The sequence below is a fragment of the Lissotriton vulgaris genome, unplaced genomic scaffold (genome assembly GCF_964263255.1).
Source record: "Lissotriton vulgaris unplaced genomic scaffold, aLisVul1.2 SCAFFOLD_814, whole genome shotgun sequence".
In the NCBI taxonomy this organism is placed as follows: Eukaryota; Metazoa; Chordata; class Amphibia; order Caudata; family Salamandridae; genus Lissotriton; species Lissotriton vulgaris.
In genome coordinates this window covers 617,458-905,656 of record NW_028244460.1, presented here as the reverse complement: position 1 = coordinate 905,656, position 288,199 = coordinate 617,458, and the positions used below count along the sequence as shown (strand labels likewise).

General features: G+C 47.6%; 1 pseudogene; it reads left to right on the top strand.

Moving 5' to 3' along the window:
- The first annotated feature begins 44,673 nt into the window (after positions 1-44,673).
- LOC147667240 (uncharacterized) lies at positions 44,674-165,893 on the top strand (annotated as a pseudogene).
- Positions 165,894-288,199: the final 122,306 nt, after the last annotated feature.

Below are 288,199 nucleotides of genomic sequence, written 5' to 3'. Positions count from 1 at the left end.
GGAACCCTTCGGTTGCGTGTATCAATCCATAACATTGGTTTGGACATGTCCCCCACGGGTCGGCGTCTTCCTCTTGCGCTTCTCGACCTCAGGTTTGGACGCCATATTGGAAGCCGCGCCCCGAAGGGGCCCTCTGGACCTGGTGTAAATGGCAAATATAGTTGAGTTGCCAAAGCGGAATTTCAGTCCAAAATCGTAGAATGCGAGTCGAGGGATATGGCAAGAAAGCACAGCGGGCCAAGGCCACCTCAGCCCGAGAGCCGGATCACTCTCAGAACAGTCAATTGGGAGGTCGAGGAGAAATCAAAACTGAAAGCAACAATGCCACCGGCGGGGAGGATGTCCCTTAGCCCCTGTTGTTGACTTACTCCTCGGCCAGCCAGAGCAGCAGAGACCCCGGTCCCGGTTGGGGGCAGGCAAGAAAGTTGAAGTCGATGCAAAGACGGTTCCCGAAGTCCGATTTCAATTCTTGAAAGAATATTAGGATCAGCAAGAGTGGATCTTCAAAAGCCCATATTAAAAACCAGGATATTTCAAGGATATTTGCGAAAGGGCGGCGCGTGGCCCGGGAGCTCTCTGCTTACGCGACCATCTTGGATGCCCGCGTAGCTCTTCCCGCTGCATAATGTTGACATGTAGTTTACACAAAGACCGCTGCAGCAGGCGCTCTCCCGACTGAGGGACCCTGCAGACTCTCGTGCGTTCGAAGCGCTTTAGTAGCATAGCCCCTACACAAATGCTTGTTTCAAGAGCATGCAGGAATAGTTCCACTTCATGAAATTGACTAATTTCCCATGTCTTTTCTTGTCTAATGCCCGTTTTATTCAGAACTAAGTTTGACGATAACACGAACAGCGATGGATGCAGTTCAGATGCAGAATATTCCTATGTTTGGGCCTAATCAATTGGTCACTATTCGGGCACGTAAATTACGTATTCATGTGCCTTTGAGAACTGGGCCCCAAATATTGGTGTAAAATGGGAGCATTAAGGGAGTATTCATATAAAGCTAGTGCAAACTGTAAGGAGTGTGTCTCTTTGCTATTGTACTAATAGGACATTGGGTGTTTAGGCCCATTCACAAAGACATGCAAGAGTACATAAAAGACTACCCCTGGGCAACTACTTCAAGTACTGAAATGCGTTTGTGACTCAGCACCACTGTCTTTTGTTAAACTCAGTCCCTAGAAAGAGGAATGGATTGGCACAAAAACTGAAAAATGCAGTTGGTGATCAAATTAAATGGCTAATACAGGAAGGCAGTGGTCACTGAATCATGCCACCAGCACATCACCTTTCCAGCATTCTCTAGGAGTTCGTTTTTTTCAAATGAACAGTCGCATAGCAACGAAAGAGAAGCCTACGACTGGAAAACAGTAGTGTCTGTGGTACCTGAAACCATCTCACACAAGCTACTCGAACTGGGTCAGAAGGGCCGAACGAAGGCCGAGGAAGCAGCATTCACCAGCCTCCGATAGTTCCAATGGTAACACCAGAAGTGAATACGAGTCAGGGAAGGTGCTGTCACTGCTGCGGTACGGTTTTATCGGGCAGTATCAAAACGTGTTCATCTCACACACCATGCTGAAACTTCGGTTTTAAAACACCGGGAGCGGCATTGCAGCAATTATGAAGCACAAGAGAGTCGCGTGCTATTGCAAACGCGGTGTAAAACAGAGAAACTACACACACTGAGAAGACTTGTTATACCGTAGGTCCTTTGAAAATACACCGCACAGAAACAGCATGAATTGCACAGCATGCCAGCCACTGGGAGATTTTTTTTAAAAAGTCCTCACGGTGGGAGAAATGTAATGCATGGAAACATACATTTAGCCACCTTTGGCGTGGCACATTACATATTTACAAATGTCTCTCAAGTCACACTGGTAGGAGCTTCTCGAGCGCCTGTCCACCAGCAGCCTGAAAGTTGCCTGGCCATGTTTACAACCAAGGCTCGTGCTTCCTGCTGCCACAGCTGTGCAACTCTCATCCAAAGCAACAGAAAAAGAAGGGAAGTTCAGCGGATCAGAGTATATTACTTCACTTCTGCTCCCATTTCCGGGCTTTTAAAGCTTGGAGACGACAGCAGTGTCCCGTCATACACAAACCTCTTCTTCCCCTTATCAGGAGCTGCCAACCCGGCGCTCCAGTGCTATCAGGAACGCGCACTCACCCAACAAAAATACCACTAGCATCTGAACCAAGGAAGAGCGAACTCCTGTCTTGTTTAACGTGGACTCTGGTCTCCCTGCACACAAAAAGCACATGCAATGTCACAGCATCCCTACAAAACCCAGCCTCACTCTCCTTCCAGTTGCAAAGGGGAAAATGTTAACAGCAGAAATACAGGGTCGGTTTTATGGATAAAATAGATATATAAACACAAAGGCACTCACCTGAGGAAAAAAAAGTATCTAGATCTTGAATCTGTAGGAGCGCTCAGAAAATAAAAATTAAAACATGTCTCGCTTTCTCATTCCGACGCACAAAAAAAGAAGTACATACAATCCCAAAGTAAATTGAGAGATATACTGCCACTTTTAGACTACAAAGGCAGAAGCAGTGGTCTACTGGACTATCAGAGAAGCAGAGGCTGCGAGGAGGCTTCAGCCGAGGCCTAGCTTGGCTCAGCCGCCCGAGGAGAGGGCCGGGGGGCAGTGCACGGTGCGGGGAGCCCTCCCTCGGCTCTGAACAATGGCTGCTCACAGCTCTCTTTCTGTGGCTGCCTCACCTGTTCGGGCGTGCGGGCGGCTGCTACTGTTCTGTGCAGGCCCTCTGTGAGGGCACGGAGGCCTCGCATACACACACACTGTCTCAGGAAAGGGGGAGAAAAAAAAGAAGCCGCCTTCCCGAGCAAACCCGTCCCCTTCCCCCACCCCCTCCCCCTCCTCCACGAGCCAACAGAAGGAGGAGGAGGGGAGAGAGCAAAGAGAAGAAGGGAGGGGACTGAAGCCACATAGGGCCACGGGGAAGACACAAAAGGCAGAGGGAGGGACTCCCTCGCCTCTCTTCAGTTATTGGGCTTTACAAACAAGCTGCCTGCCACCGCATCCTAGATGAAGAATGGCGAGGTGGTGCAGACAGCGGTGACGCCAGCCCTCCCACCCCCCGAAAATTACAGGTATTTCTTCGGGCCATTTGTGAATGACCTCGGAGAAACATGGTGGTGTGGAGCGCTCCTCTCTTGCCTTACGATCTCGGAAGGCAAGAGAGGATCGCTCCACACCACCATGTCTCTCGGAGGTCATTCACAAATGGCTTGGAGAAACGCCCATAATTTTTTGGATTGAGGGGCGTGTTTAGGTCAGACTGGGACCTCGGCGAGAGGGAGGGTGTAACGCCCACCACTAGAAAAGGGGCGGGCTTAAAAAAATAGAAAAACGCCCCTGAATCTGCTCAAGCCGGAGCTAGAACCGAGTGACGCCCCTCTTCTCCAATGGCTGGCCAGCATTTACGAGGCCAGCCAATGGAGAAGAGGGGCGGGTTCAAGCCCCCATACTACACAACATTAAATCTTCGGCTCCGCCCACTGCTTCGGAGTGCAACGGTAGCCTCGACCTAAAAATGGGCACAAATTCGAGGGAAAAACAAGTGACATAGAAGGCAAAAGGGCACAAAAACGAGTGGAACAGAAGGCAAAAGGGGCACAGAAACGAGGGAAAACGAGTGGCACAGAGGGCAGAAGACTAAACAACATCAAAAATGGGGAGTGAAGAGGTGGTGCTCATGGGCACCAAGGTGGGCGCATCCTCTTCTACTGCAAGTACAAATTATCAAAAAGGTCCACCTGAGACTGAATTCCTGTGTGTCCAAATGTTCCAGGCATACACAGTATTTGTTAAAATACCCCTCACACACCAAAAGGGCCCTTGGTGTCATGCTTCATCATCGGGGTCTTCCCGCCCCGCTGCGGGACGGGGCGTGCTGCGACAAGCGACTACGCTGGAGCACCTTATTTTGTGGGCGCTATGTGAGTGTATTGGAGTGAGTGTCAGTAGGGTCAGGGGTGATAGAAAAAGTGAAGTTAAAATAATACCTGGCCTGGTGATAGAAAAAATTACTTAATAGTCACTGGCTGGTATTGTTAAAAGGGGTGATGCGGAGAGGTAAAGCTAGTTAATGGGCTTGCTCTCCTGTTCCGTGATATGGGAAGCCACGGACGAGGGAGGATGCGAAGGCTGCATGGGGTTGAGTGGACCCTTTAATTACCCTTTGTCCAGTTTGGCTCATGGGCATTGACTCCATTACTTCTGAGCTTACTACATCAGAAATTCTGAGAGAGCTGGTTGAGTGGAGTGATGAAGCATGACACCAAGGGCCCTTTTGGTGTGTGAAGGGTATTTTAACAAATACTGTGTATGCTGGAACATCTGGACACACAGGAATTCAGTCCCAGGTGGACCTTTTTGATAATTTGTACAGAGGGCAAGAGGGCACTAAAAACGAGTGGAACAGAGGGCAGAACGGCACAAACCCGGGGGCCCTGCTGGAGGCCGAGAATTGCAGCCGGAGGAAAGGGGGGAGGTTCAGAGTTTAGCGGAGAAGCTTGAGGCGGCGAAGCCCTGGCACCCGGCACTAGTACATGAACCTTAACATTAAACTTAAAATAAAACATAGGCCCTAAGAAGTGCTGTAGGCACCAGCTGAGTTAGAGTTGGTGACAGCACATGGGCTGACAATTAGCCGATGGTAGCAGGGGGTTGGAAGAGTGGAGTGCGCAGCGGCAAACCGTGAAACAGAGGTAAGTGAGGAGCAGTTGCCCTACATAAGTTTAACCCGTTAGCTGCTGCTGTCGGCCAACAGTCGTCACAAGCACTACCGAGGTAGTGCTGCGCACGTCTGTTGGCTGACGTGGCCCCGCCTGTTTCTTAGAACGTTCCGCACTGGCGCGGAATGTTCAGAGCAGCCAAAGGGTTAAAATATGGAAGGGCTGTGATTGTTTTTCTTAATAATCAAGGACATTAAAACTAACCCAAAAACGACTGAGCTAGTCACATGGGTACAGGTTATTGAATTGGTATTGGCAAAAGGGGACTTGTGATCTAATCCCAGCGGAGGATTGGAATAGGGAAGTAGCATTTAAAACAGGCTATAGTATTGGTGACCTGAGACCAGAGTGCAAGTAACTAAGAAGGAAATCTAAAAGATGGCACCGGCCAAAGCAAGAACCCGTAAGACTATAAAAACCGGGAAAAAGAATGGGATGAACATTCCAGTGGCAGGTGAAGGGAGCGGAGTAGGTAAATCAAAAGGGGTGCTTAGTGAGCCAACTGGAAGGAAAAAACAAGTAGCAAGGAATGTACAATCCTTGACGCTAACACCGCAATCAGCAAAACCAAAAATTGCAAAAGGTGGTTCATCAGTGTCTAACTCAAAGTCTTTTTGGGAAGACCTTTCAAGGGGAAGGATGTGACGGACAAGGAGTCAATTGCCGTGGCCTACCCAACCTCTGAGTCCATGGGCGAGGTTGGTCTAGCCTCTCCAAACCAGACCATATGTGGAGAAGTGTGGCTCAATGGTTAGAGCGGCAGTCCCTGGTGCAGAGGCCTGGCCCGGGACCTGGGTTCGATTCCCGCCTCGGCTGACCTCGGCTGATCTCGGCGGATCTTGGGCTCATAATTCCTCGGACCTGATTTCTCACCTCGGTGCCTACTCTGAGCATGAGTCCCACGCTGCAACTCTAGGCAATAGCTTGCTTAGTCTCCACAACGGCCCCCTACAGCGCTAGGGATGCCTGGCTGCACCCCGGGGATGCCCAGGAGTGGACATTTCACGGGGAAAAGCCAGGATGGGTTCCCTGGCGGTATGAGTACAGCGCCAGGACACACTGGTTTCCGGGGTAACAGTGCGCTTTACAAATACATCTACATTTACATTTACATATTTAATATCTCTGGGGTTTCTTTGAATCCAGGGCTGTGTTCTTCGCCAAGAATGTTCCAGGGGGAGCAGTCGAAAGCCAAGGCACAGATCAGGCAGAAGACGAAAAGATTAAGGTTCAGGTTTAATGTGGAATTATCTCTGCCCCTCCAGTTACTAAGGTTAAAATACAAAACACTCATTCAGAACAAACAAAACAACTATAAAGATAAGTGCTGGGCAAATATGTTGGAGGTCATTGAAACTAGAGATGTCAAATGATTTTGGAAATTAGTTCAAGAAAGTGTGGGTAGAAAAGCAGGTTCTCTAGACTGTATGGTCCCTGAAGATGAATGGGTGGGCTCCCTGGGAGAAATATATGGGAAATGGCCTATACAAGAAGAGTCAAGGATGCCAGTTTGGCCACAGCTGAGGGTTGACATCAAAGAAGACTTTACCTCAAGCTGTATAAAGACAATTATAGCAAGTTTGGAGCTTTCCCGCGCTGCAGGCCCAGATAATCTTCCGGCAGTGATAATAAAGATTAGACCAGATTGGTGGGCTGAGTGTTTTGCAAAGATGTTCCAAGGAATCTTGGAAACAGTAATTGTACCAGAAAGCTGAAGGGTGCAATTATAAGACCAATACTACCTAAAACTACCGAAGGACTATAGGTTAATAAATCTCCTAGACATATGGGAAAAAGTCTTTGCAAAAGCCATATTGGGTTTACTTAAAGATTGGGCAGAGGAAAACAGAACAGGGGGAGTTTAAAGCAGGCCACTCCACAATTGACCATTGCTTTGCTTTCTGGGCCATAGCGCGGAAGTCGATTGAAAAGCAGAGAGGTTTATTCTGCTGTTTTGTAGACTTCTGCGCAGCTTTCAATCTGGTGGACCGGGAGCTGTTGTGGGAGGCCTTAACTAGCTACTGTATCCCAAAAGATTTGTTAAGTCTGATTCAAATACTCCATACTAAGAACTGGGCCCAGATAATTTTAGATATAGATGGAAGTTTATCTGGGAGGATTGAGATTGGAAATGGGTTGCGGCAGGCATGTGTATTGGCCCCCTGCTGTTTTCCTTGTTCTTAGCAGATTTGCCGTTGACCCTGGAGAATGTCAATGGGGCAAGCCCGAAACAAGATGGTAAGCATATTGCATGTTTGCTCTATGCCGACGATCTGGTGATTATGGATTAGACTGAAGTTGGCTTGCAAAGGAAACTAAATATATTTAAGGATTACTGCACCAAGAAAAAACTTGTGATTAATATGGACAAGACTAAAGCCTTGAGCTTTGGTCGGAGGAAAGCTGGGTTCACATGGTGGATGGGGTCAGAGAAAGTAGAAACGGTCACTGTATATATATATTTGGGATTATGGCTTGAAAAAAGTATGAAATGGTATACTCACCTAGAGGCGTCAGCATCGATTAGCGGCCTGAAACTGTTTAATAAAGCCTATGGGGGAATGTCAGATAGACTAGTGCTAAAAGCTTACTCGGCCATGGTACCCCAGCAATTTCTGTATAACGCAGAACTGTTATATTTGAGCGGCAAAGAGTGCTGGGATGTAGAGGAAGGCAAAAAGTTAAAAAACCTATTCACGCTCCCTTTGTCAACAATGGTCTAGGCCATAAGACTTGAATTAGGTCTGACTTCTTAGGGCATTCTAGCCAGTATAGCCCTACTCCGCTTCTGGCAACACCTAGGAGTAGGCGAGAACACCAAAATATCACAGTGGTGTAAAAAAAAATACAGAATAGCGAATTAAAAGGGGCAAGAGAGACTAAGGCGATCATGAAGAAGCTATGTGGTATGATGAAGGTTAAACTGTGCCCCATCACCTATACGATTAGTATTGATAAGAAAGTACTTAGAACGTTGGGGAAGGAAAGATCTAAGGCACATGACCCAAATCACCTCGCTAATAAGATCTCAGTGCGCTTTATGATTGACACATGGAAAAATGAACAATGTTCTCCCTACATTGATAGGTTACCTGATTGTCAATTACGAAGAGAGGTTTTCAGGGTTAGAATCAGGGTGGACCCGTGCTATGGAAATAATGTGGTAAAAAGCTCAATGATTGACAAGACGGAAACATGCATTTGCACTGTGGGTAAATCATGTGACTTGTTACATATTTTATTAGATTGCCTGAAGTTTCTAGATGTACAAATTATGTTTTTAAAACCGATATTTAAGGAATATGATATTAAATCTAGGACCCAGGCTATAACTTTGGTGACTGAAATGATCCATTTAGATATTGCCATTGCTATTGGGGAATTTATGCAAAGAGTGAAGGTCCTTATCTATGTCCTTTTCAATGAGTTCTAGTAAAATAATGTTACCTTAATTGGGGCAACGGAGGCTTTTATAAGTGCATGCGTTTTATGATGGATTTTAGCGTATTTAATGATGTGTAATTTGTATGTGTGGTTGTGTGTGTGTGTGGTTGTATGTGTGCGGTTGTGTGTGCGGTTGTGTGTGTGGTTGTCTGTGTGGCTGTCTGTGTGGTTGTATGTGTGGTTGTGTGTATGTGTGTGTGTGGTTGTATGTGTTTTTGTGGTTTGTGTGTGGTTGTGTGTGTGGTTGTGTGTGTTGTGTTTGTGGTTGTGTATGTGTGGCTGTGTGTGTTGTGTTTGTGGTTGTGTGTGTGGTTGTGTGTGTGTGTGTGTGGTTGTATGTGTGCGGTTGTGTGTGTGGTTGTCTGTGTGGCTGTCTGTGTGGTTGTATGTGTGGTTGTGTGTATGTGGTTGTGTGTGTGTGGTTGTATGTGTTTTTGTGGTTTGTGTGTGGTTGTGTGTGTGGTTGTGTGTGTTGTGTTTGTGGTTGTGTATGTGTGGCTGTGTGTGTTGTGTTTGTGGTTGTGTGTGTGTGTGGTTGTGTGTGTGCTTGTGGTTGTTTGGGTGTGGTTGTGTGTGTGGTTGTGTGTTTGTGTGTGGTTGTGGGTGTGGTTGGGTGTGGTGTGTGTGTGGTTGTGTGTATGTGTGTGTGTGTGTGTGGTTTATTTATCTACTTTATTTATGTACTTAATCAACTTATAAAGCGCACTGTCACCTTACAGGCATCCTGGCGCTGGTGGCAACATGAGAGGCGAAAATATGAGTCGGGCGAGCACAAGAGACTATGGCTTAGGAAACAACCAGGTCTTCACACATTTCCTGAAAAGGAGAAGTTCCCTAATTTGCCTAATCTCCCAAGGGAGGCTGTTCCACAGTTTGGCCGCTGCCACTCCAAAAGATCTACCCGCTGACCTGACTTTTCTAAATCTAGGTACTCTCACTAGTACGTCTAGCCGATGAAGAACGAAGCAGTCTAGTGGGAGAGTACCAAGCAAATTTTGTTTGCATTGCTGGGGGTCCTAGCCCGTGAAGGGCTTTAAAGACAAGGCAGAGGTTCTTGAATTGTACTCTCTGCCTAAGAGGGAGCCAGTGGAGTTCAGCCAGTGCTGCTTACACGGACGATCTTCTAGGCAGCCCTAAAACTAATCTAGCTGCAGCTGATTGAATTCTTTGAAGCCTGTCCAACAGGAAGCTAGGGGAATCAAGTAAGAGGGCATTACAGCAATCAAGCCTGCTCAGGATTGTACATCTAGCCACAAGAGCACGCGCATGAGAAGGTAATAGAGGCAGGATCTTCCGAAGGGACCTAATGATTGCAAAACAGCAAGTTGTTGTTTTTGCGACCTGACCTTCCATTGTAAGTCTACTGTCCAGCATAATGCCCAAGTTGCGGACAGTTTCAACTGGTCGAACTTTTACCGATGTTTCAGGGGACCAAAAATCATCAGGGAAATGTCGAGGAATCCTACTCCCTGCACAGAAGAGCACCTCGGTCTTCGCCACGTTAAATTGAAGGGAGTTGTTCTGTAGCCAGCCGGCCGTATCCCGCAAACACTCATGAAACACCTCCAAAGGTGTCTAATCCTCGCCCTCAAAGGAGAGGATCAACTGAGTGTCGTCCGCATAGTTTATGGTATTAATCCCATAGGATTTGATGGCCGTAATCAAGGGTTTTAAGTAAATATAAAACAAAATAGGGCTAATTGCCGAACCCTGAGGGATCCCATGCGGCACAGGAGAGAAAGCAGACTGAAAAGGCGGGAGGGACACCGCCTGCTGTCTATCCTTCAAAAATTATCAAAAACAACGCAGGGCAAAGCCTCTCACTCCAGCCTCAATCAATCTGCTCAGTAGAATCTCGTGGTAACTGTGTCAAAAGCAGCAGGCAGGTCAAGCAGGATCAGTGCAACTGCCTGTCCCCTGTCTGCACACCTTTGAAGCTCATCCATAACGGTCACCAAGGCTGTCCCGGTCCCGTGGGCAGGCCAAAAGCCAAATTGCAACTGATGCTGCTCCAGATGTTAAGAGAGAGATATGCTAACCAAGCATTCAACAATTTTTTCAGGAAAATGTAGTAAGGAGATCGGTCTGCAGTTTTTTGAACACTCGGGATCCAGGGATGTTTTTTTCAGCGGTGGGGATACCAGGGCCTGCTTCCAGTAAGAGGGGACTATACCACTGGCCAGTAACTGGTTACAGATCAGGCGAAGAGTAGGGAAAAGTTCCTTCTCATACTCTTTCCAGATCTTGTGTGGGACCCAGTCCATGGGCGAGCCGGAGGAAATACCCCATGCCAGCGAGCTGAAATCCTCCATTAGAGATGGAAACTCTGATAGTTGATCAGCAAGCTGCCAGATGGGGCCATTGTCTACACCCTCCGAGGCCCGATCCCCCAGGGCCAGGGAGCTGCTGGACTTAGAGGAACCCTCAAGATCCTTGATGATCAATTAAATTTTTTCTCTGAAGAACTTAGCCAAGTTCTCACAGAGTTCCTGCGAGGGGGGTATCGAGTTCTTAGAACAGTCAGGACTGGGGGGACTATTCAGTATGTTAAAGATGCTCCTAGAGCTACTCGCAGCGTTGCAGATCGCGGAGCAGAAATAGTCAGCTTTGGATTTCCCATTCAAGGTCTTATACTTCAGGATTTTGCGCTTCCAAAGCACCCTGTCTGAATCATTATATCCCCGCCTCCATCTTCTCTCAGCGTGTTTACAAGCTAATTTCAGATTTTTCAAGGAGTCGTTAAACCAATGGGCAGAAACTCTACCCTTGCAGCTGTGTTTTTTAGGGGGGCGTAAGAGTCCACAGCCGAGGTAATCTTAAGGCACAGCGAGGCATATTTCTCATTGACTCACTTGTCCAAGGAGAAGTATTCTCCAACCTTGAACACCAAGTTAGAAGTCCTCTGCCGAGCAAGAGCCTTCCAATCTCTACATAGAAATTCCATGGTAGCATGCGGCGCCCGAGACTGGGCCACATTAGTGTAAATGTAAAATTTAAATAAGCAGTGGTCTGTCCAATCCATAGGCAGAATTTCCCCCATATGAAGCAGATGGGGGACGGAAAAAATTAAATCAAGGCGATGGCCTTCCTTGTGAGTGGCTTCCGCGACTTGCTGGAAGAGGCCAATGTCTTCACATGAGTGAAGTAAGTTAAAAAACCTAGAGTCGAGGGAGCCATTTGGCCACAAATTAAAATCACCCAGAATTATCAGTGTATTGTGAGTGGCTGCCATGTTAGTAAGGGTGGATAAGAAGAATTGTTGCTGCTGAACGCTGAAAGCTCCAGGGGGTCTATAACAGATAATCCCAGTTAAAATGAGCCCAGAGTCATTTTTTATGGACAGGCCGAGTAGCTCCAACCCATTAACTAAATCCATATCCAAGGTCCCAATATGCCAGGAGGTCCTATATAAGACCCCCACCTCTTCCATTCAGCCTCGGAAGGTGGAGAATTTTAAAACCAGGCGGGCACGCACAACCAGGATCAACCTGACAATCAGGGCGAGTCCAAGCCTCCGTCACGAACAGAGCATCAAGCTTGTGTGATTCCACCAGCAGTTGAATTTCGACGCTGTGTGTGGTTGTATGTGTGTTTGTGGTTATGTGTGTGATTGTGTGTGTGTGGCTGTGTGCGTGTGGTTGTGGTTGTGTGTGTTGTGTTTGTGTGTGGCTGTGTGTGTGTGGTTGTGTGTGCTTGTGGTGATTGCATTATTGTTCATTTTAGGGACAAGACCCTGGTATATTGGCTCTTGGATAGGATGCTTAGGAGCAATAAGGAAAGAGGCACTATTGAGGTTGTACCATCAGACATATGATATTGGTTCCGTCTATCAAAGGTATTGAAAGCAGTCTGATTATGCGCAACAGTGTCAAACCTAGCGCGGTCATCCATGCCTCCTCCATACCCTGAATACCCCAGATGACTTCTCGCTTGCCCCCGTCCAAGCGGATACTGCTGAGCATGCAATGCTTGACAATCAACAGGCCAATGTCCAATCTTCCTACAATATGCACACTCATCAGAAGACAGAGTTGGTCTAGCATAAGTGGGCAAGCTCTGACAATAAGACGCACGTCGGCCTCTGCCTCCGCCGCTATAGCACGGGCCATAAGCCTGAGCTAGCATAACCTTTGTTTTGAACTGCTTAGTCTTCTTATCCTCATGGCCTTAGCTTCCAATTCCTGTGGTTCATAATACTGAGCCATAGTCAAAAGAGAGACTGGGGAAGACGTAGTCCATGAACTTTTGCTGGCCTTCAGGCGACTAGGTATTCCTGGCAACATGTTTGCGACAAATTTATCAACAAACAGATGCCTGCCCGTGTCATCTGTCAATGACTGGCCACTAAAGTTGTGGAATGCCTCCTCAAAACATGTAAAGAAGTCAGAGACCGATTCATCTGCTTTTTGCTTACAGGATGCTAAGATAGTCCAATCTATCTTTTTGGCTGGAATAAGAGTTTTCAATTTAACTACTATAGCCTTTGGAAGATCTAAAATCACTTGTTGCGGATTCTGTGCGGGTTCCCTTTCGGAATCGATCCTCTCTAATTTGAATTGAATTTGAAGGGATTTGTATAGCGCTCATACACCTGGCGGTTTCTTGGCACTACCTAGCAACTGCTACTCGGCGGGTCGGAAAAGAGGGAAAATAAACATTCAGGATGGGAAAGCTTGGGTGAAAAGGAAAGTCTTAAGGTCTCTGCGGAAGAGGGGGTACTGAGTGCAGTTTCTGAGGGACAAAGGGAGAGAGTTCCAAAAAACTGGACCCGCAGTTGCAAACTTGGAACCACCCCACTTCTTCCGTTTGAAGTGCGGAACCATGAGAAGGTGGTGAGAAGAGGATCGGAGATCTCGTGAGGGAGTGTAGATTTGAATTGCAGAGTTGATGAAAGAAGGGGCAGAGCCCGTCCGGGCTTTAAAAATGGTGCAGCCGAGTTTAAATAAGACGCGCTGTCGGACAGGGAGCCAGTGCAGAGAAAAAAGGAGAGGAGTTACATGATGTGATTTAGAAAGGTTAAAAATCAGCCGAGCGGCCTGGTTTTGAACCAGCTGGAGACGCCTCATGAGGTAGCCAGGCATGCCATGGTAAAGGATATTGCCATAGTCTAGGCGGGATGTTACCATGGCCAGAAGAATTAGTTGGAGCGCGTCTGGGGTGAAAAATCGTGAGACTCTGCGGATAGTCCTGAGTGAGAGAAAGGCTGAGGAAACCACAGCAGAAACTTGAGAATGTAGGGAGAGTTGGTTATTGATTTTGAATCCAAGGGTTTTGACGGAGGGTACAGGGATGGGTGGGGGACCTAGTGAGGGGGGCCAGAAAGAGGAGGACCAGGGACTGGAGCAACCACCTGTCAACACCAACTCCGTTTTATCGGGGTTGAGTTTCAGGTGGTTGAAATTCATCCAGTCCTGGATGAAGGTCATGATAGATTGAACTTTTAACATAGACTCAGGGGAAGAGGAAAGGGAAAAAATGAGCTGGAGATCGTCTGCGTAATTGTACACAGAGACCTCCAGTTGCTGTAAAGCAAAAATAAGGGGGGCGATGTAGAGATTAAATAAAAGGGGGGATAAGGAAGAACCCTGGGGGACACCACACTGAATGGGTTGAAATTCCGCAGAGAACTCTCCCAGACGGACCGCCTGAGTCCGGCCGCTCAAAAAGGAGGATAACCATAGTAGGGCAGATCCTCTGATTCCCGCCGCCTCGACACGTGAAAGTAAGATGGTATGATCCACCGTGTCGAATGCGGCGGAAAGATCTAAGAGGATCAGGGCCTGATGTTGATTGGTATCCATTCCTTGTCGAAGGTTGTCCAGAACCGATGTTATAACGGACTCAGTTGAGTGGGCCGGGCGAAAGCCAGCTTGTCTTGAGGCCAAAACACCATGACTTTCCACGAACTCACTCAGGGTTTTTACCACGTGTCGTTCCAATACCTTTGCCAGAAATGGCAAAAGAGAGATTGGACGATAGTTGACTGGGTCGGAAGAATCCGCTCCAGGTTTTTTTAGGATCGGAACGATCACTGCTGATTTCAGTGCAGGGGTAACAATGCCCTGAGCCAGCGAGCTGTTGAGGAGCATTAAAGGTGATGAGGGGCAGTAGGTGTAAATCTGCTTTAAGATATAGGCAGGACAGGGGTCCAGTGGGGAGCCGGACTTGACCAACGGGAGTATGGAAAGAAATGAATCGGTTGCGAGGGGGGGGATTGAGTCCAGATGTGCCCTGACTGGAGGACGGCAGGGGTCAATGAAGGTCGGGGATGGGGGGGGAATTTTACTTTTAATTTTGCTGATTTTGTCTAAAAAAAAGTGATTGAGGGAGTCGCATAGTATTTGAGAGGGTGCTGGTTTAAGTGAAACTCTATCGGAAAAGGCAAGGTCTTGGATGATAGAGAAAATTTCTCTTGGCCGGTTCTCCGCAAGTTGGATTTTAGAGGAAAAATAGTTTTTCTTTGTATCTAGTATAGCTTTCTTATACTGAGTGAGGAGTTTGGTATACCGAATTTTGGCAATAGGGCAGTAGTTCCGTCTCCATTGACGTTCCGCTTGGCGAAGAGTGAGTTTTTGGATCTTTAGATCGTCTGAGAACCAACGGTTTGCATCTTTAAGGCGTTTGGTTGCGATGCGTTTTAAAGGGGCGACGGTATCGCACCCGGCCCGCAGCCAGTTGGTAATAGCTTCTACCTGACTGGAGGAAGGCAGTGCGGTCAGATCGGGGCAGGAAGAAGAGAGGAGGGTCGAGAGGGCTTCAATATCAACGCGGTTCCATGAGCGCGCCCAGACATTTCTCACAGGAGCGGGCTTAGGTGGTGGAGCAGGGGATAGGGAAAAAGTAATCAGAGAATGATCTGACCATAGACATGGAATAACAGAGAGAGAGTTGACCGGGCAATCACGCTGCCAAATTTGGTCCAGGATATGACCTAGCCTGTGTGTGGGAACATTTACAACTGATGTAAAGTTGAGCGACTGAAGGGAGTCTGAGAACTCCTTAGACGTAGCGCATTCCGCGGGGTCAGAGGGCCAGAAGTTAAAATCTCCCAGGACTATGATGGAGGAGTGGTTAACAACCAGAGTCGCCATTAGGTCCTGAAAGCAGGGGAGGAACGTTTGGGGGGAAGACGGGGGTCGATACACCAGGACACAAGTGAGAGGAGGAGTAAAGGAAAGAGAGCGAACCACTAAACAATCTGAGATTCCCATAGAGGGGGGGGCTAGAGGGTGGAAAATGAATTCATTGCGGGCGATCAGAGCGACCCCTCCACCAGGCCTGCCAGAGGAGCGGTCAGCTCGAATGGCATAATAGGTCGGGGGGAGTATCGCTAGCAGTGAGGGAAGAGAACTATCCGAGAACCAGGTCTCGGTAAGAAATAATAAGTCGGGTTTATGGGATTCAAGTAGATTGAAAAGATCGAGTTGATGTTTTACTGCTGATCTTGTGTTTAGGTACATAGTAGTTATTGCTGTGGGGAGAAGGGCATCTGCAGGCAGATTAGAGGAGCTGGAATTTAGGGATGTGGACAAGGTGTTGGTATGGGCTAGATTGTAAGAGGTTAGTAGTCCGAGATTAGAGATGCGAGCCAAAACTGCAGCAGATAGAGTCCACTTGCCTTGATACGCAGTGAGTTGCAAGTGGGAGTATTGAATGGGGGAAACAGGGTATATGGCCTCTGGTCTCGGTCGGGCGCGGACGGGCGCAGACGGGCTTTCCTTAGGCGCGCCTTCGGCGCGCAATCGGCGTGCCCGCTGCGCTCGTCCGCTGCGCTTCCTGGGGAGACACATACTTATGGACAAGTGAGTAGATGGGCGGTGGGCGTGGCCTCCGAAGGGGGCGTGGCCTATCGCTCGGTCGAGGCGCTGGCAGGCGTTTAACACGCCGGTTTCAGCTGAGCGGAGGGTCCGCTTGTCAATTACAGGCTTGGGGTGAGTGAGGTTCAATTAAAAGCACAACAGAAAACAGAAGAACAATTTTAAAAAGGTGATGCACTCTCCCAGCTTTTCGCCTCAGGAGCAGCGAGTTGGTAGGTGGAGACGCTCGTAGTCAGCGACCCTTTTCTACTGTAGGCGGTGGGCGTGGCCTCCGAAGGGGGCGTGGCCTATCGCTCGGTCGAGGCGCTGGCAGGCGTTTAACACGCCGGTTTCAGCTGAGCGGAGGGTCCGCTTGTCAATTACAGGCTTGGGGTGAGTGAGGTTCAATTAAAAGCACAACAGAAAACAGAATAACAATTTTAAAAAGGTGATGCACTCTCCCGGCTTTTCGCCTCAGGAGCAGCGAGTTGGTAGGTGGAGACGCTCGTAGTCAGCGACCCTTTTCTACTGTAGGCGGTGGGCGTGGCCTCCGAAGGGGGCGTGGCCTATCGCTCGGTCGAGGCGCTGGCAGGCGTTTAACACGCCGGTTTCAGCTGAGCGGAGGGTCCGCTTGTCAATTACACGCTTGGGGTGAGTGAGGTTCAATTAAAAGCACAACAGAAAACAGAAGAACAATTTTAAAAAGGTGATGCACTCTCCCGGCTTTTCGCCTCAGGAGCAGCGAGTTGGTAGGTAGAGACGCTCGTAGTCAGCGACCCTTTTCTACTGTAGGCGGTGGGCGTGGCCTCCGAAGGGGGCGTGGCCTATCGCTCGGTCGAGGCGCTGGCAGGCGTTTAACACGCCGGTTTCAGCTGAGCGGAGGGTCCGCTTGTCAATTACAGGCTTGGGGTGAGTGAGGTTCAATTAAAAGCACAACAGAAAACAGAAGAACAATTTTAAAAAGGTGATGCACTCTCCCGGCTTTTCGCCTCAGGAGCAGCGAGTTGGTAGGTAGAGACGCTCGTAGTCAGCGACCCTTTTCTACTGTAGGCGGTGGGCGTGGCCTCCGAAGGGGGCGTGGCCTATCGCTCGGTCGAGGCGCTGGCAGGCGTTTAACACGCCGGTTTCAGCTGAGCGGAGGGTCCGCTTGTCAATTACAGGCTTGGGGTGAGTGAGGTTCAATTAAAAGCACAACAGAAAACAGAAGAACAATTTTAAAAAGGTGATGCACTCTCCCGGCTTTTCGCCTCAGGAGCAGCGAGTTGGTAGGTGGAGACGCTCGTAGTCAGCGACCCTTTTCTACTGTAGGCGGTGGGCGTGGCCTCCGAAGGGGGCGTGGCCTATCGCTCGGTCGAGGCGCTGGCAGGCGTTTAACACGCCGGTTTCAGCTGAGCGGAGGGTCCGCTTGTCAATTACAGGCTTGGGGTGAGTGAGGTTCAATTAAAAGCACAACAGAAAACAGAAGAACAATTTTAAAAAGGTGATGCACTCTCCCGGCTTTTCGCCTCAGGAGCAGCGAGTTGGTAGGTAGAGACGCTCGTAGTCAGCGACCCTTTTCTACTGTAGGCGGTGGGCGTGGCCTCCGAAGGGGGCGTGGCCTATCGCTCGGTCGAGGCGCTGGCAGGCGTTTAACACGCCGGTTTCAGCTGAGCGGAGGGTCCGCTTGTCAATTACAGGCTTGGGGTGAGTGAGGTTCAATTAAAAGCACAACAGAAAACAGAAGAACAATTTTAAAAAGGTGATGCACTCTCCCGGCTTTTCGCCTCAGGAGCAGCGAGTTGGTATTGAATTGAATTGAATTCCTTCCTAACATACCCAAAAGTTACATGATCATCGATTTTACGAATAGATCTCCACATATCAGGGGGTAGAATAAGCCCAAAAAACATATCAATATCAGAGAAAGTCATTGTACAAGAACTAATAGCTCCCTCAACTTCTTCATAAAAGACGGACGGATTTTTCCGTGGGTCAGGCAAAGCAGCTTTAAGAGCCATGACATCTGCTCTACTCCAGGGAGCATAAACCCAATTATAAATAAAATAACCCTTCGCATCAGTGGAATCCTTATTATCATCTGATCCCGTACTCTTAGGCAGGACATACAAGGGTGTGGCTTACCGCATAGGTTTCCCATGAACCACAATATTCTTATCTGTCCCTGAAGCATCATCCTGCTGCACGGAGCTCTGAATTGTTTGCTCAGCTGCAGCAGCTGCCTTTTTCTCCTCTCGCAAACGGAGTGCATCAGCTCGTAGTTTAACCAGGCGTCTAAACAGGTCAGCCACCTGGAAAGGGAGAAAAAGACCGTCACGCAATTATTTACAATCCTTTGCTATATCAAGAGGCTCTAACTCTGTCTAATTATTTCTAAACTGTGCAATTACTTCTGTGGTAAACGTTTCAACAAAATGTAACCGTACCCTATCCTGCCATTGTTGTACATCGGCTAAAAGATCTGTAGCAGAAATGTTATCACAAGCTGCTTTGCGAGCAGCTGATCTAAGAGCGGCTGCACGATCAGCCGGTAGAATTGAGCGAGTCTGACGCTGAGCATCGGTTCCTAACTGATCCTGTTCTATAGGACAAATATCATCATCAGAATCAATAGTAGTAGCAGAGGGAAAAGTGTATGGAGGCGGGGAGCGATCTAACAAAATGGAATCGTCCTGTGGTTTATTGAGTAGATGGGGAAGGGGGAGGCTGACAGGGTTTTGGCCATTTACCTGTAAACTGCGCTCCCTATCCTCTCTCTCTTTTATTTCCTTCATTTCTTTATTCTTTAGTTCCAACGCTTTTGCGTGGATATTTTTGCGTTGCTCTTTTTCTAATAAAGCTTGCTCTTTTCTCACTTGTTCACGTGCTTCTTAATCTCACATTCGTACACAATCAAATATATCCTGTCTACTTTTACGTTTAAACATCCATTGCTCCACATACTGAATCTTTTTAAGATCAAATGACCCATTTATAGGCCACCCTTACTAGTATATTTATTCCATAACGTGCTGTACATTTTAGAAGAAATACCATTTTAATATACATGTCTCTATTTGGTGTCCCCTCCAGGGGAACCGGCTGATTCCGTTCAAGTTCCATACTGGTACCTCCAAGAAAGCAACACATTCCACGAAGTGTGCTAAGAAAAGGCATGCCAAAAATATTGCAGCATATGCAATATTATATGCAAAGTAGCACTTAAGTTACGATGTGCAGTTCAAATTTTATAAAAAAAGTAGAGAAAAATCTCCTCATTACCTGTCTATATAAATTGCAATTCATATATATCCAAATTCCAAATATTGGCCAATTTCCATACAATTCCAAAACCAAAAAGCATCGCAACAAACAACCTTATCAAGCAAAAGTCTCCAGATTCGAAGTGCCAAGTTCTGAATCGACAAAATGGTCTCTGCAAGGCGAACACCAGAAGGAATCTCAGTCGAGGACCAGTACCGCCTGGAGGGTCAGATAAGGAAGGGAGGAAAAACGCTGTGGGTGCCAAGTGACTGGGCAGTGATCGTCTGTAGCGAGATTCCAGTCCTCCGTTCCGACCACTCCTTTGGGCATCCGAGTCACCGATGAGCCCCACTTGGTTGGACACCAATTCATAGAAGTAGACCTCAGCAAGGCCTAAGGATTCGCCCTACTCTGAAAACAAGTCCTCAGATCAATAAATAGAAGTTGGAACAGAAGCTGAAATATCAAGAAAACTATTTATTAAACCTCATGAGGTGGAACTACATTCACACAACACCCTTCGGCAGTGTATGAAGTAGCACAAGGAGTAGAAGGACCATGGGCCTTTTATACCCACACAAGGGCTCAAAAGAAGGCGGTACAAGCACACATAGGAAGTTATATACATAGATGGTCATACAGAGAATGCACAGTCAACAAAGAAGGAGGAGCCAACAGTTGCTGACTTTAGCAAAGACATCCTGACAGTAACAAACCTAAACAGGTGCGTGGGCAGCTACAGACTCTTCTGAGCATGTGCAAAGTAACAGAGGGTAAATATAGTCAGTTCTTGATCACAGCACAAGGGCAAACAACAGTGAAGAAGGAAAGAGCCATGGGGAGCACATGGTCAACAAGATGGCTGCTGGAAACAAGATGGCTTCATCTAAATGCTAACAGTGATCTCTGAAAAATTTCCAGACAGCACCGTGTCCACGTCAGGGTGAGGCTGGGATCGACACCGGTTGGGGGCACAACCGGTGTCAGGGGTGTCACCACTAGAAAAGGTGCCGGGGAAGGTACTGTGAGGTGACCGGCACGATCCAGAACCAGGCCTGGATTCTTGGGAACCCTTTGGAGCTGGTGCCGGAGCAGCTGATATCGAAGGCCTATGACCCCCAGCCGAGTCTGTGGGGCCCGAAGGCACGCCTGTGGAGGCTGGCTGCCCAAAGATGCTGTGCAGTGCTTCATTAAATTGACGAAGCTGGGCAGGGAGTGCGGAGCTGTTCAAGCGGGCTCTGAGGAAGGAGCCAGAGAGCGGGGATGCTCTGGGTCCCGCATCGCGTTAGCCGACGGACGGGGAGAAGGCAAAGAGCAACAATGCTTCTTTGACTTCTTTTTGTGCTTCGACTTACCGGAGGAGTGCGAAGACTTCGAAGAGGAATGATGATGCATCTGTGACTGGTCCCACGACCTTCCTCTCGAAGGGGCCCTCGAGTGGCGCAGAGCGGACTGCCGGGCATCCACAAGCTTTCGGGACCGCTGCCACAAAGACTTCAGGTTTATGCCCAGGCAGTCATAGCACGACTTCGGATCGTGGTCGCGCTCCAGGCACCAAAGGCACACAAGGTGCGGATCGGTGACTAACATCAACTTGTGACAGGAGTCACAGGACTTGAAGCTAGTCCGACAATGGGACAGCCCTCTTGCTATCAGAAGTCGAATACTAAAAAAAGAGGTTGTCAAAAGTCGAAAAAGGGTTTAGTCAAAAACTGAGTATGGGGCACGCTCTTTTTGATCTAGACACCGCGACGTCATCATGGCGACCACGACGACGGACATGGAGTCGACCAACGCCACCTACCGACGTGCAAGGGTACTGCTAAGAAAACATTTCTCCACATCCAGTCTGAAGCCTGGAGGTTATTCTAAGGTAAGGAATCTATAAATAATAGTCTCTTTCAGATACAAGCATCCTGGGACCGGTTTTGGGGTAATACGACTCTTCAGCCAGGCTAACTTGAATCCCAGGATGCTTGTTTCTGGTCCAGTTGAGACCTGGCTTGGCAGTTCGGTCTCGGATCTGCCAATCTCCAGACTCTGCACAAGCGAAGGTTTTTATTCTCTGTCTGAATGGGTTCTTGTAGGTCTTGTGACTCTGTGCACAACTACACATAGGTTGAGGTAGCATGCGTGGAATGTCTGTGCAAGTACTGAAGTTGCATGCACTTTGAAAAATCCAAACCTGCTGGGTTGGTCAACACCTCTTTCCATGGGTTCTCTTCCCAGTTATGCAGACCTCACACCGTGTTTTAGTAAGAACCTCCACGGCTGGAAACAGGGGTGGAATTGTGTGGTATGCGGTGGATTTGTGTTTTGGAATTATGTGGCATAGTGTGCCTGTGGAATTATGTGAACAGTAATTATGTTTTATTGAGTGTGCTAGAATTATGTGGAGTGGGATTTGGGTTATGGAGTGTAATAATGTGGAATGGTATTTGGTGTTGTGGAGTGGCATGTAGTGGAGTTTAATCAGGTGGTGTGCTGTGAAGTTTGTGATATGATGTGGAAATCTGTGGTGTGGTTTGGATGTATGTGGTGTGTTGTGTAATTGTGTTGAGTAGAATTATGTAGTCTGATGTTGAATTATGTGGTGGGGCTTGGAAATGTGTGAAACTAACAAAAGCGCTGTTTTAGGCGAGACTTAACAACGTAGATCAATTAAATGGACAAGAACGTGCTGAACAGCACAAAACAACATGCAGTACAGTAGTTTACTACACTGACCAAATACTTAATGCTTAAACTGCAAACAAATGAAGAGATAAACGCATTCACGCAACTCATGAGGAGCGAACCATGGCTTAAAGATTGACAATGAACTTTCACTGGAGTTTTAACATTTCTTTTACAAACACGTAACTGGGAGTAACCTACATGTAGTTTGACATACAATAACGTGATCAATATTCAACCAAGATGTATATGCTCCAGGTACATCACAAGTACATGTAGTGGGCGAAGTTGCAGCGCACTGCAGAGGGAAGGTAAAGTGGAGCATCTTATACTGCATTCTCTCAAACACAAGGCATTGCATCATCACTTCATTACTTTAGAATCAAACGCGAGGCATTGCATCATCACTTCATTACTTTAGAATCAAACGCGAGGCATTGCATCATCACTTCATTCCTTTAGAATCAAACGTGAGGCATTGCATCACCACTTCATTCCTTTATAATCAAACACAAGGCATTGCATCATCACTTCGAATCAAACACAAGGCATTGCATCACCACTTCATTCCTTTATAATCAAACGCGAGGCATTGCATCATCACTTCATTACTTTAGAATCAAACGCGAGGCATTGCATCATCACTTCATTCCTTTAGAATCAAACGTGAGGCATTGCATCATCACTTCATTCCTTTAGAATCAAACACAGGCATTGCATCATCACTTCATTCCTTTAGAATCAAACGCGAGGCATTGCATCATCACTTCATTCCTTTAGAATCAAACGCGAGGCATTGCATCATCGCTTCATTCCTTTTGAGTCAAACACTTCATTCCACTACAAACACCAGGGCACGAGTCGGGGTACCACGCGGGTGGACGGCATCCCCCCACTTATTTCTGAGGGTTTTTCAGGGTGGACGCCGTCCACCCTGCTAAATCAAAACCGCGTCCATCATACCATTACAAAATGGGAGCGCTGCGCGCACAAATTAAACAAAGCATTTTCGTGCTTTCCTGCAATTAGCTCCTTTGCTTTTTCGGAGCGAGTGACCCCCTTGACTCTGCTGCGATTGTCCTCACACGGCCATCACGCCACGGTGACCCCCATCACCCACACTGAATCCGCACTGCTCTGAAGGGCCGAGGCTCCCTTCTGTTTATTTACTGCTGTGGGAAGCAACTTCCGAGCTAGTGCACTGAAATTTGAAAAACGGCGCTTTTTCGGAAACTTCTCTTTCGATATCCTATCCTGGGCCAGTGCAGCAGCCTGCTGAGTTAATTTTAGCTTAATGATATGGCTTTCCTTGCTATCATGCGCTCTAATCTGTACTGCACATCAATTATTTATTTACTTAGTTTTGTGTGTATTTATCGTGGTGTACGTGCAGTTTAAGTCTTTTATGGAGTGTATACCAACTGAGCAATATTTAGCGACAAAAACCAATGCAGTAAAAAACGCTGGTGTCTTTTTTAGTAGTATTCTATTCGGCAAGATATAACCTACGCAGAATTATATCTCTAACATTTTAGAAATTCTGCACATTATGTGGTCCAAAACAAGGACTTTGCGTACGACTTATTTTCTTTTCTTTTTACATTTAATTTATTGTTCTAAGATGGAAGACGCCAATCTTGGAAGTCCAGGAGAAAGCATTCTAAAGAAACAAGCATTTGCAATGCAATAGGGCACGCATTCACGCAAGTTTGAGCTTTTGGAATTATAAATGACAATGCCTTTTATTTATGTTTTGGGTTTTAAAACAAATAAAAGGCATTGTTATTTACAATACTAATAGCTTAAACTCTCGCAAATGCAAGACCTATTGCATTGCAAATGCTTGTTTCTTTAGAATGCTGATGTCACTTCCTGTTGTGATGTCACTTCCTGTTGTGATGTCACTTCCTGTGACCACGCCTACTTTGGAGAGTCCCCCCACTTCTTTTTTTAGGACTTGTGCCCTGACAAACACAATCTCTGGCAATGAAAGACTGTGCCGCTTAGCCAAGAATAACAGTCTTAAAAAAACCCTGTAAGCAGGTACAAGTTATAAGCAGATTCCAACCCCTGCAAGAGAGAATCATAAGCCTGAAACCACCAGTAAAAAACAGTCTCATGAGTCTTGTATGAGGCTGCATTCTAGTATTTGTGCTCATTGAAAAACGCCCACAGACGACATGTGTCGAGCCGCAGAGTTCATGACATCATTTGTGTTCAAAACAAGCAGCAAACTGAAAGTGCCGTCATTCCAAGATACAAACTCAAGAAGAAACCAAGGTGATTCTTACCCAAGTCAAGATGGCGACCAGGACTGCATGGAGGATGGGGGGCACTCGAGGCAGCCCCTGCTGGTGCCCGGAGGGACCAAGGCCCCGGAGTGTGGGTTGAAGAGAGGTTGCTGGGTCAACAGCTGCGCATGCGCAGAGTACAGACACTGCCTTCTGCCCCGGAGTGTGGGCTGGAGAGAGCCTGCTGGATCAACAGCTGCGCATGCGCAGAGTACAGACACTGCCTCCTGCCCCGGAGTGTGGACTGGAGAGCCTGCTGTGTCAACAGCTGCGCATGCGCAGAGTACAGACACTGCCTCTTGCCCCGGAGTGTGGGCTGCAGAGAGCCTGCTCAACCGCTGCGCATGCGCAGAGTACAGACACTACCTTCTGCCCCGGAGTGTGGGCTGAAGAGAGCCTGCTGGGTGAAAAGCTGCGCATGCGCAGAGTACAGACACTGCCTTCTGCCCCGGAGTGTGAGCGGGAAAGCCTGCTGGGTTACCACCTGCGCATGCGCAGAGTACAGACACTGCCTTCTGCCCCGGAGTGTGGGCTGGAGAGCCTAAAGCGCCACCAATGACGGCCCTGGGTATCTGTTTGGCCGGCCCCCGCCCGCCCGCGCTGTAGCAGTGGCGCAGATTAGCGCGTGCGCAGTGCGCTCTCTTGAGTTGATTTATTTATTTTATTTATTTATTTATGCAATTTTATATAGCGCGGACTTTACCCGAAGGTGTCAGAGCGCTTCACAATAGGAACAGAAAAGATACAAACTGAGAACATTACACGAGCAACAGATTGCAGAGGCATACGTTACGTTACATACGGTAAAGTGATAATTGTGAGCAACCAAGAATACATGAGGTAGTAAAAATTGTGAGAAACCAAAAATACATGAGGTAGACAAGGTAATTGTGACACTTGTGAGCAAACAAAATACATGAGGTAGATAGACAAGGTAATTGTGACACTTGTGAGCAAACAAAATACATGAGGTAGTAAAAATGTGGGCTACCAAAAATACATGAGGTAGTAAAAAGTGCACAGGAGGAAAAAGTGACAAGTGTGCAGGCTACAAGAGAAAATAGAGTATAATTTGCGGTATAATACTGCAATATATGTTACACACTCAAGCACAAGAACAAACGATTACGTAGGCAAAAGTGGCACTTGTGCAAGTATCAAAGGTAAAAAACATGTGAGAGGAAGCAAACCGTGTGTTACAGGGGCAAAGTGGTGAGTGCAAGTTGCAAGAGGGTACCAAACACAAGTACATGGATAATACTGCAATAAAAGGCAAACACTCTAACCGCAAGAACACACTGGGAAGGCACTTCCATGGACATGGGAAGTAGAAATTATCAGTAGTGGGAGATCTTCCTTCAGATAAAAGAGAGTTACTTTTGGAGGTGTCTCTGGAGGAGGAGAGCTTTGAGGTCCCTTTTAAAGGCCTGGGAGGAGGCGGTGGTCCGGAGCTGAGGCGGGAATGAGTTCCAGATTCTCACTGCGTTGCCTGAAAAGGATTGGGCCATCGTTCTTTCCTTCTTGAAAGTGGGAGGTTCAAGCAGTAGATTCTCCGCATTGCGTGAAGGTCTAGAACCTCCAGAGAGTTTCAGTTTATTCGCCAGGTAGAGAGGAGAAGAGGAGTGCAGGGCTTTGTGGGTGATACAAGCGGTCTTGTAGATAGCTCTAGCCTCAAAGGGAAGCCAGCGGAGGGTAGATAACATCGTTGGTGCTTGCATGCACTCGGCCTGGCCTGCCATCTGTGCCGCCTCGAGAGTCGAGAGAGACACCGACACCGACGGCCACATTAAGGTAAAGCCAAAATTAATTCCATTTGAATTTTTATCCAGCAACCCACTTGCCGAATTGACGTAACGTTTGTTCTTATACCTGCGTGTCTAGCATATCAGGGTCGTAACACAGGCCCACGCAGCCCCCGCGTTGCGGAGGGGGGGGGGGCCCGGCCATGCAGCCAGTAAGCACTTCACATCCCTCTAGTGCTTACATACCTTGTGTTAGGTTCCCCATCATTACACCTCGCTGTGGCCTCTTTTACAAATTAAATAGTGCTCCGTGGGTCTTCGCTCTTTTAGGGTGGGGGCATGGGGCTGGAAACCATTGTGAAGCGCATTTCAGCAGAATTAAAAGTGCGCGGGGGAGGCATCCCGGAAATGACTTGAGAGATTGCGTGGCCACCGGCAATCATTTAATTTCCTGCCGCCCATTCGCGCCTACCACTGGAGCTGCAGGGCAGGCGAGCCTCAGAGGGTGGGTGGGATGCATCCTGGGGTCATTAAAACGTCATTTTTAGGCCCCGCAGCAGCGCTCGTGTTCCAGGGCCCCATCGGCTCTGTAGCACACACACAGAGAGGAGACACTGTTGTCTGCGTGTACTTTGAGGTTTCCTTGGGGAACGAACGGACGCTCACTTTTGAAGTAATTGAGGCACGTTTTGCTTTATTAATGTCGGTGGTTGCAGCTGCAGGCGGTGGGCATTTAGACTCAGTTTAAGGGACTGGCATTTCCTCACGTAACAGAGGGAGTGAGGCCCGAGTCGTCCTGAGGTTATTATCCAGATTGATTTTGCCGTCAGGCAGGCCACACTTTGCCTGGCAATATGTGTTTTGATTTTCGGTCAGCCATTTGTTTGTAGTTGCAGTTGGGGCCTCACATATGCATATCCTGTTGGGGCCCTCCATGTGCGTTGCACATGGAGCGTTGCACTTGGGGCCCCCTCAAGTTTCGTTACGCCACTGTAGCATATATTGCAGTATTATACCTCAAATTGTACTTTGTTTTCTCTTGTAACCTGCACACTTGTCACTTTTTTCTCCTGTAATGCACTGTTTGCTACCTAATGTATTTTGTTTGCTCACGCCCAGCTCTGTGGTCCACATAGGCTCCTGCTGGGTGGTGAAGAGGTACCATTTGCACTCAACTGGAGCCTTATTGAGTTAGGCAGCAAATTATACACTTACTGTACAGTCGATGCCCCTAGTAGTGCAATGAAAACCACTGCAATGTTGTAAAACGGTAATTGCCGAGGCTTATCTTGTAACCGGCGCATTAGGGCTGAAGGTTGTAATATTGGCACTTACTAAATGCATTATATTCACCTTGTCTGAACTAAAACTCATCTAGGTGATGTAAAGTGCTTGGCATACCACTGGAATGCAATTACATATGTAGATGCTAAATGTGCAGGAGGCCACGCCACGGGCTACTAGTATGGAAACGTTAAAATAACTTAGAAGGCAGAGCAGGAAGTCAGTGCGTTACTTAAAAGAGCGCCGAAATAAGGCGCGAATGAAGCAAAGGGTAGCGAGGAGCTGGAGAGGGCTGCGCGCGGGCGGGATGTTGCTGGAGGGGCTACGGATGCATATGCGGCTTGAAATGACACGCTGCAGGCTGACAGGAAACTAGGCTTGTGGCCTCCGCTTATAGCGATATATTTTGGTAGCTAATGTATGGAATTATCCCTGACAATCCATCAGTCACAGGGCTGTTTATAACCATGCCGCCACTAGCTGAAGACACAGAAAGTAAATCTTTATATGTCTTTCTTGTGGCTGAATGGCGAGGAGTAAAAATAGTCCCCTGTGACTGATATTTTGTCATCAGAAACTGAATCTTTCACGCATGCTCCATCACTAACTCACACCCCCTACTCCTTTATTGCAAAGGTTTTAAAGAAACATGACCTAGGTCTCGATGTACTAACGCGTTTTGCACTCACAGGGCTTTGGTGAACAAAACTGGAGCCAATCCAAGTGCATAACCCACCCAGTGTCATTATGTACTGAAAACAGGAGTCACAAATGGATTTGCACTTCGCAATGCCCGTTTTGCAACCGCTTGCGGTTTGCAAGAAACAACGGTGTATAAACATGGCGCCCCACTTCCCTGTGACTCAGAAGGTTATATAGCAATGGTTGCTGCCCCCATTTGCAGTCACAAAGCATTGAAAGAATACCACCCAGCATAATTGGTGGTATACATTTGCAAAGCGGAAGCTGTCCTTGAGAGACAGTTTCCACTTTGGGAAAGTGGCCTGAGGGCATTGAGGGAAGCATACATCAGTGCAGCCTGCTGCACGCTCCCCTAAAGTTCATTGACCTCCTATATAATACTTTTGAGCCAGAGGCTTTCACTTAGCTCTCTCCATCCTTTGGTCTGCTGTAGTGTCATTCAAATTTTGCTTCTGCCAACAGCCAATGCGTCCTTCTAGTTTAATGTTTTTTTTTCCTTTTACTATTGTTTCCCTTTGTGAGGTGGGTAGATCCCCCTATTCAATCAATCAATCAGTGACACTTATATAGCGCGCTACATACCCGTAGGGTCTCAAGGCGCTGGGGGGGGGGGGGGCGCTACTGCTCGAACAGCCAGGTTTTCAGCTTCTTCCTGAAGGAGAGGTGGTCTTGGGTCAGGCGCAGGTCGGTCGGGAGGGAGTTCCAGGTCTTGGCGGCCAGGTAGGAGAAGGACCTTCCTCCTGTAGTCGCTCTTCGGATGCGGGGGACGGCGGCGAGGGCGTGGTTGGCTGATCGGAGGTGGCGTTTGGGAGCGTAGAAGTTGATCCGGCTGTTGAGGTAGCTCGGGCCTTGGTCGTGTAGGGCTTTGTGTGCGTGGGTGAGGAGGCGGAAGGTGATTCTTTTGTTGACGGGGAGCCAGTGAAGGTCTCTCAGATGTCCGGTGATGTGGCTGGTTCGTGGGATGTCGAGGATGAGTCTGGCTGAGGCGTTCTGGATCCGCTGGAGTCTCTTCTGGAGCTTGGCGGTGGTACCGGCGTAGAGGGCGTTGCCGTAGTCCAGTCGGCTGGTGACGAGGGCCTGGGTGACGGTCTTCCTGGTCTCGGTGGGGATCTACCAGAAGATCTTCCGTAGCATGCGTAGGATGTTGAAGCACGCCGAGGAGACGTTGTTGACTTGCCTGGTCATGGAGAGGGAGGAGTCCAGGATGAAGCCCAGGTTGCGTGCGTGGTCTGTCGGTTTGGGTGCGGTGCCCAGGGCGGGAGGCCACCAGGAGTCGTCCCAGGCGGAGGGTGAAGAGCCCAGGATGAGGACCTCCGTCTTGTCAGAGTTCAGTTTCAGGCGGCTGGTCGTCATCCACTCGGCTACCTCTTTCATCCCTTCGTGCAGGTTGGCTCTGGCGGAGGCGGGGTCGTTGGTCAGGGAGAGGATCAGCTGGGTGTCGTCGGCGTAGGAGATTATGCTGAGGTTGTGTTTGCGTACGATGGCCGCGAGGGGGCTCATGTAGACGTTGAAGAGGGTGGGGCTCAGAGATGAACCTTGAGGGACGCCGCAGATGACTTCGGAGGCCTCTGACTTGTACGGTGGTAGGCGGACTCTCTGTGTTCTTCCGTCGAGGAAGGAGATGATCCATTCCAGCGCCTTGTCCTGGATTCCGATGTTGCTGAGGTGCTGTACTAGGGTGCGGTGGCAGACCGTGTCGAATGCCGCGGAGAGGTTTAGGAGGATGAGGGCCGCTGTTTCTCCATTGTCCATCAGGGCTCGGATGTCATCGGTGGCGGCGATGAGGGCGGTCTCGGTGCTGTGATTGGCTCGGAAGCCGGACTGTGAGGGGTCGAGGGATCCGTTCGTCTCGAGGAAGGCGGCCATCTGCTTGTTGACGGTCTTCTCGATGACTTTGGCTGGAAACGGGAGGAGCGAGATGGGGCGGTAGTTCTTGAGTTCGGTGGGGTCCGCTGTTGGTTTCTTGAGTAGAGCGCTGAGTTCGGCGTGTTTCCAGCTCTCAGGGAAGGTGGTGGTGTCGAAGGATGTGTTGATGATGTTTCGCAGGTGGGGTGCGATGACAGCGTCGGCCTTGTTGAAGACGTGGTGCGGGCAGGGGTCGGTCGGTGATCCGGAGTGGATGGAGTTCATCGTGCGGATGGTGTCTTCGGTGCTGATCGGGGTCCAGGCGTGGAGGGTGGTGGTGGGGGGTGGTTGTTCGGTCATGGTGTGCGTTGGTTGGTTGTTGAAGCTGTGGTGTATGTCCGCGATCTTGTTGTGAAAGTATGAAGTGAGGGAGTTGCAGAGGTCTTGCGATGGGGTGATGTCGTTGTTTCCTGCGCTGGGGTTGGAAAGCTCTTTCACGATGTTGAAGAGTTCCTTGCAGTTGTGTGCGTTGTTGTCCAACCGGTCCTTGAATGCTGTTTTCTTGGCGGCGCGGATCAGCTGGTGGTGCTTCCGGGTGGCAAGCTTGAAGGAGGTCCTGTTGTCCGGTGTAGGTTCCCTTCTTCAGACTTTCTCGAGGGCTCGGCAGTTCTTCTTGGAGCTCTTGAGTTCGTCGGTGAACCACGGGGCTTTCTTGCTGCCGGGTCTGCTGGGCGGGGTCCTCAGCGGGGCGAGCTCGTCCGCGCAGATGCTGATCCACTTTGTGAGGTTGTCGGCGGCCTGGCTGGGGTTCGCTGAGCTGGCAGGAGGGTGCTGGCTCAGGGAGGTGGCGAGCTGGTCTGCTGTGATCTTGTTCCAGCTTCTGCGGGCGGCCTGTTGCTGGTGGTGGTGGGTCGTCGTTCTCTTGAAGGTGAAGTGGACGCAGCTGTGGTCCGTCCATTGAAGCTCTGTGGCGTGGCTGAAGTCGATGTCTGGGCTGGAAGAGAAGACTGCGTCGAGTGTGTGTCCGGCGAGGTGGGTGGGGGTGGACACCAGCTGCTTGAGTCCAAGATTGGCGAGGTTGTCGAGCAGGGTGCTGGTGTTGCGGTCGTTGTTGTTCTCCAGATGGAAGTTGAGGTCCCCCAGGAGGATGTAGTCAGCGGAGGGGAGGGCATGCGGGCTGACGAAGTCGGCGATGTCCTCGCTGAATTGTGTGCGTGGTCCAGGGGGTTGGAAGATCAGGGTGCCTCTGAGGGTGGTGTTCGGGTTGGTGTGGATCTGGAAATGCAGGTGTTCGGCGGTGGTCAGGGTGTTGTCGGTGCTGGTCGTGAGACGGATGGTGTTCCTGTGGATGATGGCGATGCCTCCTCCCATCTGGTTGGCGTTGCGGTCCCTCCGGACGATCTTGTAGCCCTCTGGGATAGCGATGGCGATGTCGGGAGCTGAAGAGGCGTTCATCCAGGTCTCCGTGAGGAAGGCAACGCCAGGGGCTGTGGCGTCTAGAAGGTTCCAGAGTTCGATGGCGTGTCTGTGGACGGAGCGGGTGTTGAGCAGGATGCACTTGAGGTGGGTGCTGCTGGTGTTCGACTTGGCGGGTGCTGGTGCGAGGCAGGTCCGGATGCAGGTGAATTTGCAGGCGTGGCAGCTGAAAGGTCCGTGGGTACGTCGTGGAGTGGCTTGATGGCATTCTGGGAGTCGGCCGGTGTTGAGTGCGATGAGGGTGGCGGCGGAGTACGTCAGGCGGGTCGGTCGGGGTCTTCGGGGGCCAGGGGTCCTGGGGCTGGACGCGATCCGGTCGCGGACGGGCGCAGACGGGCTTACCTTTGGCGCGCCTTCGGCGCACAATCGGCCTATTGCTGCACGGCTGCTCATGTGTATATTTGTATTTACATCTGCACATTACCCTCTTGCCTCATTATTTTTTCTGTGGTTTTTGGAACATTTTATTACAAAAGTATACACAAGCAGCTAAATTAAAATGAATTTTGGAAATAAGTAAGTAAGCAGCATACTTTGCAACCGGTAATGATATAGGGGTTCTACAGGAGCATAATATAAGCAAAAGCACGAGCTCAGCCTCATAAGACAATATAGGAAAGAAATTAAAGATAGCAAAATAAGTAAAAGAAGATAGATGGATATGGTGATTTGTTGGACTTTAATATATGATGCATAGGGGTAGTAGGTGATTGTAGGCTCGTTGATGGAATCTAAAGTCCCTAGGTGGACAGGAGTGGGAACTTAGTAAGCAGCCATAAAGGGTGAGATGGCATTTCACTAGTATTTGCGTATTGTTTAGTAGATGTGGGAAAGTGCCTTATTTTAGATCGTTCCTAAATCTTAGGTATTCTAAAAAGTTGTAAATTAATCTAGGAAACATGTCTCATGGTATATTAGCTGCTTGGAGTGAGAAGGGTGTCATTTCCCCTCTTGTGGAAAGGGGAGGTGTCTAGATACTGACTCTAGGTTTTGGTCAGGGACATTCAGGTCTCATGTAAGCTCAGTAGGTGATTTTGTGGACTATGCCAAGCCCTTCGAAGAAAATCCTCTGAGAAACTTGGGGCTATTGGAGGTGTGACATACGTTACTAAGCTCTGTGGCTGTAAGATGTAGAAGAAGCCTTACTGCTGCCTTTTGTACACGCTGGGTTTTGCACTTGAGTAACAGAGCAAGGCCTACATACAGTCCACTGGATTCTTCTATTTCTGTCACTATGCTGGGTAATATGTGGAGATCTTAATCCTGGAAATTTATGTAAGGTTTTTATTCAGTAGGGTCTTGAGGAAGAAAAAGGATTCTTTCCATATTGTTTTGACGTGTTAACATGTGAGATGAATAGCTGGATGGAGATAAGGATGGATGGAGAGAAGAGTGAGTGTGAGCGTAGCTAGGTTGGGTTGGTCCGCCCCAGGCGGCACTATTTTGGGGACGGGGCTGTCTAGACCTGGACCGTGTCATGTATGTGCATGTAACTTGCATGATCGAGGTAACTATTAGCGGCGATACTACGTGTCTCTCGGACCTCTTTCAGGTGCTCGCTGTCCTTTTTCCCGAGCACCCTCCCAGGGGGGCGGCAATCTGAAGGATAGCCCCGGGCGCCACAAGCTCTATCTACGCCCCTGCTCCTTCTATTACCGAGGGTTTTTTCAATTAAGAGGGATGTCTTTTAATGGCAGCAGTCTACGAAGGGGCAATATTTCTTTCAGTAAACAGGGGTCTGGGGTTCCGAATCCACCAGCGTCCTCCGTCCAAGCAGAGCAGGTAATGGCTGCTTGCCCTCTTGGGCCTAATATGATGAGGGTCTTCGAGCGGAGGATGCACCACTGTGGGACCACCTGACACCAGACGCTGCTGCCGGACCTTCTGTGTGCTTCTGTTCTCTTCGGGGGCGCAGTCTGACCCCACCTTCATGAGTTCACAACTCTCGCCCCTTCCGTGATTGTGAGTGGTAAGTGCACCTGCTCAGGTGGGGGCAGCTTCAGTGGGACGGAGACCCCGCTGTGGTTCTTGAAGGGAGCTATTCATAGGGGCAGGATCGTGGCCACTGAGGTCTAACAAAGGGGTGAATTTTCTTTTTTTTTTTAATTTCTGTAATTTTTTATTGAAAGAAGAGTATATATATACAAGGTACGGTATGTATACAGGGGTACAAAGGGATGTACAAGAAGAAACGCCCAAGGGGGGGGGGGGGAGACATAGCAAGTGTAGTACTGGCATTCCGGGCCGGTTACATAGTTATATAAAGATCGCATGATCTCGATTGTTCTCGATTGTTCATGTCTCAGCTTCCCGCTCATTCCCCCCACCCTGTCCCACCCTGTTGGTTCGGTTGGGCTGCGTATTAGATCGTGTGGCCGGTGGTTAGTCGTTCATGCGGCCCCTGATTGTCTGTCCCCCCGGTGGCGGGAAAGGAAAAAGAGAAAGTGAGAGGTAGAGGAGGATTGAAGTATGGTTGTAGTATTGATGGAGCACAGTGCTTGTCCTGGTCAGGGTCTCTTTCTCTCCTCATTTCTCTCTCTCCCTCCCTCCCACTTTCTCACCTCTCTCTCTGTCTCTCCCTCTCTCTTTCTTCTATCTATCTCTCTGGGTTTCTGTCTCAACACCGCCGAACACCTGCACTTCCGGATCCACACCGACCCCAACACCACCCTCAGAGGAACACTCATCTACAGACCCCCCGGACCCAAGGCTCAGTTCAGCGACTCCATCGCCGACCTCGCCAGCACCCACGCACTCGCCTCCACGGACTACATCCTCCTCGGGGACCTGAACTTCCACCTTGAGAACAACAACGACGCCAACTCCGCCACCCTGATCGCCAACCTCGGCCTCAGACAACTCGTCACCGCACCCACCCACGCCGCCGGGCACACGCTGGACCCCGTCTTCTCCACAAGCTCCCATGTTACCTTCCACCACACAACCGAACTCCACTGGACCGGCCACCGCTGCATCCATTTCACCTTCAAGAAACCAACCACACACCACCGCACCCAACAACTACCTCGCCGCTGCTGGAGCAAAGCCACCGACGACCAGCTGTTCACCCTCACCCAGAAACCCACCCAGCAACCCCACCAACCCAGACGCCGCAGCCCGCAACCTCAGACAGTGGATCGACGACTGCGCCAACACCCTCACCCCGCTCAAGAAACCCTCCAACAGCCATGCCAGCAATAGAGCCATCTGATTCACAGACTAGCTCCAGACCTCCAAACGCGCATGCCGGAAACTGGAGAAGACATGGCTCCACGAATGCACACCGGACAACCACGCAGCCCACAAGGACGCCACCGTGAAGACATCACCACCTCATCAGACTAGCCAAGAGATTCTCCTTTAAAAACCGGCTGGACAACAACGCACACGACCGCAAAGAGCTCTTCAGCATCGTAAAGGAACTCTGCAACACCAGCGCCACCACCAACGACAACCCGCCCTCACAAGAACTGTGCGACTCAGTAGCCATCTTCTTCCACTGCAAGATCGCTGACATCCACGACAGCTTCAACACCATGACCGCTTGACTACGCCAGACACCACCTCCCCTGCGAACACCACCAGCACCAACTGCCTGACCTCCTGGTCCATCATCAATGACAACGAGACACGCAAGATCATGAACTCCATCCACTCAGGATCTCCGTCAGACCCGTGCCCACACCACGTATTCAACAAAGCAGACGCAGCCATCGCACCACAACTACGGAAGGTCATCAATATCTCCTTCGAAACAGCGACATTCCCGGAAAGCTAGAAGCACGCCAAAATCAATGCCCTCCTTAAGACCCCAAAGCGGACCCCAAGGACCTCAAGAACTTCCGGCCCATCTCCCTGCTCCCGTTCCCGGCAAAGGTCATTGAGAAAATCGCCAACATTCAATTGGCCCGTCACCTGGAAGACAACATCTTGGACCCGTCCCAGTTTGGTTTCAGACGCAACCACAGCACTGAGACAGCCCTCATCGCCGCCACAGATGACATCAGGCACCAACTAGACAACGGTGAAACATCAGCCCTCATCCTCCTGGACCTGTCGGCCTCCTTCGACACGGTATGCCACTGCACACTCAAGACACCCCTCCTAGAAGCCGTAATCCAAGAGAAGGCCCTGGACTGGACCACGTCCTTCCTCTTAGGCAGAACCCAGAGAGTCCACCTCCCACCCTTCCAATCCGAAGCCACCAACATCATCTGCGACATCCCCCAGGGCGCATATCTCAGCCCGACACTGTTCAACATCTACATGGACCCCTCGCACAAGTAGCCCGCCATCACGACCTCAACATCTCCTACGGCAACGACACCCAGCTCATCCTCTCCCTCACCAAGGACCCACACACCGCCAAAACCAACCTCCACAAGGGAATGAAGGCCGTCGCAGACTGGATAAGGAGCAGCCGTCTGAAACTGAACTTTGTCAAGACGGAGGTCCTCATCCTCGGACCCACCCCCTCAGCCTGGGATGACTCCTGGTGACCGACCACGATGGGAACAGCACCAACACCCACCGACCATGCACGCAACCTAGGATTCATCCTCGACTCCTCCCTCTCCATGTCCAGGAAGGTCAAAGCCAAATCCTCCTCCTGCTACAACACCCTCCTCATGCTCTGCAGGATCTTCAAGTGGATCCCGACCGAAACAAGAAGAACGGTAACACAGGCCCTCATTAGCAGCAGATTGGTCTACGGCAACGCACTCTACGCAGGAATCCCAGCCAAACACCTACGACGACTACGCATCCAAAACGCTTCCACCCGACTGATCGTCAACGCCCCCCGACGCAGCCACATCACCCCCCACCTGAGAAACCTATACTGGCTCCCCGTCGACAAGAGGATCACCTTCAAGCTCCTCATCCAAGCACATAAAGCACTCCACAACGCCGGACCAGCCTACCCGAACAGCAGACTCAGCTTTCACACTCCCACCCGCCAGCTCCGCTCTGCCAGCCTCGCCCCCGCATCCAACGTACGACATCCAGCGGCAGATCTTTCTCCTACCTCGCCGCCAAGACCTGGAACACCCTCCCGACCCACATATGGCATACCCAAGACCTACTCTCCTTTAGAAGACTCCTCAAAACCTGGCTCTTCGAACAGTAACCGCATTCCCTCTCCCCTCAGCGCCTTGAGACCCTCACGGGGAAGTAGCGCTCTTACAAGTACTCTGATTGGTTGATTGATAAAATGTGGTCCCTAAGTCCACACATAGTCTAATACTCTGACCACTATCCTTGGTTGTGATTTGTGTGCCAACCAAGCAGAGCTCTCTATTTCTTGAATTACACCTTGGTTGACCAATTTTTCAATTTCCAATCTTAAAGGTTCTCTCATAAGTAAAGAAATAGAACATGTTTTTTGAACTACTGGGACAGCACCTTCTTTTAGAACAATTTTATGCATGTAAGTTTTTAACAATGCCAAATTTTCATTACATCTGGAAATTCTATAGTGAGATTGGTTCCGACTTCTGGGGGATCAATAAGTAAAACTTGGTCATGATTATTGGGGTCCAGGGTAATTCCTAATTCTTTCTGATGTTTCCACACCAGAAGACTTGATCCCTGCTTGGTTATATAAATCTTTCCCACTGTGTGTCTATTTTTAAATGAAATTCTCATTTTCACCATCTTTTCTAAGGGTATAGGTTCTCTATTGTACCCAGATGGACTTATATCAGCATTTTCCAACTTGATGTTATGCTTAGTAAACTTCTTGGTAAAATATTTACTTTTCCACTAGAGTAAAAGGGAACATGAGTCTGCATATACCTTGAATTTTTCCTCATCAAGACTAATCTCACATGTGGGATACTGTGTTTTTTCCTCCAAGTTTCCTTCCTCAATCTGAAAAATAAAATTATTTTCCTCTTCCTTCTATATAACAGCTTGTCACGGAAGGGGGGCTGCAGGCGATGCCTGTCCAATGCAGCGCAGAGGAGGTGAGGCCTGTCCAGAGCTGGGGGGTGCAGAATAGGTGAGGCCTGTCTAGTGGGGTGCAGAGGAGGTTAGGAATGTCCAAGGGGTGCAGAGGAGGTGAGACCTGTCCAGGGAGGTATAGAGAAGGGGAGGCCTGTCCAGCATGGTACAGAGGAAGTGCTGCCAGTGCAGTGGGTGCAGAGGAGGTGAGGACTGTCCAGGGACCTGCATTCTAGGTGAGGCCTGTGCAGGGGGTGCAGTAGAGGTGAGGCCTGTCCATTGGGTGCAGAGGAGGTGAGACTTTTTCTTTACTGAGTGGTGCAGACGATGTGGGGCCTGTCCAGAGGGGGTGCAGAGGATGTGAGGACTGTCCAGGGAGCTGCATTATAGGTGAGGCCTGTCCATTGGGTGCAGAGGAGGTGAGACTTTTCCTTTACTGGGTGGTGCAAACGATGTGGGGCCTGTCCAGAGGGGGTGCAGAGGATGTGAGGCCTGTATGAAGGGGGCGGGGTGTGCTAAAGAGGTGAGGCCTGGCCAGTGGGATGCAGAGACGAGGAGGCAATTTCCAGAGGGGGGGGGGGGGCAGAGTAGGTGAGATGTATCCACATGGGTGCAAAGGAGATGAGGCATGTCGGGCAAGGGGTTGGGAGGTGCAGCAGAGGTGATGCCTGTCCAGGGTGCAGATGAGGTGAGGCCTGTCCAGGGGTGCAGAGCAGGGAAGACCTGTCCAGGGGGTGCAGAGAAGGTGAGGCCTGTCCAGGGGTGCAGAGGAGGAGCAAGGCCTGTCCAGGGTGCAGAGGAGGAGAGGCCTGTCCAGGGGTGCAGAGGAGGTGAGGCCTGTCCAGGGGTGCAGAGGAGGTGAGCCCTGTCCAGGGGTGCAGAGGAGGTGAGGCCTGTCCAGGAGTACAGAGGAGGTGAGGCCTGTCCAGGGGTGCAGAGGAGGTGAGGCCTGTCTAGGGGTGCAGAGGAGGCAAGGCTTGTCCAAGGGTGCAGAGGAGGTAACGCTTGTCCAAGGGTGCAGAGGAGGTGAGGCCTGTCCAGGGGTGCAGAGGAGGTGAGGCCTGTCTAGGGGTGCAGAGGAGGCAAGGCTTGTCCAAGGGTGCAGAGGAGGTAACGCTTGTCCAAGGGTGCAGAGGAGGAGAGGCCTGTCCAGGGGTGCAGAGGAGGTGAGGCCTGTCCAGGGGTGCAGAGGAGGTGGGGCCTGTCCAGGGGTGCAGAGGAGGAGAGGCCTGTCCTGGGGTGCAGAGGAGGAGAGACCTGTCCAGGGGTCTCAGAGGAGGTGAGTGAGGGCTGTCCAGGGGTGTAGAGGAGGAGAGGCCTGTCCAGGGGTGCAGAGGAGGAGAGGACTGTTCATGTGATGTAGAAGGGGTGAGGCCTGTTTGGAGGGCGGTACAGAGGAGGCGAGATCTGTCGGGGGGGGGGTGCAGAGGAAGCGAGGCCTTTCCAGGGGGCTCAGAGGAGGTGAGTGAGGCCTGTCCTGTTCTTGGGTGGTTCAAAGAAGGTGGCGCCTCTCCCGGAGGGATGCAGTGGAGATGAGGCCTGTTCGTCCAGGCGGGGTTGTCGAGAGCTGAGTTTAAGTTTGTTTATTGTTGCTCCAAGAGGTTTGTGTAATGAGTGTAAGTTGCTTGTAAACTGGCCAATTGAAGAGCCACGGAGTGAAGCGCCTCAAAATATTTTATTATATATACAAGAGATTAATGCAGATTTACAGACAATATTGCAAAGGCAAAGACCGGGTAAAAGAGGGTGCATCTTTTAGTGTTGCATCCAGAGGTTAGTTCACATATCCAGCAAAATGTGAGGGGCTGCAGAATAACATTCTGCATGAGATTTTGTTTTACGCAAAGAACTGTAGTGACAATTTTGTTACTAAGTAGAAAAATATATCAAAGAAAAAATGAGCGCTCAGACAAAAATGTTCCAGAAGGGTGACAATATTGCAAAAGCAAAGACCGGGTAAAAGAGGGTGCATCTTTTAGCGTTGCATTCCGAGGTAGTGCATCTATCCAGCAAAATGTGAGAGCTGCAGACTAACATTCTGGATGAGATTTTGTTGTAACTGTAGTGTAGTTCTGTAGTGACAATTTTATTACTAAGCAGAAGAAGATCAAAATAAAAATAATGATGGCTCAGACAATATTTTTCCAAACGGGTGACGAAATTGGTTCTCACGGATTGCATTCTCGTTTTGATTCTGGGTTTGTTTGAGGTGTGAATTTGGATATGCACGGTGTTGGTGTGCAGAGTAATGATGTTCAGTATGTGCAAGGAGGAAATGTTGTTCCTCTGGGTCAGGGGCGGACCGGGAACCCAAACCAGGCCTGACAATTTTGGCGGCCCAGATCCCTACCTCTTTTGTTGCAGGGGGTGATATAGCAGCACCACAGCAAAACCAGCCCCCAGTAACAAATACGTTTCCCAGCACTGAAGAATCAGCCCCCACTCTTCCAGCCCCCCGGGGAAACGCCCGAAGCCCGTTACGGCCAGTCCAGCCCCCACTCTTCCAGCCCCCCGGGGAAACATCCGAAGCCCGTTACGGCCAGTCCGGCCCTGCTCGGGGTGTAGGTTTTACTGACAGTGGCAATTAAAATACCTCAAACACTAATGTGCAGAATATGAGATGCTCCTTGCGATGTTTGCAGGAACCTGGGAAACTGGAACATGAATCAGATGGCACAGAATGGGATGTCACAGTGGCAAACATCCTTTACAACGCAACTTTTACCACGCAGTGCCTTTACATCGCAACTATTACAATGCATGTCATTACAATGCATTGCGCTGGGGGGCGCTCTAGGATAGGGATTCGATTTAATTTACTATCCAACACCTTCCCTACTATCCACGGGGACTGGAGTTGGAATAGTAAATTAAACTATTCACTATCCAGCACCCCTCAACGCTATGCGTTGTAACAGCATGCGTTGTAAAACCTGCGATATAAAGGCATGCGTGGTGAAAGCATGCGTTGTAATGTCATACATCCGTCACAGTCAATGGTTCCAGCCCAACTGGCCTCTGTGCCGAGCATGCAGAATCAAAGGCAGATATATTGGAACATGCCTTCAGTCCAGATAGTCCCACAGCCCAATGCAGAATAGAACGCCAAGTTCTCAACAAATTTAAGACTTCAATAAAATTCTTTTTTGATTAATAATGATTTTCCACAACTTTCATATACACTAGGAGTTTCTACTGGAGAGAATCAGACACAATGACGGTGTCTGAGATGGGAGAAGGATTGCATGCTTGGGGCAGTCCTAGAGGTCACCCAGAGTGGCCCTTTTGTAGAAGAAGTAAATGGGAATCCGGCATCACTTTTAATCAATAAATGTGCCTCCCGTTCCACAGTCAGACTGACGGGAGCGCCCAACCCACCCCTCTTGGGAAAGGAGTCCAAGTTGTAGGCATTTCTAATAAATAACTAATAGGCTGTCAGAAAATGTTCCCGTACAAATTGGGTCAATGATGAATGGCACAAACATAAACTGTGATTAAGAGCCAGTTATTATGTTAGGGAATAACCTTGTAAAATAACTTGTGGCTTTTAGGGGAAGAGTCACAATTCATTATTCATTTTGTAGGTGTGGTTTATTAAATTACATTTTGTTGTGCCATGTTTTCATGAATATTCATTGGTTGCTGTCATTTTTACCTCATCATGAACCATGTCAATAATGTGTTCTCTCTGTCTAAAAACTTATAAACTGTACTGTTTTGGGATATTTGCTGGAATTGTTTTATTTTACACTTTTCCTAAATTCAGACTACATGTCAATCCTCTTACTGATTTTGTACTTAAGAACGTTTCCTTGATTTTTAACTAGGCCGTTTCTATGTCTTTTGCTATTTGATATTATAGAAAAACGTTTTCTTATTTCTTAGCACACATTTGTTGTGGTGGTCTGTCAATTGACTTTACAGATAGTTATTTCTGATTCTGGCCCCTCCTTCTGAGACGCCAGTGACACTGCGAGCTACGGGAGGAGGAAGGGGGGAGGCTCTTGTGTGCCCTGCAGGTTCTATCTTCTGCCTTCTCCTGCCCAATCCATATATTTCGGAGAGGCAGAGGTCTAGTTCTTGGGTTGCCGTCCTATAGGGCTCACAAGACACTGACCCTCCGTATCACACCTTTAAATAATTTATAAATTGAAAGCGCCAACACATTGATGCCTTGTTGCTTCCAATGCTCAGCATTTGAACTCTGCATCAGCTTGAGCTTGAATTGTAGTTGCTCAGAGAACATGGTTTGGAACAATCTAAGAGTCTCGTTGAATTATCTATGAACGGTGGGCAGAATTTAACATGCCTTTTGTGAACCAGATTGTTTTGATTTGCAAGTTTCATGGGATCTAAATGGAAAGATGGGGGTTATGAAGACGTGGACTGGGTTGTTAGGGTTTGTTCTCTGAGACTGTGGGTGTACTCTATATTCACAGAGACCTTTTCCAGCAGAGTATCGTGGTTGTTGAACCAAAAAAAGTATTTATTCATAACCAGAGTTGCTTGACAATGGCCTCCAGAGAACAAGAGATTCTTTTGTTTTGGAAGTTCAGGACGGTTATTTGGAAGACGGGATGAAGTATGATCGTCTGAAGCAAAACTATTTCTTTACTTCCTTTCAAGGTATTCTGGGATCACCAACTAGTGCAGCGTGGCTGCCACCCTTGGAGGAACAACATATAATATAACTTTCAGGTAAGGATTCCTATAACTGTAAGTTTCTTTTTCCCCTGTTTCTTCTTTCTCTATTCCCTTTGTTGAACTGTGTTTAAAAATGACCATCAAGACTCCATTCTGTGTTGCCATGCTCTCGGCAAACCTGATAAGGAATTGCTTTCTGTGACTCTGTTGAACCTAGCTTAACCCCCTGCTCCTCGTGGTTGAGCCTCCTGAAAAGCTGCTCGTGCACCTTGTCCTCCGGTTGCATCAGAGGTTCAGCCACTTCCTGTCAGCTGTTGGTAATTCAGCCTCTCATGACCAGCGACTGTGACTTGTGACCACCATCTGTGTCCTGAAAACAAAGGCTGTGTGTATTGCGCCAGCAGCAGGCGCTCTGTGACTGCACCTTGTGACGGAAGACAGAGGCTGTGTGTGTTGTGTAAACAGAAACAGATGCTCTGTGACTACGCCATGTGAGCACGGAAGTCAGACCAACGCCACCTGAGGGACATGCTCCTTTACCACGAGTGCGCCACCCGAGGCTGATGAAGCACGAGGCCTAACTAGAACTGGACAGATGAGAAACTTGCATTGTGTAAGGGGGGTTGCCAGTACTATAAATATGTGTAAGCTGTGAAGGAAAACTGCAGTCTCCGTAGAATTGTCTTTGTACCATTCTGGGACCTCTGTCCTTAGCTCGAGCTAATAAATGACTTGCTTCCCTCCACGGCTGGTTGTCCTGGTCTCTTTTGGTAATGTATGATTGATGCAAGAAGGACCCGTAGATTCAAAGCGTTTCCCTGCGCCACTGGCTTTGACTTCCCTAGTGGGGGGGGGTCTCCAAAAGCCAGTTCTACACCTTTCTTGATCTCTTTTTTGTTTTTGTCTCTTCAGCTTCAACATTTTACTCCCTCTGTACACTATTCTTGTTGTTATCAAACTTCTGATAATCACCTGATGGAGCCACATTCCTCCTGGAACGTGTTGGGAGTGTAGTGCAGGTCCAGTTCCTTTTTAGGTCAGTTTTGCCCCCCAGTTCCTTAACTATTGGCACATTTGTCTCCTCCTCTACAGCACATGATACTATAATCCCTCTGTTTGTCTTTCAGCGTTGTTTCTCTTTGGATCTGACTTCCATCTCTTTACATCCTACCATCCTACCCTTTTCTGTCTTATCTACTACAAGCAAAAGACACAGTACATGTGTGTGGACACACATGCACACAGGGCTTGCTTTAGGGTGGTGTGGCCGGTGGAGCTGCACCTGGTGCTGACCTTGGGGGCACTGTGTTTAGATGTAACTTATGGTTTCCTGTGCTGGAACATGTGGTGAGAGTGGAAGATAGCCTTTTTCTCTTTCTTCTGTTTTGTGTTTTCCTTATCTAGACCCTTTTTTGTTTCCTTTACTGTTGTGCTGTTTTTTTCTCTTTTTCAGGTGTTGCAGTGGCCTGGTCCTGTCGAAGGAGCATGAGTTCTGGGCCACAAAGTAAGTCCTTATCATCCGCACAATTTGAAATGGTGAATTCCACTGAGCTAACTGGACACAGCATCTGTCTATGGTGGCATTTAAAGCACTGAGTGCAATAAGGCCAATTCCTTTGTTCCTAGATCACTGGAAAAAGGAATAGATGAAGAGTCTAGGTGGGCAGGGTTAGTAAATAACATCTGATAATTCATTAAAAGTATTACAAATATCTCATTTGATGCCAGCCTTTGCCACAGAAATTGTAAATTGATAGTGTTGGTTGCTTCTGAGAATCGGTGTCACAATATATGTGCAACTTGAGTTTCTTTCTTAAATATTAATACGTTTGCTCTCACATCCTTGAGTTCCATTGATCCAAAGCTCCCGATCTACAGTGTTCCGAGCTGTTTCACCACTATCAGAAATGATACTCAACTGATTTCCTAGCTTGTTTTTGTCAATACATTCTTTGTGCAAAGTATAAGGTCACAAATATTTTTTCTTTGTGTTCATTTACAATCTCGGACTCCGTTTCTACAGGTGACTGAAGCACGAACAGAAAAAAGAAGGTTTAAATTTAGTGAAACATAACGAAAAGGATTATTTCAAGGAAAGTTAAAACATTCTCGCGCTCTAGAGAAGAAACACATTCTATGTGCCAGGAATGGTGAGACTGTTGGAGCGGAAGAAACTGGTGAATGTGAAAGTTGTCAAATCCCTAAAGGAAAATTACCATACATGTTTACCAAGTGCCAGTAACTGAGATTGAGGAGAACATTGGCCACAACTGATCCCCACACAGTGCACTTGAGAAAACTCAGTGATGTAAATTCTGTTTGATGGTTTATGAGAAATGCTTTGGAGACGCAAACCCTCCCCAACAGATCAGTATCCGTAGACGTGATGTGAAAGAACGGTCAAGAAGACTAATATCCTCGGTTTACAAGCGCAAGCTTTTGTCTCCATCTCCTATGATTCAGAGGAAAGAAAAGATTGTTTAAAAGAAAGTCATTGTAAATGCTCTTTCTCAGATGTTGATTCACCAAAGATGCTGGATTATCATTTCCAATATAGGAAGATTTTCCCCCACCAACTCTGTCTCTTGAGTTTGATCCGAGTGGTTTCAAAGGATCCTGTAACTCCAAAGTGGATCATGTACCTGTCTTAGCCACTGAGCAAAAAAGCATATACTGGCACTGAAAGTATAAAAGGGGCCAGTGTTACGCTACTGATAATTCTTAAACCACCCTGGCATGCCCTAATCATCTGTCCTTACTTGTATGAACAATCATAGCTACCAGGCAAACACTAAAGCCTAAAGACCTTATCAGTGCTTTTAAAACTCCTAAATCAAATGTGATAAAACAGAATCACTAAATGAGACTAATTAAACAAGAGAAATTTCACCCGGGCATAACTTGGAGAAAATGAATCCATGAGAGGCCTCTTAATCAATTCAAGGGGCTCCTCAGTGAAAGTTAATAGAACAAGTTAGATCAGTGCCTTTAAAGGTAGGAAAATGATCTCCAGGTAAAAACTATCATTAGTTAAATACATATGTTAAGAAGAGCATCTGAAATGTATTTTAGAAGTTAATGCTGAGTTGTAACTTAAACATGTACACAATCAGAAATCAGATTCAGTCTTAAAATGACGTGTATTCAGGAACAAACCCAACTTGGAGAAACAAACAACTCGAATAAGAGCAATAACTGTGAGAACAGCTTTAGTTATCAATCCCACCTCACTAAACATGAGAAAACTAGCTCTGGACGAAAACCCTATCAGTGTCCTGAATGCCAGAAAGGCTTCAGTCTCAAATCCAACCTTACTGTACATGAAAGAACTCACACTGGACAAAAACCTTATCAGTGCTCTGAATGCTCGAAAAGCTTCAGTCAGAAATCCAGACTTACGGTACATGAAAGAACCCACACTGGACACAAACCATATCAGTGCCCTGAATGCTGTAAAAGCTTCTGTAGCAAATTCAATTTCACTATACATGAAAGAACTCACACTGGACAAAAACCTTATCAGTGCTCTGAATGCTCGAAAAGCTTCAGTCAGAAATCCAGCCTTACTATACATGAAAGAACCCACACTGGACAAAAACCATATCAGTGCTCCACGTGCCAAAAAAGCTTCCGTTTTCGTGGCAGTCTGATTCAACATCAGGTAACTCACACTGGACAAAAACCTTACCAGTGCTCTGAATGCTTGAAACGCTTCAGTCAGAAATACAACCTTACTGTACATGAAAAGACCCACACTGGGTATAAACCGTATCAGTGCTCTGAATGCTGTAAAAGCTTCAGTCAGAAATCCAGCCTTACGGTACATGAAAGAACCCACACTGGACACAAACCATATCAGTGCTCTGAATGCTGTAAAAGCTTCAGTCAGAAATCCAGCCTTACTGCACATGAAAGAACCCACACTGGACAAAAACCATATCAGTGCTCCACGTTCCAAAAAAGCTTCAGTTTTATTGGCAGTCTGATTCAACATCAGGTAACTCACACTGGACAAAAACCTTACCAGTGCTCTGAATACTGGAAAAGCTTCAGTCAGAAATCCAGCCTTACTGTACATGAAAGGACCCACACTGGGCATAAACTGTTATACTGCTCTGAATGCCAGAAAAGCTTCAGTAGTAAATCAGCTCTCTCTCACCACGAGAGAGCTCATACTGGACAAAAACCTTATCAGTGCTCTGAAAGCTGGAAAAGCTTCAGTCAGAAAGGCAACCTTACTAAACATGAAAGGACAAACACTGGGTATAAACTGTATCAGTGTTCTGAATGCCAAAAAGGTTTCTATCAGAAATCCGGTTTAACTCTACATCAGAGAATACATACTGGGCAGAAACCGTATCAGTGCTCTGAACGCTGGAAAAGCTTCAGTCAGAAATTCAGCCTTACTTGACATGAAAGAACCCACACTGGGTATAAACCGTATCAGTGCTCTGAATGCCAGAAAAGCTTCCAACTGAAAATGACTCTCACTAGACATGAAATAACTCACACTGAACAGAAACCTTATCAGTGCTCTGAATGCCAGAAAAGTTTCAGTCAGAAATCCAGTTTAACTCAACATGAGAGAATCCACACTGGGCTCAAACCGTATCAGTGCTCTGAATGCTGGAAAAGCTTCACTCGGAAATCCGACCTTACTGTACATGAAAGGACCCACACTGGGCTCAAACCGTATCAGTGCTCTGAGTGCCAAAACAACTTCAGGGATAGATCCGGTTTAATTGTTCATGAAAGAACCCACACTGGACATAAAACTTATCAGTGCCCTGAATGCCAGAAAAGTTTCAGTCAGAAATCCAGTTTAACTCATCATGAGAGAATCCACACTGGGCTCAAACCGTATCAGTGCTCTGAATGCTGGAAAAGCTTCAGTAAGAAAATAAATCTCTCTACACATGAGAGAACTCACACTGGACAAAAACCTTATCAGTGCTCTGAATGCCGGAAAAGCTTCAATCAGAAATCCAACCTTACTGTACATGAAAGGACCCACACTGGGCTCAAACCGTATCAGTGCTCTGAGTGCCAAAACAACTTCAAGTATAGATCCAGTTTAATTGCTCATGAAAGAACCCACACTGGACAAAAACTTATCAGTGCCCTGAATGCCAGAAAAGTGTCTGTGACAAATCCAGTTTAACTCAACATGAGAGAATCCATACTGGGCTCAAACCGTATCAGTGCTCTGAATGCTGGAAAAGCTTCCAACTGAAAAAGACTCTCACTAGACATGAAAGAACTCACACTGGGGAAAGACCTTATTAGCTCTCTGAATGCTGGAAAAGTTTCAGTCGGAAATCTGGTCTCACTCAATTTGGGAGAACTTACCTGTAAAAAACCTTGTCATTGTTCTAAATGCCTGGGAAGCGTCTGCTGGAGATTCAATTTCAGTCCACAAGAGAGAAAGCACAACGAGAAAGGAAATTACCCGTGCTCTCAATGTGACAAAAACTTCAGTTGTAAATGTAACCTTTCTACATAGGAGAGACAATGTGGGAGAATAAAAGGTGCTCACTATCAACCCTGAGGAGGAGCTTTCAGCATCTCAAAACATTTACATGAAGCAGCCACAAAGACTCCACTCCATTGATTGTCCAACAAACCGTCTACTGAGAAAAGCACACAGCGAGGGATGGAAATGCTTGAATTAACCTCATCCTTTTGTAACTATTCGTGGCCTCATTCCATTCAGCGTGTTTTGCTCCCTGAGTGTTTATAAGCCATGGCTCTGACCCACAAAGGCCATTGTGCCTGAACTTTGAGGCCACGCTGCTAGATTCAGGAATGTTTGTAACCTCAAACAGTTTCCAGCCTTAATAAGCCTCACCAGGGGGCTGCAGCAGGAGTCCCTTTGTCGTAGGTCTATATGGGACCAACATCTGTTCTGTGCCACGTAGGGCTGATCATTGAGAAAAACTAAAGGTGATAGATGAACTGGTAGTTCATCTCGGCAACATCCCGCCACATCATTCTCTAGTCTTTGTGTAACTACAGACAAGGCCAGCCATATGCAAACCATTCTTGGCTCCACCCTAAATAATCCTAATGACTTCTGTTCCAATGGGACATGGCCTCGTATTACAAAGATATGCGAGACAGCAAGGACCCCCTGATACAGTTCAACTTCCTGGGTCAGGGCACTTGAAGAAAATGTGTTCCAATTTGGAGAACATATGTACCAACAAACAAAAGGCGTAAGCATGGGGGCAGCAATGGCCCCATTGATAACCAATATTTATATGGCTAGGTTTGAATTTCATCACATACACAACGAGATGGCACCATTCTATGAGTCTGTTTCCCATTGGTACCGGTTTATTGGCGATATATTTTTTATATGGACCAATGGGGAACAGACTCTACAAGAATTTCTAGAATGGATTAATTTAGCAGATAGTAATCTCCGTTTCACTGCACAAGTTGGTGCTACAAAAGTGGAATTCCTTGACATATGTATCAAAAATGAATCCAAGAATCTGACGGTTGACTTGTATACTAAGTCAACAGCAAGGAACACGCTACTCCATTTTGGTCGCTACCATCCGAGAAATCAGAAGGATGGGATACCATTTTCGCAGTTTTTGAGAGTGCGGCGAAACTGCACAAACATTAAAGATTATGATATTCAGGCTGTAAAAATGAAAGAAATTTCTTGCTCGCGGATATCCGAATCGTTTAATACGTGAGGCATATAAGCGAGCAAGATACTTTGATCGTGATGCTCTTCTGAATTCAAATAAACAACAGAAAGAACAAAAGTTGGTCTGCATAACAAAGCACTCTCCTCTAAATGCCACAGTCAGACAGATCATCAACTCAAACTGGCATCTATTAAATATAGAACCGACACAACCAAAACTACCAAAACCCATGTTTGCGCATCGACGCAACAAAAATCTGAAAGATCTAGTGGTTAGATCACGTTTCAGTGGAACTACCAATATTGTCCCCTTTGTACAGAAATCACTAAATGGAGAAAATGCCATTAAGGGCACCTCCAGATGTGGCACATGCCAATCTTGCGATGGCATAATATCAGGTGAGACATTCACATTCAACAAAGTACAAATACAGGCTAAGGAACTATGGACATGCAATACAACCAATATTGTTTATTTGATATTGTGTCCATGTAACTTAGGTTACGTTGGAGAAACCGCAAGAACTATGAAACTCCGCCTAACGGAGCATAGATCTGCGATTAAAACAAAACAATTGACAGCACCACTGGCATCCCATTTTTCTGAGTTCCATCATTCTCCGTCTCAGATCCGTTGGCGCATCCTAGAAAAGATTCATATAGCCAACAACAACGGCGGAGATAAAATTAGGAAAAAAAGGGAGCTTTATTGGATCTTTACTCTTAATACATTTACCCATAGCTTAAATAATGACCTACCGTGGATAAATGCTATCTTATAACAAGAAAGATTGACGCCTCTGTCTTTATATCTCTTTAATTTGGGCATATGATAGGATTAGTCAAATAATATATAGTTCCCCGTATAATAAGACCTTTCCATATATGACACCAGTAGTAGGCATACCCATCTTATTTACGGTAGTCACTTATTCATTTTTCATTTTTTCTTTGATAAATAAACAGTAAACAAATCAAAAATAAACCTAAAATAAACATTAGAAAAGCTAAATACTCATGACTGGTCAATACCGGGCATCTAGCGATATGAAGTCTTGTCGCTTTAAGATGCACGAGAAAACCAGGTGAACCAATTAGCTGCCTTGATAAATAGACCAATAAGAAAGCGCCAAACAAATCCTTTGCCCGAATATCGGAACCGCCGGGACGCCGCTTAAGCCGGTCCGTCTCATATAACAGGAACACAGGTAAAACTTTTGCAGCCTTGCACCAAACGCGTAAAGCTTTCCTTAGTTTAAACAGGCTGGCCACGATATAACGTTAGCTACGTTCGTTTTTATCGTTTCAGCTGCCTTGATATTAGACCAATAAGAAAGCGCTAAACAAACTCTTTGCCCGAACATCAGATACCACCAGGACGCCGCCTTAGCCGGTCTGTTTCAGATAATACAAACACGGGTAAAACTTCTGCAGCTCTGCACCAAACGCGTAAAGCTTTTCTTAGTTGTAAATATGCTGGCCATGATATAACGTTTGCTGCATTCGCTTTGCCGTTTCAGACCACATATGCCGTATAAATGCTGGGATTAACCATTGGCATTTATCGCAGCAGGTCGTCCACCCCGAGAGACGATTTAGGTAAACAATAGAGTCACCTTTGAATAGTAAAACCGTAACATACCTCGAAGATTTAATATGACCGGTGAACAAAATCTTTTTTCTTTATAGATGTATGACCACATGTATTTTTAATTCGTATCGGATACATACCGAGTATGGCACCTAAAAACAGCGAAAACTAAGGATTTTCTGGTAAACGCGGTAAGGAAAGGATGTGGTTTGATTAAGGACATGTATATGCAAACAGTCAACAAGTAATCAATGTGCTTTATTACAACTTATGCTTCAGATAAATAAAACGCATGCAGTATAAAACCAAACTTTACCTACTGCAATACTACCAGCGGCTCTATAGACTAAAACTGTAATATAAAAGCTAAAACAGTGGTATTTTTACAGAACACGTACTGTATTAAATAGAGTTTTCAGATGATCAGTTACTTTTGTAGTGGCAGGTATTCGTTTCTGTGCCTTTAGTAATGAAAGGAAATGTAAAACCAACCATATATGAGTGGAGAAATATGAATAGGGTAATCAAATGTAGTAAGTCAAAGTTTATGTTAGAAATTATAAATAAGTAATACCTGCCTTAATAAAATAAACTTATAACAATACTGCCTGTTGAATAATGAGGTTCACCTGATTCACTTACAGTGATCTAAATATTTTGGCCTGACTATAACAATCCCGTGCCGCTAATGAAGTAGCCTACTGGATGTTTAGCGAGTCTAGGTGACCACTATATCTACACACAGAGTTTGAAATCCAAGTCAATCTGAGCTTCCTTAAAAGTCGGGTAAGCATATTCAATTAATTTGACAAATGATTACAACTATTTAGTCTCAGCATATAATCAGTGAATAATGTTCTCACATTGCAGATTTGGCCTTCATCGATACTCATATTAATCTCCACGGTATCTTGGCATTTATTCTGTCCTGACCCTTGATATCTATCCTGTTCTGTCCTTAAAATAGGTAAGCTTATCTGATGCCTTTAGACATGAATGATTAGTATAAAAGGTCCATACTAGAATCTTAATTAATGTGAAAGAGACTCTTTACACCCTGACAGTATGCTAAAAATGAACTTAGGTACAACAATTTATATTGCATGTAGTGCAACTGATATTAGGCTAATATCATAACATAGTAATCGAGGAAAGCAATAATAGCTAATGATTTCTAGTGAACAGCCATTTTGCGAGCCAAATACCCAACCTTACTACACTTATATCTTTTTCTGTTGTCTTTCTTATTAACCTGGCTGTTTACCCTGGTTATGTAATTCTTTTTTCCCCTTTATCCTCTGTTTTATTCTGTCAGAGTTAGGTTGTCTATATATATATCACAACCAGTAAATGAGATGAACAGTATGCTATTATCCAAATGAAATAAGTTGCAACTGAAGAACTGTTGTCTATGTGCAAAAGAAAGATATGGTTACATTTTGTGAATTGTGTAGTCCATGGCAACTATGTATAGGATAGACACTATTATGTTTGGAAGCGGTATTATCAAATCGTGTTGATAACCAGTATCTAGCACATGTTATAAAAGCCAGAACACTATCTGTTTTGTACACAGAAATATAATATTGTAAAAATATCTTTTTTATAAATATCTTTTACAGCACGATGGTACAGTCCTGAGGAAGGCACTTAAATAGTGTCGAAACGCGTAGACAGGAGACAGGAAACCATCCAACAGTTTTTATATTTATGAATTATTTGAATGATTGAAGTTATGCATATGATGTAATGCTACAAAAAACTTTTTTATCTTTTGTGTATAATTATGTATCAATTTTATCTAATATCATGTTAGTGTAATAAGTATTAAATTTGTATCCTAATGTGTACAAACAGTAGTGGAATATCATTTCTCTACGTGGTCTAAGCCACCTTTTATGTGTTATCTGATTCCAAACATTTGCCTGGGTATTTTACTCACACATACTCGTATTACAAAAATCCACACGAGTGGCCTCTTTCCATCTTCTTTTTGTTTCAAATAGAACCTGCTATCCCTTTAACCATGCCTCAGGCCTGCCAGGTCCCATGCTTTGGCTCTTATCATCAAACTTGAACCATCTCCATAACTTGGAAGCTCCGAAGACTTCACAGCTTGAAGTTTCCCACATTTTGATGGCCGTGGATTCAGGTTCAACTTGATAACCCAACTCTACTCTGTGGGAATTTTGCACTTCAAGCCACTTCTGTGCAGCTCGTCACCTTCTGATACTGATTCAGCCAAAAACCTTGCATCAAATTCCACTGTTAATCATCACCAGAGACTAAACTTACCTTTGTCCCCTCGAGCATAGCTACCGAAGTCAGCTACAATTTTGTAGGTGACTTCCTGATTGATTCTGTGGGTCTGCTCTTTTTTTAAAATTCATTTTCCTTTTTGTTTGGTTTTGACTTCCACTGTTTTGCTTTACCTTCGAGCGTGCCTTAGGCCATACTGCTCAAGCCACAGTACCAAAAGTGCGCTAAGAACACTTAAGTAGAAGAGACATTTACCTTTGCTGACCAAAGTTTGGGAAAAGCAAAGCAGGCTGACTCCAGAAAGCACACTAAGGTTACTTTTTTTTTTTTTAATTTTTATTTGGAAAACCTCAAACATTACAGCATGTGCAAAGCAAGTATAGGCCAGGGGGCCACCAAACAATATAATTCCAGATGTCGAAATGTCGTGCAACAAAGGGAAACAATACGGTGTACCCCGGCTCAACCAGCCACATTAAATCAGGATCGACGTGCAAAATTGTTCACATTATTACAGGATATGGGAGGATTCCAATTTATAATAGAGTTGAAGGATTAAACAGCAAGCATTAGTACAACGTCGCATATCAATCAAAGCAAAGGACAGGATAGTAGCCGTTAGTCGACCACAGCATTGGGAGAACAATGGGAAGATATTAAGCCAAATACGATCGAACTGAACCACAGTGCCCCACTCACGAAAGCGAGCAATGACAGCCAAAATCCGTAGCTTAAAGGGACACAAGCGATGATCCTCCCAAGGAACCCGAACCCCCGCCTCCAACTATAAGGAAATATATAAGAAAGGAAGATACACCAAGAAAGAACGAGAAAAGAAGAAATAAAGTAGGGCCATAGAGACAAAGAAAAAATAGAAATACGTCCCGCCCCCACCCCCCACCCTGCATGCAGCGGAAGGCCACGGCCCACCCCCCCCCATAGGCATGCCTGTCGCCCCAGAAAACCCACAAGAGGGAAATTAGGAGGAGGGCCCTAGCTCCGGCCCCAGATACGCCCCCCCCCACCCTTCCCGAAAGACATGGAAGCCCGCCATGATGGAGGGCAAACAACAGCATATAGTCATCCCGATCACCCTAAATCACCGTCACAAGCCATGGTACAGTCCGGCACCAAGAACATCCAACAAGTACATAAACAGCCCAGGTTTTGCCCTGGCCGGTCCGAACTGAAATAGTAAAGCACCGCATATCATAGAGAGGCAAGTACAATGAGTCCACAATCCCTGTTGGAGCCGATCCGACTACGAGTAAGAACAAAAGCGTCGATACGATGATGCATCTCCATGTCACACTAGCCATCGGGAGAACTGGGCGCTGCAGAGCAGGATAGGAAATAATGAGCTGGAGGGTAGGAAAGTCAGCAAACACAGAAGCTCGGCCACATGATCCGCCAACTCCAGTTTCCAGTGTTACGCACTCCAGGGAATCCTCAGCATCGGCAAACTGGGACAGATCGTGCTCTCGATCGACAGTTTGTCCTCCCATCATTGTATAACTTGCCGCCGCCTGCAGGTCGTCCATGACCGTCCATCGACGTCTCAAAGCTGAGTGCAGATCTGTGAGGGCCAGCAGGATGTCCTGCATTGTGGGTTCCATCACCTTTCAACGATTTACGTAGTGCACCCCTCTTCCAGGGAACCTCAGAGCAGGAGAGGAAGCAAGCCCCACAGGCAGCCGAGAAATCAAGCGTTGCCCGTAACACACGCACGGGTCTTATCAGGCACACTCGAGTCCACGAACACCCACCGCACTGCCAATCGCTTACCAGCCGTAGCCGGAGACTCCCATAAAAAACAGCATTGCAGGGAGATTGTTCGGCCGCCAGCAGTCCCCGAGGTAGGGCAAGTCCAGGCCGTGTGTCGATAGGTGTAGCTGAGGTTGCATGCAATTACAAGCACCAACGTAAAACCTTAGGTGGGCTGCTCGGGGGCTCCAGCGCCAAGCTCCGATCGACCGTCTATGGCCACGTACAGTCACAAGTCCCGGTCTGGGTCACCGGACAAACATGGCCGACCGGAGCCGATGTTGATCAATCCTGTGCCGGCCGCTGCGTCACTCAAGGTCCCGGTTCGCTCACTCCAAGGGCCAGAAAGTTTAGATCGACGGATCACTGCCACCAGGGGTGGGTTTCACGCCAGAGTCATGCAGCCGGGCTCCACATGTCTTCACCAATACGGGGCCACGATCGGGATACAGGATATACGCCAGGATGGTGCGGGAGGCGAGGGCGAGTGGCGGAGCCGGGCGTCTATGCGGCCATTTTGGCCGCCGTCTTGGCTCCTCCCCAAGGTTACTTTGTTAGGTGGCATCTGCACCACCTGTAGATGCAAAAAGCAAAGATTATGAGGGAAGCTGTTGGTATCTGTGCCCCCAGAATTTGAGACTGCCGCCCTCTCTCAAACAGTTGAAAGAGCTAATAATGCACCCGCCAGAGATTCATGTCTCAGCAACTAAGACTGCTTGCTCCTGCCATACAACACACACACTGTTACCTGAATCCCTTTACCTGCTACATAAACAAGTTGTGCTGTGCGTTGTGAACAGGCTTTCACCCCCCTTTGTATGTAAATGAGTTTCTGTGATCAGACACCCCAGGCTCCCATTTTTTCTAGTGCTGTGATAATGTGAGAACGGTAACGAGATCACAAACAAGGGCTGTATTGTGAAATAATCATCTTCCAAGTCACACAGTAGTTTGTAGTTCTTTACTAGTCTTTTAAATGTACATCCCCCTATCCCGTTCCAAGGTAGAGTATAGTTTGCGAAGTGCGACTCTCTTGTGGCCCGCTCCCCAGATTAAGTCCATAAGAACAGAAACTGAGTCCAATTTCCTGAAGAAGTGCCGAGGCAGGTAAACTAGAGGGGTCGAGAAGCAGTATAAATGTATTAACAGCATTTTTGCAACTGCCACTCTACCCATGGGTTGATAGTGGCAGGGAGCCCCAAAACTACAGGGATCTGCTAACATTGGACATCACCTAAGTTGCCCTGTATAAGTTGTTGTTCGGTGTAGTAAATTCACCCCTAAATACCTCAAAATGTCAGGGTGCCACCCCAGTGCTAATTGGGGCAGCACTTCCTGTTCTAAGTTGTGAGTTGGCGCATGGGATATAAGCTGGATTTGGTCCAATTTAGCCTTAGTCTAGGAGCCCTACCAAAATCGTCTAGAACCTCCATCACCTGCGGTAGATGCGAATGCACGTTCCTGAGGCACACAAATGCATCATCAGCATACAGTGAAATGACCTCCCAATTTGGCCCACTCTGTATACAGATTGCTGAGTCCTGCGAACGAAACAGGCCAGTGAACAGGTCCATGACTAGGGCGAAAGTAATTGGCAGCGGGCATCTTTGCCACATCCTTCAAAAGAAACTGAGATCTCTGCCTGTCCGGAAGTGGGCCAGTGGGTTGGTGTAGAGGAGATTTATTCAGTGCAGTATTTCTGCACCTAGTATCATGCACATCAGCACTTTCGTTAAGTAAAACTACCTCAGGGTGTTGAAGGCCTTCTTTATATCTAGTGCGAGTGCTGTTTATGGAGACAAATTCATGAAGATTCTTTCCCATCATCCGGAGAGGCGCCATAGGTTAAGACACCTTTTTCTCCCAGGTACGAAACCATTCTGGTCTTGGTGCCAATGTAGAGAGGCAGGGGAGCAACCTGTTTGCAAGGACCTTCCTGCGAATCTTGTGGTCGGTGTACAGTGGCCAGTAGGAGCGTAGCTCCAGGGGGTCCCTGTTGGGCTTAGGCAGGACCAATATCATAGCCTCCCATAGGGATCCCAGCAATGTGCCCTCCTGCTGGGCTGGTTGGTACATTTGAAGTAGTTTTAGAGCGAGAGTTGCTCTGTAGGTGAAGTAAAAGTCCAACTGGAACCTGTCCATCCCAGGAGTTTTGTTGCTCGTGATCTAGTCAATAATGAAGCCAATTTCCTCAGTGGTCAGAGTTTCATCTGGTGTATGTCCCTGAAGGGGGTTAAGTCTGGGGATCGTCAGTCTATTCAAATACTCATCTAATTGAGATTGCACTCCCAACACAGCATGGTATACAGACGTCTGGTACTACAGGAAAGCCTGGTTTATATCTGCTTGTACATTCAATATCTCTCCCACCGGGGATCTACTGGCTATTCTGGAGGTCGTTGGGGTCAACAAGCTTAGAAGCCATGCTAGTGCTTGATAGTGTAGTGTTCCTAGTCTGACCACCGCCTCACTTTACTCCTTTTGGAGAGGGTTGATTCTGGTCTAGTTTCATGCAGCTACCCCAGATATATTTCCGTTGTTCATATTGTTTGTTCAAAGAAGAGGTTCTGTCTCGCAAGGTATGTTTTACACCGTGCTACATCTTGATGCACAGGCCTTATGTGAGACCCTTAAAGGTATTCCACTCTATCACTGTCATTGAGGCAGTCCCTTCATTCTCCTCAAAGATGGCGATATGTGTACCTTCAGTATCACAGAAGACTCTGTCCTGTAGGGCAGGGGCATACAGCCTCCTAGTAGGTACTGGTGCATGTCATCTGCCCCACTGAATCATCATTTTGAGGTGGTTGTGGTCCGACAATGTGTGGCCTAGACATTCAGGTCACAAGACCAAGGAAGCCACAGAGGGATTACATAGGAGCAAGCCGATTCTGGTGTGCAGTTAGTGTACTGATGAGAACAATTAGTATTCTTGTGTACAAGGATTCATCTGTCACCAGATGTTGCACATCTGGGTAAGCATAAGCCAGTCCACAATACATGGGTCATTCTGATTGCATTCCCGGTTTGTGGTGGGTGGAAGGATCTCTCTAGGGAGGTGTCATGGGCAGAATTAAAGTTCCCACCCCATATACTCAGCGTTGCCAGGGCTTGTATCAAGGGCTTGGATGAAGTACACCGGTCTCAAACTCAACACAGACAAGATGGAAGTCCTCATTTTTGGGAACAACATCTCACCATGGAATGACCCATGGTGCTCACGGATCTCGGCACCCCTCCCCCGTATCAACATACCATGCCCACAACCTCTGCATTATTCTGGATCGCAAGCTATCCATGAAGAAACAAGTCCATGCAGTCTCATCCACCTGCTGCCACACCCTTCGCATGCTCCACAAGAGCTTCAGGTGGCTCCCGGCAAATACCAGAAGGTCCATCATGCAAGCCCTCATCACTAGCAGACTGAACACTGGAAACCCATTCTGCGTAAGAATCACTGCATGCCTCCAGATGATTCTCCAGACAATACAGAACTCAGTGGTAAGACTCGTACTCAACCTCCCAGAATGACACACGTCACATCTCAGGAAACTACACTGGCTCCCAATTCAGAAGAGATGCCAGTGGAAGATGCTGACTCATGCCTCAAGACCTTGCGCAACAAAGGACCAGCATACCTCAACAAACGCCTGACCTTCCACCAACCGACCAGACAGCTTTGATCAGCTTCCCTCTCCCTCGCAGACACCCCACAGATCTGCTGAGCCAACAGCAGAGGACGCCATTGGAATCGCTGCAGCTCAACAGTTTCCCAACACAAGCTCCTCTCATCTCCTGTGGACGGCAGCCTTGACACCAACACCGACACTGGCAGTGTAGGGCGTTAGTTCTATTGAAGTTCAAGCCAACTCTGGGTCCTAGTGGTGTTTCTGGGGTCAGATCACCATGTCCTCTGTCATCAGGGCAAGAGCAGGGTCCAATCACAGTTCTACTGGAATTTTCTTCAAGGCGAGGGCCAACTCTCCGTGCACCAAGGCTCCCCCCGAAGGGTGGGTGATGGGGTGGGGCTGCTGCAAGATTCCAGTGCCACTATGACCCTGGCTTGTTTTGCGTGCTGCTTGCCCATTTGTAGGCTTGCAGTAGGAAGACCTACGCAGCCCTCTCTTCTAACAGGGATTTTGCCACTCCTGTCATGGGAGGGTACAGCTTGGGTCCTGGGATAGGGTCATCACTCAGCTGGTGATGACCCTATCCAACTCCCGGAAGAGGCGGCGCCTGTCTAGGGGAATTAGCAGGCTGGATGAATAACAACTACCTCCGCCTCAATGGGAGCAAAACCGAGCTTCTAGTGATGGGGAAACACCGTGAATCTGGTCTTCAGCATGGTGGCCACCCGAATTAGGGCCCACTCGCAACCCCTCTGAGCAGGTGAAAAACCTGGGTGTACGACTGGACGCCAATCTTTCCTTTGAACATCATAGCAGAGGGGTTGCAGGCAAGTGCTATAGCATTCTAAAAAGACTTCGTAAAACCTTGGACCTACTCCCCGTCACTGGTAGGAACACGCTAATACATACCCTTGTCACCTCCCATCTGGACTATGGGAACTCACTGTATATCGGTCTGAGTAAGAAAGGACTGCACCAACTTCAGTGCGTTCAGAATGCGGCTGCTAGGTTGGCATTGAATCTCCCCCGGAAGTCATCCGGGAGCCGTGCCTTAGCCACCTTGCATTGGCTTCCCATCCGGGAACGTATTGTGTTCAAAACTATGTGTATGGCACAAGGAATTGCACAGGGAAAGGGACCTATATACCTACAAAATATGCTGACCATGTATCGTCCTAAGCGGCTACTGAGATCCCTAGGTAGTATTCTTTTCCAGGTCCCGCGTATTTACAGAGCACGGATGGGCGGTCGCTCTTTTAGATACCTTGCCAGTAATCAGTGGAACACACTTTCGATTGAGCTCCGTAAGGAACCATCTGAGGTGAGGTTTCGTCAAGAATTGAAGACTCACCTATTTCCCAAGTAGTTGGGTCCGATTTCCGGTAGGCCCATTCTTGTGCTTCCAGCCGGACAGTTGTTGAAGCTCTTTTATGGTCTGTATCAATAGTGCGGGGACACACTGATTTATGTGTAACCAGGCGCTTTATAAACTTTATTATTATTATTGTTATAAGGTCGATCTCTTACTGCCAAGTAGTGTGTCAAGGAGCCATTGTTCTAAGAAGAGCTCCATGTTAGGGCGCTCGGCCCCCTCTGGGAGTCCCACCAATCTTATGTTGTTTCTCCGTGACTCTCTGCATCTTCCACCCTGTCTCACAGCTTTGCAACCTTCACAAGCAGGGCCTTGAAGTGTGACTGCATCTCCGTCAGTGTGGGGTGCATTCCCACCAAGGCACACTCGTACTTCTCCAGCCTGAATCTAAGGTTGATCTGGTCAGCCCGAGGCAGCCCCACCTCCATTGCCAGAGCGTCCAGTTTAGGTCTGAGTGTGGCCTTCACATCTTTGATTGCTCGCAAATGTTTGTCAAAGTGCTCTCCCTGGGCATGTGAACTCTGTGGGGCAGTGGTCTGTAGTGCCTCTTGATGGATGAGAGGATGGCGAGGTTCCTTCCCCCCACTGTCCCTGTCCCCCTTGTGCTGCAGTTTCTTGACCATCTTTGTGCCGGAGTGAGTCGAGAGTGGTCGGCATCTGAAGTGATGCGAGGGCTTAGTGCGCAATCCTCTAATCAATAGGACGTGTCCGCCCCAGCAATCACTGCTGCCAGGTAGGTGTAAGGAATCTCCCCTCTGGTACCCCACTCTTCACCCCTCTCATCAATGGGACACAGCCGCCCCAGCAATCACTGCTCCAAGGTAGGTGTAAGGAATCTCCCCTCTCGCACCCCGCTCTTCTGCCCTCTAATCAATAGGACGTGTCCGCCCCAGCAATCACTGCTGCCAGGTAGGTGTAAGGATTCTCCCCTCTCGCACCCCGCTCATCTCCCCTCTAATTAATAGGACACAGCTGCCCCAGCAGTCACTACTTCCAGGTAGGTGTAAGGTATCTCCCCTCTGGTGCCCGCTCTTCACCCTTTGTTCCTCACCAGTGCGATGAAGTAGTCCAATGTTGATGTGCCCAGCTAGGGCACTGTCTACGTGCTGGGGTGGTGATTGTTTCCCTACATTCTAGTAAGGGGGAAGGTCAGCACATGTTTGACCCTTCACGTCACTCTGAATGCTCCATATCCTCCTCGGTCCCACCGGCTCAGGGTATCAGGCTTGCTTAAGTGGTTCTAAGCACATCCCCAGGTGCTAATATGCACTGAGAAAGGGAGCCACAATTTGAGTTCACCAGCTATGCTATGGGGGAGCATCATGCCCAGCCTTCTGTGCCTGTTCCAATGATCAGAGTCCTCTGTTTTGCGTAGTAGGGCCAGTGGTCCAAGGGAGGGTGGTGCACCCTGTTGTGGTGTATGGGGACGACCTGCTCGGCATGTATCCCAGGCCTGGATCCTGAGATCAAGCAGAGTGCCTCTTGCCCATGCCCGTCTCTTAGTGGGCATGATGTAAGCAAGCCTCAGCAAGGCCCGCTAGTGCAAGGGGTTCGCCCTTCTCTGCACAGAATCTTCAACCCAGGAAGAAATTGGCACGGAAACTGGAAATACAAAAGATCAAGTTTATTAACCTTTAAAGGTGGTACTACAACTCACACAACAATCTTCAGTATTGTATCGTAGCACACCGAACCAAAGCACATGGCCCCTTTTATACAGAATAGAGGGGCTCAAAAGAAGGCGGCACAAGCACGAAGCACAGTTTTATGACCATATATAGGCATATTCGGAGCACAATCAATACATGGGTGGAGTTAACGGTTCCTGAGACCCCCAAAGCATATTCCTTCGGACATTAATCATAAACAGATGTGGACTCTACTGGGCATGTCCGAACACGTACACAGAGGGCAGATGCTATAAATAGCCTGTTGCTGGGCAGATGCCAAGAGCAGTTGAAACAAGGGTAGGACTGAACCTCGTGGTGAGCACATGGCCAATATGGCCGATTTACAGAACAAAGATGGAGTCAGTTCGGTTGATTCGAATATAGCTAATATGGCATATGTCTTCAGCTAATGCTCAACCCGATTGTCATTAATTTACGACAGGCATCTCCTGCTGGGGGTGCCCCACCGGGGTTATCTAGACCAGCAGCCCTCCAGGCGTGTCTGTAATATCTCCCCCTCTACCACTGCCGACCGGCCCTGGCCTCAGGTGGCCAGAGCCATCCATGGGAGGCCACGGCTCCAGATGCACAAGATAGGGGTTACCCAACATCAACCTTAAACAAGGGTTTCAAGAGAGCACGAAACCAGCCGAGAGAGGCCTTGTTGGAAGAGAAAACCAGTAACCAAGAAACAATACCACTCACTTGTGTAACTACCTTCAATAGCCTGTCTAACCTCATGAAAAAGACAATAAACAAGCATTGGAGTATCATAAAATCCTCAAAAGAGGATTGGGAAAAGCCTCTCTTTTCTTTCAAGAAGGGTCGAAGTCTGAAGGATGCCTTAGTTCACACCCGCCCAAAAGAAAAGACACCCCCTAAAATCCCTACAGTCACGGCGGCATGGGGTTTACCTCAAATCACAGGGCACTACCCCTGCTCGGATTGCAGCGTGTGCCACCTAACGGAGGCATCAAAAACACTCTCGTTGGAGCAAGGAAAAATCTGGACCCAGGTAGCACATACGAACTGCAACTCAACCAATGTGGTGTATCTAATCATGTGTCCCTGTGCCTTACGCTATGATGGCATGACCACACGCAAAGTGAAACAGCATATCTGTGAGCACCGAAGTAATATCAGGTGCAAAAACGCAACAACGAAGCTGAGTCGTTACTTTCTGGATTGCAATCACACCACCAATGACATGAAATGGACAATTTTAGAAGCAATCACTGGTACCACTAACATCACGAGCAGGCTGTTTGAAAAAGAACAGCGCTGGGTTTATCGTTTGCGTACCAATACTGTTGGGTTGAACAATGACATCCCGTGGAATACAGTCCTGGGGTAACAAGGTGGTCCATGACACATGTTACAGCAGCTGTCACCATTATTTACCCTGTAGTCTTTGTTGGGCTCGTGTACAACTGTTTTTGCATACCAAATGCAGTGGTTTTCTCCACCACCGTTTTTTCACTTAAGAGGTTTCTCCTCCCTTGATACTACCTATCTAATACTCTCAATTCAGTGACACCCCCACCCCTGTGTAGCTTTGATGTCACACTGATTGCATACTTATGCCCCGCGCCTTAGCTTATGTACTTGGATGACTTGGCAACTCTTACTATCCTTTTACACTCTGGGCAGTCTGCCCCGCAATTGACTTATGGCTTATTTCATCATTGCATCGCTGCTTGCGGTGTAAGTTGGGCGGCTTATGGATAGCTTAAAGTTTTCATTCCGAACATTGAAACCGCCGGGCTGCCATGGAAACATGCCCGCTCCCATTGGCCACTGAATCCAATCCTCCCTTTGAGACGTGGCACGCCCACCTAACCCGGGCCGGCGCGTTGCAAGCCTCGCTCTGATGCGGGACACGCCCACCCGGAAGAGCGAGAAACAACGAGGAAACGCTTTTAAACTCAGAAACCGGCCCGCTCCCCATCGCCGGGGTCCGGTCCTGAGGTTATGCTAGGTGCAAAAACGGGTTGCGAGCGTTGAGGGCGTGAGTTGCTGAACCACCACGATTTGACTTCATCGACGCGATCGAGCTAAGTAAAACCCAATCCAATGTATTTCAAGCCTTTGCTTTCTACTTTCAGGATGTGCCAGGTACGCTCTTACCCCCCTCCCGAGACCCATGGTGCAGTTAGCGCTATAATCTAAAGTGAGATATTTATTTGAATTTATGAACTATTCGGTGGGGTCACAGACCTTTGGTCCATTGATCCCTCCTATGGAGTGCTTTTTATCGTGTTTTTAACCCCTTCTAGCGACTTTGCGTGTTTTAAGCACTTATTTCCACTTCACTTCCTAGAGTTAGTGGTATCATCCCTATAGGGCTATTTGGATGGTGTTAACTTTAGTGTTTATTTGGGAACACTACCTTTGCCACAATTATGGAGCACCCTGGACAAACGCAATGACCTATACCTACAACTAATTGTGTGTATGTCTTCTTTGTTTGTCTGTGTTATTTGTTTTACAGGTGCAGAAACATTCCTAAATGAGGAGTATTTTTGGAATGAGCGACCTGCTCTTCCCCCCTTTTTTATGCACTTTATCACATTTTTGATTTTTTCACTTTCACGCCCCCAGGTCAGGGTGGACGATTAGAGAGTCCATACCGCCGGGGTATAAACTAGTCCTGATGAATGCCTAGGTAAATTTAAACCACTGTAAAGGCTGAAACATGTTGACTGACTAACTAAAATTCTGAATTAACCAATCCATTACCTTTGGCAGCAAATTCAGACACATAACCCTTTTAATCGTGTCACAGGGATCAACCATTAAAATATTATTTGCAGATACCCTTTAGGCACTTTTACTTTTATACCTCACTGCACGCCCTTTTCACACAACCAGCTCCGCAGTCTTCTGGCGTCGTAGCACACCAAAGAGGCATTCGGCCTCTTTGGTGGGGCCCTATGATGAAGCATGACACTGACTAGGTCGGTGTGTGAGGGCTTTCTTATCCACCCAAAGTGGGTGTGTGATTCCCCTGTTGCATCGCTCCGTCTCTGTGGCTTTTTGAGACCTATTTAACCTCTCTTCTTTTGTTTACACGTCTTTCCTGAATTACCCCTCAAGTGACCTGCTGAAGATTTGCAGCACTGCTGGACTCCTCAGCCCCCCCCACTACTAATCACCTTAGGCGACTTGGCATTTACCAACCATCTCTCTATTACGTCTCATAGACCTCCCTCACCTAGCCAAATCACTATGGACACTCAACAATTACAAATCCTCTATCTCAATACGAGATCGTTAATAAAACACCAATTGGATATCTTCCTTCTATTAACGGATCATAAGCCTGATATCCTTCTGCTCACAGAAACATGGCTCAATGCAGACTCTTCACCAGATGTCCTCGGCGCGCTCCCTGAGAACTACTATATTTTACAGGTAGACCGTGCCCCAGGCAAAATAGGTAGTGGGGTTGCTGCCATTATTAACAAACAATTAGCATTCACTAAACTGACGTCACTCGACCTCTCAGCAGCCGAAAACATGGTAATTAGGTCTGACTCCGGTCCAGGTACATTTATTTGTGTTCTGATGTACAGACCCCCCCAGACCATGACTTCTTTCCCATTCTCCTTATGCGACCAGTTAGCCACGCTGGTCACCGATTAAACTAGGATCTTGCTGATCGGTGACTTCAACTACTGGCTGGACAACAGGACCACAGACCCGTCAGCAAGCAAACTTGGGGACCTTCTCACAGGGCTTAACTTTAATCACCATATTGACTCAGCCACCCATATTAAAGGGCACACGTTGGACCAGACTTGGAGCTCCAACCTTAGCGTCTCCGTGCCCATGATCTCGCTGTGCATATGGTCCGATCATTTTCTGGTTCAATTGTATATTTCCATCTCCAAGCCTATCAGGACTACTGATACTAGGAAAGGCATGATTAGGAAGTGGGGATCCCTGGACACCCCAGCCTTCCTTTACAGCTTGCCGAATTCTATCCCCGTCTTTAATGACGATCTTGATCAATCTGCAGCGGATATTTCCGAATGGCTTGTAAAAGCTAGCAATATACATGCCCCTTTGAAAACATCAAAAACACTGCGCCAATCTGACGCTCATAAATGGGTTTCTTCGGACCTCCGGGCCAAGAAACTTGCAGTTCGCCAGAAGGAACGCGAGTGGAGAAGGAACTACGATCCCATCGGAAAGACCCAATATCGGACTGCTCGTTCTGCCTACATGAAGGCTATTCTTTTGGCCAAAGCAGTTTTTCTCCAACACCATTGAAAACTCTGTTAATAAGTCAAAGGATATATTTTCCACTGTGGATAGGCTTACTAATCCTGCAAGAACTCAGCCCAGACCCAAAGCTACTCAAGATTTCTGCAATACCCTTAATAATTATTTTCAAGACAAGATTAGGCTCATCAAGACTAGTATCCCTGTTACCTCTCCCATTCCTCTTGATAGCACCCTTTCCCTTAAGTCCTCCCTTGACCTCTTCCCCCCCCCTGGATGCCTCAGACTTGCTTGCTCTCATGGTTAGGGCTAAGTCAGGTTCCCCTCGTGACTGCTGCCCTCCTCATATCTTTAACCCCTTCCATGCTCATGACGAGCATGGAAGGGGTTAAAGATGATGGATAACCTGTAAGTGATCACTGGTATCCAACAATTCGCCTTTTTGGTTTTGGTTAGATGATCTGACACGGTTCTATTACTTTAATGACCCACACATAAGATTAACTAGACCCTCTGACACTTTTGTTTTTTCCCAGGTTGTAATGGCCCTGGTGCTGTAGCATTTAGACTATGCCAACGCCATCTACCTGGGCCTACCGGCTGTTCTGAGCAAATGTCTGCAGCTGGCACAAAACCAAGCAGCTAGACTTATCTACCGTCTTCCTCGCTGGCAATCTGCCAGACCATTGCTCAGGCAACTTCATTGGCTTCCTGTTGCACAACGTACCCTTTTCAAGGTCGCTTGCATGACGTTTAAAGCCCTTTTTGCACGTAGCCCCAGGTTCATTCAGGAACTTTTGCCCAAATACATACCCTCACGCAATCTTCGGTCTGCTTCCCAAGTTCTCTTGACCGTTCCTCGCTTTAGGCTCCAACGTATGGGAGGACGCAGGTTTGCCACAATTGCCACCAAGTTGTGGAATACCCTTACCTTGGATATTCGTTTTTCCGCATCCCTTCTCCAGTTCAGGCAACTACTTAAAACGTGGCTGTTTGCACAGACACTGGCGTAGTCTTCCTGCTCCCCCTGAGCTAGTGTCTATTGTCGATTTGATTCAAAAGTGCTTTATTCAGTATATATAAATATAACCATATAGCAACAAAGAAAATTACATGTACATCGTTAATTTACATCACATCCTAATTTGACAAGTAACAGGTACGAGCAGGGATTAACTCCATCTTAGTTCTAAATTACACATTATACAAACTTAATTCTTAAAAGTAACATATGATAACGATTCAATATAGGGCAACAATAATCCTTATTAAAATACATGGTAACGGTAACTAATAAACAATGTGCAAAATTGGCAATCGCAAAGTGCAATCTTATTCTTCCTGTGCATGTGCAAATTTGGCAGTAACAAAGTGCATTTGAGTAAAAATTCAATGTACACTTTCCTCTTTTGATACATGTGCAATTGGCAATAATAATAAAGTGCATTTATGTTAAACCATACGATAAGTTCATATAATTATCGATTTCCGTGCAAAAATGCATTTTAAAATATATGTAGCTACATAAAAACATATATCTGGGCTCCCTAGGTTAAACATCAGCTGCATCGCTATCTTAGTGCTACGAGTATCACATTTGAAAAAGATGGGCTTTAAATAAAATTTCCTAAAAGGGATATAAAATTTACAAAACAGCATAAAATGGGAGCTACTCTGCTTAGAAATACCATCACAGGGACATAAACATGTACCATGCTGCTTAGTCAATGGGAATGCAACAAAATGATGTGCAATTCCTAGACGTAAACGAGTTAAAACAAAGCGATGAGAGCTTCTGCTAACAACAGTAAGGTACATTTGGAAGCCTTCACTAACATTATGCTCCTGATAAAAGTTAAACATACTTTGTTTTGCACAGTCAATCAGTCTAGTACTTCTTTTATGTTTCAGGAATGAAACTTTAAGCTCTTTTTTTGATATTCCCGCCCCCATTTCAGGTTCCATGAAGATGTCAATTTCATAAAGTGTTTTATACCACGATTGAATATGGCAGAGCCACGGTATACTGGAGCGATGATCAAGTCTTAAACAGTCATTAATCACGTTCTGTGTAAATTTTGTTTCCTCTTTTGACCAGATCGATCGCCACAGGGCAAGCGGGTGCAAGGCAATTAGATCCTTGACGTAGTTTAAGCCCACTTCCCTATGGACTAATTCATTTGAGAATAAACAAGAAAAGAGAGGTCAAATCAGTCTCAAAAAGCCACAGAGACGGAGCGAAACAACTGGGAATTACACACCCACTTTGGGTGGATAAGAAAGCCCTCACACACCGACCTAGTCAGTGTAATGCTTCATCATAGGGCCCCACCAAAGAGGCCGAGTGCCTCTTTGGTGTGCTACGACGCCAGAAAGACTGCGGAGCTGGTTGTGTGAGAAGGGCGTGCTGTGAGGTTTAAAATTAAAAGTGCCTGAAGGGTATCTAAAAAATGTTTAATGATTGATCCCTAGGACATGGATAAAAGAGTTATGTGTCTGAATTTTACTGCCAAGGTTATGAATTGGTTTAACAGTTTGGTAAAGGTCTATAGTCAAGTGACAACATAAATGTAATAAACCACAAATAATATGATTATCAACATACACTAACAGATAAACTCACCACTCACCAAGTAATAAACATTTTTTTGTATATGTTTATTTTATCCTCATTTTCTGTTTTCATTTTTTTGAAAAAATTCATTGTATACAAATTTGTTTTTTACGTTAAATTACTAATAGTGCATAAACATTAAAAACATTTAGAAGACAGACATAACACGAGAAAGGTAATGTATGCAATATGGCAAGGTAGGTCACAACACGCGTTTCGGTTGGCTAGCCTTCTTCAGGTGGCCATTTAATGCACTAATTTCGGTTGTAGAGAAAAACTACACGTCCTCTTTGGGCTTGAGTATAAGATAAATGTCTTATGGAGATATTGGTCCGTCCACACGGAATAACATGATTAGTTGAGTTGTAAAGTATCCTTGGAGATTGTTCTTCTTTTAAAAAAATTTCAAGCTCATTGGCAGATGTTGTGATAGTCCTGTTTTATGGCGTATTCATTAGGTTAGATATTGAAAAAAGGTTATCACAAAGGGCGGGGTCGTCTGTGCAGCTAGGATGCAGGGGCACCTAAATGCATGTATAGATGGTTTTCTAGAGGGCTCATGGGTCGTACTTCCGAGAGTCAGGGATCTTAAGCGATGAATGGATCTTGTGATCATTGCTTTGAATATGTACGGCCGGCTATGACTCTCGTAGACGTTGTGGATTGGTTTAATTCAGAAAATAATTAAGTCAGTCAACATGTTTCAGCCTTAGAGGTGGTTTAAATTTACCTAGGCATTCATCAGGACAGAATTATACCCCGGCGGTATGGACTCTCTAATCGTCCACCCTAACCTGGGGACGTGAAAGTGAAAAGTCAAAAAAGGTGATAAAGTGCATACAAAAAGGGGAAGAGCAAATTGCTCATTCCAAAAATACTCCACCTGCACCTGTAAAGTAAATAACACAGACAAACACAGAAGACATACACACAATTCATTGTAAATATAGGTCATTGCGTTTGTTCAGGGTGCTCCATAGTTGTGGCATAGATAGTGTTCCCATATAAACACTAAATTTAACACCATCCATATAGCCCTATAGGGATGATACCACTAACTCTGGAGAGTGAAGTGGAAAAGGTGTTCTAAAATGTACATAGTAGCTAGAAAGGGTTAAAACACGACACATGTACTCCTTTTGAAGGGATCAATGGACCAAAGGTCTGTGACCCCCTTGAATGGTTAATTACAAATCATATCTCACTTTACAATGTGGCGCTACTGGCACCAGGGGTCTCGGGAGGGGGGTTGGAGCGTACCTGGCACATCCTGAAATTAGAAAGAAGAGGCTTAAAATACCCAGGATCGGGTTTTCACTTAGCTCGATTTTGTAGATGCTTGCCGATTGTGATGGTGGTGTCACTTACGCCCTCAACGCTCTCAGCCCACTTTTGCACCTGTGCATAACCTCAAAACCGGACCCCGACGATGGCGAGCGGGGCTGGTAAATGAGTTTAAAAGCGTTTGTTCGTTCTGCCGCGCTCTTCCGGGTGGGGGTGTCCATAGCCAAGGCGAGGCTTGGAATGCGCCGGCCCTGGAAGGAGGGGCGCGGCTGTTGTTCACAAAGAGGCTTGAATTTAATGGCCAATTGGGAGCCTAAGCGGCTTCAATGATGATCGGAAGCTTTATGTAAACTAACATTCTCCGATCACAAAGTGAACAAGCACTAATCCACTTATCGTCAGCCAGGTGGGTGAGGCTGCGAGGTATGAATTGTTTAGAAAATGCAATAAGCATAGTTATAAAGCCTTCGAGGTATAGAGGCTAATAATAGGGGTTCCCATGAGTATCACAATTGCCCAGAGCATGAGTAATGACATGGATTACATCCAAAGTTACAGTCTTGTGCCACTGAAGCTGTTTTTCAGTGAGAGCTTTTTATAAAAAGGAAAACTTTAGTTGTCAATGGACATTCAGACAAAAGTCACTTAGGGTGAAGTACTGTGCCAGGCTGGTGTAGATTACCATGAACATGGCCATAGTTGCCCACACACAATAACAGAGTGCATAATCACACAGACAGTGTAACAGTACAGTGGTGGGGTAGTCACACATGAATGTTGAAAGAGGTACTGAGTCTGGTTTGCAGATGTAGTTTGTACATGAACATAATAGAGACTATCGGGTATTGTGACCACGTTGTTAAGCCAGGACCGTATTCCACGGGATGTCATCATTCAGCCCAACGGTGTTGGTACCTAAACGGTACACCCAGCGCTGCTCCTTTTCGAAGAGCCTGCTAGTTACGTTAGTTGTGCCAGTGATTGCCTCAATAATTGTCCATCTCATATCATTGGTTGTATGATTGCAATCCAGAAAGTGACGACTCAACTTTGTTGTTACTTTTTTGCACCTGATATTACTCCGGTGTTCCCAGATACGTTGTTTCACTTTGCGTGTAGTCATGCCAACATAACGTAAAGAACAAGGACATGTGATTAAATAAACCACATTCGTTGAATTGCAGTTAGTGTGTGCATTCTGTGTCCAGGTTTTACCTTGTTCCAACGAAAGTGTTTTTGAAGCCTCCGTTAGGTGGCAGACGCTACAATCAGAGCAGGGGTAGTGCCCGGTGATTTGAGGCAAACCCCATGCCGCAGTGACTGTAGGGACTTTGGGGGGTGGCTTTTCTTTTGGACGGGTGTGAACTAAGGCATCCTTCAGACTCCGACCCTTTTTGAAGGAGAAGAGAGGTTTTTCCCAATCCTCTTTAGAAGATGTTATGATCTTCCAATGTTTATTTATTGTTTTCTTCATGAGGTTGGAAAGGCTGTTATATGTGGTTACACACGTGAGTGGTGTTGCTTCTCGGTTATTGTTTTTTTCTTCCAGTAGCGCCTCTCTTGGCTGGTTTCTTGCTCTCTTGAAGCCATTGCTAAGGGTAGACGCTGGGTACCCCCTATCTCTCAGTTTTTCAGTTCTTTGAAGGCTGTTAGTTTACTGCAATTTCTTCTCAGCCTAGGATATTGCCCATAGGGAAGATTCTCCTTCAGAGGCCGGGGATGGAAGCTGCTGAACTCAAGTAGATTATTTTTAGCTGTCGGCTTATGATGAGTTTTTGTTGTTAGACCAGTTCCGGAAACAGAAATTACTACATCGAGAAAGACGATGTCCGTTTTGCTAGTGGTGTTGGTGAACCTCAGGTTATGGTCAAGGGTGTTGATCCATACCAGAAATGACTCAAGGTCACTATCACTGCCTGTCCATAAGAGCAAAATATCGTCAATGTAGCGCTTCCATAAAAGCATGTACTGCGAGAATTCTGCAGTTGGCGGCAAGATGTATTTGGCTTCAAAATCAGCCACATAGAGTCCGGCCACACTCGAGGCAAAGGTGCTGCCCATAGATGTACCTGAGCATTGAAGGAACAGCTTGTTCTTGAAGGAGAAAAAATTCTCTTTGAGGGCTATGGTAGCACACTCGATGATAAATGCCTTAGGTGTCTGGTATCTCCACTCAATTGAGTTGAGTGACTTGCCCAGGACTTTGATAGTGTCGTCCTGTGGGATGCTAGTATAAAGACTTTCCACATCCAGTGTCACCAGAGTAACTGAGTTTTCTGCGAAGGTGATGTCTGAGAGGAGCCGTAATAGGCTCTTTATTTATTTATTTTATTTATTTATTTATTTTAATTTCTTTTATAGCGCTGGAATCAATCCCGTAAGGGTATCTCCGCGCTGAGCCAGCTATAGAGTTCTCAGTCAGTGCATCTAGGGGAATTAAGTGGACAGGAATGCTTCTTGATAAAGAAGGGTTTTCAGTGTTTTCCTGAAAGATAGGTAGTTAGTAGTTGATCTAACATCAGGTGGCAGATTGTTCCATAAGGCAGGTCCAACCGATGAAAAGGCACGGTCTCCTTGTCTGGATTTCTTTGTGACCGGAGGTTTTAAAAGCGTTTGGTTGCTTGAGCGAAGAGACCTGCTCGGCTGATATAACACCAGAGATTGAGACAGGTATTTAGGACCTACACCATAAATGCACCTATGGACCGTGCAGCAGATCTTAAAATCAATGCGCTGTCGTATGGGAAGCCAATGTAATTCCTTCAGCAGGGGTTTGGAGGGGGTTCTAGCTGGTGCGCCCATGACCAGTCTTGCTGCCGTGTTCTGGACCACCTGCAAGCGACCTATTGCATCAGCATTTGCTAGTGTCAGCAGGCCGTTGCAGTAGTCCAGACGACTGGTCACTAGAGCCTGCACAAGTGTCTTTCTGTAGGTGGCAGGGAGATACGGGAAGAGTGTCGGGTGTCTTTGAGATAGGTGGGGGTTGACTGTACCAGTGGTTTCAAGAATTGGTCGCAAAATCGCGACAAAGGCTCCAAGAGGGAGCCTATCCCTGACACTATGGGACGTCCAGGAGGTGGCAACCGGTTTTTATGCATCTTTGGCAGTGTATAGAAAGATGGTATGACATTACTGTTGCTATTCAGAAAATCTGCTTCATTTTTGGACAGGTGTCCTCCTTCTTTCGCCTGTCTAACTAAGGTAGAGATCTTCTTGGTGAGATCAGCAGTTGGATCTGTTGTCAGTGAAGTATAGTTCCTGTTGTCCCCTAACAGGTCCTCACAGGTTTTCTCATAGTCTATGGTATTCTGTATGACAATCCCTCCACCTTTATCTGCCGGCTTGATGGTTATTGTGGTGTCGTTCTGCAATTGTTGTAGTGCTTGGTATTCAGCAGTGGTGAAATTACCAAACGTTTTCGGGTTCTGGCAAGATTCTAGGTCTTTAACCCCTTCCATGCTCATGACGAGCTCAGCTCGTCATGAGGCACAGTTGAGCTGTGCTGATGACGAGCTGAGCTCGTCATGAATAGTGCCTAATAGTAATTTCCAGCACAGGGGAAAAGTAACACAGCAGCGATGTGGTTAAATACTGCCTGCTCAAAGGCGGTAATAGCCGCTGGTACAGAATGTGGAGGAGGAGTGAAAGTGGAGTTGGGTCTTAACCCCGTATCACCTTTCCGAATGGATTCATTGGGGTCTGTTTTCCCTTCCAAGAAAGCTTTCAGCTGTAGTTTGCGGAAGAATCCAGCAAGTTCACAGTGCAGTTTGAATTTGTCAGGTCTTGCTGTTGGAACAAACCCTAGGCCTTTCTCTAAGACCTGGACTTCAATTGGTGTTTGCAACCTTTCAGACAGATTAGTCACTAGACTCACACTCCGCTCGTTCCTGGTTGTTGATTGTTGCTGCGAGTGTGGTTCGCTACAGAGTTGTTCTCTTCCCATGATACCCTGTTGCTGCCTCTCCTTTTGCCTCGTCCCCTCCGGCCGCTCTCTAAAAAAGGCGGTCTGTACTGGTTGTGGAAATTGACAGGGGGCATAAAGCCTGGGTTCCAACCCATGAAGGGATATTGAGGTTGTTGGTATGGGTAGCAGTGGGGGCCCATTCCCATTTGCGGTGGATGCCATTGCTGATGGTGACCCTGGTTGCCCGGTCTACCTCTGTTGTTCCTGTTGCCACGATTCTGAAGAGCCAAAACAATACATCTGGTGTTCTTTTTGATTATATGACATAAATGTTAATGCTCTTTATAAATGATACTTTGGTGTTCTAAAGACTGTGATTCTAAAAAATAATCCACTGTATCTCAAATTTGTCACATTATTTTTTGTAAATGTTCGTTGGTTGTTGCTTTTGAGAATTTGTTGCTTTATAATTGTTTGTGATATTGTATGCTAGTCTAAATGTATTGTAATGCACTGTGTTTAAGTAATAGAACTATAAGTGCTTTGTGATTGTTGTGTGTTTTCTCTCTCTGTCCATGAAATTCGGTTTCAGAGGAGATCTTTTTACATAAATAACATGTGAAAGGTAAAAATAAATATACCTGACCAGATTTAATTCAAGTGTTTATTTGGTCGTTACTAATGAAAAGTTGAAATAGTCTATGAAGGGTAGCATTTTCGTGTGTGTTTGAATTCATAAACGGTCCAGCTTTCCCTTCTGTCCCGACAAGGACCTAACTCCTTTTGCTTTGTTTGAACTGTGACAAACAGCAGTTATCAGGGTTCAGTGGGCCTTTAAGGCGTCTGGGACCTGGTGCCACAGCACCTGCTGCACCAATAGGAAGCTAAGCCCCTGCCCTTAACTGCTTCTATTCTAGCCCCACTCGTGAACTGAACCAGTCTATAAGTGCTGATCTGTCCATATCTGCAGGCATTCAGCCGCCTCTTCGACTGAAGGGATTTAACCCCTTCTGTGCTCATGACGAGCTCAGCTCGTCATGACCACACCCATTTACATTATGGCCCAGCACAGCAGGGAAGACTGATAGCAACGATGTGGTTAAGTCGCATGAAAGAAGCATGCGGGAAACAACTATTTTCTGAGGCAGTCAACCAACACCTTGTCTGTACCAACCTGAATCCATTTAAAATCGGGGACGAAAAAACGGTTCATCATCATCTCTTGCTTATCAAAAGGGTAAAACAGATTCATCTAACATTCCTGTGTACCACATAAAAAAATTGTGATTCTGTGTACAAATTAAAACTAGCATGCATAAAGAAAGGGGAGCCTTTGGCCAAAATATCCATTTTCCCTACCCATACTTCTAACGCATCTTTTACAAAAAAAATGCTAACTACATTGTCATCCGGAAATAGTCATATGGCCGGGATGCCCGCCACCCCCTCTCAACACAATCCCCAAGGATGGGAGAAGTCGAACACAGGTTTGAACTTTTGGAAGGCGGGAGGGAGTCACCCTCCCGGCCGTATTTATTAAAATATGAAACAAAATTTAAAACATTAAATAAAAGTTTCATAATTATGTACAATTTTACATTTATTACATTTCGATGAAGACATATTCTTTGGCTAACCTTAACAGATCTCTAACACAAAGGTTTCCTAGCCGAGTCTAACATCCCGCAAATGCATACATTCTAAATTAAAATTGTACATCCTAGCATTAAGGGCCAACGGCAAGGTCTTAACCGGTGTCAGATCCCTACTACCAAAACTCTCACCCTCACGGTGTGAGTGGCGCATGCGCAGAGGACTCTACCCTCATTGCCAACTGTAACTTACCTTGTCGTGGTGGGGGCCCCCTTTCCACTCGACGCCATCTTAAAGGTCGTCCGAGTTCCCGTGTGAGGTATCTGTAGGAAGGACAGCGTGGACTCCCCCCCATCCCCACACTCTCTATCCGCCGTTGCGGATATCCGGCCCCCGGGAAATTAGTAGGAGGGGCATCTAGCCGCCTCCCCCCCTGGGAGGGGCCTATGGCCGTCTCCCCCTAGGCGACCCATCCTTAGTGGGTGCCGCCTCCCCGTGGGAGGGGCCAATGGCAGCCTCCCCCCGGGCGCTCCCATCCAGTCTGGGTGGCGCCCCCCTCTAGGGACCTTGAAATTACTGCTCACCGATCATGACCTTACCGCCACAGGCCGGATAGTTGACCGACTATCCGGCACCCCCAACTCCTCCTAAAGGTCATGCTTCCTCAAACCCCTTAGCCAAGCTATGAAGTCTCCTATGAGTAAACCATTCCCCTCCCTGGACAAGTGTACCCCATCGTTCAGATACATGAGATCAGCCCGAATACACCTGTGAGGAATGCTATGCTACTGCGAAGAGCGAAACAATTTACCAATTTTATTATTAACCCTTTTCACCGAATGGTTCAGTGCTGACACCGATAGGCCCCCCCGCCATACCTTCCTGGGAATTATGTGGGACCAGGCAATCGTGACCCCGGGACTCTTTTAGCCAACCAGCTAACAGCAGACAAAATCTGTTCAAACAACACTCGTCTACCCAGTGTCACCAAGTCATTGCCCCCCAGGTGTACTATGACTACAGATGGCGGTGACCTTTGCCGCCCTAAGAGACTCTCAAAAAATGATTCGAATTGGTCAAAACAGAGCCCGCCCTTCCCATGGAAGGCCACTCTGTACCCGTATTCCCCAGCTGCGTGAGTCGCGTCACCTGCTTTGAATACGTCCCCGGCGCGCCTCACATATGAGTGGCCCATGACCCATACCACTCTCTCTCCAGACGGTGGTCCTTGACCTGTAGTGTAGTTCCTAGTTTCCCACTAGGCCCTAGTTACTAAATCAGACATCATGTCATTAATACTGTTAAAGTCCCAATCATCAGAGAATGTACTAGGTGTAACAAAGTCACTTAAGGAAACCTTTAGTTGATGAGGATACTTCAGGATTTCGACCGGACCATAGATCTCATAGTCTGTTTTCTCCCATACTACCCCACCAGGTATTGGAATTGCTGTGACATTTACTGTTGACAGTTCTCTTTTCTTCACGTGGGATGATCTATGTGGTTTCAGGACTAGGTTGATGTTCTGACTTGCTGTGTCCATTCAATTGTAATGAACTTTCCTAAAATTAAAACTAAAATTAGGCATAGTAGTAGTAATAATCCAATGCTCAATCAACGGTGAATCCAGATATAGTTCTTTGATTTGTTGAAGGAGTCCTGTTGTATTTTCTTTAGAATACTTTTTTGTTTCTGGCATCACTTCGGGCTCATTTAAATCTTCAGAGAAGTTGTCGAAGTTGATGAAATAACCAGAGGCAGTTCTGTCAATTGATGGGATTGTTCTTTCAATCTGTCTCTCGGTAGCATTTTCTGATGCCACATCATTGTAGACTGGTGTTGTATCTTGACGAACTGTTTCAATCTGTGTTTCAAGAGGCACGAGTTCCATGGCTGTATTGCATAGTCCTTCATTGTGCACTGCAGGCTGATCGAATGTGATGAGTCTTTCAGTTTGAACCTCTTGGATTGTTGCAAGTTTGGGTATTCTGTTGTTTCTTGGGAGTCCACTGGGCCTACTGTTGATTATAGGCCACATGCTTGTGGTTTTACCAGATCGATGGACACGACTCTGTTCTCCTTTTTACCAGCAAGGGGCGGTAGCACAACTGATCTTGTTCCGGTGACTGCCAAGACAGGTACTGCTTTTCTGTAAGAAGGCCCAAATTCCTTCTTCACCGCGATCTTTTCTCTGACTAGATCCCCAATCTTTGGAATCCAGACAGGCCTTGCTGGGGCTGTTGCGGGTGGTGCCTCGTCAGTGGTACTTGGCTGTTGCTTTAATTTTATGTTGCTTAATGATTTTCTTGTTTCATTCAGTTCCTGTAAAACAGCCAAACGATCCTTTACATCAAACTGCTTTGTTTCTTCTTGTACCACTGACATCTGACTATCGAGGTCCTGAACGTTCATTCTAATTCCGAACAATAGTTCGTATGGGCTGAAACCTTTTAGGGAATTTCTTGGCATGTTGTTAAGACTAGTCTGGACACTTATTAAATGTTTGACCCACCCAGCGCCTGAACCTAATACCTTCGCTGTTATAGATTGCTTTATGCCCCGGTTTTTTCTTTCTATCACACTATTGTATGATTGACAAGAATACCACAACCCAATTCCCATGCTGGCCATGGCCTCCTTATAAGCTCGAGAGCTGAAAGCAGGACCCTGGTCAGAATGGAACGTGGTAATTGCGTATATGCCGATATGGACTCGCGAATCTTTTATAACCGTTCTAGCGTCAGCCGAGCGCTGGAGACCTCATTTTTTAAGTGTATTTCGTCTCAACTATTAATAGGACGCAGGATGGGGTGTAGGCAGCGTTACGCTCTTTCTGATTGGTAGCCGGTAGCAAGGTTCGCTACTGCGATCCCTATTACAGTTATCACAGTTGTTTGCATATATTTGGTGTTCTACACTCATTCCCGGCCACCAGAATACTGATTGTAATTCAGTCAGTGATTCCTTGATCTTTCTGTGCCTAAGACCCAAACCCATATGTGCGTCTGCTATTAAAAATATTCTCCTGTTCGTGTTTGGAATTACTCTATCCCCCACTCCAGGGATTCGAGCAAAAGGAACGGAGTTTGCATCGATTATGTATGCATAATTGAGTGGATAGTTTACGGGTAGTGCTGCACAGTCGCCTTTTACGGTCGTTTTTACTGCCAGCATGGTTTCCCCGTCTATATACTTATCTGTACGCTTTTTTGTGGCTACGGAAGCCGGTTTAGTTGCTTCCGCGGTGGCTGTATTAGCCAATGAATTCCCTGCAACGTGAACGCCATCATGTCGAAGACTCTGTGCGTGAATCACGTGAGTCTTTTGTAGTTCTTTGTGTAAAAGAGCTACCTCGTTCCAGAGCTTTTTATGCTTTATTGTGGCACCTGTGTCATCTTTGTAGTCGTTTTCGATCCAACTCTGCAGTTTATTGTTGTAAGAATCGACGCAAAAATGAGAATCGCACACTATAAGTGTGGGGAATTCGCGTTCTGCATTTTCGAGCGCCATCTTTAAAGATCTGATCTCAGTTCTTTGAACGGAACAGTACTTTACTGATTCAGTTTTTGTTACTTTCGGTCTGAATTTACCGCACAGCCAACGACCTTTAATAATCGCACATGCTGCATTGTAGGATTTACTCTCTACATTAAAATGCTGTACAAAGCTATCTGTATAGATTATACATGCGTATTGTGGGAGAGGCAGGATTTCGATTGGCAGAGGATATTCTTCTTCATATTCTAAATCATTCAGTTCTTCGTATTGCGGGGCGAAATAGTATTTCACGTCTTCCGCTCCTAGAGAATCTATACACTGTATCCATTTCGGATCCAGTGACACTGTAGGCAGGTTTACTGGGCTGAATAGCGCCTCGAAGGCGGATTCCTCTGTAAGGATATTAATCCGTTTGCCGTGTGCTAGTTCTCTTTCATTTGCTAATGCGATTTGCACTGCGTTCACAGTTCTCTCTGTGCGACTGAATGTTCTTTCTGCTTGTGTGTACAAGTGAGATTTAATTGAAATAGGTACCTTTTCTCCCTCATTAGAGGTTAGGTATGTGAATCCGCATCTTCCTGGGATGACTCGGATTACTAGATTGATCGTGTTGTCACGTGTATCTAATTTTGTTTTTGCTAACATGTCTGTTTGCAGAGAACTCAAAATTTCTGTGTGTTTTTGAGTCCAATTGATTTGTTTTAAATCAGGTTTAATTAGTTCGTAGAGAGGTTTAACCCTCTCTGCGTAATTTAGAATGTAAGTTCTTCCGAAATTCAGAAAACCTAGTATTGATTGTAAATTCTTCAGCGTTTTTGGAGCTTGGAGTACAGCGCACTTCTCTAAGAAGTTGTCCGCTAGGCTTTTCCCTTCACTTGATAAATCGTACCCTAAAAACAGTACTGTCAGATGGGCAATTCGGGACTTTTTAAAGTTGAATTTGTAACCCTCTGCTGCGAACCCAAGTATAATGGTGTTCACTCTTTTCAAATGAGTATCCAAGTCGTCGTCTGTGAGATAAATATCATCTACGTAAGATAATGCTTCATCATCATAGATTTGTAGTAACTCTGTTACCCTAGCTGAGAATAGTCCTGGGCTGTTCTTGAACCCCTGTGGGAGTCGACAGAATTTTTTCTGCGACCCAAATGCGGAGAAAGCGGTCAAGTATCTGCTTTCCGGTGCAATGTTTTGACAAAAGAAGCCATTAGAAATGTCTAATGTCGTTTTATATTTTTTCCTAACTATATTATTCATTAGGGCTGCACTATGCGAGTTTTGTACTGCAAAAGTTTTGCAACATGTATTAAGGTGTCTGTAGTCCAAAACTAGACGATATGAATTGTCTGGCTTGGAGACAGGAAACAAAGGATTGTTCATTTGGGAGGTGCATGTTTCAATCACCCCCTGGTACTCAAGTTGATCTAAGATCTCCCTGACTTGTTTTTTAGCTTCTTGCTTTATGGGATACTGCCGTTGGGCAGTTGGTTCACTTTTTAATTGGATTTTGTGAGGCGGTGAATCCTCATCCCATCCTACATGATTTTTATATAATGCAGGTGCCTGGGCTACTGCCCATTTCCTTGCATATGTATATTTTTTGTGAATCGGAATGTGATTCGAGAAGGCAGGCATAATCACTTCTTTGCCGCGAGGGCACTCCCTGACAAACTCCGGGGGCCAATCTTTTTCAGCTAACAGAATATCATAGCCTTTTGAGAGCTTATCCCAAAATAGACCCTTAATTTTCCTAGTCTTATCACCCTCCATACGCAATGTTATTTCGTATATTTTATGGGGCTCGCTAAGTCTGGCGTCGGCAGTTTCAACCTGAATGTATTCATTCGTGTCCACTGTCTCCAGATGACTCATCAAGTTCTTGCGCGCTATACTGATCTCTGCTGCACTGTCCAACATTGTCAATGCCCACTCCCCGTTTTTCAACTGTGTCCTCAGTATTCTCGGCATGGTTGATTACTCTAATACTGGCTACCTTCTTTTTCTGAAAATGAGATTTCTTATTTTGAGCCGATTCCTTGTCTTTGGACTTGGAGCGCTCTCCTGGGTCTGACCGTCCTCTTCTTTCCGAATTCTGTGGAAGAGATCGAGAGGGACGTGTATCAGTACTTTGATATCTATCAGGTTTTTTTAGATTATCCCTATTTCTAAGGTTATATCTTTTCTCAGAGGGCTCCCTCTGGGGAGACTGGCGTTCTCGAGTCGGAGTTCTTTCCCTCCGTCGAGGAGACCTTCCTCTGGACTGGAAAACTTTTTCCTTGGGAGTGGATTGTTTATTTCCATCCCAGCTCTTTTTAGGAGTGTTTAAATTATTTTTAATAAATAATTTTTCAGGATTTTCGAGCAGTTGGGGCTTAACTGGTTTTCCACCCAAGCTGTCTCTACCTAATTCTTCATAGCATTTTTCTATGATTTTTGCAAGCTCAACAGGATCTTTTATATCTGTTTCCCTCAACTTCTGTTGAGGGAAACAGATATACAGATGCTGCTTCTCCCTTTACGTTGGCTAATAATATAGCCGTGACCTGCTTGAAGTCTTTCAGTAATTTCATACCTAGATTTAAAGCGGGTTCTGGACCGAATTCATTTCTGTTTTAGCACGTCTGGTATTACCGCCATAGACGGAACACCGTGTGTTTTTGTGTAAATGGAAGCAAAGACTGTACCCCAAGTGTCGCAGTCCTCCACGTGTGGTGCGATTCCCATAGGAAGGCAGATGGTCAAGATTCTGTGTTTCTCAATAGGGGTAGTATCAGGAAATACTGCCTCTATTTGAGTGATTTTCTGGGCTAACCAGAAAGGAATTTGTTCCCGTTTTACGGGTGTTTTACCAAGACATGACTGTATGTTCTGTGGGGTAATTTTATTTGTGTTCCCCTGATGAGGGGTCAGCTGTTGAGTATTAACAGCTGGCTGGACTGTTGCAGTCCGTATTACATATTGGACTAATTGCCTATGTATTTTTATTAATGTGTTTAGTTGTGCTAACAGCTCTTCTCTAGACATTCTTGAAATGTCAGGATGTGGTGTGTAGCTGGCTAGAACCGGCCACGTGGCTCCTGGTCTACCTAGTGGACCGAGCCTAGTTATGTGATCATTGTGTTTTAGGGCGCCATTAAACCAGAGCAGGTGCTCTTGAAATTTAAGTGGAATTTCAACCTCCTCGAAAGGGGCGTACTCATCCGGAGGTTCCTCTATTTTGTAATAGTGAAACTCTTGTGTTATAGCGTTTACCGCTGGAAAGTTTATCCATGAATAGAATACCTCTGTCTGCAGATACTCGTGAGCCTCTATCACGAAAATTACTGTACCACCTTGAGGTGTCAGTCCGTGTTCTATAAGTTTTAAAGTTATAGATCTTCTTAAGTGTGCCGGGATGATAATAGCATCCGGGTCTGTGTATTCGGGACCTTGCTGAGTCGCATCTACTGCTTCCCCAGAGGTGCCGTTGTTTTGTACTGACATTCTTTAAAAATGCAGTTTTTGCAGAGTAGGTCTCCAAGGAGACAAAGATTAGATGCACAATGTTTTGGAACACTGTATCCTTCAACGTTGAATAAACCAGAGCTTTACATAGGAATCTCTTCCTACTAAGGTCGGGCGGATTTTAACCTTTCACCCACTCCAGACGTCTATTGGAGTATTTACGGGAGAAAGGGGTGTGAAATATGCACGACTGAGTTACTCTACAAGTCTTGCGTTAGTTTATCGCCTTACCAAACGTTGGGCGCCATGTAGTGTAGTTCCTAGTTTCCCACTAGGCCCTGCGCATTGGAATAACATAAACAGTAGTATCGACGTGGAACTGGCTATATTCCAGGCCTCCACTGACTATGCTAAACTTAATTAGGTTGTGTTACCAACTAGCTCAGAGGTCACTGGAAACTTTCTTCTCTGCATAGGAAGTGATCAGCTTCCCTGGCACAGACAAGAAGGGATTCAGTTTTCCAACAACCGTGCAACATGACAACTTTGCTCCTCAGATCAAGAGTCGATCTCTAGGGTCGTGTGAAACAATAGACATAGATTTCACTCAGTCAGTCTAGTGCAGTTTACTTTCACGGTATGTAGAGAATAGAGAGACGGGCGTGTATCAATAAAGGTTAACATTTATTGAACAGTCTTTCTTCTCATACAAGAGAAATGTATTGCCACAATTGCAATAACTGTTATTATAAAAAGTACGTACAGTAAGATAAGAATAGCGAAATAGAACTGTAAAAGCATTGATATGGTTTCTTAGCCATACAATGGTTTAAAAGTAATAAAACATTTATACAGTCATATATACATTAGGCTAACATACTCAACTGGTGCTTCTAACTAAGCCTACCCCAGTGTGCCTGACCTAGGCCTAACACGTGAAAAGGGGAGTAAGTAAGTAGCTTAAGTTAAGTTGGTTTTGCCAAGGTTTGTTTCAAGAATTCTCGTCTAAGGGTTTAGTCAACACCATACCTCTGAATAGAATGATGGAGGATTGGTATCTCCTTCAGGGGTCTCTCTCGATATCCCAGTCACCTGCGAGGGTAAACTGGAAGCGCCGGGACTGGATTTCTCTGCACGAGAAATGCAGCGGCTTCTCTCAGCGCGTCGGGAGGAAGCAGGGGTGACAGCGTCCGCGGGCAGCTGGAATCTGCTGGATGTCTTCGCAGAGGACGGCTGCACGGCTCCTCAAGCGTACTGAACCACAGTTCGCGCTGTAGCGGCGATAATGGTAATCAGTAGCTTCACCACCACAGGATAGCAGGCTGCAGCGACAGAGTGCTAGTTTTTACCAACACGGGGTCATGCAGGCAGCTGGCATCAGCAACAGGCAACGCACATTGCTTAAGGCAACGTTGGTAATATTTATACCTGACAGGTGCCGGGTTTGACGCAAGTTTGCTGGACATAAGACGTCAATTAAAGATGTCACTAGGAAGTGACAGTTATCAGTTGCTCATTAGAGTTCCATTACTAATCAAAACATAGCAAGCGGGGATTTCCAGGTTTGCTAAGTTTTTATCTTGTTGAAGAACTCGGAGTGTTATCTAGGAATATCAGATAGTGACTGCTGCTCTGTCATTGCACTAATTGGTCGCAAAGGAAGTAGCAGAGAGTCATGCTGGAATGTGGCTCTGTTCGTGTGAGGCCAGAGATGACTTTACAGAAAATCGCACTTGAACGGTTATGCCAATATAGGGAATAAATGGATTTATAGCCGAATAGGGGCATAAGGTCACAGTATCGATCAGGAACCTAGATAAGCACGCAACAGACCGCTGGTCTCCTGGTGCTGGGTCGACTGCAAATTCCGTCCCTCGTGACAGGCTCGCGAAACTGTAATTCAAACAAAAGACAAGAAGCGTGAGTGCATGTCAATTGATCTTTACAACATGTGCAAACGCACATACCTTTTGAAGCAATTCGAGGACCATCGTCCCAACTGTTTCACTTCCTCCGCACTCTGACCCCTGGCTGTAGCTTCAGTAGCAGCCCCTATCCTAAAGGAGTGGGTCCCAAAATCGCATGGGTCCATGCCCGCAGCAGCGATTGTCAGTGCTAGCACCCTCTGGAACTGAAACCTCGTCAGTGGGTTACCATCCTTGTGTCTCAGCAAACTCCCCCCCCATGTAGTCGCCCTCAGTGCCAAGTATTCCTCTATACACTTTATCGGGCACGTGGGGGACCCTCGCGCGCGCTGCACGACAACACTATTTCCCATAGCCCCCTGGTCGGTCTTGGACCTGGCTATCGAGACCACCATCGAATCACCCCTAATTTGGACGTGATCCCTGCGCAAGCCTCCCTCAACGTCTTTCTTATTCCTTGCGACCAGTTCGCTCACCCACATAGCCCCATGGAATGCTAATGCGAAAGCTGCCCTGAACAGAACTGCTTCGAAATGGGAGGAGCACGTCTCGTCTAGTTTCACTACAAGTAGAGACAATCTGTCTAAGCCAATCGGGTGCCTCGCATCTTGATTGCGACCCTCGAGGCGCTGCCAGCCGCGAAGGGCCTTCTTAACCAAAAAGGAACCCGTCGGGTCTTTTATGCCGTGCACCTGCGCCATGAATGAAATGGCCGCCCTATGCCTATTGGCCGTTGCCGCTGATCGGCCTTCTCTGTGCAGCGCTACCAGGAACCCCAGGAAGGATTCCTCCTGACCCCAGCTCTGACTCCCTGTCGGACCCAAAAATGTGCAATAGGAACGAAACGCTCCTTCGTATGCCTTCCTTGTCCTGGGGGCTAAGCTTGCTGCCACGAGGTCTTGTAATCCGGGGCACCGATTAGCCACAGTGCTTCGGGGAATGGTGCTGCCACTAGGTCCGCTGTAGGTAGATAACCCCTGAACGCCTGCATATGTGAACGAGAGAGTGCATCAGCTGCATGATTCAGTACGCCTGGCACATGTTTCGCCCTGAACTGTACATTCAGTCTCATGCAAAGCAGCACAACTTCTTTCAACAATCTCAAGATCCATTTGCAGCGTGCTGCCTGTTGGTTAATGCATTCGACAACAGTCATATTATCAGACCAAAACACCACTGAGCGGTCCCTGAAGTCGTCAGGCCATGCCATCAGAGCAACCCAAATGGGGAATAACTCCAAGAACCCAATGTTACCTGTGAGACCGCTGGAGTGCCACCACGTCGGCCATGTTTGCGCCGACCATCGATTACCTAAGATGGCGCCAAATCCCACGCTCCCCGCTGAGTCTGTCCACAGACCTAGCTCATCTGAAGACGCTGGCGGCTTGTTCCACATGACTCGACTGTTGAAGTCCGCCAGAAATGCCAACCAAATGCGCATATCCTGGCGAACCTCTGCCGACAGTCTCGTACGGTGGTGCCCCTCTCTGAGACCAACCATAGCTTGTGCAATAGAGTGTGAGAAGGGGCGGGCCATTGGTATCACCCTCAAAGCAAAGTTAAGCTGACCCACTGTTTGTTGTAACTGGTGCAGGGTCACTTTCTCCTTGCCCAGGCATTGCGTCAAGGTAGCCCTAAACTTGGCCACCCTTTCCATTGGTAAACGGAAACATCCCTCCACAGAATCGAGCTCAATTCCCAGAAACTCCAGTGAAGTAGATGGTCCGACCGTCTTACCTGGTGCCAATGGGACTCCAAACTCCCTCATGAGGATGCAGAAGTCGTGCAGCGCCTGCGCACATTTCGTATCGCCGGCTGCTCCCAAGAACAGGAAGTCATCAAGATAGTGCATAACATGCCTATGCCCTGTGGCCTCTGTGAATGCCCACTCTAAAAAACAACTGAACATTTCAAAATAGTCACAAGAAATGGAGCAACCCATAGGCATGCATTTATCCATGTAATAACTTCCTTGAAATGCAAAACCTAGCAGGCGCTGATCCTGTGGATGTACCGGGAGCAACCGGAACGCCGACTCGATATCTGATTTCGCCATCAGCGCCCCGGGGCCCAGGCGAGTTAACATGACCACGGCATCATCGAACGATGCGTACCGCACTGAACAGACTTCCGGGTCAATAGCATCGTTTACTGAGAAACCCCTTGGAGCAGACAGATTATGGATAAGTCTAAACTCCCCTGGGTCCTTCTTCGGGACAACCCCTAAAGGGGAACAGATGAACTCCGCCACCGGTGGGCGATGAAAAGGCCCTGCCACTCGCCCTAAGCTGACTTCTTTTGCAATTTTCCTCTGTGCCACGCTTGGGTTGTGCTGTACCGATAACTGGTTTTTACAAAAGGAGTCCCCCCGAAAATCCCCCGCCGGGATGCGGAAGCCGTGTAAGAATCCCTTCCTCAACACCCCAGCGGATACATGATCAGGGTATTTGTTCAACCAAGGAGTCCTAGCCATGAGATCAACGGGTGTAGGCAATCGGTCACAACGTTCTACTTCACTCCTGCTTGGACCCTCCTTTTCCTCCCATCCCGCTATTCTTAGATCTACATGAACTCTCCGGGTGTGAGGAATTCCCACAGCCCGCACACACATGCTTGAACCTACATGTTCCCTGCGGTCTGTTACAGTTGCCTCGATTGAAGCCCCAACAGACCCCACGCTTGCCGCCATTCCCGCCGGTCTTAGGCTGGTAATCCCCTCCGGCGCCCGCTCGAAAGGGCACCGCGGGCTTTTGGCGGACGACCCCTGACCCACTCCCGCCTGGCGAGGATGTACCTGCCTCCCCTGGCAGGAGCTGCTTGTGCCATGACACCGAGTCCAGGCAATCCCACGTCAGAGTAGCATCATATTCTTTCGCTTTCCGGAATTTCATGTCATAACCTTTCCATTCCTCCCCCTCATACATTGCATAAAAATCCATAATACGATTTTGATAGCAAGACAATTCAGTCAACACCTCGGGTTTACGTTCCCCCATAACTGCAGTAAATATAGAAAAGGCCTTAACCCAGTTCGTTACTGTCTCATCCACCCTGAAGTCCGCCATCTTGGCACGCCAGACGCTCGGGTGCCACAAATCCTTCTGGGTTTTAGCATATTCCATCTCGCGATGGTCAGTTAATAATGAAAACATGTTAACGTATCTGTCTCCCCATATTAAGTCTTTCGTGGCCATAGGGATGTGCTGTGCCACCTTCTCCCGCCTCGAGGGTAATGAACCCTCCCCCGCCATTGGCAAAGCGAGCTTACCCGGTTCGGCCGTTGTTCCCGCCGTCTTCTCGTGACCAACTGCAGGTCCTACCGGTGCCACCTGTGGGGAAACAAGAGGGACATTCGCCTTTGCAGCATCTCTCGACTGCCGCAATTGCTCGATTAGTAGTCTGGCCTCTTCGGCCGGGTCCCCAGGGGCCACTGCGTCCCCTGCCTTCTTCTTGAGCCATGCTGCCAACTGGATGGCCAATTCGGGAGGCATTTCCTCATCATTAGCGGGAGTAATCACAACCGGTATCGGCTGACCCGCATCTGGGTTTGGTACCGGGTTGTCTGCCGGCGTGACGGGGGTGACTGGGGGCACCTCAGGAACCGGGACCTCCCCAGAAACCGCCCTCCTCTTGACCCGCTTCCCCCTACACTCGGGAACAATTCCCGGCAAGGCCGGGCCTATTACCTTCTTGGGGCGACCTGAAATGCTCAGGGCCGCCAACTGTTTCTTAACCTCCGACAAACCTCGACCAATAGAATTAACTTTTCCGAGCTTTCGGTCCATGCCAGCCATTCGGTTCGACAACAGGCGTAATACCTTCTCCATCTCGGAGCCCTTTCCTGCTTTCTTGCCAGCCATGGTTTCGAGTATTCTGCTCTTGGTCGATCACGAGGTCCTGGATCCTTCGTACTCCAAATAACTGAAAGAGAACCAACAAGATTACAAGTTCTCAAAATTGCTGCTTGTTCCGTCGAGGGCTCACGAGCAACGAGTGGGTGCAGCCTTCAGAGCACAGGAACAAGAGGACACTTCTTTGGATTCCCGCTCTATTTATTCTTCTACGGGAGGGCGTGTACCCTCCTCCGGTATGCCTACTGGGCGTGGTCTTCGGTGTAGGTGTCTAGGACAACCCCTCTTGGGCGGGAAAAGGCGCGCCCCGGCTGCGCCGCTTCGGGCATACCAGCCGAGCCACGCCCCCGCCCAAAATGGCTTCCCGGGGGGATCGGGGCACCCAACCATACGTTCGGGGGGACCGAGTGGTCGCCCCTTTCCATTAGCGCCTACTCATAAGCAAATGACATTTAGAATTCTTTTTCACTTCAAGCTTTCAAAAGTAAATTGATATAAAAGCAGTATTGAATTTTTTGACATTGTGTACTCTTACCAAAATTTAGAGCTTCAATTTTATATGATACGCCATAGAAAAAGGAGTTCTTTATATATACTAAACATCCAGAAACATCTGATAAACCAGTAATAAAGTCACTTCTAGCTTAGTTAGTTTATAGTCTTCTTTTTTAAGAGAAATTATTTCACATTTCACAGTGAAGTAGTGTGGCTCACTGGTTAGAGGCGGCAGACCCGAGAGCAGAGGACGGCCCGGGACCAGGGTTCGATTCCCGGCGCGGCAGGTTTCTGGACCAGGGTCAGCGGACTCGATAATTCTCTCGCCTCGGTGCCCACTCTGATCAGCGATCACACTCGGCAACTCTGGGCATTAGCTTGCCTCATCTTCACTAACGGCCCCACCAGACCGCCGGGGATGCCTGGTCTCACCCTGGAGATACCCATTAAGGGACCATCTCTCAGGGAAGCCAGGAAGGGTTTCGCAGCGGTCAAAGCGCCTTGGGACCCTACGGGTAAGTAGTGCGCTATATAAATGCCAATACATTTACAATACATTTACATTTACATTGTTACTGGATCTGCATGGCTAAATGCTAGGTCCCAAAGGCGAGACCTATTGGCTATGCCAATGCTTGTTATTGATTGAGTACAATGAGCAGCAGCACTTTTGATTAGGTCCTGAAGAAAGCCGCAAACACCTCTTTTGGAGGGTTAATAGGCTGAAACATGTTGATCTCTTATTAACTTTCACTCTGCTGCCCCAACTACCCTGAGCTAATTTTTGTGGTATTTCGTATACCATTCTCTATAAAAAAAACATGCCTGAACTCCTCCCTCTCAGTGAGGGGGCTGTACCCTGTACTGTAACTAAGTATAACGGTGGGAGGAGATTCCAAATGAGGAAGCATGCCAACTATGGTGGGTGAGAGAAATCTTCCCTTTAAGGGGATATTTCATCTTAGCTAGGTCTTCATTTGCAACAGTAATCCTCATAGACCCAAGGATTTCTTGATTGTGGTAGAAATACATTTTTACCCCTTCATTGTACGTTTAAGCACAGACCATTGCTTGAAATGTTGTGACGGAAAGTTGATAATTGCATTTAATACCTTCTCATACCTGGATTTATCTAGAAGAGAAGTCTGTTAATTCTAGCAGATTTTTGATACCACAAGGTATAAGAAATTAGGGGATCTTTATGTGATATCTTTATCAGTAAATGAACAGAAATTATTGGACATAAACTTTTGCAAGTATTATTTCTAAAGATAAAGGAAGTTCTATATTTGTCTTTTCTAAACTAACCCCAGTGCGTATGACTACAATAACCACCTCTCTCAAATCAATATTGTGCTCGGTTTAGTTAGAAAGCTAAATGACCTAGAAGAAACCAGGTCTGCACATCAGTATTTTTCTTAGGAAGCTTTAAGTTAGAGGGTGAAAACACATTTTAGAATGCCCCAAAAATTGTGACAAAGATATTTCAATATGTTTGACAAAAAGAATAGGTACATTTCATGACCATATTGAAATGGGAAATAAAATAATAGAAACAAATATTTACACCACATGACAAAAATATTAGAGACTACATTTCAGCAATATAGGAAATACTGAGGTTCATGTATTAATAATCCATTTGGTAAAAGTGGTTGCTTGTGGAGTCAGCACACTACTGTGTCTGTGATTGCTTTTAAATAAAGGCATTTTTAATGCACCCCATTTTACTTTCAGATTCACGAATGTCCCCTTTGGTTACTACCTCCTGTTACTGTTTTTCAGCCCACGTATGGTTTCAAAGCTTAATACATACCTTAAGGAGGTATAACGTATTTAGAAGGTACACTATTAACATTCCCCTTCCAAATTCTTAATTGTTAAATGGGCCTAGTACATTTCGAAAAGATATTTGCAAACTCTGTGAATTACCGAACCAGTGGATTTTTTAACAATAAAACCCTTGGTACATGAGTCAATATTTCTCAATTCCCTCCAAATTAAGTTTGCTTTTATAATGTAAGTTAAATGATAACCGGTGCATGAACCTATTTAGTGTTGCTTCAGATCAAATAAAAACCATCACACATAACTTACACAATGCTTAAAGACAGAATTTCTGACATCCATCTTTAATGTTTTGTTAAATATATTTGCAAATGTTGTCACTTAAACAGGAAAGCATCTAAACCGGTCTCTGGACATAAAATAGGATGTAATCATAATCTTTCGATACATTTTCTGAGTTTCAGGAACAATGTGCGTCATCTGTGTTTACTCTAAACCACTATAATAAACATATTCAATGCTTTTAATTTTGATCTGTTTGTACTGGTTTCTATTGCAGACAATAATCTAGATTTAGACCAAGGATCAATTCCACCCATGGCTTTTAAAACCTATTTATCATTGATCTCTTTTATTGTTATCGCAAATGAAACTGTAATAGAACTGATCTGAGAGATGGACTTCAAGTATTATGCTCAGTCAATTTATTGAACAAACTATGGAGTTAAAATCTGAATAGATTAAATCCACAAGCATTGCCTGACCACTGTATTTTACATCAATAGATTACTAATCCGCACATGTTGTCTAAGTACAATTCAATTATCTTCAATTTTTCACGGAGCTCATGCTGGGTCTGTGTGAATTCTTTTAAAATGACATTTAAATGTCCAAAAGTTCAGGAATCCTAGTTTCAAGCCTGGTCAAACCTTAATGAATGCTATACCTAAAGATGCCCTTCTGTTCCTACATTTTATTGTGCACCATATTCAGAAATGGCATGGTTTTGCTTTCGAAGGTAAAATTCTAAACATATTTATTGTTGTTGCCATCTGACCCATTATCACTAATTGGGAAGATAATAACAAGTGGTCCTGTGATGCTTGCTGGAATGGGAAGTGTTTAATCAAAAGGTGGATTGAATTCAAGTTTAGGTGACAATTTTACAAAAGTGTATGGATTTTGTATATATTTAAAATTGTTGATCTCCAAGAAGGCCTAAATCAATAAATCAAATTGAAATTCAAGTTTATCATTTTAATCCTGTTGTTGGAAAAGATGTGATTTTGAACCCCATGAGGCGGTTCCTTTCCAGAAAGCATTCAGGTTGTAATCATGAGTCAAATAATGCGGTGGAGGTTAAAATATTCAAATTGAATTCTAATTACACATGAAATGTTCATTGTTCAATATATTTCTCTAGGTATTTTAATGTGAGGACTTTATTGCTTAAGGAAAATAATTAGTATTTGTTTTTTATATGTAGGAAACATTACATTAATGAAACCACTGTATCCCACCTTCTTTCTTTCCTGAACCTGTTCTGTATGAATGTTTCTATTGTTGAACTTTAAAGACTGCCCGAAATTAAGAATTGTGCTCTACATAACTTTGCTGTGTTACAGTTTGTTGATTTTTATGTACAACTTTCGTCTCTTATGTGTATGGCAACTGATGTTCTGTTTTGCTTTAATAATCAGCTTATGTGTATTAGGTTTTATTATTCAATAAAATGTTTCAAACACAACAAATGGTAGTTGATATGTCTTTACAACTGCAGCATTTTTATTGTATGAGCACTTTCAAAGAGGCCAAAAATAGGGTCTGCGGGTTGACGGAGTACCACATTGGTATCACGAGGGAGAGGTTTGGGCAGGTGATTGGGGATACATGTAAAGTTGGAAGTAGGGGGAATAACGCATGTACATTGTACACTCCGCCGAGATCCCTTCGCTCGGCTTCCGCTCATCTTGCTGTGGTGCCTAAAGTCTTGAGAGCTCGGTTGGGCGGACGATCTTTCAGCTTTACGGCAGCCAGATTATGGAATACTCTTCCGTTAGGATTGAGAAGTACGCAAGACTTTTTCTCTTTCAAGAAACTCCTAAAAACACATCTTTTTCCTAGGACTGCATCTTCTTAATCCCAAATTCCAGTAGGATGTATGGCAGGATTTTCATCAGTCAAAGCGCCAGGATACCCGTGGGGTGACAGATACGCGCTATAAAAGATTATAAATACATACATACATTGTGTGGACTGTGACTCCTGGAGTTATTGTGAGGGATACCATGCTACCCTGTAAATGAATCCCCTAGTGATTATTATCAACAAACTTTATTCGGTTTTATAAAAGAAAACCATAAAAGTCATACATAAAATGATACAACATTTTCAAGTGAAAGGCATTCCCGTAGGATGTCTTTGCTAAATGTATTTTCTTGCTTAGCCCAAATATTAAGCTACAAAGCCAGGGGACGGAAAGCCAGTACATTTGAGAGGAAAGGCATTCCCAACTCTTTGTGCACGACATAAAACAAAGTGCTTTGTGGGACAGAAAGGGCCCTTTGCCGCAAAGAGTTTTCAGTACTTTGCACTGCTCCTACCTCAATGTGGCCCAAAGTCTCACTCCCATAACTAACCTTTGAGATATATTTGTCTTCATATGTCTTCAAAAGAGCCCCTATTGGCTTCCCTCCCCCTCTGCTGGCAAAGTTAAAAACAGCTGCAAAAGCTTTCAATAGATCCCCTTTCTTCCAAGTAAGCAAAGGGCACCAACTCAAGGAATCGTCGAACACAACTCCCAAATAGGAGAAAACATTGGTCTTCGGTATTGATGAAAGTCCGAGTTTAAAAGTGAACTGCTTAGCTTTACGAGGTCCCACCTGCATAATGAACGACTTGGCATGATGAAACAACAGGTCAGAGTCCTCCATTAAAAGGGCAAAAGAATTCAGAAGAAGTTGCAGGCCCCTAGCTGTCCTCGCCAAGAGGACTGCGTCGTCCGCATATAGGAGGACTGGCAGGCTATGCTTGCCTACCTGGGGACAATTCGCATTTGTGGCCAAAAGGGCCTTCTCTAAGGAATTAATATATAGGTTAAAAAGAAAGGGTGCTAAAATGCACCCCTGATGCACCCCTCTCTTGATGTCAAGCTGACAGGACACGTTCAGGTCCTTTGAATAGCGGACAACCACAGTTTAATCACGGTGAATAAAATGATCTTACTGTCAATACCAATGGAGGACATCAACCGCCACAGCTTGGACCTATTAACACAGTTGAATGCTGAGGACAGGTCCATGAAGGCTAGGTATATGGGGCTGGAACGAGCCACAGTGTATTTGTTCAGAACCATGTACAGGTTTAAACACTTCCACAATGGAACAACCTGGGTGAATGCCGTTTTGGATATCGGATAAAAAGTTGTTTTCCTCAAACCATGATACAAGTGTGTCAAGTACCATGCGGCCCACCACCTTCACCACAGATCCAGCAGGGAAATGGGCCTATAACAATAGGTACTGTCCCGTTATCCCTTTTCAAATGCCGGTACTACAAACGCCGGGACGCTCCTTCGCTGGAGTCGCTGTGCGCATAATAAATTGTTATAACATAACATAACATAAAGCCCAAGAACTTGTGCGGCCAATCTGGACTGCAGTATTGATGACAGCTGTGAGGACAGGCACCCAGGTTTTTAAGTGGGCGATGTAGAGATCTGTTGGGATCCCATCTGGCTCGGGGGCCTTGTTTTTAGATAGACCCAGAATACCGGCACTCACCTCTTGCGTGGTGAAAATACGTTCTGACTTTCCTTCTACCCTTTCCTGCCCCTCAATTGGAGGAGTATCCGACTGGAAGATACCCTCGAAATTATGTACCCAATCATCCTCTGTGACATGGGCATCTAGTAATTCTAGTAATTAGCATTATTTCCAGATAGAAATGGGCTGTTAATAATGCCCCAGAACTTTGAGCTATTACGCAGTGTACTAGCCTCCACTAAATCAATCCAGGCCTCCTCCTTCAGCGCAGGCTTGCGAGTTGCTAGAGCTGCCTTATATGCTCTTCGTAGTCCTTTGACCGCCACCCAGTCTCGGGGCTTAACACCCAAGGCCTTTCTCAGGTTCTCAAAGCCTGGGAGCACGCCAAGTCAAACCATCGTGGACCTGGTTTCTAACAGGCCCCGTAAAAAGTTCCTTATGACAGTAGACCTGGATCCAAATGCACCCATGATGTCTGGAGCACTTGCCTCATCGTCGAGGCAGGTGGCAAACTCGCTGCAACACCGAGTTAAAAGGGACTCATTGAGTAGGCCTGGGACAATACACCCCCACTTTACGCTCCTTCCCGCTTCCTCCTCTTTAATGGGGACACCAGCCCCGCGCCCATCTTGGTTTGTCCTAGTGTTAGGGTCCAGCAAGTTGAGACACAAATGGGGTTGTGGTCACTGCATTCACTCGCCTGCACTGGAAAATCGGTAACCAGAGAGTAAAAGGGGGTATACACAAAGGTGAAATCAATAACGGTCTCACACCCTCTCTCAATAAAGGTGGGAGTAATGTCTGTTTTCCCCAGAGGCAGCTTATTCATTACAGATGTTAGATCAAATTCAAGCAAGATGAAGTTAAGCTCAACGCCCTTGAGAGTATGTTCCATGTGCAAGCCTGCTTGTCGTGCACAGCCCATAGCTTCCACTCGTCCTTGCCTGATGTCCCCACACATGAGTGTTAAAATCCCCTGTAAAAAAATGTAGTGATAACTCTGACCTTTCAAGATGCTATCCTGAAGTACAGACCCCAGCAGTTATATTTCCCTCATCCGGGTGTGTAACTCCAGCGTTGAAGAAGTTACCAGAGCAGCTTGCTACTTCCACTGGGCAACATCGCATGTAAATTGAGAGAGACATACAGTGAGGTATTGTAAGAACTGGCTCTGTATACTGCACCAACGTGAGGTACAGTGTGTATAGAGTCCAGGGGTCTCCAGAGGTAGGCAGAGGTTAAAGTTAGATAGAACCTTACTCTCTAAAGTGGTAGCTTGGTTGAGCAGTAAGGCAGTATAAGAGGACAGTGTTAAGCATTTTTGAATTACACACTCAGTCAGCAAATGAATTCACACACTCAAGAACTGAACTCTAGGCCAATTGTTTTTGTATAAAAAAATATACTGTTGTTTTATTTCTAGAACCAAGCAAGCCTGGCACAGGTAAGCATAAAAATACTGTGCGGTAATCATTTACTTGTATCAACACAGTTCAATTATGCAGTAGAAATTGTACTTTGTTTGATTTACAGGGGAGAAGTAGTATGCAACACTTAGCAAATACAGTACATTGATATGAATAGGCTTTTTCACTAAATTGCAGGTAAGTTACTTTTTGCTTTACTTTTCTAACTCAGTGCTGGATACCTAGACTCAGCACTGGTACATTTCCTAGAAACAGCTAAGTAAATACGTTTTGGTTATTCGCATGATTTTTAAAGAATATTTTCAGTTTTCAAAACTCCACACTTGTAAACTTTTTGGAACAGTACATTGAAATGAATGGGCTTCTACAATAAATTGCAGGTAAGTTACTTTTCGTGTTACTTTTCTAACTCAGTGCTGGATACCTAGATTCCGTCCATCATCCCCTTTTGTATCGCTTTGTTCGCCCTAAGTTGACAGGGTATGCTCAGACGTGAGTCCCTTGCTCACTTTGCCACTGGATTCAAGATAGCCTTGCTGATGAGGGTTATGAACCCAAAACCGGTCCAAGGATATTTGTTTCCAGTCCAGGGAAGACATGGCTTGGCAGTTCGGGCTGGACTGTTCCCATGAGGCACACTGATTTGCATATGGCCATGTCTGAACTGGGGTAGCGGAGCGAGCTAAAGAATGGTGATGGATTAAACCCAGATCAGTTGACTGGGGGTGAGGGTTTGATTCGCTCAAACGCTCCGTCCATCATCCCCTTTTGTATCGATTTGGATACCTAGATTCAGCACTGGGACATTCCCTTGAAACAAGTAAGTAAACACGTTTTAGTTATTTGTGCAATTTAAAAAAATATTTTTAGATTTCAAAACTCCACACTTCGAAACATTTTGGAGAAAAAGTGTCCATGTTATCCTATGAAGGGAAAACAGGTTAACGGTTCTCTGGTAAGTAATTGACTGGGAGTTAAGGTTCTGGGGTTAGACTCAGGGGGTCTCCTAGGGTCAGTGATGCACTGTTGTTGCACCCTCAGCGGCACTAGGACGGCCGGGTGCAGAGTGTTGAGGCCCAATGTTATTCTATGGAAGATAGGGGAGCTTCGTTTGGTGGCGGCTGGCAAGCAGGCCACAGGATTGTGGGAGCAAAGCTCCTAGGGTTTAGCTCTGGGCAAGTTGGGAATCAAAGGTGCACCCTCAGCGGCACTAGGGCGACCGGGCGCAGGGGCTGTTTTGAGGTCGGGTGCCCTGTTGATTTCAATGGAGACTCTCCGGGACAAAGAAACACTGCAGGCTTGTGGACGAGGATCTTCCAGGAGCGACCACCACTTCGAGTGGTAAGTTGGGATCTTGTAGGTTGGTTAGGCACAGCTGGGTTGGGCACACAAGGCCGTGGGGCGTCGGATGTAGGGGTGCCTTTGGACGTCAGATTTTCTTACCCGCTCCGGTCACGGTAGGGGGGGTCCTCTGGATTGAGGATACAGACGTCTTCTGGAGGCTTGAGGAAAGTCGTGGGTCACCGTATCTCGGGTCAGGATCGCCGGGGGGACCTCCTTGGGGTGTTTTTCCACTCTAGTTCGGGTCGGGTTCGGCGGGTGTGGATTGGGCTGGATTGTCGGTTTCTGGCTGGCACCAGAAGCTGCAGTTTAAACACGTCCGTTGTTCACAGGAGAAACAGTCAGGACATACCACTTTATTTTACACTCACCACTTGTTTGTTTGCACTGCGTATTCACTTATTCAATAACCATCAATGATCAGCCACAGAATGACCGTCCATAAGTGCCTATGAACTCATCTTTGCTCGATGCACAACTCCGTGGGCTTTTGGTCTCGATGATCAAGGGACTATCCACGTGTGATTGGAGAGCCAGATGATAGGACTGATTAGGAAGTTCATTTTGATGGTGATCCACTTATGAGCCTCCGGGATCGAGTTAATCGGCACTGTATGTACGGTAGTTCATGCACTCAGACCCACGGTCATTTTGTTCTTCACGTTTCAGGTTATCCTGGTTGACTAGGGCACCGACTCTTTCGTGGCTACATGTTTTTGGAGTCCAGGATACTGCCACCCAGTGTGTTGCATTAGACCCCCTGTGTTCTGCTGTTGTATTATGTATTCATTTGGGGACTCGAACCAGGAGTGGTCTTTAAATATTTGTATGTCCCATTGACCCTCTCCCCTCCCTTGTTTGATATCAAGGGGAGACAGGCCTGTAGGGCTGGGGCCAAGTCAGTGGGCGTCGTCCTCTTGTTAGCTCTGCACAGCTTCTCATCCTTCTTTTCTTGTTGTTGCTGGTTCTGAGGAAGGAAGGTTCAGGATGCCACTAAATACTAAATTTAGGGGCGTTACAGGTAGGTAAAGGGCAGGGTACACCCCCTATTATGTCACTCTCCAGTGGGAGGGGGCAGGAGCCTGTCCCGAGTTGACTGGATCCCCCCATTCTCAAGATGGTGGGGACTCGAGGTTGTGCTTCCTCGCCTCCCCCACCTTAGGGGTGGAGTTGGCAGAGGTAGGCACACCTCTCTTCCGCACTTGTTTTCCCTGCCGGTTCTCCCACCCAAAGTGGGGGGTAGAACCAGTGGGAACCCATTGCTGAAAGCGACAAATGGTCTGGAGAGTCTCACAAAGGTGGCATGCCTTTGAAGCTTCCCCTTTGTGAACCCTGGGGGAGGAGGCTTGGCACCTCTTCCCAGGATGTGCATTGTTTCCGGCCCCCGAGAGCAGTAAGCTCTCGACCCAGGCGTCCAGAAACATGTCTGGTGGTGGCAGCCTAAGCAGCCACTCAGGTCACTAGGAGTTGGTCGAATTTCAGGGGGCATCTCTAAGATGCCCTCTGTTGTGCATTTTACATTAAATACCACACTGGCATCAGTGTGGGTTTAATGTGCTGAGAACTTTGATACCAAACTTCCCAGTCTTCAGTGTAGCCATTATGGTGCTGTGGAGTTCGTAATGACAAACTCACAACACCATCTACTCTTAATGGCAGCACTGCACTTACAGTGCCCAGGAATAGACTTGGGCACGGTAGGGATACAGGGCTCATGCACCTGTACACTCACCACTGGCATAGGGCACCCAGCAAGAGGGGTGACTGATGTATGCCAGGGCAGTGGTTTGTGGGCATGGCACACAATAATGTAGCAAAACCTTTCCAAAGGACGGCCGTTCCTAGAGCCAGTTTCACAAATAGTGCTAACAACAGACGCATCACTCACCAGCTGGGGAGCCCATCTCCTAAATCACACAATTCAGGGCAAGTGGACCACTCAACAAAAAGCGCTCCACATCAATCACCTAGAACCACTGGCAATATTTCTAGTTCCAAGTTCATCTTCTCAACCTTAGTCCGGATGGACAATATGACAGCAACGTGCTACATACAAAAGCAAGCAGGAACACATTATTTGCAGCTGTCTCACCTAGCGCAAAGTATATGAAGGTGGGCCATTACACAAAACATATCTCCTAGCAGAACATCTTCCAGGAGTAAACAATCAGATAGTGGATCTGTTAAGTCATCAGACTTAACAAAAACACGAATGGGAACTTCATCCACAAGTCCTTCAACCTTTCTTCCAAATGTGGGGCCAACCAGACATAGATCTGTTCGCCACACACTCAAACGCAAAATGCCACACCTTCGCTGCCAGGTTCCCAAAACCATTGTCCAAGGGCAATGCAATATGGATGAACTGGTCAGGGAGATTTGCGTATGCTTTTCCGCCACTCCCACTTATCCCACTAGTAGTACGCAAGCTCAAACAGACTCTCAAGATGATCCTGGTTGCTCCCACATAGGCACGGCAACCATGGTTCACAACACTCCTTGAACTCTCAATAGTTCCACACCAAAAACTACATCTGTCCCCAAAACTGCTGACGTAGAACCATGGAGAGATAAGGCACCCAGATCCAGCACAACTGAATCTAGCAATCTGGCTCCTGAAATCTTGGAGTTCGGTTACCTGAACCTCCCACGGCCTGTATGAATATTATTAAAGAAGCCAAACGCCCCACAACTAGAGCTTGTAATGCAGCTAAATGGAAAAGATTTGTCATTTACTACAATAACAACAAAATTGACCCATTAGATGCTTCAATTCAGAACTTTATTTGCTATTTACTACATCTACAAAGATGAAATCTTTCATACTCATCAATCAGATTACATCTAGCTGTTCTTGCAGCCTACTTACAAAACAGGCAACATTTGTCATTGTTTAGGGTACCTGCTATCAAAGCCTTCATGGAAGGCCTTAAAAGAATAATTCCAACCAGACTGCCACCATCTCCAGTGTGGAACCTAAAAAATGTTCTTACTAGGCTCATGGGTCCCCCGTTTGAGCCTTTACACAAATGCAAATTACAATTCCTTACATGGAAAGTAGCTTTCCTTGTCGCAATCACCTCTCTCAGGAGAGTAAGTGATATTCCGGCTTTAACCGTACAAGAACCATTTTTACAAATACATCGCAACAAAGTGGTTCTTAGAACAAACCCAACAGTTCTTCCAAAGGTGATTTCTCCATTCCATCTTAATCAATCAGTAGAGTTACCAGTATTTTTCCAAAACCCTGATTCTGTAGCAGAAAGAGGTCTTCACACGCTTGATGTCAAAAGAGCTTTACTTTATTACATAGACAGGACTAAAGCCTTTAGGAAAACAAAACAACTGTTTGTGGCCTTCTCACCACCTCATAAAGGCAACCCAATTTTCAATGCTGGAATTGCCAGGTGGATAGTAAAATGCATTCAAATATGCTATCAGAAAGCAAAATGCATGTTAACAATTCCCCCTAGAGCGCACTCAACACGCCATCTAGGGGCTTCCATGGCATTCTTAGGGAACATGTTCTACTACATACACCTTCACCAAACACTATTGTGTAGATGTGCAGGCAAACACTTTTTCAAACCACTGCAACAGATACAGGCAACCACCGCTAGGGGAGACACGGCTGTACAGTCTATGCACAGAGTGTGAATTCTGCAACTCATATGCCTCGAACGGAAAATGCTACTTACCAGTATGCATCTGTTCTTGGCATGTATAGCTGCAGAGATTCACACGCTCCCCCACCTCCACGGAACCTGTATCTGTTCCAGTGTTATCTTAGATACATTCTCATGGACATCTCTGTTTCTTACAAACTCCATCATTTCCCTTCATGGCGAAAAACAATCTGAGGATGGAGTTGATGCCCATGCGCACTATCGTCCAAAGGAGAAGTCACCTATCTTGTGACTAAAAAGACTTCTTCCAAGACAACAACAAGGTGCAAGCATCCGAGCCCCACACCAGATGGCGATCTATGCACAGAGTGTGAATCTGCAGCTCTACATGCCACGAACAGATGCACACTGGTAAGTAGCATTTTCCTTCCTACAGGGAGCAGAGAAGCCAAGGACAGCTAGAAAAACAAATGTGATAAGCCCCCTCTTGGCTCTCCCTGACCTGGATGGGGTAGCTGGAACAAAGAGTGTTTTATAGCCATCCAGGTGCTAATTATTGTCTTCAGCCCACGTTTCCTGGAGGCATATCACATCAAAACTCTTAACAAGGGCCAATCATTCGGTGTTCTCAATCTTACTCTCTAGCCCTGCGATATTCCAAGAAATTTACACCCTCCATTCACACTCGATACCTGTTCCGGGGTGATACATTTCCCTGGGATACGGGTGCCCCAGGGTCCGAGGAACACACACATCATCAATCACAATCTTCCTATGAGCTCAGAGGAGTAAACCTATTTGCTGTGCTTACCACTATAATCCTCTCTGCACGACCCCTGTGACTCACCTCTTGGAGCCGCTTGTTCTGGGACCGTAGTTGGTAATAATTGGGTCTGTAGAAGTATCCCAGCGGGAGTGTCAAGATTGTTGAGTTCCGACACCTGTAGTTAGACTGGGCAACATGCTTAAGATTCGGTTTACCATGACTGGATTGTTAAAATTGATGATAATGCAGTCCCCCAGCCAGGATTTCTTGGCGCTACCAACCCACTGTGTCTGGCGCATCATGAGAATTTGGTTTTCCACCCTAAGCCCAGGGGCAATGTTTTAATTGAGCCAGTGCACCACCTTATTGTTCAGCTGGTAAAAGTCTTCCTTGGTTGAGGCATGGTACTCTAGCTAACACCACAACAAGCGTTGTGGACTCTGGTAGGAGATGAATAGAGCCCAAACTAGGATAATAGTTATTCTAGTCCCGGGGGCATGGCTTCCAGCCCTTCCCACCTATCATCGGAACTGTATAATTCCCCACTTTGAAACCATGAGATTGCAGAGACCTGCGCCCCCCTCCGGTTGGCTGGACGGTGCTGAGGGTCAGTCCTGGGCAATAGGTGCCGTTGTATCTCCTACCATGTGACTAGGCTGCTTCAACGATAGACACTGCTCTGTCTCCTGCTTCTGTGCCACTACTACTGGGACTGGAAATGGTGGTCGAGATCGTAGGCCTTGTAAGAGGGATACTTGTGGAGAGAAGGACACGGTCCCTTTGCAAGTAGCTATCAGTGCAGACAGGTTGCTTTCCAGTGCAGAAAGTCGGAGTAGGATGGAGTCCAATTTAGTTCCAAATGCTGACAGCAAGGCTGCTTTGAGCATGTCTAATGAAATAGCATCCAGGTTAGGCACTTCTGGGTGGACTGCTGAAGATGACTGTGATCCAATGTTCTTTTTCGTTTGCAAGGGCCCCCAACTGAGGGGTGCTTCCTCTTAGCGCCTCCTGGGCCCTACCCATTGCCAGGGGTCATGTCAGGGGCTGATCTAAAAATTGGAGACTGGGCACCGACCCATGTGACAACAACTGGTGTAAGGGGGACGATACCCCCAGCCTGGTCTTGAGGCATATCTTGAGGAATGTCCACCAAGCCTACTTGAGGGGACTGAGTATGGGAACCAGCATATGGAGCAACAGAAGAAACCCCTAGGAAAGGGTGGAAAGGTGAGCAAGATAATTGTCTAATAGCCAGTTCAATCTCCTTGTCCAGAACCCCAGCAGCATGCTGCAAAAAAGCATCCTATCTATGACTTTTATGGTTTTTTCCATTTATAAAACCGAATAAAGTTTGTTGAATCCCTTAGTGTTTAGAAGAAACATAGATTAGACGGTACTGGACCTTAAAGTAAGCCTTTTCTGCCTGCTATTGCTGCATTTGGTGAGCCAAGTCTACACAGGAAGTAACTTGATTGGTATGAAATAAGATCTTAGGCATCGCTATCACCTTATTATACCTTTAGGGCCTGATGTAGGTAATCTCATTTTACTGATTCTTAAATACCCAAATTTAACCGATTCGGTATTTAAGAATCGGTAAATATGATGTAGGTAAAAAATAGGTAAAATGTATTGATTCGGTAATATTCCTTATTACCGAATCAGTAATACCGATTTGGTAATGAGGAATACCTTCCCATTTATTCCTATGGCCCTGGAATGAATAGGAAGCCATTCACTATTACCGATTCTGTAAAAACCGAATTAGTAATAGTAGGAGTATATTCAAGGGTGGCAGGGTGTCACATTGACACCCTGTTACACCCCTGAATCGTGCATGTGTGCACATGTGGTTAGTGTAGATGTCTAAAAGGGATTTGTTTTATACGCAATTTCTTAAATCAATATCTGTTATTAACAAGTTCATTCACAAAATTGAACTCAATGTATCCTTAGGATTACTTGAAGCATTAGTCAGCAGTTATATCAGAACAATGATAACAATCAATGTAAAAGAGAATAGACACACAGCAGGAAAGGTTATGTTTGAAGATAAATTGTATTGACACAAACCAGAATAAAATTACATGGGGATGGCAAATGAAACAAATCAATAAATAAAAAGTCATGAAAAGTGATACATATAATTTCAATCGTCATTTCATCACATTACATCAGCTCCATAACTTCATGAGGGGACCCAAACAAATAAATGAAGTGTGGTATCCTTTTGATGTAACAAAAACTAGGCTGAGGAGTTGATGTTTTATGTCGACGTTTCGGGTCTTGTGGGTATTCATCCCTAAGACCATCATCAGGACTAATTATCATCAAATAAAAACCCCCTATACAAAGACAATTAGATGCAATTAGTTGATGTATCAATCAAAACAAAATAAAAGCATCAACTAGTTCTCTACAAGTAAACCTACAAATCTAACCTAAAAATGCTGCTGTGTGTGTCGCATCCTATTGATGAGACGCTAATTAGATCTTGAATGTATCAAAATTACAAAAAGTTGATCAAGACCTCTATGCTGAAGGCATAGAGGTCGTGATCAACTTTTTGTGTGTCTATTCTCTTTTACATTGATTGTTATCATTGTTCTGATATAACTGCTGACTAATGCTTCAAGTAATCCTAAGGATACATTGAGTTCAATTTTGTGAATGAACTTGTTAATAACAGATATGGATTTAAGAAATTGCGTATAAAACAAATCCCTTGTAGACATCTACACTAACCACTCATTGCCCAAGCCTACAAGGGTCTATTGGGTTCTCCCACGTTTTTTGATACTGTGTGCACATGTGGCGCACATACATGCCTAAGGGCATGTATGTCTGCCACATGGCACTTTGAAAAAAGCAAATAATTGCTTTTTAAAGGTATTCAGTATTTACCACCAACTTGTAGTTGGTGGTAATTAGAGAATCCTTAAAGCAAAAATGCACTCACTTAAGTGCTACCTACATAGGTTTTAAGGATTCGGTAATTTACTGATTCCTTAAAATAAGGAATCAGTATTTTACTGATTCCTTAAAATAACGAATCGGTAAATTACTGAATCCTTATTTACAGCCTCCTACATTGGAAAGGGCTAAATACCGGTCTGTAACGGAAAATTCACCAATTTTTGGTCATTACCGACCAGTATTTAGCTTCCTACATCTGGCCCGTAGTCTCTTATCGGTAAACACTTTGAGTGCTTTGAAACTGGCTCTGTTAAAGTAGCGAGTGCTTTAAAAAAATCCTTGTGAATCTCCCCCCCCCAACAAGGTGTTCACTGATTTGGGCACCCACAAACCTCACTCATTTATTTGTGGCTTCACCTCTTTGCCAAAATATTGTGATTGAGAACTCTCTATTCAAGGTCTGGGCAGCTTGAACTCAGTGGCATTTCCATTATAAGAACAGTCCCGGTCTCCCCATCACAGACAGTGACATCCACTAAAAAACAAGATGGCATCTATAAAACCAGGAGATTTGTTGTTTTTCCTAATTCTCAGCCTACCCTTGTGACAAATTGTGTTCTCAAGATCAATCTCTTCGTTTTGAACAGTTACAAGAATAACTTAAATCAAACAAAACATTTGAAGTAAGTTTGTAATAGAAAAACAGGACTGTAACCTTGGGTAGTCTTAGATGCACACTTCGTATCATCCCACTTGTACCACACAGCAAGCGGCAGCTAAACCGCCACTCAACTGATCGGCCATCTTACATGAGGCCTTTGAACCCTGCATGTACATGCTGCGGCTGCCAGCTGCATCCCGTTTATGTTGTAGGTCTTCTCTGCCGTGTTTCGTTAACCAGAAGGGCGGAGAGAAGCCACAATAATGTATTCTTTCTTCAGAAACCGAACGTGGAGCATTGAAATTTCAAATGAAAATAGGAATCTTTTACTTATACTTTAAGTTCTTTGACTCTAAGTTCCCTGACTGATTATAACAAAATATAAATTTGAGCTAGGACAAGTGGATACTGTCCTTATAGAATCCCTATGGGATCGTAAAGAAGTGCCAACCTCAGCGCGACTTCCTGCAAATTCGTTTTTCTACTGCCCTGCACTGAAAAACTAGGAAAGATTACATCAAAGATGGCATTATGAACTTTGGCACTGTATCTTATATAGCAATCCTAATTTAACTAATTTTCCTAATTATGTTACTTTGCTCCGTGGACAAAACATTGATCCACAGTTTTAATCTCATCCCGGCTGGTAAGTGAGTCTTAACATGCTTTCTAGTGTTGCGAGTGTTGAGATGAATTCATCTAAGGTAGTCGGGTTCTTTCCTGGTAGGAGGATTGGCGGGCCGGATGCTGATGAAGCTGCAGTTCCGGCAGGAGTAGGGTCCTTGGGTGCGTTTCGGGGCAGCCAGGCTGCAGGTGCATGATCGTCCGGGGTTGAGTGCGTGGAGGGAGCTGAAGTAGTAGCGGAGACGGGCGTTGTGGCGTTCGCGGGGGCCAGGTGTTCTGGCTCTGGGCGCGGTCCAGGCGCGGACGCCATAAGAAGGGGAGGTAGAAGGGAGGAGCAGCTGGGTGGTGGGGGCAGACAAATGGGCGAGCGGGGGCGCAGCTGCGGGAATGGCGATGGTACAGAAGGCAAAAAGGGCACAGAAATGGTACAAGAGGAAAAGGAGGAACGGGAAGGAAAACAACTAACAATCCAACAAAATACATTAAGGTGAAGTGTAGCGGGCGGGGGGCAGGGCCGCAGGGGACGCAGCGGCGGGGAAACCACAGGAGGAACGGCGAGAAGGCAGAAGGGCACTGGACACAGAAGTAGCGCAAGAGGCAACAGGGGGAATGAAGCAAACAAAATAAACAATACAACAAGCAATACAATTACAGAAAGCAACCTACCACTGGCCACCAGGGATGGGGCGCGGGTGGTAGCCTGCGGGTGGAGGAGGGCCTTGAACTCGTGTCCGAGGCAACAGCAGCGAGCTGGGAGACACGGGCGGACAGGTGGTGCTGTTGCAGTGTGGGGAGCGACCTCCCTGTGACAGGAAACCTATTGTACTAGCTTCCCCTGCTCAGCCATGGCCCAGCAGCAGGAGGGCAGAATTGTGTCTGGCATCGGCAGCAGACCTAGGTTGCTGTTAGGCTCTGTAACGTCGGTCCCGGGAGCAGGGAGGGTTCCCCAGAAGAGCTCTCCTAAGACCAATTTCACGGACCAACTGATAGATCTAATTGCTATACATGTGCTCTCCTCAAATACATTTCTTTTGTTGGGGGATTTTAATTTTCATGGTGAAAATCATAAGAACCCTGAGGTTAATAAACTCCTTTCTACTCTTGACATGATTGGACTCATCCAAAGAGTTACAGGCGCAACTCATCCAGCTGGCCACTCGCTAGACCTAATCTTTTCTAATATTGATCATCTTACCTGTAACCTCCCAGACTCTCTCACTTGGACCGATCATTCAATGATTAAGTTCTCTATACAACTGCCATGCCCTAAGAGCTCAGACTTAAGTGCAGGGAAAAAACAAGTGGCGCAAGTCCTTGGCAAAATCTTTCTGTAGAAGCCTTTAATGAGGATGTTCACCTGGAATCACCAAAGAAGGATAAGTAGGCTCCTACGACGTTGGAAGAATTTAATACCGCCTTTGTGACAGTTTTTCATTCTCCCTATTGTCCACTATCAGACCCCTAGTGCACTTCGGAGCTAAAGATTGAAAAATACAAATGCAAGAGATTGGAGAGACTTTGGCGAGTTAGTAAAGACCCACAAAACAAACTACGGTTTAAACAATTCTTGTCTAGCTGTAATCTGAATTTAAAATCAGCCAGACGTCTATTTATTATTAACCAAATTGAACGTGCCAGTAATGTCCCAAAGGCCCTTTTCAATATAGTAAAATACTTTGTATCTCTTCATGTCTGTAGACAATTGCCTATGGAAACACAAGATTTTTGTAATTCGTTAGCAATCTATTTTCAAGAAATGATAATTGATATTTATGCTAACTTTTCATCGATCACCTCTCAAGACCTTGAAGCCTCTACTAGAACAGAGGGCTTAGAAAAAATGGCAGCTAGCACCTTAGATTGTTTCGAGTTAACCACGCTTGAGGAAGTTTCCAATGCTCTCTCCTTCTCAAAATCTGTCTCACCCCAAGATCTTTGTCCTCCGAAGACAATGGCCCTATTAGCCACTCGTTGCGTGCCAGCAATTCTAAATATCAATATTTATTCAATACAATCAGGTACCATTCCAATAACATTGAGGTAATAGAAATTTTCAGGTAGCTCAAGTGTCCCCCACTCGCACCCCATTCAAACACACGTGTTCCATGTATGTCATGTAATTCCTTTTCCGTGCATGCTAGAAAGTCGCATATGCATTTGCGTCCAACGTTAACATGTCAGTTATACAGTTCCCCAAGGAAATCACGTTAATTAGGCTTCTAGGCCTATGGTGCCAACGTCTTTACATGGTACACTTTTGAATAAAGCACACGTTTTCTCCATGTTTCTTGGCCCAGTCGAGCCAAGCCCTTAAACGAGGCTCCGAGTTATTTTCTGCCTCTGAAGCTGCAGTTTAGGTATGCATCCCTGACCTCCACCTTACATCCTGCACAGACGAGCGGTGCCCGGCTCGGCCTGCTTGCCTGCCAAAACGTTATTTTGCCTACAGTTATCTGCTCAGCCTCCGCGAAAACACATTCCAGTCTAGTGAAATAGGTAAACATATTCCCGGCTGCAGAGCAAAGGGCCCTGCCTTCCTGTCTCCATGCAAGTAATTTACTGCTCCCGTTACCATGGTAGGCCCATGGCCCCCGCACTCTACATGAAGATTCATATGCACGCACTAGCACTCAGTGATGAACGGCCTCTGCCCGAGAGACCTTTTACTTCAGACACTACATCCTCCAAACATGAGATACCAGATATGCTATAGGTGCAGGTCGTTCTGACACCCCAGACATTAGTCTCCTCTACTCGTGCAAAAGTCAAAGCCCCCAGCTCTCCCCAGTTACACGTCATGCTCAGTTGCGCGCGCATCCAGGTCAAGAGTTTCTGCTGATTCTGCAAACATTCTCTAAGCATCCACCCACTTGTGACGTTTCATGTGACGTTTCTCTGACATGTCAAGTGCACGCCCATGCGTACGCCTTCTTACACGCCTCCTGTTACACACATGTGTTCTTATCTCTCTCTTTTCACCTGTTACGCCTACTGTATTCGATTCAATTATACTGTTTTACTATATATAATGTGTGATGTTAATAAAATGTTGAATGTCCCTTCCTGAACCTTAGTGGTGATGGAACTCGATGTCCCATACCTCGAGGTATTTCATTAAAGCCCGTATGACTCAGATTCCATGGACTCTGCCTCTCATTTAATTGAGCTATCCTTTTGACTTTTAATTGTATGGAAAAATGATACGGTAATTTTATTTACCACATAATTTGGCGCTCGAATAGGGACCCCGCGCCCCCTTCCCCACTCGCCGGCGATGTACCGCAGGCATTGACCCCTTCTACAGCTGTGACGGAACCAGTGCACTTCTGCGGGTTTTCCTGCTAATCTCCCTCAGGCCTACGGAGGAGACGGTGACTGCGACCCGGCATCCAGACGAGACGGTGAGGAATGCGGAGGATCCCGACCAGAGCCCCGAGTCGAGTGAGCAAGGTCCGAGGTATCCAGAGGCCCACCTGTTCCGAAGGGCATGCGTAGGAGAATCGGTAGGCCTTCAGTTTCTGCTTCCCGGTGAGTACCGTTATTGGGAACGCATCTAGAAGGGTTCATTACTTTGTGCCCGGTCAAGACAGGTCTGGGTACACAGACCTGGTCCAGACGTGTTCACTTAGGTAAATACGGTATGACGTGTCTCTTTATGGGACCGGTATGTCTGTACTGTTCTAGCAGTACATCTAGTAATTCAGTATTCTAGTTTCTCGAGAATTTTCCAGTATTGTGTTTTTCATGTACCAGGTGGTAACTGTTCGAAAATGTTTTAATGTGGTTCATGTCGTGGTATGAATGATTGTTTGCAATTCATTACTGTGTTTATTGTGTTCACGTTCAAATCAGTCTCAATATGCCACTGATCTCGAAATTACGTCAGATAGGAACTAGGAAAGGGATACTCGAAGAAGCAGTTCCCATCCCGCCTAGGGACACTCCTGGACATTTTATGTACAATAAGCATGGCTTAGATGCCATACTGTACCTAGATTTGTGGATGGACTACACCAAGGGTCTGGAAGAGAAGTATAGATGGCCTGTCTCAGGGCCATGGGATGCTGATTGCATCATGAGAGTAGAATAAGCATTATGGAAAAAGAAAGCCAGACAATCCCAGAAAGATGCCATAGAATTATGGCATAAAGAAGCCCATAGAAGAACAGAGAAAGAAATCAGGAAAGCAGAGAGAAGTAGAGAAGAATCCGAAAAAGCTAGAGAAAAAGAGTTACTAGAAGAAGGAGAACGAGTCAGAATAGAACAACAAGACAGACAAAGAAATGCCCTTATTACAGGACTGTATCCAGTTCTTGCCGAGGGCCTGCCCAAGGCGACCCCGGAAGTATCACGTAACTTGCCACCACCATTGGTCCCGACTAAACTCCGTCATAAACAAACTGCAGCAGACATTTTCCTTTCCTCCTATTTAGATGATGTTGCTCCAGCATATACTAATGTACCCGTACCACCCGTTAACAATGTACAGCAGCCTGCTCAGTCTGTTCAAGCCACGACCCCTCCACGTCTCCAAGACGCGCTTCCCGCGCCTGTTGTCACTTCCCCTACTGCTGCCGCTACTGTTACTGTTCCCCCTACTATTGGTCCTTACAATCCTTTTGCGGCAGCAGCAATCCAGAGTCCTCCTCCATTACATATGCCTCCTATACCCGCTATGACACCAGCAGCTGCAACCCAGCCAGTTCATGCCCTCGCTTCCGCTTCAGGAGGCGCAACAGGAGGTCTCCCTCTCACCCCGCCTCAAGTAAAACGAACGGCGCTTAGAGAGTTAGCATTACAACGTACACCCAGAGCAGCGACGTTTGAAACCCTTAGACAGTACATTACAGATTGCAGATATGATCCAGTACCAGGCGAAGACGACATGATGCTATTCTCACTACGTTTACGACGAGTCACAAATTATCTGGTTCTTCTACCACATATGGAAGAACATCTAGATAACATATTCCATTTCATTAGGACAGGGGAGAGACCAGAATGCATTCACGAGGCCATGGCACATAATAAGGTTGAGACACAGAAAATGATCTTACAGTTTTTTATAAATTGTTTGATAAGGGAGCGAGATCGGCCAGGTACAAGCAAAGAAGAAATGGATGTTTTGATTAATTGGAGTAACAACATAGCAGATGGTAAACATAATACACAAGGTAGTATAGATGCCATGTACAGAAAAATCCGTAAAGAAATAGTATTACTACACGAAAGAGAGGTCGAGAAAGAGAATGAAACCGAGGAAGAGGACGAGTTAGAAGAGACAGAAGAACGCCGAGAGATGATAGCGTACGTAGGTAGAGCAAGACCTTTTGACAGACCCATACGCCTAGAAAGCAAGAAACGTTTTCTTTCTCCCATACCAGAACAATGTTCTCTTGAGCATTTATTCCAAGCCACTGATAAAGCACTGAAACAACGAATAGGTTACAGTGAACTTAGTACCATGAATGAACAAGAACTAGCACGATCAGCAGTACATTGGGCTGATAATAACAGCGTATATAAAGATGATTCAGTAGCGCAAACATTTTTTAATCTTTCTCCAACTGAACAGCGTTTAGCTGGTATGTACATGATCCAGCATCTCATTATACTATATGAGAGTCAGCATTCTGATCCAGGTCCCCTATACAATATATTGGACGAGTTACTCCTAGGCAGGTGGAGAGGCCTAGGTACCGATTTAATTAATGTGATTCTTGAACACCGTCATAAATACAGAACTTTTCTGACTCCACATTTTGTTCCTGTTCCACCCCCAGTAAGGAAAACATTTTACATAGACAGAGAGAATCCCTTACGAGAAGTTCATCCCGTCCAGGCTCCAGGGGGTGCGCTTCAACGCGTATTCGTATACACACCTTTAAGCAAAATGGAACTATTGGAAATGAAGAAAATAGTGCCTTGTCATGATAAAGATCCAGCAGGGTTTCACCGTGAATTAAAAGACATGTTACTCATGGGAGATTACACATATCCCGATATTCTTAAAATGTTAAAAGTACTGTTGCCAGCCGGTATTTACGAAAAACTTAAAGAAAAAGAATGGGAGGTGGGAGATAAAAAGATTATCTGGACTGAATTAGAAGACGAAGAAAATACACGAATTCCAGGTACTGGTCTCGGGGCCAAAACTAAAGCATTACCAGGATTGTTAGTACAGGTTTTGCCGAGGTTATTGGCGGTTAAAAAGGAAGACTGGGATGCAATCTCAGCCTGCAAACAGAAACAAGACGAGGATACTAGTGATTTTTATTCCAGATTTGAGAAATGTTTTATTATAAATAGCGGCCTGAAAACAAGTAGTGAATCATATCCACATCTTTTTGTGACCAAATTAGTCGAGAATTCCTTACCCCAAGTTAAGAATAGAGTCCTGAAAGTCGAGAGCACATGGCAAGCTAATACCCCTTCTCAAATGTTACAAATGTTACAGTACCACCAGAACCGAATTAGAGAGGAACATGATCATGAACAGAGACGTATGAAAGATACGAAAATGAAAGTACTAGTAGCTCAGTCTGTTCCAGCAGACGGTCAGAAAAAGGGTACAGCACCGCCAGGTCATTCTGCAGCTCCCGTTAAAGGGAATTGCAACTACTGTAAACAGCCAGGTCATTATATAAACGACTGTACCGTTCTGAAATACAATATTGCTACCGGCAGGACGAAAGAAAGACCGCGTCCTCCTAGACAAGAACATGTTCCACAGCATATTCCACAGAATACGCAACCACCACAGCAAGCACAACAGACAGTAACTGTACCCCAACCACAGCCTATTGCTGCCACGCAACATGTCACGCAACAAATGTACCAGTATGCACAGTTAGATTACCCCGATTACCAACAGTACTCATGAAACAGCCTAGAGAGGGAGGTTAGCTTGCCTCTTATTGAGGTTCCTGTAGATCAAGAGGGTCCCTATGTACATAGTCAGGTATTAGGGAAAGACAGAAAAATTTTGATTGACACAGGGGCGAGCAGAACTACCATCAGTCATGACGAGGTTTCAGGGGCACCCCTCTCAGGCTCACAGAATGTTTCCCTGGGTTTTTCAGGAAAGCCTATTGTTAACGAAGTGTCAAAGCCAGTTTCCCTTGAAGTTGGTCCATTGTCCCGTACTACAGACCTGTTACTTACGAAAGCATGTCCTGAGAATCTGCTTGGTATTAAAACGTTGAAAGCATTAGGAGCTGTAATATGTTGTTCTCCGGAAGGAGTGAGATTATTTTTATGTGACTTCAAAGGTCATTATGTGTTACGAGATTTTGATCCAAGATTGCAAAATGTACCAGCGCATTTATGGGCTCAAGGTCCAACTGATGTAGGTTGTATGCACATTACACCTTATCGTGTCACTCTCAAGCAAGGAGTTGTACTACCCCGAATCCGACAATACAAATTGCCCCCTGAGGCTGTAGCAGCCTTACTGAAAATTATTAACGAACTGATTGCCCAAGGAGTAGTTATAGAAACTGACTCCAATGTATGTAATTCTCCAATCATTCCTATTCTTAAACGAACTGACCCAAATGCACCACCAGTCTACAGATTGGTGATTGATCTTCGCGAACTAAATAAATGCATCATTCCTCAGTACCCAGTAGTGCCAGACATATCTTCCTTATTGACGGCTATTGATTCCGAAGCTGCGTTCTTTACTGTAATTGACCTCAAGAACGCTTTCTTTAGTGTTCCCATTCATCCGGAAAGCCAGTATCTTTTCGGATTCTCTTTAAATGGCCGAAGCTTCAAATTTGCACGTGCACCTCAAGGGTTCACGGAAAGTCCCAGTATTTACAGTCAAGCCCTGAAAAGACAACTAGACAGTATTCACATGCCTGCTGACACTGCTCTGCTCCAATATGTTGATGACCTGTTAATTACAGCACGGACCGAACGTGACTGCGAGCGCGCGTCACTGACTGTCTTGTATTTCTTGGCCGAAAAGGGGCATTAAGTGTCCCCTTCGAAGCTACAGTTCTGTGCCCAGCAAGTGGTATACCTTGGGTACTTGCTGTCCAAATGGGGGAGACAACTGACACCAGACCACATCCAGTTAATTGCACAACTGCCACAACCCAAGACACAAAAGGAGGTACGGGCCTTTATTGGCCTCACCTCGTACTGCAGACAATGGATCCCTCAGTATGCATATCTAGCCAAACCACTCATACAGTTGACAACACAGGAGGCAGCGACTTCGACTGTCCTCCCTTGGACTCAGGAACACACACAAGCTTTTGACGAGTTAAAGAAAGCCTTATGTCAAGCACCTGTTTTAGCAACACCATGTTATAGCAAACCTTTTACACTTTTTGTTACAGAACGCGATGGCACAGCATTATCTGTGCTCACACAAGATCAAGCAGGAAAACACAAGCCTTGTGCTTATTTTTCTAGTACATTGGATCCAGTGGCCCAGGCTCTGCCTGCGTGCCTGAAATCAGTTGCAGCAACAGCTCTAGCAAACAGACAAAGCGACTCAATTGTGTTAGGACATCCCCTGACAGTACAAGTTCCACACTCTGTGGAAGTTCTTCTGAACCGAACCCAGACTCAACACTTGACCATAGCAAGACTGACAGGATACGAATTGACATTGTTTCAGCCACACATAGAGATCAGACGTTGCAATACATTAAACCCTGCCACATTGTTACCTTCAAGTACAATTGACCCGAACCGCATGACTGCGTAGAGGTCATCAATACTGTAACGAAGCCCAGACAAGACTTGACAGACATTGCATTGCCCGATCCAGACCTGACACTTTACGTGGATGGTTCATGTATGAGAACAAGCACAGGAGAGTTAGTGGCCACCTATGCAGTGACCACTGAAACTGAAGTCATAGAAACACATCGTATTGACACGTTGTCTGCCCAAGCAGCAGAGCTCATCGCTCTGACCCAAGCCTGCATCCGAGCCAAGAACCTGAAAGTAAACATATATACAGATTCCCAGTATGCATTCGGAGTTGTTCACGACTTCGCTATCCTCTGGCAAGAAAGAGGTTTTTTAACTTCTCATGGCGCCAAGATACAGCATGGTCCCCTTATTCAAGCTCTGTTAGAAGCAATACACTTACCTGCATCCATTGCTATCATGAAGTGCAAGGCACATACGAAAGTCACTGATACTATTTCCCAGGGTAACGACCTGTCAGATCGAACAGCCAAACTCACAGCTCAGACTCAGACAGACATACCAACAGATCCGACAAAGACTGAAGTACCGACACAGACACATTGTATGACAGTGAAGGATCCCACACTAGATGTACTCGACATACAGACACATGCCACACCAGACGAAATCAAGAAATGGACTGAACAATGAGGGATCCAAACAGATCAGGGATGGATGACGAAGGGAAAAGCCACATGGTTCCTCCCCGACTCTATGGATCAAGTAATCGTTAACACAACACATAGTCCAGCACACTTAGGAGAAAAAGCCATGTTAGACAGCATTCGGAATTTATGGTTCAACAAGCATTTACGAGCAGCAGTAAAACAGAAAGTGCGTACCTGCATGATCTGTTGTCAGTTCAATCCAGGCAAAGGTGTTCCCGTGGAACAAGGTGGATTCCATCCTCCTGACCATCCTTTTGAAGTCCTTCAGATGGATTATATCCAGATGGACCGATGTAGAGGATTCAAATATGTCCTCGTAGTTGTATGTGCCCTTTCCAGATGGACAGAAGCATATCCAGTCCCAGATTACACTGCCGCGACCACTGCCAAGCAGCTGGTTCGTGAATTTTTCCCACGATACGGCTTGCCCCGTGTCGTGTACTCAGATAATGGACAGCCATTCTCGTCTGAACTTATGAAACAGGTATCGCTCCTGTTAGGTTACCAGTGGAAATTTCACTGTGTACGACACCCCGAAGCAGCTGGTTTGGTCAAACGACACAACCAGACTCTGAAAACACGATAAGCTAAAGTATGTGCAGAAAAAGGTGTAGATTGGATCGTAGCACTGCCAGTTGCCCTCTTCTATATGCGCATGGTAGCTCATTCCAGAACCGGACTATCTCCCTATGAGGTAGTTTTCGGGCGGCCTCCCAATATGTGGGGTACGCCTATGCCTAGAAAGATCACTGATGTTGATAGTAATATTTTGACAGATTACCTAGCTTCCTTGATGTCTGCACTACAATCTTGTTGTTCACAGGTTGCGGCTGCCTTCCCGGACAACACCCAAGTAAAACCGCATGAAGTCGTTCCTGGAGAATTTGTCTACGTTAGAAATTTCGACAGATCAAGTCCGCTGGAACCCAGATGGAAGCAGCCAAAGCTGGTGTTGATGACAACGAGGACCGCTGTAAAGCTAGAAGGTCGCAAGGGATGGCTACTGTTAGACGGACCGGGAGGGTCGGCCGAGGATAAGGGGAGAGGTCTCCGGGGAGAGCCGTCTCCAGCGATCGTACAGACAAGTAACTTCCCCCCCACAGACGGACACCACACCAGGATAAGGTTCAACGATACTTTATAAGCAATTCTTTGAGTACGGTAAAATGATACAAGGAGGTCTGGACTCAGGGGTCCCCTCGATTCTGGTCTCTGGATTGGGAAAAGGGTAGCGGGACAGTCTTGTTACCAATAGATGAAAATAGCTCTCAATCCTCGAGCTCGGCGTTCTAGATGATCGGGCCGCGGCGGAGCCAGCAGGTCCCGAGATGGATGAAGGAAGCGACGGTCCGCGGCGGAGCCAGCAGGTCCCGATGAAGATGGTAGTTACAAACGGTCCGCGGCCACGCCAGCAGGTCCCGACGACGATGAAGGTTTACGAAGGTTGCGGCAGCGCCAGCAGGCAGGACGATAGTTCGCAAGGCAGAGCTACGGCAGCGCCAGTAGTCCGTCAAGGATGAGTTCTTCTCTGCGTCTCTCGACTCCAGGATACAACTGCCTTCCTGCTCTGGAGCTGCCCCAGTTATAGGGCTGGTGCCCTTTGATGTCCGGACCCTCGCACTTGGAGGTCGGGGGGTCCGGGATGAAGGAGTCCAGACACCCAGCAGGGGGGTGGAGCCAGCGCCCGGGGAGGTTGTGGGCGAGCGGCACCTGGCGGGGGAGAGCCATCGACACCTCTTTCTCCCATTGACCTGCCAAGTAGTCCGCTCACCTCCTGGGTGGATGGTGGTGCCGGGATGTCTGAGGCCTGGCCAGGCCCAGGGTTGGGGTCGATCGGGGGCCACGCGGCCTCGTGGCGGAGTGTCCAAGATGGCGCCCAGGCTGGGCGCGCAGGCCAGTAGTGGATCGGGCCCACGAGGTCGATATGTTCAGAGGCAAGGGTCCCAGAGGGGACGGAAAACGTGAAGTGGTGGTGTGTGACACTTGAGGGACCGGGCTCGGGCCTGGTCGGACAGAGGGGGAGCGGCCCTTCACGTGGCCTGTCCAACATGCGTCCCCCCCAGCTGAAGGCGGGGAGAGTCACCCATCCTCTTGGGGACTCTCCTCGTCGAGGCGGAAAAAGCGGGACAGGCCATCCGCGTTGGCGTGATCTGGCCCAGGCCGGTGTTCAACAGTGAAGTCCATCCCTTGTAGGGAGATGGACCAACGTAGTAGTTTTGGGTTCTCCCCCTGCATCTGCATCAGCCACTGCAGGGGTCGATGGTCAGTCTGCACCCGGAAGTGTGTGCCAAAGAGGTAGGGCCGGAGCTTTTTGAGGGCCCATACCACGGCGAAGGCCTCCCTCTCGATGGTGCTCCAGCGTTGTTCTCGAGGTAGGAGTCGCCTGCTGATGAAGGCCACTGGCTGATCAAGGCCTTCGGTGTTCAATTGAGACAGGACCGCCCCAATGCCGTGGTCGGAGGCATCCGTCTGGACGACGAATTCCCGGCTGTAGTCGGGGGCCTGGAGCACAGGGGCGGAGCACATGGCGGCCTTCAGTTGTTCGAAGGCTGTTTGACAATCTGGGGTCCAGTTGACCTTCTTGGGTTGATTTTTGGACGTGAGTTCTGTGAGGGGCCCCACTATGGTACCATAGTCTTTCACGAACCGTCTGTAATAGCCCGTGAGTCCCAGAAAGGCGCGTACCTCGGTCTGGGTGATGGGGGGCTGCCAGGACTGGATGGCGGCAATCTTGAGCTGCAGAGGGGCCACCAGGCCGCTTCCCACCTGGTGTCCGAGGTAGGTTACGGACCCCTGACCAATTTGGCATTTGCTGGCCTTGATCGTGAGGCCAGCTCGCTGAAGGGCCTGTAGCACCGCTCGGAGGTGGTGGAAGTGTTCGGACCAATGGTGGCTGTACACAGCGATGTCGTCTAGGTAGGCGGCGCTGAATCCTTCGAGCCCGGCCAAGACCTGATTGACGAGCCGCTGAAATGTTGCTGGAGCATTCTTCATGCCGAAGGGCATGACCTTGAAATGATAATGGCCATCAGGAGTGGAAAATGCAGATCGTTCTTGGGCCCAGGGTGTGAGGCCGATCTGCCAGTAGCCCGCCGTCAGGTCGAAAATACTGAGGTAGCGGGCGCTCCCATGCGGTCGATTAGCTCGTCTGCCCGGGGGATGGGGTGTGCGTCCGTTCTGGTGACCGCATTCAAGCCCCGGTAGCCGACGCAGAACCGGAGTTCCGGTGTGGTGCCGGGAGTGGCTGCTTTGGGGACCAGTACTACTGGGCTGGCCCAGGGGCTGTCTGAGGGCTCAATGACCCCGAGCGTGAGCATTTTGGTTACTTCTTCCTGGATGCAGGCCCGTACCCGATCTGGTACGCGGTAGGCCCGGTGGCGGATAGGGGGGCTGTCCCCCGTGTCCACGTCGTGCACACACCAGGAAGTGACACCTGGGGTGAGGGAAAACAGGCCGGCGAACTGCAACAGAAGGTCTCGACATTCTTGGCGTTGTTCCAGGGTGAGGGCCTTCGAGAGTCGGACCCCATCCACGGAGCCATCTTTCTCCCGAGTCCGTAGGAGGTCAGGGAGGGGTTCGGAGTCTTCTTCGGCTCCATTGTCTGTGGCCATCAGGAGGCTGAGTTCTGAACGCACCAAGTGGGGTTTCAGTCTATTAGCGTGGAGGACTCGGAGGGGGTTCCGTGAAGATTCCATGTCGATGAGATAGGTGACAGGACCCTTGCGCTCGACTACTTTGAAGGGCCCCGTCCACTTGTCTTGCAGGGCGCAGGGTTCGGTGGGGGACATCACCCATACCTGTTGTCCAGGTTCAAATTCGATGGAGGAGGCATTTTGGTCATACCACTTTTTCATGTCCTCTTGACTGGCCTCCAAGTTTGCTTTTGCCAGCTCTCTGAACCGTCGGGTCTGGTTGCAGAGGGTTAGGAGGTATTTGAAGACATCTGGAGGGTTCTTTAGAGGGGGCATTTCCCAGCCTTCCTTGACTAGACTGAGAGGCCCCCGTACGGGATGTCCATACAATAATTCAAACGGGCTGAAGCCGAGGGACTTCTGGGGGACCTCTCGATATGCGAAGAGGAGGCACGGCAGCAGCACATCCCACTGGCGACGGAGGGGCTCTTCCAACCCCCCAATCATCCCTTTGAGCGTGCGGTTGAACCGCTCAACGAGTCCGTTTCCTTGAGGGTGATAGGGGGTCGTGAATCGGTAGGTGACCCCACACTGTTGCCAGAGGGACTTCATATATTTGGAAATAAAGTTCGTGCCTCTGTCGCTGACGACTTCTCGGGGGAAGCCCACACGGGAGAAGATCCCCATCAGGGCCCGGCCGACTACCGGGGCTGTCACAGTTCGCAGGGGAACAGCCTCGGGGTAGCGGGTGGCGTGGTCCACCAGTACCAGGATGAACCGATGTCCTTGTTTTGTACGGGGGTCCAGGGGCCCCACAATGTCTATCCCGACCCTCTCGAACGGGGTGGTGACCACGGGAAATGGTTGCAGAGGGGCTTTTAGTTTGCGGCCGCTCTTTCCACTGGCTTGGCACGTGGGGCAAGATCGGCAATGCTGGAGTACATCATTCCTCATTTTGGGCCAGAAGAAGTGGGTCACTAGGCGGCTGTAGGTTTTATCCTGACCCAGGTGTCCAGCCAGGGGGACATCGTGGGCCAGGTTTAGCAAGAAGTCTCTAAAACGGAGGGGCACCACTAGCACTCGGCTGGCCCCCAACTCCGCGATCCTTTGTTCACTGTATAGCAGATCATTGTCCCAGTAGATCCAATGTGTTCCGGAGGTATCCCCTGCGCTCTGGGCGAGGGCTTGTTGGCGGAGTCCCTCGAGGGAGGGACAGGTCTTCTGCTCTTGGCGAAACTGCTCCTGTGTGGGCCCCCCCTCTTGAGGCCACTGGTCGAGGCCAGCGAGGTCCGGAGGTTGAGCTGGTTCTGGGGGGACGGCACGGTCGGTGTCTTTGACTGGGGCGACCGGGGGAGGAGGCGCCGGCCATTCGGGTTCCTCTGGTCAGGGATTGGCACGGGCGGCCATGGACCGGGTGGTGACGCACGCCCAGTCCGGGATGCCTAACATCCCCAGGTGTTCTCTTCGTTCTACGGCTGCCCACGGAGAGCTTTCAAGGTCATTTCCCAGGAGGCAGTCTACGGGGGCATCATCTCGGACCGTCACTTTCAACATGCCGGAGACCCCTCCCCATTCGAAAGGGACGCAGGCCATCCGACACAGACTTTCCGAGTTATCGGCTGAACGGACAGGGCAGAGAATGTTTGGTAGGAACTGTTCTGGGGTCACCAGGTGACAGCGGACGGCTGTTACACTGGCCCCGGTGTCACGGAGGGCTTCGGCCTGGCGTCCATTGATGCTCACCCATTGGCTGTACTTCCGGGTGTTAGCGGGTAGGGGGACCTGCGGGACCATGTCTTTCCCCCCTAAGCATGCTAGAGCCATGGCGGCTGGCTCCCATTCTTGATGCTCTTGCTCATATTCTTCCTGCTCCTCGGAGATCTGTTCTTCCCCCAGGGCAGCAGCGGCCACTTGGCGGGGTCTTGGCCTCGGGTACTGTGGGCAATTTCGGTCGTTTGCATAGTGGCCGACTCGTTGGCATCGGTGACACGTGACATTGGCTCTGTATCCCGGTCGCGCCGGGGTGCTGCCCCGGTTGGCCGGGGGGGTGGTGCTGGTAGCGGGGGCGACCGGAGCGTTGTCTCTTCCTCGTCCTTGGCCCCCTCCTCCTCCTCGGGGACGGTGCTGACCGTTGTTGTTCCGGTTCTGTTCATAGGATCCATTTCGGCCCACTCTGGTGATTTCCCACCGGTCAGCCTCGGCTGCGAGCTGCCGTGGATCAGTCAATTTGCTGTCGAGGAGGTGCTGCCGGAGCTCAATGAAGCAATTGTTTGATAGATGCTCCCACACCATGAGATTGAAGAGTTGTTCGTAAGTTGTGACATTGCTTCCTTTGATCCAGCCCTCGAAGGCTCGGCTAAAATAGTTCACGTAGTCCACCCAAGTTGTACCCAGGATGCGGGTGCAGTCTCGGAACCTCTGACGGTACATCTCCGGTGTGAGCCCATAGCGGGTGAGGAGGGCAGCTTTCATGTGGTCATAGGAGGTCATCTGATGGTCCGGGAGCTGTAGCAGGGCATCGCGGCCCTCATTGAGGAATCTCCCCCATAGACCGGCTCCCCAGTCGCTTCGATCGATCCGGTGGGCGGTCATAGCGATTTCGTAGGCCTTGAACCATTGCTGGATGTCGTCCTCTCGGAAGTATTCTCGAACGACATCCTTGGGGATGTGTACCTTCTTATCTGTTGTCCCTGGGGTGTGGGGTTGCTCGGGCACCCCTAATTCTTTGTTCTGCTTGCGTAAGTCTATCTCAGCTAATTTGCGCTCGTGTTCATATGCCAGTCTCTTTTCCTCGAGCTCCCTTTGTCTCTGTTTTTCCTCTCTTTCTTCTCGGAGACGCAGGTGCTCTAAGCTCAGTTTTTGTTCGGCCAACTTAAGTTCAACATCCATTTTGAGCCGGGCCATTTCTAGTTCATGTAGTCGTGTTCTTTCTCGTTCCTGGATCTCGTCTTGCGAGAGACCCGTTCTTCGCTCCTCGGGGGCCGTGGTGTTTTTTTCTACTGCTGCGATGTTTTGGTCGGTGGTTCCGACGGCCCCGGTTTCTGCCCAGGACTCTAGGGCATGCTTGAAATCGTCTTTGGTACTTAGACCGGTGGTAGCGATACCTAGTTCGATGCAGAATTGTTTTAATTCACGATGGCTGTACTCGTCCAATTTCTCCATCTGAAATTTCTCGGTGGATCCGCTTTCTTTGGTTGTCATCGTGATTTCGTCGTGGGGTGAGCTACTTTCTGTACGATTATGCGGTGATTCGGATCGCGCCGCTGGCCACCAATGTTAGACGGACCGGGAGGGTCAGCCGAGGATAAGGGGAGAGGTCTCCGGGGAGAGCCGTCTCCAGCGATCGTACAGACAAGTAACTTCCCCCCCACAGACGGACACCACACCAGGATAAGGTTCAACGATACTTTATAAGCAATTCTTTGAGTACGGTAAAATGATACAAGGAGGTCTGGACTCAGGGGTCCCCTCGATTCTGGTCTCTGGATTGGGAAAAGGGTAGCGGGACAGTCTTGTTACCAATAGATGAAAATAGCTCTCAATCCTCGAGCTCGGCGTTCTAGATGATCGGGCCGCGGCGGAGCCAGCAGGTCCCGAGATGGATGAAGGAAGCGACGGTCCGCGGCGGAGCCAGCAGGTCCCGATGAAGATGGTAGTTACAAACGGTCCGCGGCCACGCCAGCAGGTCCCGACGACGATGAAGGTTTACGAAGGTTGCGGCAGCGCCAGCAGGCAGGACGATAGTTCGCAAGGCAGAGCTACGGCAGCGCCAGTAGTCCGTCAAGGATGAGTTCTTCTCTGCGTCTCTCGACTCCAGGATACAACTGCCTTCCTGCTCTGGAGCTGCCCCAGTTATAGGGCTGGTGCCCTTTGATGTCCGGACCCTCGCACTTGGAGGTCGGGGGGTCCGGGATGAAGGAGTCCAGACACCCAGCAGGGGGGTGGAGCCAGCGCCCGGGGAGGTTGTGGGCGAGCGGCACCTGGCGGGGGAGAGCCAACGACACCTCTTTCTCCCATTGACCTGCCAAGTAGTCCGCTCACCTCCTGGGTGGAGGGTGGTGCCGGGATGTCTGAGGCCTGGCCAGGCCCAGGGTTGGGGTCGATCGGGGGCCACGCGGCCTCGTGGCGGAGTGTCCAAGATGGCGCCCAGGCTGGGCGCGCGGGCCAGTAGTGGATCGGGCCCACGAGGTCGATATGTTCAGAGGCAAGGGTCCCGGAGGGGACGGAAAACGTGAAGTGGTGGTGTGTGACACTTGAGGGACCGGGCTCGGGCCTGGTCGGGCAGAGGGGGAGCGGCCCTTCACGTGGCCTGTCCAACAGCTACACTCCAGTCATGTTAAAAAAGTTCACGGACTGTGTCCAGAGACTTCGATTAAGGACTGCCCCCTTTCGGACACTGACTCTAAACTTCCCCTGTTAGAAAAAACTCCCCAACAGGAGTATCGAGCAAAGTTGAGGTCTAGTAAGTCAGACAGCGTTTAATTGTTTAAGTCCCCCTCGGGTGAAGCGGTTAGACAGGTTTCTGACATGAATAAGATAGACCCAAGGAGTCAGAGAGATAGGCGAATCAAAAAGAGAGAACAATATTGTAAGAACTTGCATAGTCGATGCATTATAACGTTAATTTTCATGTTTATTCTGAGCATTTCGATCATATGTATAAGCTTCTTGTTACATGATTTCTTTCCTCCTCTCAATTCACATGTACATACTTTCTCTAATGACCCCGTAGAGCACACTTTCAGCGACCTGCCCCCTCATGAACTGTCCTATCGATTAGCAATGCGCAACAATACATTCATTCGTATGTTACACCATACTCACCAGACCAGCAATACCACGAATTGCTGGGTATGTGGCCGACTCCCACCTTATCAGAAATGCAAGGGAGCTCTGCCCCTCTTTCCCTACCCGTTTACACATAATGGTTCATGTGGAGCATGGTTTGCTTTAATGTCTTCCTTAGACAGTAAGTCCCAAGTTTCCCAAGGCAATTGGATATGGGGGAACCTGAATACAGTCATGAATAAAGCATGTTTCCCAGACGCAGACGGTCTCCCTCAAAGGAGAGGGACTGATCTAGAAAATGAAGTGTATGAATTAGGTAACTTTTCCCTCAATCTCATGATCTTGAACGTCCAGTCCGAGACTAATTCGAACTTGCCGTTTATAACAGTTTTACCAGTGAAAGGTGAATTATGCGTTAGGAAGAATGGTTCAGTACATCTAGGACACAGTGATTGTAATACTGTGGTCGAATTCAGCGATAAAGGAAAGTCTACTTTCAAAGCCTCACGCCATTCTTATTTTATTTGTGGTCAGACAGCTTATGTGCATCTGCCCCCTGATTGGGTTGGGACGTGTTATATTGCGTTCCTATTACCACCTGTTTTTCTAGCCCCGCCTGATTATCATCGAAATTCACGCCTTGTGAATGTAAGACATAGAAGGGAGATCAAGACCCCAATTGTCGATCAGACTGAGACAACGTGGGAACAATATACAGATTTCAATAAAGGATTCTTTTTCTTTGTAGGTCCTGTTCAAAACAGTAAATTGATACGCAAATAACTAGAACCCTGGAAGCGGTAGTGAACTAAACTACCTCTGCTTTAGGTAACCTGACCGAAGAACAATCTGCTATGAGACTTGTAGTTCTTCAAAATCGCCTTGTCCTTGACGTCATCCTGGCCGATAGGGGCGGGGCTTGTAGAGTGATCGGATCCAGTTGTTGTGTTTTCATTCCTAATAACGCGCCATCCGTGATAAGGCCATAACAAGGCTTCACGAAATTGCTCACCTGATTCACCAGAATCCAGGCACCTGGACTTGGTCCGGTTGGCTCTGGAGTGTGATGTCCGCCTGGGGATGGAAATTGCTATCATTCCTAGGAACCATACTGCTTATTCTATTCAGTTGTTGTCTCTGTCTGCAATGTGGGCCAGCGATTTGCGGCTTGTGCCCCACAGCTTGTATTCCCCGTCCAAGTTCACGTTCCCGTTCACGAATGAAGAAAGAAGAGCAAATGATGTTATATGAACAGATAGATGGTCTCATGAATATAGACATATCCTAAAGGGTGAAGTAGGGGCCAAGGAGGGAATGAGGTAATAGAAATGTTCAGGTAGCTCAAGTGTCCCCCACTCGCACCCCATTCAAACACACGTGTTCCATGTATGTCATGTAATTCCTTTTCCGTGCATGCTAGAAAGTTGCATATGCATTTGCGTCCAACGTTAACATGTCAGTTATACAGTTCCCCAAGGAAATCACGTTAATTAGGCTTCTAGGCCTATGGTGCCAACGTCTTTACATGGTACACTTTTGAATAAAGCACACGTTTTCTCCATGTTTCTTGGCCCAGTCGAGCCAAGCCCTTAAACGAGGCTCCGAGTTATTTTCTGCCTCTGAAGCTGCAGTTTAGGTATGCATCCCTGACCTCCACCTTACATCCTGCACAGACGAGCGGTGCCCGGCTCGGCCTGCTTGCCTGCCAAAACGTTATTTTGCCTACAGTTATCTGCTCAGCCTCCGCGAAAACACATTCCAGTCTAGTGAAATAGGTAAACATATTCCCGGCTGCAGAGCAAAGGGCCCTGCCTTCCTGTCTCCATGCAAGTAATTTACTGCTCCCGTTACCATGGTAGGCCTATGGCCCCCGCACTCTACATGAAGATTCATATGCACGCACTAGCACTCAGTGATGAACGGCCTCTGCCCGAGAGACCTTTTACTTCAGACACTACATCCTCCAAACATGAGATACCAGATATGCTATAGGTGCACCCCAGACATTAGTCTCCTCTACTCGTGCAAAAGTCAAAGCCCCCAGCTCTCCCCAGTTACACGTCATGCTCAGTTGCGCGCTCATCCAGGTCAAGAGTTTCTGATGATTCTGCAAACATTCTCTAAGCATCCACCCACTTGTGACGTTTCATGTGATGTTTCTCTGACATGTCAAGTGCACGCCCATGCGTACGCCTTCTTACACGCCTCCTGTTGCGCACATGTGTTCTTATCTCTCTCTTTTCACCTGTTACGCCTACTGTATTCGATTCAATTATACTGTTTTACTATATATAATGTGTGATGTTAATAAAATGTTGAATGTCCCTTCCTGAACCTTAGTGGTGATGGAACTCGATGTCCCATACCTCGAGGTATTTCATTAAAGCCCGTATGACTCAGATTCCACGGACTCTGCCTCTCATTTAATTGAGCTATCCTTTTGACTTTTAATTGTATGGAAAAATGATACGGTAATTTTATCTACCACAACATGGAAGGAAGCGTTCGTACGTCCAATATTGAAGAAACCGACTGCGGATCCCAGAGAACTCAGAAACTACCACCCTATTTCTTTAATTAACAAACAACTAAGTCTATACCTGGAGTCCAACAAAATTCTGGATCCATCACAATCCGGGTTTCAACCGGGCTTCAGTACCGAGACTGCCACGCTAACTGTAACTGACTTACTCAGACAGAAAATAGACATTGGAGGATCTGATCCTTCTAGATCACTCTGCGGCTTTTGATACCATCTCACATTTAGTGCTCGCGGAAAGACTAGCTTCCTGTGGCATTCAAGGGACAGTCTTGAAGTGGTTGCAGAACTTTGTGTCAGACAGAATGCAAACTATCATGCTAGGGCCATATCTGTCAGAAAAAAATCATCTAGGCAGGGGCATAACCCAGGGCTCCTGCCTAAGCCCAACATTATTTAACATATATATGGCATCTTTGGCAAAAATTGTAGAACAGCTAGGTTTTGAGATAATTTCATATGCGGATGATACTCAGCTTATATTTACTATTGGCCCAAAGATAGAAGCAGAGAAATTGCGGTTCTCCAGAGGAATGCTTGTAATCTCTGGCTGTATGACACAGAACTGCCTCCATATGAATCCTGGAAAAACCAAGGTCATGCTAACGGGGAAAGCCTCAGCTCGCTGGTCTGATGAATGGTGGCCCTCACAATTGGGACCAGCTCCTGTTCCTAAAAAATGTGTTAAAAATCTAGGCCTAAAATTAGATCAGTCATTAGCCATGAAAGACCACATTGCTGCCTCTACTAGCTCCTGCTACTATAGAATGCGTTTACTCTGCAAAATTCTTCCCTACTTGCCCACTAATCACCGCAGAACCTCAGTTCAAGCCATGGTCATCAGCCGATTAGACTATGGTAATGCTCTGTTGGCAGAAGTGGGAGAGACCCTGCTTACTAAATTACAAGTGATTCAGAGCACGGCGGCCAGAATGTTACTGAACCGCCCTGCTGGCTCCCCTTCTGCTCCCTTGCTGAGAGAGCTGCATTGGTTACTGAGCCGCCCTGCTGGCTCCCCTTCTGCTCCCTTGCTGAGAGAGCTGCATTGGTTACTGAGCTGCCCTGCTGGCTCCCCTTCTGCTACCTTGCTGAGAGAGCTGCATTGGTTACTGAGACGCCCTGCTGGCTCCCCTTCTGCTCCCTTGCTGAGAGAGCTGCATTGGTTACTGAGCCGCCCTGCTGGCTCCCCTTCTGCTCCCTTGCTGAGAGAGCTGCATTGGTTACTGACCCGCCCTGCTGGCTCCCCTTCTGCTCCCTTGCTGATAGAGATGCATTGGTTACTGAACCGCCCTGCTGACTCCCCTTCTGCTCCCTTGCTGAGAGCGCTGCATTGGTTACTGAGCCGCCCTGCTGGCGCCCCTTCTGCTCCCTTGCTGAGAGCGCTGCATTGGTTACTGAGCCGCCCTGCTGGCTCCCGTTCTGCTCCCTTGCTGAGAGAGCTGCATTGGTTACTGAGCCGCCCTGCTGGCGCCCCTTCTGCTCCCTTGCTGAGAGAGCTGCATTGGTTACTGACCCGCCCTGCTGGCTCCCCTTCTGCTCCCTTGCTGAGAGAGCTGCATTGGTTACTGAATCGCCCTGCTGGCTCCCCTTCTGCTCCCTTGCTGAGAGAGCTGCATTGGTTACTGAGCCGCCCTGCTGGCTCCCCTTCTGCTCCCTTGCTGAGAGAGCTGCATTGGTTACTGAGCCGCCCTGCTGGCTCCCCTTCTGCTCCCTTGCGGAGAGAGCTGCATTGGTTACTGAGCTGCCCTGCTGGCTCCCCTTCTGCTACCTTGCTGAGAGCGCTGCATTGGTTACTGAGCCGCCCTGCTGGCTCCCCTTCTGCTCCCTTGCTGAGAGAGCTGCATTGGTTACTGAGCCGCCCTGCTGGCTCCCCTTCTGCTCCCTTGCTGAGAGAGCTGCATTGGTTACTGAACCGCCCTGCTGGCTCCCCTTCTGCTCCCTTGCTGAGAGAGCTGCAATGTTACTGAGCCACCCTGCTGGCGCCCCTTCTGCTCCCTTGCTGAGAGAGCTGCATTGGTTGCCTGTAAGGAAGAGATCCTTTTTCAAAATCTGTTGTCTCACTTACAAGGCGCTGAATGGCAGAGGCCCTTACTATCTACAGAAGAAACGCACCTTTCATACACCGAACAGAAATCTCAGATCCAGTACTCTAGGCCTTCTACAGGTTCCTCGTATACGTTTCAATCAGATTGGTGGAAAAGCTTTTTCGTACCTGGCCCCAAGATACTGGAATAAACTACTGCTGTCCCTGAACAAAATTTCCATTTACAGCACCTTTAGGAAACAACTAAAAGCATTCCTGTTCTAACTCTGTTCTGACTTTCAGTCCTCGGGCCAAATTTCTAGGCGTGCGCTGAGATGTAAATGTAATGTGTAAATGTAAATGTAAATGTATAGGCATTTATATAGCGCACTACTTACCCGGAGGGTCCCAAGGCGCTTCGACCGCTGCGAAACCCTTCCTGGCTTCCCTGAGAGATGGTCCCTTAATGGGTATCTCCAGGGTGAGACCAGGCATCCCCGGCGGTCTGGTGGGGCCGTTAGTGAAGATGAGGCAAGCTAGTGCCCAGAGTTGCCGAGTGTGATCGCTGATCAGAGTGGGCACCGAGGCGAGAGAATTATCGAGTCCGCTGACCCTGGTCCAGAAACCTGCCGCGCCGGGAATCGAACCCTGGTCCCGGGCCGTCCTCTGCTCTCGGGTCTGCCGCCTCTAACCAGTGAGCCACACTACTTCACTGCCCTCGGATGAGTCATGCGCTACAGAAATTAACTTAACATAACAACATAAATAACATGCCTGAATGTAGCTAAACCAGAACCCCTAAATGTGCGCTGCCAGCTTTGCTCAGTTTGACTTCTAATTATTATAGCAGCGCTCCAGCACTTGACAGCTCAGGAAGCCATAAAAATGTGTGACTTTGCATTTCAGTACGGTGATGCTGCATTGGCGCTAGGCAGCTAAATTCAGCACCAGCACAGGGAGAAATGCAGGGCTGCACCGTATTCTTGTAAATATGGTGTAGTCCTGCATTTCAGAAGTGGAGAGCGTGGCGTTAAACCAAGGAGGCCAACGCCGTGCTCCACCACTTCCTTGTAAATATGCTCCTTAATGTCAACATCCTGACCTATTTAATCAAGAGACAGAAAATCCTCTTATATCAGAGGATGCACCACCTTGATGTAGCATTGCTCCAGGATACACACCTGTCACCTAGTGAACATGATACATTCAGAAGGGATTAGATGAGTACGGTACTACGTGCCAGCGGGATCCAGACTACCCTTACACACCCTTCTACTCCTTTGGAACATGGGGAGAGTGGGTTGGAGATCTTATTTCACAAATCCCTGGGGGTTTCCACACTGCAGGCATGGCGGGACCCCCGTGGGCAAATATATTTTTGCCAAGGTTCAGATTCTCAATGAGTCTTTGTGTGTGGGCTCTATCTATGCCCCAGCGGCTGACCAAACTCCTGCTCTCCTTTGGACAGCTGGGGTATTCATGAGGGGGGTGCTGGAATATGGAACCTTGACAAGTCCAGAAACCAAACGGCCAGGCAGCCCCGAGACCGGTTCATCCTCTCTGACATTATTGATGATCATGCCTTGATGGTTCCATGGTGATTGGCGCATCTGAGGGACGCGGACTATACTTTCACCTCCTGCGTCCATTGTAAATGTTTACGTCTTTATCCTCACAAACAGTACCTCTGATCATGATCTTCGGCAACTCAACCATAATCTTCGACTGTTGCAAACCCTTCAGGCCCATTGGCGTATGTATACAGCATGGTGCAAAGCTCCTGAAGACAAGCACAGACGGTGCCAATATCTGAGCCAGTACTTGGAGGAGAACGCTGGGTCCATCTCCTCTGCACAGGTGCTGTGGGACGACAGGAAGGCCTCTGATGATTTGGCTGCCTATAAGTGCCACTGTGAGACATAACAGCGTTGGTTGACTGACTTCACGTTTCTAAGGAAATCAAAAGGGGGAGTGGCTCAGATGTATAACGCATTGCTGACACCTGCTCTTCTCAAGGAGCTGCTTGGGGCCAAGTATGATCTGAACTCTCCTTACACAGAGGAGGACCAGATGGATATGCTCTGTGGACGATATAGTAGGGGACGGTGAGTTGGCTCCCTTTGCTACTCTCATGTGTGATTATGGGCTGCCACAGTGGCATCACTGACAGTACCGACAGCTCATGCAGAGCCTGCCAAACATGCTGGGGGCTCTCCCTTACGATCTAGAGACTGACCCAATGTTACATTATATCCTGATGTGGAAAGGATTCAAGGACACTATGGTGGGATTGTATGTTACTGCTGTGGACAGCCTTTTTTCGAGCACCACTGCCCACACTTTATGCTGTTTGTGGGAGCAGAGGCTGTGCCTCTTACTGTCTGAGCAGGACGGGCATGACCTTTGGAAAGACCACAGCAGTCTCCTCCAGGAGGTCAGGTTGAAATTCAGTTATTTCAAGTCCCTACACCACTGGCACTGGAAGTTGGAGTGTGTCTATAAAGCACATACGACAGACTATTCCACATGCTGGAGGTGCAGACGGTGTGGCGCAGTTGCCTGTGACATTTTGCATTTACTGCGGACTGTGTAACAGTTTGTGCTGCTACGGCTCCATTTGGGATACCTTGATGACCAACCTAGGGCTGGCACCGCAATTAATGGCCCGTCTGACCTTGCTTCACAAAATGTCAATATTTCAGGATTTAAAACACCATGGTAAGAGTTTTCTGGCTACGGCCTTCGTAGTGGGAGTAGGCTTTTTGGGGGGTGACCATGGTGCCTGGCACCCTGACTTTTCTCTCCAGTTCCCACGTCCCTTACTCTCTAGTTCCCCTTTGTCCTCCTTCCCTGATAATCTGCAGGATCTTCTGGGCTACATCACCTCTATCTGGACGGGTTATGTTATTTATTGTTTTTTCTGGTTATCAATGTCTTCTCACAAGTTCTAGTTTACACAGTATCTTGGACTCTGCTGAATCGATAAACTTCCATCCCTGTTATATGCTCATTGTATATGAAAAATCAATAGAGAAATGAGGTATTAAACAAAGACACAGGGAGTGTTGTCTCTTAACATTTGACTTTGACAATACCAAAGGAAGAAACATTACTGAATTTATAGACATGATGAGAACAAATGGAAAGTGATACGATTGACAACCAAGTCTCACTAAAATAGACATTCAATTTAACATTCTACTGAACTGTGTGCAGTACTCATGGTGAAATATGAAGAAGGTTTTGCCAACAAAATGTGGGACAGATGGTCTGCTCTGTGCTGTATAGTCATGTGTGAAGTTCTAGTTAATCCCCATAGTTTGGAAGAATGGGCTAGGTTTGAGTGAGACTTCAGACTGACTTCCAAATGTGTTAGTGTCACTCGTGATGAGTGAGGCTTGAGGGCTCTGATGTATGCACGTCTAAATTAATGTTGCTGTCGAGGCATTCAAGGCTGCTTGCATGACAATGCCACAAAGAGTTGATGCACTCACTAATCAATGGTGTACTGATGACGAGTGTACTGTGATATAGGGGCCTATGTGAAGGAGTAGAATATTTTCGAGTAATGAAATGCCCCTCCCCTATTCTTCAGACCAGTAACACCCACTTATTTTTATGATACAATGCAAACTGTGTGAGAAATTTCTGGTTCATACTTGGTTGCCCTATCTTAGGAATTAATTGTTTCAAAGATATATTGCTTTATTTTTGTCAGTGAATCTTTGTTGAGAGAGGATGGTGGTTACTGTAAACATAAAACCAAAGCCTGGAAGAGACCGCTATCTTAATATTTTAGGAGACAGTTGTGCTCTTAAAACAGAAACTCAAAACCTAATTAGAACCTACAATTCAGTCTTGTTCGAGGATATAAAACCGTATTAAATATAAGAAATAAGCCACAGACACAGGAACATTATAAATAAGCTGTTCCTTCAATTGTCGCTTTGGCACATGACCTATGCCTCATTGTCACAGATCTGGTGTATCAAACTCCATGGGATTTACCTCTATTTACTTTGCTATCTAGCACGTTGTGGATTTGAAAAACTGCAAATAAAATATTTAAAAGAATAAATAAGCTGCCCAGTTTAATTGCAAAACTGACCGAAATACTCATATATTCATTAAAATACCGATATATTCATTGAAATGCAGATATATTCTTTAAAATGCAGATATATTCATTGAAATACAGATATGTTCTTTGAAATACAGATATATTCATTGAAATACAGATATGTTCTTTGAAATACAGATATATTCATTGAAATACAGATATATTCATTGAAATGCAGATATATTCATTGAAATACAGACTGCCACTTCCAGTTGTCACCTTTCTGTAAATACTCTTTAGTCCTCTATATCAGTATTTGGGAGATGCTCATCTGAAGTGAAGCTATAAATACTTTTCCACAGCAGCAACCAAGTGAGGCCCTGTACTAGAACTTTCTGACCCTTTAAAACATTCCCGTCTGTGACATCTGAAATCCCAGGTCTTTACAGGTATAAGTGCTTGTTTGCGTGAAATGTATTCACCCCTGGAGCCTGGAGGTGTCGGTTCCGTCAGCGGCCACCAGAGGGCGCTCCTTGCATATTGATGAAAAACCACTGAGCTGCACATTAGATGGAAGGGAGAAGGGTTTCCTCTTCCGGGTCAGCAACAGCAGAGACAGCACTAGCAGTGTGTGCAGCCTGCTGTAGAGGAGGAAGGAGCCCTGTCTGGTGGGCAGACACCACCATCTACAGACCCCCCTAAGACCCCAGATCTGCCCCCCTCAGACTCCCAGGAGGAGGAGAGAGCCTGGACAGGTTTCTTCTCAGGTAGGAGAGCTGCTAACTCACTTGCCTGAAATTTCTAATCCATGGATCAGATTCCCCCCTCCCTGGCATTCATGGTGATGTCAGGAGAGCTGCTGAGGCTGAGTGGGGAGCAGAGGAGGTGAGGCCTGTCCAGGGGTGCAGAGGAGGTGAGGCCTGTCCAGGGGGTGCAGAGGAGTTGAGGCCTGTCCAGGGGAGCAACGTCTCTCTTTGCAACCCATACATAGCACCCCGAGGCTCAGGGCAGAGTCAGAGGCGCCATATGGGGTGGAAACAACTCTGGGCTCCTCTGTCCTTAATGAGAATCCTTCACCGAGAGGCCTGTCCTGAGGGGTGCAGAGGAGGAGGGGCCTGTCCAGGGGTGCAGAGGAGGTGAGACCTGTCCAGGGGTGCAGAGGCAGTGAGGCCTGTCCAATGGTGCAGAGGAGGAGAGGCCTGTCCAGGGGTGAGGAGGAGGTGAGGCCTGTTCAGGGGTGCAGAGGAGGAGAGGCCTGTCCAGGGGTGAGGAGGAGGTGAGGCCTGTTCAGGGGTGCAGAGGAGGAGAGACCTCTCCAGGGGGCACAGATAGGTGAGGCCTGTCCAGGGGTGCAGTGGAGGTGAGGCCTGTCCAGGGCTGCAGAGGAGGTGAGGCCTGTCCAGGGTGGCAGAGTAGGAAAGGCCTGTTCAGGGGGGTGGCGGAGGTGAGGACTGTCCAGGGGGTGCAGAGGAGGTGAGGCCTGTCCAGGGGTGCAGAGGAGCTAAGGCCTGTCCAGAAGTGCAGAGGAGGTGAGACCTGTCCTGTCAGAGCGAGGTTAGAAGATGTGAAGCCTGTCCAGGGGGAGGCACAAAGAAGGTGAGGCCTGTCCAGCAGGTGCAGAGGAGGGGAGGACTGTCCATGGGATGTATAGGGGGTAAGGTCTGTTTGGAGGTAGGTGCAGAGGAGGCGAGACCTGTCGGGGGGATGCAGAGGAAGCAAGGCCTGTCCAGGGGGCTCAGAGGAGGTGAGTAAGGCCTGTCCAGGGGGGTGTAGAGTAGGAGAGGCCTGTTCAGGGGGGTGGCGGAGGTGAGGACTGTCCAGGGGGTGCAGAGGAGGTGAGGCCTGTCCAGGGGTGCAGAGGAGGTGAGGCCTGTCCAGGGATGCAGAGGGGGAGAGGCCTGTCCAGGAAGGTGTAGAGTAGGTGAGGCCTGTCCTGTGTTTGGGTGGTTCAAAGGAGGTGGGGCCTCTCCATGAGAGATGCAGTGGAGATGAGGCCTGTTCGTCCAGTCGAGGTGGTCGAGAGCTGAATTTAAGCTTGTTAATTGTTGTCCCAAGAGATTTGTTGAATGAGTCGAAGTTGCTTGTAAACTGGCCAATTGAAGAACCACAGAGTAAAGTGCCTCAAAATATTTTATTATATTACAAGTGATTAATGCAGAGTTACAGACAATATTGCAAAGGCAAAGACCGGTTAAAAGAGGATGCATCTTTTAGCGTTGCATCCAGAGGTTAGTGCACATATCCAGAAAAATGTGAGGGGCTGCAGACTAACATTCCGGATGAGATTTTGTTTTATGCAAAGTTCTGTAGTGAGAATTTTGTTACTAAGCTGAAAAATATCAAAGAAAAAATAATGATGGCTCAGACAAAAAAGTTCCAAACGGGTGACGAAAGTGATTCTCACGGATTGTATTCTCGTTTTGATTCTGGGTTTGTTGCTGGTGTGAATTTGGATATGCACGGCGTTGGTGTGCAGAGTAATGATGTTCAGTATGTGCAGGGAGGAATTGTTGTTCCTCTGGGTCAGGGCCGGACTGGGAACCCAAACCAGGCCTGACAATTTTGACGGACCAGCTCCCTGCCTCTTTTGTTGATGGGGGGCGATATAGCAGCCCCACAGCAAAACCAGCCCCCAGTAACAAATACGTTTCCCAGCACTGAAGAATCGGCCCCACTCTTCCAGCCTCCTGGGGAAACACCCGAAGCCCTGCTCAGGGTGTTGGTTTTACTGACAGTGGCAATTTAAATACCTCAAACACTAGAAAGGTACGTGGTTTATGGCCATGAAACAGCTCAAAGGGAGAGTACCCTGCACTTTTTTGTTCTTTGCACCTAATGGCGAATAATAACAGGAGCAACATGTCCTCGCATTTCCTGGACTCCAAAGCTAGGAGTTTCTTGAGGGTGGTTTTAATAGTGGCATTGTATCTTTCAACTAACACATCTGTCTGGGGATGATAGGCAGCTGTCCTGATTTGTTTGACCCCTAACTGCACACAGACTTGCTTCATCAATCGGGACACAAAGGGAGTCCCTTGATCGGTCAAGATCTCTTTTGTGAATCCCACCCTTGAAAGAAACGTTATCATGGCCTTGGCTATGTTAGAGGCATCCGGTCTGCGTAAGAGTATGGCTTCTGGAAAACGCGTGGTGTAGTCTACCATAACAAGAACATAACAACATCCACTGCGGAAAGGTAAAAAAGGACCTATTATGTCCATACCTATTCGACTGAAGGGTTATATTTATTTATTTAAGCAATTTGTAGAGCGTGCAAATACCTGTGGGTGTCTCGGTGCTATGGACGGAAGAAGCAGTAGTCAAATGGTGTGCTGCTCATTGGTTGAAAAGCCAGGTTTTTATAAGCTTCCTGAAGGCCGGTTGCGTTGGGCAAGATTTCATTTGCTGAGGTAGGGTGTTCCACAGTCTGGCCGTAGCAACAGTGAATCTTTTGTCGCCCAGGAGACCTTATTTGTGCGGGAAATCATGAGGAGGTTGGCAGTTGAGGATCGTAAGGTTTCTTGTGGGTGGTTTTATTATGGGAAGTGGTTGAAGGGGTGCTGTGGGAGGATGGTATCTGTTCTTTTTTTGGCGTACCAGGCATTCTCTGCAGTATATTTTTACATGCTGGTATAAGCCGGGCCAATAAAACCATTCCATGATCTGTTTTTCAGTTTTTTCTGCCCAACAATGTCCCCCAATAAGTGGTGTGGGCTAGATACATCATTTCTTCCCTGAATGGACGAGGGATCAATAGCTGGGGGTTCTGAGTGGGGCTCCCTTTTCTGTACAACAACCGCTTTTTCTTAAAGAAATATGGACCTAGGTGGTGTGGGTCTTTGTCCTCTAGGGCCTTGTTCCAACACCGGATCTTCCCTTTGTGCCGCAAGGAAATGTCTATCGGTTTCCCAGGGGTTCTCATCTTGTGGAATGGGCAAAACCAATGGATTCCTGCCTTTTTCTGCCTTCCTTTGTTTTCTACTCTTACTAGTTTTTGATGGTGGCCACTCCTTGTCTGTATTCCTGTGAAAAAGGTGCTGTGGCCCACCATTCTTCATCTTTGAGTTTAGTGCCGTGCAACAACTGAGATAACTTTGGGAAATCATTTCCGAGTGTAGCTGGTTCTGGTAACCGGGGTATACGTCCAACAGTTAAAGTGGTTCCTGGGTCATGGGGGTGTTGTATTTGTACTTGTGCCGTGGGGTACGGTTTAGTGTCACCATGAACACAACGTATAGCTACAGTTCCATCAATCAGGCCAAGGCGGGATCCCAGGTCTTGAGGTCGGACTATGCTGTGTAGGCATCCCATATCAGCCAGAGCTGTCACGGGGTGTCCATTCACTGATACTGTACAGCGATAGGGAGGTGATTTTTTTCTGAAGGGGGTCAATAGTAGTTGCGGGACATATCTATTTCCATGGGGTCTTCCTTTTGGGGACAAAACCGGGCAATATGTCTCATCCCTCCACACTGGAAATATTGAGGATCCATAGTAGGAGGTCTGATAATAGGGGTTCCAGGAATTATGGTTACAGGTTTGGACTTCTTTGCTAGGGTTGGACGGGGATGACGATGTACTCCTGGGCCACCTGTTTTCCCTGTTGACTCCTCTCACCCTTTTTAATTCTCTTGAGCTCTGTTGTAGGCACTAGCAATCTCTAATGCAGTTTCAAGGGTCAAATTAGCCTGTTGACGCACCCACCGCTGAATGGGCGGATGAAGTGAGGACAAATATTGCTCCAAATATATTTTGGCCATGATGCCATCCTTATCTGTAGTGACTGGTTTTAACCAGCGATCCGCCATATCTTTTACCGTACAAGGCTTGAGGAGTCCTTCCTTCATTTGTCGTAGTTTTACCCGGTAGGTCTCGTCATCTACACCCAACCTCTCCATTATGCACCTCTTTATATCAGCATAAGGAGCTATCCTGGTAGGCTGCTTGCAAGTCACCAGACAGGAGAGGTCCCAAGTACTGGACCCATTCATCAAGTGGCCAAGATGCTGCCATGGCCATCCTTTCGAAAATATTGAAAAAATAGTCAGGGTCTTCCCCACTCATGTACCGTTGTACCGCGGGGCCTCTCACTCTCTGAGCAGGACAGGCACGACCTTTGGAAAGACTATGGCAGTTTCCTCCAGGCGGTCAGGTTGAAATTCAGTTATTTCAAGTCCCTACACCACTGGCACTGGACTTTGGAGTGTGTCTATAAAGCACATACGGCAGAGGATTCCACGTGCTGGAGGTGTAGAAGGTGTGGCGCAGTTGCCTGTGACATTTTGCATTTCCTGCGGACTGTACAGCACTTTGTGCTGCTACGGCTCCATTTGGGATACCTTGATGACCAACCTAGGGCTGGCACCGCAATTAATGGCCCGTCTGACCTTGCTTCACAAAATGTCAATATTCCAGGATTTAACACATCATGGTAAGAGTTTTCTGGCTACGGCCTTCGTAGTGGGAGTTGGCTTTTTGGGGGTTGACCATGGTGCCTGGCACCCTGACTTTTCTCTCCTGTTCCCACGTCCCTTCCCCTCATGTTTCCCCTCGTCCTCCTTCCCTGATAATCTGCAGGATCTTCTGGGCTACATCACCTCTATCTGGACGGGTTATTTTATTTATTGTTTTTCCGGTTATCAATGTCTTCTCACAAGTTCTAGTTTACAGAGTATCTTGGACTCTGCTGATTTGATAATCTTCCATCCCTGTAATAAGCTCATTGTATATGAAAAATCAATAGATAAATGAGGTATTAAACAAAGACACAGGGAGTGGAGTCACTTAACATTTGAATTTGACAGTACCAAAGGAAGAAACATTACTGAATTTATAGACATGATGAGAACACATGTAAAGTGATATGATTGACAACCAAGTCTCACTAAAATAGACATTCAATTTAACATTCTTGCAGTACTCATGGTGAAATATGAGAAACGTTTGCCAACAAAATGTGGGACAGAGGGTCTGCTCTGTGCCGAATAGTCATGTGTGAAGTTCTAGTTCATCCCATAGTTTGGAAGAAAGGGCCAGGTTTGAGTGAGACTTCAGCACGACCTCCAAATGTGTTAGTGTCACTCGTGATGAGTGAGGCTTGAGGGCTCTGATGTATGCACGTCCAAACTAATGTTGCTGTCGAGGCATTCAAGGCTTCTTGCATGACAATGCTACAAGAGTTGACGCACTCTCTAATCAGAGGTGTATTGACGACGAGCGTCCTATGATAAAGGGGCCTATGTGAAGGAGTAGAATATTTTCGAGTAGTGAAATGCCCCTCCCCTGTTCTTCAGGCCAGTGACACCCACTCATTTTTATGATACAATGCAAACTGTGTGAGAAATTTCTGGTTCATACTCGGTTGCCCTATCTTAGGAATTAATTGTTTCAAAGATATATTGCTTTATTTTTTGTCAGTGAATCTTTGTTGAAAGAGGATGGTGGTTACTGTAAACAAAACACCAAAGCCTGGAAGAGACCGCTATCTTAATATTTTAGGAGACAGTTGTGCTCTCAAACCAGAAACTCAAAACCTAATTAGGGCCTACATTTCAGTCTTGTTTGAGGACATAAAACCGAATTAAATATAAGGAATAAGCCACAGACACAGGAAAATTAGAAATAAGCTCTTCCTTAAATTGTCGCTTTGACACATGATCTATGCCTCATTGTCACTGATCTCGTGTATGAAACTCCATGGTATTTACCTCTATTTACTTTGCTAGCACGTTGTGGATTTGAAAAACTGAAAATAAATTATTTAAAAGAATAAATAAGCTGCCCAGTTTAATTGCAAAACTGACCGAAATACTTATATATTCTTTGAAATACAGATATATTCATTAAAATACAGACTGTCACTTCCAGTTGTCACCTTTCTGTAAATACTCTTTAGTCCTCTACATCAGTGTTTGGAAGATGCTCATCTGAAGTGCAGCTATAAATACTTTTTTACAGCAGCAGCAAAGTGTGAGGCCCTGTACTTGAACTGTCTGACCCTTAAAAACATTCCCGTCTGTGACATGTGAAATCCCAGGTCTTTACAGGTATAAGTGCTTGTTTGCGTGAAATGTATTCACTCCTGGAGCCTGGAGGTGGCGGTTCAGTAAGCGTCCATCAGAGGGCGCTCCTCCCCTGCAGATGAAACTACTCAGCTGCACATTAGGTGGAAGGGAGAAGGGTTTCCTCTTCGGTGTTAGCGGTGGCAGAGACAGCACCAGCAGCAGATGCTGACATCACTTCCGGCCTCTCCTGGTGTGTCCAGCCTGCTGCAGAGGAGGAAGGAGCCCTGTCTGGTGGGCATTTACCCCATCTACAGACCCCCCTCAGACCTCAAATCTGCACCTGCTCCCCCCCCCCACAGCTCCAGGAGGAGGAGAGAGCCTGGACAGGTTTCTGCTCAGGTAGGAGAGCTCCCAACTCACTAGGCTGCAAATTTTAATCCATGGATCAGATTCCCCCCTTCCTGGCATTCATAGTGACGTGAGGAGAGCTGCTGAGGCTGAGTGGGGAGCGGAGGAGGTGAGGCCTGTCCAGGGGTCGGGAGGAGATGAGGCCTGTCCAGGGGTGTAGACCAGGTGAGGCCTGTCCAGAGGAGGTGAGGCCTGTCCAGGGGGGCAGAGGAGCAGAGGCCTGTCCAAGGGGTGCAGAGGAGGCGAGGCCAGTCCAGGGGTGCAGAGGAGGAGAGGCCTGTCCAAGGGGTGCAGAGGAGGCGAGGCCTGTCCAGGGTTGCAGAGGAGGAGAGGGGTGCAGAGTAGGAGAGACCTGTCCAGGAGTGCAGAGGAGGTGAGGCCTCTCCAGGGGTGCAGAGGAGGTGAGGCCTGTCCAGGGGAGCAGAGGAGGAGAGGCCTGTCCAAGGGTGCAGAGGAGGTGAGGCCTGTCGAAGGGTGCAGAGGAGGTGAGGCCTGTCCAGGGGTGCAGAGGAGGTGAGGCCTGTCGAAGGGTGCAGAGGGGGAGAGTCCTGTCCAGGGGGTGCAGAGGAGGAGAGGCCTGTCCAGGGGCGCAGAGGAGGAGAGTTCTGTCCAGGGGGTGCAGAGGAGGAGAGGCATGTCCAGGGGCAAAGAGGAGGTGAGGCCTGTCCAGGGGTGCAGAGGAGGCGAGGCCTGTCCAGGGGCTGCAGAGGAGGAGAGGCCTGTCCAGGGAAGCAGAGGAGGTGAGGCCTGTCCAGGGGTGCAGAGGAGGTGAGGCCTGTCCAGGGGAACAGAGGAGGTGAGGCCTGTCCAGGGGTGCAGTGGAGATGAGGCCTGGCCAGTGCTGCAGAGGAGGTAAGGCCTGTCCAGGAGTGCAGAGTAGGAGAGGCCTGTTCAGGGGGGAGGCGGAGGCGAGGACTGTCCAGGGGGTGCAGAGGAGGTGAGGCCTGTCCAGGGGTGCAGAGGAGATGAGGCCTGTCCGGGGGTGCAGAGGAGGTGAGACCTGTCCTGTCGGAGGGAGTTTAGAAGAGGTGAAGCCTGTCAGGGGGAGGCACAAAGAAGGGGAGCCCTGTCCAGCAGATGCAGAGGAGGGGAGGACTGCCCATGGGATGTAGAGGGGGTAAGGCCTGTTTGGAGGTAGGTGCAAAAGGAGGCGAGACCTGTCAGGGGAATGCAGAGGAAGCAAGGCCTGTCCAGGGTGTGCAGAGGAGGTGAGTGAGGCCTGTCCAGGGCGGTGTAGAGGAGGTGAGGCCTGTCCAGGGATGCAGAGGGGGAGAGGCCTGTCCAGGAAGGTGAAGAGGAGGTGAGGCCTGTCCTGTGTTTGGGTGGTTCAAAGGAGGTGGGGCCTCTCCAGGAGGGATGCAGTGGAGATGAGGCCTGTTCGTCCAGGCGGGGTGGTCGAGAGCTGAGTTTAAGTTTGTTAATATTTGTCCCAAGAGATTTGTGTAATGAGTGTAAGTTGCTTGTAAACTGGCCAATTGAAGAACCACAGAGTGAAGTGCCTCAACATATTTTATTATATTACAAGTGATTAATGCAGAGTTACAGACAATATTGCAAAGGCAAAGACCGGGTAAAAGAGGGCGCATCTTTTAGCGTTGCATCCAGAGGTTAGTTCACATATCCAGCAAAATGTGAAGGGCTGCAGAATAACATTCCGGATGAGTTTTTGTTTTAGGCAAAGTTCTGTAGTGAGAATTTTGTTACTAAGCAGAAAAATATCAAAGAAAAAATAATGATGGCTCAGACAAAAATGTTCCAAAAGGGTGATGAAAGTGGTTCTCATGGATTGTATTCTTGTTTTGATTCTGGGTTTGTTGCTGGTGTGAATTTGGATATGCACGGCATTGGTGTGCAGAGTAATGATGTTCAGTATGTGCATGGAGGAGAAGTAGTTCCTCTGGGTCATGGCCGGACTGGGAACCCAAACCAGGCCTGACAATTTTGCCAGACCAGCCCCCTGCCTCTTTTGTTGCTGGGGGTGATATAGCAGCACCACAGCAAAACCAGCCCCCAGTAAGAAATACGTTTCCCAGCACTGAAGAATCAGCCCCCACTCTTCCAGCCCCCCGGGGAAATACCCGAAGCCCGTTACGGCCAGTCCGGCCCCGCTCAGGGTGTAGGTTTTACTGACAGTGGCAATTAAAATACCTCAAACACTAATAATGTGCAGAATAAGAGATGATCCTTGCGATGTTTGCAGGAACCTGGGAAACTGGAACATGAATCAGATGGGATGTCACAGTCAATGGTTCCAGCCCAACTGGCCTCTGTGCTGAGCATGCAGAATCAAAGGCAGATATATTGGAGCATGCCTTCAGTCCCGATGGTCCCAGCCCAACTGGCCTCTGTGCCGAGCATGCAGAATCAAAGGCAGATATATTGGAGCATGTCTTCAGCCCCAATGGTCCCAGCCCAACTGGCCTCTATGCCGAGCATGCAGAATCAAAGGCAGATATATTGGAACATGCCTTCAGTCCCGATGGTCCCTCAGCCCAGTGCAGAATAGAACGCCAACATTCTTAACAAATTTAAGATTTCAACAAAATTCTTTTTTAATTAATAAGGATTTTTCACAACTTGCATCTACACTAGGAGTTTCTACGGGACTGAATCAGACACAATGACGGGTCCTGGGACGGGAGAAGGATTGCATGCTTGGTGCAGTCCTGGAGGTGACCCAGAGTGGCCCTTTTGTAGAAGAAGTAAATGGGAATCCAGCATCACTTGTAATCAATAAATGTGCCTCCCGTTCCACAGTCAGATTAACGGGAGCTCACAACCCACCCCTATTGGGAAAGGAGTCCAAGTTGTAGGCATTACTAATAAACACCTAATAAGCTGTCAGCAAATGTTCCCGTACAAATTGGGTCATACATGAATGGCCACAAACTTAAATTGTGATTAAGATCCAGTTATTATTTTAGGGAATAACCTTGTAAAATGACTTGTGGCTTTTAGGTGAAGAGTCACAATTCATTATTCATTTGAAGGTGTGGTTTATTAAATTTCATTTTGTTGTGCCATATTTTCATGAACATTCATTGATTGCTGTCATTTTTACCTCATCATGAACCATGTCAAAAATGTGTTCTCTCTGTCTAAAAACGTATAAAATGACTGTTTTGGGATATTTGCTGGATTTGTTTTATTTTACACTTTTCCTAAAGGCAGACTACATGTCCGTCCTCTTACTGATATTGGACTTAAGAACTTTTTCTTGATAGTTTGCTATTTGATATTATAGAAAGAGGTTTTCTTATATCTTAGCACACATTTGTTGTGTGTGGTCTGCCTGTTGACTTTACATCAAGAGTTATTTCTGATTCTGGCTTTTGATATACTTTAGAGGCTCCCTTTATGTGATTCTCCTGCAAATATTATGATAATTATTTCTCTGACTGAGTACCCATGTTTATGCCTTCAGTAATTATTTGAAACCTTTAATATAGCTTTGAAGCTTGTTGTAGCTCCAAAGGCAAGGGCCTTTACCAAGGGAGCGGTCCTTTAATGGGCAGTATTGCCAGCGACGGCTGACTATAAGGTCATTACACTGTTTGCCCTATGAGGGCAGAATTTGTTAATTAATAAAACAACGGTGTACCATAGACCGAGGGGCTTGAAACACCTCCGGTACTCCGAACTGCTGTAAGTGTGAATGTTGAACAGTTAACAGCCGCAAGCAGGACCACAGTGGTTAATTGCTGAACATTCACAGCAATAGCTGGTAAAGGAGGCTGAAGTCAGCCCCTGGCTCTCCCTGGGTGCGGCTAAACTGCTTTTCATCATGCAGGTGAATCGGGAGATGCAGGAGATGAGCAGAACCCCCTCTTCCCCCTGAGACTCCAGTGACACTGCAAGCTGCGGGAGGAGGAAGGTGTGTTCCCTGCTGCAGGCTCTATCTATTTCTATTTCTATTTAGGGGGTTTTATAAAGCGCTTGGTGACGCACAACGGCGTGTCCCCGCGCTGAGGAGCAACTCTTACTGGAACCTATAGAAGCGGCATACCCTACTGAGCGAATAGTGCAGTTTTAAGTTTGGCTCTAAAAATTGATTCTGATGGCTCTAATCTCAATGCCATGGGTAGTTTGTTCCATCTTGAGGCTGCAAGGTACCTGAAAGATCTTCCGCCCATTCGAGCTCTAGACACCTTGGGAACGACCAGGAGTCCAGAGCCAGAGGATCTCAACGAGCGGGACGGCTCGTAAGTAGTCAGAAGTCCCTGCAGAGGAAGAGGAGATCTCCCATTGATGATCCGATGGCACGTGCATAGGGCTTTAAATTCTACCCTGCTTCTGACCGGGAGCCAATGCAGAGATCGGAGGGCCGCGGCAGATGCGGCTCTTCTGGGTAGTTTAAGCACTAAGCGGGCAGCGGCATTCTGTAGGACCTGTAGGCGGTTGAGGTTCTTCTCCAAGGTCCCTAAATAGAGAAGATTGCCATAGTCCATCTTTGATGTAACTAGTGCATGCACCAAGGTTTGTCGGGCTCTCACAGGTAAAAACTTCAAAGTCTTCCTGAGACTTTTAAGGGTCCCAAAACATGATCCGACCACCTGATTGATCTGGGGGCCGAAGGTTCGGTCAGTGTCAAACCAGATGCCCAGATTCTTTGCTTTCTGGCACGGAGAGGGTGTTGGGCCTAGGCAGGATGGCCACCATGCTGACGTCCACGCTGATTGGCAGCCCCCCACGACCAGCACCTCAGTCTTGCCTCCGTTGAGCTTGAGGCAATTGGCGGACATCCAGGCAGCTAGATCTTGCATGCAAGCTCTGAAGATGTCCGCCAAGAGACTGGGTGCACGCGACAGGGAGATCACCAACTGCGTGTCGTCGGCATAAGACACCAAACGGAGGCCGTGACTCTCTACTAAGGTGGCAATAGGAGCGACATAAAGGTTGAAAAGTGTTGGACTCAGGGACGAGCCTTGCGGCACCCCCTGGTCCAAAGAAATTCGCTCAGAGTAGTGGTCACCCTGCCTCACTTGGAAGCCTCGGCCAGTGAGAAATGAATAGATCCATTTCAACGCTGCCCCTCTCACCCCTCCTTTGTTCAGACACTGTAGCAGGATGGAATGTGCTACAGTGTCGAATGCAGCGCTGAGATCTAATAGGATTAGAGCCTGGTTTGTCCATCGTCTGCACCCTGTCTGAGGGATTCGGTGGCCCTAAGAAGGGCAGATTCCGTAGAATGACAGGGCGAAACCCAAATTGGGTAGGGTGAAGAATGTTGCCTTCCTCCACATACTTCATAAGCTGTTTATTTACCACCTTCTCCGCTACCTTAGAAAAATAAGGCAGCAGAGAGATGGGGCATAGGTTATCCAACTTCTCAAAGCTAATGTTAGGCTTCTTGCGGAGGGGAAGCACCACAGCCTGTTTCCAGTCCTCAGGTATGGAGCTGGATCTTCTGCCTACTCTTGCCCAATCCATATATTTTGGAGAGGCAGAGACTGTGTATTAGGACATTGTAATGTTGAGAGCAGCGGGCCTATATCAGGTTTTAGACGCTGCTGCTGTTCTGTTGTTTTCAATAGATCTCAACATTCCGATGTTCTAAGCTTTGTCTTGTAAAGGATTTATTTCAAATTCTATTCCTTGGGTCACCATCCTATATGGCTCATAAGACACTGACCCTCCACATCATCCCTTTAGATAATTTATTGATAAAAAGCGGCAACACATTGATGCCTTGTTGCTTCCATTACTCAGCATTCAAACTCTGCATCAGCTTGAACTTGAATTGCAGTTTCTCCGAGAGCATTGGTTCTAATAATCTTAGAGTGTGGTTGACTGATTTATGAAGTGTGGGCAGAATTATGTAAAAGGACATTAACATACCTTTGCAAACCAGATTGTTTTGATTTGCAAGTTTCATGAGCTGTAAATGGAAAGATGGGGGTTATGAAGACGTGGACTGGGTTGTTAGGGTTTGTTCTCTGAGACTGTGGGTGCACTTTATATTCACAGAGACCTTTTCCAGAACGGGATCGTGGTTCTTGGTGAACCAAAAAACTATTTATTCATTAACCATAGTTGCTTCACAATGGCCTCCAGAGAACAAGAGATTCTTTTGTTTTGGAAGTTCAGGACGGTTATTTGTAAAATGTGATGAAGTGTGATTGTCGTGTGATGCAAAACTATTTCTTTACTTCCTTTCAAGGTATTCTGGGATGACCAGGCTGTGCAGCGTGGCTGCCACCCTTGGAGGAACAAAAAATAAAATAATTGTCAGGTAAGAATTCCTATAACTCTACGTTTCCTTTTCCCCTGTTTCTTCTTTCTCTATTCCCTTTCTTGATCTCTGTTTTTTTGTCTCTTCACTTCAACATTTGGCTCCCTCTGTGCACTATTCTTGTTGTTATCAAACTTCTGATAATCACCTGATGGAGCCACATTCCTCCTGGAAATGTTGGGGGGTGTAGTGCAGGTCCGGTCCTTCTTAGGTCAGTTTTTCCCAGCAGCTCCTTAACTATTATCACACTTGTCTCCTCCTCTACACCACGTGATGGTGGTTCACCCTGATTAGAGGTGCCATGCTGTTGCGCTGCTACTGCGTTTAGATAGTGACTGAACGCCAGATCTAAGATTACATTTACGGCAGAATTTAATGATTTTGTCTCCCTTTGTAGGCCTGATTGGGTATTTATTACTGAAACCTGTGCGAGAGTGTGTTCAGGACCTGACCTGGTGGAGGCCATCCCCTCAGGGTATGCTCTGTCAAGACTTGATAGGGAAGGAAGGATAGGGGGATTGGGACTACTTTATAAAGACACCTTCTCGTGCTTCACTGAGGCCCTCACCACTCCCTCAGATCCCTATCAGGCCCTATTTTTCTCCTTGAAGATCCTACTCATTGATAGTTTTGTTCCCGGACCCAGAGGAATGTTTATTCAGGACTTCAGAAATCGGATTGAGCCTTATTTGGCTAGATCCAATGTCACTCTTTTGGGTGATTTTAACTTCCATTTGGAAAAAACACTGTGCTCTGGAAACTATGGACTCCTGTGGCCTTCCTCAGCTGGTGAGGAGCCCCTCTCATACGGCAGGACACATTCTGGACGGGATCTTTTCTAATGATCCTAGGATAGAGGTGAATAATCCCATTCCATTTTTTCTGCGAATTGCAGAATCCCACCCAGATCCTAATTTTAAGAACATGGCGGAGATGAAGAGAAACCGTAGCCACATAAATAAGGAGGGTCTTCTTATTAAGCGTAGCAATTATTGCTGTCTCCCCCACCTGGATGTTAACTCAATCTATGATGATTTTTCCAACTGGCTCTTGGCGGCCCTGGACTCTCTTGCCCCTCTTAAGGAGCATTATGTGGCCAGAAAATGCCCTTCGTGCCCTGGTTCGCCGAAAGGTTGAGAAACCTTAGGCAGGTATGCCGACAGCAGGAAAAAATATGGCGCCGTGAGCTTATCCCAGCCAAAAGGGACCTGCATAAACTCAGATTGAAGGAATACAGGCTAGCTATTAATGAGGAAAAGATTATCTACTATTCCAAGATGACAGAATCCATCAAATCCCAGAGGGAACTCTTCACTGTGATTAATTCCCTCCTAGCCCCCTCGGCCTCTGCCAACACCGAGGTCTCCCAGGAGCTACGTGATAAAAGGGCATGCTTTTTTACTGACAAAATCAAGGACATATATTCCTCCCTGGAGATATCCAATGTTGTGGGGTCAAAGGCCGATCGTCCTTTGGATTCTCTGGTAGCCCCTCCAAAGGATTGCCGCTTGAGCGCCTTTCCCCCTATACTTCAAGAAGAGCCCTCTCCGCTGAAGATCCTGAAACTAGGAAAGGAGGCTATTGTTCCTACTTTGACCGTAGTTCTTAATGCCATTATTAATTCTGGCCAGTATCCCACTGCCTGGAAAATGGCCGTGGTTAAACCTCTCTTAAAGAAGCTCTCTCTGGATCTGGCAGAACTAAAGAACTACAGCTCAATTTCCTGTTGCCCGTCCCAGCTAAAATCTTGGAGAAACACCTGAACCTCCATCTTAGCACCTATCTGGAGGATCATCAGTTGCTTGATGGCTCGCAACATGGGTTCAGAAGTGAGCACAGTACCGAGACGGCGTTAACCGTTGTTTTTAACAACATTCGACAACAGGTCGACGCAGGTCACACCACCTTACTGACCCTTCTGGACCTAACGACAGCCTTCTATACCATCTCTCCCCTTAGATTGGCTGGGAGGCTCCGGGAAATAGGGATTGAGTGCTCCGCCCTTAATTTGCTTACATCTTTCCTTACGGAACAGGCTCAAAGAGTTACGATGGGTCAATTCCTTTCTGCTCCTAAACGGCTGTTCTGCAGAGTTCCCCAGGGATCCTCATTGAGTCCCACCCTTTTAACCTTTATGTAGCCCCGCTTGCCAGGGTTGTAAGATCTTTTGGCCTAGAAGTGTTATCCTATGCTGATGACACTCACATCATGATTAGCATCACTGAGAGTGTTGAAGCTTCAGCAGCAAATTTTAAAAGCTGCATGCAGGCGGTAGCTGCATGGATGGTAGAGAACTATCTAAGACTCAATGGGGACAAAACTGAGATTTTAATTTTCAGAGACAATCAGGAGATTTGGTCCAGGGCTTGGAGGCCAGATACGCTTGGATCTTGCCATCGCCCTGGCTTCAGTGCCAAAAATCAAGGCATCATAGTTGATACTTCCCTCTCCCTGGGCCCCCAAATAAATAGAAGACTCCACCTGCTTCGGAATGACAAGAACTCTCAGAAAGATATGTCAATTTCTCTCCCCCTCAGCGCGGAAACAGGCAGTGGTGGCCCTTGTGTTCTCCAGATTGGATTACTGCAATGTCCTTTATGTAGGGATCAATAAGGGTCTCCTATACCGACTCTAACTTGTGCAGAATGCTGCTGCCAGGCTGGTGATGGGCCCTCCTAAATTCCACTCTGTTGCGGCTACCTTCAAGAGCCTTTCTTGGCTTCCTTTGGGTCGGAGAATTGAGTTGAAAGCCCTGTGTTTGGTGCACAAGGCCTTTTATAATATGGGGTCAGAAGGCATTAAAAACTGTTTCCGAGACATGTCCCTGGTAAGCAGTTAAGATCTTCCAGCAAGAATTCGGTGACTGTGCCTAGATTCAGGAAATCTAGATGGGGGAGAGGTCCTTTTCGCTGGCTGTGGCCAATTTGTTGAACTCCCTTCCTCTTTCAATCTCAATTCTGGAAACTCATTCCTCATTCCGTAAGGCCTTGAAGACCTGGCTCTTTACCAATACGAATCTGTGAGCCCTTTATCTATGGACACCCCTGATCATGATCCCGATCTGCTGCGCCTTGATGCCCCTGGGCTAAGTTGACAGAATTTGTAGTATTGTCATTTCATCAAAGGATTTGAATGAACACCACGTGGCAATATTTTTGGGGGTTGTGCAGGATGCTCAGGCCACATGGGTGGGTGGGGGCTGACGTGTGAAGGCGTCGGGAGGAGATCCGAAGAAGTCTTTAAGTCACTTTCAATTTTTTTCGTCTTTCCCAGGAAGAAAGCGGCAAGTTCTTCGCAGTTAGGCTGCAGATTAAACCCAGAAAGCAGGTTGGGGCTGCCTCTTAGATTGCAATTTAACGAGTTCAAACAGTTTTTTAGGTCTGTTCCTGGCATTGTTTAGCTGTTTCCTAAGGACGTTTGCTTTTGAGCTATGTGTGCGTTTGTTGTAAATGATTCTTAGAGATCTCAGGTGCTGGAGGTGTTCAAGCGAGGAGTAGAATCTTAGATTGCATCTTTCAGTGTTTAGACTACCATTGTACCAAGGCTCGGAGTCTTTGGTGGGTACTCTTTTTCGTTGGAGGGGTGCCATAGAGTCTAGAATGTTTGTCATTGAATTAGTGTAATGATCAGTAAGGTCCTGGACATCTGACATGTCCTCGGGAGGGGGAAGGATATAATTGCTGATAGATATTTCGAGAGTTCCTTTTCCAGTGTCTATTTTTTTATGTGAAGGACAGTGATTCAGTGATGAGCAAAGTGATACAGCGGAGGTCTGTCCAATCACATGGAATGATAGATTCAAGTTGAGTGGAATTAGCTTTAGCGATAATTAGATCCAATGTCACTGCCAGGTTCTGGGTAGGACTTTCGCATATTTGGATCAAGTTTAGATCAGCTAGGAAAGTTTTTAGGCTAATCACTGATTGGTCATCGGGTCAATCCAGTAGAGGTTGAAGTCACCAAGGAAGATTTGGACGCAGTATACACCGTAGTTGGTTGTGATGATTTCCATAATTTGTTCAATGGATGGGAGGTTATCTCCTGGAGGGTGGTAAAACGCATGCAGTTTGTATCGAGGCCTATCTGTACTCAGGATATCGATGCCTAGATATTCACACGAGATGAGAGTAACGTTTTGTGCTTGCTTCAGAGAGATTATTGCCGTGAGTACAGGGGTTACCTCCGCCAGGTCTGTTTGGTGAATCTAATCTGATGATGTCATAGCTGGGCGGTACTAGAATGTCAAGTGTTGGTATGAAGGAGTAATTTAGGCAAGTTTCAGTCAGGTCTAGAAGGTCAAGATCATAAGTAATGATAAGGTCAGCAATATCCACTGCATGTTTAGATGCCGATCTGCAATTGAGTAGCGTACATTTCAGGTGGGGTAGGGCGACAGCGGAGGCATCCTGAGTGATAGGAAATTGCTTGAAGTTGGAATTGTTACCTGCTCTGGGATTGAGCCTAGCATCTCTGTATGGATTTGACTGAAGGAGGATGGAGTAAATATTGTTGTCCGATTGAGTATCTTTCATCCTCATTGGTCGGGTGGGGGTAGGGAATTGTCTTCCAGGTCAAATGAGGAGAAGTTGTGATTGCTGAGATCCCATTGGATGTGCGGGGTGACATCCGTCTACCGTGATTGTTATTGGATCCCCCCTGTGGTGGGATTACAAACACATTAACTCTGGTAAGAAACACTTTGCATAGATTCTACTTAACAAGGCTAAGATTTGGCACACTACATTATATACCAGCATTCTGAAGTAAGGAAAAATGGTCCTATATTTCACCAAACTGCCCGTCTGATGGAAAGACCCCCCAGTCCACTATGCACTTCTTACTGTTTTGTACCTTTTATAAAGATATCCAGAGAATTGTTATAAAACCACTTTTTTAACCAATAGGCGTTTCCATTATAAACATGCTTTTAACTTTTTATGTACTATGGATAATGTCAAAACTGTTTATTGTGTTATTAATTTTATACAAAGGGCGATTAGGAAAAGAAAGGATTTGTCACATCTGGATGCATTAATATCTGAAAAAACTGATGACTGCCTTTAGTTGTGTCATTATTCCATAATGTTGATATAATCTATTATCCTAATCTCAAGTATGTTTATGAATCATTTTTTTTCTTCCCCTTTTGTTATATGTTAGGATTTTGCTCAAAAATGCTTGTTTTGTACATGTGCGATTTTTGCACTGATAATTATCAGAGTACTATATATTGAATAAAGATGTAATGCCTGTTATGAAATACTGTTTTTTTAAAGATGTAAATATTTGAAAACTGTTTTTATTTATGTGTATATAGTACCTTCTGTCTAGTATGCTTTATGGTTGTATATTTTACACCAAATATAGCTGGTTTGACTTGACTTGACTATTGGATTACTAAAGAGAGGGTCTATTCTTACCCATCGGCCTGGTGGCACACCAACAATTAGTGAGCTCAGAGGTGAGGGATATTAGGCTTTAAACCTCAGCCTTAAGTTGCTGAAGCTCTTGAGAGATCTCAGTGAGTTTGGCGTCATTAGTAATGTGGGAACAAGAGGTCGTGATGTTGGCCAGGAGGCCAGGTGAGACTGCTCCGGTTTATGGTGTTAGGGAGAAGCTGCGTTGGGAGAACCAGGGGAGGGGGGAATAGAGATTGAGTTATGATTGAGGAGTGGGGGTGTGGGACTCATAAACTGATTGATGAGTCGATAGGCGCCATGTTATTGGTCATGTTAGGGGGTTCCGAGATAGCAAGTGTCAGTGTTTGGTCCAGAAAGGGTGTCACAGATGCATCCGTGCTGACAGCAGGGGCTCAGCACTTTCACCCATTCTTTTTAATCTACTCATGGAGCCCCTGGCAAACGCATTGAACTCGGCGAACATTCTATATCACCTATATGCGGACGACGCCCAACTGTATATGAAAATCTCCTCACCAGAAGACTTCCTCTCCCTCAACGCTATTCCACAGAATACTCAAGTTGGCTCACTGGCAACCACCTCTTGCTTAACACCAAAAAAACGGAATTCCTCCTCATCTCCCCACCCAATCACACACCCAAGATAGACTTATGGTTAAAACATCTAACTTCCTTTGATTGTGCTCCGCACATCATTGACTCCGCAAAGTCCCTGGGAGTTACCATGGACAAACACCTGAACATGCAGGCACAAATCACTAATGCCACCAAGGGAGCTAATCACCAGATGAGTATACTAAGGAAACTTTAACCCTTCCTCCCACAGACCGACTTAAAAATGGCAATACAAACCCTAGTGCTACCAAGATTAGACTATGGAAGCACCACTCTATGCGTTCTCCCCAAATACTGGCCGACCCGCTGAGGGCATCGCTTAACGCTGCGGCCAAACTGGTATCAGGAACTAAAAGAAATAACTACATCTCTCTGACCTTGAAAGTTCTGAACTGGCTGCCCTACGAGGCAAGAATACACCTAAAGATAGCTTGCATGACCCATAAAGCCCTGCATAGCAATACCCCCAGTTACGTAGCTCTAAAGCTAGTGCGATCGGGAGGATGCAGACAACTGCGAAGTGTGAGCTCACTACTACTTAAACCACAATTCTACCATAAAAAGAGAACAGGCTGCAGAGCATTCCCAGGGATTGCACTGAAGATTTGGAACTCCCTACCTCCAGTGGTACATGGAATCTCTTCCTTTACCTCCTTCAAAAAAGAAGTAAAAATGCTTCTAATAAACAATTTCACATCCTAAGACTTTAATTCTATCTTGACCTCTAGTCACCTGTGCGATCCATATATTATTGCCTACATCTTTTGAATTGAAGGCGAATACCGAATGTATGTTTACTACTTCAACCACCTAATGGTAAATAACTGTGTATTGTGAAGCGTTCTGATTAAGCATGGGCTGAAAATTCGTTCCGCTCGCAAAATTTGCGGATTTTCAGCAATTTCTCAATCCGCAAATCTCGCAAAATCGCTGTAAAATCCGCGAATCCACGAATTTTCAGCCAAGCACTTACAGGGTTACAGCAGCAGGTGCAAAAGTTGAAGCTAATTTTTTGTAATCTTTTACAAAAGGGTTACAAAGAAATTAACTTCAACTTGGGCACCTGTTGCTGTAAGCCTGTAAGTGCTTCCTGGCGCCTCGTTGCCTACTTGCAACTATTCTCTGACCCTGCTCTTACCTTTGAAGCAGGGTCAGAGAATAGTTACAAGTAGGCAATGAGGCGCCTGTCATGAAAATTAAACCTCAACAGGAAGCACTGACAGATATAAAAACAAGCATTTGCAATGCAATAGGTCTCGCATTAGGAACGTTTGAGCTATTGGTCTTGTAAATGACAATTTTTTTTTATTTATGTGTTGGTTTTGAAAATTGCTAAATTAATAGCTTTGTCATTTACAATGCCAATAGTTATAACTTTCGCAAATGTGACACCTATAGCATTTGTAATGCAACATGTTTTGTATTTACGTGACTTAGATGTATTGATATTACAAATTACAATGGCTTTTAATTCGTTTAAATAATTAATACTTAAATAAAAGTGATTTTAATTTATAATGGCAATAGGTTAAACTTTTGTAAATAACTTTTGTGAAGATTATGTTCAGTGTATTTTATTGTGACGAAAATCCAAGAACAGAAGTGAAATATTAACATCTTTTGTGACATTTGTAATAAAGCTTGAAACATTGAGAGAACATATTTGAACCAGTTGTTGTTGAATGGTTGCGCAGATTGATGCTGGGGTGGTGCTGAGTGGTGCTGTGGTGGTGCTGAGTGGTGCTGTGCTGATGCTGAGTGGTGGTGTGGTGGTGCTGAATAATACTGGGAATGTGCTGAGTGATGCTGGGGTGGTGCTGAGTGTTGCTGTGGTGGTGCTAAGTGATGCTGTAGTGGTGCTGAGTGATGCTTTTATGGTGCTGAGTGGTGCTGTGGTGGTGCTGAGTGATAATGTGGTGGTGCTGAGTGATGCTGTGGTGATGCTGAGTGATGCTGTGGTGGCGCTGAGTGGTGCTGTGGTGGTGCTGATTGGTGCTGTGGTGGTGCTGAGGGATGCTGTGGTGGTGCTGAGTGATGCTGTCGTAGTGCTGAGTGGTGCTGTGGTGGTGCTGAGTGATAATGTGGTGGTGCTGAGTGATGCTGTGGTGACGCTGAGTGATGCTGTGGTGGCGCTGAGTGGTGCTGTGGTGGTGCTGAGTGGTGCTGTGGTGGTGCAGAGTGGTGCTGTGGTGGTGCTGAGTGATAATGTGGCGGTGCTGAGTGATGCTTTGGTGGCACTGAGTGGTGCTGTGGTGGTGCTGAGTGATGCTGTGGTGGTGCTGTGGTGGTGCTGAGTGATAATGTGGTGGTGCTGAGTAATAATGTGGTGGTGATGAGTGATGCTGGGGTAGCGCTGAGTGATGCTGTGATGATGCAGAGGGCAGAAAGGCACAAAAAACAGTCTAACCAAGAGCAGAAGGGCAGAAAAACAAGGGAAAAACGAGTCTAACAGAGGGCAGAAGGGCAGAAAAAAACAGTCTACCAGAGGACAGAAGGGCAGAAAAACAAGGGAAAAACGAGTCTAACAGAGGGCAGAAGGGCACAAAAAACGAGTCTAACAGGGGGCAGAAAGGCACAAAAACGAGTCTAATAGAGGGCAGAAGGGCACAAAAAACGAGTCTAACAGAGGGCAGAAGGGCACAAAAACAAGGGAATAACAGTGGGCAGAAGGGCACAAAAAACGAGTCTAACAGAGGGCAGAAGGGCAGAAAAACAAGGGAAAAATGAGTCTAATAGAGGGCAGAAGGGCAAAAAAAACGAGTCTAACAGGGGGCAGAAGGGCAGAAAAACAAGGGAAAAACGAGTCTAACAGAGGGCAGAAGGGCAAAAAAACAAGTGAAAAACAAGTCTAACAGAGGGCAGAAGGGCACAAAAAACGAGTCTAACAGGGGGCAGAAGGGCAGAAAAACAAGGAAAAAACGAGTCTAACAGAGGGCAGAAGGGCACAAAAAACGAGTCTAACAGGGGGCAGAATGAATCCCGCCCTGGGTGTTTGTCCACGAAGAAGCCACCTTTTTCTGCAATACCTTTACGCAACTGGAGTACTTTCTACTGTCTAATCAGTAAGTGCTCCCTCGTTGGCTAAATGTATATGGACAGATTTACAATAACTGGCGCATCCCCAGGGATGCGCCAGTTATTGTGCGCCGCAGCTCCGCCACCCATGGTGCGCCGCATTTACAATGCGGCGCACCATGTTGGAAAAACGGCACAGATGAGTCGCGCATCTGTGCCGTAAAAGCAGAGCATTGCTGGAGTTGCGACGCAGCTCCAGCAATACTCTGGGGGGCCCTATTTCCCCAATGCTGCGTCAAGACTTGTGCCTGCTTTAAGCAGACGCAAGGTTTTGACGCAGCATTGGCCTAAAAGTGACTGAGTGAAATCTTGTAGATTTCACTCAGCCACTTTTAGGAGGCGTTCCTGCGCAGAAACGCCCTCCCCTGCGCCGGAATGCCTCCTGATGGCGCAGGGCTTTACAACGTGACGCATCTCTCAGATGCGTCACGTTGTTAATACCCAGCACCATGGCGCATCTTTTGTGCTGCCGCTGCGTCACAAAAGTGATGCAACTGTGGCACAAAAGAGGCGCAAGCGGCTTGTAAATCTGCCCCATAGTGCTTTTACTACACTGTAGCTAAGTAAAGGGCCAGAAGATGTGTCTCCAGTGACCATGTGTGCCTGTGCCTGTGTTACAGGCTCACATGGTCACTGGAGACACATCTTCTGGCCCTTTACGCAGCTGCAGTTTAGTAAAAGCACTATACATTTACCCAATGAGGGAGCACTTACTGGATTAGCCAGTAGAAAGTACTCCAGGGCAAATCACAAAAAAATCCGTTATTTCATGGGAACATTCACTTATTCGCAGATTTTTTTTGTGATTTCTCAGGGAAATCCGCGAATTTGCAGATTTCGGCCATGCTTAGTTCTGATTCCCTCGCGGATCATTCTTTTTTGACTACTAGTCACCTATGCTATCCATACACTACTATCAACCTCTTTTGTACTGATTGGCGAATACCGAATGTATGTTTACTACCTCAACCATCTAATATTTAATAACTGTATATTGTAAAGCGCTCTGATACCCTCATGGGTCTTATTTGCGCTTTATAAAACTAAATAAAATAAATGTTCAGAGGTAAGGGCCAGAGATGAGGTGAAGGTGTTAGTATCGAGTCAGGGTATTTCAGTGGTCGCTGCTCTAGGGCTGTGATGCGGGGTTACGTTATTATTATGAAAAATGTTGGTTGAAACAAGCTGCAAGGGTAATGGTAAATGAATGCTGTTGGGTAATCTGACGAAGATGGATAGGGAGGAGGGGAAAGGGGTGAAACAATACAAGTAGTGGGGAGAGGGGAGGATACAGAACGAGGTACCCGTGGGATGACTAAAGGGCTAGGATGAGCTTGGGTCAGGGAGGAAACGTATTCATCACAGAGAGTTTGATGAGAGGAAAATTGAATCAAGTAATTCTAGGCTGCGTTCAGATGCTTGGATGAGGATAATCCCATTATTATAAAGGGAGATGGTTGCCTCTGCTCGGCCAACAATAGAGGAAGTTGCAGAGAGTCTGAGACTGTGTGGGGCTTTAGTGGATGCAGTGATCCAGAGCAGAGAGCAAAGGGCTTTCCTTCATTGTGCTGGTCTTTTAATGCAAAAGATAAGGGGCCTTATGTAGGTAATCTCTATTTACGGATTCTTAAATACCGAATTTTACCGATTCTGTATTTAAGAATCAATAAATAGTATGTAGTTAAAAATTAGGTAAATTTTACAGAATCGGTAATATTCGGTATTACCGATTTGTTATTTACAGATTCGGTAATTGCCATTCATTCCTATCGGCCTGGAGGTCCATAGGAATGAATGGGAAGCCATTCACTATTTCCGATTCGGTAAATACTGAATCGGTAATAGGGGGAGCATATTCAAGGGTGGCAGGGTGTCACATTGACACCCTGTTGCACCCCTGAATCGTGCATTTGTGCACATGTGGCGCACATACATGCCCTAAGGACTTTTAAAAAGCACAAAATTGCTTTCTTAAAGGTATTCAATATTTACCACCAACTTGTAGTTGGTGGTAAATAGCGTATCCTTAAATCAAAAATGCACTCACTTGAGTGGTCCCTACATAGGATTTAAGGATTCGGTAATTTACCGATTCTGTATTTTAAGAATTCGGTAATTTACCGGTAATTTACTGATTCCTTAAATTACCGATTCGGTAAATTACCCTATCCTTAAGACCAGCTACCTACATTAGAAAAAGCTAAATACCGGTCGGTAACAGGAAATTTACCGATTTTCGGCCGTTGCCGACCGGTATTAAGCTACCTACACATGGCCCAAGGTCACTTATGGTATCGTCTTCATTCGTGAAGACATAGGGGGTGGAAATAAGGGTTCATGGGAGAAATCTGAGAAGACTGTTTGAAGTTTTTGAACACGCTATTAAGCTACCTACATATGGCCCAAAGTCACTTATGATAGCGCCTTTATTCGTGAAGACATAGGGGGTGGAAATAAGAGTTCATGGGAGAAATTTGAGAAGCCTGTGTTTGAAGTTCTTGAACACGCTTTTAGTTTATGGGGTATATGATAGTGTAGGAATTTCAGGCGTCTGGAACAAGTTTGGAGTCCAGTGATCTTCGAGAAAGGGAATCCATGGCTAAAGGCACCAAATTTCCATAGTGGAAAGAGGGGAGGGACCGGAGTACTGCATGCTCACGTGGGGGGAAGCTTAGGGGAGTTGAGGAGAAGGGGGTATGGTCAGATGAAGGAAGGAAGGAAGGGATGGAGCAAATCATGGGGTGGCTGGAGGAAAGTTCCATGACTCCGTTCTACAAAGACAGCCCATTAAACAACAGCATAATGACAGAAGATCAAGAGAGAAGAAGGTACTCTTTCTTTTGTGGGCTTCCCAGCGTTATATGCATGCAATTACTAGGTGGAAAACAGCAAATCCTGAAGAGAGGGCCCAGCTGCAAATATAAAAAAGGGAAGTTGAAATACATCAGGTCAAACTAGATTATGCAATTAGGAAGATAGGGAAGGGACACTTTGCATCTGAGTTAGTTACCTGTTCGAGGAGCGCGGCGGACCTGCTGCCCAGCGGACCCTTCTTGGTAATTGGAGCCACGACTCGCCGGACCCGCTTCGCGGGTCCCGCAGCGCGTCATCTGCCTGGGGGCTTGACCGAGGAGTTGAGGAGGAGCGCGGGGTCAGGCAAGTGAGCTAGCGGGGCTGCGAGCAAGGCAGGGGACTCCAGCGACCAGGAGCCCCTGCGCGCCCAACCAGCAACACCTGGGCTGCTCTCCCCGCTGGCCACGCCCCCCGCCAACGGAGCCAAAAGCTGCCCCAACCCCAGCGCCTGTGGGACACTTTGCATCTGAGTTAGTTACCTGTTCGAGGAGCGCGGCGGACCTGCTGCCCAGCGGACCCTTCTTGGTAATTGGAGCCACGACTCGCCGGACCCGCTTCGCGGGTCCCGCAGCGCGTCATCTGCCTGGGGGCTAGACCGAGGAGTTGAGGAGGAGCGCGGGGTCAGGCAAGTGAGCTAGCGGGGCTGCGAGCAAGGCAGGGGACTCCAGCGACCAGGAGCCCCTGCGCGCCCAACCAGCAACACCTGGGCTGCTCTCCCCGCTGGCCACGCCCCCCCGCCTATCACCAAATCAACACATAGCAGCAGCATCTTAAGGAGTGCAGGACCTCCGCTTCGCGGGAGCGAGCGGGAGCGACCGGGAGAAGCCCGGGACAAGGGCGGGACCGTTTTAGGCCTGAGAGGCCTGAGAGGCCTGGGCTGGGCCACGTTATTTGGCCCTACAAACAGTCATTGCACGTGAGTCTGTTACCTTTATCTTACGACAAGCCACCCACTGACCATCATGTGCACACGAACCACACGAAGTAAAACCGCAAGGGGACTTGGTGGCTCTAGTGGGACCTTGGATGACTTTTTATTTAAGACTAATATGGCGATTGACCACGAAATCAACAAAATGCAACACAGAGTCTCTCTTGAACTTGATGCTGCCCGTAAATTGTCTCTTAATATTGCTTCCTCAAAAAAATCGTCACTTGGGAACCTTGCCCTAGCACTTACCCCTGAGAGGACAACAGGCCCTCGCCCCTTGCTGACTACAGCTGATATACATCACTGCCCCTCTCAGCCTTTAAGTGACCTGGTTAGGGAACCTCCATCTAACCCGGTGGAGGATGTAGTGCCAGTTAAACCTGTAGTCAGCACAAGCTCAAAGGCGAAGAGCAAATCACCTAGGGCTCCAACAAGGGCTAACACCACTGCGAACAAAAAGGCGCTGCAGCAAAAAAAGAGCATGGCCAGATCTGCCTTTGCTCGCAAGAAGGCAAAAATTGCGAGAGCCCAGTTCTTTAATTGCCGACGCCCTTTGTCTGCCTCAGCTCATGGTGAACCAAACGATAACACCCACACTGACAGCATTGCTTGTGCCACCACCCACGCTCCAGATGGAGCTTCAAATGTCACCAAGGTGGCGGCTTCCCCTGGTCTACGCGTAGAGGGGTCAAGGGAGGGAAGTTCGGGTGGGGCGGAGAGGGACAATGGGGATGATGAGGTATTTATACACACTGTTTGGGTCACTCTTAAGAAATTACTCACCCCCATGGAGCTCAAACTTACTAGAATAGAAAACCATCTGCTTGAGATGGATAAGACAATAGTAACACTGGCTAGCCTTAGCCTCAAGCAAATGGAGTCTAGACTCTCACAGGGGGGGGGCTCACCATTACACTGTCTAGAAGTAGATGCATCTGCTTCGCTTATTGAACGACCCAAACCTGTACCCAAACCACGCACAATAATAGGGAATAGTACCCCCAACATGCCAATTGCTAAAGCAGGCCCCACCAATGTGCCCCCTGCACCGCCCCCTGCACCACCCAAACCCAAGCCTAGTGCGCCTCGAGCAGGGGCCGAATCACACACTGCAGGACCAAAACCTAAACCTCCAGCAGATCGACAAACTATTCAGTCAGCCCCCAATGCTCAGCCACCCCTTGAACCTAGCAGACTAAACTTCCGTGGGGGCTATATAGATTTACCGCCGGAAGCTAGTCCATATGTCGCTGTCTTAGCCGGTGTACCGACCCTTGACCCACTAACAAAAGAGGACCATTGGTCCCTCAAAAACAAGGTCATACACTGGCTAAATACAAACAGACAGCTCCCTAGCCATCAAAGAAGCCAGGTTCTAATGGTCCGAAGAGTACCGTGGATTGGACCGAGCCACAAATCCATCATGGGGGATTGTATAGTGGTGACATTTGCTGATCCCAATACTGCACACCATCTTTGCTCATGGTCCCCTTGCATAAATGACCAGTCAGTCGTCGTTAGACCCCTCACTTTTTTCTATCCCCCTAGGAACTTGGATAGGACAGGGGGGACTTGGTCTACAATCCAAAAGTCTAGAAATAGGGGCTATAGGTATGCGGGACCTAGCCAGAGTAGTTGGTGGCAGGAAGTTCCCACGTCTAATATGTTTGGCTGTCTGGAGGAGGTTGACTGACTCGGGGGAGAAAACATTAAAGGGGAGCTGACAGTCTCTAGTTCGAACATCACAAGTGATGATAGTACACGCTGCCAAACGTCGACTCCACCTGATCCAACTTGTGTTCCCACTGACCACTATTCTTATCAAGCAGATATAGAAACCCCGGCCCACCCTGTTTCCCCTTGTACCGATAGCCCAGATAGCCAACTTAAAATAATATCTTGGAACATTGCGGGTCTTAGGGGTCGCTTGGACAATGATGACTGGGTCGATTACATTTCCTCCCACGATGTCATCCTGTTCCAAGAAACCTGGTCAGTAGCCCCACTCTATAGACAAGGCTATCTTAACTTCTACAAACCGGCTACTCAGGGCATGAAGGGTAGGGCGTCGGGTGGCCTCTGTATTTGGATAAAAACTAGCCTGGGCTTCAATATTAGAGAAATTGCAGGGATAAATCCCGACATACTTTGCATCTCATTAAGGAAGGCAAACTGCAAAGAAATACTCCTCATTAATATTTATGCCAGAGGTTGCCAAGGTGGCAAGAAGCAACCGATCCTTAACGATCTGGAAGCCCTCTTGTATGAGCACAAAAGTGACCAACTCACCATAGTGGCAGGGGACTTAAATTGCTCATTTGAGCCTATCATGAACCTTGCCGAAGATGTTGGTTTAGACGAGGATTCTGCATGGAACATTCCCCCGTTAACAATTACCAAGGCAGTTAGGGGAACGGAGGCTGCTCTCCATTGGCTTGGGCTGTGTCTGGAATGGAGATTCCGAGCCGTAAATGGTCGCAGCTCATCTGATAAGGAGGGGAAGCCAACTTTCGATAATGGGTCTTGCGCAAGTCGCATTGATTATATACTCATTAATATCGAATCTTGGGAATCCATGGCTGACATGATTGTAGATAGCAGGCCGGAGAGTGATCATAACCCCCTCTCTCTAGTTCGTAAGGCCCCAGGGATAGCACCACCACAGGAGGAATCAGATTGTATCACATCTGACCTCGTCTTATGTGACAACAGAAGACGGGTCAAATGGTCCAAGGTGATATCTGACCCTGAGCTTGTCAACCAGATAGAAGAACTGGTTCTTAACACCAAAGAAAAGATGTTGGCACCCCCCCCCCAGCGACCTGCCCACGACTAATAATGTTGACCTTCACGAGGCATGTTTCGTGGCAATTAAAGATCTTCTCACCAGACCATGCCGGAAATTAAAGGCTAAGCAAAGCAAGGCCTGGTACAATAAAAACTGCAGGGAAGCCCATGGTAAACTCATTGCTGCAGTCAAGTCTAGAAACTCCCCGGCCATTAGAACAGCGAGACAGATCTATAAGCGTACCATTTGGGAAGCTAAAAGGGACTGGGATGACTCATATTGGCATGATCTTCTTCATGCATGTGAGTCTTCCAACCAAATCAGATTCTGGGAGATAGTTAGGCGAGGAAGGGGCTTGGACACATCATCCCCTGAAAATTATGTTCCAGCCGTAGAATGGGTGAAATTCTTTTCTGCTCAATTTGCTATCCAGAATGCTCCCCAGTTGGCCGAGGTGCACTCACCAGGAACCCAACCAGTTTCCCATGAAAATAGACTTGTCTTTAGCTGCTCTGACACCAAACATGCTTTAGGATCCATCCAGTCCGGGAAAGCCCCAGGCACTGACGCTGTACCAGCTGACCTCTTCAAATTAAACCTAGATCTGTGGGTCCCCTACATTACTATCTTAGCTAATTCAATAGCAGCCGGGGAAAAAATACCGCAGTCTTGGAAAGGGGCTGAAATAATACCGGTTTTTAAAAAGGGGGATCGATCCTTACCAAAAAATTACCGTCCAATCAGCCTGATCGACACCATCCAAAAAGTGGTAGCACGAATGGCCCTAGCTAGAATACAGGGGTGGATTGAGCAAAACAACATACTCTCCCCCCTGCAGGCAGGGTTTAGGTCAGGCACCAGCACTCTAGATCAGGTCTTTCGGCTAACCATGCTATACTGGAAGGTGGTTTTTTTGGGCGGGGGGGTCATATATGCGGCCTTTGTCGACCTTCGGTCGGCATTTGATATGGTTCCCAGGGCCAAACTTTGGGACGCCCTTAAAAGCATGGAATTCCCCCCAGACCTTTTAGACCTGGTGAAACGCCTCCACGAGGAAAACTTTGCGCGTGTAAGATGGGGCAACCAGGGACAGGTGACTCCTAGTTTCCCTGTAGAACGAGGAGTCCGGCAGGGCTGCGTGCTAGCCCCTACATTGTTCCTCTTGTTCATCAACCGGGTGGTTGCTTTCTTTAACGAAATCCACACTGATGCACCCACCCTGGGAAACACAAAATATCCTCTGCTAATATTTGCGGATGACACCCTGCTCCTCTCAAGGACCCGCAGTGGTCTGCAGGCGGCCTTAAATAGATTTTCTGAGTTTTGTACACAAAATGACCTCCAAATTAACACAGACAAAACCAAATTTATGATTTTTAACAAAAACAAGCCCATCACCAGCTCATTCTCCTTGGAGGGTGTTCCGATAGAACAAGTTAAAGTGATGTCCTATCTGGGCGTAACCTTGGACCATCAACTTACTTGGAAACCCCAGCTGGAAGTGACAGCCCTTAAGTTTATTCGCCTTTCTGGATGCCTGTTAAAGGAACAGAAAAAATCACTAACTAAGCGTATCACACCTGCCTTAAAAATACACGATGCCAAAGTGAATGCAGCTATACTGTATGGTGCGGATATTTGGGGGTATATAGGTTTGTCTGCCCTTACTAATGCTCAGAACAAGTTTCTCAGGATGTTAGTGGGTCTCCCCCAATCTTCCCCCATTACTCCCTTGCTTTTAGACTTAGGATGTAAACCGCTGGGTGAGATGGCCCAGTACCGTCTTGTTGCTCTTTGGCGTCGCCTCTGGACGACTGAAGAACTTAGCTTATTTGCCCAAGAGCTTGGTGAAGTTAGAGCATTGTGGGGTGCCCAAAAAATCCCTTGGCTCAGGGAGGTAAAGCGTATACTGTATCTGATGGGCCTCCCAGAGCTATGGCTACACCCTGAATGCTCAAACTTCCCATCAAAAGCTGAATTCAAAGAGCTCTTCTGGGCTGTTAAAAAATCCGCTCTGGTCTCCCTCTCAGCTGCTAACAACCTAACAGGTCAGTTTCTGATGCACAAATTAACCCCTTTTTTGGAACCATACTGGGACTTGATCAGTAAGACGCTTGATCGCAAGCTATACCATCAGTTCCGAGTGGGAACCTTACCGATCAAGTCCTTTACTGCTAAGTGGGCATTGAATTCCAGCGATAAATGCCCCTTTTGCCCTGATCATGCAGAAAGTCTGGGCCATGTATTCTTTGCATGTCCTGTATATCGACAGCCCAGACTAAAATGGTTGAGACCAATTTGTAAAACTTTAAATTGTGGGGACAGCCACACAGCCCTTCTCAAATTAAGAGATCTACGCACTGCTAAACCTGTGATTTGTGTAGCAAAATTTTTGGGTTGGATGTGGCTTATCCGTGTAAAGAATCTGTAAACTGTTTTATCAATTTTAATGTCTTACATCAATTTTAATGTAATGGGGGCTTCTTTGTACAATGTTGTTTATTGGAATTGTTTTTATCTGTGTCTTTTATGAATTTTTTATTCGAAATAAAGACTAATTGAGTTGACTTGACTTGAAGATAGAATCCAGAAGAGAGGGATAGGGGGGATAGGATGAACAGTGGACTAGAATGCACTTGGAAATTCGACCCATCCAGTCTGGAAATGTAAGCAGAATTAGTAAACAACAACATTCTAAGATGGCCTCCACCTTAGAAATACTTTAAAGCTACAGAACATGATGGTCCTTCTTTCATGTCCACAAGAAGGACATGCTAAGTTCTTTGTCAATATCTAGATTCCTAGAGTCTTAGAGGTGCCAACATTTTAGATTGGGCAGGGACTTTATATGGGGAGAGGGTCGATACATGATGCAGGTTCTACAAGGCTCAGATAGAGCCCCTTTACGCCACAAGGGCCCCAAACACAATCAGCGCACAAAAGGCCCCCATAATCAAGCCTTGAGACAACAGTGAGGGGAATCCTCCTGAAAAAAGAGTTAGTAGTTAGTAGTGAATGAAACCAGGCACCCCAGTGAATAATAGGATTTTATGCATGGCACAACATTCTGATATCCACCTTGCTGTCTTGAGTCTTCCTGATCCTTCTCTTACTCTAAGAGCTGTTCTTGTTTTAACAAAACCTTGACCATATGCATCTACCTAAAGCTGTAACTAGTATATGAGTGCTATGCGAGCACCCTTTTTTAGCTAAGTTACTCTATGACCCCTTTGCTGAAATAAATAAGATGTGGCGTATTCAAAGGAACTGTTATGCAAATATCTCTGTATGGTTAAATGTGTCTTAAATATTTCTTCATAAGTTTCAACAATAGTAATAAATGAGATGCTTTTACAATCAATTAAAAATTGTATATGCACATTCTGGTATTTTCCATTTAAGTAATTTAAATCTTTTTACATCCGACAGAAAACAATCCTTGATTGCACAAAATGTTTAGGAATAATGAAGATAATACTGTAAATCTGCAAAAGCAAAGTCAGAAACATTGAGTTCCAGTATTCAGGAAAACATAAGTGCCGACAGAGGCAGCCGAACCTGAACATAAACTGACAGATCTTTGAAGTACCGTCAAGGGCAATTCGGTGATTCTACGAGTCTCAGCTGTCACCTCCGTGCCTCAAGATGAAGAAATTACCCCCTAGAAAATTAAGGCAACACTGATCAACCACTTTTTGTGTAAACATGTCCAATACCAGCTCTGATCATGAGGTGGTTACAGCAGTACTTTGCTTCCTAAAGTGATATCAGGCCACCATTCAGTGCTAAAGGTGTATTGAATGGATCTTTCAGGCCATTCCACAGCAACCAGCGAAAACCACAGTTAACTGAAAGTTAAAAGAAATGAGGGATCTGCTATATAAAACACAGAGTATATTTACCAAGACTAAAACTGCATCAGAGAACACACACAGAAAAGCCATACAAATGCAATGCATGTCTGAAGTGCTTTAGTCAATTATCAGGCCTAAAAAAGCATCAGCGAACAAACATAGGGGAAAAACCCATATCATTGCAGTGAATGTGGAAGTTTTTTTATGGAATTATCAAAACTCATGAGTCATCAGCGAACACACACTGGGGAAAAACCATTCAAGTGCAATGAATGTGGGAAGAGCTTTATATATTTATCAGGCCTAAAACGGCATCAGAGAACACACACAGGGGAAAAAACATATCCTTGCAGTGAATGTCCGAAGAGCTTTAGTCTGTTGTCAGGCCTAAAACAACATCAGAGAACACACACAGGAGAAAAACCATATCATTGCAGTGAATGTCTGAAGAGCTTTAGTCAATTAGCACACCTAAAACAGCATCAGAGAACACACACTGGAGAAAAACCATATCCTTGCAGTGAATGTGGAAGTAGTTTTAGTTCCTCTTCAGGATTAATGTATCATCAACAAACACACACAGGGGAAAAAACATATTATTGCAGTGAATGTGTAAGTAGTTTTATAGAATTATCAAAACTCATGAGTCATCAGCGAACACACACTGGGGAAAAACCATTCAAGTGCAATGAATGTGGGAAGAGCTTTATAGATGTATCACCCCTAAAACTGCATCAGAGAACACACACAGGCGAAAAACCATATCCTTGCAGTGAATGTGGAAGTAGTTTTAGTTCCTCTTCAGGATTAATATATCATCAACAAACGCACACAGGGGAAAAACCATATCATTGCAGTGAATGTCTGAAGAGCTTTTGTAGATTATGGTACCTAAAGGAGCATCAGAAAACACACACTGGGGAAAAACCATTCCAGTGCAATGAATGTGGGAAGAGATTTTGTCTCTCATCAGTCCTACATAGACATCAGCGGACACACACGGGAGAAAAACCATACCATTGCAGTGAATGTGGAAAGAGCTTTAGTCGATTATCACACCTAAAACTCCATCAGAGAACACACACAGGGGAAAAACCATATCATTGCAGTGAATGTGGACGTAGTTTTATTACATCTTCAACATTAAGGATTCATCAGCGAACACACACTGGAGAAAAACCATACCATTGCAGTGAATGTGGGAATAGCTTTTGTCAATTAACAAACCTAAAACAGCATCAGCGAGCACACACTGGGGAAAAACTGTAGTGCGGCCCCTAGTGTCACGCTATTATTTGCTAAAGTTAGCCTGAGGTAGCAACCATTTTATCTATGTGTCTTTTTATTTTTGCGCACAACACTCTGTATCTTCTTGTGCAAAATACCTTTGTGCCCACATGAGCTCATATTGTTATAGTTTGCTCATTGCGTACAAGGTCGATAAACAAGCCACTGTGCGTTCCACTTCTGGTCAATCCGCACTACCTAGACATAACATTAGGCACTTCTTTGCACGATTGAGAAATGCTTGCATTTTACTAACACGCAGCAGCTTTCTCGAGACAGACGGAAGACTAGAGCCTTGCTGAACCTATGATGTAACCTTACTCCTACGTTCTAAGATGAGGGGTTCCCCAGAATTGGCCCAGAGAGCTTCTTTTATATAATATACCTATTCCTACCAGGGGAGGGTGGTCTAGGCGCTATGGCCATAATATCCACTGGTCATTCAGAATGATCTCTCCCTTCTTATTTTATGGTATTGTAACTTTGATCATTGTTTTTATCTTATGTATTATTCTTCTGGTCTGGTGCTAGCTCATTGACTGCATCATAGAACTACGCACAGAGTTTGTTAGTTGAAAAATAAACACTTTAAACTTTACATAGACTCTGCATTGTTTGGTGTGGACAAGCACAGGTAAGTGAGCAAAAGGGTGTGCATTGCTACGACGACTCTGAGAGGTCGGGAGTTCCGTGTTCTGGGTTTGTCTAAGCATTAGGTATCTTCGGATGGTCTGGGGAGCTAATGAGACACTATAGCTAGTCGGTCGAGGGATTGTGGGTTCTTAGGTGTAAGTGCAGTACAACCAATCTTGCACTAACGGCCCATTTTCTTGTGCATAGTTCTATACATCAGCGAAGACACACAGGAGAAAAGCCATATCATGGCAGTGAACATGCAAAAAGCTTTTATCAATCTTCAAACCTAAAAAAAATCAGCGAGCATTCTGGCATCAACTTAAGTGTCTATTCTGTGCTATTGTTTATTTCCCTACAGTTAGGAAAAACAGGAAATATCAGGAACCCATTGGGAGACTAGCACAAAGAGGCCTAAAGGTAAAGAAACGTTCTTGGTTTTTATTCTGTGAGAAAGAAATCCAAGCACATTACAAAACCTCGCATTTCATTTTTAGTGTATCAGACTAACGCAGGATCCTTGGGTTTTGGAAACTGTAGTTGGATACAGGATAGATTTTATCTGTGTGCCAGTTCAGGAAAGGGTTCCAAAGGTGTTAAGGTTTTCAGAAGAGATGGAAAAATTAGTAGCATATCTCTTTTATTACCGCCCAAACACAGCAGCAACAATATCTTAGAACTTAGAATACTTTAAAACATTCTGGAACTTAGAACATGTATAAGTCCCCATGAGCAGCAGCCATCTTCCTCTTTTGTGACTGCGAAAAAACAATAAATATTAAGCTCCAAATTTCCTCTGTCTCCAAACTTCTCCAGACTCCATTTCCAAACTTCCTTTTTCCAACTCGAACACAACGTCGACGTTTCGACCCTATAAGATGGTGCTGGCTTTATCGCATTGATCGCCAGATCGTGAAGGAGAGAGACGTTCCTTGATCTTATCCTGAAGTGATCGCACAAGCGGCACTTAACCGAAATCTTCCATTTTTCTCCACCGGCTGGCGGAGAAATTTTACGCATTTACTGCACAAGATACTGCGATTGAACCCTTGGTCGTGGATGGTGTCGGCTGACACATCCCCACCCTCCTGCCTATATAGAAATAGGTGCTGAAAGATTCAAAACCAACAGGTTGTCCACCTGCTTGTTAGTCCTTATGAAGACCCGACACAGTTGCGATAAAGCCAGCACCATCTTATAGGGTTGAAACGTCAACGTTGTGCTACTAATCAGTCCATACCAAGTTTCAACGACAATAGGAGAAAACATATGTACTTGTTGAAACAAATTGATGTTGAATTTTGGACTGATCTTTATTTGTTTTTATGTATTTGTGTATCCACACACAGTCAACATCACTTGTCACTATTATTCACCTAAGCACGTATCTGTTATTTGTACGTTTATGCTAATTTTGATTTTGACAACCCATTCCCATGTTTACCAATGCTATATCTATGTCAGATTTTCTAAAAATAAGAATATTTTGGATTAAATTGACGTAAATAATTAATTTACCATCTTAATTTCTATGCAGGTAAGTACTTAATCAATAATAACTCAGATCGGAAGAAAGAAGACAGAGTCCGTGGTGTTAGAGTTCTTAGGGGTTTTATTCCTTAGAGAGGAATGGTCATGACCAGGATATCATATTCTGACCACCACAAGGGTGTCAGAAGGGATAGAGCAACATTTTATTGACAATACATAGCTTATATACTTAATTTACACCATAGAAAGCAATACAGTAGGCGTAACAGCTGAGAGGAGACAAGATAACAGCATCCACGTGTTACTAGTACGTAATCAAGAGGCGTGGACTAGGCGTGAACTGGAGGTGTGTGCTAGAAACGTCACAGGTAGGTGTCACAGGTGGGTGGCACTAAACAAATGTTGCAATGTCAGCAGAAATTGGAAGCTTGGATGCGCGCGCAGCTGCATGACGTGTGAATGACGTGAAGCTGGAGGGTGCTGGGGACTTGACATTTGAAACTAACGGAAAGAGACAGAAGTCTGGCATGTCAGATCAACTTGTGTTTCTATCATATCTGATATCTGATGTTTTAGGAACTGAGTTATCTGGGCGGAAAGGTCTCTGGGGCAGAAGCTATTCTATACTGACTGAGAGTGCGTGTATAAGCGCCTACGTGTCTGCACGAGAAGCGTGGGGGCATGGGCCTTCCATGGTAGCATGGTAACAGGAGCTTATGAATTACTTGCATAAAGACAGCGTGGCCGGCCCTTTGGCTCTGCAGCTGGGGAATGTTTACTTAAGCTAGTAGGCAGGAATGCATCTTCGAGGAGCAGATCAGATAATTCGAAGGTTGAAGTCAGTCTTGGCAGGAAGCAGGCTGAGCTGAGCGCGATGGGCCGCGCTGGAAGTAAGTCAGAGTTCACGGGTACAGAGGCAGCCTGGGCTGAGGCTTTCGGAGTCAGAAGCCAGGAAAGGCTTGATGGCAGAAATTCAGGGCCTACTCAGCCAGAGCTGAAAAACGTGAAAGTACACCACAAAAAGACGTTGGCATGGCATACTTAGGAACGGACTATTCAACCCATTCAGGGTGGGTCTGAAAGAGGACATGTTAACGTTGGACGCAAATGTGTTTGCGTCTTCATAGCTGACACAGGAGGGAAGTTACATGTACTTTAAGCTGGTACATGGAGTCGGTGGGGTACACGATAGGGAACACAACATGACCAAAATTTATATTTCCTCAAAATCCAAAATGGTGTGTGTTTCTTCCTTCTTTCCCCTTTTCTCCCTCAACAAGTAATTCTGTTCCAGGGTGATTATGTATTTCTAAAAAACTTTGTGAAATACATTGATAGTTTTGCCTACCATTTAGATTTACAAAGAAATTGACTTTTCACCCAACAGAGCCATTGTTTTTGTATAATCTTGGAACCCAGGTTCTGAGGGTCACTGGGCCACCCCATTATAGTTAGAAGCTTAAAACAGTGGCACAGTTAGCCCAGGACCCAAGTCTTGGTATACCCGGCACACTTAGGGTGAGAAAGCAAAAGACACACAAATGATGGACGGAACGAGGAACAAATCAAACATTGACTCCCAGTCAAGAAATCTGGGTTCAATCCATTGTACTTTTGCACACCATGGCACACCAATTTAGAGCCAGCCATATGCAAATCAGTCTTGAACCTGCTCCTCATGGAAACAATCCAGCCCTAGCTGCCAAGGCAGGTCCTCCCTGGACTAGAAACAAGCATCCTAGGATCCGTTTTGAGGTATCACTCCTCATCAGCCAGGCTAGCTTGAATACCAATGTACAGTGAGCATGAGACCAATATCTGTTCTGACCTCCAATGTTCCAATGTTTGTCTTCATGTTTCTTCCTTTTTAATTTAGAACATTCTACCCTCAGTGGATGGAATATTCTAATAGCCTTATAGTCTTTCTGTCTCAGGGTATACCGGTTGTTAAAGATCCTGAACCTGAGTTTTAGGCCCGAGCCGCAGTCCCTCGGCAGCGGGCTATTAAGCTGTAGTAAGGCCTGTCTGACTAGAACAGTATGTTGGGCAATCATGCATTTGATTGCATTTTTAAAACAGAACTTAACTCCATTGCTTAAATAAGTCTAGACATATTTAAACATTGACAATTTAATAGAATAATTGCTAAAAATTCTAAGGAGCGCCCTATGATTGCTGGGAGGAAGGGGGGGTGGTATTAAAAGGGTTTAAGACCATTGGTCTAGGGTGTTCCTCATCGGAGAGGTGTGAGGGGCCTGATGTAAGACTGTTGGTTAGCCGAATCTTAAATGGGAGAGCACAGAGACTTAAAGCCGATGGATTTCAATGTCGGATCTGTTTATAACCACTTAATCATCCTCACTGATCGCAATAAGTGACTGGATCAGGCCCCTCCTACTAGGTCCTGATGCGCTGCCAGCTGGGAATATTCAGTACAGGTTTGTAAATCAAGGTTTGTGATGTAAAACATGAAAGTAATAGAAACATGTAAACTTTACAAGGGAACGATGATGGTGATCAACACTGTTAGTACTACTGGCAAGAGTGTGTATATTTATCAGCTAACAGTGCCCCTCCATGGAAAAGGTCAGCCATACCTTGACTCTCTCCCTGTCAAACCCAACCCATTCTAAGCTCTCTCCAGCAGGACCTGCAGACGGCTGGCGAGTGAACACTAAGCATTCTCCCACAAACCCAACCTATTCTAAACTCTCCCCAGCAGGACCTGCAGACGGCTGGCGAGTGAACGCTAAGCACTCTCTCACAAACCCAACCTATTCTAAGTTCTCTCAATCAGGACCTGCAGACGGCTGGTGAATGAACACTAAGCACTCTCTCACAAACTCAACCTATTTTAAGCTCTCTCCAGCAGGACCTGCAGACGGCTGGTGATTTAACACTAAGCACTCTCTCACAAACCCAACCTATTCTTAACTCTCTCCAGCAGGATCTGCAGTCGGCTGGTGAGTAAACACTAAGCACTCTCCCACAAACCCAACCTATTCTTAACTCTCTCCAGCGGAACCTGCATATGGCTGGCGAGTGAACACTGAGCACTCTCTCACAAACCCAACTTATTCTAAGCTCTCTCCAGCAGGACCTGCAGACGGCTGGTGAGTGAACACTAAGCACTCTCCCACAAACCCAACCTATTCTTAACTCTCTCCAGCGGAACCTGCAGATGGCTGCCGAATGAACACTGAGCACTCTCTCACAACCCCAACCTATTTTAAGCTCTCTCCAGCAGGACCTGCAGACGGCTGGTGAGTGAACACTAAGCACTCTCTCACAAACCCAACCTATTCTTAACTCTCTCCAGCAGGACCTGCAATCAGCTGGTGAGTAAACACTAAGCACTCTCCCACAAACCCAGCCTATTCTTAACTCTCTCCAGCGGAACCTGCAGATGGCTGGCGAGTGAACACTGAGCACTCTCTTACAAACCCAACCTATTCTAAGCTCTCTCAAGCAGGACCTGCAGACGGCTGGTGAGTGAACACTAAGCACTCTCTCACAACCCAACCTATTCTAGACTTTCTCAAGCAGGACCTGCAATCGGCTGGTGAGTGAACACTAAGCACTCTCTCACAAACCCAACCTATTCTTAACTCTCTCCAGCAGGACCTGCAAATTGCTGGTGAGTGAACACTAAGCACTCTCTCACAAACCCAACCTATTCTAGACTCTCTCCAGCAGAACCTGCAGACGGCTGGCGAGTGAACACTAAGCACTCTCTCACAAACCCAACCTATTCTTAACTCTCTCCAGAAGGACCTGCAGACGGCTGGCGAGTGAACACTAAGCACTCTCTTACAAACCCAACCTATTCTAGACTCTCTCCAGCAGGACCTGCAGACGGCTGGCGAGTGAACACTAAGCACTCTCTCAAAAACCCAACCTATTCTTAACTCTCTCCAGAAGGACCTGCAGACGACTGGTGAGTGAACACTAAGCACTCTCCCACAAACCCAACCTATTCTTAACTTTCTCCAGCAGGACCTGCAGACGACTGGCGAGTGAACACTAAGCACTCTCTCACAAACCCAACCTATTCTAAGCTCTCTCCAGCAGGCCTGCAGGCGGCTGGTGAGTGAACACTAAGCACTCTCTCACAAACCCAACCTATTCTTAACTCTCTCCAGCAGGACCTGCAGTCGGCTGGTGAGTAAACACTAAGCACTCTCCCAAAAACCCAACCTATTCTTAACTCTCTCCAGCGGAAACCTGCAGATGGCTGGGGAGTGAACACTGAGCACTCTCTCACAAACCCAACCTATTCTTAACTCTCTCCAGCGAAACCTGCAGATGGCTGGCGAGTGAACACTAAGCACTCTCTCACAAACCCAACCTATTCTACACTCTCTCCAGCAGGACCTGTAGACGGCTGGTGAATGAACACTAAGCACTCTCTCACAAACCCAACCTATTCTAGACTCTCTCCAACAGAACCTGCAGACGGCTGGCGAGTGAACACTAAGCACTCTCTCACAAACCCAACCTATTCTTAACTCTCTCCAGAAGGACCTGCAGACGGCTGGTGAGTGAACACTAAGCACTCTCTCACAAACCCAACCTATTCTTAACTTTCTCCAGCAGGACCTGCAGACGACTGGCGAGTGAACACTAAGCACTCTCTCACAAACCCAACCTATTCTTAACTCTCTCCAGTGGTGTTAGAATTGGGGGTCTCTGATTGGCGCATGTATTCACTTGTGACAAGCAGGGACCCTCTCCTCTAAGTCAGGGCGCAGGATGACCCCTTCAGAATTACCCTTGCTCACCCTCTAGGTGCGTGGCTTGAGCAGCCAAGGCTAATCTTCAGGCGTTAATGGTTAAGCATTTGTAGGTACACACAGTAAATACATTAATCCCCCCACAAATGGACACCAATCATTGGTTATGTGAAAATATGAATACTTTATGTAAAAATATATATATATCTATGCAGGCAAAACATTACAAGACCTCTGTTAACGTTTTAGCTTTGGCCACAAGATGTGAAACAATGGCAAGTGTTCTTCTCAATTTGTAAATTTTTTCTTCTCTCAGTCCTTGTTTGTCTTAAACTACTTTTACACACTGTGGGCACCTTATCCAGGCACTGGGGCACGGACCGTACCAGCTGTATGCTTAACTAACTTCCCTGCGCGTCGTACGGGCCGGGGAGCGAAGTCCTGCTGACTCTCACACTTCCCACGGTATGCCGCGTACAGCGCTGCTGATGTTAGAGGTGGGTACGAGTCGTACTGGGCTGTTGCGACCCGTACGCTCATGGGAAGAGGGGGGGGGAAGCTTTCCTGGGTACGCGCCAAATTCTACCAGTGGTCCAGGCGGCAGATCGGCGCACCGGGCACGGTGGGTGCGCACAGTGAATAACGGGGAAAGAAAACGTTGCAGGCCCTGAGCCCGTAGTGTGCAGTTCATCCTGGGAAATGCGCGACGTCTGCTCCTGGGCCAGGCAGGCAGACGTGTCATAGAACGCTTCTGAGGTCAGATGTACCTTGGGGTCTGTGGACAGCGGGTGGCTTCCAGATGGCGGGGCGCGGCACGGAGACCTCCAATACAGGCTGTAGAGGTGGCGAGTCCTTTGGTTATGCGGCGCAGCCTCTTCCTGAGATCAGAGGGCACATCGGGGCGTCCGGGTGCGATCACAATGCATGGGCGGCCATCCAGGCTATCGATGTGCGCTCGGGGAGACCAGGATTCTGGCAGGAGGGGGTAGACAAGCACTCCAAGTACTCCAGTAACGAACAGTGGCAGAGGAGCAGGCGGCCTGACCTGAGGGGCAGAGAGTGGCTCTGGGCAGAGCGAGGCTCTCAACGGTTGAAAGGGCAGGCAAGCTCCCGAGTGACATACTTCTAGGAGGGGGTGAGGGGGGCGCAGTCTTGCCTCCGGCGGGAGGAAACACACGGCTCAATCGCAGATGAGCCAAGGCACAGAGAACCCACTAGTCCTGGGGTTCAGGTCAGGGGCAAGCTCAATCAAGCCCTTGGAGTATGTTTCAAGCACAAGTCAGCAAAGTCCTCTTTAGGTCTCTTCCCCTCCTTCCTCAGCAAGGCAGACAGCAGGCCAGTCCTTCCAGCTTCTTCTTCTTCCTTCTAGTTGGGCAGAGGTTCGTTGTGGGAAACAGGGTCTAGTTACTTGGGAGCAGGGCTCCTATAGGTATACTCAGTTTCTTTTGTTCTTTCAGGCCAGGGGGACATTTGCATAGCCTATTTCAGTTTTGAAGCACTCTGTTGTGCTGTTTATGGCTTTTCCTTTCAGTGTGAGGTGCGGGCACATCGGACGCTCTGCAGGAGGTGGAGCCAGCATTGTGATGACAGGGGAAGCCAGGAGTACTCTGTTGACAGTCCTCCCTCTTCCTGGGCCAGGTGTCGGGCTGAGTCATCAGTCGCTCCCCAGGAGGTGGAGCCAGCATTGTGGTGGCAGAGCACAGCCCTATTCAGAGTCCAGGGGCACTCCCACTTCCCACTAAGGTGTAATCCTTTCATTCACCACCTGTCATCCCCCAGCCCTGTCACTCACACAACCCAGACAGCAGATACACATCCTAGCAGAGGCGGGCTGAAATGGTTAGGCAAGCAAATGCTAGCTTTCTAAAAGTAGCATTTGCAAACACAGGATATTAAAATAAACTTTACTAAAATAAGTATTTTATTATTCTGAGTTCAGGCATACTAAACTTGACTTTCTACCATGTTCCCTGATCCTGCTGGGATTATAGGGTGTAATAATTCCAGCAGCCCATCTTGGCCTAAGAGAACAGGTAGCCTTACAATAGTGAAAAATGAATTGGCTGTAATTCACTAATAGGACATGCCACGCACACCAGGGCTTGTCCTACCTTACACTTACAATGCACCCTGCCCTAGGGCTTACCATAGGGGTGACTAATATGAAGCAAAGGGAAGGTTTTGAGGCTGGCAAGTGTGTGCACTTGCCCAGCCAGCATGACAGTACCAGACTGCACACAGGGTCTGCAATGGCAGACCCTAGACACATTTTAAAAGGCTGCTTCTGTGGGTGACGCAACCAGCGCTGCAGGCCCACTAGCAGTATTGGCATTTACAAGCCCTGGCACTCCTGGTGCACTTTACTGGGGACTGACAGTAAAGCCAATGAGCCAATCATGGAAATCAATCACATATACATTTTATATTGGGAGCACTTGCACTGCAGCACGGATTGGCCGTGGCGCAGTGCCCTGCAAAGCAAACACCAGCAAAAACATCTGAGGCACATCATCAAAAAGTGGAAGAGAGACTCACGCCAAGGTGCCAGGTCTAACACGTATCCCCCTCCAGCTGAAATGTGGGGAGAACTACCCTTCCCCAGGGAGTTCCTCATCACTAAGGCGGAAAAACCTGGACAGACCGTCAGCATTAGCGTGATCTGTGCCACGTCGGTGTTCTACCGTGAAGTTCATACCCTGTAGAGAGATGGACCACCTCAACAGTTTTGGGTTCTCACCCCTCATTTGCATCAACCATCTGAGGGGCCTGTGGTCTGTCTGAACCCGGAAGTGAGACCCAAACAAGTAGGGTCTTAGCTTCTTCAATGCCCAGACCACAGCAAAAGCTTCTCGCTCTATTGCACTCCACTTCTGTTCCCGTGGAAGTAACCTCCTACTGATGAAGGCTACAGGTTGGTCCCAGCCCTCCTCAGTCATTTGTGAGAGAACAGCCCCCACACCATGCTCTGAAGCGTCTGTTAGCACTAGAAATTCCTTGGAGAAATCAGGGGCCAGGAGCACGGGCGCCGTGCACATGGCAGTTTTCAGGGTGTCAAAAGCCTTCTGACAGGTGTCAGTCCAGATCACTTTCCTGGGCTGCTTCTTAGAAGTCACCTCTGTCAAGGGGCAACAATGGTGCCATATCCCTTGACAAACCTCCTGTAGTACCCAGTGAGCCCCAGGAAGGCTCTCAATGCAGTGTGGGTCTTGGGGGGCTCCCAAGCCAGGATGGTCTCAATCTTGGGCTGTAAGGGTCACCTTGCCACTCCCCACTTGGTGTCCCAAGTATACCACTGAGCCCTGCCCGATCTGGCACTTGCTTGCCTTGATCGTGAGGCCTGCCTTGCGCAGTGCTATCAACACTTCCCAGAGGTGTCGCAGGTGTTCTTCCCATGTCCTGCTGAACACTGCAATGTCATCCAGGTAGGCGGCACTAAACTCAGCCAGTCCCGCCAACACCTGGTTGACCACTCTCTGGAAGGTGGCCGGGGCATTTTTCATTCCAAATGGCATAACCCGGAACTGGAAATGCCCATCTGGTATGGAGAATGCTGACCTCTCTTTTGCCCCATCAGTCAAGGCGATCTGCCAGTACACAGACGTCAAATCAAACGTGCTGAGGAACTGTGCAGCCCCTAGCCGATCAATGAGCTCATAGCTCTGGGGATGGGGTGTGCGTCAGTCTTGGTGACTGAATTGAGTCCTCTGTAGTCCACACAGAACTGGAGTTTAGGTGTGGCTCCCAGCGCGGCAGCCTTTGGGACCAAACCACTGGGCTGGCCCAAGGACTGCTGGATGACTCAACCACCACTAGAGCAAGCATTTTGGAGACCTCCTCCTTGATGCAGGCTCTGACCCTGTCAGTTACCCTGTAGGCCTTGTGCCTCACAGGTAAGCTGCCTCCTGTGTCCACATCACGGACGCACCAACTTGTGACACCAGGAACCAGGGAGAACAGATCTGGAAACTGCCCCAGCAATTGGTGGCAGTTATCCTGTTGCTCAGGCGTCAGGGTAGGTGAGAGGTGAACTCCATCCACTGACCCATCTTTCTCAGAGGCTACCAAGAGGTCAGGAAGATGCTCAGTCTCCTCCTCCATCCCATCATCAGTTGCAAAGAGCATGCCGACTTCGGACCTCTCCAAGTGGGGGCTCAAGGCAGTTAACATGTAGGACCCTCAAAGGGTTCCTGGGAGACTGTATGTCCACCAAGTAGGTGACAGGACTCTTGCGCTCCACAACCTCAAATAGACCTTTCCACTTATCCTGAAGTGCACAAGGCTCCACTGGGGCCAAGACCCACACCTTTTGTCCAGGTTGAAGCTCTACCAGAGTGGCATTCTGGTCATACTACCGCTTCATCTCTTCCTGGCTGGCTTCTAGATTTGACTCAGCAAGTTGCCTGAATCGCCTGGTCTTGTTTCTGAAGTCCAGCATGTAACTGTATACATTCTGGGGAGGTTTCCTGGGAGATTGCTCCCAGCCTTCCTTTACCAAACTCAGAGGTCCTCTCACTGGGTGGCCATACAGCAGTTCAAAGGGGCTGAACCCTAGGGACTTCTGTGGCACCTCACGGTATGCAAAAAGAAGGCATGGCAAGAGGACGTCCCACTTACGCCTCATTGGACCTTCCAGGCCCATGTTCATGCCGTTTAGGGTTCGATTGAATCTCTCAGCCAACCTATTTCCTTGGGGGTGGTAAAGGGTGGTGAACTTGTATGTTACACAACACTCTTGCCAAAGGGATTTCATATACTTGGATATGAAATTGGTGCCCCTATCATTCCCCACCTCTAGAGGGAATCCCACTTGTGAGTTCAAGTTCAAGTTCAGGAATTTGTATAACGCACTACTCACCCAGAGGGTCTCAAGGCGCTTGAGAGAGGGTGGGTGCATTACTTATCGAATAGCCTGGTTTTTAGTTGCTTTCTGAAGGAGAGGTGGTTCTGTGTAAGTCGATGGTGAGTGGGGAGAGAATTCCAGGTTTTGGCCGCTAAGTAGGAGAAGGATCTTCCTCCCATGGTGGATCTGTGGATGCGCCGAATTGCAACGAGGGCTTGATTGGATGATCGTAGTTGGCGGGTGGGTGTGTAGAAGGGCAGCCATGTGTTGAGGCATTCGGGTCCTAGGTCGTAGAGGGCCTTGTGTGCGTGGGTGAGGAGACGGAACGTTATTCTCTTGTCGACGGGGAGCCAGTGGAGATCCTTCAGGTGACCGGAAATGTGAGCATGACGGGGAATGTCCAGTATGAGTCTGGCTGAGGCGTTTTGGATGCGTTGGAGTTTTTTCTGTAGTTTGGCTGTGGTCCCGGCGTAAAGGGTATTTCCATAATCCAATCGGCTGGTGACCAGTGCATGGGTGACTGTCTTTCTTGTTTCGGTGGGGAACCGATTCTTGGATCGGTGGGGAGGAGTCTAGGATGAAGCCCAGGTTATTGTAGCGATCGCTACCATCGACAAGGCCAAAGGTAAAAGATTCCGTATTTCCAGTCCTTTGTGGAAGCACTACAAGTCCCAGAAGGCCATCCGGCGCTGGGGGTTGGCTAAATGGGAGGACATTATATAAGCTCCACCTTCGGAACACAACGGGGCTTGTCAATCGTGATCTGTATTCGCTCATAGTGGATGAGCCCTCTCGCTTCGAGTAGGATTCTTGAGGACGACGCCAATCAAAAGCCAGCGTGGTCAGTTGTTAACCTGTTCTACACTACGCCGATCAAAAGCCAGCGTAGTCATTACCTTGATCTGCACGACGCCGATGAACAGCCAGCGTGGTCAGATACCCTGTTGGAGAGTCTCTGTTCCGAGTCATATCCAGTCGTGCAAGTACCCAGAGGAGTGCGGGCTCGCCTCCTCTTCTTTGTGTATCTTTTCTGTTTACAGCGGTATCAAAGCCGCCGCCATTTCTTGTTTACTTTGCGGGGAAAAATTGAGCTCGTTGTCAGTGGCTACTGACTTTATCTGATACTTGTTATACTTGGTTCCACAAGGAGGATTGTGGTTCTAGTAACGTGGTGCTTCCACGTTTGTAGTTCGTAATTCAAAGAAGTATTTTGTGGTTACGACCTGGTAGACAGAGGAGTGACGTTAACTCCTCAGTGCTTCTGGTTAAACTATTACTTTGGTTCTTTGCTGAGAATTCCTTTAAGGATACATGGGGTGGATAAACTGGTGAGTAGGGAAAACTGGGGGAGAATCCTGGGTTCCCGTAAGTTCTGCTGCAGAACTAATCTTTTGTTCTCTGTCTCCTCCTCTGCCTGCAGTGTCCCTGTACCAGTAACCTCATGGTGTAACGACCAGACGATACCTGACGTGCCATTCCCCGATGTCAATCTACCGCCCGGCCCCTATTCGTACAGGCTCAGACAGTGGGTATATTCCATTGTAGGGGTTTGTGCGGAGCGGAGTTGGAAGGACTATCGTCTATCGTCTCTGCTGGCCATCAGAGTAAGGTTAGTGGCGCTTGCATATTCTTGCGCTGCTCTCAGTCCTGACAGATTGACAAGCCTAAGAATACAGCCCAGCCTAGACGATGTATACGAATGCCACTCTCACCTCCCTGTGGGAGAGCTTTGCAGGCCTTCAACAGGAGGTCCAGAATTCCCGGATAGAGAACCAGGCTTTGTATAAAGAGATCTCTGATTTACGTAAAGACGTGTCAGATCTTGCCATGAGAGAGCCTGTGGTGAAACCATTGATTAGACCGGCCACTCTGCAGCCGCCTCCTTCCTTTCAACCCGGGGGTTCACTAGCAGCCCCTTCCACTTCTGCCGATGCCACCCCGACGGTCCATATAATCCAAAATCATGGGATACCCCTAGCTCCTCCCGAAAGGTTTTATGGGGATCCACGGAAATTTGAAACCTTTCTGAATCAATGCCGTCTGCATTTTCTATGCAAACCTATGGTCTTTCAGGACGAAGCATCCAAAACGGCTTTTCTGATGTCATATATGGGAGGGAACGCGTCCAGCTGGACTATCCCTTTATTGGAAAAAGATGATCCTGTTTTACATGATTTCTCTGCCTTTTGCATAGAACTCCGGAAATTGTTTGATAGGAAGTCTCACATGTTGTCACTAGATCATGAATCTTCGCCGCTAATGACAAGGGTAACTCGTCATGGACTTTCCATTGATTTCAATGGAAATTGCAGTGAAAGAGTAATTGTACCTTAGCGCTAAAGGGGTTAATGACCTTGAGACAGGGGTCCCAAGATCTGTTGTCCTACATCACCACCTTTAACCGCCTTATTGTGGAAACAGATTGGCCAGGCCAGAAACGAATCTCCTTGTTTTACCAAGGACTCAGGGGAGAACTAAAGGATGTATTAGCTCAGGTGGTGCAATTACCTACTACCTGTGAGGAGTTAATAGATCTGACAGTCCAGCTAGATCACCGGCTGCTGGAACGAAAAGGGGATAGAAAAGGGGGGGATTATCGATACTCTTACCCCTTATTTAAATCCCGGCAGGGGGTAGAAGAAAAAGCAAAAACACCAGAAGGACCGGAACCCATGCAAATAGGGGGAATACGTGGGCCTCTCACCCAGGAAGAAAGAGACAGGAGACGGAGGCTTAAACTCTGCCTATACTGTGGCAAAGGAGGGCACTTCATCAATGACTGTAGAGCTAGGAATTACGTTCCCGGGAAAAACCCCCATCCCCGAGGGCAGGCTGCTCTTAGTTCTAGTGAACCGGCGGAAAACTGACGGTCTTGAATCAGATAGAGACCTCTGATTCGAGACGACCTCATGATACGGTCTCCCCTTTTGTAGCCAATACCTTACACCCTGCAGTCGCCCATATGAATGTGAAGGTTGCTCTATGGGTTACCAATCAGAATCCTGTAAGGGTAGATGCCTTGTTAGATTCAGGGGCTACCGGAAATTATATAGACCAGACCTATGCCTTCCGCATGGGTATCCCCTGTGAAAAGAAATCGATACCTGAAACAGTTAAAATAGTGGATGGTACAGTACTAACTTCAGGCCCGGTTACCTACCATACGTTGGCCCTATTAATGAGATTCGGTGAGGATCACTGTACATCCAGTTCGACCTGATTGATGCCCCTCAGTTCCGACTCATTCTAGGTATGCCTTGGTTGACACTACATAATCCGTTGGTGAGCTGGGCTTCCCGTACCGTGAGTATGACATCCGAGTATTGCAAGGAACATTGTCGAGAAGGCATACACCAAGACTTCCCCCTTGTTCCCTTGCTCGCTACCTTCTTAGCAAGCGAATGTACAGTTGATTCCTTTTGTTGTGCCACCACTTTACCAGAAGAATACATGTCCTTTCATGCCTTGTTCGACAAACAAAAAGCTACCCAATTACCTCCGCATCGCACCTACGATTGTCGGATTGACCTCGTTCCGGGCGCAGACATCCCTTGCAGTAGGGTGTATGCCCTGACCGAAAAAGAAACACTGTACCTCAAAACCTATATCGAGGACAATATAGCGTCTGGGTTCATAAGACACTCCACCTCCCCGGCCTCGTCGCCCATGTTCTTCATACCGAAGAAGGATTGCGAGGAATTGAGACCATGTATCGACTACCGAGCCATTAACAGGGTGACCATCAAGAACCGCTATCCTCTCCCCCTGATTCCGGTGTTGATGGATCAGTTGAAAGGTGCGCGCTATTTTACAAAACTTGATCTCCGAGGGGCCTATCATCTGGTCCGCGTGATGAAAGGAGATGAGTGGAAGACTGCTTTCAGAACTAAGTTTGGTCTCTACGAATATAGAGTGATGCCCTTTGGCCTCTGCAACGCCCAGCCGCCTTCCAGTTCTTTATGGATGAAGTGTTAAGGGGGTGTTTGGAGACATTTTGCGTGGTCTATATAGACGATATTTTAATCTATTCAGTGTCTCTATCAGATCACATCACCCATGTGAAAATCGTGCTGGAAAGGCTCCAACAAAACTCCCTGTATGCCAAACTGGAGAAATGCCTTTTTCATGTCCAACAGGTAGCCTTCTTGGGGTATGTTATTGACGCTCAAGGATTTCGCATGGACATGAGTAAGGTGAATGCCATCATCACCTGGAAAACGCCACGGAACGCTAAATCTGTGCAAAGCTTTCTCGGTTTTGCCAATTACTATCGGCGTTTTATACAGGATTTCTCCAAAATCATCCATCCCATCACATCCCTCTTGAGAAAGAATGTTCCTTTCAAATGGGGAGAGGAGGCCGAAACCTCATTCCAACTCCTAAAAGAGAAGTTTACACAAGCTCCCATCCTTCGTCATCCAGACCCCAAGATGCCGTTTGTGTTGGAAACTGACGCTTCTCAGTTTGCTCTAGGTGGAGTCCTGTCTCAACGCCATCCTACCTCTGGTCAACTCCACCCGGTGGCGTACTACTCTAAGAAGCTCACCCCGTGTGAAATAAACTACACGATAACCGACAAAGAGCTCTTAGCCATCAAAAGAGCATGCGAAGAATGGAGGCATTACCTCCTTGGAGCGTTACATACGGTAGAAATCATCACAGACCATCGCAATCTACTGTTCTTAAAGACGGCGAAGGCCTTGACTCCTCGACAACTGAGGTGGACCCTCTTCTTTTCAGACTTTGATTTCGTGATCAAATACAGACCGGGAACTCGTAACGGAAAAGCAGATGCGCTCTCCAGGTTGGGTGAGGAAGAAGTGGCTACCTCTACAGAACCCCCTTTCATTCTAAAGGGGACCGAACCACCAGAAATAGCTATCGCCTTGATCACCTCTGAAGATTTTCTGGATGACGTTCGAGTCGCCCTAACGGATCAGGATATCACTGCTTGGGTACAGAATGAGCCCGACAAGCGATGTGAAAAGGATAAATTGGCCTATCATTTCCATGCCTTATATGTCCCCAACTCTGCGTTGCAACGCAAAGTCCTGGAATGGGCGCATGATTCTGTTCTAGGGGGACACATGGGCATCTACAAGACCATCTCTAACGTGGAGCGATCCTTCTGGTGGCCTGGTGTCAGAGCGGATACCAAAGAATACGTGAAGAACTGTGCGGTCTGTGCCCAGGGGAAAGCCAGTCACATCAAACCACCGGGACTGTTACAACCTTTACCGATTCCACCCAAACCGTGGCACACGCTGTCCATGGACTTCATTGTAGAGATGCCCCCGTGTGAGAAACAAACGGTCGTGCTGGTGGTAGTTGACCATCTTACGAAAATGGGACACTTCATTTTCTTGCCTGGACTGCCTTCCTCCAGTGAATTAGCCAAAGTCTTCCTCCAACACATCGTCCGTCCACACGGATTGCCGAGAGTGGTGATTACAGATAGGGGGACACAATTCACCTCCCGTTTCTGGAAGGCTCTATGTACCATTTTGCAGATCGATGCTCGACTCTCATCAAGCTATCATCCGCAAACGGATGGTAAAACGGAACATCTGAATCAGACGTTGGAGCAATACCTGCGTTGTTTCTCGCTACAGAACGCCACAGATTGGACCATCCTCTTGTGGTTGGCGGAGTTCGCCTACAATAACGCTGAACATACCACCTTGGGATGTTCCCCGTTCTTTTGCCTTTATGGATTCCATCCAAACATGCTTCCCTTTGAATGGCCGGCTGAATCTTTGGTCCCTGCCATTCATGAACATCACGCTCATCTTCGGGCTATTCTGATCGAGGCTCGGAACAATCTCGAAAACGCCCAAGCAACCCAGAAAACTTTCGCTGATAAGAGGCGTACTCCTGAACCTGAGTATAAGGTGGGGGACAAGGTGTGGCTTTCTACACGTAACCTGCATCTTAAGGGACTTACGAAATTGAAACCTAAGTATGTTGGTCCCTATGGCATTTGTGAGAGGATAAACGCTGTAGCCATGAAACTCTCGTTGCCAGTATCCTGGATGATTCATCCTGTTTTTCATGTATCGCTCCTACGTCCGTGCCTTCCGAGTGTGAGATTACCTGATCGTCCTCTTCCGGTGGAAATCGAGGGCCACGAAGAATATGAAGTGAGTTCTATTCTGGACTCTCGCTTGGTCCGAGGCCGAATACAATACCTGGTGGATTGGAAAGGGTTCGGTCCTGAGGACAGAACCTGGGAACCCTTGGACCATCTACATTGTCCCGATTTAGTAGAACAATTCCATGAGCGGTTTACCGGGAAGCCGGGACGTCCGCCGGGACGGCGGTCCACGAGAGGGGGTTCTGTAGCGATCGCTACCATCGACAAGGCCAAAGGTAAAAGATTCCGTATTTCCAGTCCTTTGTGGAAGCACTACAAGTCCCAGAAGGCCATCCGGCGCTGGGGGTTGGCTAAATGGGAGGACATTATATAAGCTCCACCTTCGGAACACAACGGGGCTTGTCAATCGTGATCTGTATTCGCTCATAGTGGATGAGCCCTCTCGCTTCGAGTAGGAGTCTTGAGGACGACGCCGATCAAAAGCCAGCGTGGTCAGTTGTTAACCTGTTCTACACTACGCCGATCAAAAGCCAGCGTGGTCATTACCTTGATCTGCACGACGCCGATGAACAGCCAGCGTGGTCAGATACCCTGTTGGAGAGTCTCTGTTCCGAGTCATATCCAGTCGTGCAAGTACCCAGAGGAGTGCGGGCTCGCCTCCTCTTCTTTGTGTATCTTTTCTGTTTACAGCGGTATCAAAGCCGCCGCCATTTCTTGTTTACTTTGCGGGGAAAAATTGAGCTCGTTGTCAGTGGCTACTGACTTTATCTGATACTTGTTATACTTGGTTCCACAAGGAGGATTGTGGTTCTAGTAACGTGGTGCTTCCACGTTTGTAGTTCGTAATTCAAAGAAGTATTTTGTGGTTACGACCTGGTAGACAGAGGAGTGACGTTAACTCCTCAGTGCTTCTGGTTAAACTATTACTTTGGTTCTTTGCTGAGAATTCCTTTAAGGATACATGGGGTGGATAAACTGGTGAGTAGGGAAAACTGGGGGAGAATCCTGGGTTCCCGTAAGTTCTGCTGCAGAACTAATCTTTTGTTCTCTGTCTCCTCCTCTGCCTGCAGTGTCCCTGTACCAGTAACCTCATGGTGTAACAACCAGACGATACCTGACGTGCCATTCCCCGATGTCAATCTACCTCCCGGCCCCTATTCGTACAGGCTCAAACAGTGGGTATATTCCATTGTAGGGGTTTGTGCGGAGCGGAGTTGGAAGGACTATCGTCTATCGTCTCTGCTGGCCATCAGAGTAAGGTTAGTGGCGCTTGCGTATTCTTGCGCTGCTCTCAGTCCTGACAGTTATGTGCGTGATCTGTAGGTATGGGTGCTGGACCCAGGGCCGGTGGCCACCATGAGTCGTCCCAGGCAGAGGGGGATGATCCTAAGATGTGGGCTTCCGTTTTGTCTGAGTTAAGTTTTAAGTTTTAAACGGCTGTTCTTCATCCATTCGGCTACTTCTTTCATTCCTTCGTGTAGATTGGTTTTGGCGGTGTTTGGGTCTTTGGTGAGGGAGGGATGGCTTCAGGGTACCGGGTGGCATGGTCCACCAAGACCAGGATGAACCTGTTGCCCATGGCTGTCTTGGGGTCCAGAGGCCCTACAATGTCAATACCCACGCACTGGAATGGAGTACTGACCACGGGGAAGGGTTGCAGAGGAGCCTTGTGCTTCCCTCCGCTCTTACTACTTGCCTGGCAAGTCTGACAGGTCCTACAGTAAGCATCTGAGCTCCTGTGCATTTGGGGGCCAATAAAAGTGGGTGACAAGCCTGTCATAGGTCTTGTCCATCCCCAAATGTCCTGCTAAAGGCACATCATGAGCCAGCCCAGTAGGAAGGCTCTGAATTTCTGGGGTACCACCAGCACACGGGCTGACCCAGGTTCAGCAGCCTTAGGCTCTGAATACAGGAGGTCATTCTCCCAGTACACATAATGTGTTCCAGACTGAACACCTTTGGCCTGGTCTGCAGCCTGCTGCCGCATACCCACGAGAGAAGAGCATTCTTTCTGCTCCCTGCAGAATTCCTCCCTGGAGGGGCCTCCTTCTCGCTGCCAATGGGTCAGCTCAGGCAGGTCCCCCAGTTCAGCAATCTGTTCCCCTCAAGGTCTGCTTACTCCTTGACCGTGTGGACTCCGGGGGCCGGTTTCCCGCGCCCCCTGCGCCTTCTCTCTATATTTCTTAGTGTTAGCGGGCAGGTAGTTCTCAGGGACCATTTCACTGTCTCCTAAAGAGACTAGGGTCATCTGGACAGGATCTCCACCCCTTGGGACTGCTACTTCCTCCCCAAAATTAACACTAGCCATTTGCCGGGGTGGAGCACCAGTGGGTGCTGGTTTACCAAACAGGCGACACTTAGGGTCAGAGGCAATGTGACCCGGGTCACCACATCTGTAACAATTGTCTGCTTCGGGGGTGGGGGAGGTTGAGAAGATTTCCCCTGGTTCCCTTGGGGGTTACTTTGGGGGCCTTTATGGAACCCTTTCTGTTTACCCCTGTCCCCCCCACTCTTCTGCTGGGGACCCTGCCCACCTCTGGCTGAGTCTCCCACTGGACCCTTGTGGACCCTGGTGCTGAGCCAAAGGTCCGCCTCCTCAGCAAGCTTCCTCGGGTTGGACAGCCTGCTGTCAATCAGGTGTTGGCGTAGCTCAGAAAAACAATTAAGCGACAAGTGCTCTCAGGCCATTAAATCAAGAAGCCCTTGAAAATCATTCACTTTACTACCCTTTACCCATCCATCCAGTGCTCTGCGGAAAAGGTTACATACTCCACATACTTACTCACAGGAAACTTAGTACAACCCCTGAACGTCTGTCTATACATTTCAGGAGTTAACCCAAACCTGGTCATTAAGGCATCTTTCATGCGGGAATAGGAATTGTGTTCTGCAGGGGGCAATTCTAGTAGGGTGTCCCGCCCTTCGCTAAGGAACCTCCCCCACAACCCCGCTCCCCAATCCTTGTCAGGGACCCGGTGGGAGGACATGGCTACTTCATAAGCCCTAAACCACTGCCCTATGTCATTCCCCTTAAAGTATTCCTTTACTGCATCTTTGGGTATGTACACCCTGGACTCTACCTGCACCGGTGTTGTGCTGCCACCCGGAGGAGTTGTTTCCAAACTTTTCGCTTTCAGCTCCAACTCCTTCAATCTCATGTCATGATCCATTTGGCATTGTTGCGCTTCCATTGCCAATTTTTGCTTCTCCATTTCCATTTGTCTAGTAAACTTTGCCATCTCCATTACATGTGCCCTGTCTGCTGCCCTGTCTGCCAGCTCCTCTGGTGACAGGCCTCTGCTGGGATCCACAATGCCATCTGGTGGTATGACTTCCACCGCATTCTGTGGCTCTCTTGACTCCTTCCAGGCTCTCAGCGCCTTGATGTATTGGGCTTTCTTTTTGCACCCTGTGTGTGCAACTCTGAACTTTTGGCAGTAGCCTCTCAATTGCTCTACTGTGTAGCCCTCCAGTCCTCTGTGTTCCCAATCTACATCTTCAATTCCAGAGATCTCAGAGGGTGCTCTTCCAGCAGGGAGTGAGCCAGGCATGGCTTTAAAAGAGTTCTCAACAAAATTAAAAAAACAGAAATCTGTTGCTGCGTTCCCTATGTGGTGATCAATAATTCACTGTATGTTAACTACAAAAATAAATTCGCAAATCCTCACTGCTGCCAGCAATGTTAGAATTGGGGGTCTCTGGTTGGCGCAAGTATTCACTTGTGACAAGCAGGGACCCTCTCCTCTAAGTCAGGGCGCAGGATGACCCCTTCAGAATTACCCTTGCTCACCCTCTAGGTGCGTGGCGTGAGCAGCCAAGGCTAATCTTCAGGCATTAATGGTTAAGCATTTGTAGGTACACACAGTAAATACAATAATCTCCCCACAAATGGACACCAGTCATTGGTTATGTGAAAATATGAATACTTTATGTAAATATATATATATATATATATATTGCAGGCAAAATATTACAAACCTATGTTAACATTTTAGCTTTGGCCACAAGATGTGAAACAATGGTAAGTGTTCTTCTCAATTTGTAAATTTGCTTCGCTGTAGTCCTTGTTTGTCTTAATATACTTTTACACACTGTGGGTACCTTATCCAGGCACAGGGGCACGGACCGTACCGGCTGTATGCTTAACGAACTTCCCTGCACGTCGTACGGGCCGGGGAGTGAAGTTCTGCTTACTCTCACGCTTCCCGCGGTACGCCGCGTACAGCGCTGCTGATGTTAGAGGCGGGTACGAGTCATACTGGGCTGTTGCAACTCGTACGCTGATGCGAAGAGGGGGGGGAGCTTTCCCGGGTACGTGCCGAATTCTACCAGCGGTCCTGGCAGCAGATCGGCGTACCGGGCACGGTGGGGGCGCATAGTGAATAACGGGGAAAGAAAACGTTGCGGGCCCCGAGCCCGTAGTGTGCAGTTCGTCCTGGGAAATGTGCGACGCCCGCTCCTGGGCCAGGCAGGCGGACGCGTCGTAGAGCGCTTCTGAGGTCAGACGTACCTTGGGGTCTGTGGACAGCGGGTGGCTTCCAGATGGCGGGGCACGCCACAGAGACCTCCAATACGGGCTGTAGAGGTGGCGAGTCCTTTGGTTATGCAGCGCGGCCTCTTCCTGAGGTCAGAGGGCACAGTGGGCGGCCAGGTGCGATCACAGCGCACAGGCAGCCGTCCAGGTGTAGTACCTGAAAATTCTGAATACTTCTCTGGGATCTTACCAATAAGTACTTCATTCAGAAGCAGCAAAGAAATCAACAGAGAATCTGAAATATGAAACGACATCTTTATTACAATTAATTGTGAGGCTACGTCGCCCAGTCACACTTAAAGCAACTGAATGAGGCAGCCTCCTGAATGGTCTCCTCACAGACCTTTTATACCGTTTATCATGCCCTAGGCAAACATTCCTTGTTTTACAGTAGATCATTCAATCAATCAATCAATCATCGTATTTATATAGCGCACTACTTACCCAGAGGGTCTCAAGGCGCTGTGGGGGGGGGGGGGGATCAGCTACTGCTCGAACAGCCAGGTCTTGGTTGCTTCCTGAAGGCGAGGTGGTCCTGGGTCAGGCGGAGGTGGGTGGGGAGGGAGTTCCATGTCTTGGCGGCGAGGTAGGAGAAGGACCGTCCCCCTGTGGTGGCTCTGCGGATGCGGGGGACGGAGGCGAGGGTGGGCCGGTCGAACGGAGCTGGCGTTTGGGAGCGTAGAAGTTGAGGCGGCTGTTGAGGCATCCTGGGCCTTGGCTCTGTAGGGCTTTGTGTGCATGGGTGAGGAGACGGAAGGTGATTCTCTTGTTGACCGGGAGCCAATGTAGATCTCTCAGGTGTCCGGAGATGTGGCTGCGACGGGGGATGTCCAGGATGAGTCATGCTGAGGCGTTCTGGATCCGCTGGAGTCTCTTCTGGAGTTTGGAGGTGGTTCTGGCATAGAGGGTGTTGCCGTAGTCCAGACGGCTGGTGACGAGGGCCTGGGTGACCGTCTTCCTGGTCTCGGTGGGGATCCACCGGAAGATCTTACGTAGCATGCGCAGGATATTGAAGCACGACGAGGAGACGGCGTTGACTTGTCTGGTCATGGAGAGGGAGGAGTCCAAGATGAAGCCCAGGTTGCGTGCGTGGTCTGTTGGTTTGGGTGCGCTGCCTAGGGTGGGGGGCCACCAGGAGTCATCCCAGGCGGAGGGTGAGGATCCCAGGATGAGGACTTCCGTCTTGTCCGAGTTCAGTTTCAGGCGGCTGTTCTTTATCCATTCGGCTACCTCTTTCATCCCTTCGTGAAGGTTGGCTCTGGCGGTGGCGGGGTCGTTGGTAAGGGAGAGGATCAACTGGGTGTCGTCGGCGTAGGAGATGATGTTGAGGTTGTGCTGGCGTGCGATGTCTGCGAGGGGGCTCATGTAGATGTTGAAGAGGGTTGGACTGAGCGAGGAGCCTTGAGGGACGCAGCAGATGACTTCGGTGGCTTCAGATCTGAACGGGGGAGGCGGACTCTCTGTGTCCTTCCGGCGAGGAAGGAGATGATCCACTCCAGTGCCTTCTCCTGGACTCCGACGTTGCTGAGGCGTTGTACTAGGGTACGATGGCAGACAGTGTCGAAGGCAGTGGAGAGGTCGAGGAGGATGAGGGCCGCTGTTTCCCCGTTGTCGAGCAGCGCTCGGATGTCATCGGTGACTGCGATCAGGGCGGTCTCGGTGCTGTGGTTGGCCCGGAAGCCAGACTGCGAGGGGTCGAGGGAGCCGTTTGTCTCGAGGAAGGCGGCCAGCTGCTTGTTGACGGTCTTCTCGATGACTTTTGCAGGAAACGGGAGCAGCGAGATGGGGCGGTAGTTCTTGAGGTCGGTGGGGTCAGCCGATGGCTTCTTGAGTAGAGCGCCGAGTTCGGCGTGCTTCCAGCTCTCCGGGAAGGTAGCGGTGTCGAAGGAGGTGTTGATGATGTCCCGCAGGTGGGGTGCGATGATAGCGTCGGCCTTGTTGAAGACGTGGTGAGGGCAGGGGTCGGTTGGAGATCCAGAGTGGATGGAGTTCATCGTGCGGACGGTGTCTTCGGTGCTGATCGGAGTCCAGGAGCGGAGGGTGGTGGTGGGGGGCGGTGGTTCGGTCGTGGTGCTCGTCGGTTGAGTGCTGAAGCTGTTGTGTATGTCCACGATCTTGTTGTGGAAGTAGGAGGCGAGGGAGTTGCAGAGGTCTTGCGAAGGGGTGATGTCTTTGTTTCCGGCGTTGGGGTTGGAGAGCTCTTTGACGATGTTAAAGAGTTCTTTGCTGTTGTGTGCGTTGTTGTCCAGTTGTTCCTTGAATGCAGTTTTCTTGGTGGCGCGGATGAGTTGGTGGTGTTTCCGGGTGGCGAGCTTGAGGGCAGTCATGTTGCCCGGTGTTGGGCCTCTGCGCCAGGTTCTCTCGAGGGCTCGGCAGTTCTTCTTGGAGCTCTTGAGTTCGTCGGTGAACCATGGGGCTTTCTTGCTGCCGGGTCTGCTGGGCGGGGTCCTCAGGGGGGCGAGCTCGTTTGCGCAGTCGTTGATCCACTTCGTGAGGTTGGTGGCCGCCTGGCTAGGGTTCGTTGTGCTGGTGGGAGGGTTCGTGCTCAGGGAGGAAGCGAGCTGGTCGGCTGTGATCCTGTTCCAGTTCCTGCGTGCAGCCTGTTGCTGGTGGTGGTGGATTGTGGTCCTTGCGAATCTGAAGTGGGCGCAGCTGTGGTCCGTCCAGTGGAGTCCGGTGGCGTGGCTGAAGGCGATGTCCTTGCTGGATGAGAAGACGGGGTCGAGTGTGTGTCCGGCGTAGTGGGTGGGGGTGGTCACCAGTTGCTTGAGTCCCAGGTTGGCGAGGTTGTCCAGCAGGTGGTGGTGTTGCGGTCGTTGTTGTTCTCCAGGTGGAAGTTGAGGTCCCCGAGGAGGATGTAGTCAGCGGAGCAGAGGGCGTGCGGGCTGATGAAGTCGGCGATGTCTTGGCTGAATTGTGTGCGTTGTCCAGGGGGTCTGTAGATGAGGGTGCCTCTGAGGGTGGTCTTGGGCTTGATGTGGACTTGGAAGTGCAGGTGCTCGGAGGTAGCGAGGGTGTCATCTGTGTTGGTCGTGATGCGGATGGTGTTCCTGTGGACGATGGCGATGCCTCCTCCGGTGTGATTGAAGCGGTCCCTTCGGATGATCTTGTAGCTGTCTGGGATGGCGATGGCGATGTCAGGTGCGGAGGAGGCGTTCATCCTGGTTTCCGTGAAGAAGGCGACGTCTGGGGCTGTGGTGTCTAGCAGGTTCCAGATCTCGATGGCGTGCCTGTGGACAGAGCGGGTGTTGAGCAGGATGCATCACAGGTGGCTGCTGCTGTTGCTCGTCGAGGTCTTGGGCACTGCTGGAGTGGTGCAGGTCCGGATGCAGGTGAACTTGCAGGCGTTGCAGCAGAAGGGTCCGTGGGTGCGTCTCGGGGTGGCTCGGTAGCATATTTCCAACACAAAGAAAAAGCAGAGTCATGATGACAAGTCCATATTTCAGTTTGTCCAGTTTATAATTAACTATCCGGCAAGGTCCAGTGTTTCCATCAGATATCGACGGACCCCTAATAAAAACGGGCACCTCCTCCTTGTAAAACAGATCATAAAGAAAGAAACAGAGACAGGTGTGTGTAAGATTAGACATAGTTTGTATGTGATGAAAAGGTTTACGACATGTGCACCTGGATGCTAATCTCATTCGGCCACTGGGATGGGAACTGCCTGAACAGGTTTGGCTTGAGGCAGTGGAGTCAGCTCGCCCAGGTCACAGAGGAGTCAGCAAAGGTGTATGTGTCCTTTCAGATCGAATTCAGCCTTAGTTATTTGACTATGTGAGGGCAATCCCAAAATGGCTGCCGCTCACAAAATGGAACCCGAGGGTTCAAGACGGAAACTACGATTTCAGGGTGATTTCATCACTCGATCATGACGCAAATGCTTAGGTATAGTATCCCAATCATTACGGGTCTGCCGATACCAAAATCGTCATGATACGATGATATTTTTGACACGAGTGTAGAGCTTCGGTACCACAAAATAGCAGGGTCCAGAATTTTCAGTACCACAGCCCCTCCTTTTGCCCTTACATAGGCAATGACCTATACTCATGTTAATCTGAGTCCAGGTCTATATTCATAAAGTCATTGAGATGTTGCTGTAGCATCATCCTATTACTTAGTTCATCTCTTGATACAGGTTTCCTTACACATGATGTAGCCCAGAGGCCGCATATTGCAGGAGCACACTGTACACACAGACAGAACAGGAAAAGAATGGCTGAGATCATCCCAATGACTATCAGAATCTTCCATCCCCAGGCAGATATCAGTTCCCAGAACCACCCCATAAGCTTGCAACTCATCTCTAGGAATCGTTCTGTACGAATCAATTGTTCTGCTCATATTTGCAATTCCTTCTACTAATGCTTTGTTGCTTGAGTTCCTTACTGTGGAACGTGGGGGATATGGTTCGATGGCAAACATGAACACTGCCTGAAATGCCCACAAAGAACCATAGTAACTGAATGGTAGGACCAAGTATGGGATACCCTTATCTGTCATATGTGGCATAAGAACAATGAATATGGCCTGGGATCACTAGATCACCAGGACTCTAGTGCGCACTACTAGTAAAAAAAAAATTCAAAATGAAACATTTTCAATACGTGTTTTCTCGGGGGTCTATAAAGGAAAGGAAAGAAGAAAGAAAGGACACCAAATTAATCTCGATGCTTGTGGTTTAAAACTCAGAAGCTTTGTAGGAATACTTCTTGGTACTTATTTTTTTCATTTTTTAATTATTTCCAGATAGGTTTTCCTTAACCTGGAATCAAGGTAATTTTCTAAGCACTAACAGAAACTTACTGCCTTCTTAGGTTTGAATCAAGTTATTGACTAGTGTATGAATTTATTTAGATATCACCAAAGCTTCACAATATACGCAACCGTATAAGAAACAGTTATCTAGGTAAGAGTATCTTATATTATTATTGATAACAGAGTACAGTTCTCCACAAGCATCGAGATTAATTTGGTGTCCTTTCTTTCTTCTTTCCTTTCCTTTATAGACCCCCGACGAAGGGGTATTATCCCCAAAATGCATTGGGTTGTATAAATAACTGTGTTGTGTATTGATTGATTCACAAAATGTGTATAAGCCATTAATTTTTTGATTATTTATTGTTTATGTATAAACTGATTGGATGCAAATAATCTTCACTAAATTTATGATAAAGCAAAAAAGAGAAAACACGTATTGAAAATGTTTCATTTTGAATTTTTTTTTTACTAGTAGTGCGCACTAGAGTCCTGGTGATCTAGTGATCCCAGGCCATATTCATTGTTTTACAGGAGTTCAGCAGGCACTAATCTAGTGCAGCACACATATCGGACAAGCAATTTAGTCTAAACAATCGAGTGCAATACCTCAGACCATTCATTCATTAATTCACTACTGCACCACGAGGTATTAGCACCACGGAAAAAATGTCTTTTGATTCTATAGCATCAATAACGGACAATCGGGCTAACACTAAAGCCTACACGCCGGATGAAGCAACACAAATATATAAGCTAATAAAGGAGACCAAATCTTATGATGCACAAGGAGGCTCAGTTGTACAACAACTTAAGCAACTGGAATACTTATCTAAACGTGAACTCAACCAGCGTTTACATGCAACTACTCTCATTCAATACCACCGTGTTAGGAGGATCCCGTGAGGATTGAGGCTAGCAATCAGACCAATGTTATATCGATTAAACAGTAACCCGAAGTTTATGGAAAAATGGTTTGAGATTCTGAACAAATGCTCCTTGGACTTGATACTGTTACTCATCGAAGAACTTGCCAAAACAATAAAAGATCTAGAGGAGGAAATATACAATTTGAAAAAAGAACTATCTGAAAGGATTGAAGAAGATCCCTGGAGTAAATATTTGGAGGAAATTGATGCTAAACTCGAAAAATATGGTAAAGAACTACAAGAGATAAAATTACGCAAGTTCAAGCGTGATACAATCGATTATAAGTTGAATGAGACTTATACGTGGGCAGAAGTTTACGCCAAAAGGCGTTTCACAGGAAAGAAACAGCAAACAACTTCATCCCAAGATACCATAGTCTCTGACAGTGAAACCAACATCTCCAGGCAACCTCTACCACAGGAACAACCACGAAAAAAAGACTCTGACAAAACGGTTACGATAGATCTGGCATCTACATCATCTACCGATCCTTTTTTAGAGAGGGGTATAAACCTAGGCAAACCTCCGGACCAAGCAACACCACAGGTTGGCGACAAAAGACAAGAAGAGGACAAGGCAAAAGAGAAAGAAAAAGAGAAGGAACAAGCGAAAAAATCGGGATTACGGAGTCAGAGCAGAACATAGTTATCAATATCTCCAGATATTCACCATCTAAATTTGAGATGCAATTATTGAATAAAGGACCGACCTTTGTAAGTACTTACCGAACAAATGAGCTTGAAACAGAAGTGGCCTTTTTCAAATTCATGCGGATATTACGCTTGAAATACTTCTTTACCATTTTGAATCCCATAGAGTCATCGGATAATGTCACAAGTCAGTTCAAACCCAAAAGTAACTTCATGGCTCCTGTTTCACACAAAAGCCTGGATTTATTTGAGACCTTGGTCAAGGCAGATATGGCCAAAATTCAATACAAAAGCAAACTACAAAACCTGACACGAGCAGAGCAGAGTGCATTGCGCACTCTACGTAACAACAAAGATATAGTTATCCAGAAGGCGGATAAAGGGGGTGGCCTCGTTATCATGGATTCTGAATTCTATACCATGAAAGGAAATGAACATGTTCTAGACAGTGAAGTCGACTTGAAACTTCCACAAGATCCCACAAATGAGATATCCCACATCTTGGACCAAATTCTGGACAAGGCTGAAGAACTAGGGTGGATCACTCTCACAACGAAAAGATATCTAAGACAAATGTACCCGAGGAGGCCTAAAACATACTTTTTGCCTAAAGTACATAAATGTTTGCAGAATCCCCCCATCAGACCAATAGTATCAGGTTGTTCATCAATTTTCGAGACATTGGGCATATTCATCGATTCCCATATGCAAACTTTCATACAAGACTGGCCTACATATCTGGAGGACACCTCACATTTTTTAAGAAGCGTGAATTCTCTCAATTTGGAGATAGAAGACAACTTAATACTTTGTACCATCGACGTCGTGTCATTGTACACATCGATCCCTCACAAACTAGGCCTTGAGGCTATGGAATGGGCATTATTAAGAACAGACAAACCCACAGAGATGAAATACCTAATCCTGCAATTACTGGAATTTTGCTTAAATAATAGCTACTTTTCTTGGCAAAATGCATATTACACTCAGTTGAGCGGTACAGCCATGGGCTTTCCTGGCGCATGTATTTACGCAAATATTTTTATGGCTAAATTTGAGCTGGAGTATATATTGGAAGACACCACTTGGCAAACTGGCATCTTATACTATAAACGGTATATTGATGATATCTTTTTGATATGGAAGAAAACAAGTGCAGATCTGCAGAAGAACATTGATAGCCTGAACTTAGTGAATCCCAGGATTAAATTCACAAGCCAAATGAGCACCACTACACTACCATTCTTGGATGTTCGAGTCAAAATCGAGGGTAGCACAATTGTCACACAACTATACAAAAAACCTATGGACAGAAATACTTCACTTCAGTATGGAAGCTTCCATCCAACCACTTTGAAAAACAACCTTCCAGTCTCGCAATTCATGAGAATTAAAAGGATATCATCCAATGAGGCCCAATGTAATAGAAGTCTTGAACAGCAAAAACAAAGTTACCTTGACAGAGGATATCCAGAAAAACTAATTAACATGCAAATGGAAAGGGTTAAAACAATACCACGGACAGAACTTTTACAAAAAAAGATCAAAGTAGAGAATAAGAGAATGGTATTTGTCTCAAAGTATTCTACTGCAACAAGGGAAATAAAAAGAACTATAACCAGAAGATGGGAAATTCTACAAATGGAAAGTGATTTTAAACATTTGTATGAGCAAAAACCTCTTTTTGCATTTCTGAGATCAAGAAACCTCAAAAAAATATTGAATAGAACAGATGACATGGAACTCAACACACCTACTCCTAAGGGCACAACTAAGTGCTTTAATTGCAAAAACTGTAACAATGCAATCCTAGGCAATACGTTATCTCATCCCAGAACAGGAGAAAAGATAAGTCTAAGGCACTCGTCAAATTGTAATGCAGAACATGTGGTATACTCCATAAAATGCCCGTGTGGATTATTATATGTGGGTAAAACCGACAGGAAATTGAGAATACGTTTGGCCGAACACAAGAGTAGGATTCGAAACAAAAACATAACATCACCATTGGCAAGACATTGGGTCGAAAAGGGACACACCATTGCGCAGATTCGTTTCCAAATTATAGAACAGATTCCACAACGATTGGGTGTTGATAACGCTAAAATTCTTCTTAGGCGAGAAATTTACTGGATACGTAGATTACAGACCCTGACCCCAGACGGGTTAAATGATAAACTGGAAATGATATGTTTCCTATAAACGAAAATTCTGATCTCATGACATGTAGCTGACACCTCAAAAGGGGAAAACTAACATAGTGGGTTTTACTATAGGTTGCGAATGAAAACACATACATCACTAGAACTTGTACATATGACTGTTTCCACCTTATATGTTTCTGGTATTTTATATGTTTCTACAGATTTGTAAAAATTATTGATTGTGTCAATATGCGCATTTACTTTTAATAGTTATTATATCTAGAATGTTTCCTATTATGTAAGTACAGTATCAAAACCCTTTTTCACTTCTTTCTTTCTTCTCAACTCAGGATCGCGTTTATTTTTATACTGAATTAAGGGTTTATTTCGAGCAACAAAACTTATGTTGTATTTGGTACTTAGTAACCCGAAACAGCATCCCGTTTAAATATGGCCACCCTTAGTTTGCGTCGTAGTCCGTTTTTAATGTTGGGTTCCACTGAACCATTTAGAGAAAGGACTCGTAATATCACAATCGTATTGGTGCAGGAACAAGGGAAGACGCTGTTACAAGCCGCTTCACACGCATTTCCCGGTAAGACAACCTTTACTAATGGCCAAATAGTATGGAGGTTGCTAGCTAAGACAACCGAATACTAAAACTCGAAACTTGCTTTTTTGTTTACCCTAGTATGGGAACACGCCGACTTATAGCAAGACCATGCGAAATTGACTAAAGGCTCGCAGGTAATTTTTTCTCTGATTAAATATCGGCAATTACGTTTATAAACCTCACTGTTTACGAGCGGTAATAAACAAAAATACATTATTGCTCTGTTCCATTAGATCCCAGAATATCACAGCTAAACTGGAAAGGACTACAGGTGAGATTCGTGCCTTAGCTGATCTATATCAAATAACCATTTGGTTTAAAACTCAGAAGCATTGTAGGAATAGTTCTTGGTACTTATTTTTTTCATTTTTTTATTATTTCCAGATAGGTTTTCCTTAACCTGAAATCAAGGTAATTTTCTAAGCACTAACAGAAACTTAGTGCCTTCTTAGGTTTGAATCAAGTTATTGACTAGTGTATGAATTTATTTAGATATCACCAAAGCTTCACAATATACGCAACCGTATAAGAAACAGTTATCTAGGTAAGAGTATCTTATATTATTATTGATAACAGAGTACAGATCTCCACAAGCATCGAGATTAATTTGGTGTCCTTTCTTTCTTCTTTCCTTTCCTTTATAGACCCCCGACGAAGGGGTATTATCCCCGAAATGTCAGGATCCGACCTGTGCCTACCCAGTGATAGTCAAACTACAACTCCCAGAAAGCTCAGCGAGCATCGAGTCGGAATGAGATCATAAAACTCCGTGAGAAAAGGAGTGCGGTGCACGTAATTTTGTCTTTTCGGAGATCAGAGTCGGAAGCTTCTGGGACTGTCTTCTGGATTACTAGTGCTCAAAAGTGTGTTACCGTAACCCGCGGCTGCGGGGTTACTTATCCTGGGAAATCGAATCTACCCGAACCGAGAGACGCAGGATTGCACCCTCTCGTGATTTTCGGGAACTTTGTTTGAACGCGTTTCTTTTTGCATTCGGAGAGACGCCGGATTTCCCCCTCCCGAGTGCGGCACTGTTTTGAATATTGTTTGTTCACTGGTGGTGGGATTTTGGGTTCTCGTGAGAGACGCTGGATTTGCACCCTCTCGAGTGACAAGCGGCAGATCTGTTCTGGAAACCGATCGAATTCGTCCGACGTGAGAGACGCAGGATTGCTCCCTCTCATGGTCGGGGTGTCATGGTATGTTTCGGAAGAACATTTATTTTCTTCTTCAGATCCAGTGACTGGTAAGAGTCGCAAAACTGATGGGGTGTGTTTCAAGAAATACCATCCGTATTAGCTGGTGAAGAGGGTACTTGGTATCAAACCAGAACAGTCGAACGTTTTATAATCCTTGTTTCCTAATGAACTTTGTGGCATTGGTATCCATAACCTTTACGCCAAAGTAGAACCTTTTAAAGTAAGGGACTGGAAAATAACGGGTAGGTATAGGAACACCACGCCAAGATTCATAGTCAGATTTACGGGAGGGAAGTGTATGTAACCCTGTGTGTGTATTCTTGTGTTTTCCAGAAAAATCGGGTGTTGAGAGAAAGTATCTCGTATTTAGAAGGGAGAGGTCCTGAGAAGCATCAGGTAGGAAAGAGGTCAGCAGGGAGAGATTTCATAAGGAACAGGAAGAATAGGATTCTCTTCTTACTGTGTGTTCTTTGTGTCTTTGCAGAAACCTCGTCTACCCTCGTTTCCAGTCCCGGACCTTTTATCCCTCGCCTGCTTACTATCGTGCTCTGTGATATTTATTCCCGGAGCATGGAGAAAGCTGGAGGTGGAACCCATATAGCATTTTTCGATCCGGAGGAGCCGTTGGACCGTGACAGAATTACGTGCCCACGAAATAGTCTCCTCTTGATCGAGTAGTGATGGCTACATTGGAAGATGTAATGGCCGCCTTGTTGCTGGTTCAACAAGAATTAGTTACTTCACGAGCAGAAGCTGCTGCTCTGAAGGAACAGGTAGAGAGACAGGGCAGGAATCCCTTTAATGCTTCTGCAGGTGTGCAGCAGGTTCAGGTCACAGTCCCTCAGCCTATTCCGTTGGCCAGTCCGGAAAGATATTCTGGTAGTCCTACATCTGTCCAAAATTTTTTGACGCAAATAACGTTACATTTCTCATGTCGCCCTGCGTCTTTCCCCACTAATATGTCTAGAGTAGCTTTTGATATTTCGTATCTAACAGGGGATGCGGCGAATTGGGCAGGGCCTTTAGTGAAAAATGATGATCCTCTCCTATCAGATTGGGGTGCATTTCGGAGAGAATTCGAAAGGGTTTTCGATAGAAGAGCCACAACCCTAAGTGCAGACACGGATATTCTAGATTTGAAACAAGGTCGGAATGACTTAATTACATACATGACCGCCTTCAACCGTCTGTTAGCAGAAACAGCTTGGCCAGAGGAGAAGAGAATGGCCTTATATTATCATGGTCTTTCAGACGAGTTGAAGGATGTTCTGGCGCAAATCGATCCTCAGCCTGCTAATTGTACTGATCTTATCAATCTGACACTGAGACTTGACCATCGTCGAGCGGATCGTGCGGGTGAACGGAGACGAGGGTATCAACCCCTTGGGGGTCAGAAGAAAGTTGAAGGTGGGATACCCCAGGAGAAGGGGGGTGGAGCCGAGCCTATGGAACTGGGGGCTGTTAGGGCTCCTTTATCGAGAGCAGAAAGAGAAAGCCGCCGTACCTTGGGTCTCTGCATGTATTGCGGAAAAAAGGGCCATTATGTTAAAGATTGTACGGTAAAACCCAAGAAAGGCCATCCGTATTCGATGGGAAGGACCCAGGCTGTTCCAGCGGTAAGGGGGGACTCAGAGAGTGCATCCTTGGTGCTGGAGGAAAAACCTGAGGAGCAAGGGTGGCGGTTGCCATCGCTAGCGGGGGGTTCCGCCACGACAACGGAAGCACACATCGTCCTGTCTATGTTGTTGCGAGTGCGAGGGAAGTTATACCCAGTACATAGTATGGTGGACTCTGGAGCCACGGGAAACTTCATAGATGAAGGGTTGGTAGCACGTTTGGGGTTGGTGAGGGTGGCGATGCATAAACCAGAGAGAGTGCTGGCAGTAGATGGCACGCCGCTGAAGTCCGGCCCTATAATAGAACACACTGAGGAAGTGGAGCTGCATCTCCCGGGAGATCCTATGGAACATGTAGAAACTATAGTGCTGAATATTATCGAAGCACCTCAATATGAGGTTATCCTAGGCATGCCTTGGTTAGGTCTGCACAATCCTACTATGGATGGGAAACGGAAAACCATCAGCTTTCAGTCGGCAGAATGCCAAACCACCTGCATGAAGGAAAAGGTCCATCATCTACTTGCTCTATCACAGGGGTACCAAGTAGCGACAGCTGTTGAAAAAGATGTTAGCCTCCCCTCAGAGTACGAAGAGTATAGTGAGGTGTTCAGTGAAATCAAGGCTGCGTCCTTACCACCTCACCGGGAATACGATTGTCGTATTGATCTGGTGGAAGGAGCAGCAATACCCTCATGTAGAGTATACGCCCTTTCAGAGCCTGAAACCAAACACCTGCAGGAGTATTTGAGAGAGTTTTGTGCCATGGGGTTTATTTGTCCATCACGGTCCCCGGTGGCCTCACCTCTATTTTTCATAGCCAAAGCCAACGGGGAACTACGTACCTGTATTGATTACCACCTGTTGAATAGGCAGACAATTAAGAATCGTTATCCGTTGCCACTCATCCCTGTACTGTTGGACCAAGTAAGGGAGGCCAACATTTACACTCGGTTGGACCTCCGGGGTGCGTACCATCTGGTGAGGATCCGCAGTGGGGATGAGTGGAAAACGGCCTTCAAGACTCGATACGGGTTATTCGAGTACCTAGTAATGCTGTTCGGGCTTTGCAATGCCCCTGCGGCGTTCCAGTACTTTTTAAATTACGTGTTGAAGGATTATATAGACCAGTTTGTCATCGTATACATCGACGACATCTTGGTGTATTCTAGGTCTATTCATCAACATGCTAGTCACGTCATTTTGGTTCTGAAGAGGCTACTGGACAACAGCTTGTATTGCAAACTTAGCAAGTGCGAGTTCGGAGTAGATGAGGTGGAGTTTTTGGGAGTCATATTGAGCCCCTTGGGTTTCCGCATGGCAGATCGCAAGGTGGAGGCAGTTCAGCAGTGGCCAACTCCCAAGAGTGTGAAGGAGGTGCAATGTTTCTTAGGTTTCTCAAACTATTACCGAAGATTCATTGCACAATTCTCAGCAGTGGCTGCTCCGATTACTCAATTGTTAAGAAAAGGGACTTCATTTGAATGGACGACCGAGGCGGACGTGGCTTTCAACAAGTTGAAAAAAGCGTTCTGTACGGCTCCCATTTTGAAACATCCTCAAATGGATGTTCCGTTTGTGGTAGAGGCGGATGCCTCAGATGCCGCGGTCGGAGCTATCCTCTCGCAAAGGGACAAGAACACTGGACAATTGCACCCAGTGGCTTTTTTATTGAAAAAGCTGTCCTCCGCTGAGGCCAATTATACCGTGGCGGAGAAGGAATTGTTCGCCATAAAGAAGGCCTTCATGGAGTGGAGGCATTATTTGTGGGGTGCGAGACATTCCATCACGGTGTATTCGGATCACCGGAATTTGGTCTACATGAAAACAGCTCGCCATTTATCACAGAGGCAGATGAGGTGGATGTTGTTTTTTGCGGGTTTTGACTTTGTGGTCACGTTCCGTCCCGGGGCAGACAATAAGAAGGCTGACTCACTGTCAAGACAGACAGAAAAGGAAACATCAATACAAAAAGCACAGGCCATCATACCCTCTGAGAAAGTGTTGTGTGCGAATGCAATAGAGCAGTTTGTGTCTCAAGTGGTGAAGCAGAAAAGTCCAATACAGTGGTCCACTTGGGCGACTCAGATACCAATCGAGCCTTGACACATGGGGTGCCCTTATGTAATGGAAAGCTATATCTACCCACGCATTCCCTCAGGTTACAAGCCTTTAATTGGTGTCACAATGCAGTAGTGGCAGGTCATACAGGGATAAAGAAGACACTTCTCCTGATACAACGCCATTTTTGGTGGGAGGGGATGGGCAAAGATGTGGAGAACTGGGTAGGACAGTGTGAGGTGTGTGCAAGGGCCAAGGGGGAGCAGTGTAGGGCGAAAGGGAAACTTATGCCACTTCCAACACCTTCCCATCCCTGGCATACCATCAGCGTAGATTTCATAGTGGGGTTGCCGAAAGATCAAAACTGCAGCGCTATATTATTAGTAGTGGATAGCCTTACTAAAATGGCGCATTTCATACCATGCCACAATCTTCCAACGGCCAAACAAACAGCACATCTACTGTTGACACAAGTGGTGCGTCTGCACGGTATTCCTCGAGTCATCGTATCTGACAGGGGACCCCAGTTCATCGCCCGGTTTTGGCACATGTGGTGCAAAGCCCTACATGTGGAGGATGCCTTGTCCACCAGCTTCCATCCTCAATCGGATGGACAAACTGAGAGGATGAATCAAACGCTCAAGAAATATCTGAGGTGTTATGCAAAGGAGGCGGAAAAATCATGGGTCTCTATGTTGTGGCTGGCGGAACTGTCTTATAATAACTCCTGGCACAGCTCCATCCAGGAAACACCATTCAGGGCTAACAACGGGTTTCATGCTAAGACCTTGCCCATAGTGATACCGGGTGAAGTGCAGAATCATCCCTCTGTGGCGGCACATGTGGAGGAGTTGGTCAAAATCCACAAAGTCATTCAGAAAACCTTGAATCGATCGAAAACAACTTACAAGGCATGGGCGGACAAACATCGACAGGATGGGCCAGAATACAAGGTCGGTGACAGAGTATGGCTCTCGACTAAGAATATCCGGTTCCGCTATCACAGCGTGTTTCATCCTCGTTTTATTGGGCCCTATACTATACTTCGGAAGGTCAACCGGGTGGCATACAAACTCAAACTTCCGGTGCACTTGAGAATTCATCCAGTATTCCATTGTAGCTTGTTGAAGCCAGCAGGGAGGGCAAAAATGTCAGCGGCTCCTCCTATTCTGAGGGATGATCTGTTGGAGTACGAGGTCCGGAGGATTCTGGACTCGAGATTCCGCCAGGGCACGCTGTGGTTTCTCATTTCATGGAAGGGATACCAGCCTGAGGATGATTCCTGGGAACCGTGTACAGCGGTTCATGCTCCTAGGGCCGTTCGAGAATTCTATCGCAGACACCCCGGGAAGCCGGGCGCTAGGAGGCACGGTGGAGGGGGGCATACTGTCAGGATCCGACCTGTGCCTGCCCAGTGATAGTCAAACTACAACTCCCAGAAAGCTCAGCGAGCATCGAGTCGGAATGAGATCATAAAACTCCGTGAGAACAGGAGTGCGGTGCACGTAATTTTGTCTTTTCGGAGATCAGAGTCGGAAGCTTCTGGGACTGTCTTCTGGATTACTAGTGCTCAAAAGTGTGTTACCGTAACCCGCGGCTGCGGGGTTACTTATCCTGGGAAATCGAATCTACCCGAACCGAGAGACGCAGGATTGCACCCTCTCGTGATTTTCGGGAACTTTGTTTGAACGCGTTTCTTTTTGCATTCGGAGAGACGCCGGATTTCCCCCTCCCGAGTGCGGCACTGTTTTGAATATTGTTTGTTCACTGGTGGTGGGATTTTGGGTTCTCGTGAGAGACGCTGGATTTGCACCCTCTCGAGTGACAAGCGGCAGATCTGTTCTGGAAACCGATCGAATTCGTCCGACGTGAGAAACGCAGGATTGCTCCCTCTCATGGTCGGGGTGTCATGGTATGTTTCGGAAGAACATTTATTTTCTTCTTCAGATCCAGTGACTGGTAAGAGTCGCAAAACTGATGGGGTGTGTTTCAAGAAATACCATCCGTATTAGCTGGTGAAGAGGGTACTTGGTATCAAACCAGAACAGTCGAACGTTTTATAATCCTTGTTTCCTAATGAACTTTGTGGCATTGGTATCCATAACCATTACGCCAAAGTAGAACCTTTTAAAGTAAGGGACTGGAAAATAACGGGTAGGTATAGGAACACCACGCCAAGATTCATAGTCAGATTTACGGGAGGGAAGTGTATGTAACCCTGTGTGTGTATTCTTGTGTTTTCCAGAAAAATCGGGTGTTGAGAGAAAGTATCTCGTATTTAGAAGGGAGAGGTCCTGAGAAGCATCAGGTAGGAAAGAGGTCAGCAGGGAGAGATTTCATAAGGAACAGGAAGAATAGGATTCTCTTCTTACTGTGTGTTCTTTGTGTCTTTGCAGAAACCTCGTCTACCCTCGTTTCCAGTCCCGGACCTTTTATCCCTCGCCTGCTTACTATCGTGCTCTGTGATATTTATTCCCGGAGCACGGAGAAAGCTGGAGGTGGAACCCATATAGCATCTTTCGATCCGGAGGAGCCGTTGGACCGTGACACGAAATGCATTGGGTTGTATAAATAACTGTGTTGTGTATTGATTGATTCACAAAATGTGTATAAGCCATTCATTTTTTGATTATTTATTGTTTATGTATAAACTGATTGGATGCAAATAATCTTCACTAAATTTATGATAAAGCAAAAAAGAGAAAACACGTATTGAAAATGTTTCATTTTGATTTTTTTTTTTACTAGTAGTGCGCACTAGAGTCCTGGTGATCTAGTGATCCCAGGCCATATTCATTGTTCTACAGGAGTTCAGCAGGCACTAATCTAGTGCAGCACACATATCGGACAAGCAATTTAGTCTAAACAATCGAGTGCAATACCTCTAACCATTCATTCATATGTGGCATAAGACCACACACCCAGCGGTTAGTTGTGTTTACTACTAATTGGCGTAACAGTTGAACAAAAGAGTTATTAATGAACTCTAATCTTCTAGGGGACTCATGTTCAGGCAGAGGGTGAAAAGAGTGCAAGGAAGCAGTAGGAGGAGGTGTAGGCTATGTAGTGGGTGCGAATGTCACTTGAAAAGTGAAGCAGACATATCCAGTTTAAAAACGTCATCACACCAAGCAACATGAAAATACAAAATATCAAAGATCTTTTCTTTGTCAATAATATGCACATTTTGTCTTTAAAGTTCGTTTGTTTGGCAGGTCTCTCCATCTCAGAAAACTCCATCCTCTCTAATTTGCTGCCCGCGGTGGTAGGTTGTTTCTGCTGAAGAATGCTTCTGTTCAGTCCGGGGTAATTTTGTGGTAAATAAATTTACCTAAACGTTTTTCCGCATGATTATCATTACAAGACAGCTCATTCAAATGAGAGGCAGAGTCCGTGGTATCTGAGTCATACAGGCTTTAATGGACAATGAACCTCGAGGTTGGATATCATGTTCCGTCACCACTAGGGTTCGGGAAGGGACAGTCAACGTTTTATTAACATTACACATTATATATAGTAAAGTAGCATAATTGAATCCAATACAGTAGGCGTAACAGGTGAAAAGAGCGAGATAAGAACACATGTGCGTAAGAGGAGGCGTGAAAAAGCGGCGTACACATGGGCGTGCACTGTACATGTCAGAGAAACGTCACAAGAAACGTCACATGTGGGTGGATGCATAGAGAAAAGTTGCAGAATCAGCAGAAACCCTTAACCCGGATGCGCGCGCAACTAGCATGACGTGAAACTGGGGGGCTTTGACTTTAGCACTAGTGGAGGAGACTGGCGTCTGGAGTGTCAGGGCAACCTGTACCTATAACATATCTAGTATCTTATGTTTGTAGTGTCTGAAGTAAAAGGTCTCTCGGGCAGGGGCCATCCCATACTGAAAGCTAGTGCGTCCATACGTGTCTGGGTGCAACGTGCGGAGCCATGGGCCTACCATGGTAACGGAGCCAGTAAATCACTTGCAAGGAGGACAGAAGAGGCCGAGCCCTTTGCTCTGCAGCCGGGAAGCTGTTTACCTATTTCACTAGACTGGAATGTGTTTTCGAGGAGGCTGAGCAGATAACTGTAGGTAAAACATGAATTTGGCAGGCAATCCAGGCCGAGCCGGGCACCGCTGCGCTGGCAGGAAGTAAGGCAGAGGTCAGGGATGCGTACAGCTTTCGGAGACAGGAGAGATGAGGCAGAGAGGCCTCGTTTAAGGGCCTAGCTCGACTGGGCCAGGAAACATGGAGAAAACGTGTGCGAATTTCAGAAGTGCACCATGTAAAGACGGTGGCACCATATGCCTAGGAACATATTTAACGAGATTTCTTGGTATGGTTGGATAGCTTACATGTTAAGGATGGACGCAAACGTGTTTGCGTCTGTCTAGCATACACAGAACAGAAGTTACACGACATACATGGAACATGGGTGCATGGATAGGGTGCGAGTGGGGGACACATTTGCTACCTGAAAATTTCTATTACCTCATTCCCTCCTTGGACCCTACTACACCCTTTAGGATATATCTATATTCATGAGACCATCTATCTGTTCGTAAAGCATCATTTATTCATCTTTCTTTATTTGGGAACGGGAACGTGTACTTGGATGGGGAATACAAGCTGTGGCGCACAAGCCGCAAATCGCTGGCCCACATTGCAGACAGAGACAACAACTGAATACTATGACCAATATTATTCCTAGGAATGACAATAACTTCCATCCCCAGGCAGATACTACACTCCAGAACCAACCGGACCAAGTCCAGGAGCCTGGATTCTGGTGTATCAGGTGAGCTATTTCATGAAGCCGAGTTATGGCCTTATACACGGATGGCGAGTTATTTGGAATAAACACGCAACAACTGGATCCGATGACTCTACAAGCCCCGCCCCTATCGGCCAGGATGACGTCAAGGACAAGGCGATTTTGGAGAACAACAAGTCTCATAGCAGACTGTTCCTCTGTTAAGTTACCCAGGGCAGAAGTAGTTTCGTTCACTACTGCTTCAAGGATTCTGGTCAATTTGCGTATAAGTTTACTATTGGAGACAGTGCCTAAATAAGGGAAGAATCCCTTATTGAAGTCTGTGTATTGTTCCCATGTGGTTTCAGTCTGATCGACTATTGGGAGATCTCTCTTCTGTCTAACGTGAGTGAGGCGAGAATTCCTGTGATAGTCAGATGGGGCTAGAAAAACAGGTGGCAGTAGGAATGCAATAAAACAAGTACCATCCCAGTCTGGAGGTAAACGTATATAGGCTGTCTGACCACAAATGAAATAGGAATGTCAGGAAGCTTTGAAAGTAGACTTGCCTTTATCACTGAATTCGACAACAGTATCACAATCACTGTGTCCTAGATGTACTGAACCATTCTTTCTGACGCATAATTTACCTTTTACTGGTAAAACTGTAATAGACGGCAAGTCCGAATTAGTCTCAGACTGCACGTTCAGGATCATGAGGTTAAGTGTAAAATTACCTAATCCATACACTTCATTTTCTAGATCGGTCCCTGTCCTTTGGGGAAGACCTTCCTGGTCTGGGAAACATATTCTATTCATGACTGTATTCAGGTTCCCCCATATCCAATTGCCTTGGGAAACCTGGGACTTACTATCTAGGGAAAACATTAAAGTAAACCATGCACCACACGAACCATTATGTGTAAACGGATAAGGAAAGAGGGGCAGAGCTCCCTTGTAGTTCTGATAGGGAGGTAGTCGGCCACATATCCAGCAATTAGTGGCATTGCTGGTCTGGTGAGAATGGTGTAACATACGGATGAATGTATTGTTGCGCATCGCTAAACGATAGGAAAGCTCATGTGGGGGCAGTTCACTAAACATGTGCTCTGCAGTGTCATTAGAAAAAGAATGTGCAATAGGAAAGAACATATGTAACATCCAACTCGTGCAGATTATCGTCAGACTCAGAAAAAACATAAAAAGTAATGTTAGAACACAACGGCTTCGGAGATTTTTACAATATTTTTGTTTCTTGATCTCCTGTCTATCTCTCTCACTAGTGGGGTCTATCTTATACATGTCAGGAACCTGTCTAACCGCTTCACCCAGGAGGGGACTTAAACAATTAAACTGTCTGACTTACTAGACCTCAACTTCATACGATACTCCTCTTGGGGAGTTTTCTCTAGCAGGGGGAGTTTAGAATCAGTCTCTGGAAGTGGGCAGTCCTTAAAGGGAGAGTCTGGCAATAGTCCGTGAATTTTTTTAACATGGCTCGAATGCAGCCATCCTTTCCTCCCCTCCACTTTAACTGCAGTCCTTGTAGATAACAAAACCAATTTCGGCTGCTTCCATCTGGGTTCCAGCGGACTCTTCCGGTCGAAGTTTCTCACGAGGATCAGGTCTCCTGGGCGGACTTCATGTGGCTTTACTTGTGTGTTGTCCGGAAAGGCAGCCGCGACCTGTGAACGACAAGATTGTAGTGCAGACATCAATGCAGCCAAGTAATCCGTCAGCATAGGCGTCCCCCACATATTAGGAGGCCTTCCAAGGACCACCTCATACAGGGATAGCCCTGTCCTAGAATGAGCTACCATTTGCATGTAAAAGAGTGCAACTGGCAAGGCAACTATCCAATCTACACCTTTCTCGGCACATATTTTGGCTAGGCGTGTTTTCAGGGTCTGATTATGTCTCTCTACGAGACCTGCGGCTTCAGGATGTCGGACACAATGGAACTTCCACTGGTAACCTAACAGGAGTGACACCTGCTTCATAAGCTCGGACGAGAATGGCTGTCCATTATCAGAGTACACGACACTGGGCAAACGGTACCGCGGGAAAAACTCACGTACCAGCTGTTTGGCAGTGGTTGCAGCAGTGTAATCGGGGACTGGATATGCTTCTGTCCATCTGGAAAGTGCACATACGACTACGAGGACATACTTAAATCCTCAGCATCTGTCCACCTGGATATAATCCATCTGGAGTACTTCAAAAGGATGGTCAGGAGGATGAAATCCACCCTGTTCCACGGGGACACCTTTTCCTGGATTGAACTGACAACAGATCATGCAAGTACGCCCTTTCTGTTTTGCGGCTGCTCGTAAATGTTTGTTGTACCAGAGATTCTGTAAACTGTATAACATGGCTTTCTCTCCTAAGTGTGCTGGACTATGTGCTGTGTTAATTATGACTTGAACCATAGAGTCGGGGAGGAACCATGTGGCTCTACCCTTTGTCATCCATCCCTGATCTGTCTGGATCCCTCCTTGTTCAGTCCATTTCTTAATTTCGTCTGGTGTGGCATGTGTCTGTATGTCGAGTACATCTAGAATGGGGTCTTTCACTGTCAGGCAATGTGTCGGTGTAGTCGGATCAATCTTTGTCATTTCAGTCGGAATATCTGTCTGAGCTGTGAATCTGGCTGTACGATCAGCCAGGTCGTTACCCTGGGAAATAATGTCGGTGACTTTGGTATGTGCTTTGCACTTCATGATGGCTATGGCTGTAGGCAAGTGTATTGCTTCTAGCAGAGCTTGAATGAGGGGACCATGCTGGATCTTGGTACCGTGAGAAGTTAAGAAACCTCTCTCTTCCCAAAGAACTCCGAAGTCGTGAACGACTCCGAATGCATACTGTGAATCTGTGTATATGTTAACTTTCTTGTTCTTGGCTATTATACATGCTTGGGTCAGAGCAATGAGCTCTGCAGCTTGAGCAGATAGTGTGTCAATATGGTGTGTTTCTATGACTTCAGTTTCAGTGGTCACTGCATAGGCGGCCACTAATTCTCCTGTACTTGTTCTCATACATGAACCATCCGCGTAAAGTGTCAAGTCTGGATCGGTCAATGCAATATCTGTCAAGTCTTGTCGGGGCTTCGTCACTGTATTAATGACTTCAACACAGTCGTGTGGTGCTGGATCTGGGGTACCCGAGGGTAACAATGTGGCAGGATTGAGTATGTTGTAGCATCTGATTTCAATGTGTGGCTGGAACAGTGTCAATTCATAACCTGTCAGTCGTGCTATGGTCAAGTGTTGAGTCTGTGTACGGTTCAGAAGTACTTCTACGGAATGTGGAACCTGTACTGTCAAAGGATGTCCTAATACTATTGAATCGCTTTGTCTGATAGCTAGAGCTGTTGCTGAAACTGATTTCAAGCACACAAGCAGAGCCTGGGCTACTGGATCCAATGTACTTGAAAAATAAGCACAAGGCTTGTGGTGTCCTGCTTGATCTTGTGTGAGAACGGACAACGCTGTGCCATTGCGTTCTGTGACAAAAAGTGTAAAAGGTTTGCTGTAACATGGTGTCGCTAAAACTGGTGCTTGACATAAGGCTTTCTTCAAGTCATTAAAAGCTTGTGTATGTTCCTGAGTCCAAGGGAGGACAGTCGAAGTCGCTGCCTCCTGTGTTGTCAACTGTAAGAGGGGCTTGGCTAGAAATGCATACTGGGGAATCCATTGTCTGCAGTACGAAGTGAGGCCAATAAAGGCCCGTACTTCCTTTTGTGTCTTGGGTTGTGGCAGATGTGCAATTAACTGGATACGATCTGGTGTCAACTGTCTACCCCTCTTGAACAGCAAGTGCCCAAGGTATACCACTTGCTGGGCACAGAATTGGAGCTTCGAAGGGGATACCTTGTGCCCCTTTTCGGCAAGGAAATACAAGACTGTCAGTGACGCGCGCTCGCAGTCACGTTCGGTCCGTGCTGTGATCAGTAGATCATCGACATACTGTAGTAGAGCAGTGTCAGTAGGCATGTGAATACTGTCTAGTTGTCGTTTTAGAGCTTGGCTGTAAATACTAGGACTTTCTGTGAACCCTTGAGGTGCACGTGCAAATTTAAAGCTTCGGCCATTTAAACAGAATCCGAATAAGTATTGGCTGTCAGGATGAATGGGGACGCTGAAGAAGGCGTTCTTGAGGTCAATTACAGTAAAGAACGCTGCTTCGGAATCAATGGCAGTCAACAGGGATAAAATGTCTGGGACCACTGGATACTGTGGTACAATGCATTTATTGAGCTCTCGAAGATCGATCACCAAACGATAAACTGGAGGGGCATTTGGGTCAGTTCGTTTGAGAATCGGAATGATAGGAAAATTACATACATTGGAGTCGGTTTCTACAACCACTCCTTGGGCAATTAGTTCATCAATAATTTGCAGTAAGGCTGCTACAGCCTCGGGGGGCAATTTGTATTGTCGGATTCGGGGCAGTACAACACCTTGCTTGAGTGTAACACGATAGGGAGTAATATGCATACAACCTACATCAGTTGGACCTTGCGCCCATAAATGCTGTGGAACATCTTTCAATCTGACATCAAAATCTCTCAACACATAATGGCCCTTGAAATCATGAAGGAACAATCTCACTCCTTCCGGGGAACAACATATAACAGCTCCTAGAGCTTTCAGTGTTTTGATACCAAGTAAGTTTTCAGGACATGATTTCGTAAGCAATAAATCTGTAGTACGGGACAATGGACCAACTGCAAGGGGAACTGGCTGTGATACTTCGTTAACAATAGGCTTTCCTGAAAATCCAAGGGAAACATTCTGTGAGCCTGAGAGGGGTGCCCCTGGGACCTCGTCATGACTGATGGTAGTTCTGCTCGCCCCCGTGTCAATCAAAAATTTTCTGTCTTTCCCTAACACCTGACTATGTACATAGGGACCATCTTGATCTACAGGAACCTCGATAAGGGGCAAGCCAACCTCCCTCTCTAGGCTGTTTCATGTGTACTGCTGATAATCTGGATACTCGGATTGTGCATACTGGTACATTTGCTGTGTGACGTGTTGTGTCGCGGCAATGGGTTGAGATTGGGGTACAGCTACTGTCTGTTGCTGTGCATGTTGTGGAGGAGGTTGCGGGTTCTGTTGAATATTCTGTTGAACATATTCTGGTCTAGGCTGACGTGGTCTTTCTTTCGTTTTACCTGTAGCAATATTGTGTCTGAGAACGGCACAATCACTTATAAAGTGACCTGGCTGCTTGCAATAATTGCAAATTCCTTTAACAGGACCTGTAGGATGACTAGTCTGTGTGTTCTGAGTGTTACCCCTCTTCTGACCATCTGCTGGAACAGACTGGGCAACTAGTACTTTCATTTTAGTGTCTTTCATGCGTCTCTGTTCATGATCGTGTTCCTCTCTGATTCTATTCTGGTGGTACTGTAACATTTGTAACATTTGGGAAGGCGTGTTAGCTTGCCATGTACTTGCGACTTTCAATACTCTGTTCTTAACCTGTGGTAAAGAATTCTCAACTAATTTGGTCACAAAAAGATGTGGATATGATTCGCTACTTGTTTTCAGGCCACTATTAATAATAAAACATTTCTCGAATCTTGAATAAAAATCACTAGTGTCTTCGTCTTGTTTCTGTTTGCAGGCTGAGATTGCATCCCAATCTTCCTTTTTAACTGTCAATAATCTAGGCAAAACCTGTACTAACAATCCTGGCAATGCTTTAGTTTTGTCCCCAAGACCTAAACCTGGGGTACATCCCTTCTCTTCGTCTTCTAATTCGGCCCAAATAATCTTTTTATCTCCCATTCCTTTTCTTTCAGTTTTTCGTAAATCCCTGCTGGCAACAATACTTTTAACATTTTAAGAATGTCAGAATACGTGTAATCGCCCATAAGTAACATGTCTTTTAATTCACGGTGGAAACCTGCGGGATCTTTATCGTGACAAGGTACAATTTTCTTCATTTCCAATAATTCCATTTTAGTCAAAGGAGTATACACAAATACGCGTTCAAGCGTATCATCTGGTTTCCGGATTGGATGTACTTCTCGTAAGGGATTCTGTCTGTCTAGGTGATATGGTTGTCTTACTGGGGGTGGAATGGAAACAAGACGTGGAGTCAGGAAAGTTCTATATTTATGACGTTGTTCTAGAATGATATCAATTAAATCGGTACCTAGACCTCTCCATCTTCTCAGGAGTAAGTCTTGCAATAGATTATACAATGGACCTGGATCAGATTGTTGGTTTTCATACTGTGTAATGAGATGTTGGGTCATGTATATACCAGCTAATCGCTGTTCTTCTGGAGTAAGACTCAAAAATGTTTGTACTACTAAATCATCTTTATATATACTGTCATCCCCGGCCCATTGGACTGCTGACCGGGCTAGTTCCTGATCACGTAAGGTAGTGAGTTCATGATAACCTATTCTTGCTTTCAGGATTTTATCAGTGACTTGGAATATATGTTCAAGAGAACATTGCTCTGGTATCGGGGAAAGGTAACGTTTCTTGTGTTCTGCACGAATGGGTCTGTCGAAAGGTCTATCAAGAGAATACTGTTTAGGGAGTTTCACTCTACCTACGTACGCTATTCTATCTTCTGTCTCTGCTGGAATCTCTGCTTCTACCTCCTCCTCCTCCGAGGAGTCATTCTTGTCTGACTCGGCTTCTTTTTCGGCTTTCTGTCTGGTATGTATCGCTACTATTTCTTTACGGATCTTTCTGTACATAGCATCTATACAATTCTGTTTTTTTTTTTTTTTTTTTTTTTTTTGAAGACGTTTATTATTGGTCAAAAAGTGCAGTACATATAGCAAAGCCTACAACCCTGCGGGCTGGCTGCAAAAAAAACTCTGTGCATTGTCGTGGCAGATGTTTACAGGGGAGGGCATTATGCATAGGTCTGTTCACTGTCCGGCGTGTCGTGCCACGAGTAAATTATACATAACATGCGCTTTTAGCACTCGGCCATCACTGTAAATGACGTCTCATTTTACATTTTATTTATAATTGAACCAATAACTTTTCAACAAAAATAAACAGTACCGTGCACATCGGTACGTCCCAGTGTGCCTACGGTGTCAGTGCAGCTCCATGCACCTACGGTGCATGCGGCATCAATGTCTCTTCAACTTGCTTATGCATGTGCTAGGAGCGCATCAGTGTAGTGAGAGAGCTGCGGCTGTCCCGTGTGGTTAGTTGTAAAGCGGGTGGTGAACAGGGTCAGTGAGCGGTGGCGTCCTACCAGCTGTCCGCTTGTTGCACGACATGTGTGGCAAACATATGTGTCGCCCCTACGACATTTTCGGTGGGTGCCACCTGCTCCCGTGTTCTTTGCCATGTGTTTAGCCAGGGGTGCCTGTCTGTCGCTATGTGGTAGTGGGTATTCCCGTAGCTGGGAAGAACAGGAATGCGAAACCTTCAACATGGGAATGTGCAGAGGGAGTCAGAAGTAGGGGGGGGGAGTGTACTCATGTGGGCTGTGTCAGGGCTGTGGTGTTGAGAGCAGCGTTCAGGTCATTACGTGGTGGAGAGCCCTCATTAGCGTGGCCGACTGTGTTCGCGGCGTACGTGCCGGGGGGTCGGTGTCGCCCTCGGGGAGGGGAGGGGGGGGGGGGGTGAGCGCGGTGTGCAGCCCTGTCTATGATGTTGTCGCTCGTGGGGGGCCTGCCCGTCTCGGCTGTCGCTGCGCGATTCCTCTGGCCACACCCTCTGCCTGCAGGGACCCCAGGATTTCATCCCAGATGTGTGCAATCGGGAACTGTCTCAGACCCGCTATCTCCTCCCCGCGTAGTGCCGTGCCCTCTGCTTTGGCCCAGTTAACAAAGGATGCATACCAGTGCGCGGGAGCTGGCGGTACTCTGCTTTTCCAATGCTTGGTGAGCAGGCGCTTGGCTGTGATAAGGCCTAGGTCCCAGAACCAGGCTTGTGTTTTGTTCTGTTTAGTCCTCTTATACAGCCCAAGAACGCATGCCTCCCACGTGTTGGGTAGTCCCGGGCCTGTGCTGTGTGTCAGGAGTGATGTCACCTCCCCCCAGTAATTGGACAGTGTCGGGCAGCCCCAAAGCATATGCAGGATGTCAGCATCTAGCAGATCGCATCTGGGACATGCTGCAGTGTCTATCGCGAAGTATTTATTAATTCTGTCTGGCGATAGATATGCCTGGTGTAATATGTACAGCTGAATGGTGTGGAAGCGGGAGTTACGCGGGACATTCACAGGGCTGGCCAAGACCAGTTTCCATTCTTTATCCGTCCAATCTCTCCCTCTGTGGATTGCCCACTTGTCCCTAATCTGCTGTGTGGACCTCTGGGTGTGTATGAGGAGCGCCTGTGCCAGCCAGTGCGTGATATGTGAACCTCTGCCCATGACGTGCAGGTATTGGATCAAGTGGTGGAGCGGTGGCTCCTCCTGGATATCTCCCCAGGATACCATGTACGTCCTCACCACTGACGCGTGGAGCAAGAATTGTCCTGCCGGCAGGCCTGTGCCCTCTGATATTCCGCAAATGGGAGTAAGGCTCCGTCCACGTATAAGTCGCCCATCGTCTCCACCCCGGCAGCAATCCAGGGTTCCAAGCTGCGCGACGATACCATCCCATTCCTCCGGGGGGTGCCCAGCAGGGGAAGGGCGGGAGCGTAAGGTCTGACATTCTTTGTCAGCTTCAAGCAGCGGAGGAAGCATTTGCGGGCTACGGCCATGTGCAGGGGCAGAGGGCGAGGTCCCTTGGTCAGTGGATGAAACAGCGCGCACACCTGCTGATGCGTCCATTGGTAGTCTGCGTTGGCAGTGTCGTCTAGGTGTGAGTCGCTGAGCCAGTACGTAACCCATTGCAGCTGCGCTGCCAGGTAGTACAGCTCCATATTGGGGACCGCCATCCCTCCCTCCGCCGTTGGGGAATACAATTTCGCCAGGGCCACTCGTGGGCGCCCCGGTGTTCCGAATTAAGCCGCGAAGCATCGACTCAAGATCGCGGAAGATCCTCGTGGGGACATACATCGGGATATTTGCAAAGTGGTAGAGTAGTCTCGGTAGCGCAATCATTTTAGACAGAGCGATCCGGCTGGGCACATTCAAGGGCAGCGTCTTCCAGAAGTTCATCTGGGCCCTCAGTGAGGACACGGCGCGTACCAGGTTGCCTTCTAGTATATCCTGCGGGTCCCTGTAAATATGCAGCCCGAGGTACTTGAACGTGGTCGGGTACCAGGTAAGTCGGGCGCCACCGAGGTGCACCTCGCATTCCTCCAGGTCCGGGCTGAAGGCGTATACTCCGGATTTGGTCCAGTTGACCCTGAGGCCCGATACCTCCTCAAAGGTCCGGAATATGTCCGATAGTATCGCAGGCACCGCGGTGAGGTCTCGCACATAGAGTAACAGGTCGTCTGCATATAACGAGACCGTGTGCACCCCGTCTGCCAGCGGGATCCCCCAATCCCCTCCTTTGTCCCGTAGTAGGGCAGCCAGGGGTTCGATGGCCAGGGAGAAGAGAAGGGGCGACAGGGGGCAGCCTTGTCTGGTACCCCTGCGTACCCGCACCGCCTCTGACAGCAACCTGCCCGTCCGCACGCGGACGCTAGGCCTCTGGTAAAGCAGCCCGACCATATCCATGAAGGCATCTCCTACGCCGAGTTTTCCCAACACCGCACCCAGGTACGGCCATTCCACTGAGTCGAAGGCCTTCTCCAGGTCCAAGACGAGGCATCCCGACCTCGGCCAGTGTGTTGTGGCCGCCTCCTGGACTCTGAAGAGGCGACGCAGGTTACGGGAGGTGCTCCTAGCTGGCATGAACCCGTTCTGGTCTGCGTGAACCAGGGTCGGGACCTCCAGGGTCAGGCGGCGGGCCAGCAGGGAGGTGAATATTTTGTAATCCGTGTTTAACATGGCTAAAGGCCTGTATGACCCCATATTCGTGCCGTCCCTACCTGGCTTCAGCAGCGAAACCAGGTTCGCCTCGTTTAGTGAATTTGGGAGCGCTGAGTCCTCGATCGCATGGGTATAGAGCTTGAGCATCTCCGGGATCAATACGTCCGAGCAAGCCTTGAAGAACTCAGCAGGCAGGCCATCGGGGCCAGGAGACTTGCCGTTGGACAATGCGAAGATAGCCTCTCGCATTTCCTCTTGGGTGAATGGTCCCCCAAGATCCTCCTGCTGCGCATCCGTCAGGGAGGGCAGTTGGACACCTGCGAGGAAATCCGCGACTGTGACTGCGGAAACCCTCGTCTGTGACCTGTATAGGGTCTGATAGTGTCCCACAAACGCCTGGTGTATCTTGCTCTGTGTGTATACTATCTCCCCTCCAGTTGTCCTAATAGCGGACACCGGTTCCGTGCGGGATTCCTGTTTGACCAGCCACGCCAGCAGTCTCCCCGGCTTGTCGCCGTGTTGGTGCACCCGCGCGGAGTGGGCCGCAAAATTAACGTGCCTCAGCCTTTCTAGTAGTGTCGTATGTTCCTCGCGGGCCTCCCGCAGCCTGTCGTCCGTGCCAGCCACTGCTTCCCGCTCCCAACGGAGCAAGTCCGCCTCCACCCTGCTCAGATCTGCCTCTAATTTCTTCTGTATGCTCCCTTGTGTGCCCAGGCAGTGACCTCGTATCACCACTTTAAAGGCGTCCCATTCCTCACTTGGAGAGGACGGCGTGCCTGAGTTGTCGGTGAAGTACTGTGCCACTCGGGCCTGTAGGGCGTCTCTGAAGGGGGCGTCCAGTAGCAGAGCGGGCTGCAACCGCCACGTGGGTATGGGCGGGTGTGGGCGTTCCCAAGCTATCGCCAACGTGTGTGGGTTATGGTCTGAGTGTGTCCGGCCGAGGTAATGTGTCTCAGTGATGTGTGGGAGCGTTTCTGTTGTCACCATGAATCTGTCCAGGCGGACATGTAGCGCGTGTGCCCCCGAGTAATATGAGTATACCCTGGTGTCTGGGTGGTGTGCGCGCCACGCATCTCTGAGGTCTCACTGCATTGCCCACCCTGTGAAAGCCTTCGTTGCCCCCAATGACGTGGCGTCTGGTCTGGGCGGGGTCGAGCGGTCCAGTACAGGGTCTAGCACTGCGTTGTAGTCACCTCCCAGTACCCAGGGGACTCCATGCCAGGGCGCTAATTTCTCCGAGAGGTGTGTCAGGAAGCTTCCCTGGTCTGTGTTTGGAGAGTACACGGACGCCAGGACCACTGGCTGCCCGTCCAACCGACCCCTCACTAGTACATATCTCCCCCCCTGGTCTGTTATCACTTCTGTCATTGTGAAAGGGGTACCCGGCCTAACCCATAGTAGTGTCCCACGAGCAAACGAGGAGTATTCTGTGGCGTACAGTTGACCCCTCCACCTGCGTCTTAGTGCAACCACCTCCGCCCCGCATAGATGTGTCTATTGTAAGAGTGCGATCTGCACCTGCTGCCGCTTCAGGTAGGAGTATATTTGGTATCTGCGCGCGGGTGTGTGCATGCCCCTGATGTTCCAAGTGCATATTTTAATCGAAGTCATGTTAGTGGTGCGTACCTCTCCCCATCTTTCGCACTGACAGCGGCTCCGCTAGGGGCACTCCCATAGTCAATCTCAACATGCCCATCTCCGCCCCCCGTAGTACACTTAGCATCGTCCTGGTAGACATTGGGTAGGGGAAAAACATTAGATAACAGTAACCAACTGTGGGTGTGACCCACTAAAATACCAAAGGGGCAGTGGCGAAACGGGCCACCGTCCATAATCTCAAGTGAGAGGGACAACAGTTCCAGTCTAAGGGGCAGTGCGCATAAGCACGGTTGAGGCCAAGAGGAAGTTAAGTATGTTAAAGGGATTCTAGTTCCATCCCCGAGCCTCTAGTTGCAAGTCTTTTACCGGCCTCTAGCCGTACCTGCAGACGGCCAAGGACTGGTACGGGTCAGGGGGCAACCCCGCCAACCCCAACCCCACCAATCGCCAGCTCCACTTATGCAGTACTCACTGTTCCTGTGGTCCACTGTCCGTTCGGTAGGCATGGGGGAGAGGGGCACTCCCCTTGTCATACCTGGCGTCTGTTGTGTCGCAGCGTCTCAATGGCCTTTCGCCTCTCCCCTCTCGCCTGTGCGGCCATGGTGCATACTTCTCCAGTGGAGTCAGTGGACCAGATCAGAGGTTTGTGGCGTGACCACCGGCAAGTCTACAGAGATCTGCGAGTTCGGAATCCCGTAGATGGCTTCATCATCGTCTCTGGGCGCTGTCTGTTGTCCGTCCTCGGGGTGCGAGTCCTGGGAGAGCGGGTTGCTTAGCTGGGAAACTTTCCGCAGTGCGTCACGCTGTTCCTGGAGCATCTGATCCAGCGGGGGAGAGTGTCGCGATCCTTCATCCGCTCGCTGGGACTGTTGGGCTCCACATCTCCGGCGGTTACGTGGGCCTCGCCTCCTGGGCCTCGCCTCGCCCCCACGAGTGTGCTTGGGCGCCGAGTCCGTGCCTCCGTCCAGCCACTCGCTGACCTCCCCGGGTGTGCCGAAGAAGTAGGTGTTGTCTCCCGCTACCACTCTCAGCTTCGCAGGGAAGAGTAGGGAGTATTTGAGGCCTGCAGTGCGTAGCCTCCTCTTAACTTCCAGGAAGTCGTGTCTCTGGCGTTGCACCTGGATGGTGTAGTCGGGGAAAAACATGATGGACGCATTGTCAATGCGTATTTCACCCATGCGCCTCGTTTCCCGCAGAACCGCATCCCGGTCCCTGTAATTCAGTATCCTGAAGAGCAGTGGTCGTGTGTTAGCGCCAGTCGTGTAGGGCCTGGTCGGCACTCGGTGCGCGCATTCCACGAAAAAGTGAGGCGATAGCGTGCCCTCAGGCAACAGGGTCCGCAGCCAGTCTTCCACATGTTGCGCTGGGTGGTTCCCCTCCCATTTTTCCGGGACGCCTACGAGTCTAATGTTATTTCGTCTCGCCCTCCCTTCCGCATCCTCAGCCCTGTCTTCCAGGAACTCTACTCTATTCAGGAGGTCCTGTACCTGCTTATCCGTTTGGGTGACTTTGGGTTCGATCTCTTTCACCGCGCCCTCCAGGACCTTGGTTCGGTCGGACAGCTTCCTGTGGTCGTCCCGCAGGAGGGTCAGGTCCACAGACACGCCGTCTATCTTGGAGTTTAGATACTCAAGGGGGCGCACCAAAGTAAGAGTCCAAATAAAGTAAGTAGAGAAATGTTCTTTATTTATCTTTGTTCAGCAACAAAAGGCATATCAATAAAATAAGTAGTGAGATCAGCCAACGCGTTTCACTCCCTACCAAGGAGTTTCTTCAGGGCTGAAAAAACAAATAAAAGACAAAATATTCCCATCAATTTCCTGCATAGCCAAACGTGTACATATTAGCCCATTTTGCATTACCTCAATGGGCATTCTTTATAGAGTACATCTTTCCCTGGAGACCAGGGAAAGCAAAGGACGGACACAGTAGCCTATAGCAAAGGAAAGACTGATCAACGAATATTTGTTAACTTAAAAACTTCGTTTTAAAAAATATATATATCCTTTTCTAAACAGTTACCACCACGGAAGGGGGAGGTTTACGTGGAAGAACAGCAAGAAAGGTTCAGAACATCCTTAATACAATGTATATCTCACAGTTAAAGTTGTACTTTGATGTTAAGCATTCCCTGTAAATAGAGGTGAGTATATCCCTATTGATAGAAGAGAACATATATCTTACTTTGTCTTAACACATTTATATCTATCATCACCATTTCACAGTCAAGGGTAAGTAACACGTACATAATTTTGTCCTGGGTTGGAGAGATCACACCAAAAAATACACAAATACACAAATACAGTCTGCACATTTTAGTCTTGTTGTAACATGTACTAGTAGTCTGTGTATATATTTATGACACATATCAACATCATATTCTCTCTCTTTTCGATATTTATATCGCCAAAAGAGCCTACCCGTATTCAAGATAGACCGTCCTCCTTTCCATCTACTAGGTTATGTTTCATTACCAAATTGAAATATGTTTCATTATCAAAGGGACATGGAGAGGAGAAGGTAATAATAGAATTAGGCACAAGTTGTTTGGCAGTGAAGAGTGTACTAACAAGGCTATGATTCTTACCGCTGCGAGTATATCCGGTAAGTTGTTTTTTATACGGTCCCTCTGTAGTCACACTGGTATTCTTCGGGTCATTTCTTTATGTCAGCCTATTTCTAATCAGTAAAAGAGACATTATTTTATATCCAATCTATATTATTATGTTACGCCTGCAGTATCTTATATATCTTCTTATTATGCGTACCTTTAAAAGTCTTTGGAGTATCTCTCTTCCCTTATCTTTTCTTTGTATCGTGGACTTTGTAGGTCTTGTCCGAAATCGTTCTTGTATTTCAAGAAATACCCGTCCCTGGTTGTATTTGTTACAGGTGGGTACAGTGCTAGACCGGAGGCAAAAACAAAGTATAGCTATTCAGAATTTGACGCCAAATCCCTCTTGTACGTCCTATTCTCATTGCAGACTATTAGCCCAACCTGATATCACAAATGGTCACTGCCATGGGACGTTTTGCCCACTAACAGAATACCCCAGAACGGTAGTACCTCTCAAACCATGCTCCTAAACAGAATCCCTGTTGTACTGGCTAAAGGCCCAATATTATTCTAAACAGCCTAACAACTTTCTCCATGGATTTTTGAAACAATAGCCTTCTAATTGGACAGAAAAAAGTTAAACACTCTGAGATAGCCTTCTGTGTTGAGATAGTTAAATACTCTCAAAATAAAGAGAGGAAAACATAGAATTTACACAGAAAGTACCAAAAAAAATTACTTAGTTGTGTGCCAAAAGTATATTAATTATGTGCCACAAATATTAGTACTACCATTTCTATCATATCCCTAGGATATTGGCTATTGAGAAACCAGTATCTATGTTTGCTAAGCCCCTAGCCCTGTCTCTCACCTGTGGTTATCGTTGTCAGTTTCGGCGTCTCGGCATGGCTGGTTCCAGGCTGAATTCGCCATTTGTTTGAACCGCCTTATATACAGATAGTAGTTAGCTCATTGGCTGATTTATATATGCTCCTGTGATTGGTTACATAGACTAAGTTTTTTCGGGCGCCATCTTGGACTAGTCAAATTCTGTATAGCACTGCTAGTATGGCGCGTGAAATGTACATTTTATTTAGTCTTACCTACAGTTTGGTTACTATAGGAAACGTGACATCGTTTCTATGTATTTTAGCACTCGCTATGCATAAAAACCTCTAAGTACCGATCGCGATGTCAAATCAGTATATCTGGTGTTGTAATGTCGACTTAATGCCGAATTGGCCCCTCAGTATTATCGTAGTGCCGAATATTAGGTCCTTTCTTACATTTAGTTCGTTGTTTGGTCAAGTTTTAAAACCAGTAGCAACTCGCAGTTGCATTAAGCCTTAGTGTTTCCCGGACGCCATATTGGACTAGTCAGTTTTACATAGCGCTGGTAATAAAGTGCGTTAGGGGTGCAATTCGGCGGATCCTACATGCAATCCTATTTATATGAGAAATGTAAACTCCCTTCTGTGTATTATATCGCTATTATTGGGAAGATAATTTTGTTGTCGATCGCGATGTTTTCCCAATTAATCTGGCGTCATATTCCTCATTTGTGTGTCAAGCTGTGTATGAGGAGGTCCCTTAATGATACCATAGTCCTGAATATCAAGACCTTTCTTATATATAATCATATACAGATCACTTTTGTATTAGATTGCAACTCACGTGTTTTTCGGGCGCCATCTTGGAACGGATAGCTGCCCTATAGTGGAACCCTTTATATCAGATAGGGGTTGTTTTAATCTCGAAATTATAACAGTTAATTATGATTGTGTTGGTTCTCTATCAAGAGTATCATCAATCTATGTCCTTAGTTAGATTTTAAGCATGACGGATGGGTAAGCCATTGCATATGGGGCTGTCTCCTAAGACCTGGGGGTACATTCTAAGTTTAGGCAAACTGGATGTTAAACTTCGCAATATTGGGTTTGCATTTCCATTTTTGTATTATCCTGATTTAGGGGGTGGGTGGAAAGGTGGTGTTAAGGGAGCAAAGATATTTTTTTATAATAATAGAACTTAATATTGTTCTATATAGGAGAGTATAAAAAAGGAGGATGTGTCTATGTTGAATTCATATCTGGTCACATCATTGACATACTCTCATTACATTGTTGGTACTCCTCATGACAGACAAGAATTGTTTTTCAAGGATATATGCATTATATATGAATTGTATAGTTTTGCTATAGTATTGACTCAGAACTTCACACAGTTCTTCACACAGTTTTGGCAAAGTATTAAATCTAAGCAATACAACTTATCATTTCTTCATAAGAAGTGGTACATTTCACTATCCAAATTCATACCGTTTTTTATGCTTTGAAGTTTACAAATCCATCTTGCCTCCCGCTGTCTAAGAAGTACCTCCCGATTACCTCCTCTTATGGGCAATTGTACATGTTCCAAACCGTGGAACCAAAAATCAGGTTTCCCACTATGTTTTTCCCAAAAGTGTTTTGTATGGGCGTATCTAACATCTTTATTCAAGATTGCTCTCCTGTGTTCTTGGATTCTTATCCTGAGGTTGCGTTTCGAGCTGCCCACGTATATTAGTCCGCAATTACAGCCCAAAACATATACTACAAAAGTAGTCGCACAGTTTATAAAGGATAGAATTTCAAAATTTGGTGAGCCATTGAATGTAAACTGTTTGGTTTTATCTTTGCCATATTCACAGATATTGCACTCCCTGCATGTAAAGAAACCTTTTGGTTTCTGTGGCAGCCAATTGGTACTGGCATCTTTGTTCGATTTAAGATAGCTAGGGCATAGTTGGTTACGTAGTGTTCTACCTCTGCGATATGTCACTGAGGGATTGTTTCTCACATGTAGTTGTAGTCCTGGGACCTCTTTTAAAAGGTGCCAGTTATTTTTTAGAATTTTGAATATGCTGTTGCTATGCCTGGTATATTTTGTTATGAATCTGACATCTGTGCTTGTTTTGAATTTCTTACGTGATTTGATTTTAAGAGTTTCGTCCCTGGGGATCCTGCGTGTCCTGTTCTCTGCTCTATGGATGACCTCTTTACTGTATCCCCTAGCTTCAAAACGACTCTTGAGTGCTTGGAAATTGGTGTCAAAGGATTCTGCTTCGGTACAATTCCGCTTAAGGCGTACCATTTCTCCAAATGGTATATTTTTGATTGTGGAACTGGCATGCGCACTATTTGCATGCAAAACCGCATTGCAGGCAGTGTCCTTACGGAAAAGGGTACTTTGGATTTTGTTGTTCTTGATATAGAACTTAAGATCCAAAAAGTTTATGCTCTCTCTACTGTAATCCATCGTGAGCTTCACGTTCATGTAGTTCTTGTTTAGGTAATCAAAGTAGTCTATAAGATCACCCTCAGATCCGGACCAGAGACAGATGATATCGTCAATGTACCTCCCCCAGAACACGATGTTGTTGGTCCAGGGGGAGGCACTCTGGTTCCATGCATGCTCCCTTTCAAATTGTCCCATAAAGAGACAGGCATACGATGGTGCAAATTTGGTTCCCATCGCAGTACCCCTCTTTTGGTGGTACCACATATCATCAAACAGGAAATAGTTTTTTGTCAGTACCAGTTCCATCATTTCGAGGACCATTTGATTCTTAAAGAGCAAGTCCGCCCCTTCTCTATCCAGATAAAATTCACTAGCTTTGAGGCCAATATCATGTTGGATGGAAGTGTAGAGACTTGTAACATCTAAGGTTACAAAAAAGAGATCATTTGACCATTCAAAATCTTGTAATTTATTCAAGATGTCTTTGCTGTCTTGAATAAAAGACGGTAAGTTCGAGACATGTTTGTTAAGTTTCAGGTCTATATATTCTGATAGTTTCTCAGTAGGTGAGCCTATTCCCGAGATGATGGGACGACCTGGCGGGAATGGCCCACCTTTGTGTATTTTGGGGAGGATATATATACAGGGAGATCTGGGGTTGGAGACTAGTAGGTATTGATATTCCTGATCGCTGAGTAGTCCCATGTCTTTCCAATCTAGTAGTTTGGAATTGATCTCGATAGTTAGTGGCCCAATTGGATTATGTGTCACTTGCTCATAGCAGTCTTTATCCGCCAACTGTCTCTTAATCTCGTGTGTGTAGTCTTTTCTATTCATAACAACAATGTTTCCCCCTTTGTCGGCCTCCTTAATTACTATGTCAGGGTCTTCCCGTAGTCTCTTAAGGGCATCTCTTTCCCCTTTAGTAAGGTTGGAGTCTTTAGATCTTTGTGCCATACTTTCTCTCTCAAGTTTGTATAGGCCGGCAGACACTCGCTCGTTAAAAATGTCAATGTTCTGATGGTATACATTGGGGAGAAACTTGGATTTGGGATGTAATCCACTATCATCAGACATGTTTTCTGTAATCCTACATTCAGAGCGAATGGTGTCTAAGTCTATTTCCAATTCCTCATTTAGTGAGGTTAAACATTGTAAGCCCTTTATCTCAGCGATAGACATGTTTACAGGTTCTACTTCAAAACCCAAATCCCCAGGTATTGAGTTACACATAGGTTTGTTGCAAAAAAATTCCTTTAATTTTAATTGCCGTGTAAATTTGAACAGATCTACATGTACATCCGAAAAATCACCATCCTGTGTAGGACAAAACCCCAAACCTTTACACAACAAATTCTTTTCATCAGGATCCAAACATCTATCTGATAGGTTGACAATTCTCAATTCAGACTGATTATTCATTTCCATATCATTATCCCTTTCAATACCATCTATTGTTTTGCTTGTTCTTTTGGTTTGTTCTTCCCTCTCTCTGATCTCCTCACTTGTTCTTCCCCCTCTTCTCTTGTTGGACCTTTGGAACCTCCTGCCACCTCTCCTTGTCTTTTTTGCTGTTGTATTTTTCTGGCCTGATTCCCACTTATTCTTAGTTTCTCCATTTCCTTTTGGAAAGTGGAGGGGCCTGCTTCTAAAGGGAGTCCACCTGGGGCTGTTGCAGAGGATACACTATCTAGTGAGGACAGAGAGGTTGTGCTCACTGATCTTAACTCTTCACTATCCTCCCTCGTTCTTTTCCTTGTAGAGTCATCTGTATTTATGTTGTCAAATTTTTTCGCAAAGGTGTATATACGACCATCGCGATAGTCTTTATCATCCCTCTTTATCTTTCTTAGTTTCTTGTCCTTTAGATACATTTGGTGGTTGTCAATTACTTTTTTCAAAATCTCGTAATTTTTCTCAACTAGATCCCGGTTTTCACAGGCCTCAATTTCTTTTACTACATTTTCTATTTCTACCAAAAGTTTAGCCCCCTTCTCTTCAGCATGTTTGATTAGAATTTGCATCATTACACATGAAGCACCCTCCAAATTGGTTTCCCAATCCTTTAATAAATCCTCACTCAAGTCCTCAAAGGTGGGGAAAATTAGGATGCGTAGCCCTCGACAAAGTGAGGCGATAGCGTGCCCTCAGGCAACAGGGTCCGCAGCCAGTCTTCCACATGTTGCGCTGGGTGGTTCCCCTCCCATTTTTCCGGGACGCCTACGAGTCTAATGTTATTTCGTCTCGCCCTCCCTTCCGCATCCTCAGCCCTGTCTTCCAGGAACTCTACTCTATTCAGGAGGTCCTGTACCTGCTTATCCGTTTGGGTGACTTTGGGTTCGATCTCTTTCACCGCGCCCTCCAGGACCTTGATTCGGTCGGACAGCTTCCTGTGGTCGTCCCGCAGGAGGGTCAGGTCCACAGACACGCCGTCTATCTTGGACTCCAGGGACGTTCTGGTTTGCTGGAGCGATTGCTCCATTCGCTCTACGGCCGCCAGCACGCTGTCTAGTCTCGTGGCCAATTGCTCGGCAGCCATTTTGTCGAGTTGCTTGCTCGTTTTCCCTTTCGGCGGTGCCCCACCAGTCCCGGTGCGGGTCCGCACCCCTCCTGACATGTGCGGGGGTGTACGTCCAGCAGAGTCTTTTTCTCCGCCCCTCAGGTGGCACCACCGAGATCACCCTCTGTCGGTGCCAAGGGTCCGTTGGTCCGGAGTTCCCCCTTCAACCGTGGTTGGCGTCGTCGTAGGGAGAGCTGTGGGGTCCAGTGGGTCACCTCCTCTCCGCAGCCCAGCTGCGCCACGCAGCCCGTAGCGTAGCAATCGTCCCGAGGGTCCGGGTGTCTCGTGTGTGGCCGGCGGCGTCCGCACGTCCTTTTCCCCTCTTCACAGGTGTCTTTGCATGTGGGGGGGAGGGGGGGTCTGCTGGCGCCCCTCCAGGTGCCCTCACCGCCGGCAGTTGTGAGGCGTGGGCCCGACCGGGGGCTTCAGTAAGGCATGTGCGGTTCCACCGCCCCGGTCCCACCGTGCCTGGCCACAGGTCCGTGACTCTCCGGGCAGCGCCTGATGCCGTGCTGCGCCCTAGGGACCGCCTGAATCTCCCTCTCCTCGCCGGGCCAGTTCGTGCACCCCAGGCGCCACAGACTCGCCCGTGGCAATCGCCTCCGAGCTGTGGTGTAGGCGCCGGTTCTCAGTCGTTCACTGGGTGGGACAGGGGCGGCAGGGCCGGGTCTCCGCTGGACCCTCAGTGTTTGCCCCCAGTGCGGCAGTGTTTCGCTGGCAGCCCCCGGGGAGCGCGAGTCAAGCGTGGCGGCAAGTTGTGAGCGGCCTCTCGATCCCGGTCCCTTCGCGGCGGCCCTCTTGCCTGTGTCTCCCCAGGTAGCGCCCGGTGGCTTGCGATGTCCCAGGGGCCCCCCGACTCGCCCCGTCCTCACCGGGTCTGTTCGCGCCCCGGGTGTCCTCAGGCGCATCGGCAACAGTCTCGCTGGGGCTGCGATGCGGGCGATGTGTCTCCGCTGTCCGCTGTTCACTGGGCAGGTCAGCAGCGGCTGGGCTGGGTCACTGCCGGACCCTCGGCGTCGTCCCTCGTTGCGGTGGCCGTCCCGTTACTGCCCTCGGGGGTGTGTGGGCCGGGGCCTGTATGCTAGGCCCAAGCCCCGGTCTCTCGTGGTTGCTCTGCCGACCGGGAGGCCTCCGGGTCCGCAGGAGAGTCGCAAGATAGACCGGGGTCTGACCCGACGGGGCCTCGGAGCAAAAGTCGGCCAGATCGCCGAGATGACCTCCACGTTTGCCCGCCTGCAGTTTCCGGCGGCCTCGGTTCAATGTAGCGGATAATCGGCTCGGGGGAAGGGGAGCTTTTAACGGAGCTCTACCCGAGCACGTCCTCCGCCATTGCGTGCTTAGCCACCGCATCTATACAATTCTGTTTATCATGTTTACATTCTGCAATATTTTGACTCCATTTTGTCAGTACATTTATCTCTTCCTTAACAACACCTGTCTGATCTTGTTCCCTTATCAAACAATTAATCAAGAATCGTAATAGTAAACCTTGTGTCTCAACTTTCTGATATGCCATGGCCTCACGAATACATTCTGGCCACTCCCCTGTTCTGATAAAATTATATATATTGTCTAGGTGTTCTGGCATTTCTGGTAATAACATCAGATAATCTGTAACACGTCGTAGACGCAACGAGGCTAACATCATGTCTCCTGTCTTGCCAGGTACTGGATCATATCTACAATCCGTAAGATACTGTTTAAGTTTTTCATGGGGCATCGCTTTCAGAGTACGCTGTGTAGCTAATTCTCTCATTGTCATTCGATGTAACTGTGGCGGAGTGTGAGGGAGGCCGCCTGAAGCACTTCCTGAAGCAGAACCATGAGCATGACTTGACGTCATTGCGTGTGGGAAAGGTACATGTAACGGGGACGACTGACTCTGAGTCGCATCTGTAGCAAAAGGATTAAGAGGACCAATAGTAGGGGGACCAGTAGCAGCAGCAGTAGAAGGGGAAGTGACAGCAGGTGCGGGAAGTGAGTCTCGGCGTGGGGGGGTCGTGGCTTGATCAGCCGGAATATGCTGTGGTAGATTATTATTAGCAGGTTGTACGGGTACATTGGTATATGCGGGAGCTACATCATCTAAATAGGAAGAAAGGAAAATATCTGCTGCGGTCTTTTTATGATGGAGTTTAGTCGGAACCAATGGTGGTGGCAAGTTACGGGGTACTTCCGGGGTCGCCTTGGGCAGGCCCTCGGCAAGAACTGGATACATGCCTGTAATGAGTGCATTTCTTTGGCGGTCTAATTGTTCTGATCTGACCTGTTCTCCTTCTTCTAGTAACTCTTTTTCTTTGGCTTTTTCGGATTCTTCTCTACTTCTCTCGGCTTTTCTGATTGCTTTTTCTGTTCTTCTATGCGATTCTTTGCGCCACAATTCTATGGCATCTTTCTGAGATTGTCTGGCTTTCTTTTTCCATAACGCTTCTTCTACTCTCATGATGCATTCGGCATCCCATGTCCCTGAGACAGGCCATCTAAACTTCTCTTCCAGATTCTTGGTGTAGTCCACCCATAAATCTAAATACAACACAGCATCTAAGCCATGTTTATGGTACATAAAATATCCTGGTGTGTCCCTAGGCGGGACAGGAACTGCTTCTTCAAGTATCCCTTTCCTAGTACCTATCTGACGTAATTTCGAAAACAACGGTATGCCTAGGAACATATTTAAAGACAGTGGCACCGTATGCCTAGGAACATATTTAACGAGATTTCTTGGTATGGTTGGATAGCTTACATGTTAAGGATGGACGCAAATGTGTTTGCGTCTGTCTAGCATACACGGAACAGAAGTTACACGACATACATGGAACATGGGTGCATGGATAGGGTGCTAGTGGGGGACACATTTGCTACCTGAAAATTTCTATTACCTCAATTCCCTTAGACCAACCAGAACTGTCGACCTAACCGTCTCCAGCTGCACTCCAAAGACTGTGGCAACCGCGACCCTAGCAGCAGAACCGGATGGCGGTTCGAAAAACAAAAATGAGCAAGTTCCCTGGATGAGAGCGCTGCACAATCAAAAAGTAAAAGGAGATTTTTTTTTATTTGTCCATAGTTATAGCTCTTGGCCATCAAATCCGCTTCCATTGTCTTCTTCTATCGAGCTAGGCCTCTTCGATTCAGGCCTTTTCATGAGAAAAAGTACTGCTTAGTTGGAGTGCCCTCCTGCAAAACACCCACAGCTCACTTGAAAGTCTCAATGTCTCAAAACAATGCACCAGTGTCTCTTCTTTGTGGTAGACACTACAAATGATGTGCTCTTCATTGATCAAGGGCACAAAGCATCTCGTGCAGATCCAAGCACTACTGAGAAACAACCTTTCAAGATCAGCAGCACTTTCAGACTCCAACACTCATTATTTAGTGTCAGAGGACGCTCAAGCTGCTCTCCCATGGACGCCAGAATGCAGTGCCTTTCCATCGGAGCAAAGGGAAAAGAGGTGTGTGTATGGCCAAAACTCGGGCCAAGAGCTCAAGGGACTGTACACTGAGATTGCATCCCAATCTTCCTTTTTAACTGTCAATAATCTAGGCAAAACCTGTACTAACAATCCTGGCAATGCTTTAGTTTTGTCCCCAAGACCTAAACCTGGGGTACATCCCTTCTCTTCGTCTTCTAATTCGGCCCAAATAATCTTTTTATCTCCCACCTCCCATTCCTTTTCTTTCAGTTTTTCGTAAATCCCTGCTGGCAACAATACTTTTGACATTTTAAGAATGTCAGAATACGTGTAATCGCCCATAAGTAACATGTCTTTTAATTCACGATGGAAACCTGCGGGATCTTTATCGTGACAAGGTACAATTTTCTTCATTTCCAATAATTCCATTTTAGTCAAAGGAGTATACACAAATACGCGTTCAAGCGTATCATCTGGTTTCCGGATTGGATGTACTTCTCGTAAGGGATTCTGTCTGTCTAGGTGATATGGTTGTCTTACTGGGGGTGGAATGGAAACAAGACGTGGAGTCAGGAAAGTTCTATATTTATGACGTTGTTCTAGAATGATATCAATTAAATCGGTACCTAGACCTCTCCATCTTCTCAGGAGTAAGTCTTGCAATAGATTATACAATGGACCTGGATCAGATTGTTGGTTTTCATACTGTGTAATGAGATGTTGGGTCATGTATATACCAGCTAATCGCTGTTCTTCTGGAGTAAGACTCAAAAACGTTTGTACTACTAAATCATCTTTATATATACTGTCATCCCCGGCCCATTGGACTGCTGACCGGGCTAGTTCCTGATCACGTAAGGTAGTGAGTTCATGATAACCTATTCTTTCTTTCAGGATTTTATCAGTGACTTGGAATATATGTTCAAGAGAACATTGCTCTGGTATCGGGGAAAGGTAACGTTTCTTGTGTTCTGCACGAATGGGTCTGTCGAACGGTCTATCAAGAGAATACTGTTTAGGGAGTTTCACTCTACCTACGTACGCTATTCTATCTTCTGTCTCTGCTGGAATCTCTGCTTCTACCTCCTCCTCCGAGGAGGAGGCATTCTTGTCTGACTCGGCTTCTTTTTCGGCTTTCTGTCTGGTATGTATCGCTACTATTTCTTTACGGATCTTTCTGTACATAGCATCTATACAATTCTGTTTTTTTTTTTTTTTTTTTTTTGAAGACGTTTATTATTGGTCAAAAAGTGCAGTACATATAGCAAAGCCTACAACCCTGCGGGCTGGCTGCAAAAAAAACTCTGTGCATTGTCGAGGCAGATGTTTACAGGGGAGGGCATTATGCATAGGTCTGTTCACTGTCCGGCGTGTCGTGCCACGAGTAAATTATACATAACATGCGCTTTTAGCACTCGGCCATCACTGTAAATGACGTCTCATTTTACATTTTATTTATAATTGAACCAATAACTTTTCAACAAAAATAAACAGTACCGTGCACATCGGTACGTCCCAGTGTGCCTACGGTGTCAGTGCAGCTCCATGCACCTACGGTGCATGCGGCATCAATGTCTCTTCAACTTGCTTATGCATGTGCTAGGAGCGCATCAGTGTAGTGAGAGAGCTGCGGCTGTCCCATGTGGTTAGTTGTAAAGCGGGTGGTGAACAGGGTCAGTGAGCGGTGGCGTCCTACCAGCTGTCCGCTTGTTGCACGACATGTGTGGCAAACATATGTGTCGCCCCTACGACATTTTCGGTGGGTGCCACCTGCTCCCGTGTTCTTTGCCATGTGTTTAGCCAGGGGTGCCTGTCTGTCGCTATGTGGTAGTGGGTATTCCCGTAGCTGGGAAGAACAGGAATGCGAAACCTTCAACATGGGAATGTGCAGAGGGGGTCAGAAGTAGGGGGGGGGAAGTGTACTCGTGTGGGCTGTGTCAGGGCTGTGGTGTTGAGAGCAGCGTTCAGGCCATTACGTGGTGGAGAGCCCTCATTAGCGTGGCCGACTGTGTTCGCGGCGTACGTGCCGGGGGGTCGGTGTCGCCCTCGGGGAGGGGAGGGGGGGGGGTGAGCGTGGTGTGCAGCCCTGTCTATGATGTTGTCGCTCGTGGGGGGCCTGCCCGTCTCGGCTGTCGCTGCGCGATTCCTCTGGCCACACCCTCTGCCTGCAGGGACCCCAGGATTTCATCCCAGATGTGTGAAATGGGGAACTGTCTCAGACCCGCTATCTCCTCCCCGCGCAGTGCCGTGCCCTCTGCTTTGGCCCAGTTAACAAAGGATGCATACCAGTGCGCGGGAGCTGGCGGTACTCTGCTTTTCCAATGCTTGGTGAGCAGGCGCTTGGCTGTGATAAGGCCTAGGTCCCAGAACCGGGCTTGAGTTTTGTTCTGTTTAGTCCTCTTATACAGCCCAAGAACGCATGCCTCCCACGTGTTGGGTAGTCCCGGGCCTGTGCTGTGTGTCAGGAGTGATGTCACCTCCCCCCAGTAATTGGACAGTGTCGGGCAGCCCCAAAGCATATGCAGGATGTCAGCATCTAGCAGATCGCATCTGGGACATGCTGCAGTGTCTATTGCGAAGTATTTATTAATTCTGTCTGGCGATAGATATGCCTGGTGTAATATGTACAGCTGAATGGTGTGGAAGCGGGAGTTACGCGGGACATTCACAGGGCTGGCCAAGACCAGTTTCCATTCTTTATCCGTCCAATCTCTCCCTCTGTGGATTGCCCACTTGTCCCTAATCTGCAGTGTGGACCTCTGGGTGTGTATGAGGAGCGCCTGTGCCAGCCAGTGCGTGATATGTGAACCTCTGCCCATGACGTGCAGGTATTGGATCAAGTGGTGGAGCGGTGGCTCCTCCTGGATATCTCCCCAGGATACCATGTACGTCCTCACCACTGACGCGTGGAGCAAGAATTGTCCTGCCGGCAGGCTTTGCCCTCTGATAGTTCCGCAAATGGGAGCAAGGCCCCGTCCACGTATAAGTCGCCCATCGTCTCCACCCCGGCAGCAATCCAGGGTTCCAAGCTGCACGACGATACCATCCCATTCCTCCGGGGGGTGCCCAGCAGGGGAAGGGCGGGAGCGTAAGGTCTGACATTCTTTGTCAGCTTCAAGCAGCGGAGGAAGCATTTGCGGGCTACGGCCATGTGCAGGGGCAGAGGGCGAGGTCCCTTGGTCAGTGGATGAAACAGCGCGCACACCTGCTGATGCGTCCATTGGTAGTCTGCGTTGGCAGTGTCGTCTAGGTGTGAGTCGCTGAGCCAGTACGTAACCCATTGCAGCTGCGCTGCCAGGTAGTACAGCTCCATATTGGGGACCGCCATCCCTCCCTCCGCCGTCGGGGAATACAATTTCGCCAGGGCCACTCGTGGGCGCCCCGTGTTCCGAATTAAGCCGCGAAGCATCGACTCAAGATCGCGGAAGATCCTCGTGGGGACATACATCGGGATATTTGCAAAGTGGTAGAGTAGTCTCGGTAGCGCAATCATTTTAGACAGAGCGATCCGGCTGGGCACATTCAAGGGCAGCGTCTTCCAGAAGTTCATCTGGGCCCTCAGTGAGGACACGGCGCGTACCAGGTTGCCTTCTAGTATATCCTGCGGGTCCCTGTAAATATGCAGCCCGAGGTACTTGAACGTGGTCGGGTACCAGGTAAGTCGGGCGCCACCGAGGTGCACCTCGCATTCCTCCAGGTCCGGGCTGAAGGCGTATACTCCGGATTTGGTCCAGTTGACCCTAAGGCCCGATACCTCCTCAAAGGTCCGGAATATGTCCGATAGTATCACAGGCACCGCGGTGAGGTCTCGCACATAGAGTAACAGGTCGTCTGCATATAACGAGACCGTGTGCACCCCGTCTGCCAGCGGGATCCCCCAATCCCCTCCTTTGTCCCGTAGTAGGGCAGCCAGGAGTTCGATGGCCATGGAGAATAGAAGGGGCGACAGGGGGCAGCCTTGTCTGGTGCCCCTGCGTACCCGCACCGCCTCTGACAGCAACCTGCCCGTCCGCACGCGGACGCTAGGCCTCTGGTAAAGCAGCCCGACCATATCCATGAAGGCATCTCCTACGCCGAGTTTTCCCAACACCGCACCCAGGTACGGCCATTCCACTGAGTCGAAGGCCTTCTCCAGGTCCAAGACGAGGCATCCCGACCTCGGCCAGTGTGTTGTGGCCGCCTCCTGGACTCTGAAGAGGCGACGCAGGTTACGGGAGGTGCTCCTAGCCGGCATGAACCCGTTCTGGTCTGCGTGAACCAGGGTCGGGACCTCCAGGGTCAGGCGGCGGGCCAGCAGGGAGGTGAATATTTTGTAATCCGTGTTTAACATGGCTAAAGGCCTGTATGACCCCATATTCGTGCCGTCCCTGCCTGGCTTCAGCAGCGAAACCAGGTTCGCCTCGTTTAGTGAATTTGGGAGCGCCGAGTCCTTGATCGCATGGGTATAGAGCTTGAGCATCTCCGGGATCAATACGTCCGAGCAAGCCTTGAAGAACTCAGCAGGCAGGCCATCGGGGCCAGGAGACTTGCCGTTGGACAATGCGAAGATAGCCTCTCGCATTTCCTCTTGGGTGAATGGTCCCCCAAGATCCTCCTGCTGCGCATCCGTCAGGGAGGGCAGTTGGACACCTGCGAGGAAATCCGCGACTGTGACTGCGGAAACCCTCGTCTGTGACCTGTATAGGGTCTGATAGTGTCCCACAAACGCCTGGTGTATCTTGCTCTGTGTGTATACTATCTCCCCTCCAGTTGTCCTAATAGCGGACACCGGTTCCGTGCGGGATTCCTGTTTGACCAGCCACGCCAGCAGTCTCCCCGGCTTGTCGCCGTGTTGGTGCACCCGCGCGGAGTGGGCCGCAAAATTAACGTGCCTCAGCCTTTCTAGTAGTGTCGTATGTTCCTCGCGGGCCTCCCGCAGCCTGTCGTCCGTGCCCGCCACTGCTTCCCGCTCCCAACGGAGCAAGTCCGCCTCCACCCTGCTCAGATCTGCCTCTAATTTCTTCTGTATGCTCCCTTGTGTGCCCAGGCAGTGACCTCGTATCACCACTTTAAAGGCGTCCCATTCCTCACTTGGAGAGGACGCCGTGCCTGAGTTGTCGGTGAAGTACTGTGCCACTCGGGCCTGTAGGGCGTCTCTGAAGGGGGCGTCCAGTAGCAGAGCGGGCTGCAACCGCCACGTGGGTATGGGCGGGTGTGGGCGTTCCCAAGCTATCGCCAACGTGTGTGGGTTATGGTCTGAGTGTGTCCGGCCGAGGTAATGTGTCTCAGTGATGTGTGGGAGCGTTTCTGTTGTCACCATGAATCTGTCCAGGCGGACATGTAGCGCGTGTGCCCCCGAGTAATATGAGTATACCCTGGTGTCTGGGTGGTGTGCGCGCCATGCATCTCTGAGGTCCCACTGCATTGCCCACCCTGTGAAAGCCTTCGTTGCCCCCAATGACGTGGCGTCTGGTCTGGGCGGGGTCGAGCGGTCCAGTACAGGGTCTAGCACTGCGTTGTAGTCACCTCCCAGTACCCAGGGGACTCCATGCCAGGGCGCTAATTTCTCCGAGAGGTGTGTCAGGAAGCTTCCCTGGTCTGTGTTTGGAGAGTACACGGACGCCAGGACCACTGGCTGCCCGTCCAACCAACCCCTCACTAGTACATATCTCCCCCCCTGGTCTGTTATCACTTCTGTCATTGTGAAAGGGGTACCCGGCCTAACCCATAGTAGTGTCCCACGAGCAAACGAGGAGTATTCTGTGGCGTACAGTTGACCCCTCCACCTGCGTCTTAGTGCAACCACCTCCGCCCCGCATAGATGTGTCTCTTGTAAGAGTGCGATCTGCACCTGCTGCCACTTCAGGTAGGAGTATATTTGGTATCTGCGCGCGGGTGTGTGCATGCCCCTGATGTTCCAAGTGCATATTTTAATCGAAGTCATGTTAGTGGTGCGTACCTCTCCCCATCTTTCGCACTGACAGCGGCTCCGCTAGGGGCACTCCCATAGTCAATCTCAACATGCCCATCTCCGCCCCCCGTAGTACACTTAGCATCGTCCTGGTAGACATTGGGTAGGGGAAAAACATTAGATAACAGTAACCAACTGTGGGTGTGACCCACTAAAATACCAAAGGGGCAGTGGCGAAACGGGCCACCGTCCATAATCTCAAGTGAGAGGGACAACAGTTCCAGTCTAAGGGGCAGTGCGCATAAGCACGGTTGAGGCCAAGAGGAAGTTAAGTATGTTAAAGGGATTCTAGTTCCATCCCCGAGCCTCTAGTTGCAAGTCTTTTACCGGCCTCTAGCCGTACCTGCAGACGGCCAAGGACTGGTACGGGTCAGGGGGCAACCCCGCCAACCCCAACCCCACCAATCGCCAGCTCCACTTATGCAGTACTCACTGTTCCTGTGGTCCACTGTCCGTTCGGTAGGCATGGGGGAGAGGGGCACTCCCCTTGTCATACCTGGCGTCTGTTGTGTCGCAGCGTCTCAATGGCCTTTCGCCTCTCCCCTCTCGCCTGTGCGGCCATGGTGCATACTTCTCCAGTGGAGTCAGTGGACCAGATCAGAGGTTTGTGGCGTGACCACCGGCAAGTCTACAGAGATCTGCGAGTTCGGAATCCCGTAGATGGCTTCATCATCGTCGCTGGGCGCTGTCTGTTGTCCGTCCTCGGGGTGGGAGTCCTGGGAGAGCGGGTTGCTGAGCTGGGAAACTTTCCGCAGTGCGTCACGCTGTTCCTGGAGCATCTGATCCAGCGGGGGAGAGTGTCGCGATCCTTCATCCGCTCGCTGGGACTGTTGGGCTCCACGTCTCCGGCGGTTACGTGGGCCTCGCCTCCTGGGCCTCGCCTCGCCCCCACGAGTGTGCTTGGGCGCCGAGTCCGTGCCTCCGTCCAGCCACTCGCTGACCTCCCCGGGTGTCCCGAAGAAGTAGGTGTTGTCTCCCGCTACCACTCTCAGCTTCGCAGGGAAGAGTAGGGAGTATTTGAGGCCTGCAGTGCCTAGCCTCCTCTTAACTTCCAGCAAGTCGTGTCTCTAGCGTTGCACCTGGATGGTGTAGTCGGGGAAAAACATGATGGACGCATTGTCAATGCGTATTTCACCCATGCGCCTCGTTTCCCGCAGAACCGCATCCCGGTCCCTGTAATTCAGTATCCTGAAGAGCAGTGGTCGTGGGTTAGCGCCAGTCGTGTAGGGCCTGGTCGGCACTCGGTGCGCGCATTCCACGACAAAGTGAGGCGATAGCGTGCCCTCAGGCAACAGGGTCCGCAGCCAGTCTTCCACATGTTGCGCTGGGTGGTTCCCCTCCCATTTTTCCGGGACGCCTACGAGTCTAATGTTATTTTGTCTCGCCCTCCCTTCCGCATCCTCAGCCCTGTCTTCCAGGAACTCTACTCTATTCAGGAGGTCCTGTACCTGCCGATCCGTTTGGGTGACTTTGGGTTCGATCTCTTTCACCGCGCCCTCCAGGACCTTGGTTCGGTCGGACAGCTTCCTGTGGTCGTCCCGCAGGAGGGTCAGGTCCACAGACACGCCGTCTATCTTGGACTCCAGGGACGTTCTGGTTTGCTGGAGCGATTGCTCCATTCGCTCTACGGCCGCCAGCACGCTGTCTAGTCTCGTGGCCAATTGCTCGGCAGCCATTTTGTCGAGTTGCTTGCTCGTTTTCCCTTTCGGCGGTGCCCCACCAGTCCCGGTGCGGGTCCGCACCCCTCCTGACATGTGCGGGGGTGTACGTCCAGCAGAGTCTTTTTCTCCGCCCCTCAGGTGGCACCACCGAGATCACCCTCTGTCGGTGCCAAGGGTCCGTTGGTCCGGGGTTCCCCCTTCAACCGTGGTTGGCGTCGTCGTAGGGAGAGCTGTGGGGGTCCAGTGGGTCACCTCCTCTCCGCAGCCCAGCTGCGCCACGCAGCCCGTAGCGTAGCAATCGTCCCGAGGGTCCGGGTGTCTCGTGTGTGGCCGGCGGCGTCCGCACGTCCTTTTCCCCTCTTCACAGGTGTCTTTGCATGTGGGGGGGAGGGGGGGTCTGCTGGCGCCCCTCCAGGTGCCCTCACCGCCGGCAGTTGTGAGGCGTGGGCCCGATCAGGGGCTTCAGTAAGGCGTGTGCGGTTCCACCGCCCCGGTCCCACCGTGCCTGGCCACAAGTCCGTGACTCTCCGGGCAGGGCCTGATGCCGTGCTGCGCCCTAGGGACCGCCTGAATCTCCCTCTCCTCGCCGGGTCAGTTTGTGCACCCCAGGCGCCACAGACTCGCCCGTGGCAATCGCCTCCGAGCTGTGGTGTAGGCGCCGGTTCTCAGTCGTTCACTGGGTGGGACAGGGGCGGCAGGGCCGGGTCTCCGCTCGACCCTCAGTGTTTGCCCCCAGTGCGGCAGTGTTTCGCTGGCAGCCCCCGGGGAGCGCGAGTCAAGCGTGGCGGCAAGTTGTGAGCGGCCTCTCGATCCCGGTCCCTTCGCGGCGGCCCTCTTGCCTGTGTCTCCCCAGGTAGCGCCCGGTGGCTTGCGATGTCCCAGGGGCCCCCCGACTCGCCCCGTCCTCACCGGGTCTGTTCGCGCCCCGGGTGTCCTCAGGCGCATCGGCAACAGTCTCGCTGGGGCTGCGATGCGGGCGATGTGTCTCTGTGTCCGCTGTTCACTGGGCAGGTCAGCAGCGGCTGGGCTGGGTCACTGCCGGACCCTCGGCGTCGTCCCTCGTTGCGGTGGCCGTCCCGTTACTGCCCTCGGGGGTGTGTGGGCCGGGGCCTGTATGCTAGGCCCAAGCCCCGGTCTCTCGTGGTTGCTCTGCCGACCGGGAGGCCTCCGGGTCCGCAGGAGAGTCGCAAGATAGGCCGGGGTCTGACCCGACGGGGCCTCGGAGCAAAAGTCGGCCAGATCGCCGAGATGACCTCCACGTTTGCCCGCCTGCAGTTTCCGGCGGCCTCGGTTCAATGTAGCGGATAATCGGCTCGGGGGAAGGGGAGCTTTTCACGGAGCTCTACCCGAGCACGTCCTCCGCCATTGCGTGCTTAGCCACCGCATCTATACAATTCTGTTTATCATGTTTACATTCTGCAATATTTTGACTCCATTTTGTCAGTACATTCATCTCTTCCTTAACAACACCTGTCTGATCTTGTTCCCTTATCAAACAATTAATCAAGAATCGTAATAGTAAACCTTGTGTCTCAACTTTCTGATATGCCATGGCCTCACGAATACATTCTGGCCTCTCCCCTGTTCTGATAAAATGATATATATTGTCTAGGTGTTCTGGCATTTCTGGTAATAACATCAGATAATCTGTAACACGTCGTAGACGCAACGAGGCTAACATCATGTCTCCTGTCTTGCCAGGTACTGGATCATATCTACAATCCGTAAGATACTGTTTAAGTTTTTCATGGGGCATCGCTTTCAGAGTACGCTGTGTAGCTAATTCTCTCATTGTCATTCGATGTAACTGTGGCGGAGTGTGAGGGAGGCCGCCTGAAGCACTTCCTGAAGCAGAACCATGAGCATGACTTGACGTCATTGCGTGTGGGAAAGGTACATGTAACGGGGACGACTGACTCTGAGTCGCATCTGTAGCAAAAGGATTAAGAGGACCAATAGTAGGGGGACCAGTAGCAGCAGCAGTAGAAGGGGAAGTGACAGCAGGTGCGGGAAGTGAGTCTCGGCGTGGGGGGGTCGTGGCTTGATCAGCCGGAATATGCTGTGGTAGATTATTATTAGCAGGTTGTACGGGTACATTGGTATATGCGGGAGCTACATCATCTAAATAGGAAGAAAGGAAAATATCTGCTGCGGTCTTTTTATGATGGAGTTTAGTCGGAACCAATGGTGGTGGCAAGTTACGGGGTACTTCCGGGGTCGCCTTGGGCAGGCCCTCGGCAAGAACTGGATACATGCCTGTAATGAGTGCATTTCTTTGGCGGTCTAATTGTTCTGATCTGACCTGTTCTCCTTCTTCTAGTAACTCTTTTTCTTTGGCTTTTTCGGATTCTTCTCTACTTCTCTCTGCTTTTCTGATTGCTTTTTCTGTTCTTCTATGCGATTCTTTGCGCCACAATTCTATGGCATCTTTCTGAGATTGTCTGGCTTTCTTTTTCCATAACGCTTCTTCTACTCTCATGATGCATTCGGCATCCCATGTCCCTGAGACAGGCCATCTAAACTTCTCTTCCAGATTCTTGGTGTAGTCCACCCATAAATCTAAATACAACACAGCATCTAAGCCATGTTTATGGTACATAAAATATCCTGGTGTGTCCCTAGGCGGGACAGGAACTGCTTCTTCAAGTATCCCTTTCCTAGTACCTATCTGACGTAATTTCGAAAACAACGGTATGCCTAGGAACATATTTAAAGACAGTGGCACCGTATGCCTAGGAACATATTTAACGAGATTTCTTGGTATGGTTGGATAGCTTACATGTTAAGGATGGACGCAAATGTGTTTGCGTCTGTCTAGCATACACGGAACAGAAGTTACACGACATACATGGAACATGGGTGCATGGATAGGGTGCTAGTGGGGGACACATTTGCTACCTGAAAATTTCTATTACCTCAATTCCCTTAGACCAACCAGAACTGTCGACCTAACCGTCTCCAGCTGCACTCCAAAGACTGTGGCAACCGCGACCCTAGCAGCAGAACCGGATGGCGGTTCGAAAAACAAAAATGAGCAAGTTCCCTGGATGAGAGCGCTGCACAATCAAAAAGTAAAAAGAGATTTTTTTTTATTTGTCCATAGTTATAGCTCTTGGCCATCAAATCCGCTTCCATTGTCTTCTTCTATCGAGCTAGGCCTCTTCGATTCAGGCCTTTTCATGAGAAAAAGTACTGCTTAGTTGGAGTGCCCTCCTGGCAAACACCCACAGCTCACTTGAAAGTCTCAATGTCTCAAAACAATGCACCAGTGTCTCTTCTTTGTGGCAGACACTACAAATGATGTGCTCTTCATTGATCAAGGGCACAAAGCATCTCGTGCAGATCCAAGCACTACTGAGAAACAACCTTTCAAGATCAGCAGCACTTTCAGACTCCAACACTCATTATTTAGTGTCAGAGGACGCTCAAGCTGCTCTCCCATGGACGCCAGAATGCAGTGCCTTTCCATCGGAGCAAAGGGAAAAGAGGTGTGTGTATGGCCAAAACTCGGGCCAAGAGCTCAAGGGACTGTACACTGAGATTGCATCCCAATCTTCCTTTTTAACTGTCAATAATCTAGGCAAAACCTGTACTAACAATCCTGGCAATGCTTTAGTTTTGTCCCCAAGACCTAAACCTGGGGTACATCCCTTCTCTTCGTCTTCTAATTCGGCCCAAATAATCTTTTTATCTCCCACCTCCCATTCCTTTTCTTTCAGTTTTTCGTAAATCCCTGCTGGCAACAATACTTTTAACATTTTAAGAATGTCAGAATACGTGTAATCGCCCATAAGTAACATGTCTTTTAATTCACGGTGGAAACCTGCGGGATCTTTATCGTGACAAGGTACAATTTTCTTCATTTCCAATAATTCCATTTTAGTCAAAGGAGTATACACAAATACGCGTTCAAGCGTATCATCTGGTTTCCGGATTGGATGTACTTCTCGTAAGGGATTCTGTCTGTCTAGGTGATATGGTTGTCTTACTGGGGGTGGAATGGAAACAAGACGTGGAGTCAGGAAAGTTCTATATTTATGACGTTGTTCTAGAATGATATCAATTAAATCGGTCCCTAGACATCTCCATCTTCTCAGGAGTAAGTCTTGCAATAGATTATACAATGGACCTGGATCAGATTGTTGGTTTTCATACTGTGTAATGAGATGTTGGGTCATGTATATACCAGCTAATCGCTGTTCTTCTGGAGTAAGACTCAAAAACGTTTGTACTACTAAATCATCTTTATATATACTGTCATCCCCGGCCCATTGGACTGCTGACCGGGCTAGTTCCTGATCACGTAAGGTAGTGAGTTCATGATAACCTATTCTTTCTTTCAGGATTTTATCAGTGACTTGGAATATATGTTCAAGAGAACATTGCTCTGGTATCGGGGAAAGGTAACGTTTCTTGTGTTCTGCACGAATGGGTCTGTCGAAAGGTCTATCAAGAGAATACTGTTTAGGGAGTTTCACTCTACCTACGTACGCTATTCTATCTTCTGTCTCTGCTGGAATCTCTGCTTCTACCTCCTCCTCCTCCGAGGAGTCATTCTTGTCTGACTCTGCTTCTTTTTCGGCTATCTGTCTGGTATGTATCGCTACTATTTCTTTACGGATCTTTCTGTACATAGCATCTATACAATTCTGTTTTTTTTTTTTTTGAAGACGTTTATTATTGGTCAAAAAGTGCAGTACATATAGCAAAGCCTACAACCCTGCGGGCTGGCTGCAAAAAAAACTCTGTGCATTGTCGAGGCAGATGTTTACAGGGGAGGGCATTATGCATAGGTCTGTTCACTGTCCGGCGTGTCGTGCCACGAGTAAATTATACATAACATGCGCTTTTAGCACTCGGCCATCACTGTAAATGACGTCTCATTTTACATTTTATTTATAATTGAACCAATAACTTTTCAACAAAAATAAACAGTACCGTGCACATCGGTACGTCCCAGTGTGCCTACGGTGTCAGTGCAGCTCCATGCACCTACGGTGCATGCGGCATCAATGTCTCTTCAACTTGCTTATGCATGTGCTAGGAGCGCATCAGTGTAGTGAGAGAGCTGCGGCTGTCCCATGTGGTTAGTTGTAAAGCGGGTGGTGAACAGGGTCAGTGAGCGGTGGCGTCCTACCAGCTGTCCGCTTGTTGCACGACATGTGTGGCAAACATATGTGTCGCCCCTATGACATTTTCGGTGGGTGCCACCTGCTCCCGTGTTCTTTGCCATGTGTTTAGCCAGGGGTGCCTGTCTGTCGCTATGTGGTAATGGGTATTCCCGTAGCTGGGAAGAACAGGAATGCGAAACCTTCAACATGGGAATGTGCAGAGCGGGTCAGAAGTAGGGGGGGGGGAAGTGTACTCGTGTGGGCTGTGTCAGGGCTGTGGTGTTGAGAGCAGCGTTCATCCCATTACGTGGTGGAGAGCCCTCATTAGCGTGACCGACTGTGTTCGCGGCGTACGTGCCGGGGGGTCGGTGTCGCCCTCGGGGAGGGGAGGGGGGGGGGGGTGAGCGCGGTGTGCAGCCCTGTCTATGATGTTGTCGCTCGTGGGGGGCCTGCCCGTCTCGGCTGTCGCTGCGCGATTCCTCTGGCCACACCCTCTGCCTGCAGGGACCCCAGGATTTCATCCCAGATGTGTGCAATGGGGAACTGTCTCAGACCCGCTATCTCCTCCCCGCGCAGTGCCGTGCCCTCTGCTTTGGCCCAGTTAACAAAGGATGCATACCAGTGCGCGGGAGCTGGCGGTACTCTGCTTTTCCAATGCTTGGTGAGCAGGCGCTTGGCTGTGATAAGGCCTAGGTCCCAGAACCGGGCTTGTGTTTTGTTCTGTTTAGTCCTCCTATACAGCCCAAGAACGCATGCCTCCCACGTGTTGGGTAGTCCCGGGCCTGTGCTGTGTGTCAGGAGTGATGTCACCTCCCCCCAGTAATTGGACAGTGTCGGGCAGCCCCAAAGCATATGCAGGATGTCAGCATCTAGCAGATCGCATCTGGGACATGCTGCAGTGTCTATCGCGAAGTATTTATTAATTCTGTCTGGCGATAGATATGCCTGGTGTAATATGTACAGCTGAATGGTGTGGAAGCGGGAGTTACGCGGGACATTCACAGGGCTGGCCAAGACCAGTTTCCATTCTTTATCCGTCCAATCTCTCCCTCTGTGGATTGCCCACTTGTCCCTAATCTGCTGTGTGGACCTCTGGGTGTGTATGAGGAGCGCCTGTGCCAGCCAGTGCGTGATATGTGAACCTCTGCCCATGACGTGCAGGTATTGGATCAAGTGGTGGAGCGGTGGCTCCTCCTGGATATCTCCCCAGGATACCATGTACGTCCTCACCACTGACGCGTGGAGCAAGAATTGTCCTGCCGGCAGGCCTGTGCCCTCTGATAGTTCCGCAAATGGGAGCAAGGCCCCGTCCACGTATAAGTCGCCCATCGTTTCCACCCCGGCAGCAATCCAGGGTTCCAAGCTGCACGTCGATACCATCCCATTCCTCCGGGGGGTGCCCAGCAGGGGAAGGGCAGGAGCGTAAGGTCTGACATTCTTTGTCAGCTTCAAGCAGCGGAGGAAGCATCTGCGGGCTACGGCCATGTGCAGGGGCAGAGGGCGAGGTCCCTTGGTCAGTGGATGAAACAGCGCGCACACCTGCTGATGCGTCCATTGGTAGTCTGCGTTGGCAGTGTCGTCTAGGTGTGAGTCGCTGAGCCAGTACGTAACCAATTGCAGCTGCGCTGCCAGGTAGTACAGCTCCATATTGGGGACCGCCATCCCTCCCTCCGCCGTCGGGGAATACAATTTCACCAGGGCCACTCGTGGGCGCCCCGTGTTCCGAATTAAGCCGCGAAGCATCGACTCAAGATCGCGGAAGATCCTCGTGGGGACATACATCGGGATATTTGCAAAGTGGTAGAGTAGTCTCGGTAGCGCAATCATTTTAGACAGAGCGATCCGGCTGGGCACATTCAAGGGCAGCGTCTTCCAGAAGTTCATCTGGGCCCTCAGTGAGGACACGGCGCGTACCAGGTTGCCTTCTAGTATATCCTGCGGGTCCCTGTAAATATGCAGCCCGAGGTACTTGAACGTGGTCGGGTACCAGGTAAGTCGGGCGCCACCGAGGTGCACCTCGCATTACTCCAGGTCCGGGCTGAAGGCGTATACTCCGGATTTGGTCCAGTTGACCCTGAGGCCCGATACCTCCTCAAAGGTCCGGAATATGTCCGATAGTATCGCAGGCACCGCGGTGAGGTCTTGCACATAGAGTAACAGGTCGTCTGCATATAACGAGACCGTGTGCACCCCGTCTGCCAGCGGGATCCCCCAATCCCCTCCTTTGTCCCGTAGTAGGGCAGCCAGGGGTTCGATGGCCATGGAGAATAGAAGGGGCGACAGGGGGCAGCCTTGTCTGGTGCCCCTGCGTACCCGCACCGCCTCTGACAGCAACCTGCCCGTCCGCACGCAGACGCTAGGCCTCTGGTAAAGCAGCCCGACCATATCCATGAAGGCATCTCCTACGCCGAGTTTTCCCAACACCGCACCCAGGTACGGCCATTCCACTGAGTTGAAGGCCTTCTCCAGGTCCAAGACGAGGCATCCCGACCTCGGCCAGTGTGTTGTGGCCGCCTCCTGGACTCTGAAGAGGCGACGCAGGTTACGGGAGGTGCTCCTAGCCGGCATGAACCCGTTCTGGTCTGCGTGAACCAGGGTCGGGACCTCCAGGGTCAGGCGGCGGGCCAGCAGGGAGGTGAATATTTTGTAATCCGTGTTTAACATGGCTAAAGGCCTGTATGACCCCATATTCGTGCCGTCCCTGCCTGGCTTCAGCAGCGAAACCAGGTTCGCCTCGTTTAGTGAATTTGGGAGCGCCAGTCCTCGATCGCATGGGTATAGAGCTTGAGCATCTCCGGGATCAATACGTCCGAGCAAGCCTTGAAGAACTCAGCAGGCAGGCCATCGGGGCCAGGAGACTTGCCGTTGGACAATGCGAAGATAGCCTCTCGCATTTCCTCTTGGGTGAATGGTCCCCCAAGATCCTCCTGCTGCGCATCCGTCAGGGAGGACAGTTGGACACCTGCGAGGAAATCCGCGACTGTGACTGCGGAAACCCTCGTCTGTGACCTGTATAGGGTCTAATAGTGTCCCACAAACGCCTGGTGTATCTTGCTCTGTGTGTATACTATCTCCCCTCCAGTTGTCCTAATAGCGGACACCGGTTCCGTGCGGGATTCCTGTTTGACCAGCCACGCCAGCAGTCTCCCCGGCTTGTCGCCGTGTTGGTGCACCCGCGCGGAGTGGGCCGCAAAATTAACGTGCCTCAGCCTTTCTAGTAGTGTCGTATGTTCCTCGCGGGCCTCCCGCAGCCTGTCGTCCGTGCCGGCCACTGCTTCCCGCTCCCAACGGAGCAAGTCCGCCTCCACCCTGCTCAGATCTGCCTCTAATTTCTTCTGTATGCTCCCTTGTGTGCCCAGGCAGTGACCTTGTATCACCACTTTAAAGGCGTCCCATTCCTCACTTGGAGAGGACGCCGTGCCTGAGTTGTCGGTGAAGTACTGTGCCACTCGGGCCTGTAGGGCGTCTCTGAAGGGGGCGTCCAGTAGCAGAGCGGGCTGCAACCGCCACGTGGGTATGGGCGGGTGTGGGCGTTCCCAAGCTATCGCCAACGTGTGTGGGTTATGGTCTGAGTGTGTCCGGCCGAGGTAACGTGTCTCAGTGATGTGTGGGAGCGTTTCTGTTGTCACCATGAATCTGTCCAGGCGGACATGTAGCGCGTGTGCCCCCGAGTAATATGAGTATACCCTGGTGTCTGGGTGGTGTGCGCGCCACGCATCTCTGAGGTCCCACTGCATTGCCCACCCTGTGAAAGCCTTCGTTGCCCCCAATGACGTGGCGTCTGGTCTGGGCGGGGTCGAGCGGTCCAGTACAGGGTCTAGCACTGCGTTGTAGTCACCTCCCCGTACCCAGGGGACTCCATGCCAGGGCGCTAATTTCTCCGAGAGGTGTGTCAGGAAGCTTCCCTGGTCTGTGTTTGGAGAGTACACGGACGCCAGGACCACTGGCTGCCCGTCCAACCGACCCCTCACTAGTACATATCTCCCCCCCTGGTCTGTTATCACTTCTGTCATTGTGAAAGGGGTACCCGGCCTAACCCATAGTAGTGTCCCACGAGCAAACGAGGAGTATTCTGTGGCGTACAGTTGACCCCTCCACCTGCGTCTTAGTGCAACCACCTCCGCCCGCATAGATGTGTCTCTTGTAAGAGTGCGATCTGCACCTGCTGCCGCTTCAGGTAGGAGTATATTTGGTATCTGCGCGCGGGTGTGTGCATGCCCCTGATGTTCCAAGTGCATATTTTAATCGAAGTCATGTTAGTGGTGCGTACCTCTCCCCATCTTTCGCACTGACAGCGGCTCCGCTAGGGGCACTCCCATAGTCAATCTCAACATGCCCATCTCCGCCCCCCGTAGTACACTTAGCATCGTCCTGGTAGACATTGGGTAGGGGAAAAACATTAGATAACAGTAACCAACTGTGGGTGTGACCCACTAAAATACCAAAGGGGCAGTGGCGAAACGGGCCACCGTCCATAATCTCAAGTGAGAGGGACAACAGTTCCAGTCTAAGGGGCAGTGCGCATAAGCACGGTTGAGGCCAAGAGGAAGTTAAGTATGTTAAAGGGATTCTAGTTCCATCCCCGAGCCTCTAGTTGCAAGTCTTTTACCGGCCTCTAGCCGTACCTGCAGACGGCCAAGGACTGGTACGGGTCAGGGGGCAACCCCGCCAACCCCAACCCCACCAATCGCCAGCTCCACTTATGCAGTACTCACTGTTCCTGTGGTCCACTGTCCGTTCGGTAGGCATGGGGGAGAGGGGCACTCCCCTTGTCATACCTGGCGTCTGTTGTGTCGCAGCGTCTCAATGGCCTTTCGCCTCTCCCCTCTCGCCTGTGCGGCCATGGTGCATACTTCTCCAGTGGAGTCAGTGGACCAGATCAGAGGTTTGTGGCGTGACCACCGGCAAGTCTACAGAGATCTGCGAGTTCGGAATCCCGTAGATGGCTTCATCATCGTCGCTGGGCGCTGTCTGTTGTCCGTCCTCGGGGTGCGAGTCCTGGGAGAGCGGGTTGCTGAGCTGGGAAACTTTCCGCAGTGCGTCACGCTGTTCCTGGAGCATCTGATCCAGCGGGGGAGAGTGTCGCGATCCTTCATCCGCTCGCTGGGACTGTTGGGCTCCACGTCTCCGGCGGTTACGTGGGCCTCGCCTCCTGGGCCTCGCCTCGCCCCCACGAGTGTGCTTGGGCGCCGAGTCCGTGCCTCCGTCCAGCCACTCGCTGACCTCCCCGGGTGTCCCGAAGAAGTAGGTGTTGTCTCCCGCTACCACTCTCAGCTTCGCAGAGAAGAGTAGGGAGTATTTGAGGCCTGCAGTGCGTAGCCTCCTCTTAACTTCCAGGAAGTCGTGTCTCTGGCGTTGCACCTGGATGGTGTAGTCGGGGAAAAACATGATGGACGCATTGTCAATGCGTATTTCACCCATGCGCCTCGTTTCCCGCAGAACCGCATCCCGGTCCCTGTAATTCAGTATCCTGAAGAGCAGTGGTCGTGGGTTAGCGCCAGTCGTGTAGGGCCTGGTCGGCACTCGGTGCGCGCATTCCACGACAAAGTGAGGCGATAGCGTGCCCTCAGGCAACAGGGTCCGCAGCCAGTCTTCCACATGTTGCGCTGGGTGGTTCCCCTCCCATTTTTCCGGGACGCCTACGAGTCTAATGTTATTTCGTCTCGCCCTCCCTTCCGCATCCTCAGCCCTGTCTTCCAGGAACTCTACTCTATTCAGGAGGTCCTGTACCTGCTTATCCGTTTGGGTGACTTTGGGTTCGATCTCTTTCACCGCGCCCTCCAGGACCTTGATTCGGTCGGACAGCTTCCTGTGGTCGTCCCGCAGGAGGGTCAGGTCCACAGACACGCCGTCTATCTTGGACTCCAGGGACGTTCTGGTTTGCTGGAGCGATTGCTCCATTCGCTCTACGGCCGCCAGCACGCTGTCTAGTCTCGTGGCCAATTGCTCGGCAGCCATTTTGTCGAGTTGCTTGCTCGTTTTCCCTTTCGGCGGTGCCCCACCAGTCCCGGTGCGGGTCCGCACCCCTCCTGACATGTGCGGGGGTGTACGTCCAGCAGAGTATTTTTCTCCGCCCCTCAGGTGGCACCACCGAGATCACCCTCTGTCGGTGCCAAGGGTCCGTTGGTCCGGAGTTCCCCTTTCAACCGTGGTTGGCGTCGTCGTAGGGAGAGCTGTGGGGGTCCAGTGGGTCACCTCCTCTCCGCAGCCCAGCTGCGCCACGCAGCCCGTAGCGTAGCAATCGTCCCGAGGGTCCGGGTGTCTCGTGTGTGGCCGGCGGCGTCCGCACGTCCTTTTCCCCTCTTCACAGGTGTCTTTGCATGTGGGGGGGAGGGGGGGTCTGCTGGCGCCCCTCCAGGTGCCCTCACCGCTGGCAGTTGTGAGGCGTGGGCCAGACCGGGGGCTTCAGTAAGGCGTGTGCGGTTCCACCGCCCCGGTCCCACCGTGCCTGGCCACAGGTCCGTGACTCTCCGGGCAGGGCCTGATGCCGTGCTGCGCCCTAGGGACCGCCTGAATCTCCCTCTCCTCGCCGGGTCAGTTCGTGCACCCCAGGCGCCACAGACTCGCCCGTGGCAATCGCCTCCGAGCTGTGGTGTAGGCGCCGGTTCTCAGTCGTTCACTGGGTGGGACAGGGGCGGCAGGGCCGGGTCTCCGCTGGACCCTCAGTGTTTGCCCCCAGTGCGGCAGTGTTTCGCTGGCAGCCCCCGGGAGCGCGAGTCAAGCGTGGCGGCAAGTTGTGAGCGGCCTCTCGATCCCGGTCCCTTCGCGGCGGCCCTCTTGCCTGTGTCTCCCCAGGTAGCGCCCGGTGGCTTGCGATGTCCCAGGGGCCCCCCGACTCGCCCCGTCCTCACCGGGTCTGTTCGCCCCCCGGGTGTCCTCAGGCGCATCGGCAACAGTCTCGCTGGGGCTGCGATGCGGGCGATGTGTCTCCGCTGTCCGCTGTTCACTGGGCAGGTCAGCAGCGGCTGGGCTGGGTCACTGCCGGACCCTCGGCGTCGTCCCTCGTTGCGGTGGCCGTCCCGTTACTGCCCTCGGGGGTGTGTGGGCCGGGGCCTGTATGCTAGGCCCAAGCCCCGGTCTCTCGTGGTTGCTCTGCCGACCGGGAGGCCTCCGGGTCCGCAGGAGAGTCGCAAGATAGGCCGGGGTCTGACCCGACGGGGCCTCGGTTTTTCATGGGGCATCGCTTTCAGAGTACGCTGTGTAGCTAATTCTCTCATTGTCATTCGATGTAACTGTGGCGGAGTGTGAGGGAGGCCGCCTGAAGCACTTCCTGAAGCAGAACCATGAGCATGACTTGACGTCATTGCGTGTGGAAAAGGTACATGTAACGGGGACGACTGACTCTGAGTCGCATCTGTAGCAAAAGGATTAAGAGGACCAATAGTAGGGGGGACCAGTAGCAGCAGCAGTAGAAGGGGAAGTGACAGCAGGTGCGGGAAGTGAGTCTCGGCGTGGAGGGGTCGTGACTTGATCAGCCGGAATATGCTGTGGTAGATTATTATTAGCAGGTTGTACGGGTACATTGGTATATGTGGGAGCTACATCATCTAAATAGGAAGAAAGGAAAATATCTGCTGCGGTCTTTTTATGATGGAGTTTAGTCGGAACCAATGGTGGTGGCAAGTTACGGGGTACTTCCGGGGTCGCCTTGGGCAGGCCCTCGGCAAGAACTGGATACATGCCTGTAATGAGTGCATTTCTTTGGCGGTCTAATTGTTCTGATCTGACCTGTTCTCCTTCTTCTAGTAACTCTTTTTCTTTGGCTTTTTCGGATTCTTCTCTACTTCTCTCAGCTTTTCTGATTGCTTTTTCTGTTCTTCTATGCGATTCTTTGCGCCACAATTCTATGGCATCTTTCTGAGATTGTCTGGCTTTCTTTTTCCATAACGCTTCTTCTACTCTCATGATGCATTCGGCATCCCATGTCCCTGAGACAGGCCATCTAAACTTCTCTTCCAGATTCTTGGTGTAGTCCACCCATAAATCTAAATACAACACAGCATCTAAGCCATGTTTATGGTACATAAAATATCCTGGTGTGTCCCTAGGCAGGACAAGAACTGCTTCTTCAAGTATCCCTTTCCTAGTACCTATCTGACGTAATTTCGAAAACAACGGTATGCCTAGGAACATATTTAAAGACAGTGGCACCGTATGCCTAGGAACATATTTAACGAGATTTCTTGGTATGGTTGGATAGCTTACATGTTAAGGATGGACACAAATGTGTTTGCGTCTGTCTAGCATACACGGAACAGAAGTTACACGACATACATGGAACATGGGTGCATGGATAGGGTGCTAGTGGGGGACACATTTGCTACCTGAAAATTTCTATTACCTCAATTCCCTTAGACCAACCAGAACTGTCGACCTAACCGTCTCCAGCTGCACTCCAAAGACTGTGGCAACCGCGACCCTAGCAGCAGAACCGGATGGCAGTTCGAAAAACAAAAATGAGCAAGTTCCCTGGATGAGAGCGCTGCACAATCAAAAAGTAAAAAGAGATTTTTTTTTATTTGTCCATAGTTATAGCTCTTGGCCATCAAATCCGCTTCCATTGTCTTCTTCTATCGAGCTAGGCCTCTTCGATTCAGGCCTTTTCATGAGAAAAAGTACTGCTTAGTTGGAGTGCCCTCCTGGCAAACACCCACAGCTCACTTGAAAGTCTCAATGTCTCAAAACAATGCACCAGTGTCTCTTCTTTGTGGCAGACACTACAAATGATGTGCTCTTCATTGATCAAGGGCACAAAGCATCTCGTGCAGATCCAAGCACTACTGAGAAACAACCTTTCAAGATCAGCAGCACTTTCAGACTCCAACACTCATTATTTAGTGTCAGAGGACGCTCAAGCTGCTCTCCCATGGACGCCAGAATGCAGTGCCTTTCCATCGGAGCAAAGGGAAAAGAGGTGTGTGTATGGCCAAAACTCGGGCCAAGAGCTCAAGGGACTGTACACTGAAAGAGGTTTCCAGCACATAACAGGTACAAAGCTCAAACAAACAGAAGCTTTCATTCTGTGGCAAACAAAGAACCAGCTCCTCCTTTTTTCTGCAACGCCTTTCGATGAAGCAAATGCCTTGCTTGGGAGGTACCATTGATGTCACGCTGATGATTGTTATCCAGCCTCGCGACTTCCTGGTTGCAGAAATTGTAGAGCCAAGGAATCTGTCATTCATCTGTAGCGGTCACTGATGGGGAGTGGGCTTAGTCTCGATCACAGGTCTGCAGGGTATCACTCTTCCTTTGACTCTGGAAGATCCAGCAGAACCTAGTGATATAGGAAATGTAACACAATTGTTAGTTTCCCTCAAATCAAGCACAAAAAACAGTTTATGGGTTTTAACAAGGGGACTGCAAGCAGGTGGCCTGTGATCTGCAAGGGAGTGGAAATACGCCATAGGAATCTAAATGGATGTCCTCATACAGTGGCATTGTCTAATGGGGTAAATACATATTTTCCTCTATGATTAAGCCTAGGTGTTCCTAAATTCCTTACCTAAAACATCTTAAATAGAGAAATGACATAATACAGATTATCAAGGACATGAAGAAAAGTCCCTTTAAAAAAATGTGCATCAGGTGCACTATGCAATACAAAGGCTAATGGCCAAATGTGCAGATAAAGGACAAGCACTAGAAAGTCTTGGTATTTGCATGATTAGAACACATCTGATCCCACCAAAAATTAAAGCAGCAGGAACAAAAGAGAACTGAAAATTTTTAAATAGACATTGAAAATTTGTCATGTTCAAAAGGGTAAACTTAAGGTATCTCCTATTGAGATGGAAAACTTGTCTTACTATAATATTGGGTCAGTTAACCAGCCTATCACTACCCCGACAGTCAGTCTGAAAAAAACATTTTGCATAACATGGGGGGTCCCTGATACATCACTCCAGTCTAGAAGTGTGAACATAAACAATACACCCATAATAATAAATGGGCTGGCTGGTGAAAGGAACATGGAAAAGGGGAAATGGAACTAGGACACAACTCAAATCCCTAATAACTGAGCATGATGCGACATTGGTCAGGGGAGAAGCAACAAAAGAAAAATTTGTAGGAAGAACAAGAGTTTGCTTGGGTGCCTCAGGCATGTGACACAGCACCAAGAGTACGGGGAATACACAAAAGACCAAAGTTACACAAATTTTAACTCTACCGCTGGCAACTACACCATATACGGTAATCCTAACTAATGTTCTTGTTCTCTCTTCAGGGAGAGAAAAATGAAACCTGGTTTCCTTTCAAGGGACAAAGCCATATGCTATTTGGGAAACAAAGCATGATTAGGTAATGCAATATAGAAATTAGGCCACCTTGAGTCACAGATCTATAATTCCATCCTTAGGTCCAATCAAGGATACATAAAAATGTAGGGCTGCCTAATACTTTAAGGAAATGTGCAGTAAGTGACTAACATCAGTTGATACACTTTGAACCTGTATATCTTTTTTTAGTTTTCTTCAATATCATTACAGCCAAATTTAAGCATGCACTGGTAAAAATGCTGCCTGTCTTCCTCACAGTATGAAAACTATATATGTGAAATTTATCATTACACCAAATTCATCCAACTGTTGTGCAACGATATGTATCGTCATACGGATCCCTTCACAACACCGGGGAACTTGTAATAGTAACAACATAAATCAAAACATACACAAAATAAAAAATGCACATGTCAAGCCATCAGATATACTCGCTGTATATCAAGCACAAAAAAAGCAGCACAGAAAAAACAATAGCATGTGGATAAGCGGTGACACACAGGACAGTCCAGACTGTACGTAAACCAAGTCGCTGTAAGTCATATTTACAAGAAACACTTCTCAATAGTGTTCAAAAAGACTGCAGAAGCAGCCCAACAGACCACCGTATGTGCAGGAAACCAACAATACACTCAATTCACTAGCTGTAGCTAGCAGAACACCAAAAATCGTTCTGCATATCTCCATTCATAACATTGCACAGAGCAAAGGATCCTTGTTTTGTATTATGTCATATTTTATTTCCCTGGGGATACAAAATCACCAAGGAAGAAATATGTTTGTAAATCTAACCTATTAAACCGGCTAATCCAAACGTATACAAAGTTGGCCAACACAAATCTTCCAATTTGCTAAGATCAGGCATCTTATAGCTCACTAATCTAGCTTCAAACTTCAAGGAGCTATCTCTATAGATACACTTGTAAATATACAAGACCCTCGGTTATTGAAAATTGCAATCTTCAAATAATACTAAGGACTAAACAAACCAAGCAAAGAACCACAGAACAAAGGACTGGGAGCGACCCAATTATACTTCAACTGAAGCAGATGGAGAAAAAAAAATCCCTTCCTTACCTGCCTACACAAATTGCAATTCGCATATACAAACCTATACAAACCTATCAAAGCTATACCAAAGAAATAGTTGTCTAAATTCTAACTGCCAAGTTCTAACTGCACTTACAGTCTCTTTTTTTAAAAAAACGTACGCCAAAAGGGTTCCTCAGTCAGGAGTGACATCTTTTGGAGAGTGTTAAGTCAGAAAAATCAAAAATATACTGGGCCGCAGAGACAAAGAATCCCCCAGAACCTCTGTGCACAGAGTACCTCTTTTAGTAGATTTCTGTCTTGCCTTCCCCAGTAGATTTCTGTCCTCTGACAAGATTACTCCTCCAGATAGTCACTTCTTGATGAGGCCCCTTGATGGGCGCCAACTGTAGTACCTGAAAATTCTGAATACTTCTCAGGGATCTTACCAATAAGTACTTCATTCAGAAGCAGCAAAGAAATCAACAGAGAATCTGAAATATGAAAAGACATCTTTATTACAATTAATTGTGAGGCTACGTTGCCCAGTCACACCTAAAGCAACTGAATGAGGCAGCCTCCTGAATGGTCTCCGCACAGACCTTTTATACCGTTTATCATACCCTAGGCAAACATTCCTTGTTTTACAGTAGATAATTCACATATTTCCAACACAAAGAAAAAGCAGAGTCATGATGACAAGTTCATATTTCAGTTTGTCCAGTTTATAATTAACTATCCGGCAAGGTCCAGTGTTTTCATCAGATATCGACGGACCCCTAATAAAAACGGGCACCTCCTCCTTGTAAAACAGATCATAAAGAAAGAAACAGAGACAGGTGTATGTAAGATTAGACATAGTTTGTATGTGATGAAAAGGTTTACGACATGTGCACCTGGATGCTAATCTCATTCGGCCACTGGGATGCGAACTGCCGGAACAGGTTTGGCTTGAGGCAGTGGAGTCAGCTCGCCCAGGTCACAGAGGAGTCAGCAAAGGTGTATGTGTCCTTTCAGATCAAATTCAGCCTTAGTTATTAGACTATGTGAGGGCAATCACAAAATGGCTGCCGCTCACAAAATGGAACCCGAGGGTTCAAGACGGAAACTACGATTTCAGGGTGATTTCGTCACTCGATCATGACACAAATGCTTAGGTATAGTATCCTAATCATTACCGGTCTGCCGATACCAAAATCGTCATGATACGATGATATTTTTGACACGAGTGTAGAGCTTCGGTACCACAAAATAGCAGGGTCCAGAATTTTCAGTACCACACAGGCTATCGATGTGCGCTCGGGGAGACCAGGATTCTGGCGAGAAGGGGTAGACGAGCACTCATAGTCCTCCAGTAATGAACAGTGGCAGATGAGCAGGCTTCCTGACCCGAGGGGCAGAGAGAGGCTCTGGGCAGAGTAAGGCTCTCAACGGGTTAAAGGGCAGGCAAGCTCCCGAGTGACACACTTCTAGGAGGGGGCGATGGGGGCACAGTCTTGCCTCCAGCGGGAGGAAACACACGTAAGCATGGGCGTAAAATCCGTTCCGCTCGCGGTTTTCGTGGATTTTCGGTAAATTCGCATTCTGCGAACTCTCACGAATTTGCCCAAAATCCGCAAATTCGCACGCAGCAGATTTTTTTGCTTGGTGATACAATATTGCTGTGCGCGGCGTTCACTTACTGTCATTCAGCGTTTGCCAAGTTGTTTTTCTCGATATTTTGCGAGTGCTGCGCCATTTTGGATCTTGCTGCGGGATCCCGCGGGAGTTTGGCGACCGCGATTACGTCATCGCGGCTTGCCACCTTGCACAGCGAGAGTTTGTCAACGCGAGTACGCCGTGATCACGTATCGCGGGAGTTCGCAATTGCGAACACGTAGATGCGGCGGGCAGCAACAATCTCGCACTCGCGAAATTACAAAATTTGCAATTCTGCACAAGAAATCCACCAGCAAGCAGCATAAACCTTCTGAAAATGATGATTTTTTTCAGAATAACTCCTCAGTTTGACATTTGCCTGCACTCTTTTTTGCAAGGAGTCCATTTGGGGTGGGGGGTGGGAGGAAGTACCCAACAGTCTCCAACTTCCTGTTCCTGTCCAGCAGGCTCCTCGCAGTGCTTTTTCATGTGCTGGTCACTTTCATTCGGATCTTGACCTGGAAGGATTTTTTTTGTAGATGCTGCTGGATATTTGGATTTGAGGCCTTTATGACTTTCTTTGGATCACTTCTGGATTAGAAATTTCACAAGTAAGTTTGTTTGGGGCATTACAGTTGCTGCAACTACAATTTTGGAATTTTCGATTTTTGGGCTGTTGTTGGGGCCTTTTGCCCAGGGGTAGTGAGTGGTGCATGGACTGAGTCTTTCTTTGGGGTCTCTTTAATGTAAACATCATGGAGGGCATGGATGGCATTGGATTGTGGTGATTTTTGTGTGTTTTTGATTTTTTGGGGTGTTCATGGGGACTGGCCATGTGGGTGGGAGCCATTTTGAGTGCTGGTACATGCAGGCCCTGGCCATGTGCTGGGAGGCAAGGGGCCATTTTGAATGCAGGCAGTGTTCTCAGGCCTGCACCCATTTTGCCTAGCTTTCATCCATTATGCCCAGGGGTAGTGAGTGGTGCATGGGCCTAGTCTTTCTGTGGAGTGTCTTGAATTTAAACATCATGGAGGGCATGGATGGCATGGGATTGTGCTGATTTTTCTGTGGTTTTCGATTTTTTGGGATGCTGTTGGGGCCTTTTGCCCAGGGGTACCCAGTGGTGCATGGACTGAGTCTTTCTGTGGGGTCTCTTTAATGTAAACATCATGGAGGGCATGGATGGCATTGGATTGTGGTGATTTTTGTGTGTTTTTTCGATGTTTTGGGGTGTTCATGGGGACTGGCCATGTGGGTGGGGGCCATTTTGAGTGCTGGTACAGGCAGGCCCTGGGCATGTTCTGGGAGGCAAGGGGCCGTTATGAATGCAGGCAGTGTTCTCAGGCCTGCACCCATTTTGCCTAGCTTTCATCCATTATGCCCAGGGGTAGTGAGTGGTGCATGGGCCTAGTCTTTCTGTGGGGTGTCTTGAATTTAAACATCATTGAGGGCATGGATGGCATGGAATTGTGCTGATTTTTATGTGTTTTACGACTTTTTGGGGTGTATAACTGAACTGATGTTCCTCTGTCTTCCATTGCTTTTTGGTGCACAAGACTCAAGAGAACCACCAGTGCCAGGAAGAAGTCCTGCAGCAGTGTGTGTGTGCAGCATAACGTCACGCGACGTCACGTCTGACCACAGACAACTCTGCAACTCGTGCAACTGCGGCCTGCTGTTCTGACCTCTGAAGAAGATGGCCCCAAAAAAAGTTCCCCGTAGCTCCTCTAGCTAGAAAGTTGCCAGTAAGGAGCAGAAGAAGCAAGTTACCAAGGAGACTGGTGCGCCGCCCGCCACATTTTTTGGGAATAATAAAAAAGTACGCCTGCAGCAGCGGGATCTGCTGGGGACCAAGCTGGGAGCAGCACCTCCGCTCCATTGGGCTCAGTGCCACCACCACCACGCCAACTTAAGTCCAAGCCCTTGAGTGCTGCAGAGGCAGCCAGTCTACTTCTTCAATCACCATCGACCAGTGATGTTGGCTCATCGCAAAAAAGTAGTAGCAATGTCCCTCAATCAACACAGGTTGTTGTAACTCATCTGACGAGTGTTGAACAACCACAGCCGCAACAACAACCACATGTGCAAGTATAAGTCCAAGTACATGTGGAAGGAGAGGCAGCACAAGGAGATGCGCAAGCAGAGGTGCATGGAGGGGCACAAGTGCCCACAATAGTTGTTCTTCCCGAAGTAGGGGCAAATCAGGAAATCGACATTCAAGGCGAGGTATCATTTGAGGAAGCCACTTCTGATCATTCATTGTCTTCCACATCCCTAGCAAGGAAAAGATCAAGGATGGTGTCTACATATTCTTCAAACCCACCTCCTTCTGATGATATGGATCAAACTTGGGAACCACCACTGTCGTCTGAGGTGAGGCACACCATGATCTGACAAAGTTAGCTAAGCGTAAAAGGAAGGTCCCCGAAGTCTCATAGTTATGGAGTGTGATGACGCTCAACAAGAAGTGGCGTATACTCCTGCTGATGAAGACTCTCATGACGACGACGCAGTCATCATACATGTCACTCCAGCCTCAGCGGGCATGCAGCAAACAGACATTTTGACCCTAGCCCGAAAAGCTGCTGAGCGTGATGATGTTGTCGACGAGGAGGCAATGGGAACACCACCATCATTGGAGTTAACTAGTACACCACCTACCGCTTCCATATTTCTTTCTCGCCAGAAGGGACCTCCATCCACCTCAACCTCAATTAGTGGTGGTGCAGGTGCACAACGTAGTAAAGTTCGGCAACACACATCCTCCACTTCATCTGGCATTAGCAGCATGACCACCACCAGTATCTCCTCCTCCGGCCCCCACAGACATTTCAAGTCCGCAGTTTGGGACTTCTTTAGTGTTTGCCAAAAAAGAAAACATAGCCATTTGTAGCATTTGTAAGCTTGCAGTTAGTCGTGGTAAGTTTGGTACCAACTATGGTACCGGAGGCTAGAGAGGCCATCTTGAGAGACAGCACACTGTCCAATGGTTTGCGTACCTAAAGGAGATCACGAAAGCCTGAATTTGAAGTCAACAAACTGTATACGTTGATGTTTCATCTGATGATGATGAGGAGGAAGAAGCGTCAAACACTTCACTTACACCCAGTACCCCTGTCAGCACACCCCCTGTGAGCCACACTAAGAGTGTGGGAGAGAGTAAGACACCAATTCGAAAAAGTTAATCATCGAGCGTAACTGGGTCGAAGAAGTCCTCATCATCCCGTAAAATGGTCCAGCCCACCATTAGAACCATGTTGTTTTCAGAAGCGCCATTTGATCGCAACCACCCACTGACGCATCTGTATAACACTAAGCTGGGTAAAATGCTAGCTCTGGACCTTCTCCCTTTTTCTTTTGTGGAAGGGGTTGGTTTTCTAGAATTAGTGGCAACGCTCAGCCTGAAATGGAAGGTTCCTAGCCGGTTCTATTTTGCCAGAGTTGCGGTTCCAGCACTACATGAAGATGTGCTGGAGGTGATTGGGGCATCTTTGCAGAAGAGTGCTGTTCACACTATACATCTGACAACAGACATGTGGACCAGTGGTGCAAGCACTGATTACATGTGCATCACTGCACACTGGGTCTCTTTTTCAGGGGTTAAAGCAAAGCTAAACACAGGTGTTGACCCGGACAACGTTTTTAAAGCTGCTCGGAAACATGCAACACTAGCCATGTTTGGCATGGAGAAAAGTCATACAGGAGAAAACATTTTGAAGGAGTTTAACACAAAGGTCTTTCAATGGATGTCCCCCAAAAAACGCACAATTGGTTATGTTTCCACGGATAATGGCGCCAATGTAGTTAAGGCCATGGAGCTGGGTAAATATTTCAGAGTGCTGTGTTTGGCGCACTGTATAAACCTGGTTGTTAAAAAATTCTTGAGTGAAGAAAGTCCAGTGTGTGAGTTAGTGACCACCTGCCGAAGAATGTGCAACAATTTCAGCCATTCTTTTAAGGCCCAGAAGCATCTGAGGGGCCTGCTGCATGAACGTCGAATGCCAGTGAAAGCACTCATCCAGGAGGTGCCAACACGTTGGAACTCAACCTTCTACATGCTTGAGCGTCTGTATGAGTAGTTTACGGTACTCGATCAGTATTTCTTAACACTGGGTACAGCTCAGAAGGACCTGAGGCTAGATGCGGCGCAATGGGAGCTAGTTAAAAGCCTGACAGACATGCTTCGTCCTTTTGAGGTCTTCACGCGTGAAGTCAGCAGGGAGGACTGTAATGTGGGAAAAGCTATCCCATTGTTGCGCATGCTGGAGCACCAAATGAAAGCGGTGTCTTCTATGTTTCAAAAAGATGAAGAAAAGCAAGAAGCTTTTGTTTTGGCGGAGCAATTATTACAGCGCCTACTTGGCGATGAACGTCTTCAAATGATCCACTCAGAACAGCATTACATGTGTGCTACTATTCTGGATCCACGCTACAAAAAGGCACTGGCAGGCAGAGCATTCTTTGCTTTTGGTGACGCAGATGTTAAAAAGTACAAACATTGGCTAGCTGTGTCAGCCATGAGGTTTGAAAGAGAATGGCAGAAAATTGAAGGAAAAGGCAGAACATCAGCATCAGCAGGCCATACCCAGTCAAAAGAATCCACTTCTGTACCTGTGGCTGTGGCAGAAGTGACCTCTCAGCCGTTAAAGACACCGGCAACCGTATCATCTGCACCAGACACAACAGTAACATTGGGTGAAGAAGAGGATTGGCTAACTAAGCTTGGGTTTGCTTCTCAAAAGGTCCCAGCAAAAAGTAAGAAAAGTGCAGGAACCGTGGACAACCTTCAGTCGATGGTGCAGGACTATCTGAATGACTCAACAGAGGTCTATGTTAATGCTGACCCATTGGCGTATTGGCATAGGAAAAAAGAATTGTGGCCAGAGATCTCCAACCTGGCTATAAACTACTTGTCTTGCCCACTCACAAGTGTGTCTTCTGAGCGTGTTTTCAGTGCTGCTGGTGGCATTGTAACTTGCGAAAGGACCCGCCTCTCGCCCAAAAATGTGGAGAGGTTAACAATGATCAAGATGAATCAGCACCTCATACCACCAGATTACAAAGTACGAGAATACACGCCAGAAGAAGACAAAGAGGACACCAACTTCGATGAGGGAATTTCTTCTCTGTTAGGTGACCTACTCCCGCCTGAATTCGCAGAGTATGAGGACGAACTCTTATTCCCTGACACCAAGCCCTGAAAATGAGCCAATGAATCAATAACTTTCTTTTTCGTCCTTATTCACTTTTATTCCTGTGTGTCTGTCTTTCTTTGTTTTGCACAGTTAATATAATTAAAATTTTAATCACCTAATCACAAAAACAAGCCCATCAGCAGAACTGTCTTCACTTATTTGCTTATTGATTTGAAGGTGCCGCAGTCTGCATTCCTCAGGTTCACAAATTCACAAGAACATGCTCCTCTATCCTCCTCCTCCAGACTCCTATTTCCCTCAAAGCAGAGGGCTGGATTACGCCCAATGAAGAAAGACTCTGCACTTGTGGGGGTGTTCTACTTCTTTGAGGGTGAGTTGGCGGGTCTTGGGGGATTGCTGGGAAGGTCTAATACCGGATAATACTGGTTTGGACAAAATCAGACTTGAAAAGTTTTTGCCTTTTTGCTCACTATTTATTTATTTATTTATTTATTTTTGCAACTTATTAAGCGCGAACGAATACCCGTAGGCGTCTTGACGCTAGATTATTCACCTAATTTTCTCCAGATAAAAAAGGATCCTGAAGGTTAATTGTTGATATTACTGATTAAAAAGCCAGGTCTTCAGTCTTTTGCGAAACTGCAGAAGTGAGGGGCTTGTCCTGATATGCTGCGGCAGGGTGTTCCATAATTTGGGTGCCGCGACTAAAAAGCGGCGATCACCCCATGAAACTGTTTTTGACCGTGGAACCACAAGTTGGTTGAGAGTGGCGGATCGAAGCTGACTGGCAGGTCTGTAGGGTATCAGCTGGTCCTTAAAATAATGTGGTCCTTGGTCATGAAGTGTCTTGTATACTATGCAAAGTCATTTAAATTCCTACGAAGTAGATAAAATCAATATGTTACATAAAACCAATCTTGAGCAACATAGTATATCAAAAGATCACAAAAAAATTCAGGAGAAAAAAACGCGTGACCTTGGTACTCAAACTGTAGACATTCAAATACAAGAAAACCAGGGGGCGTGGCTAGCAGCCGATCATGGCGGCAGCATAAGGGACGAGCTCCGCGGCTGAAGCGGCCTCTTCGTCGATCCGACACAAAATCCGTTACAACTTCAAGCCCCAAAGGCAGGCACCGGATCCCAGGACCGGGCGGAGTGAGCAGCGACAAGCAGCGAGAAAATCCGACGTCCGTAGCCAAAGATACGTCGAAGCCTCCGACCGGCCTGCCGACACCTCCAGAGCCGGGACCTTCCTTGGCTTTTCACCCCGCCGGAAGTGCATCCTGACCGGAGAACTTGGACCGGAAGTGCCCGCGCGGCGGTGGCCTCAACAATTCGACCACACCTCAGGAGGTCGGAGACGGCGGCTCAGGCAAATCAAGAAAGCAGTGCCCAAGGGAGGGACCGCTGGAATCCTGACAGCCTCGAAGGTCATCTCCTAAAGTGCCGAGAGCCTGGGCATCGACAACGGAGTGAGTACCCGCCATCTTGTGACCTGATCGTCGCTACGCACTTGGCGACCTACGGAGCACCTCTCGCCCCGAAGAAGCTCGCCCGACCTGTTCGGTGCTGTATCGGACTGGTCTGGGGGCCTGCACTGATCCCTACATCCTGGCGCGTAGGGGCACGAGGAGCACAACCTTCGGCGGCATGGCGGGGAAAGGCCCTAAGGGCGGCGTCACACAGACTCGCATAGATCGCTTCACCTCCGACAAGCCCACCGGATCCCCGGCGGGGAAGGAACAGACCGGTAAAACAGCCGACTCCCCTGGGGGTAAAAAGGCCACGCTGGACGACGTCATGGGGGCATTGGCACAACTGCAAACTACTGTTGGCGGAATCTCCACGGACGTCACCCTACTTAGAGCAGACCTCCACAAAATGTCGGAGAAGGTCAAGAGTATGGAGGTGATCACAAAATCACTGGTGGAAGACGTCGCGGAACTCCAGCGCGAAATGGGGAAGATGGCGCAGGACAATAGAATGCTCAGGGAGAAGCTGGATGAGCAGGAAGGGCGTTCCAGGCGCAACAATATCCGCATTATAGGGGTGCCGGAATCGGAAGGCGTGAAGGCGATGGATCTCTTTGTAGAGAACCTGATCACCAACGAACTAAAGCCAAAGGGACTGTCCAACTTCTTTTCGGTGGAGAGGGCCCATCGAGTCCCGGGTGGCCAACCGAAGCCAGGGGCTAACCCGCGAACCATAGTGGCACGTCTGTTTAACTTCCGTGACCGGGACACAATCCTACAGGCAGCCAGGTCCTCCCCTCCCCTCAAGATCCAGAACGCCACCATTGCCATCTTCCCCGACTACACCGCGGAAGTCGCCCGTCGGCGACGCACGTTCTTCGACGTGAAAAAGGAACTGAGGTCCAGGGAACTGCCGTATTCCATGTTATTCCCCGCAAGACTACGGGTGGTAGCGGAGAACAAAACCTGGTTCTTCGACTGCCCCGAAAACGTGCAAGAATGGCTCGAGGGATGGAGACCGGGTCAGAACCACAGACGGACGAATCGCTCCAGAAAGGATCGGGCCGATGGCCATCGCAGAGACTCGCAGGCCTCCGGCGGGAGGCCGGACAACAGTGACTCTTTGGGAGCTGAGGGCGGCGTGGACGAGACTGAGGAACAATGAAAGCCTGGGGACAACTCATTCGTACTTCAGTATTGAGACTGTTAAGCTGTGAAGCGCTTCCCGCCATTGGACACTGGGTGAAGGGCCTCCGGGGGTGTGAATGAGAGACTGCCGGCTGCGGAGAGTCCCTCACCCCAACGCGCAAGTACACTGGTTTGGGGATGGGGTATGCACTCTGCTAAGTTGGGGGGGCGGGCAGTTCTAAGTCCGTGTAGCAGGGGGGCAGGGAGGGGGGTAGAGTTGGAAAAGTTTTTTCTATGGGACTTTTTGGTCCTACAAGTTTATGTTCTATGCACACTTAAGCATCTAGGCATGTTCTATGTAACCAAGAACTACTGGCACACTCGGGGCGCAGGGAGGTCTGATTGGGAGTCTAGCAATGGCTGCAACGGATAGCCCAACCACGAAGAACTCACTGATTGTCATGTCCTGGAACGTGAGGGGCCTGGGGGATAAGATCAAGCGAGGGCTAGTGTTACAGGGGATAAGGAGACGGGGCCCGGCTCTCATTCTCCTGCAGGAGACACACTTGTCGGGGGCGGCCACGAAGGCCCTGGATAGGAGAGGCTATCATATGGTAGTGCATGCGGAGTTCACCTCAGGGTCCCGTGGTACCGGCATCCTACAAAAAAAATCTTCCAAGTTCATCGTCAAGTCTACAGCAACGGATGACCATGGCAGATTCGCGGCAGTGCATGGCCAGTGGGAGGGGAAGCTCTTTAATATAGTCTCTGTCTATATCCCACCAGCACTACACTCTGAGGCCTTGCCGGATCTGGGCAAATTCCTGCTAACACTCCCTGATGGGGAACTACTACTAGGAGGGGATTTCAACATGGCGCTCACAAACTCAGAGGACCGCTTTCCCCCACGTACGCACGCAGGTGGGCCCAACAGACTCCAGACATTCTTGACTGCACAGGGGTTGGTGGATGTCTGGCGCGCTCTGCACCCTACTCAGCAACAATACACATACTACTCGGCCACACACAATAGCCTGTCCAGGATAGACTACTTCTTCACTTTGATTAATGGTCACCTTACGATAGCCGAAACCGAGATACTACCACGGGGGGTCTCTGATCACTCGCCACTCACATTGACACTCACCACTTCGACCATGGCACGGCGCAGATTATTCCCGATTTTCCCGGGCTACCTCAAAGTGCCCCGGATTAACAAAGATCTTAAGAAGGCAACCCAACAGTACTTCGAAGAAAACCAATCCTCGGTGGCCTCCCCCTCCATACTGTGGGAGGCGTATAAAACAGTGTTCCGGGGTCAGGCCATAGCAGTGATAGCGAATCACAAAAAGACGCACAGGCGGGAGGCCCTCGAAATAGAACTAGGCCTAGAGCGGGCCAACACGGCCCATATGGCAAACCCCTCTGACGACACGCTTCACGAACTCCAGATCCACCAGCACCGCCTCACAGATCACATGCGCAGGGTCACGATGTCGGACATTGCAGCTACACAGCACAGGGTATACGATATTGGAGACAAGGCCAGTAAATTGCTGGCATGGTTAGACAAAAGACAGGGGGGGGGGAAGAATATCTTGCAGATTATGGACCCACAGGGCAACAACCACACCCGCCCCGATGAGATAGTAAACGTCCTCGCCGATTATTTCGCCTCAGTCTACACCCCAGAGATAGTGGTAGAGGAGGGGGAGGTGCAGACTGCCCTTGAACATGTTCCCTTGCCAGAGCTGACACCTGAGATGTCCGAGGACATAGACGCACCTCTCACGGTGGAGGAGATCCAGATGGCCATAGGCGCCCTTCATCCAGGCAAAGCGATGGGCCCCAGCGGGATACCCATTGAATGGCTGAAAGTCATGGCCGAATCCTTAAGCACACCCCTACTCAATATGTACGAGGAATCTAGAACACAGGGAACGCTGCCGCTCGATCAGCGGATGGCTACTATTGTGGCGATACCGAAACCAGGTAAGCCCCCCAACGAATGCACCTCATATAGGCCGATTTCCCTCTTGAACCCGGAGGCCAAAATTATTGCCAAAGTGTTGGCGAACAGGATCCTGCCAACACTGTCACACCTGATCCACCCGGACCAGTCCGGATTCATGCCACACCGCAGCACTGCTTTAAATCTCCGCAGGGTGCATGGCGTGTTGGCGCGAGTTCCACTACTGCAAGAACCGGCTGCCATCCTCTCCTTGGACGCCAAGATGGCGTTTGATATGGTGGAATGGAGCTACCTCTTTGCAGTACTCACGCGTATGGGTTTTGGCCCGGTGTTCCTTTCCTGGATACGAATGCTGTACAAGGACCCGGTGGCGCAGGTGACGGCCAACGGCCATATTTCAAACACCTTCCCCCTCGGCAGAGGCACACGACAGGGCTGCCCGCTTTCACCCCTGCTCTTCGCCTTAGTTTTAGAACCACTGGCGGTTACGATTCGTACCACCCAACTCCTGAAAGGGATACAATGGACCCCGTTATGGGAGGACAGAGTGTCCCTCTACGCAGACGACATGCTGATCTATCTCACAGATCTGGAAGAGAGTCTCCCTAACCTCCTGGCTCTCTGTACGGCTCATGGGCGAATCTCGGGTTACACCATTAACTGGGCTAAGTCCACCATTTTTGAACTGCGAGGCCCACTCCCGCCTCTCCCGGATTCCTGCCCACTGGAACTGGCCCAAACGTCATTTAAGTACCTGGGGATTCATATCGCCCGCAACGAGGCAGATTTCTCACGCCTCAACCTACTACCCCCTTTAGCTCGTCTCCGAGGAGACGTGCGACATTGGAAGGATCTCCCCCTAACACTCCTTGGCCGTGCAGCACTATTTAAAATGATGGCTCTGCCGCGCTTCCTATATGTGCTGGAGAACGCCCCGTATCTGGTGCCGGATGGCTACCTCCAGAAAATAACGGCGCAAATCTCGGGCCTGTTATGGGGCAACCAGCCAGCCCGCATTTCCCACACTAAACTGAACAGGGGATGGTACGACGGGGGCATCGCCCTCCCGAATGTACAGTTGTACTACTGGGCGGCCCAACTCAAAATCCTTAACCAATGGATACATGCCCCGCAGGAAGACCCAGCGTACAAGGCCGACAGGGCACAACTGGGTGCCAACACCTTATTGGCCCCACTGTATCACCGTGGAGTGGCGGCAAAACTCACGGGGCCTACGAAACACACAGTCCGTATATGGTACAAGGCACAGGCAAAGTTGAAGTGGGATGGCGTCATAACGAAACTTACACCCCTGTGGGACACAAAGGCATTGGGCCATTTGCGGCGCTCCAAGGGCTTCGCGCAATGGGACAGCATCGGCATCTCCACGGTGGGGGACATGTGGACGAGGGAAGGAGTGATCTCATTTGCCACTTTGCAGGACCAATATGAGTTGGGGAACACAGAGCTCTACAGATACATCCAGGTCCGACACGCACTACAGGCAGCGATCTCACCAGACGCACCCCTGCCCGAATCCTCCCCTCTGGAGGATCGGCTACTTACTGACTTCATGCAAGAAGGGGCGACATCGCTGACATACCGCAAGCTGATTAACAATATGCCTGATCCACTGGGGAAACTGAAGGACAAATGGATGGCGGAAGTGGGTGACCTGGATGACAATGACTGGAACGCAGCCATGGCATCCCCCCGTGAAGCAGGCATATCGTCTAAATTTCGCCTAGTGCAGCTAAAATTTCTTCACAGAATCTACTACACCCGTACATTACTTCACAAACTGCACAGGGCGGATCATCCATATTGCCTTAGGGGCTGCGGGGCAGAAGGGACCTTCATACATACGGTGTGGGAATGTCCATTGTTAGTCGGCTACTGGCAACGGGTAATACGCACGATGGCCCAAGCTCTTCACACCACCCTCACCCTAGACCCGCGGCTCTGTCTGCTAAACATTTGGGAGCCGACTGACCTCACCTTTTATGCAAGAACCTGGGTCACAGTGGGGATGGTAACAGCGAAACGGGACATAGCTCAGAAGTGGGGGTCGGCTGATCTCCCCACGCTGCCCCAATGGCTCCGCAACATGGACATGCTCATGTTGACTGAAAGGGCGGTGTACAAATTGAGGGGTAACCCACGTAAATGGAACGGGGTGTGGCAATCCTGGAACGCATACAGGGGGGATATCTGCGAGCCATTGGAGGAAGATGATGACGGAGGGTCAGAGAGTGACGAGGAGCGTTGATTGGGTTGTAACTAGGTGAATAGGGCGAGCACAACGGAGGTGGGTGGGTGCACCCGTGGGAGGTGGCATGGGAGGGAGTGGGAACTAGGGGGCTATGCAACAATACACTGCTCTCTTTACGGATGGACTGTGCTACGAGTGCCAAAAGCTACTACTTCAAGTACGTGCCGGACTAAAGTGTGCTGTTTTTACTGTTTTATGTTTATTGCAAGGTGTTAACGGCAAGACCCAGACGGATAGTAGCCAACAAAACACAAAAATGCAAACTGTATTTTTTCGACTCAAGTATATTCCTATTCATCACATCGTCGACGAGACTCGCAATGCTATATACTACTGTGGCTGTTTTAAGTTTTGCCATTGTGAATATTGTTTCACCTCATTCACCTAGTAACTTATGTATGGAAATGCGATGGATGACAATGTACCTATTATCTTTGTTTTGCACCAAAAATAAAAAATTAAAAAAAAAAAATACAAGAAAACCATAAAATTGATAATTCGAATGATTCAGTGATATATTCTTTGAAAAAATTATTTAAAGAAAAACATCAACAGAAAATAAAACACTTTCCAATATTTACAAAAACTCATGGAACGAACAAGTTTACTAATACAAACGTTCCTGAAACACAGGAAACAAGAATAAATATCAGTAACGTATCGAGTGAAGGAAATGAAGAAACGCTCACCAACAAGAATCAGGAAAAGAACATTGTAGTTGGAAAAAAAAGGAGGAGAAAGCCGGAGAGAAGGATCCAAAAACGGAAAAATCGTAAACTAAAATTCCAAAAACCTGTCATTTCACATAAATCTGAAGAAGAACAGTGTGACACCAAAACAGAGTCTCAAAACGTAGAAAAATGTGTAACCAGTAAAAATTATGAAAATATGGTGCCTCAACTGGATCCGACAGTAAAAGAGTATATTCCTACCAGACACCCCAAGCAATCAGATCAAAGTAATAACAACTTTATAGAAGAAAACAACAACAATAGCTACTATAAAAAGGGGGAAGGGCCATCTTCCAAAACTCTTCAAATCGAGGAACTCTTTCCTATCGATTCGGTACCACTCAATAGAGGAAGGATTATAAATTTATTACGACATATAAGGCCCTTACATACAATGACTAGTAATGAAATCGATCTTGTGACCTTTCCTAAAAAAGAGAATAATAAATTGTCAATGGTAACCTTTTGGTCAACAGTCCTTCCAGGCATAATACTAAATGAGAAAGAGACACTACACAAACACGGATATGATGTAATGGAAATTGTAGAATTAAAGGATTATAATACCCCCAATGGGTATAATGCCCAAATACAGGCTATCACCAACTCTCAAGCCAATAAATACCAGCGAAACAATGGCATGACTGAAGATCGAGACATCACAAATCCAGGAATCCATTCTAGAGGGCATGAAAATCTAAAAATTCTGGTGAATAAAGGTCATAGGGCAGTTTGGTACAAAGCTGACAAGGAACTTGAAGAGCATACTACTACCGAGTCCTGGGCTTGGGTCTCTGAGACTTTGAATAGCAACAAAAACTCTAACATCAGGCAACATTCTGTTTAGCACGGGACTAAGGATTACATCTTGGAACATCGCTGGCAGAACTAAAAACAAACTGTCCATGGTTATGAGAAATCTCCCAGACATATTGCTTCTACAAGAAACATGGGATACCGTATCTTTCACTCTTAAAGGGTACTATGTATATGAAAATTTAGCACTATCCACTAATCGAGGTCACGCCAAAGGAGGGTTATCCATTTTGCTAAGGGAGGATCACCTGTGGGAACAGGAAATAATAGATACAAAATCTAATAACTTGCAGTGCATTCAAATCTTCGCAAAAAAACGCAGCACTGCTTCACCACAGGCAATCTTACTTTTTAATGTCTACGCTCCCCCTGGGAAAGAAAATGACATTACATTCTTGGATATAATAGAAAAGATTACGCACATAACGGAAAACTACGCATATTCATCCTTCTTAATTGCGGGCGATTTTAATAGTAAAATCTCCAACTCTGAAATTAATAGGTGGGCAAATCTATTTGCAGAAGAAGGCCAGGAAATTATAACCCCACAATTCCCTGAGGGTATATTAACTGACAAAAGAGGCAAATTGTTACTATCAGCAATAACTAATCTTAATGGACTAACATTGAATGGGGCTGTTGAGGGTGATATTCCAGCAAAGTACACTAGGCGAGGCAATGGGACTCTATCCATTATAGATTACATCATAAGCAGTATGGATCTGCTTGATACTGCTTTGTTTTTATCTAATCATTTTTGTCAGGAGAGTGATCATGCGATTATGCAACTAACAGCAGATTGGATACCTAAACCTTCCCAACCTAGCCACATCATTTACATTGAAAGTACTGTGTTGATAAAAAGTGAACAGAGACGCATCTTCTGGAATTCCTCGACCCTTGATAAAATCATGACAAAGATTGATCATTCTAAGCTTCTAGAGCAGAGATTCTCCAAAAATCCTATAGAAAACTTTGAATTCATAATTAAGGATTTTAAAAAACTTATCCTAAGTATGATATCATCGGGTGCAAAAGGCAACAATAAAAAGAAGGGAGGAAAAAATGTATGTACCTACAAGAATTCAGAAGTAAAGAAAAAATTAAATAAACTTATACGCGCCCAATACATGAACTTTTCAGCAAGTGTAAAGAAGGAAATAAACAGATTGAAAAACCAACTGAGGCGCGAGAATCAAAAGGAAAAAAGAGCTATAGAAGTTCGAAACTGGGTTGATATTCAGATTGCTGCAAGTAAATACAATCAACGTAAATATTGGTCCTTAATCGCAAAAATAACTGGTACAAAGAAAAAACTACAATCCATCCCGGTCCCCCCGAATGACTGGGAACTATACCTCTCAGATCTTTATAAAGTAAATTCTATAAAATCAAAAGTAAGCAGTAAAGACATGAAACATGAAAAAGATAAGAGTTCTCTAACACAAACTACAGCCATCTCGGTCGAACTCAACATACGCAAAGCAAGAACTACAGGAGCCTCTGGACCAGATCAAATTCCTATTAAGGCGCTACAAGTCGCACCGAAAGAATGGAGCAAGTTGTTATGCCCTCTCTTTAATTACATCTTTGAGAGTGGACATGTGCCAAAATCTTGGCAGGGGAGCATTATTATCCCTATCCATAAGAAGGGAAGCAGAATCCAAGCTGGAAATTACCGACAGATCGCACTCATGGATGCAGTAGGCAAAGTGTTCGCGGCAGAGGTACTAGATCGCCTGAAAGAATGGGCCTTTTCATCAGGTCTGATACCCATGTGTCAAGCAGGCTTTAGGCCTAAGCACTCGGTAACAGATAACATAGCAGTTATTCAGGTTATCTTCGACAAATACATTACTCAAAAAGCCCAGGTAGTTTATGCCGCATTCATCGATTATTCAACGGCATTCGATCGGGTTGATCGACCAACCTTATGGAAAAAACTAAGGAGGCTTGGAATCCAAGAACAACTGTTACAAGTAATAATAAGCCTCCACACCAATACCTGGTGCCAAGTCCAGATGGGGGGAGAAAAAGGACTCACAAAAAGAATCCAAACAGAGAATGGACTAAAACAAGGGTGCCTTTTAGCCCCGCTCCTTTTTTCCCTCTACTTAAGTGACTTGCCTCACCAATTGCAAGTTGGTTCTAATTTACCGCCGAAGATAGCCCAGCAAAGCATAATTTCATTACTCTACGCTGACGATATAGTACTATTAGATCTAACCCCTTTTGGACTGCAGGCATCATTGGACATTCTGTATCAATATTCGAAGGAAAACTATCTAGTACCAAATATACAGAAAACTAAAGTGATAGCTTTTTCGGGAAGAAAACAAAGCGCCAAATATACCTGGAAGATTGGTGAAGAAAAAATAGAAGAGGTAGACAATTATCCTTATCTCGGAAGGATTCTCTCCAAAAATTTGACAAACTCAACACAGGTATCAAACTTACAAAGGAAAGCTGATATACATGCCTCTGCTCTCTTGAGACTTTACAGTGCAACAGGGAATAGACACTTCTCTGCACTGTTAGGCACATACAGAGTAAAAATACCACCTGTACTATCTTATGCGACGGAATATATCCCCATAAAGCAATGGGTTTTCATGGATCAAAAAGAGGGGAAAATCTTAAGAAGGATCATGAAAGTTTCTGATGCTGTACCTGTTCAGGCACTGAGACTAGAACTATCAATTATAAGCTCTTATGCCATAACTATTGCCAATGTATTAAGGTGGGCCTACAACCTGATACACGCGAAGGAGAACACTCTAAGGTCAGCGTTGAAAAAAGAGTCTTTTGGGGTAGAGTCTAAAAAGCAAATCTTTTTGGAAAATTTGGCTGTAGCATTTCAGATGGCACAAATTAATAAAGAAATGTTGAGTACTTGGTCTCCAGCACAATTAAAATTGTTCTTAAAAACTTTTACCCCCAAACTGAGCTACGAATTGGACTGTTTACACTGCAACAAATTAACCATCTACAAGCCGTTTGTGGAAATACTTGAATACAAGCAAACTCGGCCTTATATTGGGTTTACCCTGACACATGGTGTAAGGAGAGCGATTACTATGTACCGGTTGGGCATCTTACCACTATTAGCGTATACCTCCAGATGGCTTCTAGGAGGATCTCCTTTGTGCACTTTGTGTGCAGGGGGTGACCAAACTATAGAGCATTTATTACTCGTGTGTCCTAATCATAAAGTAACCTTAGCTCGTACAAGATACCTCAATCCTATATTCCGCTCCTGCAGAATTACTAAGGGGAGAGAACTTTTAGTTATGTGTAGTCAACCTTTGAATGAATTCGTTTGCTACAATTTGTACAAATTCTTAAACATTTTTTATCCTTGTATTAATACTGTTGCATTTTTATACATGTAAAATGTAAATAATTTCTTTTGTGGTCCTCTGTCGAGTACCAATACAAATAAAATTTTTGACTGACTTGACTGACTTTGACTTGACTATGCAAAGTCATTTAAATTTGATCCGATTACGGATCGTCAGCCAGTGATATGTCTTGATAGTGTCTGATATGGCCGAAAATCTGGGTGTTCCAGAAAGCAGGCGTGCTGCTGCGTCCTGGATTGTCTGAAGCTTATTGGTTACCCTAACCTGGGCATTTAAAAATAGGCCATTACAATAGTCAAGGGATGATAACACTAAAGAGCTGACCAATGTTTTAGCAGCTACCTCTGGCAAGAATGGGATGATTTTTCTGATCAGTCTTAATTTGTGATGGGCTGTTGCCGCTACTCTATTCGCATGTGCCATGAAGTTAAGATCCGCATCAAAAGTCACTCCCAGGTTCCTGACCTTAAGGGCTGGGCTAGGAAGGGTTCCAAAGGCTGATGGCTACCAGGTTGCAGACCAGTCTGGTAACAGGGTTCCAAAGATGAGCACCTCCGTTTTTTCGGAGTTGAGTTTAAGGCAGTTCGACGCCATCCACTCTCCGATTGCTAGCATTCCGCGTTGGAAGCGCTCTGCCACCTCGTGTCCGTCGCCTTTAATGGCCAGAACCAATTGTGTGTCATCAGCGTAAGAGGTTAGGCTCATCCCATATGCTTTGATGACATTAGCAAGGTCCGACACATAGATATTAAATAGTGTCGGACTTAGGGATGAGCCTTGAGGAACCCCACACGGTAATGACAGTTTGGCAGATTGGTATGGCCCCAGGGTGACAGCCTGTGTCCTATCGGCCAGGAAGGATGCAAGCAGAGCTCTCGCAGTATGGTGAATGCCCATCTTTCTGACACGGTTGACCAAGATCTTATGGTCGACCGTGTCGAAGGCCGCCGATAAGTCTAACAAAATAAATACTGCTGTCCCTCCCTGGTCGCGCATTGCCCTGATGTCGTCTGCCGCTTTAATTAAGGCGGTTTCAGTATGATCATATCTTCGGAAACCGAATTGTGAATCGTCCAGTAGAAGGTGTTTCTCTACATGCTCAGCTAGTTGTTGATTCATGGCTTTTTCGATCACTTTAGCAAAAAAAGGGAGGCTTGCAATGGGCCTATAATTCTTTAATTCTGCCTTATCGGTGTTTGAGGATGATATAGTTTCTCCTCCAATACAGCTTCAATGCGGTGTTCCCCAGGGGTCATCCCTCAGCCCTACTCTATTTAATATCTACATGAGACCTTTGGCTGAGGTGGTGCTACCCTGGGGAGTACAATTGGTAACCTATGCTGATGATACTCAGCTTATCATATCCCTGTCCGGGCAGGAGGCGACTTATAACAACCTATCCTCTTGTCTTAGTAAAGTCCAGGAGTGGATGAATGACTTTTTTTTGAAGCTGAATGGAGCTAAAACAGAGGTCATGATGCTAGGACATAAACCACTTACCTCTGTGGATGTGTGGTGGCCGGAATCCTTGGGGCAGCCTCCGACCCCTAAAGGGCAAATCAAAAGCCTAGGAGTGTGGCTGGACCCAGCCCTTAATTTTCAGGTCCAAGCCCGGAAGGTAGCAGGGACTGGATATGCCCTCATGAGAGCACTCAGAAAGATTTTAGGACTACTTCCCTTTGAGGCCAGAAGGATCCTAGTACAATCCCTTATCTTATCACGATTAGACTATTCCAACGCAGTCTATCTAGGGGCTCCTAAAGGGACAATCAAGATCTTACAGACCATCCAAAATTGTGCTGCCCGAATGCTATTAAACATCCCACGCAGAACCTCTGCCAAACCAGCATTGAAGCAACTGCACTGGTTGCCTGTACAATAACAAATCGAATTCAAAGCAATGACTATTACTCATAAATCCCTGCATAATTCTGGACCAGACATTCTTGTACCTTTGTTCAGTCCTTATCAAACATGTAGAACCCTAAGATCCAGTAATAAGAACCTACTGGTAATCTCCAGGATCAGGAGATCTCGCACCGGGGGCAGGCGTTTTTCTTTACAGGCTGCAAAACTTTGGAACAATCTTCCAGACGCTATTCGCTTGGAGGAGAACCACCTTAGGTTTAGAAAAATGCTGAAAACCTTCTTATTCTGCTAAAATTAATGGAGATGAATGGACCACTTAAGCGCTGGGATGCCTCAGGGTAACCATGCGCTATAGAAATGTGTAATCATTCATTCATTCATTCACTTGCTTTCTTGAATTTGAATTTAAAAAAAATTATAAAGCGCGCGTTCACTGTGCAGTTTCTTGGCGCTAGAGGGTTCTTGAGCTAAGGCGGACACAGGGGGCTATGGGCTGAAAGCTTGTTGGAACAGAAAAGTCTTGAGAGCTTTGCAAAACTCAAGATAGGAGGTGGAAAGTCTGACCTGGGGTGGAAGAGAGTTCCAGAAGGTAGGTGCAAGAACCGAGAATTTCTGACCTCCCGATCTTTTTTTCTTAAATCGGGGGATAACTAATAAAGATTTAGAAGAGGAGCGTAACGCTCTAGATGGGCAGTAATTAGCGATGGTGGAGTTGATAAAAGCAGGGGCAGTGCCCGCCCGAGCTTGAAAAGTGAGACAGGAGTTTCACCAGCGTGTTCTTTAAGGAATCCGGGAATATACCAGAGGCCAGTATAGAATTGCAAACTAAAGTGATGACTGGGATGAGTGTGTTCATGACCGGTGGGAGGACTGAGAATGGACAGGGATCTAGTGTCGATTCAGGTTTGATGGAGGAGACAATGATCTTTATTTGATCGATGGTAAGAGCCTTAAAGCTGGTCAAAACCTTATCCGAAGGCAGATAGACAGGAGCTGTTATTATAGGGTTCGGGATAAAAGCCTGATAAATATTATTTACTTTGGAGAAAAAAAAATTAGCCAGTGCCTCACAAAATGATTGTGAAGGGGGCGGGGTAAGATCTGGGGCATTACCTGACAGAGTTCTGGTGATGTCATATAGTTGCCTACTCAAGTTTTCAGCTTTTTCAATTTGTTCTGAAAAGAATGTTTTTTTTGCCTCCGTGATCATAGCTTTATAAACGGTCAATGATTCTTTATATTTGGCCTTACTTTCTGTATCATAGTTTTTGCGCCAGTGCCTTTCCCTGTTCCTACTCAGTTGTTTTTGCCTCCTTAGTTCCTCTGTGTACCATGGGGCGGATGGTGTGGTTCTATTCCTAGATTGAGTTTTGATTGGTACTAGGAGATTGGTGGCATGGCCTAGCCAGTCATAAAATTGTCGCGTAGCGATATTAGGATCAGTGGACAGAGATGGACATGTGCTGTCCAGTAACTTTGTTAATTCAGTCTGGTTAATATTTTTCCATACTTTGAAAGATCCTGGGACAGGCATAATGACCTTTCTTTTCAAGGTTTCATTAATTGTCAGTCTGCTAAATATAACATACTGGTCAGTCCAGGGCATGGGTAAGATGTTTAATATATGTAAGCCCTCCACATTGGAGAAGATACCGTCTAAGGTATGTCCAGCCTGATGGGTGGGGGATGTAACCATTTGTCTGAGACCCAGTGTATCCAGGTCTGTGATAAGGGCAGAAGTATCCTTATCGTCATCTTGTTCTAGATGAAAATTCATGTCACCCATAACAGTGATAGACTCTTCGGTGGCTATTGACTCTAATATTGTACTTAGATTGGCTAAGAGCGCGGTCCTTGTACCAGGAGGTCGGTATAAGAGTACGCCCTTGAAATTGACGAAGGCAGTAAGCTTAATACCGAACTGCAGTGCTTCGCATGCGGTAGCTGGAATGGATGATGTTCTAACGACAAACCGTTCTCGAGCTATGATGGGCAAACCACCTCCTTTTTTTAGTACCCTATCCTGTCGGTAAGCTGTATATCCCTGAGGTACGTCAATTACTAAATCAGGGTCTGACGCCTCATCCATCCACGTTTCAGTAATAAACAGGACATCTAAATGATTGTCGGTTATAAGGTCTGCTATTTCCTGCCTATGTTTACACACCGATCACGCATTAATGAGGGCCATAAGAATATTGTGGCATAGGTTGGGTCTTGGGATTATTTGTAGATATCGTACTGTTGCAGTCAGGGCATGTAAGAATAGGTTTTTGTAACATTTTTGTTGGATCAAGCATTATACAGCGGGAAGTGGGGAGTGAACGAGGCTCCATCAAAAATGTGCGGGAGTAGACCAACCTGTGATCCGATGGGGCCCGGCCAGGGGTCATGGCCCTAGGCCCGGTCTCGGCACGGACGGGCGCAGATGGGCTTGCCTTTGGCGCGCCTTTGGCGCATCGCGGGCGCGCCCGCCTCGCCCACCCGCTGCACGGACAGAAAGGCCTAATGTTTTTATACATGTCTCAAGGAGATTAGAGGAGGGTGGGAGGCGTCCAACAACTGGAGCGCGACCCTTTCCTCCCAGCCAGATGGCGGCTACGGTGGGTGGAATCACAGTGTCAGCCCCGAAATCGGCTGCGCCGTGCAAGGAAGAGTGTCTATTTCAGCTTCGGTGTGACGCTAATCTTGCGCCAAAGTTCGGGAAGTACGAGAATAAAATAGCACAATTAAAATATTTACACTAGTTAAAACACACACGTACTTCGCAGGTCAAATACGTGAAATGTAGCAATTGACAAAGGTTGAGCTAAGCGCCCCCGGCTTCCACCTCAGGGGGGAAATTAAGTAAATGTCACCCAATGATGTGTTACCCCCTTAAGTATCCTGGGAGGGCGGGAGGCGTCCAACAACTGGAGCGCGACACTTTCCTCCCAGCAAGATGGCGGCTAAGGTGGGTGGAATCACGGTGTCAGCCCCGAAATCGGCTGCGCCGTGCCAGGAAGAGTGTCTATTTCAGCTTCGGTATGACGCTAATCTCGCGCCGAAGTGCGGGAAGTATGAGAATAAAATAGCACGATTAAAATATTTACACTAGTTAAAACATGCACGTACTTCGCAGGTCAAATACGTGAAATGTAGCAATTGACAATTTGACAAAGGTTGAGCTAAGCGCCCCCGGCTTCCGCCTCAGGGGAGAAATTAAGTAAATCATGTTTTCTGGGGCCTGTTTGGGGGGCTTCCTGGTGTTTGTGGGTGGGTTTCGGGGTCTGGGAGCACTGCTGGCACAGTCTAATGTTGATAGCATTTGTTTTCTAGGACATCCATGGTGGAAAAGTGGAGTCATGACCTAGCTGCACAGCGCGTTTGGACAGAAGGCCGAAGAATATTGTAAGTATGATATTTTCCATTTTTGCTTTTTGGCTGTTTGGGGGTGTTGTGCTTTTGTGCGGGGGCTGGTGGGTCTTGGGGCATTGCTGGGAAGGTCTAATACCGGATAAAACTGGTTTGGACAAAATCAGACTTGAAAACGTTTTTGCCTTTTTGCTCACTATCATGTTTTCGGGGGGCTGTTTGGGGGCTTCCTGGTGTTTGTGGGTGGGTTTTGGGGTCAGGGAGCACTGCTGGGTATGGATACTTTTGATTGGAAGAGGTTTGAAGCAAATCCATGGTGGCAGAGGGGAGTTAGGGCTTAGCTGCAGAGCGCGTGCGGAGTGATTTTGGAAATTGCCCTGAAAATGGCTTGGTCCCCATTTTTGTACTTTTGCTTTTTGGCTGTTTGGGGGTCTTCTACTAGTTTTCCCCTGGGTTGACGGCTCTGTGGCCATTGCTGGGAAGGTCTAATACCGGATAAAATTGGTTTGGACCAAATCCATGAGGAAAAAGTTTTTGCTTTTTCTGACATTTCGCTCAATGTAGCGTTTTTGGGGGCCGGTTTGGGGGGCTTCCTGGTGTTTGTGGGTGGGCTTTGGGGCCTGGGAGCACTGCTGGGTATGGATACTTTTGATTGCAAGAGGTTTGAAGCAAATCCATGGTGGCAGAGGGGAGTTAGGGCCTAGCTGCAGAGCGCGCGCGGAGTGATTTTGGAAATTGCCCTGGAAATGACTAAGTCCCCATTTTTGTACTTTTGCTTTTTGGCTGTTTGGGGTCTTCTACTTGTTTTTGCCTGGGTTGACGGCTCTGTGGCCATTGCTGGGAAGGTCTAATACCGGATAAAACTGGTTTGGACCAAATCGGAGGCGAAAGTTTTTTTGCGTTTTTGCTGACATGCTTGTCTTTGAGGTGCTCTTTGGGGGGTTCCGGGTGTTTGTGGGTGGGTTTTGGGGTCTGGGAGCACTGCTGGCACAGTCTAATTTTGATTGCATTTGCTTTTCAGGAAATCCATGGTGGAAAACGGGAGTTATGGCCTAGCTGCACAGCGCGTTTGGACAGAATTGAATGAAGGCCGAAAAATATTATAAGTATGAGATTTTCCATTTTTGCTTTTGGCTGTTTGGGGGTGTTGCCGGGTCTTGGGGCATGGCTGGGAAGGTCTAATACCGGATAAAACTGGTTTGGAGAAAATTCATGCGGAAAAGCCTTTTGCCCCTTTTTGTAACTTAGGGTTCGTTAGGGTTAGCACTAGCAGCAGGATTGCATGTGTTTCGGGGTGTTCTAGATTTTTGCAACTGAGTTCTGGGGTCTTAGAGCACTCGTGGGAATGTGTAATTTTGGTTGCAAGTGATTTGAAGAAAATCCATGGTGAGAAAGGGGGGATTTGGCATAGTTAAGGAAAGCGTTTGCCACTATTCTTAACTTAGGGCTCGTTAGGGTTAGCAGTATGGTATTGCATGTGTTTGGGCGGGGGGCTGTTTGTGGGGGGGTTTGCGAGTCTTGGAGTGATGCTGGGTATGGATACTTTTGCTTGCTTGCAAGTGGTTTGAATACAATCCACAGTGGGTAAGGGGATTTGGGCCTACTTTTACTTTCAAAGTACGTTTTGTCACCAGTTTTCTACTAGGCCTCGTTTTTTGAGATCTGATTGGGGGTCTTCTACATTTTTGCGACTGTCTTTAGTAAAGGTCTGGGTGAGAGCAATGCTGGGAAGGTCTAATTTTGTTCTAAAACACAGTTTACAGTACACCTAGCTTGAGGGGAAAGATCCGCTAAATTAATTTGCCCATACTTATTTATTCTTCAAAATGAGACTCAGACAGAGTACGCACTTTCAAAAATATTGTACTGTCTATTAGGAAACTCAAAGTGTGACTTTTTGCACTACACAGCGTACATACCTTATATTTATTTGCCAGTGGTGTTCTAATATCACTTCCTGTTTTTCCATCAATAATTAGAGGCCGGGTTTCAGTCTGTGCAATGGGAAAAAAAGGATGAAGTCAGGCTTCACATTAGCGAGCCGCAATTCAGCATCCGCCAGGCAGGCAGTGGACAGGGTGTCTTCTGGTCACCAACATTGATGGACGGAGCGTCAGCTGGAATGGAGGAGTCCCGCTAATAAGAGGAATGGTTTGATGCATGCAACTTACCAAATTCTACAGGACAACTACAACAACATACAGATACAGTGTCCGTTCTTTTCTAATTATCTTTAAAGTAATGTTATTGCTGTGAACTTCTATGAGTGTGAGTCTGCATTTCTTGGAACTTTGCTTATAAATTCATCCCTACAGCCATTCTATAGGTTTTACTTCTGCTATTTTTTAAACCTAATTTAATGTAAGAAGTGTTTCCCTGAGTGCAGAGATAGGCAAGTGAAAACGCTGCAGCCTTGTTCTGTCGCATTCTGTCATTCACGGTTGTCGAAAGTACTACTTACTTTTCAGTAACCATGCATGCAGTAGTGCATGCACTTCCTTTATGTCACTAATAAGATTTATGGTTAGCTTTGTACCCAAAGATTTCTTTATCTTCAATTATTGTTTGTCCATGCTGTGCTTTTTTTTTCTTCTCTCAACAAAACTTTCCCAAAATCCCCCATTCCCATCCATTTTCCAAACCCTAACCCTCTTCCCCCGGACTGCGTGGTTTTGATTGATGTGTGACTAAATGACAGCAATAATTCCACACACTTGCTGGAAGGATAAGGTCATAGCAACAGGCTGGTGAAGGAATCCGATGATATATTCTATTCTTACTCAGCATGACACTCGGTCACTATTGGCAAAGGAAAGCAGATTTTCATGTGCGCCATCAACTTGATAGGTCATCAAGATTAGAACATCCTCCTCCTAGACGTGCAAATTATTACGCTGCTGTGTCCTTCACCTTCGGTACTATTTCTTGTAGTAGTAGCCAATGTCAAAGAAAATCAACGCAAGTACTAGTTATACTTTCAATACTTGACCATTTGTTAGGCTACATTTTGGCACTGTTCTAGTGTACTGTCACCTGCTATATTCTCTATCGTACCGTTCTAATGCTACGGTAAGGACAAACAAGGTTTCATTTTCTTTTTTTTCAGATGCTGCAACTGCCACTGTGTAACACCACTAGTGCCAACGCAATGATGACATTTCATCCGCCCAGAATTGCCAACCTTAATCGCCATTTGCCGTGCAGCCAGCCCTGTGCCTAGCCCTATTTCCAAACACAAATTACAGGTAAGATAAGCGTTTGGGGGAGGAAGTATAATGGAGTATTAGGAGAGACAAGAGACTGACACTAGTACTGGTAAAGTCCTAGGACTATTGAATTCACTTACTCTGTGAGAGGCACTTAGTTTTGAAAACATTTGGGCAATTAATTACACAACTTGAATCAAGATGCCAAGTTTCACGAAAACAAAGTTACTGTTAAACCCCCACCCACTTGCCTCAAAAGCAGTAAAAAAACATGTCTGCTAAGATAAAGTTTAAAGTATATTTATATCCCTGACAAAAATAATCTCCCACAAGACCCAACCCACCCCCACGCCCTAACCCCAACGAATGTCCGTGAAAAGTCCAAAAAAGTGAAAAAAACTCAACTCCCAATTCCCACCCCCCAGAAGTCTTTAAAAAAGGGGCAAGGGACAGTCTCCTCCTACTGCTGGCTGCTGCTGTTGACTTTCCGGGCCAGGTCGGAATGCTCCTTGTGGAGGGTCTCGAGCAGGGTTTTCATGTGGAGCAGCTCCTGCTCGAGGTAGGAAGCCCTAAGGGAAAGGCGGTGCATCCGTTTTTTGCAACTGCTGTGGGGGGCAGCTGATTTCTTTGCTGCTCGGCGGTGGCGGGTGGCTGCGGTACCCCGGCTCCATACCGCTGGAGACCTGCTGCGCTGACTGGGTGACCCAGGGAGCGCGGAGGAGGATGCAGCTGTGCTGGTAGATGTTGTTGTAGTCTGCATGTCCCCCTCCTCCTGGGTCACCAGCCGCCGAAATCCAGTGACAGTGGCCTCCAGCCTCCTTTGCGGGGCCCGTCTAGCCAGCTCCTTCCGGGTTGGTTTGGAAGGAGCATCTATATGAAGAAAGAAAGACATAGTCTGTAGCCAATGCTCTTTAAGATTAACACAAAATGATTCAGCAGAAAGTTGTGTCACAGTAGAACTAGCAACTTGCAAGTGCAGTACATAACTATTGTGGCCAGTATCTATCTAACCTCCCACTTCTTCACCCTTGTTCTAACATTAGTGGGAGTTTAAGGAATAAATTCTACGAGCACTATGGACTCACTCCATTAGAGTCGTCTATGACAGTATACACCAGTCTTATTCTTCTTCTTCTCTCTTGTTTAGCAAAATTGGTACGTTAACTTCTGCAAGCCGGCATAATGCCAGCGCATTCAACTTGCACCCGAGAAAAACAGACGCCTGCCATGATGAGTGAGACAAACTTGCGTTACTGTACCAGTCCAGTACATGCAGGTGGGGATGCTCTTACTTTTCTATTACGGGTGGCACTGAGAATACTCTGTTACAAGGGCTACTGCTTAATTAATTTAACTTTCACCCTACAGTGCCAATGAATACTAGAAAAGGAAAATGAAGAAGATAAATAATCTGATTATCTATCACTGCCCATGGTATGTATTTGCTTACATATGGGATGACTTTAGGTGCTTTGCTTTTTATTGGGTGAACAGTGATACCGCCACACATGAATGACCGAGTTCTACTAAACTTATTAACAGAGGTAGTAGTTAGTGGCCATCGTAATAGCCGGATATATGCTGTGCTTGCAATACAAACTACTGCTACTATTCATGGTAGTATTCGGACAAAATTACAACTTCTTTTCCTTGCCTTTCCTACACTGGGACGGACGTGCGGGTGCGGTGTTACATTCTCTTCAAAGTAAGAAGTAACACTTAGCTCATCCAGTGACCGTCTACTCTCTCTAGATACACATATGCTATCTAAGAGTCAGATAGTACCATGATCCAGGCATCCATCCACTCAAACTATGGGGCATAATAGGATTGCGGATTTCCCGCATCCTCCGGGCCGGCGGAATCCACCGCCGGCCCGGAGGATGCGGGAAATCCGCAGCGGACTGAAAAAGACCCCCCGCCAGATTAGGATGGCTGGGGGATCGTTTTTCAGTCCGCAGCTTTTCCGCCGCGTTCGCCTTCCATCCGCGGCGGAAAAGCACTAACATGGCTGCCGGTGTCTATCAGACACCGCCAGCCATATTAGGATGTCTGGAGGAACATGCCTTTACACGGCGGCATTTTCGCCGTGCAAAGGCATACGGATTTTTGTTTGGGGGCCCGTTGCAGGCCCCCAGGGGTGAAGGGGGTTGGGGGTACCAATGGTACCCCCCTGCATTTGCCTGCACAAAGCAGCAGGCACCGCGCGGTGCCTGCCGCTTTGTGCATGCAAATGCACAACTTACATTTTTATCATTGCGGCGGGTGCTGCTTCAAGCAGCACCCGCTGCAATGATAAAAATACAGGATGTGACCGCCAGGGTGGTGGTCACATGCTAATTACCACGGAGGGAGCGCCGCTGCCCCTGCGGACGGTCCCTCCTACTCTATGGTGGCGGACGGACTCAGGTCCGTCCACCATCATAATAGGCCCCTAAATGTCAATCATTCTTCTTCATGTCTCTCATCTGGACAACCCTTACGTTTTCTCACGGGGAGCAGCACACTATGCAGTCTGCAACCTCAATAAGTAAGAAATATAAGAGCTTACCACTGCCCGCCACTACCGTGGCAACCCGCACAGCAGTTTGGTCCGGCACTTGCTCCGCCTCCTCCCCAGAGCTACCCTCCACCTCCGCGCTGGGCCCAGCACCAGATGTTCCACCTACAAAGTACATTTAAGAATGTTAGATGTCATAGACATACACCATTCACTAGTATTTTGTCAAGGAATGAAGAAATGTGAATACAGAAACCAATCTAATAATTTGTGACTGTCTACTCTAATCTAGTCAGTAAGGAGATTGGGGGTTCTTCAAAGTCTGATATCACTGAGGTATGTGGAAAGTCTACCTGCGCCTATTATAATTGATAAACAATGCACTATTTAGTGTTCATAGTTCTGTTTCTGCAGATTTGTCCCTGCAACAGTAGTAGAATGAATTGTCCTTTTATCCATACCAAAAGTAAAGTAGTATCTTATTCTTTCTTGGTGGTCATTCACCTTTTTATTGTTGGTAATTGTCAAAGCATAAACATTTAGAAGACTTGAAAAGACATTATGGACAATCCCAGAGGACTGCACTCAGTGCATAGAGCTATTGCTGACTAGAATGGGAGTTTTGTTTTACACCTTTTGCCAAATGTGCAATCTTAGCTACACAGACAGACTAATAAGAATAATCTAGTAATACCACAGGGAGTCATAGTCGAGGCAGGATAAGAATTTAGATACAGTCTATAAGAAGATCAAAGACGATTTAGAAAAAATTTAATGAGGAACGCTAGGAAAAAATAGGTACTCTATATTAAAATTAAAACTTACCGGGGCCAGCAAAGGAGCCCTCGCCTGACCGATCCTGGCCTTGTTCAGCTGCAGCAGCAGCCTCCTCCAATGCCCTCTTGCCCCTGGGGGGAGATGATGTACAACATGAAAGAAAGAAAGACCAGAAAACATGGATGATATTTGTCAACCAAATCAAACATTTCAAAAGAACAATAACAAAATATTTTGGCAAAATAGCAAATAGACAAGTATTCCACGGGATATATTGACCTATCTCATGTGGTCTACTACGATTTTAGTATTTCTTGATTTGCGGACCGTCGACTTGGAAAGTTATGTAACTCACTAAACAAACTATTAAAAAGGTTCGCCTAGGACTGGCAGGCAGCAGTCCGCAGCACGCGAAGTGACAGACAAAGTTTATCGTGATTGCAGATCAGTGACAACACTAAAAAGTTTCCTACTACATTAACCAGTCATTAAAATACTCAAACTATCAATCCACCACCACTATTTCTTCTTATTGCCAGGTGTACAAAGGAAGGACTGGACTTGAGTCTGTAGGGGCTGATTTAGTAGCCCCTTGCGGCTCTTTTGCTCCATTGTTGCGTGACTTTTGTGATGCAGCGGCAGAACAAAAGAGGCGCCATGGTGCGGCGTATATTAACAACGTGACGCATATGGGAGATGCATCACGTTGTCAAGCCCTGCGTCATTAGGGGGCGTTCCGGCGCATGGGAGGACGTTCCTGCGCAGGAACGCATCCTAAAAGTGGTTGAGGGAAATCTATAAGATTTCAATCAGTCACTTTGAGGACAATGATGCGTGACTCAAACCCTGTGCCTGCTTGAAGCAGATGTACGGCTTGACGCAGCATTGGGGAGATAGGGCACCCCAGAGCATTGCTGGAGCTGCGCCATCGTTGCGACGCAACTCCAGCAATAAGCCGCCTTTATGGCACAGATGCGTAACGCTTCGGTGATGTTTTGGGCCCATGGTGCTCGCATTGTAAATACGGCGCACCATGGGTGGTGGTGGCGTGGCGCACAATTACTGGCGCATCCCTGCTACTTTGCAGGGATGTGCCGGTAATTAAAAATCTGGCCCGGTGTGTCTAACATTACGCAGTTCTTTAAACTACACTCATACATAATTTCACAGGCCAATGAAATGAACACAAAAACAAATAAGCATAGTAGCAACAATACTGAGAAGGAGAGCAGTGCACCTGAAATGCACAGAAGATTTTGAAATATAATTTACCTACAATGTAATCAGCAGCATTATTGCTCTTGGTAAAACACCAAAAATTTGCAATATAATAACACACAGAGCAGGAGAAAACAGAGTAGAAAAGAAATAGCTACTACTACTCACCAAGCCCGGGGATCTCAAGGCCGAGCAGATCGCGTTCCCGGTCCAGGAGATCCGTCCAACGGTGGGTGGCCTGGTTGTAGGTGCGCCGGACCCGAGAGTGTTGGTACATGGCCCGGCACACCCTCTCCCACCGTTTCCGGCGCTCCTGGATCCCGTACCCGCTTGCGATCCTGCCACCTGCCATGATGGTCCTTGGGAGGCGGCGCTGAACATAAAAATCTAGTGCGGCCACCTCTTCCGCGCTGAAGATCTCCCGGGCTGTGACCTGCTCCCCCCTCAAACGCCTGCACGGGAGCCGGGCACGGGGTGCGGGACCCTTCCCCTTCTAAGGATGCTTCCCGGCTCCCTTTACCATGGTCTGGGCAGAAAGGAAGCTAAATAATAAAGAAGAAATAGAATAGGGAAGAAGAAAAGAAAAGAGTTTAAAAAAGTAGTTTAAAATTAACCAAAAGTAGCAGAAAACACAAAAATATAGAGCTAGAAAAATAGAGGGATAGATAATAAGTAAAATAGATAAAAAAAACTTCAAACAAGCAAAGGATGGCAGAGATTCAGAGAGGATACAGAAAGCATGCCCAGAACCATAGCAATGAATGAGAAACAAGATGGCCTCGCCCGTTCAGGACCGCGTGGGTAAGTTTGCGCGAGATTTTCCTCGCGATCACACGCGAAATTGTACTAGCGAGCCGCACACTTTGCGAGATTACACATAGTGCCCGGAAACGGAAATACGTCATGCAAACAAGATGGCCGCGCCCGTGAGCGACCGTGAGGGTAACTTCGCGCCGTTGCGCTACAAGTGGCTCGCTAAAACGCACAAAACCTTGCGAAGTAACACGCCGCAAAAAACAAATCGCATATTCGCACAAATTCACGGCTTCCGAATCCGATCTCGCGCGAATTCACGCCCCACGAATCCCGCGAAATTGCAGAAAAACGAGTTTTACAAAACTGAAAGCACTCAGCAGGTGCAAAAGTTCAAACTCATCATTAGTAACCATTCCCTGTAGTGCTTCCTGAGGGGCCCCTCCAGAGTTCAGTTGCCTACTTGCAACTATTCTATGACCCTGCTCTGACCCTCACAGCAGGCTCATAGAATAGCTACAAGTAGGCCACAAAGGTCCTGGGAAAAAAAATTGCACTGCAACAGAAAGCAAATTACAGATAAGGAAGCAGGTGCAGACTGGAAGTTTAAATTCAGTGACACATTAATCAACCCCAAATTAATTCATGTCAGTTAAAGCAGGGCAGGTGTGCTTGTTTCCCCCCCCCATAATCTACAGTGATGAACCAGAGGGTGGCAGTGAATCCAGTGATGTACCAGAGGGTGGCATGGGTGAACCAGAGGGTGGCAGTGGTGAAACAGAGGGTGCTGTGAACCTGTGATGATGAACCAGACGTAGAAACAACATAGTCGCGACCGTTACGAGCCGACAAGTAAGTTCGCAATTGTGAACTGGTACAAAACCCTTGCGAACTGGCAGAAATCCTTGCGAACACAAGAAAAACCCCGCAAATTCGCGAGAGTTCGCGAATTTTGTGGATTGCGAATTCGCGAATACGCAAATTAGCGAACGCCAGATTCGCAAAATTCACCCATGCTTAAACACACGGCTCAATCGCAGATGAGCCAAGGCACAGAGAACCCACTAGTCCTGGGGTTCAGGTCAGGGGGCAAGCTCAATCAAGCCCTTGGAGAATGTTTCAAGCACAAGTCAGCAAAGTCCTCTTTAGGTCTCTTCCTCTCCTTCCTCAGTAAGGCAGACAGCAGGCCAGTCCTTCCAGCTTCTTCTTCTTCCTTCTAGTTGGGCAGAGGTTCGTTGTGGGAAACAGGATCTAGTTACTTGGGAGCAGGGCTCCTATAGGTATACTCAGTTTCTTTTGTTCTTTCAGGCCAGGGGGGCATTTGCATAGCCTATTTCAGTTTTGAAGCACTCTGTTGTGCTGTTTATGGCTTTTCCTTTCAGTGTGAGGAGCAGGCACATCGGACGCTCCGCAGGAGGTGGAGTCAGCATTGTGATGACAGGGGCAGCCAGGAGTACTCTGTTGACAGTCCTCCCTCTTCCTGGGCCAGGTGTCGGGCTGAATCATCAGTCGCTCTCCAGGAGGTGGAGCCAGCATTGTGGTGGCAGAGCACAGCCCTATTCAGAGTCCAGGGGCACTCCCACTTCCCACTAAGGTGTAATCCTTTCATTCACCACCTGTCATCTCCCAGCCCTGTCACTCACACAACCCAGACAGCAGATACACATCCTAGCAAAGGCGGGCTAAAATGGTTAGGCAAGCAAATGCTAGCTTTCTAAAAGTAGCATTTGCAAACAAAGGATATTAAAATAAACTTTACTAAAAGAAGTATTTTATTATTCTGAGTTCAGGCATACTAAACTTGACTTTCTACCATGTTCCCTGATCCTGCTGGGATTATAGGGTGTAATAATTCCAGCAGCCCATCTTGGCCTAAGAGAACAGGTAGCCTTACAATAGTAAAAAATGAAATTGGCTGTAATTCACTATTAGGACATGCCACACACACCAGGGCTTTTCCTACCTTACACTTACAATGCACCCTGCCCTAGGGCCTACCATAGGGGTGACTAATATGAAGCAAAGGGAAGGTTTTGAGGCTGGCGAGTGTGTGCACTTGCCCAGCCAGCATGATAGTACCAGACTGCACACAGGGTCTGCAATGGCAGACCCGAGACACATTTTAAAAGGCTGCTTCTGTGGGTGACGCAACCAGCGCTGCAGGCCCACTAGCAGTATTGGCATTTACAAGCACTGGCA